This window comes from Vulpes vulpes, chromosome X, assembly GCF_048418805.1.
Source record: "Vulpes vulpes isolate BD-2025 chromosome X, VulVul3, whole genome shotgun sequence".
In the NCBI taxonomy this organism is placed as follows: domain Eukaryota; kingdom Metazoa; phylum Chordata; class Mammalia; order Carnivora; family Canidae; genus Vulpes; species Vulpes vulpes.
The window spans coordinates 39,426,429-39,714,786 of record NC_132796.1 but is presented as its reverse complement, the minus strand read 5'-3'; the positions used below and the strand labels follow the sequence as shown (position 1 = coordinate 39,714,786).

The 288,358-nt window shown below is 40.5% G+C and overlaps 1 long non-coding RNA gene across 3 annotated transcripts; it reads left to right on the top strand.

Moving 5' to 3' along the window:
* The first annotated feature begins 130,857 nt into the window (after positions 1 to 130,857).
* LOC140596302 (uncharacterized) lies at positions 130,858 to 259,043 on the top strand. Of its 3 annotated transcripts, XR_011998336.1 has the most exons (7): positions 130,858 to 131,073; positions 131,836 to 131,934; positions 133,149 to 133,250; positions 157,319 to 157,399; positions 182,423 to 182,560; positions 253,988 to 254,152; positions 254,796 to 259,043. It is a non-coding gene; the product is annotated as an uncharacterized lncRNA (long non-coding RNA). The 3 variants fall into 3 exon arrangements; XR_011998337.1 differs by lacking the exons at positions 253,988 to 254,152; positions 254,796 to 259,043 and adding an exon at positions 207,738 to 209,223; XR_011998338.1 differs by lacking the exons at positions 182,423 to 182,560; positions 253,988 to 254,152; positions 254,796 to 259,043 and adding an exon at positions 167,530 to 167,631.
* The last annotated feature ends 29,315 nt before the right edge of the window (positions 259,044 to 288,358 follow it).

Below are 288,358 nucleotides of genomic sequence, written 5' to 3'. Positions count from 1 at the left end.
AATCTTCCTGAGTAGAAAAGAAAAGGTCTGGGAGTGATTCTGAAAGGAAATAGGCCCAGCTTACTGAACACAGAAAGCGGTTTCCAAGTTTTCTAGCTTCAGTGACTGGGTGGATAACAATTCACTGAGCTTAGGATACAGGAGTTTAGGGGGATGTGTGTTGAGTATAAGGTGCCTAAAGGATGTCATGGTAAAGCTGCCAAAGACGTAGTCTGAGGTTCAGGAGAGAAGTCTGTGATAGAGATGTATAACTGGGAGTCAATAGAACCTTTGAAATCATGAGTGAGTGAGTTCACTCAGGGTCTGCGTAGGATGATCAGAGGAGAAGACCAGAGACAGCTTAGACATCATCAGCATTTAAGTGACTGGCAATGGAAGAGAAGGTTATGAAGAAGTCAGAGTGGTGTCTTAGAAGCCAAGGGAGAAAAAAGTACCAAGAAAAAGTGAGTGGCCAAAAAGATCTAACTCCCTCAAGAGGTCAAGTAGGATAAACCTGGAATGACCCCAAAGAAACTGAGCAATAGAAGGTCAATGATGAATGTTTCCTGGCTAAAAGTTAAAATGGATGACCCCTTAGCCAAATCCTTCCTTTTTCCTTCCATCCTTTCTTTCTTTCTCAGAACATCCATCCTTCAGATTTGATCAATATGAGGTAAAATGACTTCCAACCTAAAGTTTAAGTGTACAAGCAAGAAAAATGATGCTCTTGATAGGGAATCTGGGCAGAGCATGTGACAAAGAGAGAGAAAAGCATAGGAGACAAGGATCTCTCTGACCATTCTCTCTACTGCCTACTAGAGAATGGAAAAGGCTAAACCAGCAAGTAATTCCTTGTTGCTTCTGGAAGTTGTGAAAATTATGGTCCTATGGACCTGGCAAAATTTTTCTTATTAGAAATAGTGTGTAAGGGACGCCTGGATGGCTCAGCGGTGGAGAGTCTGCCTTTGGCTCAGGGCATGATCCCACGGTCCCGGTTTCGAGTCCCACATTGGGCTCCCTCAAAGGAGTTGTCTTCTCCCTCTGCCTGTGTCTCTGCCTCTCTCTCTGTGTCTCTCATGAATAAATAAATAAAATATTTAAAAAAAGAAGTAGTGTGTGGAAAAAAAAGAAATAGTGTGTGGGAAATATTTATTTTTTCTTCCTGATGAGTCAAAATAGTAACAAAATTTAAAAATATGTTAAAATAATGTTTTAAAACCACAGCCCTACTATTAATTTTTAAATGTTTTCTTTTATAGGTATACTTTGTACATGGTTGTTATCATAACATATGATTTTTTTTCCAAATTAGAGTCACAAAGTTTTTAAAAAGTTTAGAATTTTACACCATCCCCTTGAAATTCTTAGGGAGAGACACTGGGTGGCTCAGTGGTTTAGCACCTGCCTTCTGCCCAGGGCATGATCCTGGAGTCCCGGAATCGAGTTCTGAATTGGGCTTCCTGATTGGAGCCTGGTTCTTCCTCTGCCTATGTCTCTGCCTCTCTCTCTCTCTCTCTCTCTCTCTCTCTGTCTCTCATGAATAAATAAATAAAATCTTTAAAAGAAAAAAAGAAATCTTTAGGGAAATTTTGCTTTAAAAGCTGAGGGGATAAAAAGACTGAGAAATATGAGTCCTTAGAGATCTGGAGTTCATCTTATCCAACCCTTCATTTTAGAATGGGCTAAATTGAAGCCCAGAGAAGTAGAATGGATTTATTTAAAGTCAGGAGGTAATATATGGCAGGACCTTCTCTAGAACTCTTGTCTTTGGGGTCTAGTTTCCAGCACTCTTGCTACCATCATATCTCTGTCTCTAGCGGTAGTTTTGCTTAGCATAACTGTGATTGCATGTACACCCCATCTGGGAGATTGCAAAAAATAGTTGCAATAGTCTGCAGCTCCTACCTTCATGAAATAGAGTTCATTTATCCATCCTCTGAATCTTGTGACTTGCTTTGACCATTGAATGCAATGGACGCAATGTGTAATTGTCAGCATAAGCCTTAAGAAATCTCACAGCTTCTGCTTTCACAGTTTTAGAACTCTGAGACTATCACGTGTAGAAACTGGGGCTAGCCTGCTGAATGACAAGAGACAAAGGGCTCAGTCATCATCATTGCCCTGCAAACACCAGACACATGAATGAGGCTGTCTTACATCATCCAACCTTTAGCCATCCTGCCAGCAGAGCCTGCCCAGACCCGAAGAACTGCCCACCCAACCCATAGAATCAAAAGTGAAAGGATTGGTTGCTTTAAGGCACTAAGTGTGGGGACTTTTTTAACACTGAAAAGTTAATGGGTGCATCCATTTTTTTCCTTTTTGAAAGGGAAAGGGTTCCCTTTTGAAAAAATCTTTTATTTATTTTATTATTTATTTTATTATTTATTATATATTTTATTATTTTATTTATTTATTTATTTATTTATTTATTTATTTATTTATGAGAGAGGCAGAGACATAGGCAGAGGGAGAAGCAGGCTCCCCGAGAGGAGCCCGATATGGGACTAGATCCCAAGACTTGGGGATCATGCCCTGAGCCTAAGGCAGATACTCAACCACTGAGCCACCCAGGCATCCTGTCTTTTGGCTTCTTAAATCAAGAAGCTAGGAAGTATATATATTTTTCCTGTCTTAATTTTCATTTTATTATTTCCTTTTAGATATCTAAGCTTTAAAAGTCAATTTATAGAACAAATTTTTGGACATGTGAGTCTATGTACAGCTTTTTGCAGGCCATCTGCTTTGAAAAGAACTGTTGGTAAAGCCCTTTATTTTTACCAACAATCTCCACCTCTCCTGCCCACATCTCAAGGCATTCAACAAAGATCTGTACATATGGATCAAGGTGGTACTAAAGTGGTAGGAGTAGGGGGAGGGGGAGGAAGCCGTTCCACTGTAAGTTAGGACACAGCAGTGACTTGTTTTCTTAGTTTGACTCCAGCCTGGGGCTTTCTAAATAAGCACTGCAGAATCATCTCTCCAAGTGACGCACTGAGGAAAATGAAACAGAATGAATATATTCCTGATCTGGAGCATGGCAGATGAACAGGCTGAAAACTCCTACTCCCATCAAAGGCTCTAGGGATTTATTACTCATAGCTATTCATTTCCATGGAATCTTTAATTCGATACACCCTAACTCTTAATAAACATAAGCTTAGAGAAAATGTCCATATTTGATTGATTAGGTACTGAAATCACATGGACTTTCACCATCTAATGATCCAATCTTGTAACCACGTTTAATATTTAGTTCAATAAGATTGTATCAAACACGGAGTCTGGGGTCTGCAGTACAGCAAAACACTGAGCTGGACAATCTTTGAGTGTTGATATTACATGCCTATACTATCTCTCAGAAAGGAGAGGGTTAAGGGGATTATTGTCTTTTATAGACTTAGTCCCTATGATTATATCCTGGTCAATCAAGATCTTTTTTTTTTTGTCATTTAAATACATTTCAAAGATAAGTCAAAAGTTTTTATTTTTTTTATTTTTTAAAAAAGATTTTACTTATTTATTCATGAGAGACACAGAGAGAGAGAGAGAGGCAGAGACACAGGCAGAGGGAGAAGCAGGCTCCATGCAGGGAGCCCGATGTGGGACTTGATTCCGGGTCTCCAGGATCAGGCCCTGGGCTGAAGGCAGGCACTAAACCACTGAGCCACCCAGGGATCCCAAGTCAAAGGTTTTTATTTTTTATTTTTTTAATTAATTAATTTATTTATTAATGAGAGACCCAGAGAGAGAGACAGAGACATAGGCAGAGGGAGAGAATCAGGTTCCTTGCAGGGAGCCTGATGTGGGACTCCATCTCCAGACCCAGGATCACACCCTGAGCCAAAGGCAGATGCTCAACCGCTGAGCCACCCAGGCATCCCACAAGTCAAAAGTTTTTAGATTATAAAGTTTGTAGTAAGATGTTTCACCTTCTTTATTGTGTTCTAAGCCCACTTACTTTACTTGTTCTCCTTTTTCTCCACCAAGGTCCTCTAACAAGAGATAAGAAACAAAAATAGTCATACTCAATGACACAGATTTTAACTAACAATAACCATCAACTAAAAAGCTCTCTTCCAAACTCAAACTCTAAGAGGGATAAAAAATAAGAAGAAAACTTAATAATCAACAAAGGTTCATTTTTCAGGAATCATTATTTATCCAACAGAAGGTTATTGAGTGCCAATCCTGTGCCAGACAGGATGCAAGATTCTGAAGATCCAGAGATAAACAGGAAAGATCTTGATCTCACCCTTAGGGAATAGCCAGGTTGTCCTGGCCTCAGCCTGAGGCCTATACAGTTGACCCTTGAACATGGGGGTTAGGAGCATTCACTCCTTGTGCAGCTGAAAATCCATGTATAACTTTTGACTTCCCTCAAATCTAATTACTAATAGCCAATGGTCAACAGGAAGCGTTATCAATAACATAAATAGTTGATTAACATATATTTCATATCTTATATGTGTTATATAATGGATTCTTATGATAAAGTAAGCTAGAGAAAAGGAGATGTTATTAAGAACATCATAAGGAAGAGAAAATACATTTACAGTAGGCAGTTCAAACCTATGTAGTTCAAGGGTCAACTGTATTTCTTCTAGTTTCATCTTTCACCTCAGCTATAGGTCTGTATTAAGAGAAAAATTGCCTAGTGATGTGGTTTCTTTACAAATAGTAATAATAATAATATTAGCAGCAACAACAATAAATAGCACACAAACTGTTCACTATTTGCCAAAAAGTAATCTATGCAATTTCATACATTAAGTGATTTAACCTTGAATAATTTTTTGAGGTATGATTTTTTTTAAGATTTTATTTATTTATTCATGAGACACACACACACACACACAGAGAGAGAGAGAAAGAGAGAGAGAGAGAGAGAGGCAGAAGCAAGCTCCATGCAGGGAGCCCTACGTGGGACTCGATCCCGGGTCTCTAGGATCAGGCCCTGGGCTGAAGGCGGCACTAAACCGCTGAGCCACCCGGGCTGCCCTGAGGTACGATTTTTATTCCTTTTATTATACAGATGAGAAAACTGAGGTAGAGGGGAGTTAAGTAATTATGCAGATTTAAACTATTCACTACACTGTTATTACTAAGGCAGAACACTGTAGAGAATTGTTATTTTTTAACAACAAGGGTTAAAAGAAAATGTGATGGTGTTGACCTTGAATTAATTAATGAATTTGGATGTCGAAGTATATCATTCTCTAAGCATTCAGCCTAATTGAGATTTAATAATCTAGCCTGAATATTTTCCACCTAATGAGATGCTCACATCCAAAAGAAAATACACTGCAGCATGTGTTGAATTTTCTTAAAAACTGCTGCTGATTTATAATCAGTCTAATTCTCTTCTCAGGCTTTTAGCCTGTAAGCTAGGACATCTGTTTCTATATTAAGGTGGGATATCAGGTCCCACATATTCCCAGAGGAAACCAGGGGAATTTGTCCAAACACTTACTAGAATTTCCTTGTGGGCACCTTCTTCTACGTATATGAAGATTCTGAGCCTAGGGCTTTTCATTAGCCCAGTTTCAATGATTTACTCCATTGCTGGAGCATGTATCAGATGAACTTTCTGATATGTTATGTTCTGTCTCTTGTATGTATGTCTGTGAGTACGTGAGACAGGTAGATAGACTCTCTGGAGTATGCTTTGCCTAAACTTACCCTGGTCTTCTGGAAATAGCTGCAAGCCTTCAACTGATGCCTGGGGCAAAGAGCATTCTGAAGCAGAGGCAACAACTGCCTATTTGTTATAACGGGCAAACTAGCACACTAACAACCCTTGTTTGACCCCAAAGACACAGAAGCAACATATTCCCTCAAAATTAAAGAAAACTTTTAAAAATAGCAATAATGATGTTGACAATTACAGTAGTAAGTGATATTTATCGACCTCTTATAATTTGCTGGGCTCCATGCTAAATGCTTTATAGCACTTATAATCTCTTTTAATTTAAATCTCATAATAATTCTCACTCCAAAAGAATTTTAAATAGCCATTGTTGCAAAGTTTTCAAACTTTGGTATGTGTAGAAATTATCTGGAAAGCTTATTGAAAATGTAACTTCCCAAGCCCCACTCTGGAACATTTGATTCAATAGGTCTGAGGAGTAGTCCTAACACCCTTTACTTAAAATAACAGAAAACTGGTTAAAATGATTGCTATCAATCAATCCAATTCAGCAAATTGCTATAGACTTTTTGTGCCCTCCCCAAATTCATATGTTGAAATCCTAATTCCCAATGTGATAGTATTTGGATGTGGGACCTCGGGAAGTGATTAGGTCATGAGGTTGGAGCCCTCATGAATGGGATCAGTGCCCTTATAAAAAAGATCCTAGAGCTCCCTCGCCCCTTCTTCCACCTAAGGACACAGTGAAAAGATGGCCAACTATGAACCAGGAAGTGACCTCTCACCAGACATCAAATCTACCTTGATCTTGGACTTTCCAGCCTCCAGAACTGTGAGAAATAAATTTCTGTTGTTTATAAGCAATCCAGTCTATGGTATTCTTTTTTTTTTTTTTATGATAGTCACAGAGAGAGAGAGAGAGGCAGAGACACAGGCGGAGGAAGAAGCAGGCTCCATGCACTGGGAGCCTGATGTGGGATTCGATCCCGGGTCTCCAGGATTGCGCCCTGGGCCAAAGGCAGGCGCCAAACCTCTGCGCCACCCAGGGATCCCAGTCTATGGTATTCTATTATAGCTGCTCAGATGGACTAAGACAAAAATTTACTGTGCTTTTACTCAGAAATGAACAAAATAAGAATCCCTGTTATTCATCATCTCCTTCCCTAAGGAGTAAAAAGTGTATGTTAAATGTGTGATGGATTTAGGGAAAGCAAGTGAAATTAACAGGGAGGGAAAGAAGAGGGTAAGGAGGGTTCAAAGAAGGGGTATGTCCTGGTTGTATATCTATCACTTCATACCAAACCACTCAGAGACTTAATGGCTTAAAAGAACAATGATCGTTTAGTTTGTTTATGCATTTGAAATTTGAGTAGGGGTCAGTGGATGCAATTTGTTCTTGCTCCATGTAGTGCCAACTGAGGTGGCTTGACCTGGGCTAAGCTCAACTGGGCTGAGCATCTGTTTCCAAGAAGGCCCACTCACATGTCTGGCAAGTGGGTACTACTGGCTATTGCTCTCTCTCCACATTGGCCTCTTCCATAGGGTGACTTGGGCTTCCTCACAGCATGGTGGCTGGGTTACAAGAGTGATCATCACAATGGACAAGAAGTGGAAGCTGACAACCTCTTAAAGCTTGGGTTCAGAAACTAGCACAATATTATCTCTGTAATATTCAACTGGTCACACAGACATAAAGCCCAGATTTGAGAGCAAGGGACATAGACTTTGCCCTTCATTTGTGGGAGTGTCAGAGAACATTGGGGTAATGTTTTAAAGTTGCAACAGAGACAGAGAACAGGAAGACTGAGAACATAAAAGAAAATTTGCCCATTTTGCTCAGGCCACATTTTCTAAGAAAATTTAATTGAGGGCAGTTCAATCTGGATATTTCTTACAAATTGCTGCTAATTTTCATTCACTCTGTCCAAATCTCTTCTTAGTCAAAATCATTTAACCTATTAAGCCTCAGTTTTATCATTTATAAATTAGGGATAACAACATTTCTCTTCCAGTGAAGATTGTGAAGACAACCTGACTGTAGTCATTGGGCATGTACCTTTTCAGGCCTGCCTTTCCAATCTTTTCAGCTATCTGGGAAAGTTGGTCACATGAGAATTGGAAACAAGGGTTAAGATAGCAATATCTCTCCATCACAAATAATGCCAATAAAGACTATTTTGCTAATTCTAAGTGGCTTGCTGTAGTTGAATCACTTAGAAACATATTCAATAATTTTATCTTATCACTTCAGGACCAAGGTCATAGTTTTTCATTGAGAATAAGATACTAGGATGTGTGTTTTTTTTTTTTAATTTTTTAAGATACTAGGATGTCTTAAAAAGACTAAGCTGCGATACAGAATTCTCAATCACCAAGAGTTGATACTTTTTAAACACTGGATGGTTTTCTTAGGTCATTAAATAAATAAGCCATTGGTAGGGTGCCTGGGTGGTGCAGTTGGTTAAGTGTCAGACTCTTGATTTTGGCTTAGGTCATGATCTCAGGGTCCTAAGATTGAGCCCCACATTGGACTCCACACTCAGAATGGAGTCTGCTTGAGATTCTCTCTCTACCCCCCGTGCCTCTCCTGCTTGTGCTCTCTTTCAAATAAATAAATAACTTTTAAGAAAAAATAAGCCATTGGTGTATCATGGAGCATATTTAAAAAAAACCTTCAAGCATTAGAATATGAAGAAATATTTTCATATTAGAATATGATCAAAGAATAGATTTGCTGCCATTTCCTTTTTTTAAAAGATTTTATTCATTCATTCATGAGAGACACATAGAGAAAGAAGCAGAGACACAGGCAGAGGGAGAAGCAGGCTCCATGCAGGGAGCCCGATGTGGGACTCACCCCGGGTCTCCAGGATCACAAGGTGGCGCTAAACTGCTGAGCCACCCAGGCTGCCCTGCCGCCATTTCCTAATTTAAAACATTCATTCTTCTCTTTTTTTTTTCTGTGATATGCTATTACTCTTAACATCTGAAAAAAACATTAATTTTTAGTTGGAATTCTCTTCATATTTTCCAGTTTTTATGCTTAATTCAATATTTAAAACTTTTCTGGTAAATGAAGCAAATTCTTGATACCATTTCCTACAACTCAAAATTGTGAGTTAAGACCCTCTAAATTAGTATGAATAAAGAAGAGGAACAAGAAACAGATAAATATGGAACTTGACCTAAAAGTCAAGCTATTCCACATGAAGCCAGACATACAGTGAAGAAATTTTACAAATAATGTCCTTACTTTCTCTGTTGTACCTACCTAGTATCTTTATTTCATTAGTGAGATCCATTTATTTTTTTCATTTTGCAAACAGAAATGAATCTTTTAGTTAAAAAAATTGCTCATCCTTGTATGTGTCATTATTTCATTAGACTCCAAATGTTTGAGAAAAACTATACAGATGGTGATGACATAGGCAGTGGGCTAGATTGCTCCAAGAGAGTGTAAATGAGAAGAGAGCCAAAGACAGATCCCAGGGAACACCCACATGAAAGAGACAAGGGAGAGTCAAAGAAGGAGACTGAAGAAAGAGAGGCAAAAAACGTAGGAGGAATACAAGAGAAAGTGTTTTCAAGGATCAAAGGGAAGCTGGAGTTTGAAGAAGTTTTGCTAATTACAGAAAGGGATCAACAACATCAAATTCTTCCGAAGTCACATAGGAGAAGAATTAAGAAGACTTATCAGAAAGAGATAGAATCAGTGAGCTCAATGAGAGCATTTTCAACAAAGTGGTGTAGCTAGGAATCCTTTTGCTTGGTTTGAGATGTGGGAGGGAATAAGGCAATAGAAACAGTGAGTACAGAATATTCTCCCCAGATTCCTGGCAGAAAACAAAAGGTGAAAGATAGGGTGTTAGCTCAAGGGATATAGAGTATCAAGAAGGTGAATGTGTGTGTGTGATTCTTAATGTGAAAGTAATTGTTTAAATGCTGGAACCAGTTAGTATATAGGGAATGTTTGAAAGTGGCATAAAAAACAGATTCTTAAATACAGAGAACAAACTGGTGGTTGCCAGGGTAGGGGGTGTGAAGGGATGGGTGAAATAGATAAAGAGGATTAAGAGTACACTTATCTTTTTTTCTTAAGATTTTATTTATTTATTTGAGAGAGAGAGAGGGCACGTGCACACACGAGCATAGGAGTGAAGGGGGAGGGGCAGAGAGAGAGAGGGAAAAAAAGAGGGAGAGAATCTCAAGCAGACTCCCCACTGAGCATGGAGCCCCACCTAGGGCTCAATCTCACAACTCTGAGATCATGACCTGAGCAGAGACAGAGTCAGATGCCACCCAGGCACCCCAAAAGTATACTTATCTTGATGAGCACAAAGACATGTATACAATGGTTGAATCATTACACCATTTATCTGAAACTAATATAACTCTATGTTAATTATACTACAATTTTTAAAAAAGATTTATTCATATGAGAGAGAGAGAGAGAGAGCAAACAGGGAGGAGGGGCAGAGGGAAAGGAAGAGAGAGAATCCCAAGCCGACTCCCTACTGAGCATGGAACCCAATATGGTTCTTGATCATGATCTGAGTTTAAATTAAGAATTGGATGCTGGGCAGCCCAGGTGGCTCGGTGGTTTAGTGTCGCCTTAAGCCCGGGTGTGATCCTGGAGACCTGGGATTGAGTCCCACGTCAGGCTTCCTGCATGGAGCCTGCTTCTCCCTCTGCCTGTGTCTCTGCCTCTCTCTCTCTCTCTCTCTCTCTCTCTCTCTCTCTCTGTGTGTGTGTGTGTGTGTGTGTGTGTCTCATGAATAAATAAATAAAATCTAAAAAAAAAAAGAATTGAGTGCTTAACTGACAGAGCCACCCAGGTGCCCCTACACTTCAATTTTAAAAAGCAAGGATTTGAAGATGCTGAAGGGATCCAGTTCTTGATGCAGAGAATAACCCCACATAGAAGGGAAACTTCTTTCAGAGTAATGTGAGGGAAGTAAGAAAGAAAGATTAGAAATAGAGCTTTTAAGAGGTAAAGACAATGAAATAATATTGGCTATGAATCAATAATTCTTGAAACTGGCTCATATGTACATGAGGGTTCATTTTACATTCTGTGTAGTTTTAAATTTTCCATGATAAAATGGCTAAAAAAATATCAACAAAGAAATTATGGGTAGAATATTGCTGTATTTCTTGGAAGATGGCCTAAATTTCTCCGTGACAAGTTGGAAAATGGGTGATGCTAAATATTAAGATTGTAGGGTTGAGAGTTTAATAAGGATGGTAAAGGTTTCAAATAGATGTTCTAAGAATGGGAGAGTGAGTAAACTAGGGATCAAGTTGTTGACGATCCGGTTGAGGCTGGAGGTTTTTCATTTCTAGTGGCAAATATTTGTGTGTCATAAGATGTTCTGTAGTAGCTCTCAGGAGCCTAAGTGTAGGAGCCACTGGGGAGACCATAATTGATTTTTGATGGGCTGCTGCAACTAAAGACTAAGAGAAGTATCAATAAAAAAGCTTTTAATATGATGGTGCAAATTGTTACCCCCTCATGAAAAAGCTACTGTGGTTAAAAAAGAGTAGGAAGGGGCACCTGGGTGGCTCAGTCAGCTAAAAGTCTGACTTTTTTTTTTAAATTTATTTATGATAGTCACACAGAGAGAAAGAGGCAGAGACATAGGCAGAGGGAGAAGCAGGCTCCATGCACTGGGAGCCCGACGTGGGATTTGATCCCGGGTCCCCAGGATCGCGCCCTGGGCCAAAGGCAGGCGCTAAACCGCTGCACCACCCAGGGATCCCTAAAAGTCTGACTCTTGATTCTGGCTCAGGTCATGATCTCAGAGTTGTGAGTCTGAGCCCCACATCTGGCACTATGCTGGGCGTGGAGCCTGCTTAAAATTTTCTCTCTCCCTTTCCCTCTGCCCCTACCTTGCCACCTCCTCTAAAAAAAAAAAAAAAAAAAAAAAAAAAAGAGTAGGAAAATACTTCAGTATAGAAGTGTTGGAGTTCTGAGTTAGATCCTGAGAAGAGAGAAAGACAAATTTGAGAGGTAAGATAATTTTTCCCTAAAAAAATCCTCTTATGTAATGTCATATAATATGAATTATAAATATTTGCAAGGAAATTGAATGATAGTCACATGAAATAATCCAAATGCACTTTCAGAAATACTTTTGGATTTTAAACCAAATGCACTTTTAAGTATTTACAAATTATTTATACTCAATAACTATTATCTATCTAGAGGCAAAGTGACCTCAGATATTGGTCTCCAAATTTAGCAACATTTCTGCTATCTCCACTGATGGCTTTATATCCCATTCCAGGCTTCCACCTGTTACTCTTAATCAGATCTAAATGTACTTTTCGTGGAGATTAATTGTTGTACATTTTCCACACTCTTTACCAGTATCATCATAGCTTAAGAGTCCCTTGAAGCAGGATGACCTATAGTCCATTTGGGACTGGTGACCACTGACAAAAATCTCAATTTGCCATATACCCATCTCCAAAGTGTGTTTATATTTTGCCAACTGGACCCTTGGGTTTAAATATTATAGAGAGGGACGCCTGGGTGGCTCAGCGGTTGAGTGTCTGCCTTCAGCTCAGGACCTAATCCCAGGATCTGGAATCGAGTCCCACATCGGGCTCCCTGAGAGGAGCCTGCTTCTTCCTCTGCCGATGTCTCTACCTCTCTCTGTCTCTCATGAATAAATAAATAAATCTTTAAAAAACTATAAATAAATACTGTAGACAATTGGTTACCAGTAACCAACACTTGGGTTGCAAAATAGTATTTCACTATCCAAAGGTGTAAGATAAGGTTTAATATAACCAGGGAAAAGGAGGCCCATACTAAGAGCAAAATGGAGGTCAGTGGAAAGCATGTTGCACTGTAAGTCGTTTGTATATATATTCATTTACTTGTATATATTATTTCAATATGGGCTTAATTGTATCCTTCAAATGATAGAGGTGTCAGTGGTTTATAGTTTGCACTGTAAATTTTTAGAGTGTGAGAGATATCTATCAAATTCTCTATGAATAAAAGCCAGTAGGTCATAGAATGATACAATGCCATTGCCAATTCAGGTAAACAGAGACTGGAGGAGTCAGAGCAACCCTTCCATTGATCACAACTGTAATAGCTGGACAAAATACAAAAACCATCTCATTTCCATAAAGATGTCAGAAAACTAAACAGAGATCAAAAAATTACAAAGCCAGAATAAAGCAAAGATAGAGATCCCAGAATTTAAGACCACTTGGACCTTGTATTCTCTGGGGCTGTTTTCCCATTTCAGAGAAGGATACTAAGTAATTGAGATATTAAGTAGCATATTTAACAGCTTTGTAGGGCTGGGTAGATAGGGATTGGAATCCTGAAACTGCCAAGGGTGGGATGAGAGATTCACACTTAGGGGTGGGATTCTGAAAGCATGTACTTTATGAACCTGAAGGAAATGCTCATCATTAAGACTCCAGCTCAGCTTTGAACCATTATTGCAGTTTCTGCACTTGGATTGAAATGATCCCTATTGCTAGTACCACAAACACGTAATGGAATTAAATATAAATCCCCTCTGGAAGAAGAGAATATTAATTTAGGCATCAAAAACCTTGTTCCGGCAATTCTACAAAGGCAACATCCAGTGCACAGGTGCGCGTGCACACACGCACACACACGCGCACAGACGCGTGCGCACACAAATCAGGGACCAAAGTAGACAAGATACATCTTTAAAAAGCAAGAGAAACAATAGACAGTAAGTATATCCATGCAGAGACTTCATTACTGGGGTTGTCAGTCAACAACTTAGAATAATTGTGTTTGCTACAAACAAGAGGCATGATTAAGAATAGAAATTCTAAAAAAAAAAAAAGAATAGAAATTCTAGAAGTTAGAAATAAGAAAAAAATCAAGAACTTGGTAGGCAGATTTAACAGCAGATTGGATACAGATGAACAGAGATTTAGTAAACTAGAAAATAGATCAAATGAAATATCCAGAAGATGGGAAAAACAGAAGTGAGAATAAATGACATAGAGGACTCAGTGAGAAGACCTTGTTTACGTTTACTTTGAGCCCCAGGAATAAAAAGAAATAACAGCATGGGAGCAATATTTAAGATATAATGGCTGAGAATTCTCCAAAATTGATTTTTAAAAATCATTTTAGGGATGCCTGGGTGCTCAGTGGTTGAGCATCTGTCTTAGGCTCAGGGCATGATCCTGATCCCAGGCCTGGGATCGAGTCTCACATGGGGCTCCCCCCAGGGAGCCTGCTCCTCCCTCTGCCTGTGTCTCTGCCTCTCCTTCTGTGTCTCTGATGAATAAATAAAATCTTTAAAAAATCATTTTAAAAGGCTCATAAACCCTAAGGAAGAAATAGGCAGTGAAACTGGAAAGGCAGACTATTAAGCACTTGTCTCAGTCTCAGGGGTTGAACGGTAGCAGCTGGGCATAGTGGAACACGGAAGGAACAAGTATCAGCGGGGAATCCCGGAAACCTGCACAAGGCCAAGGGGCCATTTGCTTAAAAAGAAAAAAAAGAAAAAAAAAAAAAAAAAAAACAAGACCAAGAAAGGGTAAAGTATGATTACGTAAAGGAGGTCAAGGGTCAAATCTGAGAAAATTGACCTTTATGGTCAAGTCCAAGCAGAGAAGAGGGAGACCAAAAGCAGAAGAAAAACATCCCACAGGTTGGGACTTAGGCAGAGCTGAAATGGAATAAGAAACTAGAGCCAAACGCAGTTGTGAAATCCCATCCTTTTCATGTAAACAGTCTGACTACCTGAGGCAAGTGGTTGGATTTGTCTTAAAGGCATAGTACTGGGTGGATGGCTGAAGGCTTTGAGGAGCTGAATCGCTTAGTACTAGCTGTGTTTTACAAAGATAATTCTGTAGTCAGCGTGACAGATGGACTGAAGAACTTGTGATGGTTACGAACTCACAATTGGGGATTAGGTAATCCTAAATTAAATATATAGATGAAAGTGATAAAAGTTTAGCATTCCACATGGTAAAGAAAAATCTACTTCTAAAAGCCCTGTCTCCTAGGACATGTCTCCTAAGTTCTCTGGGCCTCAGTTTTGCCATCTGTAAATTGATGATCATTATACCGTTGTTTTGAAGGTAATGAAATAATGCCCGGCAACGTGCTTGAGTTGATGCCTGACATGCAGTGAGCACGCAGTAAGCAGATAGTGAACAGTACTAGGGCTTTTTGAGGGGAGACCAGAGGCAGCAAGATCAACCAGGATTGCACTGAGATTGTCAGAGGGAGCCAGGGGAGATCCAGGTAGGATCCTGTCCAGAGCTCTGAGAATGAAGAGGGGGAAGATGTAGCAGGGCTTGAGGCCAAGGACTGAGTATGTATGAGGGAGCCTGTGTGCGCGAGGAGGATAGAGGCAATGACATAAGACAGAGAACATTAGCAGTCCACTCCCATACTTGTCTAGGACACAGGTTCTGTGTTCAGTTGTGTGAAGCTGACTGAACCCTATGCCCATATAACACTGACAATCACTGGGCTCGATTAAACAGATTCGTGCATGCTCCCAAGGATACAAAAATATCCATTTGGTTTTCAGGACCAAAGGGGCCCACTGTAGCCCAATATCCTGCAAAAATGTCCAAGCCCAGTATCAACTTTGATCAGAGGCAAATACTCGAATGATCTATGTCAGCCATACCAGGATTCTGACAATCTGTACAAACCCAGCATGCTGTTAATTTCTCATACAGCTGAAGAAGTAATTCAGAAATATTACAAGAAAACTTACTTCTTTAGGTAATCTACTCCCCCTTTCCACATGGCTATCTCTTCAACCAAACCCAATACTTATGAGTAACAGCTCAGAACAGACGCTGCCTGTCTTCTCAGCCCAAGCAAGCTGTCTTGCAAGAGAGGTTAAGAATAGATTGCAGCCCCTGATAAGGTCTCTGCTTTCTCCCCTTATTGCTCTCAGTTAAACAAAAGGAAATAGGTTTACCAAAGGAATTTATGAGGCTCAAAATTCTTGGGGTGACTAGGTATGGTGCAAAGGCCAAATGGTTCACCAGGGAAGCTTTCAATCAGCGGGCATCACCAGTGGATGGTTTACCTTGATTATTTTGGGTTACTCCAGCTCCGCTGCTGAGAGAAGTAGACAGAGGGAAGTAAGAGGTGGCTGATTATGTAGTGGTAAGGAAGGAGGGAGGAGGAAAACCTTCTCACTGCTCTAGTACCTTATGGAGTCTCATGACAAAACTCTGTTTCTCCCAAGTTAACCTCTACACTGCCAACTTCACTAACAGTCAGCCGTAGGAAAAACAGTGTAATGAGTGACATGATCTCTGGCCCTCTCCTTTCCATTTCTGCTTGTTCCTCCTACCCATCATTACCCACTTTCCCAATGTTGAACCTCAACTGCCTTCAGGCTGTGCCTTTTCCTTTGCCACCTGCCAAGATGTAACCCTATCCTGTGATTTGGACCTGTCTTTACCTTATTCAACTTTGCCCTGCAGAACTTGAGCTAATGTGTGTGTTTGCTCTAGCAACACGGAAAAGGACACCCTCCACACTGGCATGTTAAGGAGCCTCATCAGAGTCACTTTCAAGCAATGGTATCTGGACTCTGCTAGAAAGAATGGCATCTTGAAAAAGCTGCAACAATTTCAACAGACACAATATTTTGACTCTTTTGCTCACCTCAACTATGGTCTAAATTTAGTGCTAATTCAGGTTACTTTCAGTTCGTTTCCAAGTATGGACAATGAGTCAGGGGCTTGTTTGGGAGAGGAAACATGCCCATCTGGCTCATCTTCATGCCTACCCATATATCTGACCCCCCCCAACACCTGTGTCTGGCACACAGAGTTCTACAATTGTTCCCCAGACTTACTGAGAATGAGCATGACATAATCATTGATTCTCTCATTCTGAATCCAGAGATACCAAGAAATATTTTTTCCATTTTATTTTTTTTTAATTTTTTATTTATTTATGATAGTCACAGAGAGAGAGAGAGAGGCAGAGACACAGGCGGAGGGAGAAGCAGGCTCCATGCACCGGGAGCCTGATGTGGGATTCGATCCCGGGTCTCCAGGATCGCACCCTGGGCCAAAGGCAGGCGCCAAACCGCTGCGCCACCCAGGGATCCCTATTTTTTCCATTTTAATAGCAGCTCTTGAAATATCAGTTTTAATATTTGCTAATGATTGTGTAATCATTCAACAATTAATTCTTGTAATATTTTGTGGAATTAGTTACCCTTATGAAAGTTTTATGGATAAAGAAAATACATTGAAATCCTTGCTTAAGAATAAGGGAGAGGCAAAGTTTAGATTTGAGCTTCAGATGGAAATTACTGATTCAGGCCAGTTTATGCTGAAGGATGTTAATCAGTGACAGTGATGGTCAAGATTCTGAGATGGCTATTTTCTATTTTGGGTGGGGAGGAGAGGCAGAGGGAGAGGGAGAGAGAAAATCTTAAGCAGGCTCCATGCCCAGTGCAGAGCCCGACATGGGGCTTGATTGATCTCACGACCCTGAGATCATGACCTGAAGCGAAGTCAAGAGTTAGATGCTTAACTGACTGAGTCACTCAGGTGCCCCTGAGAAGACTATTTTCTAATTACGTGTCCTTAACTATCTACTTAACACATTTGTCTTTCTCCTAACAAGACATATTTTGATGGAAGGGGAAAAAATGGTTGTCTTTTTAATGACCTATCAAATTCTGTTCTCAAGTGTGTCCCTCATCTCAGTCAAGGGTATCATTATCTCCACAGTGGGTCAAGGCCATTATGGCTTCGCTCTCCATACCATTTACAGTCATCCATCAGCAAGTACAATCACTGAGACCTCTGAGACCTACTTTAGTATTTTCATCTGACTGCTTCTATTCTAGCCCCAACCCTTGCCTGAAAGAGTGAAATGGCCTTTTAAATGTTTACTCTGTAGCCATTTTTCGTCTCTTACAACCTATACTCCTCAGATCAGTATACTTAGATACTCTTTTACAGACACAAATCAGTTTGTGTGACATTTCTGCCTTCCACTGTATTTCAAATAAAATTGAAACTCCTTTCCAAGGCTTACAAGGATTCATGTGATGTAGTTGCTCTTTTATTTTCTTTTACTCTTCCCCTTGCTTTCTACATTCCTACCATTATAGCCCTAGTCATTCTAAGCATCTTACTAGTCCTTAAACGTGGTGAGCTTATTTCTACCTCTGAGTCCTTGTACCTGCTGTTTACTGACCATATTCTTGTACTGCCAGCATTATTTTTTTGAAGATTTTATTTATTTATTCATGACACACGCACACACACACACACACACACACACACACACATACACACACAGAGGCAGAGACACAGGCAGAGAGAGAAGCAGGCTCCATGCAGGGAGCCTGACATGGGACTCGATGCCGGGACTCCAGGATCACGTCCTGGGCCAAAGGCAGGTGCTAAACTGCTGAGCGACTCAGGGATCCCCAAGCATTGTTGTTAATACAAATTTTCATTGAACCAACTAAACTATATAGTGTATGCATAGAAATCAAGTTTTTTTCTTTCTTACTATTGCTTTTTTTGTCAAATTGTTTCTTCCTCAGCCCTGAATGAAATCCTGGACAGATCCCATAGCTTATTTAATGTTTTTCAGATATGAAAAGATCCAGTAAAATTTAAAGCTCTGTTTCTCAACAGATGAGGCACTTCTCAGTGGGGGGCACTGGAAATTCATGGGGTACTTCTGGATGTTTATTGGTGGGGGGTGAGATTTGAATGGCATTTGGCTAGATAAAGGCCAGAGAGACTAGGGTTTCTGCCAGTAAGTGAACACTTGTTCTCAGTACTGCATGGATGGGTTTTGAATATCCTTTGGGATATTCATTTACATGGGAAACATAAGTAAAAGTATTTTTTGCATGAGTTTACTATCCACTACATTTCCCAAAATTGCAAACACTGAAGAAATCAAAGGACTACTGGATTTTGTTCTGTTCTGAAATTTACAAAGAATTGTTCACCATTTCAGAAAATCATTTTACTAACAGACATACCATGTGTGGTATATAAATAACCAATACAACACACTCATATCAGACTTTCACATATTCACATATATGAATACACTTACTTAGACCTCATTTTGAATGGTTAAATATAAAGAAGAAACATTAATTATACTCAATTGAATACTGTTACTTCACTTCAATCCAGATGCATTATAAGTAGTTGTAAGCATTTGATTTATGGTGTCATTATATATGGTATAGTCATACCAAAGCATTTATATATTGAAATGTGTATTCTCTCTATATATATTGAAAAGTGCTTCTCTGGGGGCTCCCGGGTGGCTCAGTAGATTAATCGTCTGCCTTTGGCTCAGGTCATGATCCCAGCGTCCAGGCTCTCTGCTCAGTGGGGAGTCTGCTTCTCCCTCTCCCTCTGCCTGCCACTCCCCCTGCTTATGCTTTCTCTCCCTCTCTCTGTCAAATAAATAGATGAAATCTTAAAAAAAAAATAAAGTGCTTTTCTTTTTTTGTTTCTTCTTTTTATTACAGTTACAGCATTCTACTTCTTTATTTTTTAAATCATGTGTGTAGTTCACTTGTATTATTTATAAATTTCATTTCAGAATATTAAAGAGGAGCATTATAAAATATTTATTGTGAAAAGAGGGCATTGAGTCTAATATAATTGAGGACGAGACCAGATTCTCAAGAAATCTGATATCATTGCACCTCCAGCCCTTGCCACCAGCTCACTCTATAGTAGCCTCTCTTCTTGCTTTGCCCTCAGGGAAGCCCAATTCTATTCCAATCCCTGCAGCCTCCAAAGTCCAGAAGGCACAGCTATCCAGGTGGTTTTCTTAAACCACCCAAATGAGGAAGGGGGTGGGGGGAGAAACATAACAGTACCTCAATGAATCCTTCTCCAAAAAAAATTCTCCATCAACACAATTTCTCACTACTAATCTCGTATGCTCTGTGCATGTGATGACTTAAGGGGAGGAAGCCAGGTTTTTGCCACCTCTTCTGCAAGTCCTTCATAGATTATCTGGCACTTGCTTTAGAATTTGACACAGTTTGAGAACTTCTGCCACAATCTCAAGGCAAGAAGGTCTGTATTTTAACATTCTTTTTTCATACACAGATTTTACTTATTTATTCATGAGAGACACACAGAGAGAGGCAGAGACCTAGGCAGAGGGAGAAGCAGGCTCCCTGCGGGGAGCCTGAAGCGAGATTCCATCCCAGGAAGGAGGATCAAGACCTGAGCCAAAGGCAGATGCTCAACCACTGAGCCACTCAGGTGCCCCTGCATTTTAACATTCAAGAGGATGAGGATTCCTCTAGGAATGAATATGAGTATTGAGTGAGAATGTCATTTTCTAAATGGTTACCTCACTGTTGAATGTTTTTGCTCCAGTATTAATATCAGTGGCATAGCTAGCATATTTGACACCCAGAGTGGATAATTTTTAACATCCCACTTCTCTATATGACAAAATTATGTGTAATCCCCATGGTAACAGCAAAAAAATATCTACAGAATATATGCAAAAGGAACTAAGTCAAAATGTACTTAACTCCTCTAACTGTACATTTAAAAATGGTTAAGATAATACGTTTTATTTTCTGTATATTTTACCACAATAAAAAAATCTCACCAATAATTACAGTAATCATTCCAAATTTAGACAAACAGAAGATTGGGAGAGGGAGAATTATGTTATCACTGATATTGTTTAGAATTGCTGGTAGATGGTACTAATGAAAAGAAGATTGCTTTCAGTTGTTTTTATTGCTTTTATATTCTCTGCAGATAACATCCCCTTAGGCTTGCACCCAGGGCACATCACTTCCCACTTCCCCATCCTTTGTATACATTGTGATGGTTAATTTTATACACATAGAGTGCCCAGATTTTTGGTCACACCTTATTCTGGGTGTGTTTGTGAAGATGTTTCTAAGGGAGATTAACATTTGAATTGGTAGGCTAAGTAAAGCAGATTGCCCTCCTTAATGTCAATGGGTCTCATCCAATCAATTAAAGGCCTGAGTAAAACAAAAAGGATGAATAAAAGATAATTCACTCTTTCTGTCTGATTGCCTCTGCTCTGGGACTCTAGTCTTCTCCTGCTTTCAGACATGGAGAGACTGGAATTTATACCTTCAGCTCTTCTGGGTCTCTAGCTTGCTAAATGCAGATCTTAGGACTTGCCAGTCAACATCTATATCTATATATCTATATCTATATCTATATCTATATCTATATCTATATCCACACACATACTATTTGTTTTAAATATATAAACAATATTTGTTTTACATATTATAAACACTATTATACATTTGTGTGTGTGTACACACTATTGTTGTTATTGTTTATATATATATATGATTTATTGTACATACTAATTTCTCCGGAGAATCCTAATACAACCACTGTTTGATGGAATCATTTTATTTGGACTGAAGAAGGTATCCTGAACGTATATTAAAATGAATTCCCCAGATAAGGGATTCTGAGCTATTATGTTTGAGCATCTAGCCCTTTGTTTTATAAATTCATACAAAATCCTCTGGTCAAGGACTCTTTTAGGCTCTGGAATACCTTTGTTGAACAAGACAGACAAACCTCTAGCTTTTGTGGAGCTGCTATGGGAGAGAGGCAAGCCTCTTAGATCACCAGACTAGAAGTGGAGCAGGAAGCTAAAGGGGAATGAATAAATTTGTGGAAACCTCTGGGGAAGAACCATGTTTATGGTCTCTTCCTACATCCTCTCACATTTGGAAGGGCTAAAGACAATGGGATGTGACTATGTATCACACAATATCTTATCTTTGGTAGAGTTGGAAGATGGATAGAGTTTCACAAAGTTATAGATTGGGAATCTGGGATCCCTGGGTGGTGCAGCGGTTTGGCGCCTGCCTTTGGCCCAGGGCGCAATCCTGGAGACCCGGGATCGAATCCCACATCGGGCTCCCGGTGCATGGAGCCTGCTTCTCCCTCTGCCTATGCCTCTGCCTCTCTCTCTCTCTCTCTCTGTGTGTGACTATCATAAATAATAACAAAAAATAAAAATAAAATAAAAATAAAAAAATATATAGATTGGGAATCTTCCTCTGATTAAGATATGCTGCATATAGATAATAATGCACTGAACTGGAATCAGCTCTGCATATTTCCCTTAATGTCATTTTTGGTATATTTCTGTTTATATTATTATCATTTAAAACCTGCAAATCTTATGCTGAGTAGAGAAGGACAATCATCATATGGTTTCATTCATATGTGGAGTATAAGAAATAGTGAAAGGGACTATAAGGAAAAGGAGGGAAACGAGTGGGGAAAAATTAGAGAGGAAGACAAGCCATGAGAGACTCCTAACTCTGGGTGGCTCTTTCCTCTCTGTCTGTGTCTCTCATGAATAAATAAATAAAATCTAAATAAATAAATTAATTAAATAAAACCTGCAAATCTTTTTGTGGATTGCATTATTAAATAGACCCATGTCAAAGCCAAAATGAACAATGGCTTCCCATCTCACTCAGCGTAAAGGCTTACCAGGCCTTATACCATCTGCACCCCCTTTCCCTAACACATAGTACACACACATACGCACACACCTTTCTGACTTCTCTCACCCTCCTTGCTTCTACTCTTACTACATTGGCTGATTTGCCACTCCTTAAATATCTTGGCATAAACTTGTCCTGGGGCCTTTGCACTGGCTTTTCCCTCTGCTTAGAACACTCTTGTTTCAGATATCTAAATGAATCACTCCTTCAAGTTTTTGTTAAACTATCACTTTTTCTCTTTTTTAAAAAAATATTTTATTTATTTATCCATGACAGGCACAGAGAGATGCAGAGAGAGGCACAGACACAGGCAGAGGGAGAAGCAGGCTCCATGCAGGGATGCCCAACGTGGGACTCGATCCCAGGTCTCCAGGATCACGCCCTGGGCTGAAGGTGGCGCTAAACCGCTGAGCCACCCGGGATGCCCACTATCACCTTTTCAATGAGGTCATCTCTATAACTTCTCTACTCTACCCTACATTTATACTTCCTGCTCTCTTCCCTACTTAATTTGTCTCCTTGGCACGTATCATCAACTAATAAACTATTTCTCTCCCCCCACTATAATGTAAACTGCGCGAGTACAAGAATTTTTGTCTGCTCTCTTTACTGATATATGTTTAGCAGAGATAACAGTACCTGATAAAAAGGAAGTGTTCGTCAAATACCTATTGAATTAATGAATAAATGAAAAGAAAAGAAAGGGAAAGAAAAGAGAAAAAATTAGGAAATTATTGCAGTCTCAAGAAGATATAGCCAAATAATGACTGACATATGAGTTTTCTTCTCACTCTCATTTTTGCTTTCTCTGATGGAGTAGGTAAGGAAAATAAGAATAAATAATGCATTTGTCAGAGAACTTAAAAATTTTCAAAATGTTTCTATATACAATGTCTTATTTGATCAAAATGTTATACTACATTTCTAGAAGAGAAGTCTACTGGTAAAATGGAACAATTTATATTTGCATTTTATTTTTCATTAAAAAATTAAATTTAGGGATCCCTGGGTGGCGCAGTGGTTTAGCGCCTGCCTTTGGCCCAGGGTGCAATCCTGGAGACCCGGGATCAAGTCTCACAACAGGCTCCCGGTGCATGGAGCCTGCTTCTCCCTCTGCCTGTGTCTCTGCCTCTCTCTCTCTCTCTCTCTCTCTCTCTCTGTGACTATCATAAATAAATAAATAAATAAATAAATAAATAAATAAATAAATTTTTAAAAAATTAAATTTATACAGAAAGCACCCCATTTCTGTATCACATAACTGAGACCTTCAAGTTATTTTGTTTAAAAAAAAGTCTAGGGATGCCTGGGTGGTTCAGTGGTTGGGCATCTGCCTTCAGCTCAGGGCATGATCCTGGAGTCCCGGGATCGAGTCCCACATCGGGCTCTCTGCATGGAGCCTGCTTCTCCCTCTGCCTGTGTCTCTGCCTATCTCTCTGTGTCTCTCATGAATAAATAAATAAAATCTTTTTTAAAAATCTGAATTTCTCACTGTTTTCTATTTAGTTCTGCCTCTGTGCCTTTACTCATGCTATTCCTTTCATCATGATTTTCCCTGTCATCTATCTAGATGCTATGAATTCTTTAAGGCCCAGCATCATAAGCATAACAGAGAAGCAACATATTAGTATATATTAATAAGTGTTTTTCACTATTCTTCAGTTACAAATTTTACCTAAGAAACACTGCTTCTTGGTGCTGTGAAGAGAACTTCATTTTTTTTTTTAGATTTTATTTATTTATTCATGAGAGAGAGAGAAAGAGAGGCAGAGACCCAGGCAAAGGGAGAAGCAGGCTCCATGCAGAGAGCCCAATGGGGGACTCGATCGGGGGACTCGGGGGACTCCAGGATCACGCCCTGGGCCAAAGGCAAGCGCTAAACCACTGAGCCACCCTGGGATCCCCCAGAGAACTTCTTTTTTAAAAAAGACATTTATTTGAGAGAGAGAGAGAGTGTGTGTGTGCACTAGCAGGGGGAGGGGCAGAGGAGAGAGAGAGTAGGGAGCCTGAAGGGGCTCCATCTCAGAACCCTGAGATCATGACCTGAGCTGCAACCAAGAGGTGGATGCTCAACTGACTGAGCCACCCAGAAGCCCCCATGAAGAGAACTTCTAAATGTAGTTTTCACTGGGAAGGAAGTGCTTTGTAGCTTTGTTTCCTTGATGTCCCTGGTTTCTCCCTAAACCATTCCTGGCACATGGTGAGTACTCAATTAATATTTGATTCTTGAATAAATGACTAATTCTGAGTCTCTGTATTGTCAGAATTCAGCTTAATTATGTCTTGAACCATTAAGGAATGAGACCACATCAGCCCTTATATAATGAGTTAGAGAGCCATGACTGACTGTTCCATGACAGGGCAGGTTTTCATATTCCCACATCCTCTAAACATACAGCCTCCCAATTGCCTCTTGCACTACCCACAGTATGTGAATAACGCTGTGCAATGGGCTTGCTTTGTGCAGCTTTCTTTTATGCGTAACCATGGCAATGCTGTCTACTTCATACTTGAAGTGTCTGGAGGACTACGGCTGTGAATGTTAACTCACTGAATGATGACTTGATGACTTGCTTTGCATGCAAGGGGACTCTGTACATTTTGTTTTTTTAATCATCATAAAGTAAAGTAAAACACCCATTTACAGAACAAACTAGAATAAAAATTCTAGACCTCGAACTAATATCTGAAGGCACTATCTGCCTCTGAAATCTAAGGATAAAGGACTCAGGAATTGTCCTCAGAGCTTCTATTTTCATCTGAAATCTAGATATTGGCAACAAAATTTGTATCACCATTTTGCACAGAAAGAATCATGTTTTGGAGGGTGCTGAAAGGACAGAGAATGGAAATGTAGTGCATCCTATACATTTGCCTCTACACAGGTTCCAGCTATAACATGTGGCCAAGTCCTCCATGCAAGGAGGCATGTTTTGCTCCAGGGTTTGCATTTATTTTTCATGTGAATATTTGGTATGCTGCCAGAATCCCACCCACATGCCACTAATCTGATCAATTTTAGCAAATTCTTCCTTTACTGTTAATACAAGACATACTCAAAAATCAAATAAGGCAGCTGATTTTTTAACACACACACACTTTCAAATTCTGACAGAAAATTTATAAAGGTTTTGAAGTCAAATCCATATCCCACTTCAGATCTGTTAATGATTATGCCATTATACAAACTTGTGTGAGAAATTCACAGATTGTTTGCATTTAAAATTACCCACATTTTAATTAGTTTCATTATTGATCTATTGCAGGTAAAATTTTCTTTTTTTTAATTTTCATTTTTTTTTGTCATTTCCTTTAGGAAGAATGTATACAATTTGGAAGTAGCTCAAAACTCAGTTCCAAATGATAGAACTAGTATGTTTCAGGTTAACTCTTTAAAGTAACAAAGAAGTCCAAGTTAAGGCAAGTTGACACTTTATTTTAAACTTATAGCATCTTCAAAGAAAGATGAAATAGAATTTGATTCATTGCTGTGTCAGTCTTAATTTTAACTTGGAATAGTTTATGTGTTGCAATCTCAGCATTATATAGAATCTAAACTCTTCTAGGCAGAAATTGCTTTTTTCTTTTTTCTTGCTTCTATATAATTTATCATCTTTAAAACATTGTGTGCATTTATAATTTTTTGTAACTATGATTCTGAAAATGTTGATTCAGACATAAATTTGATTTTTAAATTTTGTTTCTTTTTCAGTGAGAATGTCTAGAGAAATAATAATAGAGTGTATCATATTTGGCTTCAAAAGTAGATTCATTAATAATGTCATTTTAGCCACAGTTGGATTAACAAAACAAACATAAAAAGTTCAGAAAAGTAACCTTGTCACTGTTTCCTTAAAAATGGATGATTTTCCATTACAAGATGAGTTGTCAAAAAAAAAATAAGAGAGGAATCAGTGAAAATGTCAGAGTGAGGAACTCTGAGATTTTGGTCCTTCATAAAAGCAATAAGAATTATCAAAGTCAACTTTTTAGTACTCTGGAGACTAACCAAAGGCTTGTAGCAACATAGGGAGGTGTTTAGTCAGGAAACCCACCTGCATCATAAGAAAAGCAAGATTTGTGGCATTTTAACTAATCCTAGTTGCATCCACTTCTCCCCAGCTCCACAACAGTGTTGAAAAATAACAACCTCCATTCTCAGTCCTGGAGAAAGTAGAGGAGGGCTGAAGATCTTTTAGAACTTTACCCCCAAATACTAATCATTACCAAGTCATTCTCTGGAAGGCACTACTTGAAAGGCTTGTCCTTTTTTGAGCTCACTTAAACTCTCCTAGTGATAAACATTCCTCCCTGGGTGATGGAGGAGAATTTCTCAAATGTTTGAACATCACATCTGCCTGAAGTGACAGATAGCAATTGAGGCAAACAATAAACTAGCCAGGGAACTGAAAATAAAAAGCTGAGGAATGAGATATCCACAGAGACTTTGAAAAGCACCAATATATTTTTGAGTATTTAGAAGGTCAAAAACATACATAGAGCTATTAACATGCTCATGAAAGACAAAGAAAGCTGTAGTCTCTCATCTCTGACTGAACTTGAGAGTCTGCACAAGCAGGAATTGAAGGCTAAAATGGAATTATAAACTACTGGGTAGAATGTTGAAGTCATCCCCCAACTCTCTATGTCACAAACATATGTACACACACACACACACACACACAGCCCCCAGGCAAAGATTAAGAGACTTATTGGTTCTAGACATCTAAGGAAAATGCTATCCAATCATTAGCTGACTACTAAGCCAACCAAGTAGAGACTTTCAGTGAACACACATGATTAAGATACAGACTACAAAATTAGTTCAGAAAAGTCACTAAACAAACAACTACTAAAAAGCAGCAGCAATAAATCCTGGTCAGGAGATTTGCAGAGTTGCCCCCATTATACTATTGGAAATGTATATCTTTCAAAAATATAATTAGAAGATATGCAAACAAACAAGAAAGGATGACCCATACACAAGAAAATAAGCAATTAATAAAAACTATCACTGAGGAAATCCAAATATTGGACTTACTAGGCAGAGTTTAGAGCAGCTATTTTAAATATGTTTAAAGAGCTAAAGGAGGGATGCCTGGGTGGCTCAGTGGCTTAGCGGGTGAGCGTCTGTCTCCCTTTGGCTCAGAGCATGACCCCGGGATCAGGGATTGAGTCCCACATCGGGCTCCTTGCAGGGAGCCTGCTTCTCCCTCTGCCTATGGCTCTGCCTTCTCTCTGTGTCTCTCATGAATAAATAAATAAAATCCTTAAAAAATAAAGAGCTAAAGGAAAACAAGCCTAAAGAACTAAAAGAAAATATAAGGACAAGTCTCAGCAGCTAAAGAATATCAATAAGGAAATAGAAATGATAAAAAGAAACCAAATACAGATTCTGGAATTTAAAATTACATCTAAAATGAAAAATTGGGGGTTACTTGGGTGGCTCAGTTGGTTGATCTGCCTTTGGCTCAGGTTGTGATCCCAGGGCCCTGGGCTTGAGCCTCGCATCAAGCTGCTTGCTCAGTAGAAGTCTACTTCTCCCTTTCCCTCTGCTTCCCCCACCCAGCTTGTGCTCTCTCTCTCAAATAAATAAATAAAATCTTAAAAAAATAAAATGAAATGAAAAATTGATTAGGGGCTCAATGGTAGTTTTGAGTAGGCAGAAGAAAGAATTAGAGAGCCCAAAGATAGGTCAATTGAGATTATCAAGTCTGAGGAACAGAAATAAAAGAGAATAAAGAAAAATTAGCCAAGTGTCAAAGAACTATGGGACATTGTGAAGCATAGTAAACATACATAATGGGAGCTCTTGGAAGGGAGGAAAAAGAGGGAAAAGTAGAAACATATCTGAATAAAAAATGGCCAAAAACTTCAAAAAATTGATTGGAAGTATTAATCTGCACACCCAAAAAGACATTGAATTCCAAGTAAGATAAACCCGAAAAGACCTGTACTGCAAAACATAATAATCACACTATTGAAAAATGGGGGAAAAAAAGAGAATCTTGAAAGGAGCAAAAGGGAAAACCAACTTACCATATAAAAGTAATCCTCAATAAGATTAACAGCTGATTAGTCATCAAAAAGCACGGATGCCAGAAAAACAGTGTAATGACATATTCAAAGTGCTGAAAGAAATTATAAACCAAGATTGCTATTTGTAGAAAAAATATCATTCAAAAAAGTAGGAAAAATTAAGACATTCCCAGATAAACAAAAACGGAGAGATTTTGTCACTAGCAGATTTACAGTATGAGAAATGTTACAGGGAGTGCTTTGGAATGAAGAGAAAAGACAGTAGGCAGTACACGAATACCTTCTTTTATTGCCTTCTGTTTTATTGTACTTTGCAGATATTGCATTTTTTAGAAATTGAAGGTTTGTAACAACCCTGTGTTGAGCAAGTCTATTGGCACCATTTTTTCCAAAAGCATTTGCTCACTTCATGCCTCCAAATCATGTTTTGGTAATTCTCACAATATTTTTAACTTTTTCATCATTATATTTGTTATAGTGATCTGTTATCAGCAGTTATGACTCACTGAAAGCTCAGATGATGGCTAGCATATTTTGGCTATAAAGTATTTTTAAATTAAGATACATTCTTTGTTTTTTTTAGACATAATGCTATTGCACACTTCATAGACTACATTATAGTATAAACATAACTTTATATATACTGGGAAAACAAAAAATTCCTTTGACTCTATTGTGATATTGTAATAGTCTGGAGCCAAACCCACAATATGTCCAAAGTATGCCTGTCCTTAGAAGTCATATGATGAAATAAAGAACACTTGTAAAGGCAACTATATAGGTAAATCTAAAAGATGACATACATGCTCTATTTGTTGTAATTCCTTTTTGTTTCCCCATATGACAAAAGACAAATCATAGCACAATACATATAAATTTAATTTGGTGGACACAAAGTCTAGAAAAATAGAGTTTATGGCAATAACAAAATAAAGCAGGGGGAAAATGTTGCTATGTAGGATAAAAGTTTTATGTACTATTAAAGTTAAGTTGATTTTAATCTAAACTAGATTATAATGAGTTAGGATGTTATTAATAATCCCCAGGATAACAACTAAAACCTTACTCAAAAGAATATTGGAACAAAAATGACAAGTGAATTAAAATGCTACAATATAATATAATATATATATATAATATATGTAACACAAAATAAGCAGTAATGGAGAAACTAAGGAATAACAGAAAAGCATAAGACATAAAAAGCAGAAAAATGACAAATAATACTTTATCAATAATTATGTTAGGTGTAAATGGTGGATTAAATTCTCCAATTAAAAGGCAGAAATTGGCAGAATTGACTTTTAAAAAATATAATCAAAATAGATTCTGCATACAAGAGACGTATTTTAGATTCAAAGACACAGATAGGTTGAAAGTAAAAGGATGGAACTGGATATTCCATGCAATAGTGAGCAAGACAGCTGGAGTGGCTATATTAATATCATGTAAAATACACGTTAAGGCAAAAATAGTTAAAAAGTAAAATATATTCAAAAGAAAAGTCTTTAAAAGTAGACTTTAAGATAAAATTGTTACTAGAGAAAAAGAAGGACATAATGTAATGATAAAAGGGTCAATCTATCGGGAAGATATGATAATAATAACCATAAATATATGTATCTAACAACAGAACTCCCAAAATACATGAAGTAAAAACTGATGGAATTGATGGAAGAAATAAGCAAATCAACAATGAGAGTTGGAAACTCCAATAACCCACTTTGGTGATGGATAGAATGACTACATAGAAGACCAGCAAGAAAATGAAAGACTTAACAACACTAGAAACCAACTGAATCCAACAGATATCAAAGAATATGCTACCCAACAACACCAGAATACATATTCTCAAGTGCACATGGAACATAGGCCACCAAACAAGTATTAATAAGTTTAAAAGGATTAAAATCATACAAAATATATTCTCTGACAATAAGGGAATGAAATTAGAAATCAATAATAGAAAATTGGGGAAATTCACAAATATGTAGAAATGAAAACACTCCATAATAACCAACTAGTCAAAGAAATCACAAAGAAAATTAGAAAATACATTGAAATAGGTAAAAATGAAAACACAAAAACATCCACAAAAAACTCTTGGGCAGCAAATATGTTTGCAGGAAAATTTATAGCTATAAATACCTGCATTGAAAACAATATTTCAAATCAATAACCTAAATTTCTGCCTTATGAAGTTCATTGAAGGGCTAAGGTAGCAGCATAGTAGGAGGATCCTAGGCTCCTCTCATCCAGCAAACAGAACTGGATAACTAAGAAGTTTGCTGAAAGTTTTTTTTAATCATATATGGATGTTGATTTTGTTTTAAATTTTATTTATTTATTAATGAGAGACACAGAGAGAGAAGCAGGCTCCATGCAGGGAGCCCGGTGGGGGACTCAATCCTGGGAAGGTGAGATCACACCCTGGGCCAAAGGCAGCGCTAAACCACTGAGCAACCTGGGCTGCCCCTGGATGTTGATTTTTATCAAATATATTTCTGCATCTGCAAGAAAAATAATTTTTCTTCTTTAGCCAATTGGTGTGATAGATTACATTAATTTTTAAATGTTGAATCAGTTTAGTATACCTAGAATAAATCCCATTTGGTTATGCTTAATATGCTTAAGCAGCATGTCTTAAAATACCCATTTGGACTGGATATGGCTGATCCTTTTCATAGATCATTGGTTCTCAAAATGTAATCCTCAGACCAGCAGAAACAGCATTATGTGGGAATTAGTTAGACGTGCAAATTCTTGGGCCCCACTTAACTCTACTGAATCAGAAACTCTGGGGACAAGGGTTCATAAATCTGTTTTAACAAGCCTTCCAGGGCTTTATTCTGATAGAGAATAAAGATAGCCACTGGCATAGAAGGAGTAAAATGATTGGCCCATATAAATGCTACTCTCTCTTTTCTACTTGACTTATAACTCTCAGTACCTGTTTCCAAAGACCTCTGTAGAATCCAGGGGTTCTCAATCTTGGCTGCCCATTGGAATCATGTAAGAATCCTCTGGGACTCTAATTTAATTGTCCTGGAGTATAGCCCTTCCTCATTAGCACCGTAAGAAGGGTTAGTTTTTCAAATTAGGTGAGGACACTTTGAATCATTGTTCAATTGAACTCTTTTTTAAAAGGTTTGAGTTAGAGACCAGGTATGTTTTACCCAAGCATTCCGGACCATACTTTGATGAAAATTATTCTAGATCAAAGATATTCAGGCTTTTTGACCATGATTCATAGGGATAAATGTATTAAATGCATGGTAACAGAGCAGATACATTCTTGCATTATATATGTGTGTATGTATGTGTCTGTGTGTGTGTACGTAGAAATTTTTGTTTGTATACATATATGTAAATATCTTGAAACATATATATAACCTTGTAATGATATTTATCCTTACCACATGCTATGTACTCTAGCATTTTCTATTATATTTCACCTTTTTCTGCATTACTGAGACAATTTGTATGTTTAGAAATACTCTACATTGTAAAAATCTGGAAGTTTTCCCACTAAGCTGATAACCAGTGTGATATCAACTCTAATTCTGGTATATGAACGTGTATGGAGGAAGAACTGTGGGACTGTTTGTTTATCGCTACATTGGGTTTTTGTTGTTGTACTAACAGTCTACTGTTTAGTTAGTCAGACTAAAGTCTACTAAGACTTTATTTTTTTAGAGCAGGTTTAGATTTACAACAAAACTTTGAGAGAGGTACACAGATTTCCCCTGTATCTCCTGATCCACACGTGCAGAGCCTCCCTCATTATCAGCATCACCTAACCAGGATGGTCTATTTTTTACCAAGGAGGGATCTACACTGGCACATCATAGTCACTCAGAATCCTTACTTTACCTTAGGATTCATTCTTGTTACTGTGCATTTTATGAGTTTGGACAAATATATAATGACATCCATCATTTATAATATTATACAGAATATTTTCACTGCCTTAAAAATCCTTGTGTTCTGGGCAGCTCAGGTGGCTCAGCGGTTGGGCACCTGCCTTCAGCCCAGGGCATGATCTCAGGGTTCTGGGATCGAGTCCCATGTCAGGCTTCCTGCATGGAGCCTGCTTCTCCCTCTGCCTGTGTCTCTGTCTCTCTTTCAATTTTTGTGTCTATCATGAATAAATAAATAAAATATTTTTTAAAAATCCCTTTGTTCTGCTTATTCATCACTCCTTGCCACTGCCAATCCTAGGAACCACTGATTTTTTTAGTGTCTCCAGTTTTGCCTCTTCCAGAATGTCATGTGGTTGAAATCATACATTATAGAGATTTATCAGATTGGCTTCTCTCAGTCAGTAAAATGCATTTAAGTTTGCTCTATATATTCTCATGGCTTAATAGTGAATTTATTTTTAGGGCTAAATAATATTACATCGTCTGGATACATTATACTTTATTTATCCACTTACCTAGTGAAGGACATTTGGCTGCTTCTAAGTTTTGGCAATTATGAATAAAGCTGCTATAAACATCTGTGTGCAGGTTTTTGTGTGGACAAGTTTTCAAATGCTTTGTGTAAATACCAAGGAACTTGATTGCTGGATTGTTAGGCAAGAGTATGTTTAGTTTTGTAATGAACTGCCAAAACGTCTTCCAAAGTGGCTGTATCATTTTGCATTCCCACCAGCAACGAATGAGAGTTCCTGTTACTTCACATTCTCACCAGTATTTGGTGTTGTAGTGTTCCAGATTTTGGCTATTCTAATAGGTGTATAGCGATAGCTCATTGTTGTCTTAATTTGCATTTCTCTGGTGACATACAATGTAGAGCATTTTTCATGTTTATTTGTCACCTATATTTCTTTTTTGGTGATGAGTTTGTAAAGGTCTTTGCCCATTTTAAAATCAGAATGTATGCTTTCTTGCTGTTGAATTTTCAGAGTTCTTTGTGTATTTTAGATAATAGTCCTTTATCAGATGTGTCTTTTGCAAATATTTTCTCCTAGTCTGTGACTTGTATTCTAATTCTCTTGATGTTCTCTTTTGCAGTTTTTCTTTTTAAAAAAAATTACGTAAATTCAATTTGCCAAGATATAGTATAACACCCAGTGTTCATCCCATCAAGTGCCCTCAGTGCCCGTCACCCAGTTACCCCATCCCCCAGCCACCTCTCCTTCTGCAACCTTTTGTTTCCTAGAGTTAGGAGTCTCTCATGGTTTGTCTCTATCTCTAATCTTTTCCCACTCAGTTCCCTTATGGTCCCTTTCACTCTTTCTTATATTCCACATATGAGTGAAACCATATGATAATTGTCTTTCTCTGGTTGACTTATTTCACTCAACATAATACCCTCCAGTTCCACCCACGTCAATGTAAATGGTAGGTATTTGTCCTTTCTTATGGCTAATATTCTATTGTCCATATATACTACATCCTCTTTATCCATTCATCTGTAGAAGGACATCATGGCTCCTTCCATGGTTTGGCTATTGTGGACATTGCTGCTATGAACATTGGGGTGCAGGTGTCCTGTCATTTCACTACATCTGTATCTTTGGGGTAAATACCCAGTTGTGCAATTGCCTGGTTGTAGCATAGCTCTATTTTTAATTCCTTACGGAACCTCCACACAGTTTTTCAGAGTGGCTGCACCAGTTCACATTCCCACCAACAGTGCAAGAGGGTTCCCCTTTCTCCACATCCTCTCCAACATTTGTTGTTTACTGTCTTGTTAATTTTCACCATTCTGGATGGTGTGAGGTGATATCTCATTGTTGTTTTGATTTGTATTTCCCTGAAGGCAAGTGATGTGGAGCATTTTTTCATGTGTTTGTGGCCATGTGCAGGTCTTCTTTGGAGAAATGTCTGTCCATGTCTTCTATCCATTTCTTGACTGGATTGTTTGTTTTTTGGGTGTTGAGTTTGTAAGTTCATTATAGATCTTGGATACTAGCCCTTTACCTGATACGTCATTTGCAAATATCTTCTCCCATTCTGTAGGTTGTCTTTTAGTTTTGTTGACTGTTTCTTTTGCTGTGCAGAAGCTTTTTATCTTGATTAAGCCCCAATAGTTCGTTTTTGCTTTTGTTTCCCTTGCCTTCATAGATGTGTCTTTCAAGAAGTTGTGGCCAAGTTCAAAAAGGGTGTTGCCTGTGTTCTCCTCTAGGATTTTGATGGGTTCTTGTCTCACATTTAGATCTTTCATCATTTTGAGTTTATCTTTGTGTATGGTGTAAGAGAATGGTCAAGTTTCACTCTTCTGCATGTGGTTGTCCAATTTTCCCAAAACCATTTATTGAAGAAATTGTCTTTTTTTTCCATTGGATATTCTTTCCTGCTTTGTCAAAGATGAGTTGCCCATAGAGTTGAGGGTTCATTTCTGGGTTCTCTATTCTGTTCCATTGATCTCTGTGTCTGTATTTGTGCCAGTACCATACTGTCTTGATGATCACAGCTTTGTAATACAACTTGAGTCAGGCATTGTGATGCCCCTAGCTTTGGTTTTCTTTTTCAACATTCCTCTGGCTATTCGAGGTCTTTTCTTGCTCCATACAAATCTTAGGATTACTTGTTCCAACTCTGTGAAGAAAGACAATAGCATTTTAATAGGATTTGCATTGAGTGTGTAAATTGTAGAGCAGAAGATTTGAATTGTAATGAAGTTTAGCTTATCAATATTCTTTCGTGAATGCCTTTGCTCTTTGAAGAGGCATCACCATATGCAATATCATCTATGTTATCTTCTCAGGAGTTTTATGGGTTTTGCATTTTGCATTTAGGTCTGTGATCCATTTTTAGTTAATTTTTGTGAAGGATGTAAGGTCTATGCCTAGATTCATTTTTTTGTTTTGTTTTGTATGTGGGTGCCCAATTTGCCTAGTGGCATTTGCTGATTAGACTATCTTTGCTCTATTATATTGCCTTTGATCCTTTGTCAAAGATCAGTTGATATGTGTATCTAATTCTAGGCTGTGTTCTATTTCATTGATCTATTTATCTAGTCTTTCACCAATATCACACCGTCTTTATTAACTTTTGCTTTATAGTAAGTCACAAAGTAGTGTTGGTATTCAAACTTTGTTCTTTTTAAATATTGTGTTGGCTATTCTGAGTATTTTGCCTCTCCAAATAAGCTTGAATTAGTTTGTCAATCACTGAAATCTTGACTGAGATTGCACTGAAACTACAGGTCAAGTTGTAAGGGCTGATCTTGACAATATTGAGTCTTCCTTTTTTAAAAAAAAAGTTTTATTTATTTATTCATGAGAGACACAGAGAGGCAGAGACACAGGCAGAGGGAGAAGCAGGCTCCCTGCAGGGAGCCCATGTGGGACTCGATCCCAGGACCCTGGGATCATGCCCTGAGCCAAAGGCAGATGCTCAACCGCTGAGCCACCCAGGTGCCCCAATATTGAGTCTTCCTGTTCATGAATGTGTAATACCCTTCCATTTATTTATATTTCTTTTTAAATTTTATTCATCAGACTATTGAAGTTTTGTCTTTTAGATCTTGTACATATTTTGTTAAGGAATATAGGAAACTGATTATCTTTTATATATTAACTTTATATCTTGCAACCTTACTATAATAGCTTGTCAGTTCCAGGAGCTTTTTGTCAATTCTTTCAGAATTTTTACATAGATAGTTATGCCATCTGTGAGCAAAGACATTTTTATATCTTCCTTCCCAATCTATATAATTCTTAATTTTCTCTTCTTATCTTATTACATTAGCAAAGACTTCCAGTATAATATTGAAAAGGAGTGGTGAGAGTCGACATCTTTGCCTTATATCTGATACTATTGAGAAATCTTCAAATTTTTCATCATTAAGTATGATGTTACCTGTGGGTTTTTGTAGATAGTCTTTATCAAGTTAAGACAGTTGTTTCCTTCTGTTCCTAGCTAACTGACACTTTGACTAAGCCACATAGGTGCCCCTATTTATGAAAGATCTTGATCTATAGTTTTCTCTTTTTTTGTAATGTTTTTGTCTGGCTTTGGTATTAGGATAATGCTGGCCTCATGGAATAATTTGGAAAATATTCATGCTGCTTCTATTCTCTAAAGGATATTGTAGAAGATTGATATAATGTCTTCTTAAATGTTTGATAGAATTTACCAGGGAACCCATCTGGGCCTGGTGCTTTCTGTTTTGGATGGTAATTAACTATTGATTCAATTTCTTTAATACATATAAACTTATTCAGACCATCTATTTCTTCTTCTGTGAGTTTTGGCAGATTGTGTCTTTCAGGGATGCATGGGTGGCTCAGTCGGTTAAGCAGCTGCCTTCAGCTTGGGTCATGATCTCAGGGTCTTGGGATCAAGCCCCACATCAGGGGCCCTGCTCAGTGGGGAGCCTGCTTCTCCCTCTGCCCCTCTCCCTGCTTGTGTTCTCTTTATTACCCTCTCTCTCTCAAATAAATAAATAAAATCTTTAAAAAAAAGACTGTGTCTTTCAAAGAATCCATTTCATCCAGGTTACCAAATTTTGGGGCATAGTTTTTCATAGTATTGTTTTATTATCCTTTAAATTTCCATCACATTTGTAGTGATCTTTCCTCTTTCACTTCTGATGTTAGTAGTTTGTGTTCTCTTTTTTTTTTTCTTAGCCCAAACAGAGGCTTATCAGTTTTACTGATCTTTAAAAAAAACCCCTACTTTTGTTTTTGTTAATTTTCTCTACTGATATCCTGTATTTGAATTTATTGACTTAGTTCTAATTCTTATAATTTCTTTTAATCTGCTTACTTTGGATTTAATTTACTCTTCTTTTTCTAGTTTCCCAATGTGAAAGTTTACCTTATTGATTTTAGAACTTTCTTTTTTAAAATTTATATTTAGAGAGAGAGTGTGTGAGCAGGGGGAGGGGGAGAGAGAGAGAGAGAGAGAGAGAGAGAGAGAATCACAAGCAAGGTCCAGGCCCAGCATAGAGCCCAATGAGGGGCTTGATCTCACCATCCTGAGATCATGACCTAAGCTTAAATCAGGACTAAGATGCTTCATTGACTGAGCCACCCAGACACCCCAAATCTTTCTTCCTTTCTAATATATGCATTCAATGCTACAAATTTCCCTTTAAGCATTGCTTTTACTGCATCCCAAAAATTTGATAAGTTGTTGATAAGCACTAAACCGCTGAGCCACCCCGGCTGCCCAAGATTTTATTTTTTAAGTAATCTCTACAGTCAATGTGGGGCTCAAACCTACAACCCCAACATCAAGAGCTGCATGCTCTGCTGACTAAGCCAGCCAGGTGCCCCTCAAAATACTTTTAATTTGTCCTAAGATTTCTTCTTTGACCCATGTGCTTTTTATAGGTATGTTATTTAATCCCTACATATTTTGGGATTTTTCCATTGATCTTTCTGTTATTGATTTCTAGTTTAATTCCCCTGTGGTCTGAATAGAGACATCATACAATTTCTATCCTTTACATTTTTTAAAGGTGATTTTATGGCTAAGCATTTGGTCTCCTTTGGTAGGTGTTCCATGTAAGCTTGAAAAAAATTATGTATTCCACCATTACTGGATGAAAGAGCCTATAGATATCAGCTATACCCAGTTGATTAATGGTGTTGTTGAATTCACCTACATCCTTACTGATTTTCTGCTTGCCAGATCTGTCCATTTCCAATAGAAGAATGTTGCTGTAATCATGATAATGGATTTAACTATTTCTCCTTGCAGTTCTATCAGTTTTTGCCTCATGTAGTTTGATGCTCTATTTTTAGGCACTTAAACATTAAGAACTGTTATGTCAAAAAAAAAAAAAAAAAGAACTGTTATGTCATATTGGAGAATTGACTCCTTACCATTGTGTAATAATGCCCCTCTTTATCCCTGATAACACTTCTTACTTTGAAGTATACTCTGTCTGGGATCCCTGGGTGGCGCAGTGGTTTAGGGTCTGCCTTTGGCCCAGGGCACGATCTTGGAGACCTGGGATCGAATCCCACTTTGGGCTCCCGGTGCATGGAGCCTGCTTCTCCCTCTGCCTATGTCTCTGCCTCTCTCTCTCTCTCTGTGACTATCATTAAAAAAAAAAAAGAAGTATACTCTGTCTGACACTAACATAGCTACTTCTACTTTCTTTTGAATAGCGTTAGCATGGCATATTTTTCTCCACCATTTACTTTTAATTTATCTGTGTCTTTAGATTTAAGATAGATTTCTCATAGACTGCATATAGTTGGGTCATGCTTTTTGATCCATTCTGGCAGTCTCTGTGTTTAACTGGTACATTTAGACCATTGACCTTCAAAGTGATTACTGATATAGTTGGATTATATCTACCATATTTAGTACTGTTTTCTATTTGCTGCCCTTGATTTCTGTTCCTGTTTTTGTCTTCCACTCTTTTTCTGCATTTTTTGTTTTAATTGAGCACTTTATATGATTTCATTTTCTCCTATTTCTTAGCATACTGGTTATGCTTTTTTTTTTTACCCTTTCTAGTTGTCACCCTAGAGTTTGCAATATGCATTTACAAGTAACCCAAATCCACTTTCAAACAACACTATACGCTTCACAGTTAGTGTCAGTACTTTATAATAACAAAATTATCTTAATTCCTTCCTCTCATTGTTTATACAATTGTTGTTATTCATTTCACTTATATATAATAATACCTAAGCATATGTAATTGAATACATAGTTGCTATTATGTTTGTGAACAAACTATTACCTGTTGAATCAGTTAAGAATAAAAAAAATTTGGGGCACCTAGGTGGCTCAGTGGTTGAGCATCTGCCTTTAGTTCAGATTGTGATCCTGGGGTCTTGGGATCAAGTCCCACATTGGGTTCCCCACAGGGAGCCTGCTTCTCCTTCTGCCTATGTCTCTGCCTCTCTCTGTGTGTTTCTCATGAATAAATAAACAAAATCTTTAAAAAAAAATAAGAATAATTCTTATTTTAGTTTCATGTATTCCTTCTTTGAATCTCTTCCTTTCTTTATGGAGATCTGAGTTTCATACTTATAATGTTTTCTCTCTCTCTAAAGTATTTCTTTTAACATATTTCACAAGGCAGATCTGCTGGAAAAATTCTCTTAATTTTTAAAAATTAATATATAATTGATATATGATATTGTGTAAATTTAAGGTGAATTTGACACATTTATATATTGTAATATGATTTTCACCACGATGTTAGCTAACACCCTTATTACATCATATTATTAACATCTCATTTTTGCGGTGAGAACAATTGAGATCTATTCTCACAGAAACTTTGAAGTTTATAATATAGTATTATTGACTATAATCACTATGGTGTGCATTAGATCCCCAGAACTTATTCATCTTCTAGTTGCAATTTTCACCCTCAAACAAGATCTCTCCGATTCCACCACACCCTGACCTCTGGTAACCACCCCATTGTCCTACTATGTTTCTATGAGTTTGGCATTTCTAGATCCCAAGTGTAAGTGATATACAATATTTTTCTTTCTCCTCAATTTTTGTTTGCCGGAGAAAGTCTTCATTTCTCCTTTACTTTTGAAGCAAAATTTTGAAGGGTACAGAATTCTAAGTTGGTGATTTTTTTCTCTCTCAACATTTCAAATATTTCACTCTATTCTCATCTTGCTAGTATTGGTCATGAGAAGATTTCAGATATAATTTTTAATATTTGTTGCGCTATAGGTAAGATTTTTTTCCTGTTTTTCATCACACTTTTTTCTTTATCTTTGATTTTCTGTAGTAAAGATAATATGCCTAGGTGTTTTTTTTTTTTTTTTTTTTTCATTTATCCTGCTTGGTTTTCCCTGAGCTTCTTGGATTTGTAGTTTGATGTCTGACATTAATTTGGTGAAAATTCTCAGTCATTATTGTTTTAAATATTTCCTCTATTCTTTTCTCCTTTTCTTCTTTTGGTATTCCCATTACATGTATGTTGCACTTTTGTGGTTATCCCACAGTCTTTGGACTTTTTTTCCCTTTTTTTTCAGGCTTTGTTTTCTTTGATTTTCAGCTTTTGGGTTTTCTATTGATATCTCTGCTAGCTCAGAGATTCTTTCCTTGGCCATGTCCAGCCCCTTAGTAAGTCCTTTAAAGGCATTCTTCATTTCTATTACAGTGTTTTTTTTTATCTTTTGTATTTCTTTTTGGCTCTATCTCAGGATTTCCATCTCTCTGCTTACATTGTTTATCTGTTCTTTATGTTGTCTACTTTATCCATTAGAACCCTTAACATAGGGCAGCCCTGGTGGCGCAGCGGTTTGGTGCCACCTGCAGCCCGGGGTGTAATCCTGGAGACCCGTGATCGAGTCCCATGTTGGGCTCCCTGCATGGAGCCTGCTTCTCCCTCTGCCTGTGTCTCTACCTTTCTCTCTCTCTCTGTGTCTCTCATGAATAAATAAATAAAATCTTTTTAAAAAAGAACCCTTAACATATTAATCATAGCTGTTTTAAATTATTGATGTAATAATTCTTTTTTTTTAAGATTTTGTTTATTTATTTATGAGGGTCACAGAGAGAGAGGCGGAGACATAGGCAGAGGGAGAAACAGGCTCCATGCAGGGAGCCCGACGTGGGACTCGATCCCAGGCTGGTGAGATCACACCCTGAGCCAAAGGCAGGTGCCCAACCACTGAGCCACCCAGGCATCCCTGATGTGATAATTCTAACATCCCAGCCATATCTGAGTCTGGTTCAGATTCTTGCTCTGTCTCTTCAAAATACACTTTCGGCCTTTTGGTATGCTCTTTCTTGAAAGCTAGACATGATATATTAGGTAAAAGGAACTGGTATAAATAGGCTCTTAGTAATGTGGTGGTGAGGTGTGAATGAAGGGGAAGCATCCTATAGTTCTATGCTTAGGTCTCAGTCTTTTAGTGAGCGTGTACCTTTGGAATCTAAACTTCACAGATGTTTTTCAGTTTTTTCTCTCCCCTGATGTGGGACAGGATGGTGAGAATGGACTGGAGCTTGACATTTCCTTTTCCCAGGTTAGTTAGGTTCTGATGATGCCCCAGCAGGTTAGGCCCTGGTTAACTAATTTCTCCTCAGGGCAGACCTTGTTAAGAAGAGAATGCTCTCAACTGTTTCAGAATGGTTTCCGAAATTTCCCCTCTCCTTGAAAGAAGGCCAAGGTGATTTTTCTTCAATATTTGCTGTGGGAATCTGGTAGAGATTCTGGAGGTAAATCTCACAGTATTATGCTCCCACTCCCATAATTGAGTCCTCCTGTAGTTATAAATTTCAGAGTTGTCTGGACCTAGCCTACAGCAATTTGTCAATTACAATTCAGATTTTTCTACCCTGGCACTAGTGCCTGTGGCAGTTTCTACTTGTGAGTCTCTGCTTGGGTAAGCTGTGACTCCCTTCATTCACTTCTTTGTCTCTCCAATCTTGAGGGCATCAGTTCAACTTGTACACTTTCCTCTTTTAGTATCCAAGAAGAACTGTTCATTTTTTCAGTCTGTTCACCATTTTATGTATTGTTAGGAGAGAGTAATAACTTCCAAGCTCCTTATGACTCCTAACTAGAATCCAGAAGTTCCCTATTTCACTTTTTAATTGATGATTTAATGACTAATGTTGGTTTTGTGATGCAATAAATAAAGTGAATACTTTAGAAACAACTGTACAAGATTTATCCAAAATATTCAAGTCTATCTCCGTGATGTCAAATGATCTTATCCTAACAGGCTTGAGACCAATAAAATTCAAGGAATGGGAGAAGGAGAGATGCTAGTGATCTTTCCTGGGTGGCCAAGGACTACATAAATGTTCATTGAAGGAGAGGTCAGACTTGGGAATATGGATCCTTTAACTCAAAGGGAAATCAATGCAGGGAAATACACTAAGAAGCCATTTTTTTCTATTTGGCAATTTTCCCAAGGGAAAACTCTCTATGTGCTTCCTAAGATCTTTTCAGTGCTAAATTTGAGATGTTCAGTGTAATAGAGAAGTTGTAAGTTTGAGAAGCTGGTAATTCAGGCTTTATGATGACCAAACCCTAGAAATGTGAAATGTGAAATGATCAGTGATTTTACTTTATGGATGCCATTTTATTGGCAGCCAATTTCTTTTCATTTTAAATTTAAAAATATTCAACTGAAATTAAGAAAATACAAAGCATGTATTTATTGGTAAGAAACTGAGAAGAACTATTCCAAAGCTTGTACATCTGGTAGTAACTTAAAAGATTTAAAATATTACTAGGCTTCATTGGTGATTCAGTACTGTAATTACCCATGAGAAGGTAAGTTAGTACTTTATTGCATGAGCTAATTACCAACCCTATGAGACAACACCTGCAGTCCTTATTTAACACTTTTCTGTTCCCATTAACAATGTTGGTGCAAACAGGGCATTCTGGGAGTAAGCTCACAAAGTTATTTTTTATTGTACATGTCACTGTGGTTTTCAGTTTTTTTTTCAGTGTTTTCTTTAAATAGAAACATTGAAATGCTACATTTATTGATTGCTTTTGTAGCATTACAACTGTGTCAGTCAATAATGGTAAGTAAAACCTTAAACTGGATGAGCCTCCTGGATATCCACACCTTTGTGTCATTCTTGCCATTGACCTAGTCTGGTAAGAAATGGAAGAATGTATGTATTCTTATGCATTTATGCATATCATGTATGCTGATATATAGATCTACATCTTGGGGAAGCAACATATGATTTTTAAAAATCTTCTCAAGTTTCCTTCTTCAACTCTCCTTAGTACCAGCTCTCCTGAAGATTTGGTCAGATCGGCCTTAAAATCCCAAAGATCCTGACTCTTGCCAACAGATTAAAGAATGTGTGGCTACCTTTCAAATTCCTCCAAGTGTTCTGACCAAGACTTCAAAAAAAGAATGTACCTGAATTTTTTCCCACTCTTCTTTACCTACTCTTCTTTGTGGAAAAATAGCTGTCAAAATTGATTTGCTAGTAAACCATACAATAAGCAATACAGTATATGACCAAGAATTTGCCATTGTAAATTTCTGGCCTTAGGAATCCAGCAGTGTTTTTTTTAAGATTTATTTATTTTAGAGAGACCATATGCACATGTGTAAGTGTGGGGAGGGGCAGAGGGAGAGAATCTTCAAGCACACTCCCAAGTGTTAAGCCTGATGCCAGGCTGGATCTCACAACCCATGAGATCATGACCAGAGCTAAAAATAAGAGTTGAGCACTTAACTGACTGAGCCACTCAGGAGCTCCTAAGCAGTGTTTTTTAACAAGACACATTACTGACATTCCTCTTAGTTGCCATCATGTTGGGCAGAAGCCTGGATTATGGAACATGGAAAAGGATTGCAAAGACCTACTATATTTTTTTTTCATCAATCAGTAACATATACAATATCATCTTCCCGGGCACCTGAGTAGCTCAGTGGTTGAGTGTCTGCCTTTAGTTCAGGTTGTGATCCTGAGGTCCTGGGATTGAGTCCCACTTCAGGTGCCCCATGGAAAGCCTGCTTCTCCCTCTGCCTATGTCTCTGCCTCTCTCTGTGTGTCCATCATGAATAAATAAATAAAATCTTTAAAAAAAATAGTATCTTCTTCCCTTCTGATCCTAGCCTTTCACATATCACCCAGTGACTCAGGACCTAGTTCCTGCTCTTAGAAAGCTTACACACTCCTGGAAAGGAATGGAAGGATCATGGTAGACATTGCTAGGTATTAATACAAAGAAAATAGAGCCCAGAATATGCTTATGTGCGCCTGAGGCTAATTCTGTTAGGTAGGAGTAGTTACATCTGGAGTAAATCATTGAACAAATAAATGTTTGCCAAGGCCTTACTATGCACCAGGTATGGTCCTAAGTGAAACAGCAGAGAGCAAATCAGACAAAGTCCTTGCCTTCATAGAGCTGACACTCTAGTCAGGGGAGAAAGACAATATGCAAATAAAAAGGATTAAGTATATAGCCAAGTGGTGACGTACTACAATTGTAAAATTGAGTAAAATTGGTAAGGATATAGAGAATATTCTTTTGTTGTCAAAAAGGAGGGACCTCTTTGAGAAAGTAACCTTTGAACAGACATCAAAACACAATGAAGAATGAAACAAGTGGGTATTTGAGGGAAGAGTTTTCCTGGCAGAGGGAACCATAAATGTAAAGTCCCTGAGATCAGAGTGTGTATGAGTTCAAGAAATGGAAAAAAAAATGCCAGTGAATCTGGAATGAAGATTCAGTAGTAGGAGATAAGGTCAGAGAGTTATCAGGGGATTAAATCATGTAGGGCCTGAAGGACCGTAATGAAAACTTGGATTTTTACTCTGAGTAAGATGGGAAACTATTGGAGGGTTTTGAGCAGAATGACATTATCAAATCATCTGGTTTCTGCATGGAGAATCAACTGTAGGGCAGGTTGGGTGGAATCAGCAGGAATTCAAGTGAGAGATGATTATAGCTCAGATCTGGGTAGTGGTGACGGAGCTAAGGAGTTACCTGGATTGAATATTAGGGTAAACCAGTTTTTTAAAAGGTTTTATTTATTCATGAGAGACACACACACACACAGAGGTAGAGACAGGCAGAGGGAGAAGTAGGCTCCATGCAGGGAGCCCGACGTGGAACTTGATCCAGGACCCTGGGATCACACCCTAGGCCGAAGGCAGATGCTCAACCACTGAGCCACCCAGGTGTCCTGGGTAAACCAGTTTTAAGAAAATAAAATTAAGAAGACTCCTTCCTGGTGGGTGGAAGATCGGCTAAATGGGTGATGGGTGTTAAAGAAGGCACTTGTTATGATGAGCACTGGGTATTGTACAGAAGTGATGAATCATTGAATTCTACTCCTGAAACCCAAATTGCACTGTTTGTTAACTAACTAGAATTTGAATAAAAATTGAAAAAAGAAGACTCCTTCCTTAGTGCCTATGCTATGTTCATCCATTTCCCCAAAGACATTTTCAGATTTGCCCGGAGTATCAGGCATAAGAGATTATTTCTTCCTTGTGATGTTACACACTTAAATGCACTGAACTAAGTGAGGAGCAACTGCTGTGATGCCTTTCAAGGCTACCAAAGTAAATGGTATCTTGGATTCAACAGAAACATATGATTTATAACATGATTTGTAGCTTGATTTTGGAAAACCAAAATCTCAGAAAATCACCACTAGTTGATAATGCTGAAGAATCTATTGCTGGCTTAATCTGGAAGCAAATTTTGTTGGGCAGCTGTAGAGAAAAAAAGATGAAAGGAAAGCCAGCCCCCCACTCTATAAAAGGGTCTTGACATTTTGCATCTTTTATTTTCTATATATAAAATGACACTAGAAGGGTGCCTGGGTGATTTGGTCGGTTAAGCACCTGCCCTCAGCTCAGGTCATGATCCCTGGACCGTGGGATGGAGCCCCTCCTTGGGCTCCCTGCTCAGCGCAGGGTCTGCATCTCCTTTCTCCTCCCACCCCTTGTTCATGCACGCTCTCTCTCCCTCTCAAATAAATTTTTAAAAATAATACTATAACTCTGTTGTAATAAAGTAACAAACGCATCTCTTCATTATCAGATCAACATACTAATCTTAAAAGGGACCCTCTCACAGAGCAATCCATATTCAGCAAACGTTTGTAGTGTTCACACTGTGTGAAAGGCACTGGCCAACAGAGTGTAAAAAGCAGTGATATAAGATGAGAGTGTAGAGTGGAGAGTGCTGAGAATTAAGGCAGAGATGAAAAACAAAGTAAAACCATCCCAGACCCTTTGTGGATCTCACTGCTGAGGTTTTCACCCCACGGGTTTTCCAGATTGCAGACACCAGCTGCCTGAGTCCTTCTGCCTGCCTGGCCACTAACGCCTGAAATCTATACTGGCAGCTAGCCCTGGTCTCTGCAGCTGTGTGTGCTCACTGACGGCCAAGGCCCCCACAGATGCTCATGAGCCTGGATCTGGCCCTGACTCCTGCCACTGGCTTGCATCACTGTGTGCATACAGCTTAGACGCTGCAGTTGCTCACCTGTGTGCCACCATCCCCAACTCCTGTCACCAGCCCCAGCCACCAGGCACATACCCATGGTGAGCCTTTGCAGCCACACGAGTGCACACTGACAGCCAAGATCTACATGGCTGTTTGTGGGCTTGGATCCAGCCCTGACAATTGTCATTGAGTTAAACCTGTGTGTGCCTGCAGCTAGCCCCTGTGTGCAACTGCATGCCACCAGCCAAATATTTGTAGGGATCTGCAAAGGACCCCCAATAGTCAAAGCAATCTTAAGGAATAGCAAATTTGGAGGCATAACAGGTCCCGATTTCAAATTATATTTCAAAGTGATGGTAATCAAAACAGTATGGTGTCAGGGCACCTGAGCAGCTCAGTCGGTTACGCATCCAACTCTTGATTTCGGCTTAGGTCAGGATCTCAGGGTTGTGATATGGAGCACTGCATCAGGCCCCACGCTGGGCAAGGAGCCTGCTTAAGATTCTCTCTCCCTCTCTGTCTGCACTTCCCCCACCCTCCCTCTCTAGAAACAAAACAAAACAGTATGTTGCTGGCATTGAGATGGACACATAGACCAATAGAACAGAATCGAGGGTCTCAAAATAAGCCCATGCATATATGATGAACTAACTTTTGACAAATACACCAAGAACACATAATGTGGAAAGCCATGAAGAGAAAAGAAAAAAAGAAAAGAAAAAAGCTGTTAAAAAACTATTGCCATATATATCCATGTATTTATGTATATTTGGGCTTTCAATATACTGTGGCTTTCTAAATACTGCAGGGGTTCACCTAATACTGGATCTTCCAGATAATTTCTGCTTGCTTCAGTTCAGTGAAGTACTTTTTGAATCAATAAACTCAACTCAAAGCATCTTGCCATTAGGTAATGAGACAAGAAAAGAGTTTGTGTGTTTTGTTTCCCTGGTGTCACTTTAAAATATTAAAATACAGAGACAGATTATATAGAGTAAAACACAAAATCCTTTTAGATTAGCTATGAAATCTTATTTACTGCCATAAATTTATCTTGTAGTGAATAATCTCCTGTTATTCACTCCTTCTCCCACAACCCATTATCCCTTCTACATGGGGCTTCTTAATTGAAAACCTTTGAGAAATCCTGTTCTAGGGCCGTGTGGGTGGCTCAGTGGTGGAGCATCTGCCTTCAGCTCAGGGTGTGGTCCCAGGGTTCTGGGATCAAGTCCTGTATTGGGCTCCCTGCGGGGAGCTTGCTTCTTCCTCTCCCTATGTCTCTCTCTCTCTCTCATAAATAAATAAATAAATAAATAAATAAATAAATAAATAAAATCTTAAAAAAAAGAAAAGAAATCCTGTTCTAAGACCCTACAGACTCTTCAGTTCACATTTCATTCAGCAGCTTTTATGTGTCAAAGATCCTGCTTGCTACTGGAGAAACAGACTGCTCTTAGGAGTGTGTGATAAGTAGAATACAGGAGAGACAAAAACTGGTAATTATGGCTTGATATGCTTTAATACATGGATAAGGAATGGGATTACCAAGAAGTAAAATACCTCTTTTAAGAGATTAGATACTCTAGGGAATATCTAACATAGTAATTTACATTTGAGTTGGGGTTTGAAATATGGGTAAGGGTTTGTCAGAGAGAGAGAAAAGAAAGGGAGAATAAATTTCAGGCTTGGAGGAAGAGATACATAACAGCAAGGACATGTGGGATATCAGCATGTAGGAGTTTGTGGGTTTCAAGGTGAAGGATATCTCAGGGAAGATGGTGAGGGATCTTATGCTAAATTGTATGGGCTTTGTCCTATGTTCATTAGGGAATCGACAGAAATTTTTGATGGGAGGAGAAGGGAAGAGATCTTATCTGTGGCAGAGTCTTCTTGGTTGAGGTGGTAAAACAGTAGCTCACTTAATGTATTTAGTTTGCCCCTCACATTCACCCCCTACCCACGTCCCACCCAAAGCATACCCTGAAACAAGAATATGGGAACAGGTAGTTGATCCCAGGAAGCAAGAGGAGAGAATAAGGAAGTTAGAGAAGGGAGAAACCAATAAAGGATTTGCTAACAAGCTGGTTATACCAATGGGCAACTGGGTTTCAAACCAGGGATTTTTCTGAGAGACTGTTCAGAAAAGTACAGTCCAATAGGGCACCTGGCTGACCCAGTCTATACAGCATGTGACTCTTGATCTTGGGGTCGTGAGTTCAAGCCCCAGGTTGGGGGTAAAGTTTACTTACAAAAAGAAAGTACTGTCCAATAGAAATAAAATGCAAGTCATATATGTATTTTAAAATTTTCTAAGAACCACACTTAAAAAAACTAAAAAGGAACAAGTAAAATTAATGATAATAATATAATTTCTTGGGATGCCTGGATTGCTCAGTGGTTAAGCACCTGCCTTCAGCTCAGGGTGTGATCCTGGAGTTCTGAGATGGAGTCCCACATCAGGCTCCCTGTATGGAGCCTCCTTCTCCCCCTGCCTATGTCTCTGCCTCTCTCTCTCTCTCTCTCTCTCTCTCTCTCATGAATAAATAAATAAATAATATTTAAAAAATATAATTTCTTTATCACACTACATCTAAAATATTACCATTTTGACATGTAATCAACATAAAAATATCAATGATGTATTTTGCATTCTTTTATCATATGGAGTCTTTGGTATCTTTTTTTGTAATATAAAGAGGATTTTATTTTTTTATTATTTGGTTTTTGCTTCATATATCTACCATTTTCTTATTTTAATTTAGTCTAGTTAACATACAGTGGTAGTAGTTTTGGGTGTACAATAATGATTCAACACTCCCATACAATACCCAGTGCTCATCACAAGTGCCCTCCTTAATCCCCATCACCTGTGTCACCCATCCGCACCCCACTCCCCTCTGGTAACCATTAGTTTGTTCTCTATAATCAAGGGTCTGTTTCTTGTTTTTTCTCTCTCTTTTTTCCTTTATTTGTCTTGTTTCTTATTTTTTAATATATATTTTATTTTTAAGTGATCTCTACACCCAACATGGGGCTCAAACACACAACCCCAAGATCAAGACTTATTTGCATGCTCTACTGAGCCAGCCGGGCACCACTACTCTGAAGCATTAGCACTGTGGTACTTGGAGATTGCCTCAAGTGCTGGGCAAAGTAGCCAGAGAATGCCCTCAGGAAAAGATATCGGAAACTGTGTGTTAGGGAACTCTCTGGGGATTAAGTAACCTCCTGGATAGGTATAGGGGATATGACTAGGGTACCAATAGCACCTGCTGCACTTGAACTTTTCTAAAATTCCAAACAATCTTTCTCTAAAAAGACACATGAAAATTTCAGTGCTGTCTTATATACATTTGGAATTCTTGTTTAACACTTTGTTTCTCTGTCCTTGTTCCCATGGAATTCCATTATCTCCTCTCTAGTTGGCAAAGGTAGAGAGGTAAATTGAAAGTCTCTTCCCAAGTATCTTATTTTGTAGAGATATGTAATTTTTACACAAGGTTTTCCAAATAAAACACATATACCATGTTTTGTGATCTTCATCTCACAAAGTGAGAGCCAATTAAGTTGTCTCTGGCTCGGATAACCACTCAGTAGAACCCAGAGAAAATTAAAAAGGGAGGTGTAGTGGGTAATCTGGTGCAACATCCAGACCTTCTCTTTATGCCTGAGGCACTAAATTCCCCAGCTGTTAGGAGTGTTGGCTGCTGATGACTCACAGCTGAGTCTCTCCATAGGCACTTCCCCCAGTGGATGGTTGCTGCCTCCCCAAAGATTCACACTCTCCCTAGGGGTAACCTACATGTATGTAAAGATTGGTCAGGAGTGGAGGGGGTGAAGAGGGTTCTTATAAAGGCCTTCATTCATGACAACTCAGAAAGGCCATCCTAGCTCCAGAGCTTCTCATGGGATCAGCTGAGAACTGCTGTTGTGTCTACATTGCTGTTCAATATCTCTCTCTGTCTAATCCTGCTGTCCTTGCTCCCTCACAGGGTTTGTTTCTAGAGCATTCCCCCAATAAACCTACTGCACACAGATCTGAGTCTCAAGATGTTTCCTCAGGAACCCAATCTGTGACAGGAGGGGACTTCACCAACTCCTCCATGCTTTAGTGTGCTAATTTAACAAAAGTTGTACAAAGTTAGCAAACAATCCCTAAGACCATCCTCACTTCTGACACCAACTACAAGTTCAAGGGTCTCCAAGACCACCCTCAGTTTTCATAATTAGCTAATAGGACTTAGAACTCACTGAAAGCTGTTATATTCACAGTTAATTACAGTGGAAAGTTAAAGATGAAAATAAGCCAAAGAAGAGACACAAGGAAGAGGAAGACATGGCCAACAAGCACATGAGAAAATGCTCCGCATCACTGGCCATCAGGGAAATACAAATCAAAACCACAATGAGATACCACCTCACACCAGTGAGAATGGGAAAAATTAACAGGGCAGGAAACAACAAATGTTGGAGAGGATGTGGAGAAAGGGGAACCCTCTTGCACTGTTGGTGGGAATGTGAACTGGTGCAGCCACTCTGGAAAACTGTGTGGAGGTTCCTCAAAGAGTTAAAAATAGACCTGCCCTACTACCCAGCAGTTGCACTGCTGGGGATTTACCCCAAAGATACAGATGCAATGAAACGCCAGGACACCTGCACCCCGATGTTTCTAGCAGCAATGTCCACAATAGCCAAACTGTGGAAGGAGCCTCAGTGTCCATCGACAGATGAATGGATAAATAAGATGTGGTCTATGTATACAATGGAATATTACTCAGCCATTAGAAATGACAAATACCCACCATTTGCTTCGATGTGGGTGGAACTGGAGGGTATTATGCTGAGTGAAATAAGTCAATCAGAGGACAAACATTATATGGTCTCATTCATTTGGGGAATATAAAAATAGTGAAAGGGGTTAAAGGGGAAAGGGGAAAAAATGAGTGGGAAATATCAGAAAGGGAGACAGAACATGAAAGACTTCTAACTCTGGGAAACGAACAAGGGGTGGTAGAAAGGGAGGTGGGTGGGGGGTGGGGGTGACTGGGTGATGGGCACTGAGGGGGGCACTTGATGGGATGAGCACTGGGTGTTATTCTGTATGCTGGCAAATTGAACACCAATAAAAAATAAATTAAAAAAAAAAAGAAGAGACACAAGGAGCAGAGTCCAGGAAAGTTCTACATGTGGAGCTTCTGGCTGTCCTCTCCCAGTGAAGTTGTAGACAATGCTCACTTTCCTGATAACAATGTGTGGCAATATGCACAGAATATTGCCAACCAGGGAAGTCTACCTGAGGCTTTGTGTTCAGAGTTGTTATTGGAGCTCAGTCATATAGATCTGGTTTTCCACCCCTGTAGCTGACTTCAGTCTCCAGCTCCTGTATAGGTCAACTAACACTGCATGACCCAAAGCCCCCACCCTAAATCACATTGTTAGACTATCTGTGTGACCCCAAAGCCCCCCAGATAAACAAAGACACTTATATAGGGCAAGACATTCCAGGGGCTTAGAGATTACTTCCCAGGAGCACAGGACAAAGGCCAGGCTTTCTGGGAAGGGTTAAATTCTTTTCTATACAAGTTGTAAGGCAACATATAAGGGGGAAATAGAGTTTGAAATTCCATAAGGACAGATAGATAGATATTATTGATAGAAATATACCTGGAAATACCTGTCCTAATGTAAAAGAAGTTATTACTGATATTGTATAATATGCAGGCTCCCATTCTCTTAATATTAATTAATGTCTTATAAATATGTCCATTATGATGAAAAAGGGAAATTAATTTGAATTTAACTTTTAAAGAAGCAATGGCTTCCTCTTCCTTCTCTTACACTAAACATTAAATGAGCTTTGCTTGGGGAATGAGTTTTCAGGAAAACAAATAGTGTATTTCTACTTTATTAAGATACATTCATCAACTTTCATTCACTTGTATGGAAACCCTTCCCCCAATTCCATTGTGTATCCTGCCTACACATTTCTCTGGTGTGCTCATTTGGTATCCGAGTTATGTGTCCACTTCAGATCAGATTCAGCGTCAAATGATACAGTTAGACACACAGACATGAAAGATGCAAAGATTCTAAATGTATACCACAGAAGGCTGAAACCATTGGGTTGGCCATACCCTCCTTACCTTCTACCCTACGACCTTTCATACCATGAGTAAGATCTGCACAGTAACAAGCAAAAGCAGCCCTCATATTTATGATGTCTAAAAACAACAATACAAACTCTGAAGTCACCATGGAAACTGCCTCCCACTAGCATTTGCCTTTCAGAGATTTTTAGAAGCATTTATCCACAACAAATCAGCAGAGAAAAAAATTTGAGACAGATGATCCTAATTATGAATGCCTATGCTTACTAGAAGATTTACCAAGAAATAAAAAAGAAGGGGTCTTTAATCTAAACTTCATTAAACATTTATTTTTAAGAAGACTTAACTTACCTATCTCCTAGAAAAATCCTGTAAAGGAACGTTTAAAATATAATTTTCATAAGTGCTTGGTTTTACATATTTCATAAATATTTATATTTTAAAGTAACATATTTTTGTTTTTTGAAACTTATCTTATTGATAAATTTGATAATTTTATTAGACAAAATAGGTTGTCAGAAGTAGAGGCACCTGGGTGGCTCAGTCTGTTAAGCATCTGCCTTCAGCTTAGGTCATGATCCCAGGGTCCTGGGGTGGAGCCTCACATCGGGCTCCCTGCTCAATGGGGAGTCTGTTTGTCCCTCTCTCTCTGGCTCTTTCCCTGCTTGTGCTCTCTCTCTCTCTCTCAAATAAATAAGTACATAAAATCTTAAAAAGAAAGAAAGAAAGCAAGAGCCAGTCCACAACTTTTACTCTTAGAAAATACAAGCATTAATAGATTTCATTTCAATCAGGATCCAAGAAAGCTGGTACATTTTGGGTTGGTCTCCTGAATAGTGCCAGCTTGTGGAAGGGAGGTGATGAGGAAGCTTAAGAAAGAAAGTATTTGTTGAAGTTATGTCAAAGCTGGGGATCAGCCTAGTTTGCAAAGTCACAAAAGTAGGGATAATTCCACCAAAGGTAGACATAAGATTTAGATAAAACTTAACACTTTCAGTAGACTGCAGAGTTTATAGAGATCTCAGTTTATATCAAAACTTGAAGTTAGGGGTGCCTGGGTGGCTCAACTGGTTGAGTGTCTGCCTTCAGCTCTGGTCATGATCCCAGAGTCCGGGGATCGAGCCCCATGTTGGGCTCCTTGCTCAGTAGGGAGTTGGCTCCCTCTCCCCCTGCCTGCTGCTCCCCCTGCTTGTGCTCTCTCTCCCTGTCAAATAAATCAATAAAATTAAAAAAAAAAAAAAAGAAATTGAAGTTAGGTCCCATTTCCTTCCAGAATTTTCAGTTTCCCCAACACAAATCAATCTCTTCATCTTTCATGGTCCTAAAGCACGTTGTGCTTCTCTTAAGCCACTTAATAATATTCTTCCTTATGTTATAGTTATTTTTGTACCTCTGTCCGGCACAAAACCCTTTGAAAATAGAGAATACGTCTTATATATCTTTTTTTATCCCATAACCCCTAGCACAATTCCTTGTACAGTGTGGGAGCTTACACATGTTTATGAAATGAATTAAGAAAGCCCAGCTCTAATTAGTACAAGATTAAGCCTAGGATATTTTTTAGTTGACAGAAAGACTTTTTTTAGATCAAATATTCTCCTAACAAAATAACCAGAAAGTGATCTCCTTAATGGGAGAGCTCACTGATTAACTTTGTAATTTGCTGTTTTTCTCAAGAACATCTAATATGAAAAGCAATACCCTTGCCTGTATAGAGTATTTGCCATAAGATAACACATATACAGTACAGCGAAGATCAAGGAAGAAATTTACACCATTTCCTGCTGGTATTGACTGTTACAATATTCATCAGTGAGATAGTGAAGACAATGACCTTTCAGTTAATTTGAATTCATGAATCTTTTTCAGATCATAGATGGGTTCTGAAACTATAACAGCCCACAAATTGTCCACTGATTTACTTCACCTGGGTGATCACCATGAGGCTACATATTACAGCAGTGAATAAAACAGCCTGAAGAAGAAAACATAGAACAAATGCTAATTTTTCAGTTCAATAAACATTTGCTGATTACATATTTCAGTAGAAATCACCGGGTTAGGTGCTACACTATGGAGGAAATAAAGATGTATCAAATAATCACTACTACCTATTAAGTACCAGGTAGAGGCCATGGACTTTTTATTTACTTCCTATAGCAACCCTGTAACATAGCTATTACTGCCCCTACTTTATCAGTAAGACAATGAAGGCACAGGGAAGTTAACTTTTCCAAGGACACATAGCTAATAAGTGATAGAATCAGGATTTCAATCCTAATCTGACTCTAGAATCCATGTCAGTCCCGTGAACCAAAGTCCTTTTTTCTCAAGAGTGCTGAGTCACTTTTATTCTGATTTACATAATTAGATGCTAAATTATATAATATCAATTGTAAAAGAATATATTCTCTGGTCATTTATGAGTTTAACTTTTGTCCTCAACTAGGTTATAAGCTCCCAAAGGGCAGGGATGATTGGTAACTTTTCTCAAAGTGCCTGCTATGGTGCTGAATACATAAAAGATCCTGCATGTACACTAGTGGTTTGATTGATTTTCCCTCAGCCCTCAAGAGTATGAGCTGGATAATACTTGTTATCTATGGGTGAAATAGGAAAGAAAAATGAGTATATCATAGCTTATATTAAATTGACCATTCAGGCCTATTTGGTATATATTATCTCATTTAATTCTCAAAATCCTAGAAAGTAGGTATAATTATCCCCATTTTGCAAAGTTAGAAAGCTCAAGCTTAGAAAAACTAAGTGTCTAGCCCAAAGTTACAGAGCCAATACTTGATGAAGCAAAAATTTAAACGTTATGTCTAAGCCAGAGTTCATACTCTAAACTCTTTCACTGTCTCTTATCCTCTAAGACCCCATAGATTATAAGATACATCCTTGATTTAATAAAAGTTTTTCAAAGAAATAGGGAATACTACCACAGTAAATGAATAGGTTGAGTGAAAAATGTATCTCAATTTCAGAATGGGAGAATAGGTGTCTTAAGAAGCAAGAAAATGAGGTACATTATATTTGCAATATGTTTTAGAGTTTCCTTTGAACGTTGATGTCAAAAAAGACAAAGAGAACTTCTGTAGTGTAGTATTAATGGCATTTAGCAAAGGAAAGATTGAAAGATTCCAGGCATTCAGTGCATACTCTTTTGAATTATAGACTTCCTGTGCTCCTGCGAATAAGTAGCACCAGCCACATAACCTATCTCAAAGGGTTCATACTGATCTGCAAATTTGTCAAGATGATTTTTAATGAAGTGTTATAGTTCCAACATAGAGGGGTTTTATTTTTGAAGCATGCCTTCCAGAAACATTTTAAAAATAGCTCTTCTCCTCAGTCTTAGAAGCTTTCCCATCCTCTCCACTCCCTTATCATTCAGCCTATGATGGACCCTAATTACCTCTGCCCTGGCCTAAAACCCCTAGCTAGCCCAGATGAACCCTGTTTTTTACTTTGGTAACAGAGTCCAATGGGATCCACAAGACTGTGGGAATTGAGTAGGGATTCCCCACATTCTGGTTTTTACTTTCAGGACACTATCTCCACTCCCTCAAAAGAGGGAAATCCTTGTCTTTTGGTGGTCCTTGGAAATTTTTAAATTTGGCACTCCTAAAGTTCCTCTCAGCTGTGAATTGAAGGTAAAAATAGATCTCTGTGAATGGGGTTACCAGATGCCTTGCACAAAAATATTGGGTCTCTAAGAATGGTGCAAGCAGGAAAGTTAGGCAGGGAATCTTTGTGATTCTCTACCGTATTTAAATGCATTGGATGCCAAGGAATATACTGTAAAGTATCATACAATTTTGTCTCTCTAAAATTAGGAGAATTGGGGCACCGGGGTGGCTCAGTCAAGCGTCTGCCTTCAGCTCAGGTCATGATCCCAGGACCCTAGGATGGAGCCCCACATTGGGCTCCCTCAGCAGGGAGTCTACTTCTCCCTCTCCCTTTGCCCCTCCCCTGCTTGTGCTCTCTATCTCTCCCTCTCTCACTCTATCTCTCTCTGTCAAATAAATAAATAAAATCTTTAAAAAAATAAAATTAGGAGAATCATTTTCTGATAAAACTCACCATAACACAACAATATACAATTGATTTCAAAGCCTCCTCATATTCTACAGCAACTACCTTTAGGATAACTTTTTGATCACAGTTATTTTCTAATTTGCTTACGGGCAACAGTAAATAGTATTTCCTTGGACTGCTTGGGACGAATGCCATACCCTTGCGGGGCACTGTGGACACCTTCTTGCCTTGTGAATTCAGGTTTGTAATTATGGGATTTGCAGCTCTACATTAATTAGCACTCATTATTTAAAGGTCCTTGTGAATTACTCAACCTCAAATTTTATATCCTTCATGTAATCCAAGTAAACTGTCTCTTATTCATACCTAGGTTTGCCAGATTTCCAGTCGTGGATGCAATTGTTTCAAACTTTAGAGTGCTTCCAGTAAAACAAAAATTTTTCTACTAATTGGATATATAAATAATCCCATTATTTTGCAGAAGATTTGGCATGTGAAAAACTCTCTCTATGTAGGGAAAATTTAACTCCGCTGTGAGTTAGCTTCTGGGCTTCATGAGGATGAGGAGAGTCAGATGGAAGCTCTACTCATGGGAATGAATCGCCTGCCTAAGAGCGTCCTGGAGTCCAGTCCAGGAAGAGACGAAATTCAGAGCTTTCTGATGTTTGGTACCAGAAGGCATAAGAGAGACTATGAGAAAAGTTAAGAATGTTACTAAAAAGAAAACAGGGTTGAAAGGGATTATAAAGGAAAGGACGGAAACTGAGTGGGGAAAAATTAGAGAAGATGACAAACCATGAGAGACTCCTAACTCTGGGAAACAAACAGGGTTGCAGAAGAGGAGGAGGGTGGGGGGATGGCGTGACTGGGTGATGGACACTAAGGAGGGCTCTTGATAGGATGAGCACTAGGTGTTATACTATATGTTGGCAAATTGAATTTAAATTAAAAAATTTTAAAAAATAAATAAGGGCAGCCCCAGTGGCTCAGAGGTTTAGCTCTGCCTTCAGCCCAGGGCCTGATCCTGGAGACCCAGGATCTAGGCCCATGTCAGGCTCCCTGCATGGAGCCTGCTTCTTCCTCTGCCTGTGCCTGTGCCTCTCTCTCTCTCTCTCTCTCTCTCTCTCTTTGTGTGTGTGTGTCTCATGAATAAATAAATAAAATATTTAAAAATAAATAAATAAATAAATAAATAAATAAATAGATAAATAAATAAATAAAACAGGGAAACATTTCAGGTTATGGTGTGAAGGCATAAAGACATTGATGAGTGCTTTCAGCAAAGAACATGCATAAAACTGAAGTACCCTAAACAATCATTTTAGAGCTTAAGATTGGCCAAAGATAAAAAACAATTTGAGAAGAATTTATTCTTGGGAAATTGCTTGAGCTTCAGGTAAGAACAGCAGGAATCTGTGGCTTTCGTTCCTGGGTCTACTCACATACTCTGCTTCCTGTTTCATTGGTAAAAACTTATTTTATGTGGATCCCTGGCTCAGAGGTTTAGCACCTGCCTTTGGTCCAGGGCCCGATCCTGGAGTCCCGGGATCGAGTCCCACGTCAGGCTCCCGGCATGGAGCCTGCTTCTCCCTCCTCCTGTGTCTCTGCCTCTCTCTCTCTCTCTTTCTCTCTATGTCTATCAAAAATAAATAAATAAATCTTTAAAAAAAACTTATTTTATCAGCATGGACCGGCCATGAAAATGAATAGCTCCGCTACTAGAGGGTGAAGATTCAATTTGGGGTGAGTGTGGCTTAATTATGGCTCAATCAGCTACAACTAATGAATTTAAAAGGAAACAAATGAAAATTCACAGCATTCTTAGCCTGAGGTTGCAGACCTCACTGGGCTGAATAAAAAACAAACTAAAATTTTAACAGGGAGATTTCAGAAATGACAGAGCCACAAAAAAGGCTGAGATAAGATCGCTACATATCTAGAAATTTAAGAAACTACACACATGAATGGAAGAAACCCAGGAGTCTGGCAAATGGTAAAAGCTAAGGGAGAATTGATAATTAGCTGAAAAATTGAATGTATCCCCCAACTGACACACAAATCAACAGAATGCGGAAATTTTACAGGCTTGAGATGTTTCAGCATAATATTTGTCTCTAAGTTATGTAGAAACAGGCATGACCTCTAGAGAATTAGGTTAAAAAATAAAAGCAAGAATAAAAATCTGAAAAGAGACATATGTGGCCAGTTTAAGTTCAAGCAAGTTACTAAAAAACCCAACAACTACCCTCAGGAAAACAAAACAGAATCCAGTCACTACAATCTACTATCTACAATGTTCAATTTTCAACTAAAAATTATGAGACCTACATAGAAAAAGTAAAATGTGACCCACACTTCAGTAAATAAAAAAGCAGTCAAAGAAACTGACTTTGTGTGAACTCAGGTGTTGGACCTAGCATGACAAAGATATAATAGCTATTATAATATGTTATAAATGTGTTCAAAGTATTCAAATATCGAAGAATTAAAGGAGTATATGATGGCAATGACACAACAAATAGAGGATCTCACAAAATAAATAGAAACCATAAAAAATAACTGACTGGCAAATCTAGAGTTGAAAAGTATGATAACCAACATGAAAAATGTATTTGATGGGCTTAATAATATAGAGATTGAACCAGCAAACTTGAAAATACATTAAAGAAATTACCCAAAGAAGGCACACCTGAGTGGCTCAGTCTGTTAAGTGTCTGACTCTTGATCTCAGGTCGTGAGTTCAAGCCCTACATTGGGGCTCCACACTAGGCATGGAGCCTAATTTTAAAAAATTATCCAAAGCAGAAAACAGAGAGAAAAATGCTTGAGACAAATCAACAAAGCCTCAGAAATATTAAATGAAGTTGTTGTTCATGCCGAAAGGAAATGACATAAGATGGTAACTCAAATTCACAAAAAAGAATGAAGAACACTGGAAATAAATATGAGTAAATATGAAAGACTGTATTTGTGTGTGTGTGTGTGTGTGTGTGTGTATCTTACATATTTCTCTTTTCTTTATTATTTAAAGACATGATTATTTACAGAAATAATTATAATATGTATTATTTGGCATATATCATATACATATTATGTATAATATGTTTAATGATAAAAAACATATATATGATGATAATAGAACAAAAGTGGGAGAAGGGAGATACACTAAAGAAAAGTTGCTCTATTTTACTAGATATAAGTTGGTATTAGCCTGAACTAGATTGTTCAGCTAAGGATGCATACTTTAATCCCTAGAGTAACCACTAAGAAAATAACTAAAAAAAAAATAAGCTAAAAATTAACAGAGATGTTAACATGTATATTAAAAAATATTTTTTACACAAAAATAGTTAGCAAAAGAAGAACAAAAGAATAAAAGAGACATGAGACACAAACAAAAAAGCAAAATGGAAGACATCGATCATATCAATAATTCCATTAAATATGAATGGAATAGACACTTTGATCAAAAGACAGAGATTGTCAGATTAGATATAAAAGCAAGCTCTATCTATATGCTGTTTGTAAGAGACCACTGTGGGTTTAAAGACACAGAAAGATTGAAAGTAAAAGAATAGAAAAATATATACCATGCAAATAGTAACAACAAAAGAGCTGGAGTGGCTAAATTGGTATCAGAGAAAATATACTTTAAGAAGAGAATTATTACTCAAAGTAAAGACAGATATTTCATAATGATAAAAGGGTCAACACATTAGGAAGATATAACAAAGAAATATGTGAATTCAGCTTTAAAAAGAACCCCAAACTACACAAAACAAAACTGACAAAACTGAAAGGAGAAATAGAAAATTCAACAGTTATTGGTGGAAGTCTCAATGCTTCTTCCTCAAAATAACTGGACAAAAAATCAATAAGGAAATAGATTTCAACATTATCAACCAATTTAACTTATATATTAACCAATTTAACCACAATGTATATAGAACATGTCATCTAAAATTAGCAGAATGCACATTCTTTTTAAGCACACATTGAAAATTCTCCATAAACCATGTGCTATGCCAAAACACGAATCTCAATAAATTTAAAACATACTCTGTATATTTTATGATCACAACAGAATTAAATTCTAAATCAACCACAGAAAACAAACCTAGAAGATACCAAATACTTGAAATTAAACAACACATTTCTAAGTGACCCATGTATCAAAGAAATAATCACAAGGAAAATTAGAAAATATATTGAACTGAATAAAAATTAAAACACAGCATAGCAAAATATATGGGATGCAGCTAAGGCAATTCTTAGCAGGAAATTTATAGATTTTTAAACCTTATATCAGAAAAGAAGAAAAAATTTTAAATCTAAGATTTAATCTCAAGATTTTAGAAACAGAACAGAAAGTCAAACCCAAAGTAAGTAGATAGAAAGTACTAATAAGGGGACCCCTGGGTGGCTCAGCAGTTGAGCATCTGCCTTTGGCTCAGGGTGTGACCCTGGAGTCTTGGGATCGAGTCCCACATTGGGCTCCCTGCATGGAGCCTGCTTCTCCCTCTGCTTATGTCTCTGTCTCTGTCTCTTTCTCTGTATCTCTCATGAATAAATAAATAAAATCTTTAAAAAAAACTCCTTCTCTGAAAGACAAAAGAAAAAAAATAAACCTTTAGCTATACAAGCAAAAAATAAAAACAATAGAAAAGACAAAAATTATATCAAAATCAGAATTGAAAGAGAATTCACTACACTTGCAAAAATTAAAAGGATTAAAAGGTAATAGTATGACCAACTTTATGCCAACAAATTAGACAACTTTTTAGAATGGGCAAATTTCTAGAAAGAAAAATGAATATATTGAGATAATAATTTAAAATTTCCCCACAAACAAAATCCCAGACACAGAGGGTTTCACTGGTCAATTTTATCAGATATTTAATGAAAAAAATAATACCAGCCTTACACAAACTCTTTCAGGAAATGAGGGGGAAATACTTTTCAGCTCATTTTATGAGTTCAGTAACATACAACAACAAAAAACAAAACTATAGGCCAATATCCCTCATAAATATGGATATAAAAATCCTTAACAAAATGTTAGGAAACTGAATCCAGCAATATATTAAAAGCATTATATACCATGACTAAGTGGCATTTATGGAATGCAAGTTTGATACGACATCTGAAAATCAATTAATGTAAAATGCCATCTTTTTAAAAAAGTTTTTATTTAAATTCCAGTTAGTTAACATACAGTGTAATATTAGTTTCAGGTGTATAACATAGAGATTCAACACTTCCATACAACACTTAGTGCTCATCACAAGTGTACACTTTCAATACCCATCACCTATGTAGCCCATTCCCTGACCCACCTCCATTCTAGTAACCATCAGTTTGTTCTTTATAGTTAAGAGTGTTTCGTGTTTTGCCTCTCCCTTTTTTTTCCCTTTGCTCATTTGTTTTGTTTCTTAAATTCCACATATGAGTGAAATCATATGGTATTTGTCTTCCTCTGACTTATTTCACTCAGCATAATATTCTCTAGCTCTATCCATGTCTTTGCAAATGCCAAGGTTTCATTCTTTTTAATGGGTGAGTAATATTCCATTGTATATATGTACCACTTCTTTATCCATCCATTAGTTGATGGACATTTGGGCTTCTTCCATAATTTGGCTATTGTAGATAATTCTGCTATAAACATAAGGGTACATGTAGACCTTTGGTGTTTTTTAAATTTAAACTCAATTAGCCAATATATAATACACACTTAGTTTCAGATATAGTGTTCAATAATTTATCACTTGCATATGACACCCAGTGCTCATTACATCACATACCTTCCTTAATGCCCATCACCAAATTACCCCATCCCATCACCCACCTCCCCTCCAGCAACTCTTAGTTTGTTTCCTACAGTTAAGAGTCTCTCTTGGTTTTCTCCCTCTCTGATGACTTCCCATTCAGTTTTCCTTCCCTTATCCTAAGATCCTCTGCACTTTTTTTTATATTCCATATATGAGTGAAACCATATGATAATTGTCTTTCTCTGATTGACTTATTTCACTCAGCATAATACTCTCCAGTTCCAGCCACGTCGATGTAAATGGTATTTGTCCTTTCAGATGGCTGAGTAATATTCTATTATATATAATATGTAATTTCCCTTTCTTCCATCTCGTTGTTAGTGAAGAGAAATGCAAATGATTTCTGTGCATTGATTTTATATCCTTCCATGTTATTGAATTACTGTATTATATCTAGCAATTTTGAGGTGGAGTCTTTAGGGTTCTTCACATAAAGTATCATGTCATCTGCTAAGAGTGAGAGTTTGAGTTCTTTGCCAATTTGAATGCCTTCTATTTCTTTTTGTCTGATTGCTGAGGCTAGGATTTCTAATATTATGTTGAACAACAGTAGTGAGAGTGGGCATCCCTGTCATGTTCCTGACCTTAGGGGAAAAGCTCTCAGTTTTTCCCCAATGAGAATGATATTCACTCTGAGCTTTTCATAAATGGCTTTTATGATATTGAGGTATATTCCCTCTATCCTTACACTGTAGAGAGTTTTTTTTAAAGATTTTATTTATTCATGAGAGACACAGGCAGAGAAGGAAGCAGGCTCCCTGCGGGGAGCCTAATGTGGGACTCAATCCCAGGACCCCACTGAGCCACCCAGGCATCCCCACTGTAGAGTTTTAATCAAGAAAGGATGCTGTATTTTGTGAAATGTTTTCTCTGCATCAATTGAGAAGATATGGTTCTTGTACTTTCTTTTATTAATGTGATGTATCACTCTGATTTGCAAATGTTAAACCACCCTTGCAGCCCAGGAATAAATCCCAATTGGTGATGGTGAATAATCCTTTTAATGTCCTGTGGATCCTACTGGCTAGTATTTTGGTGAGAATTCTGGCATTCATGTTCATCCATGATACTGACATGTGTCCTTTTGAATTAGTATTTTTGTATTCTTTGGGTAAATACATAGTATTGCCATTGCTGGATCATAGGGTAGTTTTATTTTGAATTTTTTGAGAAACTTCCACATTGTTTTCCAGAGTGGTTGCACCAGTTTGCATTTCCACCAACAGTGCAAGAGTGTTCCCCTTTCTACATATCCTTGCCAGCACTTACTGTTTCTTGTGTTGTTGATTTTAGCAATTATGACAGGTATGAGGTGATTTCACTGGAGTTTTGATTTGCATTTCCCTGATGATCAGTGATGTTGAGCATCTTTTCATGTGTCTATTGGCTATCTGTGTCTTCTTTGGAGTTTTTTATTCATGTCTTCTTCCCATTTCTTTACTGAAGTATTTGTTTTTGGGTGTTGAGTTTGATAAGTTCTTTATAGATTTTGAATACTGACCCTTTATCAGATGTGTCATTTGCAAATATCTTCTCCCATTCTATAGGTTGCCTTTTAGTTTTGTTGATTGTTTCTTTCACTGTGAAGAAGATTTTTATTTTGACAAAGTCCCAATACTTCATTTTTGCTTTTGTTTCCCTTGCCTCAGGAGACACATGTAGAAAGAAGTTGCTATGGCTGATGTCAGAGAAGTTACTGCCTGTGTTCTCTTCTAGGATTTTTATGGTTTCAGGTCTCACATTTAGGTCTTTAATCCATTTTGAATTTATTTTTAAGTATGATGTAAAAAGAGGTCTAGTTTCTTTCTTTTGTATGTTGCTGTTTAAAATACCATAATAAAGGAACAAAAAAATGATCATCTGGGGATCCCTGGGTGGCGCAGCGGTTTGGCGCCTGCCTTTGGCCCAGGGCGCGATCCTGGAGACCCAGGATCGAATCCCACATCAGGCTCCCGGTGCATGGAGCCTGCTTCTCCCTCCGCCTGTGTCTCTGCGCCTCTCTCTCTCTCTGTGACTATCATAAATAAAAAAAAAAAAAAAAAAAAAAAAAAATGATCATCTCAATAAATGTAGAAAAAAATATTTGACAGATCTAATGCTCATGATAAAATTGCTCAATAAACAAAGAATAAAAGGAAATGTCCTCATTTTCATAAAGGGCACCTATGTGAAACCTACCACTAAGATCCTACCAAATGGTGAAAGATTTAATGCTTTCTCATAAGGATTAGAGAAAAGTCAACTATGAATATGTCCCTACTTCTATTCTACATAATACAGGAGGTTCTAACCAATGCATGAGGGAAAGATATTAAAAGCATGTAGATAAGAAAAGAGGAAGGAAAACTAATTTTATTCACAGATGAAATAATCATGTATGTAGAAAATCCCAATGAATCTACATAAAATTACTAGAATTAATATACAACATTCTAAAGGTCATAGGATACAGCATGAAATCAATTGCATTTCCATATTCTATCCAAGGATAATTTAAAAATAAAATTAAAAAGAGAGTTTCATTCACAATAACATTAAAATAAATATTTAGGAATAATTTTAACAGAAGAAATATGTCTTAGATCATTTGGGCTGATGTAACAAATTACCAGAGAGTGGGTGTCTTATAAACAACAGAAATTAATTTTTCATACTTCTGGAGGCTGGGAAGTTCAAGATCAAGACACTGGCAGATGGGAATCCCTGGGTGACTCAGTGGTTTAGCATCTGGCTTCAGCTCAGGGCGTGATCCTGGAGTCCGGCGATCAAGTCCCGGAATCGAGTCCCCACATCGGGCTCCCTGCATGGAGCCTGTTTCTCCCTCTGCCTGTGCCTCTGCCTCTCTCTCTCTCTCTCTCTCTCTCTCTCTGTGTGTGTGTGTGTGTGTGTTTGTGTGCCTCTCATGAATAAATAAAATCTTAAAAAAAAAAAAAGACACTGGCAGATTTGGTGTCTGGTCAGAGCATACTTCCTGGTTTATAGTTAGCCATATTTTGGCTGTGTCCCCACATGGCAGAAGTGGCAAGAGATCTCTCTGCCTCTTTTATAAGAGCACTAATCCCATTCACCAGGGCTCCACTCTCAAGACCTAATTAACACCCAAAGGCACCTTGGGGTTAGGACTTCAACATATGAATCTTGAGGCAGACACAAACATTTAATCTAGAGCAAAGTACAAAACTCATATGCTGAAAACTATACAACGTTGCTGATATTAGTTTTAAAAAGCCCTAAACAGGTACATGAAAAGGTGCTTGACATCACTAATCATCAAGGAAATGTAAATCAAAACCACAATTCGATGTCACTTCAAACCTGCCAGAATGGACATTATCAAAAAGACAAGAGACAAGTGTCGGTGAGACTGCAGAGAAAAGGGAACCCTTGTGTATTGTTGGTGAGAATGTAAAATTTTACAGCCATTATAAAAATCAGTATGGAGATTTCTCAAAAATTAAAAATAGAAGTACCACAGATCCAGCAATTCTACTTCTGGGTATAGATCTGAAGAAAATGAAGTCACTATTTCAAAGAGTTGTCTAAACTTCCACATTCATTGCAGCATTACTAATAATAGCCAAGACATGGAAACAACCTAGGCATCCACTGTTGAACAAATAGATACAGAAGATGTAGCATATACACAATGGAATATTATTCAGCTATAAAAAGAAGGAAACTTGCCTTTTGCAACAATATGGAAGGACTTTGAGGGCATTAAGCTAAATAAAATGAAATGGAGAAAGACAAATACTGTATGTTTTCACTAATATGGAGAATCTAAAAAAGCTGAACTCATAGAAATAGAGAGTAGAAAGGTGTTTGCTAGGGTAGGGAGAAAGTAGGTCAAAGGATCCAAACTCTAGGCTATAAGATAAATAAATTCTAGGAACTTATAATGACTATAATTAACAATACTGTATTATATACTTGAAGGTTGTTAAAAGAGTAGATCTTGTTATCACCAGACACATATTACCAAAAAAGTAATGATGTGAACAGATAGACGAATTAACTAACCTTATTGTGGTATCATATTGCAGTATATACATGTATCAAATTCTCACATTGTATGTATACCTTAAAGGTAAATAACTCATATATCAATACTGTCTTAATAAAGGAAAAAAATTAAAGGCCTAAATAAATGTAAAGATGTATCATCTGTATTGACTGGAAGACTATGTTTTTTTAAAAGATTTTATTTATTTATTTATTTGAGAAAGAGAGAGACAGAGAGCACGAGGACAGAGATAGCGAGAGAGAGCAGGAGCAGGGAGGAGAGGGAGAAGCAGATTCCCCACTGAGCAAGGATCCCAACCTGGGACTCAATCTCAAGACCCTGGGATCATGACCTGGGCAAAGGCAAATGCTTAACTGATTGAGCCAGCCAGGCACCCCAAAACTCAGTGTTGTTAAGACAAGTGTCAACAAATTGATCTACTGATTCAATAAAATTAATATCAAAATTCCAGCAGGTTTTTTATTTTGGTAAAAATTGACAAACTCATCATGAAATATATTTGGAGATGCAAATGATCTAGAATAGCCAAAACAATTTTGAAATGGAAGAATCAGGTTGAAAGATTTTAACCATCTGGGATGCCTGGGTGACTCAGCGGTTGAGCGTCTGCCTTTGGGCCGGGGTGTGATGCTGGGGACCTGGGATGGAGTCCCACATAGGGTTCCCTGCAGGGAGCCTGCTTCTCCCTCTGCCTGTGTCTCTGGCTGTCTCTCTTTGTGTCTCTCATGAATAAATAAATAGAATCTTTAAAAAAAAAAAGACTTTAACCATCTACTTTCAAAACTTACTATATAGTATTAGCATAAGGATAGACATATAAATGAATAAAAAAGAATAGAAAGTTCAAAAATAGACTCAAACATCTATAATCAATTGATTTTCAACTAAGATACCAAAGTAAAACAATGGGGAAAAAATCCTTTCAACAGATATTACTAGAGCAATTGGAAACCCGTATGCCAATAAAAAAAAAAGTAAGCCCTTGTCTAACACAATATACAAGAATTAACACAAAATAGATCATAGATTTAAATGTCAAAGCTAAAACTATAAAAGTTCTAGGAGAAAATCTTAGTGACCCTGACTCAGGCAAAGATTTCTTACCTATGACATCAAAATCATGCTCCATGAAATGTTTAAAAATGATAAATTGGATGTCATCAAAATTAAGAAATTTTTCTCTTCAAATAAAAATAAAGCCACAAATTTGAAGAGAAAATTGTTAGATCATATGTCCAACAAATAACTTGTATCTAGAATATATTAATAATTCTTTTTTTACTGAAGTATGGTTGATATACAATGTTATATTAGTTTCAGGTGTACAACAGAGTGATTTGACAGTTCACACATTATTACTCCATGCTCACTAAGATAAACGTAGTTGCCATCTGTCACTATCCATTATTACATTATTGACTACATTCCCTATGCTATACTTTTCATCTCTGTGACATTTATTTCATAACTATAAGTTTGTACTTCTTAATCCTCTTCACCTATTTTGTGCATCCCTCTACTCATCTCCCTTCTGGCAATCACCAGTTTATTCCCTAAGTATAAAAGTCTGCAAAAAAAAAAAAAAAGTCTGTTTGTTGGGATGCCTGGGTGGCTCAGTGGTTCAGTGTCTGCCTTCAGCTCAGGGCGTGATCCCAGGGTCCTGGGATCGAGTCCTTCATCAGGCTTCCCGTCGGGAGCCGGCTTCTCCCTCTGCCTGTGTCTCTGCCTCTCTCTCTGTGTGTCTTTCATAAATATATGAATAAAATCTTTAAAAAATCTATTTTTTTTTGGTTTTTAGATTTCACATATTAGTGAAATTATATGGTATTTGTCTTTTCCTGTCTGACATTTCACTTAGCATAATACCCTTAGCATTCATGTTGTTACAAATGGCAAGATTTGATAGCGTGACTGGGTGACAGGCACTGAGGAGGGCAATTGACGAGATTATGCTATATGTTGGCAAATCTAACTCCAATAAAAAAAATACACAAAAAAATCACAAAAATTAAAAGAAATAAATGGCAAGATTTCATTGTTTTTTTATGGCTGAGTAATATTTCATTATATATATATGTATATACACATATCACACCTTCATTATCCATCTGTCAGTGGACACTAGGTTGCTTCCATATTTTGACTATTATATTTTTTTTTACTATTATAAATAATGTTACAATAAACATAGGATTACATACATCTTTCCAAATTAGTGTTTTCATTTTCTTTATGTAATCACCCAGTAGTGGAATTACTGGGTCACATGTAGTTCTATTTTTAATTTTTAAAGAAGTCTCTAGGGATGCCTGGGTGGCTCAGCAGTTGAGCGTCTGCATTTGGCTCAGGGCCTGATCCTGGGATTGGGAATTGAGTCCCACATCGGGCTCCCTGCATGGAGCCTGCTTCTCCCTATATCTGTCTCTGCCTCTTTCTCTCTCTGTGTCTCTCATGAATAAATTTAAAAAAATATTTTTTTTAAAAAATAAAGGAATCTCTATACTGTTTTCCACAGTGGTTGAGCCAATTTACATTTCTACCAACAGCACACAAGCGTTTTTTTTCCTTCACATTCTCACCAACACTTGTTATGTCTTGTCTTTTTGATACTAGCCATTCTGACTGGTTTGAGGTGATACCTCGTAATGGCTCTGTTTTGCATTATCCTGATGATTAGTGATGTTGAGCATCTTTTCATGTGTCTGTTGGCCATTTGTATGTTTTCTTTGGAAAAAATGTCTGTTCGGGTCCTCTGCCCACTTTTCAGTCAGATTGTTTGGTGCTGAGTTGTAGAAGTTCTTTTTGTATTTTGGATATTAGCCCCTTTTTTGGATATATCATTTGCAAGTATCTTCTCCCATTCAGGGGGTTGCCTTTTTGTTTTGTTGCTAGTTCCTTTTGCGGTGCACAGTTATTTTTTGTTTTGTTTTGTTTTGCTGATTCAGTCCCAATTATTTATTTTTGCTTTTGTCTTCCTTGCCTGAGGAGACATACCCATAAATATGTTACTAAGGGTGATTGCCAAAGATTACTGCCTATGTTTTCTTTTAGAAGTTTTATTGTTTCAAGTCTCACACTTTGGTCTTTAATCAATTTTGAGATTGAGAAATTTTAAATTTCAATAATAAGAGACAAACAACCCAGTAAAAATTGGGGAAAGATTTGAAAAGATACTTTACTAAAGATTATATACAGATATCTAATAAGCACATGAAAACTTGGTCAACATTATTAGTTATTTGGGCAATACACACACAGTAAATTAAAATCACAGTAAGATATCACTTCATACCCATTAGAATGGCTAGGATAAAAAAGACTAAGGGGTGCATGGATGGTGCAGTTGATTAAGTATCTAACTCTTGGTTTTGGCTCAGGTCCTGATCTCAGGGTTGTGAGACTGAGCCCTGCGTTGGGCTCCACACTCAGTGCAGTCAGCTTAAAACTCTCTCTCCCTCTGTTCCTCTCCCACTAAAATAAATAAATCTTTTTAAAAAAGATTGACAACACAAAGTATTGAGAGGGTGTGGAGAAACTCATACCCTCAGACATTATTGATGAGAACAAAATGATACAACCACTTTGGAAAAAACAGTTTGACACCTTCTTAAAAAGTTATACATACAATTTACATACAACTCTGTAATTCCATTATCTACTCACAAGAAATGAAAATGCATGTGCACATGAAGACATGTATGTGTGAATGTTCATAGTGCATTATTCACAATAGCTCAAAACTGGAAGCAACTCAAATATCCATCAACTGGTGAATGGATAAACAAAATGTGGTCTATCCACACAGTGGTATAGTACTCAGCAATAAAAGGGAATAAACCAAAAGAACTGTTGGGACACTTAGGTGGTTTAGCGGTTGAGCATCTGCCTTTGGCTCAGGGTGTGATCCCAGGATCCAGGATTGAGTCCCACATCGGGCTTCTTGCAGGGAGCCTGCTTCTCCCTCTGCCTCTGTCTCTGTGTCTTTCATGAATAAATAAATAAAATCTTAAAAAAAAAGAACTATTGATAAATGCAAGGATGTGGATGAACCTCAAAAACATTTGCTAAATAATAGAAGCCAGACACAAAAGAGTACATATATTATGATTGTATTGATATGCAATTTCTGGAAGAGTTACAACTATAGCAACAGAAGGCAGAGGAGTGTTTCCTATGTGATGATGGACTGAAAATGTGCACTAGAGAACTTTTGGGGATGATGGAATTGTTCTAAGATTGGAATATAATGATGTTTGCAACACTGAATAAATTTAGTGTAAAACATGTTAGGTGGATTGTATGTATGGAGATTATACCTCAATAAAGCTGTTAAAGAAATTTCAGAACAACATGGAAAACAGTAAGACAACAATCTATGTCAAATCTGCACAACGAAAAGAGTATGGAATAGGGGAAACCAAAAGTATGGCTTGAGGACAGTGTGAAATGGGCAAGGAATTAGTCCTTAATTGAGAAGAATGGGCCAAGACACTCTATTATATACAACACAGTATATACTCAAAGCTGAAAACCTCCAGCTTCTTACTTGGAATGACTCCATCTCTTTTAGGTGTTGTTATTTCTTTCCTTCATTATTAATGTGGATTTTTAGGGACCACAAGAAGCATATCTAAAGTCACATAGTTATGAGGAAAGGAAAAGACTTCCAGTTAAGGAGATGGACCAAAAAGCTATGGGAAGCATATTTTTAGCCACAATGAACCCATAGAAACACCAGATAAAATATCAAAAAAATATAAATATGTAGTCAAACTCAGAAATAAGAAAAGGATAACTCAAGGTGTCAGAAACAAAAAAGAGAACTTAAAACTGTAAGAGTCTCCCATGAGGAATTGAAATCATGAACTGTCACCTTGCAAAAATGTAGAGCTCCAATTGGTGCTAATCATAACCTGTAGACACTCCAAATGAAGAATTATTGTAAGAACTGACATAAGAGTAGTGAAATACATAGGGTTCCTGTAGAAGTCTCATTGAAGATGATCTCATTTTCAAAAAAAATTACAAAGCAGATCTGGAGGGGTGCCTGGGTAGCTCATATGATTAAGCACCTGCCTTTGGCTCAGGTCATGAACCCAGGGTCCTGAGATTGAGCCCCGCATCATGCTCCCTGCTCAGCGGAGAGTCTGCTTCTCCCTCTCCCTCTGCCCCTCCCTCCTGCTCCTGTGCTCTCTCTCTGTCTCTCAAATAAATTAATAAATAAAATCTTTTTAAAAACAAAGCAGATCTGGAAACTCATTACTCTGAAATAATCAGTAAATATAGGAAATAGAGAGTTCATCTCTAAGGAACTAGATACAATCAAGTATCTGAAAGAAAAAAAATGTATGTACACTTAAAATAGTTTAAAGACTGGAGGTATGGAGTGCCTGGCTGGCTCAGTCAGAAAAGCATGCGATTCTTGATCTTGGGGTCATGAGTTTGAGTCCCATGTTGGGTGTAGAGATCACTTAAGTAAATAAATAAACTTAAAGAATGGAGGTAATAATAGAATTAATAAAAGACATTATGAAAAACAGAAACCAAAAAGAAATGATAGAAATTAGACATATAGCAATTAAAATAAAATCCTCAAGTAGTGGGCTAATAGGAAACCAAATTTAGGAGAAGAAATCATAGTAAATAGAAAGATACTTCTTCCAGAATGCAGTACAGAGCAATAAAATATATAATCAATCAGATAGGTGCAGATGATTCAATTAAGTTTAAAACTTATGCCTTTTAAGAAGGCAATCTTAATTTTAAGAAGGTAATCTCCAAGACAACTAGATAAATAAGGAAACAGCCTTACTCTGACAAAGGGATATGGAAATCTATCAAAAATTTATACCAACCATTGTACTTCATGGCTAAACTTTGGACTTTATGTAACTTAACAAGCAGATTCTAAATTTCATATAAAAGAGTAAAGCTCTATGAGGTGCCTGGGTGGTTCAGTTGGGGTCCTGGGATTAAGCCTCAGGTTGGGCTCTGTGCTCAGTACAGAGTCTGCTTGTCCCTCTCCCTCACCCTCTGCCCCACATCCTCATTCATGCACCCCATGCATGCTCCCTTTCTTTCTCTATCTCTAAAATAAATAAACAAATAAAATCCTTTAAAAAACAGTAAAGCTCTAATGAAAATTCAAGACATTTCTGAAAAAATACAAGGAGAGAACATATGTTATGGCAGATATAATGAATCTTATAGAGCTATGGTGATTAAAACAAAACAGTGTTAGTGTGAGAATAGATAAATAGATCATTGGAATAGACTAGAGAGCCCTCAAACAGACCAGATATATGAGAATTAGTATTGTCTTACAAATCTTCGGGGAATTTCTAAACTATTCAATGGGAAGTATCAAAACATTTGATTATCCATATGTGTAAAATAGATTTTTTACTCATACCATTGGCAAAAAGTAAATTTCAAATGAATGTACCCAAATATGGAGATCAAAACTTTAAAACTACTAGGAAAAAACATAGGAGAATATCTTCATGCCCTCAGTATAGGTTATAAAAAAATCACAAAGGGAAATATTGATAAATCACACTACATTCGAAAACTTCTGTATAAAATCACATCACAAATACCATTAAAAGTTGAAAAACTTCTTTGGAGAACATATTTGCAATATGTGTAACTATCAAATGATTGGTATCCAGAACACATAAAGATTGTCAATATGTCACTTATAAACAGAAAAATCAGAAAAAAGTGGGTAAATGATGAAACAGGCAGTTCATAGAAGAGTACACACATTTGGCCAAAGGTTCAACCTCTCAAGTAATCAGGAAAATGCAAATAAAAACAAAAATTAGATTCTATTTCACACCATCAGATGAATAAAAATAAAGTCAGTAAATATCAAGTTTTGGTGGATCTCTGGCAAACCAGGAACACTCAAACACTGCTAATGAAAGGATAGATTGGAGTAAGTGCAATTTGGCACTACTAGTGAAGCTGAAAAAATATATATCTGGCAATTTCACTTTAAGGTCATGTATCTCAGAGAAACCTCCACTTGTGTTTAAGGAGACATGTGCTGTGTTTTATAGGATTACTATAATGGCAAAAACTAGTGACAATTTAATGTTTATCAAAGTGGGATATATTCATATGATGAAGTATGTGATTGTTATAAAGGAACAAACTCTATTCCCAAAATATACTGAGATATGTTGAAATAAAGGAGCATATTATACAGTTACATGAATGGTATGATCCCATGATGTAAACACAGGTACGAATATGCATGAAACATATAATGAATATATATACATATGTGTTGAAGGTATAAGAACACAGCCTAGAAAGATACTAAGATACAAAAGTCAGAATAGGGAAAGGAGAAAGGTAAATGATACTGGAGAAACAACACAAATCTTCAGCTCTCTCTGTAATTTTGTTCTTGTATTTACAAAAAATCTGAAGCAAATGACAAGAATGAAATTATGTGTTCTGTGTACTTGATTACTTGTTATATTATTCTCTGTACTTTGCCCATCCTTAAAATTTTGTTCTGGGGATCCCTGAGTGGCTCAGGGGTTTGGTGCCTGCATTCGGCCCAGGGTGTGATCCTGGAGTCCCTGGATTGAGTCCCATGTCGGGCTCCCTGCATGGACCTGCTTCTCCCTTTGCCTGTGTCTCTGCCTCTCTCTCTCTCTCTCTGTGTCTCTCATGAATAAATAAATAAAATATTTAAAAATAAAATAAAATAAAAATTTGTTCCAATAAAAAATAAACATGCTGCATAAGGTGGACAAGGATTTCTAGAACCACTTGTTGGTACTTACCCATCAGAGTTCCTTCTTCTCCCTCACAGAAATTTTTTAAAAAAATATTTTATTTAATTATTCATAAGAGACAGAGACAGAGACAGAGAGAGAGGCAGAGACACAGACAGAGGGAGAAGCAGGCTTCCCGCAAGGAGTTGGATGTGGGACTCGATCCCCGATCCCAGGGTCATGCCCTGAGCCTAAGGCAGATGCCCAACTGCTGAGCCACTCAGGTGTCCCTCCCTCACAGAACTTTGAAATGACCCTATATCTGCTGTGAGGATGAGTAAGGATTGCTATGTGTAAATATTATGCAACAAAATGTTATGTGAATAGATGTGCACAGATACATTTATATAATATGTGATATATATATGGTGTATATATGATAAATATGCCTCTTTTTATTGCCCAAGATCCTGGCAGAATGAGCCCTTACCTAAAACTGTTTAGCACAGGCTAAGACCTGAGGTAGTACCCAAAGGAAAACTTTCTGTATTACTGTGAGAGGTGCCTAAGTCAGGGCAGAGAGCCACAATGGTAGAGGATCATTAGGAGGCTTCATGGAGAGATGGAGAGGAAAGGCTACCTCACCCTGGCCAGAGTGTCTCTAATTCAAGTTTCTGGCTGCACCTGATAGAGCAGAGGCAAACTTGGAGCAAGTCACTGAAAAGGAGCAGCCTCATAAATCTCTTTCCACCTCAGAGCTCCGGGAAGGATCCCCAATAAGCCTGGCTATCTTGGAGAGGTGTTGTCATGCATGGGTGAACTCCTTAGTCTCGAACCCAAGGCAACCCTAGAGAGGTCCTGGGCCTTGTCTCCCTCTCTCTTCCACTAGATAAGAATTTTGCTGAGAATTAAAACTGCACACCTGGGCAGCCCTGGTGGCTCAGCGGTTTAGCGCTGCCTTCAGCCCAGGGCCTGATCCTGGAGACCTGGGATGGAGTCCCACGTCGGGCTCCCGGCATGGAGCCTGTTTCTCCCTCTGCCTGTGTCTCTGCCTCTCTCTCTCTCTCTCTCTGATGAATAAATAAATAATAAAAAAAATCTTTAAAACTGCACACCTATAAAAACATCTTTCCTTTCCTGTGCAAAGCAATGCTGCTGGCCCATGAGCAGTAGGAGCAGACGCTGAGCTGCTCTCCGGTAATGGCAGACTGGGTCGATGCTGGGCCATTGGTACCATTTTAGCCTTTCCATTCATCCTACTTCCAAATGCTCACCACTATGTGTTATCCTCACATCATCGCTCACACCTCTGAGCACTTTCCAGAAGTAAAGTACAACATTTTGTGACAGTGTAATAGAGAGGTATGATGAGATATGGTCCCCACTGGTGAAGGTTTTACAAATTAAGCCAATAGATCTAAGAAACAAAAACTCAAGGAGTCTATGGTAAGTGCCAATTGAAGTTTCAAGCAGTATATATACACCACAGGAGGTTAGGAGTGGTCGATGTCCTAAAGGAGGTTTCATTAACGAGATGGGACTTGGCACGGTTCTAAAAGACAGTAGCAGCATACATTTGAATCATATTCATGTGTGTCTGTGGATTTTTTTTCTCTTCCAGAAAGAATTTCTTAGATCAGGGATGGCAAATAGATTTCATCTTAAGGGACCACTCCAATGGATAGGTGTCCAGCAGGAAGGGCTAAGATTGCTTCTGGGCTGGGAGAAAAGTGTTGATATCCTTCTAAGGTATCTGCCAGAGGCATAGCTTAGGTAGGTGGCAGCATGTGTGTGCCATTTTTGGTAAATTATGACATCTGATTTACAAAGATGGCTTTGCCATTAAGTGAAACGCATGCATTACCGGTGTGTGGTCCTGCCACCCTAAATTTCATTTGATTTTTTTTTAAGATTTATTTATTTATTTATTTATTCAGAGAGCGAGAGAGGCAGAGACACAGGCAGAGGAAGAAGCAGGCTCCATGCAGGAAGCCCGATGTGGGACTCGATCCCAGGTCTCCAGGATCACACCTCAGGCTGCAGGCGGCGCTAAACTGCTGCGCCACGGGGGATGCCCCCACCCTAAATTTCAGTTTCTCCTCATATGCACTAGAAGACCTATAGCTTTACATTTAATTACAGAGCTGGAAAAGAAAGCTCTCTATCCTAAAGGTGGTTAATTCAGGATATTAATTATATTAATAATTAATATAATTATTATATTATAAAATATAATATAATAATGCGATGAGACAAATGTCTTTGTTCAAAGTATCACCCTAGGATTTGCTGTGTGGGTGGAATCCTGTGGGATGCTGACAGTTTGTGGGAATTTCATGTGGAAGAAACTGGGTTAATAAGGTCACCATTTTTCTTTTTTTGGCGTAGGCATTATTCTACAGTGCATGTGTAGAAAAATCTTATTTCCGGAGCTCGCATTCAATATTTTCATAAAAGAAATCATGGTGACAATGTATGTCAAGAAGAGTCATGCGTGATTTGAAATTCGATAGATATTTTCCTTCAGAAGCATAATAATAATAATGACAAAACATTCATGTGCACGCAAAACTTTTCTGAAAGATCATATTCAAGTTGATGTAAATGCACAGTCTGGGGCTGGAAAGGCAGACAGAAATACCTACAGCACATTCCCATCAATCTCAAACTGGGTCATCGGGAAGACGTGATGAAAAGTGCACAGTCTCCACACTCAGAAATACCTTGATGCAAATCCTGACCACCCTCATTTTCTGACTATCTGACCTTGGACTATTTCTTCAAATAGGAAATGGCAATAGCAATAGTGAGTCCAGAGGATTGTTAAAAGGATTAAATGAGGTATGCGTGTAAAGCACCTAGTAAATACCTAGTACTGTTGCAATATACTTGCTCCTTTCTTCTCTTTCACCCCTTGTACGACTAATAGATTATCTGATTCCATCTCTGCAAATTCTTTCTGGTTTTCTATTCCACTTTCAGCTGTGAGCAAAGGAAAATATTTCCTTCATTTCTGAATGACTTAAGTACTTCTGCTCACAACCCCCAAACCTCCTTCTGGAAATGCAACGCTATGGCTCCTGTGACCGCCCCCCACCACCACATCCTTCACTTTCTGTCACCAGAGGCAACCCTTGCAGCTTTTCTACCTTGCAGGATTGCCCCAGGCAAGCCAGGGGGTGATGCTTTTACAAATACTCACAATCTTCTGAAAGACATACTTCATGAGTATTTTAAAAAGTGAGTCTATACCTAGTAATAGAAGAATAATTGACATATTCCTTTAGGTCAGAGACTGGATGTCCTGTTTCTTCTTTTCCTATTTGTATAAGTTATTACTATGAGTAAACATGTAGCCAAGATAATCCAATATTTATCTATTTACTGATTGATGATAGGAGAACAAAGAAATGCCAGAAACATGGGCAAGGGGTGAGGGAAATAAAGGGTCGGGAGGGCAGAAACATGCGAAAATCTGGAAAAAAACTGCTCGGGGCAAGGGAGACTGGTGGATGTACCTCAGTAGGCCATAGACTCTCGGCACAACAAAAATAAATAAAAGAAGGAAAAATAAAGTCTGTGCCCCAGTTATCCAAATTAGTAATGGACGGTTTGTGGGCCATGAAATGTCTCATCGGGTGCCGCTCTATTTTGCTGGGGCGCGCATGGCTTCCCTTATAGGCAGCTAAACACACACTTATGGCTTTTTCAGCCCCTCATGGAAACTCTACGCCAGCCAGAAGTAATTTCCACACTTTATTATGTTCTGTTGGGGAATTCTATATACTTTCCACCCCAGAAAAGATTTCAAGTATCACTGAAACCTCGGCTTTAATGACCCCAATAAAGTTTGGAAGGAACTGTGATTTTTCAGAAAACTCTTCAAACGCTGAGCAGCTGTTGCAGATGCCACTTTATAAATAGCCACCTGCTCATTGAACAGTGACAATGTGCATCAGACTGATGAAAATGATGCTGCTTTTAGCCTCGGACTGGACAGGATACTCCTCTGAGAAAAGTAGACTTTTCTCCCGCTATGTGTCTTGCTACAGAGACACAGCGGAAGACAACCCCACTGGCCCCCTCCACAGATAAAATTACTTAAGTCTTGAATCAGTTGAGCGACCTACATAAGCATTCCTGAAAATAATATTTCAAAGTATTTTAGTGAAACCCTATGTGTAAGCATGCACGTGCACTCACAGAGTCTTATGGGTTTATAGGAAGTTTTGTGAGTGGATAAAAAGAGAAAAGAATGATTTTTTTTATATTGCTGATTCCATATAGAGTTGAGCAAAGGGAGTTTGAGCCAAAAGGCTTTGAACTATGTGGGTTCACTGATGTATGGGTTTTTACATATATATATGTGTGTACAATACTGTAAGTGTATTTTCTTTATGATTTTCTTTCTTTTTAAGATTTTATTTTTTAAGTAATCTCTACCCTCATCTTGGGGCTTGAACTCAACCCCAAGATCAAGAATCACAGACTCTACCAACTGAGCCAGCCAGGTGCCCCCCTTAGGATTTTCTTAATAAGTTTCCTTACTTTATCTTAATTTATTGTGTGAATACAGTATACGATACATATAACATACAAAATATGTGTTAAGCGACTGTTTTTGTTACTGGCAAGGCTTCCTGTCAACAGTAGGCTCTTAGTAGTTTGGGGGAGTCGTTTGGGGGAGTCAAAAGTTATGCATGGATATTTGACTGCACAGGGGGGTTGGCACCCCTAACCCTCATATGAACAACATTGTTCACGAGTCAACTATATATTATTTGTAAGAGGTTAACTTTTTAAAAGCAACAGGAAAAAAAGGCAATGCTTTTTTTTTTTTTTTGGCAATGCTTATTACCGTGAAAAGGATCATCAACTGAAGAAGGGTGTTGGGGCAGATTAATGTGAGCACCAATACAGTGTGTCTCTCAAAGTTGAATTAAGTTCGGAACTCTTCCAATGGTTACAGAGAAAGTTCTCTTGGACTCAGAAGAAAATGTTTTGGATAATCATGTGTCCTTTGTCCTTAGTTGTCCAGACAATGACTTTATAAACTAAACTCTGGTTTTAGGAAACTATCCTTAAATTGGGGATTATCACCAGGGAAGGATTTGCTTTTACAACCAATATCAACAAAATGAAGGTTACTATTACAATAAAGACAGAACAGAAAAGTCTTCTTTGTAGTAATCGTGGTTTTTTTTTTTTTTAATTTTTCAGCATTTTATGGTGTTTTGACATCTTGAGGTTTTGTTAATCCTGGAAAGAAAGTCACTCCCAGGACTAATTCCTTGAGATAGTAAACAACTTGCCTGCAAGCACACCTTTCATGTGCAAATCAACCAATCCCTTGGCCCTACCACCAAACACCTCCGTTATCAAATTTACACACCGAACCAATGTCCCTTCCCTGCCCTAAATCACCCCCAGAGCTACATACCATACAATTGGGGACTGCCCCATAGCCAGAGCCTGCTAAAATGATTCAAACTAGCCAATCCTAATGTTAACCTTGCTTGTCCATTCCTTCCCATGAAAATCACAATAAAGGCTTTCACCCACCCGTCTCCCCTGCACCCTTCTGCCTCCTGATTAACTCTGGCACTTCCTGTGTGGCTCTGCATGGTGTCACATGTCCCCTCACCCTGGGAAACAGGAGTGGTCAATCCTTCTTTTAAAGACAGTTACCTTCGTGCCTGTCACCTTACCACAGTCAATTAAAACAAATCCTAGGTACATTTCAAGACACTCTTAGATTCTCAGACAGGAACCCTAGTTTAAGAGACATTGCTCTAGAAAAGCCGTTCAAAGTGTGCTCCGTGGACCAGCAGTATCACCTGACAGCTTGTTAGCAATGCAAATTCTTGGATTCCATCCAGACTTGATGCATCAGAACCCCAGGAAGCGGGAAGCGGGGGCCCAGCAATAAGCCCTCCAGGGGACTCAGACACCTGCTCCAGTTTGAGAAACCCCACCCTCTAGCCGGCCATAGCAACCTTCTATGCACTCTTGGTTATTATTTTACTTCTGCACCTTTCTGGGGAGCCAACGGCTTCCTTCGTGAAACTGTCTGTGTACCACAGGCGTCATTTCCTGGCCTTTAAAGCTACCCTCCTCGGCTACCAGTTTCACTCTCTGAAAGCAAAATTCGTCATTCCCCCCCACCCACCACCCTGCTCAGAATTGCCCATGTGCAGGCTTGGCCCTGAGATCACGTCCTTACACTTTGTGTCCCAGGCCCTCCCTTGCTGAGCCCAAGTCCCCCGCCCCGGGGCCCATGGGAACCACGGGGCTTGTCAGGGCAAAGGGGTGCAGTGCAGAGGAGAAGCCAAGTTTCAAAACTCAGGGACAGCCCCTAAATTTCCAAGACCTTTATGCCTTTATCTGCTCATTTCTGATCTCACAAAGAAAAGTAATTAGCCTTTTTCTCACACTGGAGCCTCCCTCTAGCTTGGAAGCTGTAAGACATCTTCATGGTCTATCATATTACTTGTAAAAAAATTTAAAAAGTAAAAAATATATATATGTGTGTATATATTTGAATGTAATTTTGGTGAGAACATTTCCACAATCATTTTCAACCTAGTGAAAGTTCTCTTTCTTCCCCAAGTGCTGAAAAATGATCCAGTGCAGCGCGCTGCCGTTTAATAGGGAGCCTTATTCAAATTAATGTAATCCTACTTGTTTCTCACAAATAGAGATGTTTTCTTTCCCTTGTTTGCATAGATGAATGTTTAAACTTTTCATCTGTGTGTAGTGACATCACAAGCTCCGCTTTATTTGCCAAGTAAACAAATCGGCATGTGAAGGCCTCATGCACAAAAGACATAAATATTTCCTAATCATTATCACTGTCTAGCGTTATATATCTGGCTCCTAGTACAAAACCCATCATTTTAAAAGCCTTCAGAAATTTCTCGAAAGGGGCTCAGATTTCAGCAGAAGTGTGAGCATGGGGGGCTGGGAGAGGGGAATGGAACTATGTATGGTAGGATTGCAAGAAAGGAGACCTGGCATTCATCCGGCTCTGCCAGAAGTCCACTGTAGCACCTCGTAAAAGTCACTTAACCTCTTAGGCTCTTGTTCCCCCTCTTCTCATTTTATTTTATTTTTTTAAAGATTTTATTTTTAAGCAATCTCTATACCCAACGTGGGGCTCGAACTTACAACCTGGAGATCAAGAGTCACAAACTCCTCCAATGGAGCCAGCCAGGTGCCCTGCCCTCTTCTCATTTGTTTGTTTGTTTTAGATAATGTCAACTGGCCAATGAACCCCTGTGGCTCAACGCTTCTATGGTCTAGAAAGAGTTGGATCCCTTCTCCTTGTCCCATTACAAGACTTGGTCAGCTGTGAGAACACAGTTTTGGCACTGGAATGAGTGGTATTGCTGGAGGTGAGCAACTGTTCCAGAAGCATAGCGGTCTGGGGTTGCCTCCTGCCCGGGAAGGATCTGACCATTCATCACCTTACAAGCTCCTTCTCAGGCAACCCACTTGTGATTCAGGAAGATTCTTGGCCCTGCAACAGGCTTTCCTGCTGACTTTCCTTCTGCGGGAAGAGCGAGGCTTTAATTTCACAATGTGATGAATTTAAATTCTCTTAAAATAGTGGCTCTCGACCTTTGCTTCACGTTTGCACCACGCGGGAAACATTTAAAAGTAACAATATCTAGGCCCCAGCCCCCAGGGATTCTGATATTGGTCTAGGGTATGGCCAGGGCATTGGGTTTTCAAAAGCCCCCCAGCTGGTTCCAAATGCAGCCAGATTCCAGAACCAGTGCTGAGAGGATGTGGCTGCAGTGATTCAAAAGGCTGGCCTCAGATCCCTCCCCAAGATGGATATTAAAACAAAGGAGAGAGGAAGAAAGAAATCGCCTGGGGAGAAGACCAAAGGGGAAGCGAATGGCTGAAGGAGGAAGGATTAGGCAGGTACTGAGGGCAATCTCCACTGTCCTCATAAAGCAGGTGCCGAACAAACACATCCTGCTAGGGGGGCAACGATTCTGTGCAGGCAGCTGACTCCCCAGCTTGGCTTCTGGCTTCGCCAGAGCCCAGGGGACATGAAAGCTAATCCTGTGCAGAGATGTGTTCTGTTTTCCATCTGGCTCTCTGCTCTCCCTCCCTAAACACTGCCTGGTGTGGGGACTGCTAAGGGGGCACACTTTTTTTCCGTGTGCCACACTGAGCTTGGCACATGTGCACAAGGATGCAGCCCAGCTGCTGAAGACAGGAGCCAGCCTCCCCACACCCCTGCAACCCCCCTGATTTGGTAGCCAGTAGACCGGGCATCACAAACAAATGATTGTGTTTCCCAAGCCTGTGCTTTAATTGCCTTTCCTTGCAAACAGGCTCCCAGGCAGTTTAAGAGGATCGATCCGGTGAAGGCATTTCTTTGGTTGAGGTATTACACTAAAAGCAGTCGCCTGAGAACAAAAGTGATAATATTAGAAGCTGGCAGGCCCATAAACTGCAGGGCATTCGGATGGATACCTTATTTTATAAAGCACCTGAGAGTTTACCAAACACTCCGAGAGGGTTCGTCTATCATTGAGGTTTGGTTCAGAGCATCCCCGTGATGCAGGGAAGGCATTAAGCATCTCCTTCTGCACCTAAGAACACAAAGCTCGGAGTGGCTTGGCAGTGGGTCCAAGGTGTCACAGCCTCGCGCTGGTTCTGGTCCTATTTGTTCTTGGTTTATTCTCTTTGTCCTCTGTTCTGCTTTGTATGGTGCAGGGAGGGGGGTGCGGGGGAACCCCAGCAGGCCAAACTTCTGAGGAGGCTCTCCCAGCTGGGTGCAGCCAGTGGAAGAGGAGGAATGGGTGGGAAACTGGATGGAGGGCAGAAGCTAGGCCTGCCTCAGGTGGCTTCTCCTGGGGGGGGGAAGGGGAGGGCTGCGTCTCTCCTCATGCTGACAGACCCCTTCTGGTGCCAGTGTTGGCTGGTTGACTTCGGTTCCTCGGTGCTGGCGTCACGCCCGCCCCTACCCCGTTCCCTGTCCCCCCTCTGTTTTGTGTGTCCCTGCTGTTGCTAATCTCTGAGTTGCCAAGTGGCTTGTTTGGCTCCTCAGCAATTCCTTTACCTGAGTAACCAGCTCCCTGCATTAGAGTGCTCTGTGTCGAACACTCCAGAGGGTTCTGTTTACCGGCTAGACTCTGTATCAGGCAGGTCCTGGCAGGAAACAGATGGTGCACTCAACAGGGGAAGCGAGAAGAGTAGAGCAAAGAGGCTGTTTACACCGATGTGGGCAGGAGAGAGGGAGCTGACAGGGCAGTGGGGGGCGGGGGGACTGCTAGGGACTCACCTTCTCTGGGCTCGCAAGGGCAAGGGGAGGAGGGTGCTTTACCAGAACCAGGGAAGAGCTACAGCCTTGGAAGACAGGCCTCCTGATGTGAGCTGTGGCTGTCGGTGTAGGAACACAGTAGCTGCCCAGATCACGTCCTGGTAGGAGGGAGGGAGGGAAATAAATACACCTTTCTCTCGTCCCACCCTCCTGTCCCCTGCCGGTGTCTCCCACTAGCCAAACCCGACAAGAAGCCAGGGAGCAAGGGGGATGAGATCCATAGAGGTCAGTTCCCAGGGTCACAGCCAGGGCAAGGTTGAGAGGGAAGGTTGTGGATGCGAATGTGCATGTGTGCACGTGCGTGAGCATGTGCGCATGCATGTTGGGAAAAGAGGAAGCAAATGGGGAGCAATGAGTTGGACTCTGAGCAATATAGCCAGTAAAATGTTGAGTCAGGACTAGCACACTGATTTTCTAACGTCAGCTCCCGAGTTTTTTCTAGGGTTGATTAGACCCGAGACAAATAGGACATAGAAATCTTACCTTTGTTTCTGTTTTTATTGCCTAGAAGATGTTTGATATTGAGGTAATTCCAGCTTTTACCTGTGACTTTGGGATGCTAAAGCCCTCTCTGGGCATGTTGCCTTCAGAAAGAATATTTATCCGAAAGATCTCCTGAGAATAATCTCATTCCAATCGAGGAGATTTTAGGCAATTCTGACTTTTCTCATTTTGGGATGTGTGTGTGTTGCTTTCATTGTCTTTCAATGAGCACATAGTTTTATAATTTAAGAAACTTAGCTAACGGGGGATCCCTGGGTGGCTCAGCGGTTTAGCGCCTGCCTTCAGCCCAGGGCGTGATCCTGGAGTCCCGGGATCCAGTCCCATGTTAGGCTCCCTGCATGGAGCCTGCTTCTCCCTCTGCCTGTGTCTCTGCCTCTCTCTCTCTCTCTCTCTCTGTGTCTCTCATGAGTTAATAAATAAAATCTTTAAAAAAATAAAGAAATTGCGCTATCCTATTTTCAGGCTTTCTAAAAGATGATTTTCAGGACAACTATACCTCCAACCCCCCGCCTCATTTCTCCATTATTAATAGTATTCCAGAGTTGATACAAATAGAGAACTTCCTTGTTTTACCCTGAGCCCCTAAGGGAAGCAGCTCGCCCCCAGTCTCTCTGCCAGTTAAGGGACAGAGCTGGGTCTCCTGTGTCCCCTCCAATACGGCTGTGCTGCTCACAGGGAAGATTGGTTTTTGTCTCTGCAAAAGCAATATTCACTTCCTTCTTCTCTGAAAGCTTTTATTAGACTAATAGCCCTTCAAATAGAAAAAAGCAAAAAGAGGACAATAGAGGGGTAGGACCATGAACGGAGTCTGGCTGGCAGGGAGGCACAGGCAGAGGTTGAACACACAGGAATGGAGGGGGGCATAGCTCGGGGAAGGACTGGCTGGAGAGACATGAGGGCTCAGCAACTAACATACCTACAAATAAACACAGACAACTGTGACCCTCCATTGCTATTCCCTAGGAAAATGCATCGTAATCTATTTTTACTAAAACTAACATCTGTGGAACCATGATGCGTGGGGCTTTGCCATGTTCAGAGGGCTTTACTGGTTCCTGCACACGATGAGCTTGCCCTCCCCCCATTCAGCAGCATAGGCCTTTTATAGACAAATGCTTTGTCTTGGGAGGAATGCACAGCTGAAATGGATTGCTTCAGGTTCTAGACTAGAGTGGATCTGGTAATGTCTGAGGAAATTGCAGAGAACATGCCTGATAATTTCACTTGGGCCCATTTGAGTACTTCGCATCTATGTGTGCGTGTCTGAGAACTCAGTCCACTTCTGAGTAATACATAACTGTGTGGCTGGGTCAGGTTGTCTCTTAAGTGGCAGAAAGCTCAGGCCCAGAGGCCAGAGTAATTAGAACAAAAGAAGTGTGGAGAGATGTAGGACGGACAGCATGAGAGAAAGATAAACAAGCCCCATTGGCTGGTAAAGCTCTGCTCACAACCGATAGCACTGGTCACTCAATATTTAAAACCATGACACACCACCAAATATTCCAGCAGCTATGAGCTGAAGCACAGAAAAATTGCCAAGTGGGCAAACATATTTGATACACAATACTTTCCTTTTCCTCTTGTCTTCCTCCTCCCACTTCCTACTGTCCTATCTCCCTGAAGCCTCCAGAAGCCTCAGAGGCAGTGTTACGCTTGGACTCACAAGCTTCAAATGACTCTCTCCTTGGCCCATCAATAACACCTCCATTCCTAGGGGTGCCTGGCCAGTTCAGACAGTAGAGTGTACAACTCTTGATCTCGAGGTCCTGAGTTCAAGCCTGACATTGGGTACAAAGATTACTTAAAAAAATACAGCAACAACACTCTCGTTCCTCTAGGGCCCCACGTTGACAGAAATGGCCTCCAAAATTCCACCCTGAGATTTTTGTTGTTGTTGTTTCCAAACTTCTTGTAGCTTAGAAAATCAAGGTGATTCTCTAATTTATACTAAGATGTGAATGGCTTATGAAAGTTAGATATGTCAGCTCTCCTAAGGATACTTGTAAAAAGTGGACACCAAAAATTAAGTGGAGAGGTAGCTTTTGGGTGATAGAAAAAGAACTGACCTTGGAATTATAAAGTCTACTCTTAAATTTACCCTCATTGGTGACTTTCATCCTGGGAATTCAACAAAGTTGCATTTAAGATTTAGGACTCAACTAACACTTTGATAGCACTTACTATGTATGTGCTTGGCACTAGACACTTTATCAACACAAACCCATGTAATATTCAAAGAATCCTATCAGGTAGATATTCTTATCAGTCCCATTTAATAGGTGAGGAAACTGAGATGTAAAGAGGTCAATACATTATTTCTTTAAGATTTACTTATTTATTTTTTTAAATTTTTAAAAAGATTTTATTTATACATGAGGGACAAAGAGAGAGAGAGAGAGAGAGAGAGAGAGAGAGGCAGAGACACAGGCAGAGGGAGAAGCAGGCTCCATGTAGGGAGCCCGATGCGGGACTCGGTCCCAGGTCTCCAGGATCATGCTCTAGGCCAAAGGCAGCGCTAAACCACTGAGCCACCCAGGCTGCCCAAGATTTACTTATTTACTTTAGAGAGAGAGCAAGAGAGCATACATAGGCATGCATAGGAGTAAGGGAGGAGCAGAGGGAGGGAAAAATCTCCAAGTGGACTCCCCACTGAGTGAGGAGCCCCATGCAGGGCTTGAGCCCATGACCCATGAGATCTTGTAAAGAGGTCAATAACTTGCTGTACATGTTATAGTTAAGAAGTGGCAAAGTGAAGATTTAAACCCAGGGAATCTGGCCTCAAAGTCCATCTAGTATTGGCTTCCAAGCTTCCAACTTTTCTAGATCAACCTGGTTCTCATAAAAAATCATCACCCTCGGGCAGCCGGAGGCCCCCCAGAATTAATTAATAATCCCCAGAATTATTGCCAGCTTCGATGGAAACAACAGAGCAGGTAGCCCAATGCTCATCTTCATGGAATTTTTCAACCTCACTGAGATGTAGAAAAGCCAAAGAACGCAATGGTCCCTTGGTTCTGAAATGAAAAGCAGTTTCAACCAATGATCCTTGATTATTCAGCAAAGCGCATGAGAAAATTGACCATTTCCTTCCCTTTATTGTCAATCATGCTGCATTCAAAGGACCAGGCAGATTTACTAGGAGATGTTCAACCTTTTTTTATGTTTCCAGGGAAAATGGACAGGAAAGAATTTAAAGAAATATAGCTGACAGGTAAACAACTGTCAGGAAGAGAAAATCTGCCAAATCTAATGTCAGCCTGGAAACAAATATTTAGCATTCCAAAATATTCCTATAGTGGTGGCTTTAAAAGAGCTTTTAGTGGAAATAATGCAGACAGAGATGTCCTACTGCAGCTGAAATTTAGAGGACAGAAAAGCCATATAAATAAAAAGCAAAAATCTGAGCAGTGGTTGATTGAATACAACTTGCATTTGACAAATTTGAATTATTTGTCTTGCTATTTCAGCAAGATAATACAGTGGGTCTCCCCCCCCCCCCCCCCCCCCCCCCCCCCCCGCCGTTACTGAGGTGCTGTCACTAAGGTAGGACAGAAGAGTAGTGAGTAGAAGCTCACTATTGGCTGATGCTTCCAGGATGAGTCTATGGAAAATATTAACCATAGCAGGGCCCAGAAAAAGGCAAATATGACTTTAACAGATTGGAAGCATTAGTGATGGATGAAGGGACAACTGGTACCCCATTATGCCTGGTCCTATTCATTTCTGTTTTCACTGATAGTGACAAATATATACGGCAGGATTTGGTAGAGAGTGCTTCATTTGTTTACATTATTAAATATTCAATATTTAATGGGGAATGTTTTATTTTTACAAGGTCCCCATAGAAATTAAAATTCACTCAGTTCATTAACAATTTGGAATTTTATTTTGTTTTGGCAATAATCTAACGACAACATCACAGGAAAAATCAGCTATTTCATCATTCCCTTTGGACGATGAATGCAAGCTTTTAGAAAGTATACTAAGCACACAAAGAAAGCTCTAGTAATCATGAACTGTGATTCAGTGAAATACTGGGTGGCTGTTTTTTTTTTTTATTGCAGATTGTCAAATAGTGCATTAGCAATACATCAATTGCAATTATACTGAAAAAGACACCTTGACTTAAAGTGAAGTGCTATTTCCTTTCCTTCAGAGATTTATTTGAGTGTGAAAAGAACAAACTGTTACCTACCCTGGATTTCTATTCAGGCCTACGAGTTGCCTATTTAATGTATGCCTACACAATATTTTTTGCTGTGCTTTTCTCCATTACTTATGAATCATTATAATATTTGTCTGATAATTATTGATCTGCAAATAATTTAATCCCATGAAATCATTCATTTTAATTTTTAAAAAGATTTTATTATTTATTTGAGAGATAGACAGAGATAGCGAGAGATAGCATGAGTGGGGAGGAGAGGAAGAAGCAAGGAGCCCAATGCAGGTCCCAATCCCAGGACCCTGGGATCATGACCTGAGCCGAAGACAGACGCTTAACTGACTGAGCCACCCAGGCACCCTTGAAATCATTCATTTTTAAATTATAAAGAGCACTAATGTAATACCAGCAAATTAAAACCCAATGTTTTAGATTCATATGGCATGTATATCTATTTGCCTAGGGGATATCTCCACTTGGATTATAGGACCTTGAACTCAGAGTGTCTAAATCTGAACTCTTTGCTTTTGTAGCAATTTTTTTTTCTAATTTTGGGAGGTGGGGTGGAGGGAGGGACAAAGGGAGAGGGATAGGTTCTCAAAAAGACTCCTCACTGAGTGTGGAGGCTGACTGGGGGCTTGATCTCAAGACCCTGAGATCATGACCTAAGCTGAAACCAAGAATTGGACACTCAGCTGATGACTGAGCCACCCAGGTGCCCCCTGAACTCTTTATATTCACCCAGAACTTGTTTCTCCTCTTTTCTTTATTTCAGTTAATGCCACTGCCCATCACTCAGTTGCCTAAGCCAAAAACTGGGCACAAGCTTAGATTCTTTTCTGTTCCTTCATTGCTTCATCCATTCATCACCAAGGCTAACCAAGTCTACCTCCTTAACATCACTCAGCTGTCCCCTCTTTCATCCATGTCCACTACCACTTTCTCATTTCAAGCCAGCACCATCTCATGCCTAGACTCTTGCAAAAGCCTCTTTCTTAACTGGCCTCTGTGCCTCTGAGACTGTTCCCACATGGCCCTTGAGTACGTCTCAATGTCTCATCATGGTCCAGTAATTCATGACCTCATCCCCGTCTCATCTTCAATCATTTTTCTCCCTTCCTGTCTCTCTGTCTGACATCCTGGGCTGGTCCTCCCCACTTCTCATTCCCCTTTGCCCCAAATTCCTCTTTCCAGGTCCTGCTGAAGTAAGCTCTCCTGGAAGCCACCTCTTTCTCCCCCGACACCATTGGCTGGCTAGCCCCCTTTGTCCACAGATGGCACTTATTACACTGTACTGTAATTAGTGATTTACTCACCTCACTCACCTGACTCAGTGCCTTGAGGGGAAAGAATGGGTCTTTTTCAAGTTTGTATTTCCAGGGTCCAATACCTCTTTTCATTATAAGTGTGCAATAAATATTTGCCTAATCAATGAATGAAATCCAGTACCCCTCATATGTAATTCTCCCCATTTGGGTGAGTGAGAACTTGCTTGAAAGTGAAGGCAAGGTTAATAGGGTAAATGATGCTGGGTGAGTGTCGGAAGACCATTCTCCACAAGCCTTTGGGTTTCTGCACATCTTATAAGCCAAGACCTGACTGCCTTTGTTCCAGACTAATTGTTTTCAAATGTTTGTATAGCAAACAGCCTTAGAGTTAGATAGAGATAGTGCAGAGCAAAGGGCAGGTTTGTTTACTGTCCAGTAATAACATCAAGAGAATCTCCCTCTAGAGCAAAGGTCAATCGTGCTTACTGGCCATTATAAAAGATTCGAGTTCCCTAAGCTCAGGGCCCCTTTGCTATAATGTAACCCACACATGTGTAGTGTCCCTTGGTCCTCTTGATGCTTCCCTGTGAGAACCGAGACTTAGGAAACCAGTGCAACTGCTGGTGTATTCTGGTTACAACTGTTGCTATGAGGAAGGAACTATCCTTTGTCTCTGACCTGGGAATCTTATGTCCTTGGTCAGCATTCATGAAACTGTGCTAAGCTAACTTATTACCTTACAAGTAGAGGAAAATTTCAAACTTCTCCCAGCTCCTAGTGCTAACTTGGGGAGAACACAATCGGCAGACATTTTATGGGTAGGGCTATCACATTTCCCAGCAAAGGTAAGATCAACATTCTGTGTCATGGGAGTGGTGGTGCTCTTCTACTAGGGGTATGCTTTTGTCTAATGATATGAGAAAAACTTGTTGCTCAATTAACTTCACAGACCACCTTCCTCAGAGGCTAAGCAGGTAACATAATTGAGTGATGTGGGCTGAATTGAAGCCATCTATCTACACAGCTCCTGCCAACGGTTGCCCCAACAGAAGGAGGATCACTTTTTAGTGTTCACTGCCACCAAGTGAATGAAGCCTCAGATGGGGATTTTTATCAGAAATGCTCTCATTAATAAATGTTAAGAACCAATTTACCTTTTTAAAAATTTTTTAAAGGTTTTATCGATTTAGAGCATGAATAGGGGGAGTGGCAGCGAGAGAGGGAGAAGCAGGCTCCCTGCTGAGCAGGGAACCCCATGCAGGGCTCAATCCCGTGACTCTGAGACCATGACCCAAGCCAAAGGCAGACACTGAACCAACTGAGCCACTCAGGTGCCCCCAATTTACTTTTTTAATAACATGTTTTACATTAAGCTAAACAAAAGCCTACTGGTATGTGCCACCTCTGCATTAAAACAATGGAGGGGCACCTGGCTGACTCAGTAGAGCATGTGACTCTTGATCTCAGGGTTGTAAGTTTGAGCCCCACGTTGGGTATAAAAATTACTTTAAAAAAAATCTTTTAAAAAGAGAACAAATGGAAAATAGCCAAATTCTTGTGAGCTTCCTTCTTGCCCACATGCCAAAAGGAAACTGAGACTCACATACAGCTGCCAATTAAATCAAGGTGGATCAAGACCCCCATCCCCGATCCCTATCTTCAGGATCAGGGTATCTACCCTCTTCTTTCATCTTCCACATATGGCCTCTTGTTGCCTACATCCTTTTTGCTCATCTTTCTCTAATTACAGGCTGCATTTGTGTTTATGTAAACCCAATTTCACCCAAGTCAATTCATGGCGTTTTAAAAAAAATCATAAGACAGAATCATAAATGATAATAATATCTAACATTTGTTGAGCACTTAACTGTGTATCAAACTCAATAGCAAGCAATTTGCATACATTATCTCATTTAATTCTCATAATCTTTTCAGAGTATTGTCCCTATTTCACAGTGGAGGAAAAAAAAATAGTTGGGAGAATGGTTGCCAGGGGGTGGGAGGAGGAGAGACTGGGGAGCTGTGTAATAGAGACTTTCATTTTTGAAAGAAGAAAAGAGTTCTGGAGATTGGCTGCACAACAATGTGAATGTACTTAGCACTACTGAACCATACACTTAAAAATTGATAAGAAGGTACATTTTATGTTCTATGTCTTTCAGCACAATTTTTAAACAAACAAATAAATATGAAAAATAAAGAAGACTGGAAGAAGGCAAATCAAAGTAGAAGCAGTGGTTATGCTTGAGGAGTACCATTAGAACAGTGGTTATATTTTAGAGTGCACTTTTCTCTATCTACAAACTTCCAACAATCAACAAAAAATATAGTTGAGTGGGATTAAAAGATGAATTCCATATGAAATAGCCATATGAAAGGGCACACTAATGTATCCATCTCTGGAGCCATCTTTCCTGTTCTCCAGCTTCTGCTGTGCCCTCCATACCACTCTGTTCACAACCAGCCACCTGGATGGGTTCACTGGTTTCCTAATAACCATTAGACTACAATATCCCAGAAGAAATAATGTTATGATTATTTCTTCTTTTTAAAAGATTTTATTTATTTATTCATGAGAGACATTTTTTTGTGTGTTGGTGTGTGAAGAGGTAGAGGTTTATTGAAATATAAACATTCGAGAACATGTAAGATAGAAAAAACCACAACATATACAGACACTTGCTGCAAGAGGACGTCTGAGGACGTCATCACGCCTAGGCTACCGTGTGCTAGCACATCTTCCTGGTCGGAGCCCGCGTGGACGGGGCGGGGGGCAGAGCGGCCCGGCCCGCGGCCTGCCCTGGGGCCTTTGGGACTGAACCTTCCGGGAAAGCTGCTGTGGCCCAGGCCCGGCCCCTGGAGCACCTGCGGGCATCCCCGCTCTTGGGCTTTCACGCCGAGACCCTGCTTTTGTCCTTGAGGGCAGAGAGGGTTTGCCGAGAGGGCAAGGCCGGGCAGCTGCCTAGGGAAGGGGGATCCAATGACCAGAAAGCTGCAGTGCTTTCAGAGAGAGAGAGGCAGAGACAGAGGCAGAGGGAGAAGCAGGCTCCCCACAAGGAGCCCGATGTGGGACTCAATCCTGGGACCGCGGGATCATGTCCTGAGCCAAAGGCAGATGCCCAACCACTGAGCCACCCAGGTGCCCCACGTTATGATTATTTCAAGCAATATATAAACCCAATTAACAGCCCACCTTCTGTAGTTTCATCATGGCCAGGAGCTAAGGCTCACTGTTTGGGCTTCTCTGTCCCTTCTTTCCAGAGTCCTACAACTCTGCCCGCACAAGGGATCAAATCGCATTCTTGTTTATTCACAAATATTTATTAAGCAATGACTACACTCAAAACAGAAAACTAGTGTGTTTCCTTAGGCAGGCTCACATCTTTTGTGGGGGTGTTATCCCTGCTTCCTTGGGTTCCCAATCAAGCCAAGGGGGAAGAGTCCAAGCCATGGCTGTGAGATCACAGATTGCCCTATGGGCTACATTAGAAATGTTGGATTGGAGAGAAAAAGAAATTCCAGTAACTTTGTAAACCAGATTTGGCCCACATTGGCCAAAATTTCCTTTGTTTGGCAAGCCTTGGCCAATTCAAGTTAGAGCTAGGGATTTCAGCTTCCAATGTGCATGCACACATAAGGATTGCTATGTAATAAGAATACATAAAATACATATTTTGTTCAGACTTGGTAAAAAAGAGGCTTTATTAAAGAGGATTGTTGCAAGGTGGAGGAAACTATTCCAATAGGAAGAATGCTCCTGACCATAAGATCTGCAAGTGTCTCTCATAAAATATAGTTTAATATCCAGTTTATTAGTATCACATGCCATGTAGAGCTAGTTAAAAATATTTTATTGTTGGGGTGCCTGGCTGGCTCAGTCAGAAGAGCATGCAACTCTTGATCTTGGGGTATGAGTTTGAGCACCACATTGGGTGTAGAAATTACTTAAAAACAACTTTTAGGGTAGCCCGGGTGGCTCAGCGGTTTAGCCCTGCCTTCAGCCCAGGGCCTGATCCTGGAGACCCGGGATCAAGTCCCACATCAGGCTCCCTGCATGGAGCCTGCTTCCCCCTCTGCCTGTCTCTCTCTCTCTCTCTGTCTCTGTCTCTCTCTCTCTCTCTCTCTCTCTCTCTGTGTTTCTCACAAATAAATAAATATTTTAAAAAACAACTTTTAAATCATAAACAAATAAAAATATTATAATGTTAATCCTTGCAACATATCTAAGTATGTTCAATCACACAGTTGGAGAGTTTGAAGTATTTGAAGATAAGGAAATGTGTTCAAGTTTCCCTTTTATTCAATAGTAGGTCAAGGGATGGAATTTAAACTTCTCTACTAACATTTAGAATGCGCCAAATAGAAGAATAGGGGCTCAGGGGGTAGTTGGATTTGGTGGCATTAAGAATTGAGATAATGTAGCAGTACTATAATCCCTTGCTCCAGATACCTGGTATTCTATCATTTTACAACAATTTTATTTTTCCAAAAGAGCCTCAAATCTTAATATTCTGTCTTACTATCAGAATATGAGTACTTGCCTTCACATAATTTTTAGTTGGCCAATATACTGTCATAATACTGATGGGCTTGTCAAAACAGCTGGACGCATTCCACTGCAACAGATTATAGGTAGTCCTTGTTGTGCAAACTAGGCAAAGCAATCTTCACCAATGGGAAAAAATACAAGTGTTCTGTGACCTTTAAAAATTGTCAAAAACATTAAAATTTCTCTTACCGTTGGCTCTAAATGTATAAGAAAATTAAAAATAGTAAAATTAGTATTTAGTACACTGCAATTGAAAACATTAGACACATTGAGACTTAAAGTGTCTTTTTTTTCTTTTCTTTTTTTAAAGATTTTATTTTTGAGTAATCTCTACACCCAAGGCAGGACTCAAACTCACAACCCCAAGATCAAGAGTCACATGCTCTGCCAACTGAGCCAGCCAGGTGCCCCTAAAGTGTTTTTCCGTGTAAAAAAAAAAAAAAAAAACAAAAAACCAGCCAACCAACCAAACAAAAACATTATCAAGAATTGTTTGAGCAGGGCAGCCCTGGTAACTCAGCGGTTTAGCGCTGCCTGCAGCCCAGGGCCTGATCCTGGAGACCCTGGATCGAGTCCCGCGTTGGGCTCTCTGCATGGAGCCTGCTTCTGCCTCTCTCTCTCTGTGTGTATCTATGAATAAATAAATAAATAATCTTAAAAAAAATACTAAACTTAAAAAAAGAAAAGAATTGTTTGAGCAGTGCTATCAGGCTCCATGTTGAGTGTGGAGCCCAATGTGGGGCTCAATCTCACCACCCTAAGATCATGATCTGAACCAAAATCAAGAATCCATGCTCAACCAGCTGAACCACCCAAGTGTTTATACTTTTAATGTAAAACATTTCTCAGAGTTCCTTTATTGTGAAATTTCTGCCAGTGTCACTTCCTCTGGTACATCATGCTTTTTTCATCACAACCACTGTCCTCATTTATAAATTTGATTGGTTCTCCTTCACAAAGTTCTTCTGACTGCATTATCTAGAGTCTCTTGAGGACAGAGGCATGGTCAACATCCTCATATTTCTTTCCACAACTCCATTTACGTTTGATTCAATTTTAACTTCCAGTATTACTCCTTTTTCATTTCTTTGTGACATTTTCATCTTCCTTGGCCAACTTTCTCTTTTGATTACCCATTTTCGTAAAATGTCATATGGAATCATCACTAGAGACCAAGTAGGCAACAAAAGCACACACTCTATTGTCCTTGTTGGAACCAAGAAACAAATCGGCAGTGACCAATCAGAGACAGGCTTTAAAAGACGTGATGTGATTGGCCACTGATTGAGCTAGGCACCTGTTAGTTATATAGGGATTTGTGGGCAAAAGACCTAGCAGCCAAATTTGTACTTTATGCAATCACATTGTTGAGGGACTGGTGTTATTAACTAAACTGTGATATCTGAAATATTTGCATATCGAAACCATGTAAATAAGGACTGCCTATATAACAAAACCTTGGGATCCTGTAGCCTCTCTCTCACAACTCTGAGTAAATGAGTGTTTCCCCCAGGGTTAGTATCAGAGTTTAATTGGCACACACAACTTGGCAATTATGGGATGACCCAAGAAGTCCCTAGAACTCTTACACAAGTGACCCTCCACCCCTTGGAGGAGGGAAGATGGCTTGGGGTTATGACCAAGGCTCTTAGATACCTGGGACTGAATGCTTGTAAGGAAGAGGAAAGTGCCAGGCTCAAAGCCTGCTCTGGGAAAGATGGCAGTGGAAGTCTGAGGGCTCACATTAGGTAAGAATCTGGTGGCACCTGTGACCTGCTGACACATGAGAAGACAAGTGGGGCTCAGCCACAGTCTCAAATTTACATCTTTTCTTGGGGCACCTGGATGGCTCAGGTCATGATCTGAGGGTCCTGGAATAGAGCCCCACATCCAGCTCCCGGCTCTCCCTCTCCTGCCCCTCTCCTCCATTCCTGCTCCCTCACACTCTCTCTCAAATAAGTAAACAGAATCTTTTAAAAATATTTACATATTTTCTTGAAAGTGCCTCAGATCATTACATTCACCAACCAAGGGGGCTTCCTGAGCAGCTGCCCAGTAAGGATGTTGCTGAGAAAAGAACTATGCACTGCCCGGCAACAGAAGGATCTGGAACTATTCCAAGTACAGAGCTGCAAAGAGATGCTGCTGAGAGAAAGGGTGGAAAAATCATACAGGACAGCCTGTTTTGGGTTTCTCTGGCTATTTGCAAACTTCTGTATCTTACAAACATCACACAGAAAGACTTACTCTTTCATTCAATGAATAATTACTGAGTGTCACCTCTGGCTTTCACTATGCAAGTCCTTGACATAAACTGATGAAAGTGACAGACCTCTCAGGAAGGTGGTCATCAAATGGTAAATAATGCAGCTAATCATTTAGTTATAATCAAGATATTGAAACAAGTGCCACAATAGTGGCACGACAATGTGTAAAGGGGAAGGGGTATTTGGAAAAGGCTATCTTGAGGGAGTGACATTTGAGCTGGACTTTGAATGAAATGCCAGTTGGGTTGCCCAAAGCCCTGGCATGGCCCCTATATCTGGAAGATTTATGACATTTACATAGAAAATGATTATTTCCCCTCTTCCTTTTCCAGTCTAAGAGAAAATGTCTCTAAATTATATGGATTTTTATTATTTTTACAAAGCATAAGTTTTTAAGCCACCTAGCTCCGCTCTGGACTTCATTTAGGGTGTCACCCAGGCCTTCATTCTGTGCAAAGACCTGCCCTGATCCACCCACTCTCTGACGCACCACCTGTCCTCCCCATTTTCCCAATTCTGACCTAGCCCTGCCCCATAGATTCGACATACACTGTTGACAACCTGGCAACAAACTGGGCTGTTCTGAGCAGCTCTTATTCTCTATGCAAGTGTCCAGCCCTCCCACCCTGACCTTGCATCCCCTGGCATGGCTGCCTCTTGATTCACCACAGCTTCACTCACAAGACCCAGACAATTTTGCTAAATGCATACAGTAAGAACTCCAAGATACATTACCCTAGTCCCACTAAAAATGTTAGGTCTACAAAGGTAGAGCCAATGTTTCCCTTGAGCAAAGCAGTACTCCCAGCACAGTCATCAGTAATTCATCTAGAAAGACCCCAGCTCCCTACCCCCTTGACAGGGGCTATGGACAAAGACAACCATCTTTCAGAGTTCTCCAGGGGTCTGAGCTCCAGCTGTCCACAGTGATAACCTCCTTGATACTACACTCTTTATTGGATACCTTCCCTTCCTGGTCTCACTTCCAACACTCTTCTGCCAGTGTCTCCTGGGATCATCTCCCAGATAAACTACTAGCACTCAAATCCTTGTCCCAGGATCTACTTCAAGGAGAACACAAATTCAGTTGCCTATAAGGGAGCGCAACCTTCCTGGCAACATGCAATCTTTGACATGTCATATCTCACTTAATCTTTAGCCAACTCTAAAAGGTGCTTATTGCGTCTGCCTTCAGCTCAGGGTGTTATCCTGGGGTCCTGGGATCAAGTCCTGCATCAGGCTCCCCACAGGGAGCCTGCTTCTCCCTCTGCCTATGTCCCTGCCTCTCTCTCTGTATCTCTCATGAATAAATAAATAAAATCTTAAAAAAAAGAGAGATGTTTATTATATTTTCCCATGTCTTAGAAATAAGAAATTGAGGACCTGAGAAGTAAGTAATTGGGCTTAGATCCTAGAGCAAGCTCATGGTGAAGCCAGGATTTCAAAATAGACTAAAACATTTTTTTAGTTTACATTTTAGAAACAGCCATGGGGGGGGGTCCATCAACTAAGCTCCCCAAGTACCACCAGTGAAGGTCGTATGCGTGCATGAATGCTCTCAGAATGATTTGCACCCATTCTGCTTACCTGTAAGGCTGGTCCTACTTTAGGGCAATCTGGACCCAGGCAGAACTCCAAGATATGGATGACATCGTCAATTGCTTGTGTAGAGAACATTATTAGGGAATATTTATTACCTTAACAGGGAAGGGCTAGGTTTCATCCTAATCTTCATAGAAATCCAAATGGAGCCCAAATGAGTCAAGTTTGACTGCATTTGGAAATTTATCAAAGTTGACACATACAAAAGCTTAAAATACAAGCGTAAATCTTCTTCCATATTTAAAGATGACGGGATCCCTGGGTGGCGCAGCGGTTTGGCGCCTGCCTTTGGCCCAGGGCGCGATCCTCTGGAGACCCGGGATCAAATCCCACGTCGGGCTCCCTGTGCATGGAGCCTACTTCTCCCTCTGCCTATGTCTCTGCCTCTCTCTCTCTCTCTGTGTGACTATCATAAAAAAAAAAAAAGCATATTTAAAGATGAGGTCAACGAAAGGTAGTGGCAAGAAAGAGGAAATTTTTCTCTCTGAAAGGCAGAAAATAAAGAACAAGCCGTGGGAGCTAAAAATCCAAAAGACAGCTGAAAAAGTTCTGAATTGTTACTCCCAGGGTTTTAAGTGTTGAGATGAGTTTTCTTCATGCGCAACAAAAGGCAAATCAGTTAATGAGGCTGAGGTGAAGTGTTATGAATCTGCAGAGAAAGCAAGCTGACAGCTTGATTGGCATATTGAAGGAGAGGAGGAGAATGAATGGAAAATTTATCAGACAAAATTTACAGATGCCTTTTTAACCTCAGAAATGAACGAAGATGTAGATGGGGAAAGAGGCTTTCATCCTTAAAAATAAGTGGCTAAAGAATTACAGGCCTTGATTGGAAACACAGAAGATTTGTCCAACTGATATAAAATCTCATCAATGCATCTAAAGGCGAAAATGAGCTGAAATCATAGGGATGGAATACCTAGAATTTCTATGAGGTACAATTGTGAGTCTAATGGACCCCCCTGCCTCTGAGGTATCCAGCAAGGCTCGGCACTTTGAGGACCCACCTACCCGGTCACAACAGAAGCAAAAATAACTGTGCCCAAGGATCATATGGGCAGGAGTAGCAATATTGGAGGATTTTGTCTTCCCTCCATCTCTTGCTTTCCAGTTGAGCCTCTGATCTATCGGCTAGGTTAGCTCCCAACCACATACATTCCTTCTGTGTTTCATGGCTTGTGGCTTTTTCTCTGAAGTGCTTAGTTAGACTGTGTATTTTTTTAAAGATTTTATTTATTTATTTTTGAGAGACACACACACAGAGAGAGAGAGAGGTAGAGCCACAGGCAGAGGGAGAAGCAGGCTCCATGCAGGGAGCCCGACGTGGGACTCTATCCTGGGACTCCAGGATCAGGCCCTGGGTCCAAGGCAGGGGCCAAACCATTGAGCCACCCAGGGATCCCTAGACTGCATATCTGATGAGCTTTTCTGCTCGGCCCCTTGACCATTTCTGTGGCTTCTACCAATCAGAGAGCCTCAGAGTTTAGAATCCATCCTCAATTCTGGATTTGTTCCTGAGGGATGGCCTCCAAACATATAGAATACCAAATAGCCAACAGGATTTTTGGGGGTACATGGGGATCAAGGGCCTTTTGACTTACAAGGCGGAGCAGTGACTTGAAAGTCATGGTAGACATTGGTTTGGGCCTGGCCTGCTTTGTGGTTATGGCTGTGAGTGGTGCCAGACCAGGTCAAAGTCTCTTAGGATTATCCTTTATGGGCTGTGCACTGCGAGACATTTTCCTAACTTCCAGTGGGGTACATGCCTATTCTTTGCTGTATCTTAAGGTGCTGTTGAACCCAGATCACTCTAAAGTAAGTGTTACTAGTCAGGGTTCTCCAGAGAAACAGAATCAGTAGATCTGTATCTATGTCTATATGCTGTATGTTTCTATTTCTATATATATCTATAGATCTATATCTATAGAAAGATATATATATCTTTGTATATCTATACTTGATATATATCTTTCTATAGATAATGATAGAAATATACAAATATCTTGAGAGAGATTTATCATAAGGAATTGGCTCACATGATTACAAAAACTGAGAAGTCCTAAGATCTGCAGTTGGTAAGCTAGAGACCCAGGAAAGCTGGTGGTATAGTTCCGATAACAAGTCCAAAGGCCTGCAAACCAGGAGAGCTAATGGTGTAAGTTCCACTCTGAAAGCAGGAGAAGACTGAGGTCCCAGGTCAGGGCTCAGGCAGGGAGAATTTCCTCTCACTTGGCATTTTTGTTTTATTCAGGTCTTCAACTGATTTGATACAGTCTACTTACATTAAGAAGGGCAATCTGCTGTACTCGGTCTACAGATTCAAATATTAACTTCATCCAGAGACACACCCAGGATAATATTTGATCAAATTTCTGGGCACTCCACGCCCCAGTCAAGCTGCCATTAAGTTAATTGTTATCAATTAGATTATCCCTAGAGTGAGTGGTACCCACTTTCTAGGAGATATTCTTTCTGGGAGGGCTCTCCATCCCCACCCACCAACCAAAATGTCGATCCCACCCTTCTGCAGTTCAGGAATAAATGAGAATAATGAGATATTATTTTGTATGTATGTATGTATGCATGTACATATGTATGTATGCATTAACAGTAATGTTGCAATGGTTGAAAAGACTAATGAAAAACCTTTATTTCTGCACCTTATCTTTTTTTTTAAGATTTTACTTATTTATTCATGAGAGACACACACAGAGAGAGGCAGAGAGATAGGCAGAGAGAGAAGCAGGCTCCCCACAGGGAGCCCGATGTGGGACTCGATCCCGGGACTCCAGGATCATGCCCTGGGCTGAAGGCAGTGCTAAACAGCTGAGCCACCCGCACTGCTCCTGCACTTTGTCTTCTGATCCCTGGAAAGCCTTGTGAATTTAGGACAGAACTCACGACTTTTTAGACTCCTCAGAGGAGCAAAAAAAGATCAGACTCAGAAAAAGATGAGAGTCATCCAATACAATACAGCTAACTCTTGTGTATGAAATATTACAAGTTTTTATTTATTTTTTTAAATTTTATTTATTTACGATAGTTACACAGAGAGAGAGAGAGAGAGAGGCAGAGACACAGGCAGAGAGAGAAGCAGGCTCCATGCACCAGGAGCCCGATGTGGGATTTGATCCTGGGTCTCCAGGATTGCACCCTGGGCCAAAGGCAGGCGCTAAACCACTGTGCCACCCAGGGATCCCCATATTACAAGTTTTTAATAAAAATATTTCCGCCAAATTGAGACCGATTTCCTGATATACCTCCAGTTGGCCCTCTTTCCCCCTAGTGTCTACCTGTCCTCCTTCAACCCTCCACTGTTGCTGGAAAGTGACCACCGTCATTCACCAGGAAGTACGTTCCTGTCAATCCATAAATAACATGTTGGTTGGAATCATCCATTTATGCCAAGACAGTACCCAGATGCCGTATGCTTTATTTTACACCTCTTTTACACAAACACAGGACTAATTGATAGCCACAAGCATGATGAGTTTGGTCATTAAAATTCCTGAATTCCTTTGGGTTCCATTTGGAAACAGATTTCATTACAGTTTTAATAATCATTCCTGGTTGTTACTTTGGTTTCATTTGCTTGTTGGTCTGTTTTGTTTTATCTCATTGCCAACCCATGAGAAGTTCTGTAGAGATAGGGTGTTCATATGTTCCAGTTTGCCTGGGACAGTCTCAGTTTATGATGATTGCCTTGACTTAATTTGTTAATGGCCCCTTTTTTTTCATTCTCAAAAACATCACAGTATAGAAGATAAATCATGGGTTCACCCTACAAATAGGGGCCATATGGAACAGATTAATGTTAATTTAGTCTCATGGGTAGATGATGAATGCTTCCACCATGTTCCTCTGTGCTTTCCTGAGACCAGATTCGAACTCTCCAGCATAGATGTTTCTGAGCGCCAAGGTAAACATCTGAAAAGGAGGTCCTGGGCATCCCCGGTGGCACAGTGGTTTAGCATTGCCTGTGGTCCGGGGTGTGATCCTGGAGACCTGGGATTGAGTCCCACGTCAGGCTTCCTGTATGGAGCCTGCTTCTCCTTCTGCCTGTGTCTCTGCCTCTCCTCTCTCCCTCTCTCTGAATAAATAAATAAATCTTTAAAAAAATGAAAAGGAGGTCCTTTTCGGAGTAGTCTCCACCATGCCACTTCAAGGACTACTGGAAATTTCTATATATTTGAACTTAAATATTCCAATCTCATGGACTTTCAAATTCTGCTCCAAAGGTCTATTCCTGGAACCCAAAGTTTTTAAACATTGTTTTAATATAAACTCAAAACATCTATCCTTCAAACTTAATTTTTTAAAAGATTCTATTTATTTATTTTAGGGGGAGAGAGAGTGAGAGTGAGCACAAGCACAAGCACAAGGGTGAGTGGCAGGCAGAGGGAGAAGGAGAAGCAGACTCCCCACTGAACAGGGAACCTGGATGCAGAACTTGATTCCAGGACCCTGGGATCATGACCTGAGCCAAAGGCAGATGCTTAACAGACTGAACCACCAGGGTGCCTCCAAACTTAATTTTTAAAATAAACAAGCTTAATTTTGAAAACAAAAATTTATATTTCCTTGAAAATCTGAAAATTGAGATTGCCAAGACAGTACCCAGATGCCATATGCTTTATTTTACATACGGCTTTGAATCCCTACAGAGGGATCCATGAAGGCTTTGATCCCTACAGAGAACCTGCATTTACCTACATGTTTTTCACCCTTGACAGCTGGTTTCTTTCCTTAGTAGGTCTGTGTCAGTAGGCTTGTCCAGTGTCTTTTAGAGCCCAAGTTGCTACTCAAGACTGTTGATGTAGCTTAACCTATTTGACTGTACCCAAACATGAGGCAGCACAATCCTCGCCCTCCTGATGCACTTCTGGAATCATCGTTCAGTTCATTGTTATGGCACCTTTGCCTGAGTATAAACCTGTGCTTGAGTCAAGGGTAATGGGGTGAAATAGGAAAGAATAAGGGTTGTGCCACAGCTGGACAGAAGCTGGACCTGCTGGGGGCACCCCACTGACAGAAGGGGGAAACTTCCTGGTGCCCTGACTCTCAGGGAGGGCTGTGGGATGAACCTTCTCATCCATCTTTTCTTTCTTTCCCTCTACCCTTCTCCTTATCTGACTTGAATTTATTTTCTTCTGCTCCCAACCTCTTGTCCTCTTTTCTCTTTCCCTTGCTTCTCCTTCCTTCTATGGTTCCTTTCTCCTCTATTGTTCCTCTGACTTTTTTGCTTGTCACACTTTGTCCTTTTTCCTCCCTCTGCCTTTGGCCCTGTCATTGGCCCTGTCATTGGATCCAGCTTGCAATGGAGCTGCAAATCTCTCATTTTTCTAATCTCTTAGACTCTGACAAAAGCTAGGAATCCTCTCCCTGGGAGAGAGCAGATGTGCAAATTGAGCACACAACTTCCCGGAGTTGATGATGCCTGAAGCCTTCCAGGTTAAGAGCTTCTGGAATAAGTGCACTTGTGGTCCACTTCTTGTCATAACTCAACTGATAAAACGCTTTTAAGGAATCACTGTAAGGAGATGGAAACAACTTCAATAAAGTAAGTTGGCAAGTAGGTAATCAGCATGGATGTCAAAAGATTACATGACATCATGTGGCAGGCAGAGAGCTTTGGAGAGTACACGAGACCCAGAACAATTTCAGATGTCCACACACTCATACGGTTGGTTGTCAGCCGATGCTGAAAATAGGGACTCAGCATCATCTACTTGATCTCATCTGCTTGCCGCATTGTTTGGTGGTAGTTGTAGATGGTATCTTCCCTACAGTATAAAACCCTCTGGCAGTGTATACTTGTAAGAAATGGCACTAAAGTGAATTTAACTGGTCAGTAATGTAATAGCCTCGAGCAATTCTTTTTATAAATGAGTATGCTGAACATTGAAGCATAATTTTAGCCTATGGGGAGTTATTTTTATTTTAAACACACACACATACACACTTCATTTAGTCCCTATTCTTTCCAAAATATACTTTTTATAAAAATTTTTTTATTTATTTATGATAGTCACACACACACACACACACACACAGAGAGAGAGAGAGAGAGAGAGGCAGAGACATAGGCAGAGGGAGAAGCAGGCTCCATGCACCGGGAGCCCGACGTGGGATTCAATCCTGGGTCTCTAGGATCGCAGCCTGGGCCAAAGGCAGGCGCTAAACCGCTGCGCCACCCAGGGATCCCTCCAAAATATACTTTTAAAATTTCTTCCTCAAGGTACTATCCTGTCTATGGGAAGAAAAAAAAAAAAAAAACCTGTTCTGCATATATCTTATCTTTCCCCAAATCTCCTATTTGGATCTTCTTTCTCATTTTCTACCTACTGCCCAGGAGAACCAAATGGCAATTTTATATTCAAAGGAATTTGCATGATACAAATGCACTTTTAAATAAGCATAATAGAAATGTATCGCTCTATTGTAAATTACCAATATAATCTCATTTCCATCTGGGAATTCTTTAAAGCGTGGTTAAATTTTTAGTAATGGTAAGTTAATGACATATTAAAAATGAAATAGGAACCATTTATCTGAAATATCAACAATATTATTATTATATATTTTAAAAGGTCATCATTTATTTGAAACATAATTATAGAATGACTCTAAACCACACGGAGACTAACTTTTAAAAGTATACATTACATTTTCCCACTGATACTTAGCTGTGTTTTAAACAGCAGTGGTTGGATTTTTAAAGAGAGGAAGCACTATATCATTATCGTGTGTTTGTCCTTTGAACAAATTTGGCCCATAGGGCACTGACCTTCTAAAATCAAAACCAACGGTGCCACATCAATGAATCGATAGTGTTAGGTCTGCTTTTTTCTTTTGCCCTAGATTCAGGTTCTAGGGGTTATGTGAACTTAAGATAAAAAGGAATATGATGAAAATAACTTGGCTAGCTGGAAAAAAAAAACCCACTTGGGCAATGGGGAAGAGTCAATTGTACCAGTTAAATGGCACTTTGCTTTCTGGTAAAGATCTCTCCAAATTATCATGATAAATTGAACACGGTGTGTATTGGCGGTTAATTCTTGATTATTTAAGAAAATGAGATGCATAAATGATCCAAAAGAGGATAACATTTTAAGACTTCTGTTTCACTTCACATGTAATCTTCCTGCTGTGTTCTTCTTGAACAATTATTATAATCATTTTATGTTGCTCAAGGGGCACATCTCAGTCTGGTGACAAGGGGCACAGGCTCCTTCAAGTGTTCTGTGATGGGGAAGACCCACACCAAATGAAATATTTACCCAGAGACAGCAGAAGTGATAATAATTAATTGGTATTTATATAACACTATACAATTTATGAATTTTGCACGTATGTTTCCCAACTTTGGGAGGGAGGGAAATCATACATAATTATTACCCCTTGCTTTCAGATGGATGGATGGGTGGATGGATGGTCGGAGACAGAGAGAGAAAGAGGGAGAGAATGAATCAATAACAGGATTTTATTTTTTTAGTTGACCATGTAGACTTAAATTTTAGCTTAACATAAACCCCAGTTGTATCCTTCTTAACTGCCACAGACAAATTCTCTTAATTTTGCTGATATCAGTGTCGCACTTGATTCTCTTGAATCCTGTGTATGAAGCTTCCAGGCTTTACCTCTGCCAGGTGTGGCATTTAAACCAGGAACTTTGTACATGCACACATCTCCCAGTAACTGCCAATCTTACAGAATTCAGACCATTTCCAGTTTAATATCTGTTCTGGATGAGTGTTTTGATCATGGGGACACTTTGGAAGAAGGCTGCTAGCCATTCAAATACAAATTTATCTGTTCCAATTCATCTATTTCTCCACTTGAACATTATTGAGCTGATCGCTGGTGTGCCAGGAACTACCTGGATCATAGACATTAGGAGTGACTTAGAAGTGGTCCTGACCTGTAAGAAGCTAAACATGGATCTCAAACCCTTAAACCAATTGGAAAGCACTCAGAGTAAGTGTGCACGCTGAGAAGTTAGCTCTCCTGGATATAAGGTGTTTTGTTGTTGATGGTGGTTTGTTAGGGATTTTTAATCCTTCTCAACTGGTATAGGGCAAAACAATTTTTATAGTATTGAAAGACCCTAATTCAGTCATTTCGAACCTCAATGCACTAAAATTCACCAAGGGAACTTGTTTAAAGTGAGAGGCCTAACGGGGATGCCTGGCTGGCTCTGTCGGTGGAACACTCGATTCTTGATCTCAGGGTTGTGGGTTTGAGCCCCACGTTGGGTGTAGAGAGATTACTTAAACATAAAATCTTTTTTTAAAAAAATGAGATACCTGGGTCCCACACCCAGATTTTCCAATTTAATTTCTCAAGTGGAGCCAGTGATTTTGAATTTTTGACAACACCCTCAACCCCAAGAATTCAAATATATGAGATCGAGAGACTCAAATAGCCCTCAAAATGTCTTCCAACAAAGTACATATTGCACATCTAGGTGTACCCTTTCTTTGGAAGCTGATTCATAGAACAAATTGAGAGCTAGTCCAAATGCTTAGAATTCTCATAAGATGGGTGATCTTTGTGATTCACTCTCTGTTTACAATGAACATTCTGTTTTCTTGAAGCACCTTGATTACAGAGATGAACATATTGTACTGTGTGTTCTGGCGTGGATCTGTCCATCTCTCCCACTTGAGAGTGAGCTTCACTCTTAACAGTCTTTCCCCTGCCCTGCCTTGCACATAAGAGGTTTGCAACAAATGCTCATTTGATTAAGTTAAATGGACAGGATTTTAAAAATTAGAAATGTGTATGCTTTCCTATTCCAAGACTTGCTCAGAATTGCCTTAAGATAATTCTCCCCTCCGGGGTAGCAGTAAGCAGAAAGCCCTAGAAAGGGTTCTTTCCACCCTCTAAAGAAAATATTGGAAAATATTCATTTAAAGGGCTGTTTCCCAGGGTGCCTGGGTGGCTCAGTAGGTAAACCATCTGCCTTTGGTTCAGGTCATGATCCCGGGGTCCTGGGATGGAGCCCGCATTGGGATCTCTGCTCTACAGGGAACCTGCTTCTCCCTCCCTCTGCCTGCTGCTCCCCATGCTTGTTCTCCCTCTCTCTCTGTCAAATGAATAAATAAAATCATTAAAAAATAAAAGGCTGTTCCCCATGTTTCAGGCCTCCTTTGGGCCCACCCCAACCACAAACTCATATAGAACAGATAATTTACTTACCCAGATTTTTCTAAAGTATTTTCTCATATAACATTTGGATCCAAATAGAAAAATGTCACTGAAATGTTGAACCCTTTATAAAGCTTTTTAGTGAGGTTTCCATGCAGGTCTTGTTTGATGACTTATGAACATTAAACACACACACACACACACACACACACACACACACAAAGGCACACCATACACATACACACACACGCACACACCAGCAACAACATCTGCAAAAATGGCCATGTGCATCATTCCATTGTGCTACTCAAAAATATAAAAGAAAATGAGTTAAATAAAAACACACAACAGTGAATGTGTCTGCTGGGAGTACTTCCTTGTGTTTTACATTATCACAGCTCAACATTAAGTCAGACCCTTAACTTGATTTTAATGTATTTAAGCAATAACCATCAAGGCACACAGTACATTCTGGGAATTAATGAGAAGCAAGAAGGGTTGATGGCCCAAAGTCAAACCAAGGACCGTTAACCCCAGCTGGCTATTAATTCCCCAGGAAATGCCTGGCACTGAAGTTGGTATTACTATTTATAAGCCCTTTATATATGAAGAAAAGAAATACATATATCCCCCCTGCTGTGCCTTCATTTCCAAGAGTGCTGTGGGAAAGCAGGGAGCTGAATCACACTGTTGCTGTGGCATCAGGACTTTCCTGCTAAATTAAAAGTAATTATCAAAATGAAGGCTTTGGTCTCTAGCCAAAGACATGTGTAAGAGCCCCCACACTACCCTCCTCTTCCTTGTCCCCACCACTGGTAAATTCAAGGGAAGTAGTAATGCCAGCACCTTCCCGGGACATTTTTTAATGAGGTCTCACACACAAGCAGTAAAGTGCATGAATCTTAAGCGTACAGCTTGATATAATTTTTAAATATGTACTCACTCGCATTATGACCCAGATCAACGTGTAGAATATTTCCAGAACCCTTAATGCCTTCCCATTCTTTCACCCAGACAGCACCCCAACAAAGGTAATCCCAATTCTGCCCTCAGTCTCATAGAGTCATCGTGCCTTTTCTTAAATGTCATATAAATGGAATCATACAGTGTGTGTATCTTTGTGTCTTTTTTTCCCCCTCACTCAACATTATGTCCGTGAATTCACACAGGTAGTCATGTGTCATTCTTTTTCACTGCTCCTCCAGCATAACTTTCTTTTTTTAAGATTTATTTATTTCGGGCAGCCCTGGTGGCTCAGCGGTTTAGCGCTGCCTTCAGCCCGGGGTGTGGTCCTGGGGTCCTGGGATCAAGTCCCACATCGGGCTCCCTGCATGGAGCCTGCTTCTCCCTCTGCCTGTGTCTGTGCCTTTCTCTCTCTCTGTGTCTCTCATGAATAAATAGATAAAATCTTTAAAAAAAAAAAGATTTGTTTATTTCTTTGAGAGAGGGGGAGCATGAGAGAGGGAGGGGGCAGAGGCAGAGAAAATCTCAAGCAGACTCCCCGCTGAGTGAGGGGCACAAAGTGGGGCTTCATCTCATGGCCCTGACATCATGACCTGAGCTGAAATCAAGAGCTGGATGCTTAACTGACCAAGCCATCCGGGCGCCCCTCCAACAGTACCTTTTAAATGCCCTGAGGTTTTATGAAAACAAAACCATAAAACTTTTGTCTTTTTCTGACCTGTAAGAAGGTGTTATGCCTCAAAGCTTGAATATCTAGATTGTTTGCCTTGAGGAGGTAACACATATTTATGTGTCCTAGCACACTGAAGGCTGGCAGCACTGTGTGTTTAAGACATAAGAAATCGAGGGATCCCTGGGTGGCGCAGGGATCCCTGGGTGGCGCAGCGGTTTGGCGCCTGCCTTTGGCCCAGGGCGCGATCCTGGAGACCAGGGATCGAATCCCACATCGGGCTCCCGGTGCATGGAGCCTGCTTCTCCCTCTGCCTGTGTCTCTGCCTCTCTCTCTCTCTTTGACTATCATAAATAAATAAAAATTTAAAAAAATTTTTTTTAAAAAAAAAAAGAAAAAGAAATCGTACCTGTGGGGGCACCTGGGTGGCCCAGTCAGTTAAGCATCTGCCTTTGGTTCAGGTCTTGATCTCAGGGTCCTGGGATTGAGCCCCATATCACGCTTCCTGCTTAGGAGGGAGTCTGCTTTTCTCTTTCTCTCCCTCTGCCCCTCCTCACTGCTCATTCTCTCTTTCTTTATTTCTTTAAATAAGTAAAATCAAAAAAAGAAAAGAAATCCTCCCTCTGGTAAGGATTTACCTTCTCCCTCTGCCCCATTATGTAATGAGTTATTATTAAGCTCCTACTATGTGCTGGGTGCTTTATCATTTTTTGGCCTCACAACAGTCTTTGAATATAAGTATTATCTTCTTCAGTTTACAGATGGGGAAACTGAGGAATGCTGGCTGATTTGCCCAAGGTTATAATAGTAAGTGGTAGGGTTAGGTCTCATCATCTGGCTGACTTGGAAACTCAAGCCCTGTTATCCATCATACCCACAGCCCAGTGAGGAGGGTAGACCAGAGGAAGTCAGTGACTGGGGCAAGGAAATGAGCAGGATTTGTGCTCTGACTCCAGCATGCAGCCCTATGTTCGTGGAGCACACATGAGCCATTAACCCCTGGATTATTTAAGTGACTTTTTAGTGGAATTTGGCTTTAGTCTGCATTCATCTGTGTGGGGTGTCTTAAGCATCCTCTCAATATTCTTGCAGTTTTGACACCTAATCTTTATTGAGAACCAACTATGCACCAGGCACCATTCTAATGCTTTATATGTATTATCTCATTTAATCCTCATAAACACTTTATGAGGAGTTAGTATTGATACCCTCATTTTACAGATGAGGAAACTGAAGTACAAAGGGATCAAGTAGCTTGCTTGGAGTCACACAGCTGGAAGGGAGGGATTTGAATCTTATTTGAATCTGGGATTCAAATCCTAGGTGGTTGGGATTCATGATCTGTTCTTGTAAATACTATGCCATGCTGCCTAGAGCTAGGCTAGTATGTCCTTCTATAAGCAAATTTGGTCTTGCCCTGTATTTTGACCCAACAATCTAATTCACATACAAATTTCTAAAGGACAGAATGTGTCTTATCTTTCATATTGTTATTATTTTAGAGAGGGACGGGGAGGGGCAGAGGGAGAGGGAAACACAGAATCTTAAGCAGGCTCCATGCCCAGTGTTGAGCCCAGCACAGGGCTCGATCTCATGATCCTGAGATCGTGACCTGAGCCAAAATCAAGAGCCAGGTGCTTAACTTACTGAGCCACCCAGGTGCCCCATCCCATATTATCATTTTAAAATTTACTTTGAATTCTGTGTTTAGAGCATGCTGAGTAATTATCAGCTATAATATATTTATTGAATCCCTCAGTAGGTTTTCACTGGGGGTGTGGAGTACATGATGGATACTCGATAACAGTGATCCCGCTTCCCTACTGAAAAATTAGGAGATATTATCTGAGCAAAGATCTGGTTTTTAAATTTTTGAATATAAAAAGTATATGGTATAATGATTAAGTTACATGTGTTCACTATTCTGGTTATCTATTGCTGTATAACAAATCACCCAAACTTAGTAGCAGAAAGTAACAACTATTCTATTATGCTCTCAAATTCTGCAGGTCAAGAATTTAAGTGGGGGGGGGGCGCCTGGGTGGCTCAGTTGGTTAAATGTCTGTCTTTGGTTCAGGTCATGATCCCAGCATCCTGGATCAAGCCCAACTTCGGGCTCCCTGCTCAGCTCCCTCTCCTTCTGCCCCTCCCTTTGCTTATGCTCACTCTCTCTCTCTCTCAAATAAATAAATAAAATCTTTAAAAAAGAGTTCAGGCACAATGTCTGAAGCCTCAGCTGTGAAGATTCAGATGTCTGTGAGTGGCTTGAATGGCCAAGGACTGGTATCAGATAGAGGCTTATTTACTCCTATGTTTGGCATTTGTTCTGGAATGACTTGAAGGCTGAAACTGATAACGAGCATCTATACATGGTCCCTCCATATGGCTTGGGTTTCCTCACAGCCAGGCACCTCAAAATAGTCTGACATCTCACATGGTGGCTCAGGGCACCAAGAAGGAATGTTCTAGCAAAAGAGGTAGAAGCTTGCATCACCTTTTTGATCTAGCCTCAGAAGTCACAAAGTAGGGCAGCCCGGGTGGCTCAGAGGTTTCGTGCCACCTTCAGCCCAGGGCATGATCCTGGAGACCCAGGATTGAGTCCCACATCGGGCTCCCTGAATGGAGCATGCTTTTCCCTCTGCCTGTGTCTCTGCCTCTCTCTCTCTCTCTCTCTCTCTCTCTCTGTGTCTCTTATGAATAAATAAATAAAATCTTAAAAAAATAAAGTCACAAGCTTGGTTGGCAAGATTCAAAGAGGGAGATAGGGGACATAGATCCCCACCTGTCCATGGAAGTATCAAAGAATTTTCAGCCACGTTTCAATATCACCACAGTTATGCATGCACTAATGACTTTTTATTGAATTGCATAAAATCTTCACTGTCTCAAGGAAGCCCAGACCATATTTCCTTCAATAGAAAAATGATAGAACTTGAAACTATTGATCTGGAACTATGAACTGTAATACTCTAGCACCCACCTAACGTTATTTTGTACTCATGGGACTTCTTGAGTCTCCAGGAAATTCTTTAAATGAAGCACTCCCATTAATGGAGGTGAACTGCCTTTACTTTTTTCCACCATTAGAGTGAGGGGACCTTTCAGCTGACAGATTCGCCTATCCTGTTTCCTCACCCTTTCCTAGGCAGTGCTATAACTTGAGGTTTTCTTCCTACTTTCCTGTCAAAGCTGAAGGGGAACATTTCCTGTTTCCTGTGTGAGAAATTAGTAAGCCCTACCTTATAAAGTTCTTGCTGGCTTAGGAAGCTGGGATCCAGCTAAGGAGATAACTGTGGAGCAGAATAATCGATATCTAAGGTCACAACCTAGGTTGATAACCTTGCGGTGAATGTGGCTCCAGTTATCTAGTAAACAGTTGCACAGAGTATTTGCGTTTGTTATCTAGCAGATTCGTCATTTTGTAACCATCAATCTTTCTGTATGTTCAGTTGTTCTAATCTAGAATCAAGTGGTCCAGAATATCAGAGGGCACTTGGAGTTCATATGTTGGTTCAATGCATGCATCTTATAGATGAGGACACTGAAGCCAGGGAAGTTGCCAGGGAGCCTTCTCCAAGGTCAAATGGCTAGAAAGGAATGGAGTATGAACCACAACCCAGGTCTTCTTACTGCCAGTCCAGACTTTTTCCACCTGCATCCTCACTACCCATTCTTAGACCCATGCAGTGCTCTTTAGACTTCCTTAAAAGAACTCTACCCACAGAGGCTCCTGAGAGCAGAGGAGCCAAGAGACCTCTCTCTTTTTGCTTTTCCTGTTCTCATTTCCTTCACTAGACTGAGGGTAGGAGTTTGGTAGGAAGATTAAATGGATTATAAGACCTGGAAGGGCTTTTGGCCTTGGGTACTATTTTTCCGGGGTTTTAACAGAGCATATGGGAACTTTTTGCACAGAGGCACATTTAGGGCTGGAGATTTCCTTCTGCTTGGGAGATGTCTTTAGTCCTAAAGGACTGAGGGAGGGATCCCTAGGTGGCTCAGTGTTTTAGCACCTGCCTTCAGCCCAGGGCATGATCCTGGAGTTCAGGGATCGAGTCCCACGTCGGGCTCCCTGAATAGAGCCTGCTTTTCCCTCTGCCTGTGTCTCTGCCTCTCTCTCTTTCTCTCTCTCATGAATAAATACATAAAATCTTTAAAAAATAAAAAAAAAAAATAAAGGACTGAGGGTACCAGGACAAGGTTCAGAGAATAGGAAGCATTTACATGAGACACAAAGCTAAAAGGTAGAGATACAGCAACTTCACATACTCCAAACTTTTCCAAGGCAGTCTTGATTTTTATTTTTGGCTAATTGTTTAGCCATGTATTAGATGGAAGGTTTTCTAAGCAAGCTAAGAATAGAAAAGAATCTTTTTTAACGTGATTAAGAAAATCTAGGGGCACCTGGCTGGCTCAGTTGGTAGAGCATGCAACTCTTGGGGTTGTGAGTTTGAGCCCAATGTTGGGTGTAGAAATCACCTAAAAGTAAAATCTAAAAAAAAAAAGAAAACAAAAACAAAAACAAACAAGAAGAAAAGGAAACCTGTGAAAGGGGCAGCCCGGGAGGCTCAGTGGTTTAGCGCGGCCTTCAGCCCAGGGCGTGATCCTGGGGACCCAGAATCGAGTCCCATGTCAGGCTCTCTGCATGGAGCCTGCTTCTCCCTCTGCCTCTGTCTGTGCCTGATTTTCTCTCTGTGTGTTTCTCATGAATAAATAAATAAAAATCTTTTTTTTAAAAAAAGAAAGAAAACCTGTGAAATATCTACAGCTAAGATCATGATTCCTCTAACATCATCAAGAAGGGAAAGATATATGTTCTCATCAGTTTGATTCAACACTGTTTAAAGATTCCTAGCCAGTGAAATAAGGCAAGAAAAAGAAATAAAAGGCATAAAAATTGGAAAGGAAAAATAAGACTCATTATTTACAGATGAGATGATTATTTACATAGGAAACAATAAGGTATCCATAAAACAAACCTAGTAGAATAAGCATAGTAAGATTGTATGGTACAAGGTCAGTATACAATAAAAAATCACCTCTCTATACTTACAGTAGACAGAAAACAAAAATTGAAAACAATATTACTACAAGAGTCTTGGGTACCATTTTATGTGTAGGAATAAATCTAAGTCTATGGATGCCTATAGTACCTCCCAATTTACTGTGCTATGAATTTCGACAATTTCACTAATAGAATAGCTGCTCCAACCCAGCGATTTCCCATCTACTCCGTGCATCCAGTTGCACTTTGCTATCTACTGAATGCCTTCAGTTAACTCCAAAATTTGCATCTTTTTGTGCATAGCGGAATGAAATTTATTCAGTAATAACATTTTATTTTGTTGAACATCTTAAAACTACATTTTGTCAGTTAAAATAATAATTTTTAAATTGTGGCAACTGGGGAAATAGAATTTATCGAATTCTCACACAGCCAAAACATGGGCACTGTCAAATTTTCATGGCTTCTACTCATTTTGATGGCTAAGTTACTCAAGTAAAGCTAAAGAATAGAAAAATGGTATTAAAATTAATTATATATGTCCAGATAAGTATGGAATAAGGGAGACAATATATTAGGGGTTTGAGCTGAAAGTAGGGATGCTGAGGTATCTGGCTGGCTCAGGCGGTAGAACGTGCAACTCATAATCTTGGAGTTGCAAGTTTAAGCCCCACATTGGGCATAGAAATTCTTTTTTTTTTTTTTGGCATAGAAATTCTTAAAAATAAAATCTTTTTTAAAAGGAAGTAGGGATGCTATAGCAAATTAGAAATGAGACACGTTTTTCTGGAAGGTGATAGTAAGATCTGTTCCATGAAGTGTATTTTTCCAAAGTCCAGAAAAAATAAATTTATAAAGATCTGCCTAAAGTGAAAATTAATAGAAAAAAAGAAAATTACATCACTAAATAAAAGTGACAGTCTCCTGAATTTTGTGTAGATAGAACAAAGAGCTAAGTCCAGTGTAGGACCATTTGGGATCATACCTTCAGAAAAATCTAGAAAGACTTAATCAGGCTTTCCTTTAAAGTCTTGAATTCAGAAGTCTTCTCCTCTCCCTGACCCAGGATTTACAGGAACAAAAGGAATTTAGGACGAAATATATATATGTGAAATAGTAAAGGGAGGACTTTTTCACTCTCAGAAGCTACCAATATAAAAAGCACACAATACCTGTAGGTTTGACCTGATTATAGAAATGTATTCTGGGGCACCTGGTTGGTTCAGTTGCTAGATCATGGGACTCTTGATCTCCAGGTTGTGAGTTCAAGCCCCATGTTGGGTGTAGAGATTACTTAAAAATAAAATTAAAAAAAAAGAAGTGTTCTACTGAGATGCCCTTTGATTTTTTTAAAAGATTTTATTTATTTATTCACGAGAGGCAGAGAGAGAGAGAGAGAGAGAGAGAGAGAGAGAGAGAGGCAGAGACACAGGCAGAGGGAGAAGCAGGCTCCATGCAGGGAGCCCGATGTGGGACTTGATCCCTGAACTCCAGGATCACGCCCTGAGCTGAAGGCAGTGCTAAACTGCTAAGCCACCCAGGCTGCCCCTGAGGTGTCCTTTGAAAGACATTCTGAATTTTCAGTGGAAATGGAAATATTAAAAATCTGTCTATCTTAAAAAAATAAAAATCTGTCTAAATCATTGACAGTGGTGTTGTGGTTATGTAAGAGAACATCCTTCTTTTTGGAAATATGCTCTGAAAAATTTAGGAGCGCAGGGACATGATATCAACTTGTTCTAAAATGGCTCAGAAAAAAATACACACACAGACATGCACAGACAATGACAATAAAGCAAACGGCACATTCATGAATCTGAGTGAACGGCATGTGAGACATTCTCAAGTTTGCAACTAGATCAAAGTAAAAAAAAATTCCAAAAAATAAGTCGTATACCTCTCATAGTCACTGATGTAAGCTACCTGTAAAAATCACATTTTAGTGGTGCCCAACCTGAACTGGAACTCTAGAGAGTTTCGAGTGGTTTTCTGAATATAGAGCCACCATCTATCATATCTTCACAAAGAACCCATTAACACTCACTGAAGCTCCCAGCAAAGTGCATCTCTTTTTTTTTTTTTCAAAGTGCATCTCTTTAATGAAGCAAAGTCAAACGAACATTTTATCAGAAATAATTCTGAAGTTGCCTGTTGATGTGGTCAAGTGTCCCCAGGAAAGATGATTGCTTCCCTGAGCTAGAAAGGAATTGGAAGAGTGGATGGAGAAGAGCATTCTTTTTTGGTTTGGTTTTGTTTTTTGTTTTTTAAAAATATTTTATTTATTTATTCATGAGAGACACAGAGAGAGAGAGAGACACAGAGACACAGGCAGAGAGAGAAGCAGGCTCTACGCAGGGAGCCCGGGAGCCCGAGAAGAGCATTCGTGTTTAAATAATTGCTGTTAGAGGATGAAGAGTTAATCTGATAAATACTTAAAAGGTTATAAAGCAGAAGAGGGAGGTCTAAGAGGGGTCATGGTAAAGGCTTAAAGGGGAGATGGGGTGCCTGGGTGACTCAAGCGGTTGAGGGTCTGCCTTCAGCTCAGGGCCTGATCCCAGAGTCCCGGGATTGAGTCCCACATCAGGCTCCCTGGGGGGGAGCCTGCTTCTCCCTCTGCCTGTGTCTCTGCCCCTCTCTCTCTCTCTCTCTCTCTCTCTCTGTGTGTGTGTGTCTCATGAATAAATAAATAAACATTTTAAAAAAGACTGGAAGGGGAGAACATAGGGAAATAGTCGTAATTAGGAAAATCGTCATTGCTGGTGCCAGCCCCGAGTTCCAGACCTGAGAGGAGAAACTGTTTTTCTCCCTTTGGTACAGCAAATAAAGGAAGTGGCATTCAGAATAATTCTTGTTACAGAAAAATGTTAAAACACTGGGTGAAAAAGGGAATATGTCCCAAACCTGGTGAGAAAATGAGCCCGAAGACTGGTACAATGTATTTTAAAGAAAAAAAAAAAAAGCAGAGGAAAATTGCCCATAATTTGTTTGAATTGGAATCTTACATAGCGTGGCTTAATTTCTTTCTTTGATGAAAAGTGTTTATTCTATCTGTTTTTTTCTTTGAGAGATGTGATCATTTATCGGATTTATCGAAACTTACAGTTTCACAGAGTGAAAAAGAACCTAAGAATAGTCATGTTTCTCACTGGGAACTGCATGGCTTTCTGTGGCCTGGCCTCAAATGTCCTACGACAGCATTTCTAAATTGTAGTGGTCACTACCCTTGTAGTGGTCAAGCAGTCCCAAAGGGAACCTAGATTCAAGGGTAGGGGCCTCAACCTCTCGGAGGGAGGTCTGTGGAAGAATTAGTGACCATTTTTTACAATTGCCCCACTGCCTGCCTGACGCTTGTGCCTTAGTGCTTCCTTCCAGCCCATTCAGATTTCTATAAAGGCAAGCTCACTGTCATTTCCCAGGGACGTTCCTCAGATCAGCCACGGTATTCGAGTCTGCTGTAGGGGCTTAAAACTATACAGACTTCTTCTTTTACAATTCTGGGGGTCAGAAGTGCGAAATGGGTCTTACAGAGCTAAACTTGAGGCATCCATTGCCAGAGCTGCTTTCCTTCTGGAGTCTTCCAGGGAAGACTATATTTCCTTGTGTTTTCCAGTTTCTAGTGGTCGCCTGTATTCCTCTATTCGTGATCCCCTTTCTCCATCTTCAAAATCAGCAGCGTTTCCTCTTCAAACCTCTCACCCCACCCCACCCCCCTCTGACCTTGGCTTCTGTCCTACTGTCCACACTGCTCCTAACTCGGAACCCTCCTCCCTCTTTCCTATAAGAACCTTTGTGATTAGTGAGCCCACCTGGATAATCCGGGATAATCTCCCCACCTCAGGATCCTTAATGTATTTGCATCTACAAAGTACCTTTTGCCTTGTAAAGTACTACATTCAAAGGGTCTGGGGATTAGAATATGGACACCTTTAGGGGGTCATTATTTTGCCAGCCATAGCCAGGTTGCAGGAAGCAAGGGGTGGAGGCTTGCCTTTAGAACCGTGTGGTTACTATGTACTGCTTTGTAAAACGTGGATTTTATAATTTGTTGGCCTAAGTAAAACTCTTTTTGGGGAGTGGGGGTGAAAAGTTAAACTCTCAAAGAAACCGGATGCCGTATCTGTTTCTTTTAATTTCTGAAATTGTTATTAAAAGTTGGATGTTCTTATCCATCCCATGACTATCAGATTAATTTGCCTGTACAGAAGCTTGGTACAACTTCAAATTGTCAGGCTTCTGTGAAAGAGTCCCTCTCTGATTTTCTAATTCTTCACTGCCACATTCTATGACAATTCTTTTCAGACTTTACCCCACTGCCAGTCACCGAGTAAATTTTCAAATACTTCGTGCCAAATGAATTGAATCTCTGCATGGCTGATGAAAAAAACATGGGTTATGAATTCTCTCTTTATCAGGTAGTGCCTTCAAATTGTAAATAATAACCCATAGAATGTTTTCCTGAGAGAGGGTTTTCTTTCTGAGCACAATCATTTACTTAGTGAAGTTGTTGATGATGTTTGTTTGTTACGCTGGTAAGTGTTAAAAGAGATTTCTAGACAACTGGAGCAAGCTGAGGTTCACCTTTTGAAGTAAGACGTTCTAGGCTTCTGTATCGCAAATGATATAACTCAGCACATACAAAGGGACTTTTCCCCAATAACGTGTTTATTCAAGGAAAAGAGATGTAAATATCTCAGCTAATTGGTTACAGCAGAGTTCTCATGTTTACTTTCCAGGTCTTGCTAGATTAAATGCCCCTATTTTGATTTTGTCTGTACCTTCATCTTCTTTCCACTAATTGGCCAGGGTGGCCAACTGCTGTCTCAACCCCTACTGACCCACCTTGTAGTACTCACTGTTTTATATTAGGATGATTCTTGGATTGCAGGGAATCTTTCTGTAACTTTAATTTTTTAATAAAGTTTTTTCATTTATTCTACTTCTTTATTTCTTTTTAGATTTTACTTATTTGACAAAGAGAGAGAGAGAACACATGAAGGTGGAGCAGCAGGCAGAGGGAGAGGGAGAAGCAGGCTCCCCGCTGAGTAAGGAGCTCTCTGCAGGGCTGGATCCCAGATCCCAGGACTGGATCCCAGATCCCAGATCCCAGGATCCCATCCGAGCCAAAGGCAGATGATCAACCGACTGAGTCACCCAGGTGCCCCTAAAGTTTTTCATTCTAATTCCAGTATAGTTAACATACGATATTTTACTAGTTTCAGGTGTACAATAAAGCTATTCAACTATTCTATACATTACTCAGTGCTCATCACGACAGGTCCACTCCTGAATCCCCATCAACTACTTCACCCACCTCCCCCATCCCTCTCCTCTCTCTGGTAGCCATCATTTTGTTCTCTATAGTTAAGAGTCTGTTTCTTGGTTTTGTTTTCTATCTGCCAGCACTCAGAGTTAAGAGTTGATGTCACAATGAGTATGTCACCAATGATTCTATTAACTATTTCCGCTTGCTAATGGAGAGATACAGGCAAAAATGGGGATAAAAAAAGGGAGAATGGCTCCCATTACTTTTCCTTTTGGAAAAGGTACACCCATTCCCTGCCTGCACAGAAGGGTTTCACACATCAGCCTCATGTTTAGCAGAAACAATTATCAGGCTGAGTTATTTCTGGTAAATGATCCTCTCAAAGCTAGAAGTCCTTGTTTTTTAAAGATTTTATTAATTATTTGAGAGATAGAGCAAGTGAGAGAGAAAGAGAGAGAGAGAGAGCACAAGTGGGGGGAGAGGCAGAGGGAGAAGCAGACTCCTCGCTGAGTAGGGAGTCTGATGCAGGGCTCGAACCCAGGACCCTGACATCGTGACTTGGGCTGAAGGCAGACGCTCAACCGACTGAGCTACCCAGGCATCCCTAGAAATCCTTATAACATGTGCACACACCCCATATCAAAGTCATCATCTTATGTTGGTCTATGAGTGGCTATAAAAGCTACTTTTCCTTGAACACCAAATTTTCAATGAGTCAGGCAATGGCTATGCCCAGTGGGGTTCCACTGGGCTGATGTTTCTCATTGGAAACGTCAGGAGATGCAGAAAAGGGAGCCTTTAACAGAGAGCCAAGAAACTGTGAGAAAGCTAATGTCTAAGAAACTAGAAAAAAAATCCAAAGGGTGTTCTGGATGTCAGAGCTAGAAGCAGGTCTAAGTACAGAACCTAAGAACCTAAGAAACAGAGAGACAGAAAGAAATGGAAATGGTTGGGAAAGTGGGGCCTTGGTGGCTCATTTGGTTGAGTGGCTGGCTCTTGATTTTGGCTCAGGTCATGATCTCAGGGTTGTGGGATCCAGTCCCTCATCATGCTCCCCCCTCAGGAGGGAGTCTGCTTGAGATTCTCTCTCCCTCTCCCTCTACCTCAGCCCCTCCTCCTGCTCATACTCTCTCTCTCTCTCTCTCAGATAAATAAATACATCTTTAAAAATTTTTTTAAAAGAGATAAATGGGTGGAAAATAGTAAATGGAGAATATTCTGGAGCAAAGACTTAGAATGGGAGCTACTAAGGCTAATAATACCTTACTAGCTTCAAGGGTATTGAAGTAAGAGTCAGTGAAAAGGCTATTTACTATGGTTTGCAAAAATTCTAAACATTTCTGGATGGTGTTGCTATCTGCCATGTAGGCATATTTTCTGTGCTATAACTCACCTTTTTTAAAGATTTTATTTATTTGAGAGAGAGAGAACGAGCAAGTGAGCACAAAAAGGGGGAAGCGGCAGAGGGAGAGGAAGTAGCAGACTCTCCTACTGAGCAGGGAGCTCGATGTGGGGCTTGATTCCAGGACCCCGGGATCATAACCTGAGCAGAAGGCAGATGCTGAACCAAAAATTAGCCACCCAGGTACCCCTACAATTCACCTTTCTGTGTAACTCGTGATTCCAGGAGAAAATGCTTCGATCCTGCCTTTCAGTGGCTTCTGGTCTACCAAGATGACAAGGCTAACACACAATATTATAATACCGTGAAGGAATTGCTATAGTGCTGCTACATATAGTGGGCAAATGGAAGATGTACCCACATTGACTTGGCCTTTTCAGTAAAATTCTTTGTGAGCAACACGAAGAAGGGATCACTGCTGGTTTGATGATTTATAATCTTCTCTTGACTTTGTAAAGACAGAAACCTCCTTTTCTCCTTGGCAGACATCTAAGCAAATACCTTGCTTATTGGTGTTTGTTATATCTTTTTCATATAAGACGTCTTGAATCAGGACACCAGGGTAGCTCAGCAGTTGAGCACCTTCCCTTGGCCCAGGGCGAGACCCTGGAGTTCCCGGATGGAGTCCCACATTGGGCTCCCTGCATGGAGCCTGCTTCTCCCTTTGCCTGTGTCTCTGCCTCTCTCTCTGTGTGTGTGTCTCTCATGAATAAATAAATAAAATCTTAAATAAAAAAAAGGTCTCTTGGGATCCCTGGGTGGCGCAGCGGTTTGGCGCCGGCCTTTGGCCCAGGGCACGATCCTGGAGACCCCGGATCGAATCCCACATCAGGTTCCCGGTGCATGGAGCCTGCTTCTCCCTCTGCCTGTGTCTCTGCCTCTCTCTCTCTCTGTGACTATCATAAATAAATAAAAATAAAAAAAAAATTAAAAAAAAAAGGTCTCTTGAATCAAGTATCTTGGGTCTGGCTCCCCACAGCAGAGACCAAGAGGAAGATTCTGGTAGAAGCTACTTACGAAGGAAGCAGTCAGGGCGCCTGGGCTGCTCAACTGGTGAAGTGTCTGCCTTGGGCTCAAGTCATGATCCTAGGGCCCAGGGATCAAGGCATGCATCCAGCTCCCTGCTCAGCAGAGAGCCTGCTTCTCCCTCTGCCTCTGCCTTCCTGCCCACCCCACCCCCATGCTCTCTTTCTCAGATAAATAAAATCTCTAAAATAAATGAAGGAAGTGCTCCCAGGAGAAACCAGTAAGGGAGTGCAGCAAGCAAGACAGGGGAAGGTGGGAGGGGGAGGAAAAACCAAGAGTGTGAGTTCAGGTGATGTCCCCCAGGGAGCTCAGAAATGTAAAGTACACCTCAGAGTTTGGTCCCCTTGTGAGGGAAGAGGGGGATCTTTCATATTTCTGCACCAATTAGTTGCAGTCTGGGCTGTCCAGGGTAGGAGGATGAGGTGGGGGGGTCCCAGAGGGTCCAGCAAAGTGGATCCAGTAGCCCAAGAGTAGGTCGCTGAAGAGAGCTGCAGGTGTGAGCGTTTGGAGCAAAGCACAGCACAAAAGCCAGAGGATGGATACCTGGAACCCATAAAGGAGGGTCTGGGGGATCTGACCAGAGTACCAGTATTATCTGTTACACAGTCTTTCCAGAGGCATATCTGCAAGTGATCAACACACAGTTAAGCAGAAACAAACAAACTCAACTTTCCTCATATGTGCATGTTTAGGTTCTGGAGACTTTGGGAGAGACAATGAGTGACATCTTGTACTTAAGGTGACCAACAGTATCCCAGGATGCTGGATTTTCAGTGCTACAACCCAGATGGTCCAATGTAACCTAGGATGGTTGGCTACCCTACCTGTATCTGAAATGCCACTCAGTGAAGAACTCTCTGGTAGTGTTACTGGAAGATCTCATCCAAGAAGAGCCTGTTGTGAGTGTAGGAAGGTTTGCAAACCTCCCCTGATGTAGCACTGGGTGGTTTCCTGAGCTGCATTTAGAATAGGAGTCTGGAAATCTGGAAAGAAATTAAGTCTCAATAAGGGGTCTGGGGACAGCAGTAGACAAAGGGGGAGGGCTTCAGCTCTGGACTTTCGGGTACAGCAATGGCAGTGGGGAGTCCCTTCTCAAGAAGCATATCTGAGGAACATTCTAGTTCCTAAAGGGGAGAAGAGGGTGCAATTCTCTGGAGAGGATCACAGTCGTGGGGCTAGCTCAGGATCAGAAACTCTCCATGGGGACGCCTGGGTGGCTCAGTGGTTGAGCGTCTGCCTTCGGCTCAGGTCCTGGGATCGAGTCCCATATCGGGCTCCCCGCATGGGGAGCCTGCTTCTCCCTCTGCCTATGTCTCTGCCGCTCTCTCTGTGTCTCTCATGAATAAATAAATAAATAAAATCTTTAAGAAAAAAAAAAGGAAACTCTCCATGGACCTTTCCTAGGAGGTTTCTCCCAGATAAAATTCCCACAATAGTGCTTTCATGCTCCCTATTCTCCAGGGAGGGGCGGGGAGGGGAGGTGTTTGACTTGCATTTGAATTTTTTGTTCACTGAGTTCTACCGATGTGATAACAAATTTCCATTTAGCAATATTCTTGTTTAGCTTCGTTTCAAATCTGATGTGAATGATGATGTGTAATAACACTCTAAATTATATCAATTTTCTATATGAGAAAATATGCCATTTTTGTTTTTTAAAACAGGGAATCAAAAGGTGATTCACGACTACAGCTTTTAACTTATGCATGAGTTGAAAAATTTTCTAAAGAATGTTGTCATGATGATTTCATCCTGGATAAGCTGAAAATGTTTGAGTGAGGGTTTTGGATTATTGAATTAGAGGTACGTTTGTATGCAGGTGTCAATTGTAATTGTAAGAAGCTTTTGGATTTAATGGTTCCCGGAGCTAGAATGAGGCTGCATCTGAAAAAATATTTTAGGGAGCTTTAAAATGCCCCAGTGCCTAGACCCTATTCAAGGATGCCACGACGTGTGGCACTTCCACGGGGCCCTGCGCTTACAAGGGCCCTGCCTTGGGTTTAATGCTCTGCCGTCTTGAAATTCTAAGTAATTTTTGAACGAGGGGCCCTGCAAATTATGTAGCAGGCTCTGGGTCCGGGCATTAGCATCTTTTTAAAAGCTTCCCAGGCGGTTTCAGTGTAGGAAGCACTGAATAAAGTGCACTAATAAAGAAGCCTTGGATCAGCTTGCCAGTAAACACTGGACTCTCTGCTGATGAAAGAACCCGGAGCCAAAGCCTCTCAAAGAGACTGGCGGTTGCCCCGCCCCCGGGCTTCTGTGCGGGGCCTTTCCCGAGGCTCCTGGCCCCGCCCACCTGCCCCGTCTCGATGCAGACTTGCAAGGGGCCAAGCCTCGTGGGAAGCGGCCACCACATCACCTGCGTCCAGCCCTAGAACCCAGGGTTGGACAAACAAGGATGGGCGCTGCTTTTTTTTTTTTTTTCTTTCCTGGTCCACTGCTTTTGAAACAAACAGGCTGAGAGGGCTGGTTTCCTTTGTGCCCTCTGCAAAGCTGAGGTGCGGAGAGCAACCCTTAGGTTTTCCTTTGAGCCAGAGACCAGGAGAGGTCTTGAAACCGTGCGGGAGGCTTTGTGAGTCTTCCAGGGCTGGGGATCTCTGACCCTTGGCACCAAAAGGAGGGACCTGACCCCTTAGCCGAACAGAGACTAGAGAGAAAAGATGGTAGAAAGCCCTAAATCCTAAGTGCCTTGCCTTATTGCCCTTGCTGTCCGGAGGGGGGCCTCACCTGAATCTTGTGTTCTTTGGGTCAGAGATTCCCTTCCTCACCTCTGTGGTTGGAACCCTTGGACTTCTACACAGAAAGCAAGTAAAGACCAAATTGTGCCAAAGAACAGTCTCAAACAGACAAGTCCTATGATTCAAAGATTGTCAGGGAGATCTATGTAAATACGTTCAGAAATAAAAATTGAACTGATGAAGAGGAAGAAACCAAAGTGCTTGTCATGGATGTTCTTGTTGACTTGTACACTATCTCATTATTATCAGATCTTTGCTACAGCAAAATAATATCAGACAAAAAAATGAACTGGCTTATCCTATTGACTAGGCAGGCACGTTGGGCATTCTTTGGTTCTTTTTTTTTTTTTTTTAAAGATCTTATTTATTTATTCATGAAAGACAGAGAGAGAGAGAGAGGGGCAGAGACACAGGCAGAGGGAGGAGCAGGCTCCATACAGGGAGCCCGACGTGGGACTCGATCCCGGGTCTCCAGGATCATACCCTGGGCTGAAGGCTGCACTAAACCGCTGAAATATATGACATTGTAATACATATTTATCAAGTCCCTACAATGCGCCGGACACTGTTGCAGGTGCCTGGGCCACAGCAGTAAACACAATAGACAAAAACCCCCGCCCTCAGGGAATGTATAATTCTAGTGGGGAGAAGTGGACAGTAAAAATAAATGAGTAAACTATAAAGGATGCTGATGGGAACAGATGCTACAGAGAAATATAAGGCAGGAAATGGAGCCGCTGGAGGTTGCAGGTCCCTGGGGTTGGGGACTCAGGGAATATTTAAATGATCCCTTGGGCCTTGGGCAGTTCTGTCCTCATTTCTGGCCGGGATTGGCTACCCTTACCCTGCTCCCCTCCCAGACACACACCTCAAGGTTTAGTGCCCTGGGACCCGCCTGCTGGGTGGCATCTCCAGACATGGAATCAGCCACCCTAATTATACCATCAAGTACGTTTAGTGGTTGATGGAGTTCACGCACCCTGTAAAGAGTGACCCTTTACTGTGAATATCGTAACAAAAATACTATCACCACTAACGTTTTGGATTGTCAACTTTTCTTCAGGGGCCCAATTTAAAATAAAAAGAATCTAATATAAAATCTGTTTGCCTTCTACTGTAATGCTTTGATTCAATTTGTGGGCTACAGTTGAGCTGCTCCCGCACATTTTTGTAAGGGAATAAATCCAGTGAGATCTCAAGCAGCTCCTGAACTGCCTCATACATTTTCAAAAGTTTTTAGAGTCTAGGTTATCGAGGTCCAACAACAGACACACAGAATTATCCCAGTCTTCCTTTCTTCAAAGAATCGACACTTCCCTTTTTATTTCTCCTGGCACTTCTGACCAAAGAACCACTCTATTCATGTTCAAGTGGTGCAGACTTGTCTCAAAAGTATGTGGCTCTTTTACCGATCGTATACGAAGTGGGAGGATTTCTGATATTGACTGTGGGTTTATATTGAGGTCTGTCCTCAGCACACATTTCAAAATGAGTTCCTCACTGGCAGTGGCAGCTCCAGTATTTCCATTAAGGAAGGACACAGGGGCTGCATCTAATTGGAATTTGGAGCTGGGGGTAGGCATAGGGGGTCCTGCTGGGGCTTGCTGGAGGCTGCATTTGCATTGCAAATACATTATTTTTCTTCAGTTTAGATATTTTAGGGGAAATGGCTGGAGAGGGGGTGAGAGCTGGTGGAAGTCGTTAGGCTGAAAGCCTCCCGGCCGCCCTGCCTCCACACTACCCTTTAAGGCCACGAATGCTTCCCGGACTGGGAGAAGTAAAGAGAATAAAGCTCCTAGCTGACCTGTCATTCCTCTGTTCCAGTCCCATGTCACAATCAGAGTCAAAGTCTAGGACTTCTTCTTCTTCTTCTACTACTACTTCTTCTTCTTCTTCTTTTTTTTTTTAAATAAGATTGTTTATTTATTTGAGAGAGAAAGAGGGAGAAGCAGGCTCCCCGCTGAGCAGGGAGCCTGACATGGGGCTTGATCCCAGGACCCCAGGATCATGACCTGAGCTGAAGGCAGACACTTAACCAACTGAGCCACCCAGGCGCCCCAAGCCTAGGGCTTCTATATCAAACTTTGAGATTAAGTATGTTTTGGGCTCTCCTTTGCTTCCTCTTCTCCGATTCAACCTTCACTGAGCTTCTACTAATCTCTGCTTCTCACTTCAGCTTGGCAAATATTTATGGAGGATACTCTATGAGCTCAGCATTCTACTAGGCAATGGGGGGATATAATGATGAACTGATAAACATACAAGTTGGGAACTGACATGAGTTCAGGCTGGGAAGTCTTCCAGACTCATTTACATTTTAATTTGGGATTACCGAAGACCAAACACTTTAACACAAAGGGAGGAAGCTATTATAACCCAACAACTGGAGGTAGGATTGAATCAGTGGGGCATGTTGGGCGTTGGGGGTGCAATATGTGCTGAGGACCCCATCCTGCACATTTTAAAGCCACGCCACCGAGGTATCCCATAATCTCAAAAGTAGAGAAAAATATCCAACATTCTTTGAACATGTTAAGATTCTGTGACTCTATGAATCTCGGTTATAGCCAACTCCCATCTTGGAGGAACCATGAGATTAGGTAAATTCTCAAGATTCCTTCCAGTTCCTGGATGATTTTTCCCCTGCTGCTGTGCTTCAAGTACAGAGCTGACTCTGACAGTCTATTGATCCTAAACATTCTACAATTAAGCATTTTCTCTGTGCCGGATATGGAAGATTATGGGCTGGCATCACCAGGAGTTGATGATTCCCTGGTATATTGGTTTCCTCGGGCTGCAGTAACAAAGTACCACGCAGTGGGTTGGCTGAAACAACAAAAATTTATCGTTTCACGGTCCTGGGGGCTAGAAGTGCAAAATCAAAGCACTGGCAGGGCCCCTAAGGAAGGATCCTTTCTCATCTCTTCCCATTTTAGGTAATCCCAGGTGTTCCTTGGCTTGCGACAGCCTAACTCGGTCTGATCTCTGCCTTCATCCTCATGGGACCGACTTCCTCTGTGTCTGTCTCTTCTCTTCCAGCAAACACATGGGTCGTATTGGATGAAGGGCTCACTCTACTTCCGTATGAATTCATCTCAGCATCCATCTTAAATCTTAAATACATCTGTAAAGACCCTATTTTCAAATAAGGTCATATTCACAGGTACCATGGGTTAGGGCGTTGACATATCTTTTTGGGGGACACAATTTCACCCACAACATCTAGTGGCCAACAATGTTTGCGCCGTGGAATAAGGTTTTGATTGGCAGCCATGAAGCAGATCAAAACAAAATAGTCCATGTGGGAGGAAACCATGATCTGACTAACCTGATGTACTCAACAGTTGTGCTGATGAGTCATACATGTACTCACCCCATCTATCACACTGGCTTAACCCTCCCTTCCTTTCTTCTTCCCTATCTTCCTTCCTTCCTTCCTTCCTTCCTTCCTTCCTTCCTTCCTTCCTTCCTTCCTTCCTTCCTATCATGAAATGATATGGTTAAATATTTGGTTCTGGGAAATTTATGGGAAAATCTGGATCAGGAAAAGGTACTCTTGGGATCCCTGGGTGGCTCTGCGGTTTAATGCCTGTCTTTGGCCCAGGGCCTGATCCTGGAGTCTCAGGATCAAGTCCCACATCAGGCTCCTTGCATGGAGCCTGCTTCTCCCTCAGCCTGTGTCTCTGCCTCTCTAATGAAGAAATAAATAAAATCTTTAAAAAAGAAAGAAAGAAAAAGGTACTTTTGGGGGCACCTGGCTGGCTCAGTCAGAAAAACATGGGACTCTTGATCTCGGGGTCATGCATTCGAGCTCCATGTTGGGCAGAGAGATTACATAAAATAAATCAATAAAATTTTTTTAAAAAGGTACTCTCCTGTAAGGTAAATATTGAAGTACTCTTTATTTTATTACATACCCAAAAACCATAAAAGAGCTTACAAAGAGTTTCATAACTGAAGGATCTATTTTAAGTATTCAGGTGTATATTTAGCTTTGAGTTATACATTTACACACCCCCCCCACACACACACACATTTTAAGTAACTTAGCTTACAGCATCAACATTTCAATCTGAGCATTACATGGGTACTATTGTCTCTATCATTGTCTTGTGTGATAACCTGGTGACAGAGTTCCCTAGCACCAGGAGACCAATTAAAGTCTGGCATTCTTCAAATTTGAATCAGTGATGTTGCTCACTAATCTCAATCAACCAAAGTGAAGAAACTCAGATCATGCTTTTCTTAGAGTCAGAAGCGGAAACTCTGGCAAAAGAGCTGTCCCTATCATCTCCTCTTCCCCCATAAAGGATCTCCAATCCTCGATTATCACAGAAAAGAAAGGAGAGAGGACTACACTTAGGTTAGGGCTCTCTGTGAATTATAACACAGCCCAAAGAGCAAATGAACAAAATTCTGTTGAAAATAATTATCAGGAGAAAATTGCTCAAGGGGGGAAAGCTGGTGTGTCATTGAACTCTGTGCTGGGGTGAGGATCAGAATGGGACATGCCGATAGGATTAAGCTATTACAACAAACTCGTGTTTTGTTTCAACCTCACTGTTCCGAATTTGGACTGGTCATCGGAACTCCCCCTCCATGGGTCTACATGGGATGTTCAGATCTATCCTTATCAATGTCATAGATAGACATTTCAAAAAACAACTTTTAAAAACAAATGGAGAGGGACACAGATTCCCTTGGAGACAGCAGGAGTGTCTGGTTGCACTTTCTTATTGAAAGATCAGTGAAAAATTCTCAATAGCACGGGACCTTAAAAGGGAAACGTGAAATCTAATGGTATTTGGTCAGTGAGGCAAGGGATTTGTAGTGGTGAAAGAAAATACAGATGAAGTTATTTGGATTGTGCTTTTTATATATCTCTTAGCATAATTCAGGCTTAGAAAGGATCTCGAATGTGATTTCGTTGGCTTGGTTTTGACCTGAACAAAACGGATTTGCCAGTTTTGTTTCTTCTTTTTATTCAAATGAGACACACCCTCTTGGTTTTGAGAAATCTGATTGTTATCTCTTAGAATCGTGCTTGACAGAGTACTCTGTCCAATTTTGGATGGTTAATCATGCTGGATTTTTACCGAAGACCTCGAGGGAGACAACTTGAAGGACAAAGATGGTTGTCAAGTGAGCTATGGATTAGGATCTGAGTCTTTGGTGGAAGTTCCATGAAAACAGTTTAGGCAAAGGTAGGCTTTGTAAGGCAGACATAAAGAAATAAAATACGCTTCTGGGCAGAGCAAACAAGCTGGAACTCATTAAAGAAGTAGCCGATGAGCAATTCATAACCAATATCTTATATATAATTTAAGACCCAAAGGTCACATAATATCAACCCTATTGTGACACAGATGCACCAAAAGAGTCTAGATGGTAATTGTTCTTGAGCTAGCCTTAGCTGTTTTTATTTCACACAAAGTGTTTCTCTGGAGGCACCAAAAAAAAAAAAAAAAAAAAAAAAAGTAAGAGTAAAATCGGATTTATTGGAGGCATTTACTTGGATTAATTAGGTAATAAAAGCATTTTCAAATTGCTAATTTACTAAGCAATGTCACTGGAATGCTGAATTACTTTACTTTTATTATGATGATCAAAAGAGATAAATGCAGGCCCAGCCACAAAACCAAAGCGGAGAGAAGAGAGGCAGCAGTCATTCTTTGCATAATTACTGGTATTTGTTATCCTTGCCTTGAAAAGGGGATCATCAGTTTTTCTAAAGACTGTTTTCTTTGCTTCAGAGCCTCTTCTTCAGAATGCTGTTTATCATCCACGTTGTCCTCATTTACCCAGCAACAAATGCACTACGAATATGCTTTTCATTAGTCAATTTAATTTTGGTTCAAAATGTTAATTAAAAAGTGTACATTTCATTCTTATAGGGACGAAACTTAAAAAAACTCTTGGTTCTCAAGTGGCAGGTTAAATTACTAAAAGCTGAGTTGAAAAACAGGGTTAATCAGTGTGAAATTTAGTATCATGAGCCTGGAGTTGATTTTGATAATCGATTACAATTCATTTTCCTATCCCTTCAGGAAAACAAAGGCTCAAAAATCCTGGCATCCATAGCTTTATTTATATTTAGGGGGGAAATTTTGAAGAAAACAAATTTAAGAGGAAACAGAAAGGAAGTTTGCCTCAAAGAGAAAAACACTAAAGAAAAAGCTGCTAAACCAGATAGATGTTCCATCCCTAGAAAATGAATGAGAATTTTATTATTTCTTCGTTAAAAAAAAGTCTGTCCTTTGCCAAATCTAAGAATGTTGCCAGCTCGGGAGAATAAAGATCCATTTTTCTACACAACCACATTTAATAATTTCCATGAAATTGATATTTTAGAATAATGGCAAAAAGCCAAATTAAAAATTATGTATTTCTAATCCCTAAATTCTGAGCCCATTTTCTTAAGAAATACCTAAAATACGCTTTAAAACAAATCCAATTAATATAATTACAGAGGGCTTAAATAACACATACAAACTGGATCTGTTTCTGTAAAACACAGCTGTTCTGTTATTTATATTTTGCTATTATTTAAAATAAGAAATGTGGCCACATATATTAAGTAACTTTTTAAAGAGAGTGAATCTGTTGTCTACTGCATCATTAGGTTTTTTAAAAGCCCCTACAACCAATGAGCTTGGAAATCTTACATTCATGCCTCTGAATGTTGCTGCGGTTTTAACAAGGAAAGCAGCACATCCAGGTATTTAATGTAACAGAAACAAGGCACAGGCAGCAACTTGTATCCCCTGGCAGTTGACATGCTAATTTCTTTGCCTTCTCTCTCTCTCTCCGGCTCACTCCACCCCGCTTCACCAACCCCCGTTTCCCCCAAGAAACGAGGCACCCTCTGGGCCGTGGAAGGTGCCTCGCGGGGTGCGGCGACGCCGGAAGACCGAGGGCAGAGCGTGCGGTGCCCACACCCTTGACCGCGGGGTGAGTGCGGGCGGCCGCGGCCGGCGCGGGAGAGGGGAGCGGGTTAGGGGCGCGGGGTCTGGGCGGAACCCCGCCAACCCCCCGCCCCCCGCCCGGATCCGGGGAGCGGCGACTTGAGGCCCGGGGCCCGCAGCCCCCGGCTGCGCCCGGGCGGGGGTGGGCGGGCGGGGGGCGGAGCGCGCGCTGCGCGGGGCGGCGGGAAAGGGGCGGGGAGGACAGCTCTGGCTCGGGCGGGCCGCGGGCCGGTGGCAGAACCTGCGGGCTAGGTGGGAGGCTCACCCTCGCCGAGGAGAGGAAGCGAGGACCGCACGCTGGGGAGCGAGGAGACGTGTGGAGTCCGGGGCTCGGGCCGCCTCCACCTCCTCCTGCAGCGGACGCGGCGCGGCGGGCGGCGCACCGGCCGCCTCGGCTACCCTGCGCGCAGGTGGGCACCCCCGAGCGCGGCCCTCTGCCCCCTCCGGAGCCGCCGCGGGCCGGATGCCCTGGCGTCGGGGCCACCGAGCTCGGGGGCGAGGGCCGGGTAGGTCCGGGGGCAGCGGGAAGGTGCGCGGCCCCTTGGTGTGCACGCTTGTGCGCGCGCGCTGTGCTAGGTGGGGAAGAGGTGCGGAGGAGCTGCCTCCCTGGGGATTCTCCCCCTCCGGTCTCAGCCCCCACCCCCGCCGCTTTCTCGGGAGCGGAGCCCCGGGGCGGCTTGGAAGGACGGCGACCGCCCCCCCCCCCCCCATCTCGGTGGTGCGTGCGGGTCTCTCCTCCTTCGCCGTCTACACCTAGCAACCATCCGGAGGCCGCTGCTCTGGGCCCTCGGGACTGGAGGAAGCCGGGGAGACGCGAGAGTGGTGTGGTGGCAGGACCCGCCGGGGCGCGTGCGGGGAAGGCAGGAGTTGCTGGAGTATTGTCCGCCCGCCCGGAGCCTGAGCCCGCGCGCTCGCCGGCGCTTTCAGGGCCGGAGTGGGGTGTGTGATTGTGTGCGGGGGTGGGGCGGGGTGGGGTTTGCCGAACTTCTCTCTGAAGGCAGACGGTGCACATGCACTTGGCGCCTTGTGCGCGTTTGGACGAAGGGTTAATGGAGGCACGTGGGAGCAGGCTGGGTCGCTGGCCGGCCCCCAAAGAGCCTCTTGGGATGGCCCAGCGCGTGTTCGGGGTTGGGAAGGGAGGGAGTGAGAGCGTGTGCGAATGTCCGCCCTAGGGAGAAGGAGGAGAGTGGCTCGAGGAGACTGGATTTTCTTGGATTTGCGGCAACTCTTAAGACCCCACCAGGCTTCCCGGGCGTTAAAGTGAATCGCGGGTAAGTGGGGATGGATCCCTCCGGTGGGGCCACAAAAAAGCCCGCGGGCTTTGCGGGTTCGGCGGGCCTTGCCGGCTGGGTGGCTGCTGGCGCTCTCTCGCCTAGCGGGTGGGGTGGGGGTGGGGCTGGGGGTGGAGGTGGGGTGGGGGTGGGGCTTGTGTCTTCGGCTTAAGGTGCTGGAGCTGGGGCACTTGCTCTCTGTGGACGGTGGGACACGGGAGGTAAAGAGCTGCGCGGCGCGGTGCTCTTCTGTTAACTCTAAAATCTGTGTCTGTCTCTGTCTCTGTCTCACACGCGCGGGCACACTCACAGCACCCCATGGTTCCGTCTGTTTTTCTCAATTCACTCTAGAATCTTTGTCTCTGTTCCCTCGCTCTCCCTTACAGACACAGAACACACCCTGCTTTGCTCTGTTACTCTCAGTAACTCTAAAATCTGTGTGTGTCTCTATCTCTGACTCTTCTCGCACGCGCGCGCGCACACGTCCCTCACCTCATGGCTGCTTTGACTTGAGAGTTCGTGGATTTTCATTTATTGCTTGGTCTGCTTCTTCTGCTCTTAGATTTGGATACATCTGACTTTTTTTTTTTTTTCTTTTAAAGTAAAAAAGACCTACCTGTGGTAAAATCGATGGGGTTTTGGGAAAGCCCTTTCTTTCAGCGCTCTACATTCACATTCACAACGGGAATATGGCATTCTGAGGAAAACAGCCCCACCTAACTGCTGTTTAGGATGGATAAAGCACTGGTTCATTTGAGAATTGATATTACTGTTTTTAATAGATATTTTACAGCCATGTGAGCAAGTGTGCTTTGCCTGGATCTCTCCCTCATGGTTTTTTCTTCTTTGGGGTAATTTACAGAATTCTCAATTCCCTAGCTAACAAAGTGGTTAAAGTGTCTTCTGATTTGAAGTGGCAGATCTTGAAATGGTTGTGGGTTGGCATGTGGATGGGTTCTGTGACTCCGTCTCTTTCTTTAATGGACTCATCAGAGTGGTGTTGATGTGAGATTTAATCTGTTTCGATTTCTAAGTAATTTATCAAACCTTCCCGGGAGGGACTCCTTAAGAATTTCCACACAGAGGAGAAAGAACACTTTTAAAAAAATCTCTCGGAGCAAAGACTTTTGCCCCAATTGTCCCTGTTAGTTGCTTAGAAAAGATGCGTGGTTGATGAATAATGCATAAGGTTTATTTCTCTTTTATGTCTACAGGTGGCAGTGTGGAAGCCAAAACGGGAGCTTCCAGAAGTGGTTTCTGAAAAATAGGAGTGAATATACACGAGTAAGCTAGTACTGGAATCAGAAAAACCACAGGTATGTAGAAAAATTAATACACCTAGCCGGTTTTATAATTATCGCATTCCAATATCTTGACATTTATATAGACTTTTATGAAGTGAAACCTATTTTGAGGCATTTCCAGAGGAGAAAACCAGTTTATTCTATTACAGTGTATTTAAATAAAATCCTGTGTGTGGTTCTGTTACTTTTTACCTCCCTACCCCAAAAGAAGCTTTGTTTTCTGTTGTGACTATGTGGCTTTGCATTTAACAAGTCGTTGCTTTTAAAAACACTTGCTTAAACTGTGTAAAACTGCTAATTTTTTTTGAATGATTTCATTTGGGACACTTTTAACCAGTCACCCTGTTGAGCCTACACGATAGTATCTGCTTTTCACAAAAACTACATCTCGCTGTTGACTGGGCATACCGCTTACCAGAACACCAAGGCATCAGGCTGCCTCTTTGAAACCAGGCTTTTTTTTTTTTTTTTTTTTTTTTTGACCATCTCGTCCTTTTTCCTTTTCCCAAGCTGAACACAGACGAGGTACCTTCATAATTCACCCAGTTCACTAAATTAACGGCAGGTTTCAAAGGGGATCAAAGACTATCAAATTAAGAGTTTTTCATTGTGATGCAATTGAAAAGAATTTGCCTTCGAGGGTCATTAAAACATAAAGATTTGCATATTAAGGGCCTTTTCAACGACTGGGTAGCACAGTATTATGAATGGTGGAAGAAGGGAGGGGTTTAGCTTTGTGGATTTTTCTCTTAGAATGGTGGGCCATGGCTCATGGTGCTCTCCCTGGGAAGTTAAAGTTCTTGCTACCTTGGCTGTGTAAGGGGCAGGCATCAAAATGGCTGTTAAGGAGAATGAAGCTTTCTCTTTCCTCGGGGTGTACGCATTAATCACAATTCGGGAATGTGGTGATATCTTGTGATTTTTGACATTCTGCCTTTATAGCTGAAGAGGGATTTAATTAGCCCCTGCCGATGAGGGTGTAAAACAAAGTCAGATGCTGTTCTCAAAGCTTTAAAAGGCCAAATTGGACACGTACCAGTAGAAAGCAAATTGGGACCTCTGACTCAGAAAGTATAGGCTAGACTGAGGACTGAGGGGGTTCTTAATGTAAAGACCCCACGGATATGGAGTGGCTTCAGGAAAGCTTGTCGACATTTAGGAACAGGTAAGTTTGCAGTGTGTGGGACTTATTAGATTCATTATCTGACTCCGGCAACTAATCAACCCTCTATGCTTCTAATAGGAATAGGGTCTCATCTTCTGGGTCTGAAAGGAATAGCCCAACAAGTTGAGTTTTTTTTTCAAGTTGAGATTTTTATTCCCTTTTTGAATCTTACTACCCTCATTGTAGAGATATTAGGTGCTTTAGAGATATTTTATTTTATGAGGTATGACATACATACAATAAAGTGTAAAACACATTATTCCAAAGTGTCCTGCTCAGTGAATTTTGACATGTGTGAACACCGCCCAGGTCAAGATATGGATCTCTTCCGCCACCCCCGATTTTCTCCTCTTTCCCCTTCTGGTCCGTTTTTATCTCACTCACTACAAACCTGAAGGTAACCATATTCAGGTTTCTTTTTTCACATTATGGTTTTTAAAAACTCCAGCTACTAGTTTTGGGATTCTTGTGTATGTCTTCAGGCAGTCTTCATGCAGTTAAGGGATTCTTGTGTGTCTTTCACATTAACATAATTATGGGAGACTCATCAGTGTTACTGTGTGTAGTAGTAATTCATTCTAGTTCATTGTTGATTTATAGTTGGATGGACATACTACATTTGTTTATCCATTCTGTTGGATTTTAGGGTTGTTTTTAGTATGTGGCTAATACGAATAAAGCAACTACGAAAATTCATTTTTATTTTTAAAAATTTTATTTAGAGAGAGCATGGAGTGTTGGGGGGGGCAGTGTGGGGAGAGGGGCAGGAGGTGGGGGAGAGGGGCAGGAGGTGGGGGAGAGGGAGGAGGAGGAAGCAGACTTGGAGGCTGAAGAAGCTGCACAGGGCTCCATCTCATGACCCTGAGATCAGAACCTGAGCTGAAACCAAGAGTCCGGGACTTATTGGACTGAGCCACCCAGGTGACCCTGAACATTCTTGCTATGAACAGTCTTCCTTAACGTTTTTTTGGTGCACATGCCCACTCATTTCTCATGAGCACACACCTAGGAATGGAGTTGCATGGTCATAGAGGAGGCTTATATTCACCTTTAGTAAATAATTGCCAAATAGTCTTCCAAAGTGATTGTACCAACGTAGACTCTACCAGTGGTGTAAGGAGTTCCAGTTATTCCAGTTGTTCTGTATTTTCACTAACACTTGGTTGGGGGGGGCAGTCTTTTTTAAGTTCAGCTATTCTTGGTGGGAGGGCATACTGTTATCTCCCTGGGGGTTTTAAAATGGAAACAAATTCAGTGGTGGCAAAACACAGGTAACAAAATACACCACCGTAACCCCTTGATGCGCGTACAGTTAGTGGCTGTAAGCACATTCACATTGTTGGGTAACAACCATCACTACCATGTGTCTGCAGAACTGTTTTCATCTTGTAGATCTGAAACTGTGCCCATCAAACAGTAAATCCCTGGTTTCCCTTCCCCATGGCCCCTGGCAAGCACCATTGTATTTTATGTCTCAATGAATTTGACTACTTCAAGTATCTCGGGTAGAATCACAGAATATTTGCTCTTTTGTAACTGGCTTGTCTTACTGAGCCAAATGTGAAGATTCACTCATGTTGTATTACGTGTCAGGATTTTTTTTTTTTTTTTTAAGGCTGAGTGCTATCACACCATTGGCATCTACCACATTTTGTTTATCCACTTATCTGTCGGGTGGACACTGAGATTGCTGCCACCTTTTGCCTGTTGTGAATAGTGCTGTTCAGAACATGGGTGTACAAGTATTTCACAACCCTGCTTTCAGTTTCCTGGGGGGGGCACGTACCCAGAAGTGGAACTGCTGGATCGGCTATGGTAATTCTATTTAAATTTTTTGAGAAACTCACCATCCTGTTTTTCATAGCTCCTGCACGGTGTGACATTCTCAGAAGAGTGGAAGGGGGCCGCAGTCTCTCCACATCCATGCCAACACTTAATTCTGTTTTTTCCTTTATTTAAGATTTTTAGTGAAAGGAAGAGAGAATGAGAGAGCATGCTAGTGAGTGGGGGAGGGAGAGGGTAAAGGGAGAGTAGGAGAGAACCCCAAGTAGGCTCCATACCCAGCACGGAACCCCAAATCCAGGCTCTATCCCACGACCCCGGAGATCAAGGCCTGAGCTGAGGGCTCCTGGGTGGCTCAGTGGTTGAGCGTCTGCCTATGGCTCAGGTCATGATCCTGGGATCCTGGGATGGAGACCCACATCAGGCTCCTCGAGGGGAGCCTGCTTATCCCTCTGCCTGTGTCTCTGCCTCTCTGTGTCTGTATTGAATAAATAAATAAAATCTTTAAAAGAAAGACCTGAGCTGAAATCGAGTCAGATGCTCAAAGGACTGAGCCACCCAAGCGCCGCCCCTATTCTGTTTTTTCTTTTTTCCCTCTTTTCCTTTCTCCTTTTTCTTTTGATAATAGTCATCCTAACGGGTGTGAAGTGGTCCTTACGGTTTTAATTTCTATTTCCTAGTGGCTAGTGTTAAATACCATTTCATGAACTTACTGGCATTTCGATACCATTTTGTGAAATTTTTGTTAAAATCTTTTGCCAGGTTTTGAAGTGGATCTTTTTCTTTGAGTTCTTTTGTATTCTGTATAGGAGTCCTTTGTCAGATAATATGTATTACACGTATTTTCTCCCAGTGTGTGGCTTGCCTTTTCACTATCTTCATGCAGTCTTTGATGACTTTTAATGAAGTCCAATGATGGACTTTTTTTTCTTTTATGGCTATTGCTTTTTGTGTTCTATTTATAAAACTTTTGCCTATCTTGGGGTTATTTTTTAAAACCTCCCTTTTAGTTATTAGAAATAGATAAAGGCAATATGTTTGGAAAATGCAGTATATTAATTATAAGCATATTTAAAATAAGTACCCCAAGAATGAAAGTTGGAAATGTTCTTTGTTGTAGCAGGTGCCAGAGAAGGGGTTTGAAAAAGGGTTTTTTTTCAAGAAGATTCATGGACACTTACTTAAGTGGCCCCTATTGTGGTCTCCCCCTAACACTGATTATGTCCTCAGAGCCCCTCCAGAGTGGGAAGAACCCTAGGGAAGAGCCTGGTGATGACTTGGCTGGAGGAAAGAATGTGGCATAATGTATGAGTATCCACTTTTCCTTAATTCATAATCCAGACGTGCTGAATGACCCTTCCCTTTTTCCCTTCCCAGGGAGAGTTGCCATTGGTGGATGCTCCTTCTTTTCTTGGCCTCTGAAATTATCAATGCCCCTCTGGCATTCATTAGCTTTTTCTCTTCACCTGTATTTTTTTCCTCTCAGTGCTCTGTGTTCATGTTCATTCTTAGGTCTTCAGTTGTCCCTCTCCCCCTGCCCTGTCTTCAAAAGACTCCCCTGGTCTATCATCTGTTCTCCCCACCTGCCCTTCAGCAGAAGGTCTAGCTCTTTATCTTTACCTGCCCCCTGGACGTCTCCCACTGGATCTCTGATGACATGTGTCTTAATAAAACACACGTATCGTTCCTCTTCAGTCTGCTCTTCTGCTTTCCTGCCTTAATATATTTACCACGAATACAGGATCCCAAAGTAGACATCTTGGCACTGTCTCCCTCCTCCCACACAGTCCCTATCCCTCTTAGAGGCTATATTTAGTTTGGTTCAGGTCGCCTTTGGGATTGTAGTAATAGCCTCCCAACCGATCTCCCTGATTCTTCCCCTTGCCTCTAATCCCCCACTTGTCATCAGCTTGCTTTTGCCTAAAACACAGACTTACTCATGTCATTTCCTATTTAAAAAGTGATTTGTAGCTCTCTACACCCTACAAGAGGCATTCACATTCCTTAGCATGATTTACAGTAGGATACCCTTAATTATTTGCCTTCGACCTGCTTTTCCTGTTCCATCGTCTGCCGTTTCCTCCCCACACTCCATCTGTCCTAAACTATTTGCCATTCCTAGAACATTCCTTGAGTTCTTTCCTGCATCTGTGCTTTTGCACATGCTGTTTCTTGTCTGCTTCTGACGTCCATTCCTATCTACCGATGACTTCGTATTTTTTCCCTTAAAAATCAGCTCCAATGTGACCTCTTCTTTGAGTGAGCCTTCCTATCCTCTAAGTAGATTTTGTAATTCACACTTTATTAGTGTCCTTGGAGCGGATGACTAAATGTAAGCACTATTGCATATTAATCTATGTGCCCCCAGTAATTACTGAGAGCACTCGTTTACATAGGAAGACATTTGCTACATGTTCACTGAATGACTCCATTCCTTACTGTAGCAGTTAGCCTTTGCTGCTTAACAAACACAATATTGTTTTAGTCAGTGGTTTTTAAATTTTTATTATTTATTTATTTATTTATTTGAGAGAGCCATGTGCATGAGTGAGCATGAGCAGGGGGAGAGAGAGAGGGAGAAGCCGACTCCTTGCTGAGCAGGGAGCCTGTTGCTGGGCTAGATCCCAGGACTCTGGGATTATGACCTGAGCCAAAGGCAGACCCCACCCAAGTGCCCCTGATCAGTGGTTTAAAAGAACCAGCATTTAGCTTAGCTCTTGATTCTGTGAGTTGACAATTTGGATAGGACTCAGCTGGGCAGTTCTTTGGATCTGGGCAGGTTTTCCAAGAGGTGGGTTGAGGGCTGGCTCTTCTAGCAAGGGCTCAGCTCCTCTCCACCTTTTGCTTTTTGTTTATTTGTTTGTTTTGTTTTAAAGATTTTATTTATTTATTCTTGAGAGACACAGAGTGAGGCAGAGACCCAGGCAGAGGGAGAAGCGGGCTCTCTGCAGGGCGGCCAATGTGGGACCCCATCCTGGGACCCCAGGATCAAGCCCTGAGCTGAAGGCAGATGCTCAACTGCTGAGCATGAAACATGAAGTTCAGTGTTTCTGATTTACTACCAATTAAAGGATTCTTTTTAAGGACTAGTGTACATTAAGAGGAAGTATGGTTACAATACAGGTGCAGGAGCTTAATTGAAATATACATGAAATGTATATTGATAAATATTCTTAGAAAACTATACATGAAATGACCTCAACTTCAGAGGTAGTAGAATAATCTTGGATCAGTTTGAGTTTTTCCAGAACTTTGTCATAGTACATAGTATGTTTTAGTAGAGCTGTTAGAAGTAAAGAACACAGATCTAGATTTTTCCTCCTTCAAGCCCATTTCTACTGATCCTAGAGATACAGCTGAACTATGAAGTGGCGAGAAAGTGTAAAACAGGAGGCACTTGAAGGGCTATAAGACCCCTTATGACCTCTTAACGACCTTTCACATGTTTTTCTCCTGCCACGTGCCATTCCTAGATTGGCCGCTGACACAGTTAAAGGCATGAAACATCCACAACCCAAGTAATCCTCTGTCAAAATAACAGATGTGTTACTATCTATGGGTGAAAATAGAACTTTCACTTATGTTAAAAGATATCTTAAATTTTTTTCATGGCGTGTTTTCCTTTTATTTTGTAGAGAACAAAAGATGTAGTTCATATCTCACTGTACTCTATTTATAAATCAGTTTCTTAAAAAAATCCGTTTCTTACTAAATCTTTGTATTGTCCTTGCTGTTTAGGTAAAATGACATAAAATCAAGGAACTGTAGTTCAATATTTTTAGAAGACCATACCTACTTTTGAGTTAGAAAAATCAGTAGTTTTAACTATTAACAATTGAGCAAATCAAGGTATTTTAACAGATTGAAGTAGGATATTAATTGAGATAGCATGTGCAGGTATTCATGTTTTTTGTTTTCCCAAGAGCTAGTTTGAAATAGACAGTAGTGTAAAATATTTTATATACTAATATTCCTTACATGTTGCATAATGTGAATGCTCCTTCCTAAGTTATATCTATTAATGTATATTATATAAATACATAGTCTATATGTACTATATGGTGGGGAGAGAGAGGGAGAGAGACAGGGAGAGAATACACATCCTCCTGTATAAGGTTAAAATACTAGCAAAAGCTGTACAAAAATCTTGAGTAAGCATAGAGCTGATTTACTGAAACAGCTATACAGAACAGTGACTTGAGTTGTATCAGGGATTATTAGTTAAGTATTTATATTGAAGAAGGTTATGATAGGGAAATGACTAACATATTCAAGGTGATAACTTTAGAAGGAACCTCAGATGCCACACTGAATGGTGTTTTGGGCACAACTCGGCTTTTAAGTGAGAATTTAAAAACATATATTTGGGATGCCTAGGTGGCTCGGTTGAGCATCTGCCTTTGGCCCGGGTCATGATCTTAGGGTCCTGGAATTGAGCCCCATGTTGGGCTTCTTGCTGGGTGGGGAGTCTGCTTCTCCCTCTCCCTGGACCCCTCCCCCCTCATTCTCACTCTCAAATAATTAAATAAAATCATTAAAGAAAATAAAACCCATAAAGCATAGACATTTAAGAGGGACTAGATGGTTCATCAGTCATCCTCTTATCCTCTCTGAACACTCACTAATCCCCACTTCAGAAAATATATGAACTGTGTGAAGTAAAAGGCTATGGGCGCTGAGGGGACACCTTGTGCTTTGGTAATAAAGAATCTGTACGGAGGGTCAGCTCTTGTCTTCTCGTTTTCTCTCACCCCTATGTATGGCGACGTGGGATATTTTCTGTTATTAACCACCATGTGTGGTGATATTGTGCATGTTCTTAATCGCGTTATGGAGACTCACAGAAATAACCTGACTGCTGGGTTTTTCTTTTTAAAGATTTTATTTATTTATTCATGAGAGACACACACAGAGAGAGAGGCAGAGACACAGGCAGAGGGAGAAGCAGGCTCCATGAAGGGAGCCCGACATGGGACTCGATCCCCGGACTTCAGGATCACGCCCTGGGCCAAAGGCAGGCACCAAACCACTGAGCCACCCAGGCGTCCCTGACTGCTGGGGTTTAAGTGATAGTCTTTGGCCACACCCTTCTCTACCTCTCTGACATGTTCTTCTGCTCTGCCTGTGAACATTGGGTTCACAGAATGACCAAAGTCCTTGTGTGTGTGTGTGTGTGTGTGTGTGTGTGTGTGTAGGAGCTCTTCCCAGTGGTGATGTCGGGTCTCCATGTCTACATGCTCAGTAAATGAGCACCTACTGTGTTGTATTTTGCATCAGTAGCAGTGATTTTTCCATCACTATTGGTCCAAATATATATATATATATTCATTAAATAAAAGCATTACACCAAGAATTTTCACTTTGGATTAGATTTGACCTTGGATTGGCCTGGTGCTAGAATCACAAGGCTGGATTAGAAGTTAGAAGGGTGCTGTTAAGATTTCCAGTCAGCTTCTAAATAGCTGTGGGTGCTGTGCACATCATTCTTATTGCTCCAGGCTTCAGTTTGGTTATCCCCTAACATAGGGGTTGGACTGTTTACCTCTAGAGTCCCATCTTATTCTGCTACTCCATCAGTGTTTTTTCCCCCTGATTTTAGTAAACTCTACCATAAAACTATTACTAGGATTAAAATTTTTTTTTTACAGATTTTATTTATTTGAGAGAACACTAGCAGTGGGGGAGGGGCAGAGGGAGAGAGAATCTTCAAGCAGACTCCCCGTGGAGCAGGGCCTGGATCCCAGGGCCCTGAGATCATGACCTGAGCTGAAGTCAGATGCTTACCCAACTGAGCCACCCAGGCACCCCTGGGATTAAAAATTTTTGATAGCATAAAATGAAGTCACATTATAAGGTTCATGAAATGCAATCTGTGGCCAGGTAGAAACCAAGAGGCAACCATCCATAATAGTATATTCACATTTATGTTACTGTAGACTTTTCCTGTACTTGGTCAAGAGCAGAGTGACTATAACCCTACTAAAGAATTTAAACTTTACTGTTGAGTTCTGGTGCCCCTCCCAGTGTCCTTTTTATCATTACCTCCAATAATAGGAAGACCAAGTTGTATCAGACTAAGTTTGGGGGTTGCTACATGATTTCCTTAGTGCTTGCCATGTTTTTGTACTAAACATTTGACATTCACAAGTCCAGGTCTGGTTTTCCTTACGTTCATCATGCTTTGGTCTGTTGACCTTCTGGAATTTAAAGGTTGATGTCTTTCCTCAGTATTGGAAAATTCTCAGGGCACCTATGTGCCTCAGTCAGTTAAGTGTTGGACTCTTGATTCAGTCAGGTCATGATCTCAGGGTCATAAGATTGAGCCCCAAGTCAGGCTCCGAGCTCAGTGGGCAGTCTGCTGAGATTCTCCCTTTCCTTCTGTCTCTTCCCCCACTTGCATGCTCTCTCTCTCTCTCTCTACAAAGAAAGAAATCTTAAAAAAAAATTCCCAGCCATTGTCTCTTCAAATATTGCTACTGCCCTGTTCTGTTACTTTCTTCTGACTCTACCACTTTCATGGTCAGACCTTTTCCATGTTCTTTATGATCTGTTTTTTTCTATCCCTTTTCTATTTTTAATTTTTAATTTTTAATTTTTATTTATTTATTTTATTTATTTATTTATTTTTAAGGTTTTATTTATTTACTCATAGACACAGAGAGAGAGGGGCAGAGACACAGACAGAGGGAGAAGCAGGCTCCATGCAGGGAGCCCGATGTTGGACTCGATCCCGGATCTCCAGGATCACACCCCAGGCTGCAGGCAGCACCAAACCGCTGCACCACTAGGGCTGCCCTAATTTTTATTTAAGTAATCTCTACACCCAACATGGCACTCGAACTCACAACCCCAAGGTTAAGAGTTACAAGCTCTGGACTGAGCCAACCAGGTGCCCCTCCCCTCTTCTATTTGGGCTTTAATAGGGATGTTTTCCATTAACTTTTATATTCCAAGTTTATTACATCCAGCCTGCTATTAAACCCAACCCTGCTAATTGACTCGTCTGAGTTATTTCAGACATTATATTTTTCTTAATTTAAAGTATTTTATTTTTCTATGATGTCCATTTGATTATTTTTATAGACGAGATTGAGTGTGTTCAAGGTGGTAGGGCTGTAGACCTAGATTCTAGTTCCTTTTTGAAATTCTCCATCTTTCCATCCAATTCCCTTTTTTTGGTCTCATTTTCTTTGACTAATTTCTTTGACTAATCAATTATTTCAAAGGTTTTGTCTGCTGAATCCCGTTATCTGGAGCATCTATGAGTCTGCATCTCTTGTCTTTGTTCTCTCTTGAATATTGGTTACATTTTCTTTTTTTTAAAGATTTTATTTATTTATTCATGAGAGACACAGAGACAGGCAGAGACAATAGGCAGAGGGAGATGCAGGCTCCCTGCGGGGAGCCTGATGTGGAACTCAGTCCCAGGACCCCAGGATCATGACCTGAGCCAAAGGCAGATGTTCAACCACTGAGCCACCAGGTCCCCTTGGTTACATTTTCTTACAATTTTTTTTTCTCACCTCATAATAGTCTTATAATGTTTTAATCCTGTAACAAGCAATTTTGTGTGAAAGAATCTTACTAGTTCTGCGGCACATCTTCCTCCAGAGATGATTTCCTCCTTTTCCTCTGTTAGGTAAATATAGTGAGGAGTCGCACCATTGGGAGTTGAGCTAAGTCAAGGCCAGGTTGCAGTTTTAGGAAGACTCAGTCCAGCTGTGGTTGCTGTGCTTCTCAGGTGTGGTTCTTCCAGGCTTTTCATTGAAACTGTAGAAGACTTTTTTGTCTCCTTGGCCTTGGAAAACTGTGGGAGATTAAATTTTGCCCTTTGGGGGTCTTGAGCTTAGCTTCTTGTCCCCTTGATTTTAAGTTCTTGCAACTGTTTTGAAGAGAAACCTGGTTATGTATTTGAGGGAGCACTCACTCCTCCTTTGGTACAAATGTCCTCAAAACACTGTGAAACTAGAGACTTTACTCTGCCTTTGAATAGCTTTTGGCCTAATATCTCAGTCTTCCTCTTAACAGCTCCAGAACTGAACAAATGTGGGTATTTTGCATTTGTCACATTAGCCTACGTTAGCACGTTCACCAAGAAGTTTTGATCACTTTTCCTCGGTAGAAATCTTTTCTCTTGGCAAGTCTTCGCAGCTCCCAAGTGCCCTGAGGGAAGAAAATCAGAGATTTCTGCTCACCTCAGAAGGGCTCCCCTTTGACATTCTTGTCCTTGAATCCTTTCTAGTCTCAAGAAAGCCTCATACTATTTTTTTCTCTATGAAGCATATAAGGTGGGATCTGCAATTTCATAATATACATCATTTTCATGTCCTCATCTATTCTCCTTGTTGAAGTCTTCAGTTGAAGCATTCCACATTTCCTAGCTTTGTGATAAAAGTAATTTTGGCAGTGAAGCACCTGCTGACTCATTACAATATTACTGCCAGAGGAGGAAAATAGGACTACTTGGACAATATGGTCCTCTTCAAAATATTTTCATTTTTTTAGTTTTTCAATTTTAATTTGTCTAAAAAAAGCACTTTTTAGGTAGACAAAGGTAATGGAGGCACTCTCACTTGACTTCAGGTTCTCTCAGATGGGTTCCTTACTGGACACATTTTCTTCGCTTTTGTACTAAAATGAGGCATGACTCATTACAAACCCTCTCATTTGTGAGGAGAATTTGCTCCAGAGAATCCTAGGCCCATTTCTAGGCAGCATCCATATGGTTTGCACATGTAAAAAGGAGAGAATGAGCCCCTCACATTATTTAAATTGGAACCATTTCAGTGTGAAGGAGCAGTTTTGTCGTTAACTTTTCTTAGAGGCTATGTAAGACCTGGCCAGGGCCAAGAGCTCTAGGCTTGGTGGGAGCTCTGAGTTCTAGTGTTGCCTCGGCCTCCCACATGCTGTTCCTCCCAGAGGAGACCTCCATTTTTCTCATCCTGAGACTGTTAGGACATTGGAACTGTTGGGTTCTAATAATCCTTTACCATTTCTGCCCTTTGGATTCCAATCATTTATCACATGGAAATTAAGGTTGTACTTGCATTTCAGTAAACTGTTTGCCAGGATCAAGTGAAAGCACAAACTTATGCAAATTTCTTTTGACCTCTATGTTTTCTATGTTTGTGACACCAAGTGGGAAATCTTAGATACTGTGTGTCAGTGTCTAAGAAACAATTTTTCTTTTTTTTTTAAAGGATTTTTTTTTATTTAAGAGGGAGAGAGAGCATGACTGGAGGGCAGAGGAAGTAGGAGAAGCAGGCTCCCCGCTGAGCAGGGATCAGCATGTGCTGAGCAGGGATCAGTGAAATGGGGGGGGGGGGGCGGGGGGCTCAATCCCAGGACCCTGGGATCATGACCTGAGAGCCAAAGGCAGCCGCTTCACCAACTGAGCCACCCAGGTACCCCACAATTTAAAAAAAAATCCTGTGTTTTGAGTCCTGAGTCCCCATGTCAGTCCTAGGTTTGTCACTTAATCTGCTCTGGGACCCTGGGCACTTCACCAACTTGTCAGGCTCACTTGCCTCTACTGCAAAATGGATAGAAGAATACTAGGACCATACCGGTCTCACATAGCTGTTGTGAGGAAGATCACAAATGATTGGTCTGTGAAGGCACTTTATAAAGAGTAAAGAGCTGTAAAAACATCAGTTATCATTAGGACTGTAATGACACATCTCTTGTCAGCGGGAACCATCTGTTTGTTGTGGCTCTCACTATTCAAAGTGAGATGTGAAATCAGCCCAAGGGTATTTAAATGATATACACCTTGACTTTTGTTATCATTTCAGTCCTTTTTTTTTCCTTTGGCGGTGGGGGTGGGGGTTGGTGGGGTGGGTGGGTAGGTAGGTAAACTGACACGGTGCAAAGGATAAACTCTCTGCTTATAAAACCATTGAAATGTAGAGCTGGAAGGGACAGTGGGATTATTTTAGCAAATCCCCCTCTTTGAGAGATGTCGGTTAAGAAGTTTAAGAAGTTTAACGGACTTAGCAAAAGTAACAGAGCTGCTTCGAGATAAAACCACAACTGAGACTTCACTGTTCTCCCTTGAAACCTTGACATGTGCAACTGACTTCTAGAATTTTGGTCAGGGATCCAGATGAAGCAATTCCCTTTTCTTTTGGACATTGCAGTTCTCCGTTTCTCTTCTCCCTAACTTCTGACATCCTTTACTTCTCTCCTGCCTTACAGCCAGCCCTCTCTTTCTCCCTTTCTTGTGGTGGCGCCTCTCTCCACTCCGGAGAAGAGAGTCCTTCACCTCTCACCAAAGCTCCTCCTTCCCCCTACGCCCCCCACTGCCCTCCCCACATGTTCTCTGGATTCTGAGTCTGTTTGCCTCTCTGGGATTTATTCCAGAACTTATACTGTCATCCCATATTATCTTTATTTCCCTTACTGTTGCTTCTCCTTAGCCCATGAAGGTGTCCAAGCTTATTGTAGGATTTTTTTTAACTTAATCTCGCATACTACTTCTTTTCAATATTTGGCTGCTAGAAAGAGAAATTCATAAGCAGAGAAATCCCTCCTTTGTCAAGTTCCATTCATTCTTTTCCTTTTTCCTTCAATTTTAAAAAATCATGGCCAAATACACATAATGTAAGATTTACCATCTTAACCATTTTTATGTATATCACTCAGTAGTGTTCAGTACCCATCATCACTGTCTACCCCAACCCATTTCTTTGTCTTGCAAAACTGAAACTCTGGGGTGCCTGGGTGGCTGAGATGGTTAAGCATCTGCCTTCCCTCAGGCATGAACTCTCAGTCCTGGGATCCAGCCCCGTGTTGGGCTCCCTGCTCAGCGCAGAGCCTGCTTCTCCCTCGGCCTGACTCTGCCTGCTTGTGCTCGCTCTCTCATTCTCTGTCAAATAAATAAATAAAATCTTAAAAAAAAACCCTGAAACTCTGTCCCCATTAAATACTAACTTCTCATAGGTCCCTCCTCCCAACCTCTGGCAACCCCCGTAATTCTTTGTCTTTATGATTTTTCCACACATTCCTTATATAGTCCTGCACAAATGCAGTGGCTGGCGCTTGGTGGCCGCCCAGAAAAGTCCTCTCCCTCCTTCTCCTTCCTCTGTCTTCCTCTGCTCCGCCTCTTCCCTCATTTGTTGCAGTTTTCTGGCTTCTCTGGGGAACAATTTACTGCCCAGTTTTGAGGTCCTTTTTCTTCCTTCTTTGGCCTTTTGGCCCCTGTGATCCTTAGGATCTAGGCTGGCTTCCTCCTCTCCTTTGGAGTTCATAAATGGCACTGTCCTGCCTTCCCATTCAGCAGCCCAGGGACATGGGCCCACTCCGCTGCTCCCCAGCCCAGGGGGCTGTTTCCTTATATCCTTGACAGAATGTGCCTGAGCCTCAGTGCCTTCAGCCCTTGCTTCTCTTTCCTCTCTACACATTTCACCCAAATGCCTTTCTCAGGAAAGCCTTCACTGACAACCTGTTGCAGCTCCACAGAACTTTGGAAGTTCTGATTTCAGTGTTACTGGGGTTTCACTTGGTCATCCCCTTCCCCTGCGTTGGTGAGGGCTTCATGAACTGAGACTGCCCTTAAGTCTTCTCTATTAGATGTGGCCCTGGCAGTTGGCCCTGAAGCAGGGCTGAATAGATGGAGAGCATTCATTCATTTAAATATGGTTCTAACAGAAATGTGCTTTTCTGGGGCACCTGGGTGGCTCAGTGTTTAAGCCTTTGGCTCAGGTCATGATCCCCGGGTCCTGGGATTGAGTCCTGCATCGGGCTCCCTGTGGGGAGCCTACTTGTCCCTCTGCCTATGCTCTCTGTCTCTCATGAATAAATCAGTTTAAAAAAATCTTGGAAAAAAAAAAGCAAATGTGCTTTCCTGATATAAGAGACTGAATGTTGATCAACCACTGGGAACATCAGAGTACACAAATAGAAAAGAGCAATTCACCTTGGTGCTTTGTTGTGGGAATCTGTGATTTCAGCCAGCTTCTGAAGTACTGAGTTGTTATGCATGTGGTATCACCGTGCGCTAGGTAGAATAATGGCCCGCAGATGAATTCTGTGTCCTAATTCCTGGAACCTGTGGAACATGTTAAATAAAGGAAAGGAAAGAAGAGTTAAAGTTGCACATGGAATTAGGTTGCTACTCAGGTGTCTTTAAAATAGATTATCCTAAAAAAATAAAATAAATAAAATAAATAAAATAAACAAAATAAATAAAATAAAATAAAATAAAATAAAATAAAATAAAATAAAATAAAATAGATTATCCTGGGGGTGCTTAGCTGGCTCAGTTAGGTATAGAGCATGTGACTTGTGATCTCAGGGCCATGAGTTGGAGCTCCACATTGGGTGTGGAGCCTACTTTAAAAAAAAAAAATGGTACTGGATTACCTGGGTAGGCTCAGGGTAATCAAGGGTCCCTAAAAGTGGTGTGTGCTGTAGAATCTGCTTAGAGCTAGGTTCATGGACTGCTGAGGATTTTAAATTGCCTTGAATATTATCTTCGGTTAATGCTTCACTGATAAATCCCTTTCTACAACAGATATAATTACATCTGTTTTCTGTGTTATTAGCTGTAGTGAAAAAAGGTGCTTTCATTGAATGCTTGTATAAGTCAGGTGCCTTATATATTACCATATTTAATGTGCTAAATAACCAAAGAAGTCAGTATTAAGACCACTTATGGATGAGGAAACAGGCAGAGTGGTTAATTTATACAAGGTCACACTGCTAGTAACTTGCAACTGTGAGTTTTTATTGCACATAAAAAAGAGAAGATTCCGAGTTGTGACATTCTCAGTTTGGCAAGGCGTGCCCATGGCCTGTATTGTCTGATGGTATGTCTTATAAAGTCTTGCCTTGAAATTTGAAAGTTGAAGATGAATTTGTATTTTATTGAAGCAGCGTGCCACGGTAACAGACATGTAGTAAATAGAGAAGAGGACAAAAGTTATCCAGGAGTCCAACAAAATCTTGATTATATTTTGGTAGATTTCCTTCTTGTCCTTTTGTCCCTGTTCGTGTGTATGTTGCAGCTCTCCACAGCTGCAGTCCTAGTTTGGGGTTTCTTATTTGACATTCTGTATTCTTCCATAGCCTGTGTCTTTGTAATTACCATTTTTAATAGACAAAAGGTGGTTTCCAATTTTCTTATTATTACAAGTGATGCTGAAAGAACAGTTTCTATCTGGGACATGCTGTTCTCTTGGTGAAGAGCAGGAGCACAATCCAAACCACGCAACACAGTTAAAACCTCGGTTTGGAGGTGGTTAGTGCCATATCTGCTCACATTTCCATTAGTCAATGTGTGTCATAGGGGCCAAACCCAAAGTCAAGGAAGTGGGGACATGTACTTCTCTCCCATGACAGTCAAAAGGATGAGTAACCCTATTATGCAGAGGGAGAAATAGTTGGGAATAATGATCCCATCTACCACCTGGTGGGGAATAGGATGCATAGAGCTGGAACATAAAAATAGAAATAAATAAAAGCACATAGAGACAGATGGGGGTGGAATGTGAATTCAGATTCTGACCTGGAGCAGAGGCTCTGTCTCAGGTGCCTCCTCTGACATGGAAGAATGAAAAGAAATGATGTCTCCAAAGCACATTGTGCTTGCTTGACATGTAAAAGGCCGCCAGCAAATATTAGCTCCCTTTGATGGTATAATTTTGCCATGGTACTGGATGTGCTATTTTCGTGTCTGTTTGGAACTTGACGTTCTTGGGTTTTAACTCAGGTACACACAATGCTGTGGATTTTCTAGTCATACAGGGAAAAATGGGCCTAGTTTTTGGATTATATCTCCCCAAGTCCCTTTAAAAAGTGCACAGTCACTGAGGAGCTAATGTAAAATTACTGACCCGATTTCCTAAGCAACTGAAATTGACATTTCCAAGGTGAGAGCTTGTTAGAATTGGGGCATCTTGGGCCCTACCTCTGACCTATTGAATTGGATTCTGTAGTTCAACACAATCCCTAAGGGATTGGTATATACATTAAACTCTGAAGAGCACTGATCTAGATCATCCTTAGAAATGCTGTTTTAGCAATTAGAAACGACAAATACCCACCATTTGCTTCAACGTGGATGGAACTGGAGGGTATTATGCTGAGTGAAATAAGTCAATCGGAGAAGGACAAACAGTGTATGTTCTCATTCATTTGGGGAATATGAATAATAGTGAAAGGGAATATAAAGGAAGGGAGAAGAAATGTTGGGAAATATCAGGAAGGGAGACAGAACATAAAGACTCCTAACTCGGGGAAACGAACTAGGGGTGGTGGAAGGGGAGGAGGGCGGGTGTTGGAGGGGAATGGGTGACGGGCACTGAGGTGGACACTTGACAGGATGAGCACTGGGTGTTTTTCTGTATGTTGGTAAATTGAACACCAATAAAAATTAATTTAAAAAAAAAAAGAAATGCTGTTTTAGGGACGCCTGGGTGGCTCAGTGGTTGACTATCTGCCTTCGGCTCAGCGTGATCCCAGAGTTCCGGGATCCTGTTCCACATCAGGCTCCCAGCGAGCAGCCTGCTTCTCCCTCTCCCTACGTCTCTGCCTTCTCTGTGTCTCTCATGAATGAATAAATAAAATCTTAAAAAAAGAAATACTGTGTTATTTATATTTATTTTTTTTAGAGAGGGAAGAGGGTAGAGGCAGAGGGAGAGGGAGAATCTTAAGTTTCATGCCCTAGAAATGCTGTTTTAAAAGAAAAGTGTTCTCTTTTTAAAAATGATTTTACGTATTTGAGAGAGAGAGAGAACAAAGCACAAGTAGAGGGAGCAAGAAAGAGTGAAGCAGGCTCCCTACTGAGAAGGGAGCCCAATGTGGGGCTCCATCCCTGGACCCTGGGATCATGACCTGAGCCCAAGGCAGTCGCTCAACCACCGAGTCACCCAGGTATTCCAGGATAGCTTTTTGTCCAAGTGTGAAATTCTTGTGTCTGAAGAATTTTGATCCCCCCCTCTTTTTAAATAGAAAATGGGAAATCAGTCTAACATTTAATATATTTTTCTTTTTCTTCCAAATTATATGTTAGTATTAGGGGTCTGACCACAGGTTAAATTCACTTTGCAACTTTTTAGACCTCTTTTTTTTTCTTTAAGTCTTTCAACCAGTCCTTTGCAACATACTGAAGATAATTCTGTCATCAGATGCTGACTTGACTGCACAGAGTCCCCGGTTCATCAGTGAGCTGCATATTCTGTATTTTGTGGCTATATGCTATTTCCTTCGTGCAGCCCAAAGAATCTTTTTCTCTTGGAACCCACTAACCTTACGCTCTTCCTTCCCTGGGGTGCCGCCTTGTGGTGGGCTGTGGGTCCTTCACCGACAAACTCCTGCACTGGTTAGTCATGGAGGAAAGTGAGTCAGCCATTGTGTGACTCATCGCAAACCCAGCTCAGAGTAACAGGCCCCCATCATACACCCAAGAGACCACGAATCATTAGGCTGAGACAACCTGCTGGTGGATACTATTTGGAAAAACTCCCCTATTGTGATTTTTTTTCAACCCTTTTCCCTCCTACTATAAATGGACTTAGAATAAACATTAAGAAGAGAATGAAGGGCAGCCCTGGTGGCTCAGCGGTTTAGCGCTGCCTACAGCCCAGGGCGTGACCCTGGAGACCCGGAATCGAGTCCCATGTCGGGCTCCCTGCATGGAGCCTGCTTCTCCCTCTGCCTCTCTTCCTCATTCTCTCTCTCTCTCTCTCTCTCTCTCTCTCTGTCTCTCATGAATAAATAAATTAAAAAAAAAAAAGAGAATGAAGACATTACTCATTAGGGTCTTTGGGGGCTTCGATCTTGATTTTATTTTTTGTTAAAGATTTTATTTATTTATTCATAGAGACAGGGAGAGAGAGAGATCCTGGGTCTCCAGGATCATGCCCTGGGCTGCAGGCAGCACTAAACTTGCTGCACCACCGGCACTGTCCTCGATCTTGATTTTAGCTAATTCAGTATTATCCACACTTTACTTTGTGGATATGTATGTATGGTTGTATGTATTGTAAAATTCTATGTATTTTAAAGTTCTATGTGTACAAATACACACATTTATATCTACTTACATCTCCACGTATTTTGAGTGTGTGCACACATATGTCTATAACTAATTATTCTTTCTGCAAAGCCTTGTTACCGAAAGTTAAGAGAAGAGGCTGTGATTGTGCTCTTTATGACCCTTTCTGTAACTGGACTCCCCTCCTGTGATAATCAGGTAGGTGTTAATCTATTACTCCTTTATGAGTTCACAAACGGGAACTTATATGCAAAGAATCATATCCACTGTCTTTCCACATAAGTTATTTCTAGGGAAAATATGTTGACAAAGCGTAGGTAGCAGTCTACTAATACTCTATCGATTCAAACATCTACCATAGTAACTGCTAAGTTCTTATCTAAAGAGTAGGACCATTCTCAATCTGCATAAAGATACCGTTTATTTGCAACTTTTGTGGGGAGGAAAATACATGTATACTAAATAATCACTCGTTAGCTATACATGCCAGGAGTAAATGTCTTCAACTCCAAAATACGTTAATAATGAGCAGACTCCTGTGCCAGCTTATTCTGCTATAGTTTTTGACTCATCCACCTGCGTGAAGATAAAGAGAAATGTGTTACTTATAGTAAGAATTGACAAATCTGGGATGGATTTTGCACAAAAAGCACTTTAAATACATTTGAAACTATGGTATTCAGCTAAGTGTTCCCATAGTTTAAAGATATATTCATTTCTGAATGTTGCCAAGGATCTGAGTGCTATGAGCAGCTTGCAGCAGAGATTTGTGTGGTTGCTATGTGCAAAAGCCCTAGAATAAGCAAATGGGAAAGAATATCAGGGTGGGTAAATATTACTATAGTAACGACTTATTTCTATAGGAGAAATTTAGAAAATAAACCAAGAATCTCTGGAACATGGGTAGAAATACACGTTGTACAAAGTGGACAGTACAGAAAAACAAAAGTCATGTTTTTGATAGCCACTGTTAACACTTTTCATTTTGATATGGGATAACTAAAAATGTTACGCTTGGAGTGACTTTCTAATGCACTGTTTAGCATGGATAAAATCACGAGAGAAAGTGCAAAGCCCTGGGCAAAAGCAGTAGTGTTCCATTTTTCTTAACATGACAATACCAAAATGTGCTTTTTGTATGAGTAGTGTTCCAGAGAAGTTAATTGTATGTCTCCTTTAATTATATTATATCAAATAACTCTTGAGTGTGAAAATGATTGATTTGAGAGAGAGAACACAGATAGGAGGGGCAGAGGGAGAGAGATTCCCAAGCTGACTCAATGCTGAGTGCGGAGCCTAATGCAGGGCTCCATCACAACTTGAGCCAAAACCAAGAGTCAGATGCTTAACTGGCTGTACCACCCAGGTCCCCTGATTGTGAAATTGTTTAAATACAGCCTGGATCTTTTGGGTTGCTCTTTATCTGACTCATTTTTAGTGGGATAGAAAAAGGGCCACATAATTATTAAGGCAATTTTTTTGACTATGAAGTACAGACAGGTTTCTTTGCTGTCTTTTCTTCTGCTTTGGTGGTCTCAACCCTTGCTGTTCATTAGAATCACCAGGAGAAGGTTTACAAAATGGTTAACACCCATGTTCTACTTCAAATTTCTGGTTCAATTCTGATTGAAGGTGGAACGTGTGCATGTGTGTTTAAACTACTTACGTGGCTGTAATGTTTAGCCGGGGTTGAGAATTACTCTTCTAGACCTTTAACAAATCCTTAACAATTAACCACATTGTAGTGATCATCTATGTAAAAAATGTAAGCCCAGGTAGATGGCACCTGGTTATGTCTAGAGTATCTGGTAGTCTCCGGGCTCGCTCTCTGCAGCTCTGAATTTCTGGGATTTTAATTCCTTGTGCTGGGGTTTTAATTTTGTACTGATGGCTTATTATTAGTCTAATTAATGGCTGTATTATTAGTCAACTTCTATGAGACACTTAACAAAGAAACACCTGTGTGAAAAAGCAGGCACAATCTGGTGGGGTGGGATATCTGAGTTAAGAGGTGGCTTACTCCACAGAATGATGGTCGGTCCCCCCCCCCCCCCGCCAACCCGCCCCAGTTCTGCAGTGAGGAATTTCTGTTCAACAGTCCTTTGAGATTGGTTTTATTTCATTGGGACAACTCTGGACACCGAGGCTTAAAGAGAATGTTTAATTAGGAAATGGCAGAGCCTGGATTTGTGAGCAGATCTGTTTGTCTCTTAGACGCATTCTTTTTTCCTGTTACTACTTTGTTTTTCACAGGTTGAATGGATCTTCCATGGCCATGGTTCTTTTATGGCTTGCGTATGAATGAGATGGGCTGAGCGCTCATGATCAGCTCACGCTGCTGTGGTGAATACCTGTGGATATGAATACTTTTGGACTAATGTGGATAAATTACTCATTAGTGCTGTGTGACATCTATGTCCTTAAAGCTTTCATACTGTGAAGACTCTTTTTTATGTACAGGTTATACTGTGGTCATATAACAAACACATGTAAAAAGGATTCTTATAATTCTTTTCAGAAAGGAACTGTTGGAGCAGCCTACTAAAACCATATTTATTGAATGTATTAAATGTAATTTATTGAGATTTCTGTAAAACTTGTCATTTAGTAATGATTTCAAGTGAGGTAGTTCCTGATGATCAATTTTTATTAACCGAATGACTGGTAATGCCTTTGGTCAGAACCTTACGTGTCAGTTCAAGACTGTAAACTTACTAATAATGGGGAGGCACTCACCTTCTAGTTATAGCAGAGGTAATTACAAAAGCGGTTTTCATTACTGATCTTCTGTTACGTGACAAGACACTGCAGATATATTCTCTCTAATCTTTCTGAGTTAAGTGGAATCCTTATTTTGCAGTACAGAAAACTAGACTTTGCTAAACAAAAAACAAAAAAACACCAAACCTTCCCAAGACTGCAGTGCTAGAATGTGGTAGAACTAAGATTGAGACTTTTTTGACTCTAAAACCATGCTTTTGGCTGCCCTGGTAGGGAGACTGGCTTCCTTCCTGTTAGTCCTCCGTTTTTTGTTTTTTTTTTTTGTATTGTTTTTTTTTTTTTTTTAAATAAAGACATTTCATTTTAAGTGTTTCTTCAAAGTGATTGTTCCAAATTAGTTTATCCTTATGTCTCAAAGAGCCATTTACCATATGGATCTCCACTTCCCCTCTGTTTGGTAGATGGTTCTTTGGGGATTTTTTAAAAACCTTTCATGTATACAGGCCTGTGTATGAAATACAGTATACTTGCAGAAATGTGGTAGAAACTGTGCAGCTGAAAGAGATACTATAAACAAGCACCCATCTAACCACCACTGAGGCCAAGAAATTGAACCTGGAAGCCTTCTTTTCCCTCTAGTCATTTGCCCTTTCTCCCAGAGATATCCTAGCTTTATGAAAATCCCTCCTTTGTTTTGCTTTTTAATTTTACTATCTAAATATTTATCTGTAAATTATGTAGTTTTGCTGATTTCTAAGCTTTATGTGAATAGATTAATATAGCATGTATTTTGCATCTGCCTTTATTTGCTCAACAGATTCAGTGATACCATTTTCTGCATAGTGATCGTGTACATAATTTGTTAGATTTATTTCCATGTACTTAATAGATTTTTATGTGATGAAAATGGCATATTTATCAGAACTTTATTTCTAACAATTGCTAGTATATAAAAAACTAAAAAATTTTTTTGAGCTTTGATGTTATAGTCCATAATCTTGGTAATTAAAGCCCTTTAAAAGTGTAGTAATATAGTGAGGCCTTTGATTTTTTTTTTTTTCTATGAACATAGTATTCTCATCTGTCAATAATACTACGTTTTTCTTCCTTTTTAACCCTTATATCTTTTTCTTGCTTTACTGTCATGGCCAAGACTTCTAGTACACTGTTGAGTAGAAGAAATGATGGTAGACGCCTTGTCTCATTCCCCTTTTTAAAAGGGAATGCTTTTGAGATTTTACCTGTAAGTATTATGTTTCTTACAGGTTTTGGCATGTTATCTTCTTTTAGAGGATGAATTTTCCTTCTGTTGCTCGAGTTACTTTTTTAATCAATAGATGTCACTTTTTCTGTATCAAGATGAGAATCTGATTTTTTTCTTTTACTCTATTAATATGGCCAATTATATTGACTGACTTTGAAGAGAAATGAAGGGTGGAGTCCAGATTTAAATTCAATTTGAATAGGTATATGGTCCTTTTGAAATAATGCGGATTTGATGTGCCTGATATTTTCTTTAAGATTTTTAAATCTGTGATCAGGAATGAGACTGGCCTATAATTTTCAGCTCTTGCATAGCTCTAGTTGTGTTTTTGTACTTGGCTCAATCTAAACTCCAAGCTCTGGACGTGCCCTTTGCTGCTGTTCTCTGGATAGGTTTGTATAATTTAGCCTTAAATCTTGTGTTAAGTGTTACTGCTTTCGTAAATTTTTGGTAGAACTTGATGGTGAAGCCATCTAGGTATGCAGTTTATTATTATTTTTTTTTACTGTAGGAAAGTTTTTAATTACTGATTCAGTTTCTTAATGGACTGTTTAGGTTTTATATTTCTTGTGATTCCGTAAGTTGTATTTTTTGAGAATTTTTCCCAAGTTGTCCAAAGTTTTAAACTTTTTGGGATAAAGTTGGTTTAAATATGCTTTCTAATCTTCACTATCTGCAGTTATGTCTTTTTTCTCTGTTTTAATCATCGGTTTTCATTCAGAGGTTTAGCATGTTTATTAATATTCTCAAATGGCCAATTCATACTTTTGCCTATTGTTACTATTTTATGCTTGGTTTTCCATTGAATTTCTGCTCTCATTAGGATTTCCTTCTTTGTGCTTTCTTTGGTTTAGATTTGGTCTTTTTTTTTAAAGATTTTATTTATTTATTCATGAGAGACACAGAGAGAGAGGCACAGACACAGGCAGAGGGGAGAAGCAGGCTCCATGCAGGGAGCCCGACATGAGACTCGATCCCAGGTCTCCAGGATCACACCCTGGGCTGCAGGCGTCGCCAAACCGCTGAGCCACCCGGGCTGCCCTAGTTTTGGTCTTAATGCTTTGAGATGCATACTTAGCTTTGTAACTTTTAGCTGTTCTTAGAAAATAACATATATATTATATTTATTTCCTTTCTTTCCTTTTCTTAAGTAAGCTGTACACCCAGCATGGGCTTGAACTCATGACCTCGAGATCAAGAGTGTTACATGCTCTACCAACTGAGCCATCCAGGTACCCCTCTAACATACATATTTCTTATTTTAAGTAGTTTAGGCTTTAATCTATACATTTGAAGATGTAAGTTTGTTATACAGTTTGAAATATTGTTGATTTTTTACTTTTTTTCTTTGACCTTTGAGTTACTTAGATATTATTTAATTTTCAAATAAATTGGAGTTGTTTTAATTGTTCTGCTTGACAAAACATCATTTCTATTTCCTTTAATGTAGTACTGCTAGTGATGGTTTTTTTTTTTTTCAGTTTTTGTTACTCTAAAAGTATTTTTCTCCCCTTCATTCTTGAGCGGTGTGTTCATTGCTTATAGGATTCCCAGTTGGCAAATAGTTCCTTTTAGCTCTTTGAAGATATCATTCTATTGCCTTCCAACTTCAGTAATTTTTAAAAAAGATTTTATTTATTTATTCATGTGAAACAAAGAGATTGAGGCAGAGATATAGGCAGAGGGAGAAGCAGTCTCCCTGCGGGGAGCCCTAAGTGGGACTTGATCCCAGGACCCCAGGATCATGACCTGAGCCAAAGGCAGATGCTCAACCACGGAGCTACTCAGGTGCCCCCAGTAATTTTTTTTGTGGACAGTCATCAGTCTAATTATTGTCCCCTCCTTTTTAAAGATTTTAGTTTAAAAAAAAAATTATTTGAGAGAGAGCGCGCGCGTGAGCAGGGGTGAGGGACAGAGAAGGGGAGGACAAGTAGACCCCCTCGCCCCCAGCAGGAAGCCCTGAGGTCATGACCTGAATTGAAGGCTCCCAGGCATCCCTAAGGATTTTACTTATAAGTAAGTTCTACACCCAATGTGGGGTATGAACTCACAATCCCAAGATCAAAGGTTGCCGGCTGCATTGACTGAGCCAGCCAGGCACCCCTTATTATTGTTGCTTTGGATATAATTTGCCTCTTTCCTCTGGTTACTTTTATTTTTTATTTTTATTTTTTTCTAGTTTGTCACTTTTAAAATTTTATCTGCATCTTTAATTTTCTGCGTTTTTACTATGTTGTGTCGAAAGCTTTTCATATACCCTTTTTGGGTTTATTAGAGCTTCTGGAATCTGAGAGTGGAATCTTGAGTGAATTTTGGAAAGTTCTTGACTGTTATCTTTCTAGGTTGTTCCTAGTCCATTTTCTCATTCTTCTATCTCCAGTAAAATATTTGTTTCAGTTACCTGTTCTTGTACACAAGTCCCTAATAATTAGTGGCTTGGAACAGCAACCATTTCACTATTCAAAATTCTGTCGGTAGATTAGGGCTCAGTTGGATAATTCTTCTGCTTTTGCTTGGGATCTGTCATGAGACTGCAGACAGAAGGCATATGCAGCTCAAACATTGAAAATGCCCTCACTGACATATCTGGTGTCCTGGATAGGGACAACTGGAAGGTCGATCTCGATAGAGGTGACAGGAAATCTTAGGACTAGGCCTCTAGTCATGGTCTCTCCATGTAGTCTCTCCAGCAGGACAGAAAGGCTTCTTACATGGCGACTCTAGGCTCCTAAAAGAGCTTCTGGAAAAATCGAAGTGGTCAGGCTTCCTTGAGAAATAAGCCCAGAACTCGTATGGTATCACTTTGACTCCGGTATCGCTTTGACTCTGTTCCTTTAGTTAAAGTTAACCAGAACTTGAAAACTGACTAAGCTTTAATTTGGGAGGGGATGGCACAAGTTCATGAATACTGGGAAGCGTGGCTTGTTGTGTCCTATCTTTAGAAACTACCATACCTCTTACTCTGGCACTTTTGTCCATCCTTATGCCTCTCTGTAATTTGTTCTGAATGCTTCTATCCACCCAATTTACCTTTCAGCTCACTAATTTTCTTAATCTGTTGAGCTCCTAATTTAAAAAAGATTGATTTTCACATGTAGAACTGATATTTTCTTTTTCTCACACCCATGTCATTAAAAAGAGAATAATTTCTAGTTCCCTACTGATACATTGTTTTTCAATATTTTATTTTTTAAGTATCTCTATACCTAACATGGGGCTTGAACTCACAACCCTGAACAAGAGTTGCATGCTCTTTGGTCTGAGTCAGCTAGGCGTCCCAACCCTAATGAAAATTTTAAGTTTGGCTCTTAGCCCCTTATGTCAGGAGTAGTTATTTTACAGTCCAATTCTGACAGTTCTAATATTTGGAGTCTTTTTTTTTCTGTTGTGTCTTGTTTCTGTTTTTTCTTGCTCGCGATTTCTTTTCTTCTTGCATAAACGGTTACATTTGATTGTATCTGGATATTGTGTTTGAAAATCTAATATGCCTTATGCCCCTAAAGAATGTTTTTGTTTTCTGCTGTCAGATGCCTGAAGGTACTAGCTTTCTGGAAGCCTCTTATTAATCTAAGTCATCTGAGCCACCCAGATGACTTGAAGCTTGGCTGTAAGTCCCTATGAGGGCTAGTTACTTTCTGTTCAGTCTGCTTTTTTTTAAATCCCCAGATGAGATAGTCTATTCTTACTGGGCCCCAACTTCTGTTTTTTCTCCCCGAGAGGCCATCAGAAATAATCTTCATCCTCTCATTTTCTGAGAGTATCCGCAAATACAGTCGTGTTTTCACTTTTGTTTCATCTTTTTTACTTCCCAGCAACATGACAAGGTTAGTTTCACGGCAAGAAGCCCATTTCTTTCATATCCAAATGGACAACTTATTAAGAATTTGAAAGGCGATGGTGACAAAAAAGTAAAAGGTTGGTTACCATGCCTAAGCAAAGATCACCTGGAGTGCTAGCACACATAACCCAGATCATTTTCATAAGGTGCCAAGTCTGTATTTCCACACAAGTTACAATCCTGTAGCCTAGACAGACCTCTATATAGGGGTTTATGCATTTCATCATGCCAACTGCAACTGTATCTGAGCAAAACTTCCCCATGTATGTCCTCCTACCCACCTTTAGACTTGGTACTCAGTGGTTACCCACAATTTGAATAGCTCTTTTGTACCTTTTTAAGATATTTTCTTCCCCTTTGCTCAGCTGTTATTTTCAGTGGGTGTATTGTCCCCAACTACCTGCTCTGTTGTTACTGAAAGTAAATGTTGCTAATAATTTTTAGTATTCATTTGCTTTTTAGTCTTCATTCTGTAGGTTTTATGTGCATTCTTTATACATAGACGTAATACACATTAATGGTGATCATGTAGGACTAATAACTTGTCATATCACTAGTTTAATACTTGTTATGGTCAGAGTTGGCTTCCTGTGTTTTGCCTCCTTTTTAAACTGCTTTATAGTCCCAGACCATTAGAAGAACATCCAAGGCACTGTCTGAGCCATTGTTTTTCCGTACGTGTGGCTTGTGCTCCTCCTGTGTAAGAATTATCTGAGGGGGGCATTATTAAAAATGATCTGGTCCAATTATTGCATCTTTCTTTTCTTTTTTTTTAAGATTTTATTTATTTATTCATGAGAGACACAGAGAGAGAGGCAGAGACACAGGCAGAGGGAGAAGCAGGCTCCATGCAGAGAGCCTGATGTGGGACTCGATCCGGGACTCCGGGATCACGTCCTGAGCCGAAGGCAGATGCTCAACTGCTGAGCCACCCAGGCGTCCCTATTGCATCTTTCATACAGGGAAACACAATAAGAACAGTTAAGTACATTGAGTTTAACGTTGTGACTTAATTTTTTCAGATAGAGTTACATTTGGCACAATGAAATGCCTATGTAGGTGTCTGTGCTACAGCATTGTAACTTGTATGGACATGAGGACTTGGCACCTTAAGAAAATGATCTGGGTTATGTGATAGCACTCCAGGTGACCTTTGCTCAGGCATGGTAACCAAGCTTTTACTTTTTGTTGCTAGTGCCTTTCAAATCCTTAATAAGTTGTCCATTTGGATTTGAAAGAAATGGGCTTCTTGCTGTGAAACTAACCTTGTCATGTTGCTGGGAAGTAAAAAAGGTGAAGCCAAAGTGAAATTGTACATGTCAGGAGGGAGGTGATCATTTGGCAAGCCTTACTCCTAGCAATGCTGCAAATGTTCTCTCTCAAGCCTTCTCACCAATTGACCAGCTCCAGAGACCAAAGCACCTGTTCAGTTAAAATCCCTTTCTGGTATGCAGTCTGTGGATGGAATGTCTTTGAGAATGAAGTTGACTCCATATTAGAGTTACCTGAGATCTCCACAAAGTCGGTGGATCAAGTTTAAGAGTCTGTTAAGGTTTTTTTTTTTTTTTAAACGTTTTTTTTTTTTTTTTTAAACGTTTTTTTTTTTTTTTTTTAAAAGATTTATTTATTTATTTATGATAGACATAGAGAGAGAGGCAGAGACACAGGCAGAGGGAGAAGCAGGCTCCATGCAGGGAGCCCGACGTGGGACTCGATCCCAGGACTCCAGCATCATGCCCTGGGCCAAAGGCAGGCACTAAACCGCTGAGCCACCCAGGGATCCCCTAGAGTCTGTTAAGGTTTTATGGATTGCTCCTTTGTTACTCTAGGTGTTTTCCATTTTTTACTAGAAACATCCTTAATCTTGTTATTGTTTTATTTTTTGGTTGCTGTTTTGATTTACCCTCCTCTTTATCTTTACCATTATGATGCCCAGGCAGAAGTATTCTTTTAGTGGAGGTGGAGAGGTGGCTAGAAGAGCATCAGGTGGGATCCCTGGGTGGCTTAGCAGTTAAAGCGTCTGCCTTCAGCCCAGGGCGTGATCCTGGGGACCCGGGATCGAGTCCCACGTCGGGCTCCCTGCATGGAGCCTGCTTCTCCCTCTGCCTGTGTCTCTGCGCGCCCCCCCCCCCCCATCTCTCTCATGAGTAAATAAATAAAATCTTAAAAAAATAAAGAGCATCAGGTGACCAGAATTCTTCCTCTTTCTGACCATTGGGGACTTAGTTTATTTCTGGGAGCCTGGCAGTCTCCACATCCAAAAGACAGATTAGATGATACTCCTATTCAAGCTCTCCATTTCTTTATTTAAAGATTTTATTTATTTATTTGAGAGAGAGAGCACAAACAGCAGGAGGGGCAGGCTGAAGGAGAGGTAGAAGCAGACCCCCCTGCTAGGCAGGGAGCCCGATATGGGGCTCTATTCCAGGACCCTGGGATCATGACCTGAGCCGAAGGCAGATGCTTAACAAACTGAGCCACCCAGGTGCCCCTCTAGCTACCCATTTCTTAACAAAATTCTTAAAATTAGACATCTGCTATAGACTGCTTGTGTCACACACACCCCCCATTCATGTTAAAGTCCTTTTTTTAAAAAAATTAAAGTAATCTCCATACCCAGTTTTGGGCTCAGACTCAACAACCTTGAGATCAAGGTTGCTCTACTGGCATGCTCTACTGACCGAGCCAGCCAGGTGCCCCCATGTGTTAAAATCCTTACCCCAAAGTGATGATGCTATTAGGAGGTAGAACCTTTGGGAGGTGTTGAGGTTATGAAGGCTTTGCCCTCATGAATGGGATCAGTGCTCTTATAAAAGAGACTCCAGAGAGATCCCTTGCCTGTGTTCTGCCCTATGAGGCTACAGCAAAAAGATGGCTGTCAGGAAGTGGGCCTGCACCAGACACTGAATCTGCCAGCACCACGATCTTGGACTTCTTAGCTTCCAGATCTGTGAGAAATAAATGTTTGTGTTTATAAGCCATCCAGTTTATGGTGTTTGTGTTACAGCAGCCTGAACGGACTAAGACAGTATCCATGTGGCATTATTGCATACTCACTTGGATAGCTGAGTATCTCTTAGTTTAAAAGCATCTAGGCAGAAGCTAGACAGTTGGGAGTCATCAGTGTATAGATGGCATACAGAATTGTGAGCTCACGTGAGACCACCAAGGCAGGGAGCTGTAGAAGACAATAGGAGCCAGCTGAACACTGAGCCCTGGGACACCCTATTGTTGATGGTTAAAGGCACACAGAAGGAACCAAGAAAGACTGAATAGCTGTGGCCAGGAAAGTAGGAGAAGAACCAAGAAAACTGAGTGTCTTGGGAGTCAAATATGAAAAGTATCCCAAGAGGAGTGTTGTGTTCAATGCAGCTGCTAGTTTAGGTAAGATAAGGATGGAAAATTTACCATTGGCTGTAGCGATGTGAGGTCATGGTAGATCTTGATATGCGAGCACCCTTTTGGTGAAGGGATAGCACAGAGGGGACACATTATTTAATAGAGTGGTTGGGAGGAGGGGAATTAGCGAGTTTGGGAACAGAAGTGGTGCTGTCACTGGAAGGGGGCAGGCATGAGGTCAAGGTTTTCATTTTTGTTTTTGAGATAGGAGAAACCAAGTAATTGTAATGTATCATACAATTGGTACGTACATCTGGTAAGAATGATCCAGTAGAGGGAGAAACATTTATGAAATGAGAGAAACTGGGGACAGTTACAGAACTGTTGTCTTTGATGAGGCAAGAAGGATCTAATACACAAGGGGGCTGATCTTACTTAGGAGTGTAGCAAATTCATAGGAGGTCATTAGCACCAATGTCAAATGTGGTTCACTCTCTACCTTCTTGACTGACACATGGCAGGATTTTGTTTGCTGGCTCTGTAAGTCATGGTGGGGTCATGTAACTGCTTATGACTGGTGTTGTTTTAAGCGACACACGTCATTTCTGTGCGTAGGCATTTAATTGTCAGTGTGAACATCCTGAAAAGTTATTTCCCCCAGTGCATGGTCCCCAGCACTGTTCCAAAGGCTGGTTGCTCATCAACGTACATCCATGAGTAGGGACAACACAGAGTGGAGCCCCTAGCTGACCATTATGGACATCTAGCATCCTGTTGCTTTAAGTTGTTGTTCTTAGAGCATGAGCTTAGCCTACCTGAGTGATGTAGGCACAGATGTAGATAAAGAGGACTTAGGTAATGGTGGGGGCTTGTGGAAAGTTGGTTATGACAGTCTGTGGTGTTGCAGGGAAGTAGGCTAGTGAGCCGTCAAGCTGAGAGTGAGGATGAGAGGCATTGGAGATTTGAGGAAAGAGCAAAGGGGATGAAATAGTCATTAGGGAGAATCTTAGAGTAATTGGACCAGCAAAATGTATCATGATTATCAGTCAGGCAGCACTCAGGGCCCACTTGAGGTTGGTGGCCATTATTAAAATGAATAGTTGGTGTGGGTGTATTTTTCTTTCATTGCTGTTGACTGAGTGGGCACAGGCAGGGTGTAGGCAAATAACTGGATTTAAGGAGGAATTGGATTTTGCCAGGCAAATGTGACAGAGTGGAAAGGGGGTTGGGAGATAGATATAAGAGAGTGATTATGTAGCATATTCTTTCAGGACTTTTAATCAGCCTCAGACCTATTCTTAGGGGAGTTGGCACTGAGGACAGAGAGCCATCCTAAAAGTCAAACTCCTCTCATGCTGACCTTACAATTTACAAAGCACTTTCGCACATGGCAGCATAATGAGAAAGGGTAGATGGTACCATTGGATTGGCCATAAAACTGTGTAACTCTTGGCTTCTGTTGGGTTGAGGAGAAGGTCCCTTGGATCCCCATGTGCACATCCTCTGTGCTGTGTGAAGTGTCTGCCATAGTGTGCCCTCTTCCTGTTCTGTTATCCTCTTCTTTGCTTCTCTTTTCCTCTATGTATTTCTTTTTGAAATGTCTGTACTTCCCCTGCGTGGTTTAAGACCGACCATGATACTCCTTTTCCTCCTTTTGCATTTGCTGCTTTTCCCTTTGTTTCATTGTGGGATTTGGCTCTCTGCTGGGCAGGTAGGGAGGGAAGAGATTAGGCATGGTGGGTTACCACAATTCAGAATTAGGTTTAGGGGTTTGATCTATAAGCCCCAAGGCATCCCTCTAGAGAACCTGTGAATTATCCAAATTATATGTGAGAATACTAAAGCCTGGGGTTACTTGTATTATTTATGCAATAAGGGACAACTGTTACTACCTTTACACACACACCCCTTTTGACTCATGACTCCCCCCCCCCACACACACACACATAGGGAATGTTGGCTGTTAATGGCAGGAATTGTCCCTAATTCTACCACTTGGTTTTAATGTACACAGTGTGCCTCTTTCAGACCACGTAGATCTAAATAATATCCCAAAGGACACTCAATCAAAGCTCTGTTCTCTCTTTGCAGCTTCTAGGTAGAGATGCTGGTTCTAATTCTGGAACTGTTTAGAGGGATGCCCTGTGTTGGTATTGGGTCACTAGAAAGCCAGAGGGGCCAGCTAGTTCTAACAGTTGTTAAATGTGTCTCTTGTGTTTCTTTCTTTAGATAAGGACAAGACAGGACTGGTTTGAGGAGGTCCTGCTGTCTGCTTTTTTGTGCTAAGTTTGAACCCTGGGCTGAGGATTCCAGATGCCCATTCTCTCATGGCCATGCATGCAGCCCACCCTGCCCAATTTGAGAGGGGGATGATGCTCACATGGGGCCTTTGTGCTATATCAGAGAGAAGTAGTTCATACGTGGTGCATCAGGGTTGATGTTGGGAGCCTGGTGCTGTCCACAAGGAAGGAAGGGGCAGGCTTTAGCCATTGGGAGAAGTCATCTCTGGCTTCTAGGAACCTCCAGTACTCTAGTTAGGGTTTATTTTTGGTGTCTCAGAGATCTTTAGTGCTTCCTATTAAAACATGGACATCTTTGTGAGGAAGAGATCTTAAAAACTCCCTTGAACGAATACCATGTAGCTAATAATAAAGCTAATATAAAGCATTTATATTAGCATTTCCTGTGGCTAGATTTGGGAATGATGGACAATGAGGGATGAAAAGGGCAGAATCAGGCCTTGCCAACATCATAGTTTAAGCACCTGTCTGCTCAACAGCATGTGAATTTGAGGAATTTATAGGGTTTGCCGATTTCAGCTTGGGGCCACAGATTATTGCTTAAACTGATGACTCTTTGCACTGGCATCTTTGCTTTATTCATTACTCAGACCATCACCAGCATGTACATGCCTACTTTGGCCTCTCCTAGGCTGGTATGTTCATGGAGAGCTTTTCCCAGGATAAAGTTTCACAGATTGATTCTCTCTGCTTTTTGATCTGTACCTCCAGGCCAGTGCTCTGGGTTGGTAGCAGTGACACCATGTGTGAGTTCATTCAGATGGGGCTGAAGTAAGAAAATCTGGCATGCCCAAATGGGTTTCTGAAACGAGCTTTCCCTTTTTAAAAAAAAATCCACTGCAGTTTTGTGGAAGAGCCTGCAAATCACCTGGAAACTATGCAAATATATTTCTTATCTCATTTGCAATTTCATGTGCCTGAATAATACCTGCGGTGAAATTCAAAGGAAACTGTCCTTCAAAATCCTAGATCCCAAAAACCAAGGAGTCTTGAGTTACTGGGAAATGTGGTTATATAGTACCTGTTTCTTTTTTTTTCTTTTTTTACGATTTTTTTTATTCATTCATGAGAGACACACAGAGGTGGGGGGCAGAGACACAGGGAGAGGGAGAAGCAGACTCCCTGCAGGGAGCCCGATGAGGGTCTCTGATCCCAGGTCTCCAGGATCTCGCCCTGGGCTGAAGGCAGCACTAAACCGCTGAGCCACCTGGGCTGCCCAAGTACCTGTTTCTTAATGTCAAAGGCCTAAGAGATGGAAACATTCATTACATTTTTTCTCAAGATTTTATTTATTTATTCACAAGAGACAGGAGAGAGAGGCAGAGACATAGACCGAGGGAGAAACCGGCTCCTCACAGGGAGCCCGATGCGGGACTTGATTCCCTGACTGGGATCATGACCTGAGTCAAAGGCAGACCCTCAACTGCTGGGCCAACCAGCTTCCCCTCATTACATTTCTTTACAGGAGAATAGCCTTGGAAGTTTGAGCCCGTCCCTCAAGTCATCATTCTTAACAGTAGAAAGGTGAAATAAAAAATGCCTAGTTTTCTTTGAGGTTAGCCCTTTCTGAAAGGAAAGTTAACCCTGCCTTTTTTGCTCTGTTAATTTAAGAGTTATTTCTGTCCTTCTCTCAAATGTTGTTTCCTTAGAGTAACTTTTACATTTTGGAGGAATGCATGCTGGATCAGTGTTTGGAGTCATGAGAAAGTAAAGAGAATTTTGGTAGAGAGGGAGCCAGTGCAGGAGCCATTCATGAAGTCACAGTTGTTCCAAACACTTGTACACTCCCTCTCTGCATGAATTATTCATTTCGCTGCCTTTGTGATAATAGCCACAGTGTTCAGTCTCTAAGACTGTCTTGTGATATATTCTTCTTTTGCTAAAGGGCTACATATCAGCAGCCTCATTTGATTTAAAAGGCAATCCAGCATACCACGCATACCATTCGAGAAGAATGTGGGGATCCTTCCTGCTATGGAAATGTCACGCATGCTTAAAGTGACAAAGTTTGTCACAAGCAATGGTTTCAAGTACTTTGTAATTCTTCTTGGATCTTCAAAGCAGTTAATTGGAAGGGTTTTCATTTTCGAAAAGAAAACTCACTGAATTATTTGTTTTGCTTTTTAATGTCAAAATTGTTGAATTGGAAATGCAGAATATCCAAAACAGAGGGAAGGGAGTGAGTGTGTTTGTTAAATTATGATAAAATAAAATAAAACCCACATAACACAAAATTTACCATTTCAGCCATTTTTAATGTTCTCTGGTACAGTAGTGTGAACTATATTCATATGGTTGTGCCACAGATCTATAGAACTCTTTAATCTTGTAAAACTTTGATCTTGTAAAACTGTATTCATTAAGTAACATCTCCCCTTCACACTTCCCACCCCCAGCCCCTGGCCACCACCATTCTCCTTTCTGTTTCCAGGAGTTCAATTGCTTTGGATACCTTGTATAACTGGAGTCCTGCAGTATTTGCCTTTTTGTGACTGGCATATTTCATTTAGCATGATGCCCTCAAGGTTCACCCATTTTGTAGCATATGACAGGATTTTTTCTCCTTTTAATTTATATTCTAAAAAAATTTTTAAATTTATTTATCCGTGAGAGACGGAGAGAGAGTCAGAGACACAGGCAGAGGGAGAAGCAGGCTGTTTCACAGGGAGCCTGATGCCAGACTCGATCCCGGAATCACACCCCATACCCTGAGCCAAAGGCAGATGCTCAACCACTGAGCCACCCAGATACCCCAGGATTTCCTTTTTTTAAAAGACTGAATAATATTCCATTGCCTGTGCATAACCGCGTTTGATTTATCCGTTAGTTCATCTGCGAAGGTAGAGCATCCTTTTGTAAGGTGTTCTCATGAAAGCTTTCCTTAGGAGTTAAAGCAACTGAACCACAGAGAACATAGAAAAATCCAATGTGAGTCAGTCATGCTAAGCCATAGAACTTTTGTGATACCTAACATTAGACATTGATACTGGCAAAACTTAGAATTTCGTAAACAGAAATTCTAGTATACATGGTTTAGGTTCATACTCCCCCCCCCCCACTCCTCCCTCCTGTCACCCCACACACCCCTCTTAGAATGAAAGTTTGTCAGAGGAGCCTTAGGCATGATATGTCTAGGAGGCAGGACTAGAGCCAGTGTCCCGCCTATACAGACTGACACATGCGCTCAAGTGCTGGCCCAAGGACCCGGTGATAAACCGTGGCATTTAGTCCTCAATTTCTGCTTCTCTGACCCTCTAGAGGGAAGAGAGAAAGGGAGAGGGGCGGGGTGGGAAGGCAGCTGTTGTAGCAGTGAAAGGATGGATGACCTATGAGCTCATTAGGGTTAGTAATGGGTTCTCTCACTGGACTCTGGATCTTTCTCACACATGAGCTTCTCTGTGGATTCCAGCCCCGACTCCGAGCTGAAGCAGCTCTGGCTAAAGCAAAACCGCACCAGCAATCTGCTCTGTGGTCTGAGTTTAGCCTAAATGTTGCCAGAGCCCCAGAAGACAAAAGGTTTGACTTGAAAGAACACATGGTTTGTGAGACTGAATCATGTAGTGTTACTTTCACTTTTTCTTGACTTTGGTTTTTCCTCTGAGCAAAAGGAGGAGGCGAGGCAGATGGGGAGGCCTCATTGAGGTAGTGACTGGGCTCCCTGTTCTCACAGATGCCCTTGTGGCAGCAATTTCCTGTCTTCAGCAGGTACAACCTGTGAGGAGGAGCCTTTCCCGCCCACTCCCTGTCCCTTTATTATTCTTGGATAAGGGTGAGGAACAACGGAGGGTGGGAGCACCTCTCTTCCTTTTCCCTGCAGGTTGCCAGACCCACACACAGAGAGCAAGCACTCTCCATTCTGTCACTGAAAATGCACCCCCTCGCCTACCCTCAGGGGACTGTGGGAGTACCTTGCCTGTCTCTGCGAATTCTTTGCTTTCCTCCAAGGAAAGCCCAGCAGGGTGCTGTTGGGTGGATGAGGACAGGAGAAAAGCTTTCAGAAGTGCCTGACAGCTTTGAGAGAGAGACCTTAGGTGCCTGGGGGAAAATGCTTGCTGCCTGCCTCCCTGGAGACCCCCACCCCAAGGGCACTTCAGCAATGGAGGACAGGTGCAGGGGAGGGGGAGGTGTGGGGAGAGGTGTGGGGGATATGGGGAAGACTATGGGCCAGGTGCTTGGCAGCTGGCTCTGGCATGCCTTCTGAGACCAAATGCTGGGGACAAGGTATACACTCAGGAACTGCCAAGTGGTAGGGCAATAAGCTGACTGACTTTTCAGGCATGAGTGGGGGTGGGTGGTGTTGCTGACACTTTCTGTGTTGTAGATGACAATTTGGAGATGTGAAAAATTTTAAGAGATTTTTAGCAAGTGCGTGTGTATGGCTGGTTAAAAGAAGTCTGCACCATTGATTTCGTCTCCTGACATTCTTTTTTTTTTTGGAATCTCTTGACATTTTTAAAGAAGATTTTATTTTCTCATTTGAGAGAGAGCGCGGAGGGAAGGGCAAAAGGAGAGGGAGAGGCGGACTCCCCACTGAACAGGGAGCAGGATGCAGGGTTCCATCCCAGGAACCCTGGATCAAGACCGCAGCAGAAGGCAGATGCTTAACCGACCATGCCACCCAGGCATCCCTAGTCTCCTAATGTTTTTCTAGGAAAATCTCCCAAGTTTACCACAAAGTTGGAAGAATTTTATAATGAACACACATATGCCTATCTTCCAGATTAGTAGCATTTTAAGATACTTGTTTTATCAGATAATCTAACCATCTAGTTGTTCATCTAACCATCCATTAGCCCATCTTATTTTCTGATGTGTTAAGAAAAATATTTACCCCTGAATGCTTCTGCATTATAGGTTCAGTATTTTTTATTTTTAAAAAGATTTTATTAATTAATTAATTAATTATTTGAGAGTGAGAGAGCACATAAGCAGGGTGAAGCATGCTCCTCCACTGAGCAAGGAGCCTGCTGTGGCACTCAATCCCAGGACCCTGGGATAATGACCTGAGCTGAAGGCAGCTGCTTAACCAACTGAGCCACCGAGGTGCCCCCAGTATTTTTTAAACTGTTTTTCAGTTAAAATTTACATACAGTGAAATGCACAAATTTTTAGTGTAGAATACAATATTTTCTATCCTTTTGTCATATTTCACAAAACTAAGCTTCTGGTTCTAGTCACAGAATTTATACATATTATTTAAGAAGTGCAGTTTTTTAAAAGATTTATTCATTCTAGAGACAGCACATGTGCATACACACACACACATACACACACACATAGAAAGACGAGTGGGAGGGAGAGAGAGGGAGAATCTCAAGCAGACTCCGCACTGAACCTGCACTGAGCCTGGCGCCCAACACAGCACTTGATCCCACAACCCTGAGATCACGACCTGAACCGAAACCAAGAGTTGGTCGCTAATGTGCTCCCCAGGTGCCCCAAGAAGTACAGTTTTGAAAGTAGTTGAGAACGAGAGCATATGAGGAGCATATTGTAAAGATTATATTCAGTGTAACATGAAGTTTATTCCTTTACCACCCCTGACCCTTACCTTAATTCTCCCCCCACCCCCACCCCTGCCATTGGACAGAGAAGAAAGTTAAGTAGTTGATTGGTGAAGATTTTTTTTTTAAGGATCCTAAGGTGAAGGGCTAGCTAAAAAGTGACTTCTGACTTTTGCCATTTGCCTGTTGGCAACCACTTTCTTCCACTATTCCTTTCCTTTTTTAAAAAAGATTTTATTTATTCATGAGAGACAGAGGGGGTGCAGAGACCTAGGCAGAGGGAGAAGCAGGCTCCCGGCAGGGATCCGGGACCCTGGGATCACGCCCTGAGCCAAAGGCAGACTCAACCACGGAGCCACCCAGGTGCCCCCACCTTTCCTTTTCTTAAATTTAAGGAGAAACTGTTTAGTCCTCCCAGTTCATAACAACCCAAAACTCTCCCTTGATTCTTTGTAGCTGTTCTATAAAAGTCCCATTAGAATACTCCATGGCAATTCGTGATGGTTTGTGTCCATGTGGAATTAAGGGTCCCTAGGGAATGGCAGATTACTTCAGTATTATGAGGGCCAATTTGTCATGCTCATTAGGAAAATGGGGAATGCAGATGTTGATTTTTATTTATTTTTGGTTCCCTGGGAGAATCCTTACTTTGCATTATTTAATTGTCTCTACACCACTGCTCTGCCACACGGCTTGAATGATGGAAGAAAAACCCCAAACCTGGGTAGGACAAGAATTTGCTCTGGGTCTGTGTGATGTCCTGTTTTAAAATGGTGGGGAGGCGATTGGAAAAGGTTTGGTTCTACAAATATTCAGTGTGTGCATCCAAATGCCAGGTGCTGAGGGTGAAACAGAGAAACTTAAAGACACACAAGTCTAGAAGGAGTGTACTGTTTACTTGGGATGGAGAGAAGATGTAGGTATGTGATAGGTCATGAAGGATCCGGATAATCTGTGTAGTCAGGAGTTCAGAGAACAAGCAGTGGCTGGCAGCTGGTGGTGAAGAAGGTTTCTGGAGGGCGGTGGTTTGAGGTGGTGGTTCTCTGTGGACAGAGAGAAGAAGGGGAGAGGGCTTGCTGGGTCCCTGTAGATTGCTCACAGCAGAGATGCTTTTTTCCTTCAATCCAGCAGATTTGAGGAGGTCTTGACAGATAATGTCGAAAGGGAAATTGTCACGATTATGTCGGCTTAATTGGCAGATCATTTAAAAAGGCCATTACAGTCTATAGTTTCTGGGATTAGTTTCCATTTTTCACCTGTGGTTAACAAATCATACTACACTAGAGCTTTGCTTTTTTTTTTTTTTTTTTTTTTTTTGGTCAAGAGAAAGAATGGTATCCATTTCCTGATTAGTTATTTAAATAAATAAAGAATTTGTGTGAGTGGTTTCTAAATAAGCTTATGAGAGAGAAATGATGCTCAAACAACCTGTGTGGCATACATTTTCAATCTGAAGGTGTAAAGGCAAGTGTCCCCCATCTTCATGAGAAGACTGAAGAGTTAAAAAAAAAAAAGACTGAAGAGTTGTGCTCCTTTTATTAATGGGGACGTGGTCACTGTTTCAACCACAAGCCAACAAAAAAGGCCCAGTAGCATTTCTTATGTATAGTTACTCATCTCCTTAAATGTTGCCCCCCCCCCAAAAAAAAAACCCGAAGGGATAGGAAAACCAGAAAAGTGAGGGGGGAAGCTGTTGATTTAAAAAATACAATGAGTAACTCGTTGTGGTGACTAATACCAGTGGACTCCTAATGAGTTAACAGTAGTGAATTTAGAAGGGATATAAGTAGCAGGAGAGCTATTTAAAGATCACTTTAATACAAAAGACCGTGGAATTGGTCACATGAATCAGGATTCCCTTTGGGAAACTTGGAAGTAGATCATTTCTTTCACCCCTACAGAGGTCTGTCTCTCCTTTATCTCAAGGAGTCATCTTGACAAAGTTAGAGACAAGTTCTTGCAAGTATGGCTCCTTTCCCACTTGCTTCTTGGGGAGATTTCTTGGCTAATGAGTGTGCTTGTGGTTTTGCATTGAAGAAACACTGGGTGTCCACTGAGAAGCAAGAACAAGCAATTTATTTTTTAAAAAAAGTTGGTGATGGTGCCTGTGAACTAGACACGAGAGGTTTGCTGATTTATTCTCTCAGTTTTTGTTTCTTTTTCTTTTTTAAAGATTTTATTTATTTATTTATGAGACACACACACACACACATACAGAGAGAGAGAGAGAGAGAGAGAGAGAGAGAGAGGCAGAGGGAGAAACAGGCTCCATGCAGGAAGCCCCATGTGGGACTCGATCCCAGGACCCCGGGGTTCACACCCTGAGCCAAAGGCAGACGTTCAACTACTGAGCCACCCAGGCCTCCCTCAGTTTTTGTTTCTAATCATGGTGTACAAATAAAAGAATAGACCAACCGTCCTTTTTGTAACCGTTTCATTCAATTTTTTTAAGCAGAAAGTTTTAAAATTGAGAATTACAGCATTTAAATAGACCAACTGTACAGCTGACCAAAAAAATGCAAAGATGGGAAAGTCCATGGTAGGATTTCCAGTTATCTGAGTGTTAAACAGAAAATGTTTTTTCCCCCATCCTTGTTTGAAAATATTTTTTTAAAGATTTTATTTATTCATGAGACAGAGAGAGGCAAAGACAGGCAGAAGGGAGCCTGATGCAGGACGTGATCCCAGGACCCCGGGATCGATCACAACCTGAGCTGAAGGCAGATGCTTAACCACTGAGCCACCTTGGTGCCCTGAAAATATTTTTATTTTTTTTTAATTTTTTTAAAATTTTTTATTTTTTTTATTTATTTATGATAGTCACAGAGAGAGAGAGAGAGAGAGAGGCAGAGACACAAGCAGAGGGAGAAGCAGGCTCCATGCACCGGGAGCCCGACGTGGGATTCGATCCCGGGTCTCCAGGATCGCGCCCTGGGCCAAAGGCAGGCGCCAAACCGCTGCGCCACCCAGGGATCCCCTGAAAATATTTTTAAATGTTCATTTCCCTTGAAACTCCTTTTTCCTAACTTCACTCAACCCCGACACAGATAAGGGCTCTTATTTCCTGTCATGTAGGTATGTGATAGGTCCTATTTTTATTATTTTTTATTTTTTAAGTATTTGAAAAGGTGTTATTTATTTGAGAGAGGGAGCTTGAGCTGAGAGACAGAGGGAGAGGGAAAAGCAGACTCCCTGCTGAGTATGGAGCTTTATGCAGGGCTCCATTCCAGGACTCTAGGGTCAGTACTTAAGCTGATTGAGTGAGCCCCCAGGCACCCCTGTCTTATTTTTATTGATACTGATTATTGACTGGTCTCTTGTCATCCTCATTAGACTTAAACTCCCTGAGGCCAAGGCCACCATGTGGGTTATTATTACTATACTAGCACCCATGGAACCCAGTGTCTAGCAGGTCCTCAGCACTTAATTAGTTGATCAAAGAACTAATATCATAAATCATACATTAAAAATGGATTTATCTAGGTAGTGTCTTGGGGATTATGATGCTGTATCGGATTTTTTCGTTTTCTTTTTTTTTTTCTTTTAAAGACTTTATTTATTCATGAGAGGCACAGAGAGAGAGGTAGAGACACAGGCAGAGGGAGAAACAGGCTCCATGCAGGGAGCCTGATGTGGGACTCGATCCCCGGACTCCAGGATCATGCCCTGGGTGGAAGGCAGGTGCTAAACCACTGAGCCACCCAGGGACCCCCTGTATCGGATTTTTTTCTTGAAAAAGATCTCAAACTCACTAAACCTAGGACATAATTACATATTAAATTTTTAGTTAAAATCTTTATTTTTAATTTTTTTAAAAGATTTTATTTATTCATGAGAGACCCAGAGAGAGAGAGAGAGAGAGAGAGGGGCAGAGACACAGGCAGAGGGAGAAGCAGATTCTATGTAGGGAGCCCGATGTGGGACTTGATCCCAGGTCTCCAGGATCAGGCCCTGGGCTGAAGGCGGCGCTAAACCACTGAGCCACCTGGGCTGCCCGTTTTTTTTCTTTTTTTAAAAAAAGGTTTATTTATTTTTAGTAATCTCTGTACTCAATGTGGGGCTCCAACTCATGATCCAGAGATCAAGAGTCACATACTCTACTGACTGAGCCAGCCAGGTGCCCCTCCCATTGTTTTTCCTGTTAGATTTTATTTTCTCTCAGTATTTGGGATTTCCAGGCACTTGGGTCACTCTTAAATTTTAGATGTGTATATATAGATAATATGCAATTTATAATATATATTTTAGTTATTTTAAGTTATAATATATAACATAAACATATTTAAATATAAATTATACTGAATAAGTTTCTTTTTTAATATGATAAATATATAAGAAAATTACCTCAGAATGTGTGAATTTGAAGAGCATGAATAGGGAAGACAAAACCTCAGGTTTTCTTGGTGAATATATTATCTGAAGGTCTTTGAAGAATTTATTGAACGAAATATTTAAATTCAGGTATAGGCAAGTTCATGAATAATTTTAATGGTTGAAAAATAATGAATTGAAATTCTTTTTTTTAATTGAAATTCTTATTAAAGCATATGAGATTCTCTCCGTTTAATTTCTTCAACATGAAAAAGCATACCCTTACATGTAAAGCTATAGATAGTTTAAGTGATTTTGTCTTAAATTTAGCAGGCTTATTTTTCAGTTAGGGGTGCTGAGAGGCAGACTCACGAAATACCGTTCCCTCCAAACTGGTGGTTAATTTAGATGAAGTTTTAGAGTACCAGCAAAAACATTTTATAGAGCTTGGTGTTGTATTAAAGGAAAATTTCATGTAAAAATTTTGCTTTCACAATTAGAACAAATTGTTTTTAAAAGGAAATAGTTTGTAAGATCCAGTTTGGTTATCGCATTCTATCATTTATAAATTTTGTTGGTTATATGAGAATGAGAAGCGAATACAGAGAGGGATTTTTATGGACATTTGATTGAAGAGTTGCCTCCGGCTTTTGCATGCCACCTTCATCTAAGTTGAGAGCATCTCCGTTTTTATGTCTTCTGGCCCGGGCCAGGTATTAAAAGTATTGTCTCTTTTATGTAGGATCACTATTTCCAGTTCGTTCTGAAGTTACTATAAATGTTTATCCTGTAACGTTCAGAGATCGAATGCTTTCCCATCTTATCCGAGTTCAGGACTTTGCAAATAGGTTAGTAAATGGCATGACTCTATTTTCATTTTGACATCTAAGTATCCCCAAAGGGATTTAATCCTTTAAAAATTTTTTTTCACATTAGCAATGTTTGAAATCTCTTTCATAAAATCAAACCTCAAAATGGAATGGAATTTAATTTAACATCCTGGGTTTATCAGAGCCTCTCAGCAGAGAGCAGTGGCAAGGAACACGGATAATAGAAATGTTTTACAAGGAAGATATTGAATAGACCAGGAAATGCTATAGATACATTAGATTGAAGTGCAGAAGCCAAACCATACGGGAACTGGTAGACTCTTAGCTATTTGCAGGAAGATGGGAAGTGTGTGTGTGTGTGTGTGTGTGTGTGTGTGTTTTAAGAGAAAGAGGGGCAAAGGGGCAGAGGGAGAGAGCAAATCCCAAGCAGGTCCACACCCAGTGTATAAGCCCTATGCGGGGCTTGATCTCACAACCCTGAGATCATGACTTGAGCCAAAATCAAGAGTTGGATGGACCTTTAACTGGCTAAGCCACCTAGGCACCCCAAGGATGGGAAGTTTCTAATGTTGGTCACCACTAAAGTGCATGGGTTGATTCAGACTGTAGGGGGTGTGGCACAAAGTAAGGGCTCAATAAATGTGATGAATGACCAAATTCATTAAACCTTATATTAAAATTCTGGAATGCTAATGAAGCTTGAATCCTGAAAGAAGACAGCTTAAGAAAATAAAGCAAACATTGTTTTATGTAGCGATAGTCAAGTCACAGAATCCATTCTACAAAGAGATGGTGCCCATTGACGCTATAACATAAGCTCAAGAAAAATTGGTGTAAGGTGATTGATGGAGGGTAAGAGGTGTCTCTGGTAACTATAGAAAATAGGGTGCCACCTAGTGGAACCATTTCACTAATGGCGTATTTTGCATTAAACACTTTTTGAAAATTCATTGTAAAACCTGTAGCAATTGATTTTCTTTCTCAAAGAGTGCTTTTTAAAAACTTTTTTCTTGTAGTTAATTTTGTATTTGCTGAAGAGTTGTAAAAATAATACAGTTCCTATATACTCCTCACTGAGCTTCCTCAATCTTGCATTAACAATGATACACTTATCAAGACATGGAAATGAAAGTTGATGTGAAACTACCAACCCAATTCCAGATTTTGTTTGGATCTCGCTATTTTCCCACTGATGTACTTTTTGTGTTCCAGGACCCTACGGTGTTTTTTTTTAAAGATTTTATTTATTCATGAGAGATACACAGAGAGAGAGAGGGAGAGCGAAGAGAGAGAGGCAGAGACACAGGCAGAGGGAGAAGCAGGCTCCATGCAGGGCTCCTGACTTGGGACTCAATCCCAGGTCTCCAGGATCAGGCCCTGGCCTGATGGCGACACTAAACCACTAGCCACCCGGGCTGCCCCCCTACAGTGTTTTTAGTCCTCTAAAAGAGATGGGAGATCCCTCATCTCCAATCTGAGACAGGCCCTCAGTTCAAAGAGTGTCTATTATAAATAATCTCTAGGAATTTTTGATGATCAAGAGGATTTAGAATATAAAAGGTAGTCATAAAATAAGAATTTTGATCTGGATTCTCATGGTGAGCATTGTAGAGTTGTCAAATCACTATGTTGTACACCAGAAACCAGTGTAACATTGTGTGTCAGCTATACTTAAATTAAAATATTTGATCTAGCAATATTTATCCTGCTTATACATTTTATTCCACCCAATCTTTTTGTTTTTAAGATTGTATTTTTAAGGAATCTCTACACCTAATGTGGGGCTTGAACTCACGACCCTGAGATCAAGAGTCGCATGCTCTATCAACTGAGCCAGCCAGGTGCCCCCCCTTTAAAGACCCCCTCAAGTCTTTTTTTTTTTTTAAGATTTTATTTATTTACTCATGAGAGACACAGAGAGAGGCAGAGACACAGGCAGAGGGAGAAGCAGGCTCCACACAGGGAGCTCGATGCGGGACTCGAGGGACTTGATCCTGGGACTCCAGGATCACGCCCTGGGCCAGAGGCAGGCGCAAACCGCTGAGCCACCCAAGGATCCCCCCCCCAGTCTTTTAAAATCACTTTTTATATTCGGAGAGTGCTGTAGAAAGTTTTACAAGTAAAACTACTGAAAAGTAGTGAGAGGCAGGAATGAATCTTTGACAGTTTTCTCATTTTACTTGAAAGAAAATTGAGCCATAGGGGAGTTTTATATTTTGCCTTCACTTGAACAGCAGTTTCATGCACACTGGCAGGTAGAAAAAAGGACGACAAATTACACAGCAATTGAAAAGTAAACCTCATTTCACCAACATTTTTTATTATGACAGTAACTGAGATTTAAAATGAAAGACGAGACTTCTCAAATTTTATACTGTCGAATAAATCAAATGTATTATTCCTCAAAAGTTGGTCTCTTCAGTGCTTTGAAATGCTCTCAACACATATGCTTATCATGTTTTATCTAGTTTTTTTTTTAAACCAATTACTGGCACTATCCATTTCAAGACTTTCAAAGTAACTTTTTGCTGTTTTGTATGTAGAAATAAAGTTTTGTATTACAAGTTACTTCAAAGATGCAAGTGATTTTTTTTTTTTGGTCCTTAAAATCAGTTATTTTGCTCTCAAATTAACATAATGGTTTGAGGAATCATGATTAAGTTGGAAGATGCTGTGTAGGAAAGAAGAAATGACAAGTTGGGGGATGCAGTGTGAAGCTTATTTTATTTGGTTTATGGCTTCATTACTCAGACTATTGCCTTTTGCACTGCATGAGTATCCCCTGAATCTGTTGACTTCAGTGAATTCTGGGGTACCTGAAAGTAGTGGGAAGGCCTGGAATTTCCACACAGGATATAACATTATCCTTTAGTGTTGCCCCTTACCCACCTTTCTCAGATCAACTCCTGTTTGGTGATGCCATATGAAATGAAACTGCCTTCTAAACCAAGATGAATGACTCAAGAAGGCCTCCTTGGCCAACAGAAGACTGGCTTATTCAGAAAACTCATCATCAGGTTGATGTTGGCATGAGGGAAGGATGGATGTGCTATGTTTTCCAAGATACCAACAGTTTTTTGAGCTGTGGTCTGCCCTTAAAGTAGCCACGCTTGCAGAGGCTGTGGGACTTTGGAAAGCCAGAGTGTCTGCTTTCCCAGAATGCTTCACTTGACTGGGAAATACAAAGGTGTCGCTTTTCTATTAATTGTGTAAAAACCATATTTTTTGCTCAGTACATTTTAATTCCTGTCTTTTCGTATGTGCATAGGTCAAGTTATTTGAGACTTAAACACAGAAAGGAATTGCCTGCTGTTAAGGCAACCTAGAGAAGTAGAGAAATCAGTGATTCAGATTTCTTAACCCTACTATTAGGAACCTTTCTCTCCTTTCCTTTGACCCCAGGCAACACAATGGGGATGGAGGTGGGAGGCACTTCTTACCGGGTGCCCTCCTGTCTGACAGAAATAAATTAGTATATAGTATTTATTCATATGTGTAGCTGTTAGCTATTACTCCGGTTTGGGTAAAGTAGTTGAAACTTAACCAGAGCCTCAAGGAAGTAATAACTGAAGGCCAAGGACTTAACCATTTTAGGTTTGTGAACATTTGAGCAAAGTGAGAATTTTGCTGCCACTCACTCGCTACTCACACTAGGGCCAGCCCTGCCAGTTTCTAATCACATAAGAAACACGCAAAGTAAATCTTATAAAAACTACGAATTATAAATATGATTTCCTCTGGAACACAGGAAGCAAGCATTTGTGAGGCCTGGGAATGAAAGGCTTTTCCAAATGAAGCCCTTTATACCCATGTACTAGATAGATTGTATACGTCTTGTGAACTGAACTTGAGAGCTGCATATACACATTCTGAAGGATGTGGGAGAGATCAAGAACTTCCCTATTTGGATGTATGATTCTAGAAATTTGTATATCTATATGTTTATTCTAGGTGGAACCTTAAATAATTTTTACATTCAAATAATTTGGGGGGCACCTGGGTGGCTCAGTGGTTGAGCATTGTACTTTGGCTCAGGGCATGATCTCGGGGGCCTGGGATGGAGTCCTGCATCAGGTTCCCCGCAGGTAGCCTGTTTTCTCTCTCTGTGTGTTTCATGAGTAAACAAACCTTTAAAAAAATATTCTGTGCTAATGTTTAGCAAGGTAGTGATTATTTTTCATGTGCCTCCATGTTTTATTTTGACAATTAACCATTAAGTATTTTTCTTAAAACTGACACATTTTTTATTATTTTAAGTAAGTTCTATGCCCAACGTGGGGCTTGAACTCATGATCTCAAGATCAAGGGTCACATGTACTACCAACTGAGCCAACCAGGCACTCTGTCATAAGACATTTTTAAGTAACATTTTTGTTCCATTTCTGTATTTTTTCTCTTATACTAAGTGGGAAAAATTATATTGCTTCTTCTTGCAGTTGTTAATGAGCAAACATTTCTTTGTTCTTTTTTTTTTTTTTAAAGTAGGCTCCACACCCAGCGTGGAGCCCAATGTGGGGCTTGAACTAATGACCCTGAGATCAGGGTCTGGGGTGAAATCAAGAGTCAGACACTTAACCAACTGAGCCACCCACGTGCCCCTCTTTGTGCTTTTTAAGGAGAACTTCTTTAAAATGGTGGAAGTCAGACATTTTATGCATAGCGTGAAGGTCCAAGGAAGGTAGTTGGGGGTGACAAAAGAGGGGTTCATGCTCCCCTTAGAAATATCGAGAGATCGAGTGTCCCTTTGTACAGTAGTTAATGCAAACCCACTTATTCTGAATGAATTTTCTTCTACTGACTCTCAACGTAGGTTCCTTTATGTTAACTTTTGACTACAGTAGTAGTTACTGCTTTTTAAGATTTTATTTATTTATTTATGAGAGACACAGAGAGAGGCAGAGACATAGAGAGAGGGAGAAGCAGGCTCCCTGTGGGGAGCCTGATGCGAGACTTGATCCCAGGACCAAGGCCTTAGCCAAAGGCAGACGCTCAACCACTGAGCCACCCAGGTGCCCCAGTTATTTGGTTTTTAAAAACAGATTTTTATCACTGCAAATCGAGAACACTTCAAGTGGGTTTAAGAACAAGGCTGTTAAAATGAATGACCAGGATGTTAAATTGTCCCCTGGGTTGTTCAATGTTATGTGCTTGAGTCCTTATGTTGAGTGAGTAGTTTCCGTTTCTGTACTTGGTACAGTTCTTAGTACTTCATAAATGTTGGGTATTCTATAGCTATATTGGGTTCCCAGAGCATGCAATATTCTCAAATTGAAGGCCTATGGAAGAGTCTTGTACAGTGTTTAATGAGTGCTAAGGTTTTCCTCTGTTGGAATTATGAAAAAAATACATTTTTCTTCATGTACTCTAAATCCTGCATGCTTTTAAAATAGGCTGGGTTTGCCTCTGCTGTTTTCATGACCTTCCCTTCATTATTACTTGACAGTCTTAGAGAATGAGGCCTTTGCCGGTAGGTTAACTTGATTGTAATTTGTATGTGTCACAAAAGTACACGCTTGTTCTTTCATCATCAATACTAAATCAGAGTACTCTTTTAAACCTTGGATTTTCTTTTGTCCACTCCTTGCACTCTTAGCTGTGGGCTAAGCAAGGGTGTTGAGATTAGCATGGGGCCCTGGGTTTTGGGTGAGCTGTTGACTTGATACTGTGCTCATCTTACGCATTTATAACAACTAATAACAAAACATTTATAACATTAATAACAAAAAGAGTTATTAATGATAACTCTTTTACTTTGTAAAAGAGTTCCCAGCCTGTAAGAGGATGTTGTACTTTAAGATCGGTCTTGGTTAATGTGAGAGAGGTTTGTAGCATCTGGGGAATGGAGTTCTAGAAATTTGATTATAAGGAAAGGGAGCGAGGGATGTGGTCTGTCCTGTTTTGGGTTAAGCAAGGTGTCTAGGAAGTTTTCTTTGAAGCCTGCATTTACTCACTGGTGTCAGTTTTTTAAATCCTGGTCCATCTTCCCCTTCTCAGGAACCACATAGTAAAAGATAGGTATTTTTGGTAATTAAATACCTGGCATAGGGAGAAGTAACAATGATTGCTGTTTTCAGAAGGGAAGCATAGTGTTCTAGATCCATTCCTCCCTTCTTTTTTTTTTTTTTTTAAACAGAGAGAAACTGAGTCCTGAAAGGTTGTGACATCCTTGAAGTTATACAAAGAAGTAGCATACAGCTCATCTAGAAGTAATATGAGAGCAGCCTCTAGTTGATTGGCACCCTCTTCAAGAGAAATACTTTTGCTCAGCTTGGTGAGTATTGCCATTCTGATTACATCACTTACGATTTTTTTAAAGATAGGTTAAACTTACATTGAAGAAATACATATGTTGCTTTTAAAATGGAGACTTTTGGGTAATATTTAGATCTATCCATATGTTATGGTTTAGGCCAGATTAACCAGCCAGTTTCAGATCGGTTTTTTTTGGGAAAGCTTAGATGTATATTCATTCGAAGTCTCTGTCAAATCACAGCTTGTAGAAGCTATTTCCAAACGGCCTTTCATTTACTGGTTAAATTAAGGATACTTCTTGGGGTGCCTGGCTGGCTCAGTGAGAGGAGCATGTGACTCTTGATCTCAGGGTTGTGAGTTCAAGCCTCATGCTGGGTGTAGAGATTACTTAAAAAAGATGCTTCTCTGAGGAAAAGATCATGTGCTCCGAATCGAGGCCGGCCATCCTTCCTTGGTGTTTCCTATGCTATACCTCCCTTCCACCTGCCTTTGAAGCATCATGTTCCTGTGTCCTGACTGCTTCCTTTTTGGTGTCCCTCTGTCCTCATGTACTTTGGCTCCCGGAGGGCCCAGGGGCTCAGGTCCAGGTAGAGGACCTCACCAAGGCTGCTTGATTCCCCCTTTCCCACCCACCACTGGAGAGTCACAATGAGTGGGTCACCTGCCTGGAAAGCTCCCCTGGGGTTCTGATCTACCACCAGGGGGGAGAAATACTTGCTGTAATGAGTGAAGGACCCCTTTCTATGGAATGAAGCTCAGAAAGTGACATGGATAATAAAAATTTCTGGTTGGAATCCTTATTTGAGGTCAAAGGAGGATATGAGAGCTTTTTTTCTCCTATTTTCTCATGGGTCTTCGTTTGTTGAGCACCTGTGTGTGCCAGGCTCTAAAAACAGTATGGCCACACTTAAATCCTTACTGCAACAGTGTAAGGAAGAGATTATTGGCCATATGTTAGATATGAGGTCATAGATATTTAAGAGAGGCATTCAAGTCATATGATCACAGTTAGTAAACCATAGAGGGGATTGGTTAGTTTTGCTTGTCTGTTTTCACCGAACCATCCTATGACAAAAATACAAAATAGATGTTTGGTTTGATACTCCCTTTCTTTCTTTCTTTTTTTTTTAAAGAAGTTTTTTTATATCTTTTTAAAAGGATTTTTATGTATTTATTCATGAGAGACAGAGAGAGAGAGAGAGAGAGAGAGAGAGACACAGGCAGAGGGAGAAGCAGGCTCCATGCAGGGAGCCCGACGTGGGACTCGATCCTGGGTCCCCAGGATCACATCCCGGGCTGAAGCTGGGCCATCCCGGGTAAACCGCTGGGCCACGGGGGCTGCCCTGATACTCCCTTTCTTACTTGGATATCAGTATGCATAACAAGATTGTGATCTTTCAAGGTATATACTTTTGGTTTTGCAGAATTTTTGTCTGATAATTAAATTGTGTATTTGTTCAAAAAAGCATTTTTTTTGAAGTTGCACTATATGTCAGATTCTATACTAGGTGCTCCGGATACCACAGGGAATGTATGTAAAAGTAAGTATTAATGGGCAGCCCGAGTGGCTCAGCGGTTTAGTGCCGCCTTCAGCCCAGGGCCTGATCCTGGAGACCCGGGATCGAGTCCCACTTTGGGCTCCTTGCATGGAGCCTGTTTCTCCTTCTGCCTGTGGCTTTGCCCCTCTCTCTCTCTCTCTCTCTCTCTCTGTGTCTCTCATGAATAAGTAAATAAAATCTTTAAAAAAAAGTATTACTCTTACCAAGTCCTGAGAAAAAACTAGAAACTTTATCTGTGCGACTCACAGAATTGCTGAACCAATTGGGTATTTCTTGAGGTTACTTAGCTAGCTCCTGAAGGTCTGGGGGAAATGTAAACTAAATCATTCTGTGACTAGTAATTTTTAAGGAGGGAGATTCCATTAAGCCTTTAAGATAGCTGCTGCTTGAGACTGGTCTAGCCTGGTGTGATAATGATACATTTTTTCTGCCCCTTCACAGTTGGCTGGTATATATGTGCATTTTAAACCAAATATATTTTAAAACCTTCCATTCTATACCTTTGACCAAAATAACCACCTTCAGAGGTTTGGAATTGACAAGCAGAGAGCCCAGGCAGGTGCTCAGACTCCTGTTTAGTAGTGGTGTGGTTGGAACCCTACCCACTGTGGTGACAGTCTCTGACATTACTCCTATTTTTCTGTCCCAAACTGTTTTGGTCAGTTTGCCCTATGTTGCAATGTGGTTTAGAAACTTCTAGGAATATCTCTTCTCGTAATTATCACAGGTGCCTCATAGGTGACGTGACTTGGTTTTTTTTCTTCCAGAACACTCTATGCTTCATATAGAAATACATGCCTTTTTTTTTTTTTTTTGTTCTTCTGTTGATTGCTGTGGTGAAAAGAGCCTGACCTCCTATTATGATAGAATTATCAGATCATGGGGTATAGACTTGAGTCTGTTTCATCAAGCTCTCCCAAATGGGGATTTACCATCTTCCTGTAAAGCTACTTTCACCTCAGGTCTCCGGTTCTATGATTGCATTTATGTCTTAAAAGTATAGGGAGGAAATTAGAAACTTAAAAGTGCTTCCATCATGAGAGTGCCCATTGTAGGGGAAATCTCAACCAAAAGAATAACTAGATCAAATATTTATAGAACTTTCCCATTAAATTTGTTAATATTTATCAAGTTCTGAGATAAGCTAGAAGCTCTGTGTATATTTTTGTATGTCCTTTCTTCACTGTCAAGGTGTGGAAACAGAATTCCTAGATTCATTCCCTGCTCTGAGGAACTACCTGGTTTACCAAGCAAGGAGCTCTTGCTCCCTGGAGTATGTCATGCTGGTTGCTGGAGCCAGTTTCAGGGCCTTTGTGGCCACAGGGCTATTTCCCCTGCAGGTATCTGGCTAATGCTTGGCTTGAGTCACCACTCAAGTGGCTCCTTTGTCTTGGTCCTACAAAATTGCCCAGGGCTAGAATCATTACTTCTTTCAGTGTCCATCTTTTTTGTCTTAGCTCCTTGTTGGACTACTAACTTGGTACTAACTTGGCGCTCTCCTCCATGTATCCGTCCGAGATTGTGCTTTAGATACAGGACTAAAGCACTTTCTGGGTTGTAGACTTTGCCAACAGGAAATTTTATTTAATCACCAAACGATCACATGGAATCATTCCTCAATTTACCAAGGTGAAATTTTTCTTCTGGGACCATGTGATTAATTCTAGTGCTGGTGGTAGTGGGTTGTGTCTTCAGAAGCCTTTTGAAGGCAATGTACTTCCACTGCCTACATTTCTCTCAACCTTCACACTCGTTTCTATTCATCTGTGTAATCATTTAATGTCTGTATTCCCTACTGAAGGTGATGTTCTATGATGACAGGAACTGTCATCATGTTGCCTCACATACATAGTAGCTGTCCAGTCAACACTTATTTTTACATAGAGTTGTAAATAGCACTGACCTGGGACCCCGCCACTTGGGCTGCAGTCCCATTTTGACCTCTGCAAGTATACGACCTTGAGCCAGTCACTTCCCGTGTCTAGAACAGTCTCCTCATCTTGTGAAAGAAGGCAGGCCATGGGCAGGGAGATTCATGAGGTGGCGTTCAGCTTTACGAGTCTCAGTTTGTGTCTGACTAAATGGAGGAAGAATTACAGCCAGTCTTTTGAATGCCACGACTTTGTTTCCATACCCTGGCTGATTCCATTGAAGTACTCTGCCTTGGGCTGGGAATGGCTGGCCCATTGCCTTCTTGAGAAGCCTGTGCCAGAACCCGAGTCACCTCCTTTGGGACATCTGAGGGCAGTGTGTTTTCCAAACTTTTTCTGTAGCAGTTGAATTCTCTTCACGATAATAAAAGAATTAAAAAGGCTGTTCATTATAGGTGCGGTAGAAGCCATGTTGGCACTTGACCTGTGCCTGGGTACATGCTGCTGTGTGTAAGATAGAAGTATCTCAGAAGGTGGTTTGGAGGGTAGTTGGCTCTGATGGTGAGGGTGTGGAGACTCTGTGGCCTTCCTTGGCCAGCTTTACACTTAGACCTGACCCCACCCCCCATACTAACCTGCCAGCCCCAGTGCCACCTCCACCCCCGTGATTCCCAGCTCACGTCATAGAACAACATTCTGGCCTGACCAGGTAACAGACATTTGGGTGGCTGCAGTAACTATACTTGCCAGGCCAGTCTCAGAAACAAGGAGTCTGCACTTTACCCCCTGAGCCTCCCTGTAACTTCCACTTTCCCCCTCTCCCCCACCACTATCCAATTACTAACAAGATTGGAAAACTCTCTGTGACAGTCCAAAAGATCTTGGATCAAATTGTCTCTTTTCTAATCTAGGAGGAGTCAGATAGGAATCCAACAAGAACTTCTTAGACCAATCCTGAAAAAATTACAACCTATCCAAAGTCACCTGAGTTGATATCTATAACCTCGGTAGTCTTATAATCATTAATAAAACTGAATTCATGGTTAAAAACCCTCTGAATAAGAAATTTGCAGTCCCAGATAGTTTTGCAAATGAATTCTAACAAGCATTTAAGGAAGAAAGTAACACCAGTTTTAGACCATCTATTTTACAAAAGAGGGTAAATTTGCCAGTTTATTTCACAAGGTCAAAATCACTGATACTAAGGATGGTAAAAAGCAAAACAGCAGTGAGAAACCCACAGACCAGTATCCTCATAAACATAAACAAATTCTTCAAAGGATATAAGCAGTATTAATTGTCAAATTTATGTGTGTAGAGTTGTTTGTTATATTCCCTTATTCTTTTAAATATCGGTGGGATCTGTAGTGATATCCCCTCTTTTATTGGGTAAGAAATAAGGTTTTCCTTTGTCAGTCTTGCTAGAGGCTTAACAATTTTGATAGTGTCAGAGAACCGGCTTTGGTTTCTGTTAATTTTTTTTTCTATTGTTTTTTAGCTTTCAATTTCATTTATTTCTGCCCTTATCCTTAATATTCCCCTACCTCTTTGCTTTAGATGTATTTTACTCCTTATTTTCTAGTTTGTACAGATGGAAACTTAGATTATTGATTAGCGACACTTCTTTTTTTCTAGTATAAATATTGAATATAGGGCAGCCCCCGTAGCGCAGTGGTTTAGCACCGCCTGCAGCCCAGGGCGTGATCCTGGAAACCCTGGATCGAGTCCCTCGTCAGGCTCTCTGTATGATGCCTGCTTCTCCCTCTGCCTGTGTCTCTGCCTCTCTCTCTCTCTCTCTTTCTCTGTCTCTATGAATAAATAAATACAATCTAAAAAGAAATAATAATAAAAAAATAAATATTGAATATAAATTTCCCTAGAAGCACCATTTTAACTGCATCCCACACATTTGATGTTGTATTTTTATCTTGTTCAATACAAAAAAAGTTTTTTTCACTTGAGACTGGTTTTTTTTAGCCATATGCTGTTTAGAAGTATATTGTATTTAGAAATTTCCCCTTTCTCTGTATTTTGTTTCTGTCTTCATTCTCTTTTGTTTTGATTTCTAGTTTAACTTCATTATGATCAGAAGACATACTTTGTATGTCTTCCAGTTCTTTTGAATTTAAGTTTTATACTTCAGGGTACAGTCTTGGTGAGTGTTTTACAAGTACTTTGAAAGAATACGTATTCTGTTTATGTTACTGTTTTGTAAACACTCCCTTCAATTGGTTGGTGGTATTTTCTGTTTATTATTTCTATATATTATTGAGAGTGGAATGCCAAAGCTTTCAACTGTGACATCAGATTTCTTTCTTTCTCTTTTGAATTCCTTCAGTTTTTGCTTCCTTTATTTTGAGGGTTTGTATCTGGGTACAAATGTACTTAGGATTGTCCTGTCTTGTCAAACTGACCCTTTTATCATTCTGTAACATCTTTCTTTGTCCCTGGTAATGCAGTTGTCTTTGTTTTGAAGTCAAATTGTTTATATATATATATATATATATATATATATATATATATACACACACACACACACACACATATATATATGATTCTTATTTTTTTATGTAATCTCTACACCCAGCCTGAGGCTCAAACCTATAACCCCAAGATCAAGAGTTGCTTGTCCCACCCACTGAACCAGCCAGGTATCCCAAGACTCCAGTATTCTTTTGAAAGGTTGTTTGCTTGTTATACCTTTCCCCTCCTTTTACTTTTAACTTATCTACTAATAATATATTTCAAGTGAGTTTTTCATAAAATGTAGTTGGTTCCGATTTTTTTAATTCATTCTCACAGCCCATGTCCTTTAATCTACTGTTTAGACCATTTTAATTGACTGTAATTGTTGACACGCTTGGATTCATCCTGCCATTTGACTATTGATTTTCATTCCTGTTTTCTGTGTTCTGCCTTTTGAGTTATTTGAATATTTCCTAGTGTTTTATTTTAATTCATCTCTTGTATGTCTCCTTATATCTTTTTTTGTGTTTGTGTGCCTGCTCTGAGGATTACAATGTATACCTACTTTACTGGTTTAAGGGGACTGTGGAGACTTTACCACTCTTCTCTTGTTACATTTATCTTACGGTTACAATGGCATACACTGAAAACCCCATAGACAATGTTACAATTTATGCTTACAACAAAGAGCTCAAGAGGAGAAGTAGAGTGGTTTTTCTTTTTAAACCCAGATGTTTACCATTTCTGCTGCTCTTTCTTAATTCCTGATGTTCCGTGTTTCCTTGTGGTATCATTTCCCTTTTGTCTAAAGAGCTTTCTTTAGCTCTTATCTTAGAGGAAGTCAGTTGCATGTAAGTGATCTTAGTTTTCCTTCATTGGAGAATATCTGTATTTTGCCCTCATTCCTGGAAGATCTATTTGCTGGATATAGAATTCTATGTTGGCAGTTCTTTGTTGAAGTGCATAAGATAGATTGGGCCACATCTTTCTCTCTTCCATGGTTTCCAGTAAGGAATCCATAGCCATTTGAGTTTTTTGTGCTTAGAGGTAATATGTTTTCTCTCACTCCTTTCAAGATAGTTTTGTGTCTGGTTTTCAGCACATTTTTCTTTGGGTTTATCCTAGGTGAGGTTCGTTCTGCTTTTTGAATTTGTAGATTTATGTCCCTTGGGATATTTTAGCAAGTCTCCAGCCACTAGTTTGTTAAAATTTTATTTCTGCAATGCACTTTCTCCTCTGTTTTTGGGACTTCTGTGATACAAATGGCAGACCTTCTGTAACTGTCCTCTGAACCCCTGAGGCTTTGTTGTTTTGTTTTAAATCTTTTTTTTCTCTTTGTTGTTCAGATTGGCTAATTTCTATGGCTCTCTCTTCAAGTTCTTGGACTCTTATCTCCATGCTGTGTTGAATCCATACAGGAAGTTTTCGTTTCAGTTATTTTATTTTATTTTATTTTAAAAATATTTTATTTATTTATTTGAGAGAGAGCGTGTGTGAGTGAGCACATAAGCCAAGGAAGAGGGAGAGGGAGAAACAGACTCCCCTCTCCGCAGGGAGCGTGATATGGGGCTTGATCCCAGGACCCCGAGATCATGACTTAAGCTGAAGGTAACCGCTTCACCAACTGAGCCACCCAGGCACCCCACAGTGATGTTATTTTTCAGTTCTAGACTTTCCAGCAGTTCTTTATAGCTTCTATATCTCTGCTTAGACTTCTACTCTTCTGTCGGTTTCAAGATCACTATGATTGGTTGCTGGAGCAGTTCTATAATAGCTGCTTTAAAGTCTTTGTCAGATAGTTCAAACATCTGTGTCATCTCAGCCTTGGCCTCTGTTGATTGTCTTTTCCCATGCTGAGTAATTTTGGATATTATCCAGGACATTTTGAATGTTATGTTATGCGGCTCTGGATCTTGTTTAAATCCCATGGAGAATGTTGATATTTTTGTTTTAGCAGGCAGTCGACTTGGTTATGTTCAGAGAGCAAGTTCTAACCCAGTCTTCTGTGAGCTGCGGTCCCAATGTCCGTTCAGTTTGCCTGGCCTCGGCAGTGCTCTTTGGAAGTGTCAGGTGTGCATGCCCCGCAGTGACCCATCGGGGACATAGGCCATCCTAGTTCTCTTGGTCTCAGGTACGCCATTTAGGATGTGATCCACGCATGACACACTTGTGGACGAGCCCGTGAATTGATAAACAACTTATGCAATGCCTCTCCCAAGCTTCTCCCTCTCCATAATTTCTTCAGCACTTTCCAATTCCATGGGGCTTCCCTGTTTGGGTCATTTAGCTGGAAAGCTTTGGATTTCATTGCTCTGCTCTGCCACATATGTGGCACAATGGGGCTCGTGCCCCTGGCACCAAGTGACGGGAAGGTTGAGAATAAAAATGGCATGGTTTTCGCCCATCTTCTTGGAACCCTGGCTCTGTTGAACCCAGAGGAAGGTCCTGGTCCCTCAGAGTTTGGTCTCACAGGTTTCTGTTGCTGCAGGGCTGCCATTGCCACTTGGGGATTGTGGCCTGAGAGAGCAGAGCAGAGTAGAAGAAAAACCATGGGGGCTTCTCCCCACTCTCTGAGCATCGGGGCTGCTTTCCTGCTACCTGAGCCAGAGCTCCAGGGCATCTCCAGGCTTGTTCTCCATCAGCAGTCCATGCCCGCTGACAGTGTGTGAGGTTCAGGCTTTGGGGCACGTTGAAGGAGAAAGTCAGGGCAAACTTACTGGCACTTCAGGGGTAGTTTGAATTCTCATCTTTCCTCAACTGCCTGTTGCTGTTTACTTTTCGGGGTCCTCCAATAGCTGCTCTGTTCAGGCTCTCCAGGTTTTACAGTCTGTTTTGCTGAGCGAAAAAGGGTGGAGTGTGCTCCCTCAGTTTTTATGTATGCCTGGAACCTCTGTGTCCATTTTTGTAGGTGTAGGGTTAGTAGGAGTCTGAGCAGTAGATGCATTGCCTGCCTGCTTAGTGTCCCTCCACTCTATCTACCCAGCTCTGCGTCTTTGCTTGAAAAACCATCCTTAGGACCCCACATGAGTCTTTTAGGAGGAAGGCAGGATTACTACTGCTGGTCATCTGGACAATCAAAAAAATGCTTCTTTCTGGATTCTGCAACTGAAAGTAAATGGGGAGTATTTTTCTCCTTAACCTATATATTTAAGTGGAAGCTCTTTTTCTTTTTTTTTTCAAGATTTATTTATTTGACAGAGAGAGAGCATAAGCAGGGGAGTGGCAGGCAGAGAGAGAGGGAGAGGGAGAAGCAAACACCCTGCTCAGCAGGGAGCCTGAGTTGGAGCTCAATCCCAGGACCCCGGGATCACGACCTGAGCCTAAGTCAGACACATAACTGACTGAGCCACCCAGGTGCCCCTGGAAGTTTTCTTTTCTTTTCTTTTCTTTTCTTTTCTTTTCTTTTCTTTTCTTTTCTTTTCTTTTCTTTTCTTTCTTTTCTTTTCTTTTCTTTTCTTTTCTTTCTTTTCTTTTCTTTTCTTCTCTTTTCTTCTCTTTTCTTCTCTCTCTTTTCTTTTCTTTCTTTCTTTCTTTTTTTTTAAAATTATTTATTTATTTATGATATCACACAGAGAGAGAGAGAGGCAGAGACACAGGCAGAGGGAGAAGCAGGCTCCATGCACTGGGAGCCCGATGTGGAATTCGATCCAGGGTCTCCAGGATCGCGCCCTGGGCCAAAGGCAGGCGCTAAACCGCTGTGCCACCCAGGGATCCCCTTTCTTTCTTTCTTTCTTTCTTTCTTTCTTTCTTTCTTTCTTTCTTTCTTTAATTCTAGTTTATTTATTTATTTTAGTTTGTAATTTTATTTAAATTCAACTTGCCAACATATAGTATCACACCCAGTGCTCATTTCATCATGTGTCCTCCCCAATGCCTGTCACCCAGTTTCCCTCCCTCCAACCCCCCTCCCCTTCTGCAACATTTTGTTTCCCAGAGTTAGGAGTCTCTCATGGTTTGCCTAGAAGCTCTTTTTCAAAGGCAAGGGTTAATACATCCAACTGAAAAGGTTTCTGAAATCCTTGGGGTCCCACTAGAAAAGGACCATGAAGATAAGGCTTTCATAAATCTGAGTCCCAACAGGCACCTCCTCTACTAAGTGAAGATGGAGACAGCTTTGTTGTATCCCATGTATCCAGGGTCCCATGTTAGATTCCCAAGGTCGCATGTGCTTCTAATTCCTGGAGAAGTGATTGTTGTGATAATAGTGAAGGGAGTTTAGTGAGAACGAGAGAGCAAAGCTTCCACAAAAAATCCAAATAACCTCCCTTTTAACTAAATGGTTAAAGGTGTCACCAGGGTGGTGAATGATATTCAAAGACCTGTTGTTTGGGAGGGGTGGGGAGCAGGAAGCTCTGCTGGTGTGAGAGGAGAATGGAATGTTTTAGGGAGCCGGGGGTTGGTCATTTCCAGGAGCAGGGCGGGCAGCACGGTGGGAAGGTCTGGCTCCAGCTTGAGCCCACTCACAGGATGTCAGGGGGAAGTGTGACTAAGGTCACGGCCACGCCACGTGGTGGGCCAGCTGGAGCCAGAGCAGGGGCCTCTGTGGCCACACATCCTGAGTTTCCATGGTCTAATGCAGTGGGCTTGAAAGAAAGGGTGGATGCAGGATGCTGGCTGGGCGTGTGGAGTGCGTGGGCTGTTATGTCTTAAGTGACAGTGGGTGGAGATTACAGCATTTCATCTGCTTTTCCTTTGACACCTTTTAAAGATCCAACCCACGGTTTCCAAGGGTTTATGCCTGTATCTGCCAGAGGGATCTTAAACCCTGGAGGATCCTCAAGGAGCATAAGGAAAATTTTCATTTGAGTACCATTTGCAACAAATAGGGGAATTTCAAATTGGATTGAGAGTTTGAAATGCTCTTCCTATTAAGCAGTTTATTGAGGGGGTTATATTGACATCCTTCTGAGGGAATTTTAAAATGCTTCCATATCTGAAATGTCTACATATTTTCTTGGGAGAAGGCTGTACAGGATGTTTAGCAGGTTGGGTTTCATAATTTCAGCAGCTTTATGCTGTTGTCATCCAGTTTGACAGATAGAATGTGCACCTAGAGGAAATGGAATGTATTTTTAATCACTGGGATGTATTGTACCCAAGGAATACAGGAGAGTGTATGTTAGGTTTCAGCCGTGATTAATATTTTGCTGATGAGATTTCAACTCTGTAGCATGCTTACACTCTGCCTCTACTTGAACAATGCCTAGCATTTCTTGATTTTAAGAATGGTAAATAAGTCTCAGAAAATCGTTTCGAATTTTTATCCTCCATTGGTGAAGATTTGAGAAGGTCTCACATGCACATTTTTAATTTCTTAATTCAGAACAAAAAATATTACTAAAAAGTATGAATTATTAATCTCCCCCCCCCAAAATGATAAAATATGCTTTATGGAATGGGAAAGGGCTTTTCTTTAGATTACTAGGTAGTTTGAATTCATACCATTTGAGTTCAAGTATTACCATAGAAACATGGGTGGGAGGCTGTAAGTACTGTAGGCTGTTATTGTTAGACATCTCTGTTGAAAGTGCTGTGTTTTTAAGACCATGCCTCCTGGCAAGAACTCATTGAAGTGTAAAAAGCATTTCGTTTAAAGTGCTAAATATTTATTTAGTTCCAGTGTTCTTCCTAAAAATTAAAGACTTGCATTCCTCCTACAGAGAGGAAAGATAGAAGAAATCACAGTCTTTATAGTTAAATTATTTTGAATGTAATTGCCATATTCAAAATGTGTGCATTTACCTTCAAAATAAGATTCCTGAAAGAGACCGGTATCTGCTTGAGAAGCTATGAATTCTTTAACAGAAAGGAAAAGTGGGAACCCACCCACATTTTTTGAGTGCATGTTCTCTACCCTCCTGGAAGCAAGTCACCAATTATGCTTATAGTTTCTTGAAGTAAATGTATAGATTTGAAAGGAAATTTGTGCACAGGTTGACCAGTTTGGCTTTTTTTGGATGGGGGAATGATAAGAAGAGGCTGCACAGATGGGTGTGTTTGGGGACTTAAAGCCATGATTCTCAACTGAGGATGACTTTGCCCCCAGCAGACATGTGGTAGTATTTGGAGCTGTGATTGGGGGAGTAGAGATGCTATTGGCATCTAAAGGTATTGGAATCTAATGGGTGGTGGAGGCCAGGAATGCTGCCAAACATCCTACTATGCACAGGACGTGCCTCCCTCTTCTCCTCCCCCCAACAACAAATGATCTGGCCCCAAATGTCAACAGTTCTGATGTTGAATAACCATGACTTAAAATTAACAGAGAGAATAGAAATGAAAACCAATGTCCTCCCTTCCTCATGGCGAGGTATAGAACACATTTTAGCTGGATTCGTCCATCTTAGCAGATAAGATGATTTCTAGACATCTCAAGGAATAGAAACTATACTAACTAACTAACTAACTATATATATATATATATATATATAACACACACTAACAAAAGGATTTACTTGTGAAACTATACTAACTATATGTGTGTGTGTGTATATATATATATACACACACACACGCACACTAACAAAAGGATTTACTTGTGATTTCTGGGGTCCATTACTTTTCAGGATACACTTAATTTTCTCAAGGCCAAATTTCTCATAGTATAATTATGGCTTCTACTTCCACTTGATCTCTCCAGCAAACAGGTAGTAATTAGCGGGTGGCCATTCAGTGTGAAATATTCTTTTGTCCCGGGTATTTAGAGGCTGCTATTATATCCCCCTGAGACTTCGATACCATCAACCATTCAGGAGTGCTAGAGGGTGTTAGCATTGCTTATTAGATCAGGACTCCGCATAAGAAATAGTAGGCTCCAAAGTCAGAATATAATGCACTATAAGAATCTGGTTTTGTTAGCATCGAGTGACATTAAGATGTGGTTCTTGTTAAGAAGACACTTAAGTTCCATTAAAAAAAATTTTAACGTTTATTTACTTATTTTCCATTCTCTCTATATACCTGATTTGGGGCTAAAACTCCTGACCCTGATCAAGAGATTAAGAGTCGGGTGCTCTTCTGACTGAGCCAGCCAGGTGCCCCAAAGTTCTATTTTTAAATGTTATAGCTTCTGCTTGGAGACTCGGGGATTGAGTTGCATGACCTCAGCAGTTTAGAGGTCCCGTGCTCCCATCTGCCATCCAAACAGGTTCCCTTCTTCAGCATTCCAAGTGGTCAGATATCTGTAAAAGGTATTGTACCCATCATATCTGGTGCAATCCATCATTCTTCAACATTTTGGAACACTCACCGCTGGTTTAAATGTCAGAACACTGAAATCAATGAACAGACGGAATGGAACTGAGGTAGGAGAAGAAAGCTGGAAGGCTAAGAAGGGAAGGTTTGTGAAGGGTGGGAGGTGTCACATAAACCTCCCAGTGGTGCATTCTGCACATTGGAAATATTTTTGACCACCTTGAGGGAGAGGAGGGATAGAATTTAGCTGGAACTGAAAGAGCAGATGGAGGGAGCAGGAAAGAGAACAATCTAGTCTGCTGCTTTTATAAAATAAAACCTTTTATCATAGTCCTGGGAGAAGAGCAAATGTCTACTCCTTAGTTTTATTTAGGAAGCATGCTTCATTACCTGAAAAAGAAAGGATCTCTATCCTCTTAAAATTATATTGTAAAAAAGATTTCCACCATTCTCCACCAAAACATAGAGGTGTATATGGGTATAAAATAACAAACGAATATAGCAGTCTTCTCAATTATAGACATTTACTGTCCATTTTATTTTATTTTTATTTTTTTTTAAATTTTTTTTTAATTTTTATTTATTTATGATAGTCACAGAGAGAGAGAGAGGCAGAGACACAGGCAGAGGGAGAAGCGGGCTCCATGCACCGGGAGCCCGATGTGGGATTCGATCCCGGGTCTCCAGGATCGCGCCCTGGTCCAAAGGCAGGCGCCAAACCGCTGCGCCACCCAGGGATCCCCTATTTTAAAAAATAGAGATTTTTTCCCCCCATATAACCTTTTTACAAAGTCTCCGAACATGGACCTACAGGCTTTTGTTGTGGCTTGGTGAATATTAACCTTATGCCTGCTAATAATGTAAATTGCAAGAAAAATACATAACCATCTCATCGTTTATTTTTTATTCTTTAATTATTTTTATTTATTTATTTTTAAAGATTTTATTTATTCATTCATGACAGAGAGAGAGAGAGAGGCAGAGACACAGGCAGAGGGAGAAGCAGGCTCCATGCAGGGAGCCCAATGTGAGACTCGATCCTGGGACTCCAGGATTGCGCCCTGAGCCGAAGGCAGGCGCTAAACTGCTGAGCCACCTAGGGATCCCCCCCATCTCATCATTTAAAACAACATTGAGGGGCACCTGGGTGGCTCAGTTGGTTGAGCATCCGACTCTTGATTTCGGCTCAGGTCGTGATCTCTGGGTCCTGGGATTGAGCCCCCATGTTAAGCCCTGGTTCGGGTTCCTTGCTCTGCAGGGAGTTTGTCTGAGATTCTTTCTCTCTGTCAAATAAATAAATCTAGAAAAACCCCGCAGTGTTTAAGAAATATACCCCTTGGCCTGAAAAGACATATATTATATTGCTTTTATCTGTTTTCCTGCTGATTTTTTTTTTTTTTAACTTCTGAGGGAGATGGAATCTACTTAAAAGGATGGTAAGTGATTTTTACTCAGAATCTATTCTTTTCATTTTGTTTCTCCTCAGTTTTAATCTCTCAAAGAACCTTTTTCAGTTTTTTAGAGACTTAGCCTTAGTTAAAACCTTATATCTGCTTCTAACAGGGTGGCTCTCTGAGTGAGGCCCTTCCCTTCTAATTCCAGTTTTGTTAACTATTAGAATGAGGACAGGAAGTTAATGGCGGAAAACAAGATAGGCAAAGGTAATCCTTGAAGCCAGTAAGGCAGGTAAAGTTTATTATACTGTTCTCTCAACTTTTGTACGTGCCTTTAAGAATTTCCATAAAGAACTATTTTTTCAAAAGGGCAGCAGAAATAGATAAAAGTGTTTCTTGTTCCAGGACTACCTTTGGTGTTGTTAAAAGGTCAGGGGGAAGATCTGAATATACCTTGAGGCCTAGTGCAAAGGCAGGCATGAGGCATGGTATGGCATTAGTTCAGGACCTGTCTTTGGTGAGTGGAAGATGAAGGGAGTAGGTGTGATTGTTTGAGGAGGGTGCACACATAGAAGTTCTTTAGTTGTGACTAGTAAGTCCTGACTCACCTAGACCTGGCTTGCTTTCTTTCACTGAAGAGGGAGAGATATTTTCAAAAGTGACCTTTTTAAAAAAGTTTATTTATTTAGTTAATCTCTATACCCAACACCGAACTTGAACTCCCAGCCCCGAGATCAAGAGTCACGTGCTCTATCAGCTGAGCCAATCAGGTGCCCCTAACTGAAACAGACTTTTTCAAAAATATCTTAATTTTATTTTAAATTCCATTCTAGTTAATATACACTGTTACATTAGTTTCAGGTATACGATATAGTGCTTCAAGAATTCTTCACATTACCTGGTGCTCATCACAACAAATGCACTTCTTAATCATCATCCCCTATTTCACCCATTCCCCCCCGCCCCCACCCTCCCCTCTGGTAACCATCAGTGTATTCTCTGTAGTTAAGAGTCTGTTTCTTGGTTTGTCTTTGTTTTCTTTGCTCATTCTTTTTTCTTTCTTAAATTCCACATATGAGTGAAATCATATAGTATTTGTCTTTTGCTGTTATTTTGCTTAACATAATACTCACTAGCCCCGTGCATGTTGTTGCAAATGGCAAGATTTCATTCTTTTTTTTTTTTTTAAGATTTTATTTATTCATGAGAGCCACACACAGAGAGAGACAGAGACATAGGCAGAGGGAGAAGCAGGCTCCTTGTGGGAAGCCCGATGCAGGCCTCGATCCCAGGATTCTGGGATCATGACCTGAGCCGAAGGCAGATGCTCAACCACCAAGCCACCCAGGCACCCCGGCAAGATTTCATTTTTTTAAATGGCTGAGTAACATTCCAGTGTGTGTGTATACATACCACACATCATCTTTATCCATTCATTTATCTATTGGTGGATACTTGGGTCGCTTCCATAATTTGACTACTGTAAATAATGCTGCTACAAACATCGGGGTGCATGTATTCCTTTGAACTAGTGTTTTTGTATTCTATGGGTAAATACCCAGTAGTGCAATTACTGGGTTGTAGGGTAGTTTGATTGATTGATTGATTTATAAAAAAGATTTTATTTATTCATAAGAGAGACACAAAGAGAAAGGCAGAGACACAGGCAGATGGAGAAACAGGTTTCATGTAGGGAGCCCGATGTGGGACTCGATCCAGGGACTCCATTATCACGCCCTGAGCCAAAGGCAGATGCTTAACCGTTGAGCCACCCGGGTGTCCCTGGTAGTTTTATTTTTAACTTTTTGAGGAACCTCCATACTGTTTTCCACAGTGGCTGCACCAGTTTGCATTCCCATCAGTAGAACTGGCTTTCATAATCCCACCAGTATAGGCACTTTTCCAATGAAGCCTATCCTCTCCTCATCCTCTTCAGCCCCAGTTTTTTTTTCCTTTTCCTTGAAAATTGGCCCAAACTTTCTGTTGCTCTGAGCAGTGGTATATGTTCCTATGGTGGGTAGGGTACCATTACCCAAGTCTCACATGCTCTCAGCAAGTTGACCAGGAATTTCTTTACTCCTGGCAATTCTAGGATCTGCTCATTTCTGGGATGTTCGGTCTTTTCCCTGAAGCTCTGATTCAGCATCTCACTTGAGTGGTTATGTTTCTGGAACCATCTCCCCATTATTTTGTAAGAGTTGTTTCATTCTTATGTTCAGGATACACCTTAGGTAGAACTTTTCCCCTGTGCATCTTGGAACTCCCTGCTTCCTCAAACCTCACACTTAACTTTCTGTAAAGTGTATCCAGAGCTACGGAGAACAGAGACTTGGGATCCATCTTAAAAACCCCAGAAATACATTTTGATGTAAGAGCTCTGGAGATGTTCCTAGCAACGCCATGAGTATGCACATTTCCCCCCTAGTACTCCCTCTCCCTCTCCCTCTACCAAAGACTAGGTTTCCAGTAGTTAGAAACTCTGAGCCCAGGTCCTTGGCTACCTTTTGAGGCTGGAGATAGAGGTAGCGCCACCTGCCACCCTGATATGGAATTGCAATGCATTCCCCATTTACTTAGTGATAAGTATTTTGTTTTTCTTGGTAAAATTTCAAATCTTTTGAAGAGGGTAAGAAGGAAAAAGAGGAAGGAAAGGATTAGATTGAGATTATGTATTACTGCCTAGTAAATGAATTTGAAGAATTGAGATGTGGAGAGCAAATACAGTAACCTTGGCACTGTTAATAGTGACTTTGTGAGTAACTTCTACATAGATTTCCCTTTATTTAGAACCTGCTACCCCATCAACTTCCCCCAAACTGCAGTGTTTCTCTAAAGGAGGGGAGACAAAGAAGTTGGCTTACAATCTGCTGCCAATTCAGATACTTGGTTCTCACAGACTCATTTAACAGATGTATATTGGACACATTGTGTACATAAGACCCTGGGCAAGATACTGGGGCTGGTGTAGTAGGCAAGACAGATGGAGGCCCCTTTTCTTTTTTTTCTTTTTTAAAGATTTTATTTATTTATTCATGGGAGAGAGAGAGAGAGAGAGAGAGAGAGAGAGAGAGAGAGGCAGACACAGGCAGAGGGAGAAGCAGGCTCCATGCAGGGAGCCTGACATGGGACTCGATCCCAGGTCTCCAGGATCACACCCTGGGCTGAAGGCGGCGTTAAACCTCTGAGCCACCGGGGCTGCCCAGACCCCTTTTCTAATGTAGATGTGTCCACTGGCCCATTGCTATGTTCTCTTTGGCCCACACAGTGCTATAAGTGCTGCGGTGTTTTTCCCTCTTGAAACATGGGGAGATTTGACCTCCTGGAACTATATTAGCATGTGTCGTAAAAGTTGGGGAAATGAGGGGGTGGTGTTGAGAAATACCCACCCTGGTGAGCATAGGCACACATTTTACAGCCTACCCTGGCCTCCCTCCTCACTGTATTTGATACGTTAACTCTCGGGGGACATCTTGGGTTGGGATCCCCATCTTTCTGTGCCTCCCTTCATAGTGATCACCATGTGACACTGGGAGCCCCAGCTGAGAGCTGGGCCAAGAAGGCAGGTTGGGTCAGGAAGTGTGGCTCCCAGCTGTTCTCTCCGGCCGTGGGCAGTGCTCTTGAGCTCTGCCCTTCATGCAGCCCTTCCCAGGCCACTACTGCACCACTCTCACTAGCTGCACAGCTGCTGCAGGCTGTTCAAGATTAGAATTTACGTCAGAAAGGAGAAATTGAGGTACAAGCCTTTTCTAGTCCTCCACACCTGTCTTTTTGGCTCTTCCTGCGTAGAGGCCCCCTTTTTACCTGCCTACTGGTGCTGCTCACGTTCAAAAGCACACCCCGCCTCTCCTTGAGGGTTCTGAAGGGTGGGCACTGTTGGGCTTCCAGGCTGGGGGCAGGCAGCAGAGAGCAGAGCTGCCTACAGGGGCTCCTCCAGCTTCTCCCACATCACTTGCGTGGATCTGTTTTATGTATTGGGCTTTCTGGGCAATTTCCTTTGGAGAAAGCACTCCAAAGCTTAAGGTATTGCCAGTTTCATCACTTTAGAGCCCACAGATGGCCTTAGATTCATCATGGTCTTTCCTTTTTTTTTTTTTTTTTTTTAAGATTTATTTATTTATTCATTCAGAGAGAGCGAGAGAGAGGCAGAGACACAGGCAGAGGGAGAAGCAGGCTCCATGCAGGGACCCCGATGTGGGACTGGATCCCGGGTCTCCAGGATCACACCCCGGGCTGCAGGCGGCGCTAAACTGCTGCGCCACCAGGGCTACCCTCATCATGGTCTTTCCTGATTGTCGTTCTCTGGTCTCTGTTACTTGCATCTTGAATCTGGAGGGCGTGGTCTCTGTCCTGTGTGTTTCTACCTGCCCAGAGCTCAGCCTGGGACTGCGCGAAGGAGGGTAAAAGAATAAATACTTGTTGCACAATCAAATCATATCTCATTTGCTGATTGTTAGAGCACAGAGGGCATTGGTGATACAAATTTAAATTTTAATACCCCGAGACCCTCTTCTGAGGGCACATGCATTCCATGCTCCTCTTAAAATCTGTGTGGTTTTAAATACGGAAGCCATCCACACCATCGTCTCTTCATATTTCCCTTCTCTGATTGATTCGGTCTCCTTAAGTCTGGGGCTAAAAGGGAGGGACAAGTGGTGACAGGCCTGGTTGGAACAACCCTGGGAGCCTCAAGCCACCTGATGGGAGGGAAGCAGGGAGGGCTGGGCACTTTGACAGCATTCAGGATGGAGACCACAGCCCTCTCAGAAATACCCTGGGGATTCCCAGACTCTCCCATGGAGAATCCCTCTACTTAAAACATGGTCTCTTTAACTGGGCAATTGAGGACCATCTGTGTAGAACCCCACATCCCAGGGCAAGGTGGAGGGGATGACTTGAATGGACAATAGGGAGCTCTGGTTCACTTGCTAACCCTACCACATCCTATTTACTTAACCATCAGCAGTCACTGACCTTTTTTTTTAGGACTGTTTCTGGTTTCAGGGATTAAATATGGGAGTGTCCTCCCCGCACGATTTCCCCGTAGGTTATAGATCTCCTCTCTGACTCAGCAGACAGTGCTTTGTGCCAGTGCTGCCCCTAAAATTTCAGAGGAGGTTGTGAGGATAAAAGGCCCTAAAGCAAGCATACCTACAATTGATCTCAAGTCTCCTCCTTGCCCTAAAATGTGAATTTTGTCTTGTAATCTGCACTTGACACCTATATGTTTTGTTTTAAGACTATTTAAAATGCTTTTTGAAAAGCCCATTATTTATTGTCCTCAAATTTTGGAGTACAATTGATTGTTGCAAGGATATGTGACTTGCTGATTCCCTGGTTTTACGAATTCCTGAGAAGGTCCCACTGCTACTTATGTGTCTTTGTTCTTTTCTTTTCTTTTCTTTTCTTTTCTTTTCTTTTCTTTTCTTTTCTTTTCTTTTCTTTTTTTCTCCTTTCCTTTCCTTTCCTTTCCTTTCCTTTCCTTTCCTTTCCTCTCCTCTCCTCTCCTCTCCTCTCCTCTCCTCTCCTCTCCTCTCCTCTCCTCTCCTCTCCTCTTCTCTCCTTTCCTTTCTTCTTTCTTTTCATGATCAGTTTTAATTTCCAAGATGGTGAATGTGACTTTACAATAATTACTACAGATACCAATTCTCTTTATACTCCTGATAATCCTATGAAATAGGTACTATTGGTTACCTCCATTTTAAAGATGAGAAAACAGGCAGAGTTGTTCAGGAAGTTGCTCAAAGTTACATGGTTTGTAAATGGTGAGGTTGGCATTTGACCCTGGTGGTCTGGCTTCTAAACCTGTACTTTTTTTTTTTTTAAAGATTGTATTTATTTATTTATTCATGAGAGAGAGGCAGATACATAGGTAGAGGGAGAAGTAGGCTCCCTCTGGGGACTCCAAGGTGGGACTGGATCCCAGGACCCTGCGATTATGATCCGAGCCGAAGGCAGTTGCCTAACTGACTGAGCCACTCAGGTACCCTACACACAGCGTTTTTGTGATAAATTTTGATGTCCTCTCCAGGTTATTTATCTAGAACTCATGAAGCTCAGTAGTTGGGCTTCTTGTCTTCAGTTAGCAAGAACTTGGTCATCCTTAGTTCTGTGGCCACAGATAGACTCAACGTGATGGCCACACAAGGAGTGACCAGTGTCAGACTAGAGAGATATTCAGTCTGAAGCTTGTATCATCATTCCAGGTGATGGGTCTCCATAAACTATGTAGTTGGGGTGTTTTCAAACAATGTGACTAAGATACAAAAGCTACTGATGCTGAAGTTGTTGTAGTGGCTTTGCAGTATTACTTGGTACTGACACTCTTTACTTTTCATTCATTGTGTTTCTTAGGTCTGTAAACAAAAAGCCAGTGCCATTCCTTACCCACAGCTCTGTTTAATGTTTGTGGTTTAACGTTTGCCAGATACTTCAGTATATAGCCATGCATCACTCTGGGTGACAACAACAACAATCTTGATGTTTCTTTCTTTCTCTTTAAAAATGTTTCTTTAGATTTATTTATTTATTTATTTATTTATTTATTTATTTATTTAAGATTTTATTTATTTATTCGTGAGAGACCCAGAGAGAGGGGCAGACATAGGCAGAGGGAGAAACAGGCTCCCTGCAGGGAGCCTGATGTGGGACTTGATCCCAGGATCCTGCTATCATGACCTGAGCCAAAGGCAGATGCTCAACCACTTAGCCACCCAGGTGCCCCTAGTTACTTTTATTTTATTTCTAAAATTTTTTAGTTACTTTTGATCAAAAATTTTTTTTAAAGATTTATTTATTTATTTATTTATTTATTTATTTATTTATTTATGAGAGAGAGAGAGAGAGAGAGGCAGGCAGAGACACAGGTGGAGGAAGAAGCAGGCTCCATGCCGGGAGCCCGACGCGGGACTTGATCCCGGGACTCCAGGATCGTGCCCTGGGCCAAAGGCCGGTGCCAAACTGCTGAGCCACCCAGGGATCCCCTGATTAAAAATTTTTTTAAGATATATTTATTTTGAGAGAGAGAGCAGGAGTAAGCAGGGAGTAGGGGGAAGGGACAGAGGGAGAGGGAAAGTGAAAATACCTAGCAGACTCCTTGCTGAGTACAGATCCCCACGTGGGGCTCAATCTCATGACCTGAGCTGAAATCAGGAGTCGGAGGCTCAACCGATGCTCAACCAACTTAGCCACCCAGGCCCCCCCCAACATTTTTTTTAAAGTAATCTCTGTACCCAACATGGAGCTCAAACCCACAACTCCAAGAGCAAGAGTTGCGAACTCCACTGACTGAGCCAGCTAGTAGGTGCCCCATGTGTCTTTAGCTACTTTACAAAATTTCTGGATTCAGACTGTAGGCTTACTGCATCTGATATGGCAACAGCAACAACAAAAAGTGAGAGAACAAATGAATCCATCTCTTAAAAGGTCTTAATGAGGTGTATAATATGGAGATTAGCCCTTCTACGCATTCCTACCTCTGAACCTACGGGCATGACTCCTTGGGTGCTCATGGGGTCGTTTTCCCATGTGGCCTCAACAAAGGCCAGCCTCTCCATGGCAAGCTGGGTTCTGTCACCAGTTTCCTAATTGAAGCTTCTATAGTTATCCATGTATTCCTCAGCATCATCCATTTCTCCCACCCACATTCCCTTCCAGCTCCTATGTGATTTCTTAAGTGTTATCTTTATGTATTGCCTCAAATGCATTTCCCTCCATGTGCCGTTGCTAGCACTCCAGTTAGGTTTTATGTCTGGTCCCTTACCTCCCCCCACCTCCAAAATGACTCTGGTCAAGAGCACCCAGGAACTCCATGTTCCAAATCCAATGCTGACTTCTCAGTCCTTAACCTTTCTCAGCCTGCAGGCGGGATTTGACCCAGCTACTCATACCCCTTTCCTTGAAATCATTTTTTTTTTCACTTGGCTTCCTTGATGTCACACTTGGTGCTCTGCTGATGCAAGGGTGTTCTTTGCCAGTCTCCTTTCCTGATTCCTCCTGGTATTGATTGCCCCAACCTCTTCATATTTGAGTGCCTCGGTCCTCCTACCACTTCTCTATCTATCCTTGCGCCCAAAGGCAAATTAATCCTGCAGCTTTATGTACTTTTTAAAAAATATTTTATTTATTTATTCATGAGAAACACAGAGAGAGAGAGAGAGAGGCAGAGGCATAGGCAGAGGGAGAAGCAGGTTCCCTGGTCTCCAGGATCACACCCTGGGCCGAAGGTGGCGCTAAACTGCTGAGCCACCTGGGCTGCCTGATCCTGCGGCTTTAAATGCCACCTAAATGCTGATAATTTCATCTTGCAGTGCTCTGCTCAATTTCACCTTCATCTCTTCTTGGATATCTCACCAGCATCTCCAACCTAGCATGTCTAAAACCCAGTTCTTCATACCTCCCCACCTCTGCCATGCTCAGCCTGTCCCAAACTTGGGGAAATAGAGGCTCCATTCTTCTGGTTACCCAGGCCACAAACTCTGGAGTCCCCCACGAGTCTTCTCTTTAGCTTACCCAACATCAGCAAATCCTATCTTCTCTGCCTTTACAAGATGTCCCATATCTGGCCAGTCACCCTTACCTCCACTGATACCACCTGGGCTAGATCGCTGTCCCCTCATTTGGATTCATCAGCAGGTGCTTTGTCATTCCTTTGCCTCAGGAGTTAAACTTTTAGATGGTTCTACGCTTCTGATCAGGAGCCTCTCACAGTTTGTTATTTCTCTCAGAGTGCATACCATCATCCTTGAAAGATAATGGCCTAGAGAGCCCTGAGTGATCTGCTCCCTCCATCCCTGCTCAATCTAATCACTGTTACGTCTTTTTTTCCCCCTTGCCCATTCTGTTATAGTGACACTGGCCTCTTTACTTTCCCTGTAACTGACCGGATATACCCCTACCTCAGCACCCCTGGGCAAGTTTTTCCTCTGCCTCACTCCCTCTTTTGTTGCCCAGATCTCTATGGAACCTTCCTGCCTTCCTTCAGAACTTTGTTTAAATGCCTACTTGATCAGAGGGGCCTTCCTTCACTGATCGCTCCCCTACTCCTACCTACATTCCGGGATTGTTTGCTTGCTCTGTATCTTGCCAAAGACCTCATCATTGCCTAGCTTATTTTGCATTTATTTGATTGTGTGTCTTTCCCTTCTGGACTGGAAACTCCCTGAGGTGTCAGGTGCTTTGTCTCTTGTTAATTGCTGTATTCCCTAAACTTAGCCTGGTACCTGGAATTTAGAAGTACTCCATGAAAAATATTTGAAGGAATGAGGAATTACCTGGAGTAGGTAGTCAGAAATAGGGTATGGGCAATGAGTATTTGCCCAGGCTGGAAGAGGATCTATAGTATCTATGGCATTTAATATATTCTAAGACCCCTCCCTCTACCTACTCCCCATATTTGACTATTTTTAAAATTTGGATGCATATTAGAATGGATGGCCTCTCTCAGTAGCCATCTGCTGGGCAGTGGTCATGCTGTTGCTGTTGCCTATGCACACACAAAGCTGGCTGTAGCTGTTTACATGGGCAGCAGTTCAGTTGATCTGTATTGTTGGTCCTATATATGGCCTAGGGTATCTGCCATTTGATACACTCTCAGTAAGATTACACTTACCAAAATAAAATTTTATTGGCATCGAAACAAAATCCTATTGTGTACACAAAAAGGAAGGCATTAGCACAGTAGGGAGTAAATTTGATATTAGTGAGGCAAATGTTCATGGTTGGAGAAATGACTGAAATCCCACATTTTCTTTTCTTTTCTTTTTTTAAAGATTTTATTTATTTATTCATGATAGACACAGAGAGATAGAGAGAGGCAGAGAGAGAAGCAGGCTCCATGCCAGGAGCCCGATGTGGGACTCGATCCCGGGACTCCAGGACCACACCCTGGGCCAAAGGCAGGCGCTAAACCGCTGAGCCACCCAGGGATTCCCCCACGTTTTCTTTTAAAGCAACAACTAGGAAAATTCAAGTATTTGAAACTGTTTTGTTTGCTGCTGAGATACATGCTAAAGGGCTGCCAGCCACATGCCAAGCAACACAACTGAAGGCAGGAGAAATCGCCCATCTCCGACACTGCAAATGAGAGGCTAGTTTGACCATCACTGAGGACTGCCTTTGAGGCATCATGTCACAGTTAATTGGCAAAGTTTGTTTCTTTCCTAATGGTACATAAAAGAAGGGAGTGTCTTACAATCTATGACATTTCAGATTGGGTGAGGTAGAGTGGGTCTCTTTTCTGCATCTTAGAATTCTAAAACTAAATTTGTAGATCTGAATTTTGTCCCTTCTAGTTAGTTAGTTTATTTTCATTTCTAAGATCCCAGTGTATCTTCAGTCAGGGTGTACTTAATGCATACTCTACCATATGCATTCACAAAAAGGGAGAGGCTTGGTCGGGTATTTGAGTTAGAGTTTGTTGGGTTTCTTACAGAATGTTTCTCTGGCATCAAGCTGCTCCTAGCACCATTGGGAGTAATTATCCAAAAATGAGTTTGGACTTTGGTTTGCTACAATTAGTTGAAGATAAGTTTTTCAGACAGCTGCAGGTTTTGTTTTTGAACTCTTTCTTTCAAAATAATTACAGGCTCCTCAGAAGTCACACAAATAGTATGGAGAGGGCTCACGGAGCCATCACCCGACTTCCTCCCATGGTGATATCTTACATAACGATAGCACAGCTGCAGTTTTTAATGGGTCATCTTGTTTTCTTCCAGTGATCCATTGGAGTGGGAATTGAGAGGAAAAGTTGTTCTGTCCTACTGTACAACCAGCCAGTTCACTGTACATGGTTCCTGGTCACAGGAGGTGAGATCAGAGGCAGACACATCCCAGGGGGATTCATACGTGGATTGTCACGCCACAGAGGAAATAATCAGATTAAATTAATTTGCGACTTATTCCTCCAGCAGAGGAACTCTGCATCGATCTGTTTCTGCTTTGGCACAGGCTTTCTTTCAATGCAATTGTTTTAGAGTGATGGAAAATGCTCTACAAAAGTGTTGAAATAGAGCAACTTGGAATTCTAGAATTGCAGGAGTCAGAAGGGGCTGAAAGCCAGCCACCCAGTGGGCAGGGTGACCCCCTGCCCCCTTTAACATCCCTGCTGGGTTCCTATTCCCACTCTTAAGACCCTCCTTTGCTTAGGATGCCAGTCCCATCTCTGTGTGATAGGACTTTTCTTAGCCACACGTCCGACAACAGGCAGGTGTCTTTGCTTTCCAGCCTTCCCTCTGCTTCAATCAGTCTAGGTCCTTTAATCCTGGGGTGCTTTTTAGCCCCCCTCACTACCCTGCTGGCTGCTTACCCACAGTCTGAGTTTTTTAATAGCTTGGACATATCCTGGAGAGATGATAATGATGGATCTAGGTATATTGACTAGAGAGATAGGGTATAGGAATAATAACCCAAAACCCTAAAGAGGGCTGAGTGCAAGTTTGGTAATAAAAAGCTCAACCTTTACAATAATGGGTTTTTTTTAAAGATTTTATTTATTTGAGAACGAGAGAGAGAGATAGCAAGAGAGAGCACAGGTGATGAGGAGAGGGAGTATACTCCCTGCTGAGCAGGGCTCAATCCCAGGACACCAAAATTAGGAGGTGAGATGAAGGCACATGCTTAACTGAACGAGCCACCACAGGCACCCCGAAAATTGTATTTTTTAAAATGAATTCATGCCCTCTTTTTCTTGTTTCTCTTTCCCACTTCTATTGTTTATTCCCTTTGATAAGCCAGCCTTCTGTGGCATGGTCCGTATTTGATAGCCCCGTCATTCTTGTCTCCCAACCAAGTCCCCTCCCCAGTACCTCTTCCATACCCCTACCCCAACACCACACCATATCTTCCTCCACTACTGGCCTGGCCTGGATGCCTGGCCTCCAAGTGGTCTTTGTTACTATTTGTGATTCCTCTCCCCTATCACTAGCTATAAATCTGATCACCTTAGTGTAGTTAGGGACTGATTCTTAGGTATTCAGTGCATCTGCAGTAAGCATCAGTTATGCCTTTGAAAATTCTGGTTCTGGTATGCCTGGGTGGCTCAGTAGTTGAACATCTGCCTTTGGCTCATGTCCTGATCCTGGGGTCCTGGGATCGAGTCCCACATCAGGCTCCCCGCAGGGAGCCTGCTTTTCCCTCTGCCTGTGTCTCTGCCTATCTGTGTGTCTCTCATGAATAAATAAATAAAACCTTAAAAAAAGAAAATATTCTGGGTTTTCCCATTTGTAAAAACCTCAGAATGGTCACCACTCCACTCCCTACCACCACCTCTGAACATTTGCTATGTTGGAGGGCAGCAGAAACCCACTTGGAGTACTCCCAAGGACTCTCTTCAGGGGACTCAGATGCTGAGAATTTAATTAGAACAATTTTTTAGTGTCTTCCTCTGCAAATACTGTTTAGAACACTTAAAAAGAGAACTAAAATACAAATAGAAAATTTCTGGTCATGTCTTTATGGCAAGGGCATAAAGATAAGTCAGGATGGGACAAAATCAGGTTTCGGAATATTATTCCTACTGCATGAGAAACTTAGTCAAAGTAGGGAAAGTTACTGGCTTGAAATGTAGAAAGTCAAATACAGCCATATCATTAAGTTTGCTGTGTTTGGGCAGCAGGGAACTAGAGGACTGGGGGTTGATATATCCAAGTTACTTAGTCTGAAAATACATCTGGCTCTTTTTTTTTTTTTTTTAGATTTTTATTTATTTATTAGAGAGCACATGCAGGAACAGGGGGAAGTGGGCGAGAAAGGGGGAGAAGCAGACTCTCCTTTGAGCAGGGAGCCTGACCTGGAGCTCTGGAGCTCTGGAGCTCAATCCCAGGACCCTGAGATCATGACCTAAGCTGAAGGCAGATGCTTAACTCACTGAGCCACCCAGGTGCTCCTCAACATCTGGCTCATTTTATGTGAAACTACTATTGATATATATATTTCTAGATTATGTAAATAAATCTTGGCTAATATCTCCAAAATGTTCATGTTAGGTGGCAGATTTATAAATGTATAAACCTGGGCATACAAATTGTCATCCCTAAAGAGCTGTCATTACAGATTACAGTTTCCAAATTGAGGAACATAGAGGCATAGAAAAGTTAAAAGACTTCGCTTATTCAGAGTGCTCTTGAAATATTTTATTTGGAGACAACCCCCCCCCCCCAAGGTTGTGCTGGCACAGAATACACTGTCCCATAAATAGAAATGAACTTTGAAAAATGTGACAGTGTGATAAAGACACTATTCTCCTCAAGCTCCTGTGTGTGGAATATTCTGTAAGGGTACTAAAACCATAGGGTACACTTGCCTATCTATAGATAAATAGATATATTGTGCCTTTCTCTTCAGATAGCCAATCCCCCCCCCCCCCCCCCGCCATGGTAATACTTAGATTCCATGAATTACTAAATAGATTGGATTTTCAAATATGGCAAAAAAGGAAGTGCCTTTCTATAGAAATCTGTAGAGCTGTACCCTGACTACAAATAATTGAGCTGTGTTCTTACTCTCTCTGTACATTCCAGAAAATTGATTTTATATGTTCAATCCATCGTTTTCTCATTATGACTCCACTAGTAAATTCTTAAAACGATGAGGATCCACTTAACTCAGCATAAGGAAGTTCAAGCAGTCTGTAAGCAACTTTATTCTCACCGAAAACTATTATAAAAGAATGTCCACTTTTTCCCTTGGGTTTGTTGTTGCACGCAGCATTCCCCTCAGAAAGCTCCTGAGAGGTTAAACTCATTTCTGAGCAATTGTTTTCATAAACTCATTATTTTGCTTCTAGCACTCAAGGCTAGATAGTGTGTAACCTGGTCTCTACCCAGTATTAGCCGCGTTGTTTTCACACTTCTCTCCAAGGGCCAAAGATTATCTCACAGAAGCTCCGAAATAATTCCTGTTTCTGAAATTCATGTGTAAAAGGAAATTTTTAAAGGGAAGAGGGTGAGAATCAAGTTCAAACTCTTAAGAATTTTTGTAAAGCATTATATTGATTAACAAAAGCTCTCTGGCATCTTCTGGCAGACGTGTGAGAGAAGGCAGTGGTTGTAATTAATTTTTAGTGAGCACCACATATTTGATAATTGCTCTGATTCACGCTATTATATTCCTCTTCCTTCATCCACAGCAAAACAAGCTTAATTTGATTCATACCCTTAGGAAGAGAAAAAAAGCCTAAGATTACTCACATGGCTGTGATTCAGCTCTTGGCTCCTGCCACCTCCTCCTCCTCCTCATCCTCCCTTTCTCCCACCCTGCCACCCCCATACTCACTCCCACCCAGTGGCGTTGCCATCAAAAAACTGAGTCAGTTCGTTCTTTAAAATGGGTGGGGAAAGAAGACAACTAATAAAAAACTTTTCTGAGCAAAGTATACACTGCTTAGATCTGAAATCACTGCAGGAAGACAGGCAAAGTGGCTGCTTACATAACATGAAAAGCGTGGAACAGAGGCAAGCTCTCATCAAGAAATGTTCAGATTGTCTTATATAAGTCTAGATACAGTTTGTGTGCATGCCTGGAGAGGTGTACACATACATAGCTACGTAGGTAGGGGTTTTTTTTTTTTTTGAAAATTCTGTAATCCTGGGACTCTCACACATACTGTGTACTCAGGTAGTCTTCTGACTTTGTTATAATCACCAAGTGAATCTAGCAGCTGTCCAAAGATTTTTGATCATTGAAACATATAGGTGATAAAGTTGCTTTGCAACATTCTACCTCCAAAAGCGGCGTGATTTGGGAGGCTAGGATGGTTGGGTCTCCCCCACCCTGCTGCCCCGCCACCCCAGAATTGTAAGATTGGTAACCAGGGATGGCAGTGCACCCTTAGTGGTGGCAAACATCATTGAGGCAGTCCTTTCTGTTCACTCCTGGTGTTTTCTCATATAGTCCCATTCTCCAGATGAAACAAAAGCCTTGGAGTGAAATGAGGTGACTTTCCCATGTCCCAACAGGTGAGAATCCCAGAGCCAGCCCTGGAACCCAGGCTGTTGGCATCCTGACCTGTAGTTCTGGTTTGTGGGAACCCGACACAGTTGGATCATTTGGTATTTCAGCGATTGCCTGGGGACAGGAGTGGTAGCCGAGAGGAAGTTCTATGCTGGAGCTCCAAAACTGTCTTTAGCTGAACTGTGTTGAATCGGGTCTCTGTGCGTCTTGGAACTGACATGCAAGGGGGGGGATCAAACCTTCCCCCCAAACACTCATTTGTAATCCTAACCACCTTCTCTTAGTTTTGCTGCCCTCCCCCCATTATGTTACCATCTGTCTCACAAGCATTGCCTGGATAAAGACAAGTCAGAGCAGTTGCTTGTCCTCGAACAAAATAGAGAATTACTTCTTGTATCCCCCAGAGCCGTGTCAAGCACCATATTTGTGGAGTTCCATATTTATAAAGTTTGCCTGAGCCTCAGAAATGTCTGTTTGCTGTCCCTTTTATCATTCTTCAAATATGCTAGATGCTGGCTGGAAACGATTAGCTTTTGTTACTGAAGGGTTTGTGGGATGCTTGAATTTCTTCGTATAGTTTTCATATGGAAACCCATGTAGTTTTCTCCTTTAAGGAATGAAATTTCTTTTTTTTTTAAAGATTTTATTTATTTATTCACGAGAAAGAGAGAAAGAAAGAGGCAGGATACATAGGCAGAGGGAGGAGAAGCAGGCTCCGTGTAGGGAGCCTGATGTGGGACTTGATCCCGGGAACTCCGGGATCATGCCCTGAGCTGAAGGCAAATGCTCAACCACTGAGCCACCCAGGAGTCCCAAGAAATGAAATTTCTTAATGAAAGACCACATAGGAAAGAATGCATGCTAAGGTTTCTTTCGGCACCCCCTTTACGCCCTCCATTCCATGGTTCTCCCTTAGGGTAGCTATTGTAAGGTTTTAAGTCTCGACCCTGGAGAGACAATAAACAGTGAATCTCAGGTACTTTTTTCTGAGCCTAGAGCCACTTCCTGGCACCTCTGTTTGTGGGCCCCTGCCCCTGATACCCCATGTCTTTGACCCATTCACCTTCTTTTCTGGCTGATGAATTTCCACGCCTTGGCCCATCTGGGCTGGCTAGAATGGAAGTTCTTTTTGAATGCCTTCCCTGGGTGGCCCTGACCCGATCCTATAATACTGGATTTTGGAAATTCTGAGAAGTTAGGATAGAAAGACCCAAACAGGTGTCAAATGTAGATTCAGAGGAGTATTTTAAATCATTGAGACTTTGGTAGCAAAATATGGCTTGGCTAGGTGTTTGCCATCATTGGTAAAATAGTTCCAAGGGATTCTTCTTTAAAATAGTTACAGAAACTGTATTTTTCTCATGCAGAAATGTTGTTTGGGGGAGTGACTAAGGTTATGTATGACTCTAATGATGGCACAAAGGGCAGCCTAAGGGTGGAGATTACATGATAATGATAACAGCAAAGCCAACCTTTAGGGGCACCTGAGTGGCTCAGTTGGTTAGGTGTCCCAACTTTTGATCTCTTTTCAGGATCAGGAGTCTGGGCCTTGTGTTGGGCTCCATGCCCTCAGAAAAAAAGAAGAAGAAAACAAGAAAAGCCAACTTTTATATAGTGTTAACTATCTGTCGGGCAGACCCTGTCCTGAGCACTTACATATATTATATTTTTAACCCAGGTGCCACACCTAGGAATGGCAGAGCCAGGATTCGAATCCCAGCAGGTCTGGCTCCAAGCTTTTAAAATGTTATAGATTCTTTTAAATGCCAGAATTTTAGGTGTTTGGTTTTATTAATGTTCTGTGTTCATAATCTTTTTATTTCCATCGAAAGCCGTGTAATTACAGATTTTATGTTCTCTGTGTATCTTATGAAGGTAACTTTCTATCAGCCAATAAAATTTTACTCAAAAAAGTCAATGGGCTAGATTAATACCTCCCTTTTGAAGTATGAATACATTTTAATAAGTCAATGAGAACTATGTACACACGGTTAAAATACCAAGGCTTCAAAAGTGTCATTGGGAGATGCACTTCTTAATTGTATTGTGTGAGTTTAATTTCTGAAAGTTGATTCTGTATGTAAATTTAATGTAGGGTTTTCATTCCAGTAAAACCCTACAGGGAATCCTTTTGTAAAGTGAATAGACAACTCTGATTTAACTCTTTTTCTCTTTATCTGGCCCCATCTACCAATTTGAAAATTAGATATTTGAACAGTTCTGGAATACATTCCAGAAGTAGAATGTATTTTCTCTATCGTAACAAAATTAGTTCCCATTTAGGCGTAATCAACAATAAATGCCAAGCCTTAGCCTGAGCAGTTGCTGACTTTGCTCAAGGTTAAAGGAAGTATGCTGAAAAGAGATAACTATAGTGAAACTGCTCAGACCGAGCCTTCCAGATTTTTTGTGTGGGGCATTGCACTTCTTATTACTGCGTTCTTCCTGTCTGCGTAATACCTGGGAACACTTTATTCCATGTAATGCCACTCCCATCTTGGTAGTAAAGTTTTTCCTGAAGGGGAAGATTTTTAGGCATGCCCATTTGTTTAATTGGAATTTTTACAGATAACAGTAGTTGATGATTTTCAGGGTTTTATGGTGCAGCTTTTAGCATGTCGGGATTACAGGACTGTACAGATTGTGTGTGAATGTGTGGTAATGTGCTTCTATTATACTCACGCGTGTTCGTGAGTAGTTCAGGTTAGAATGTAACTCAGAATAAATGCAAAAGTGAAAGCCTCAACGTGGCTCTTATTCTCCTAACCACTTCCTGAAGAACCTGCCACGTGGGCCCCAGACTTGGACTTGAACTTGGGTCCTCAGGACAGAAAAGAGTCTGAGGCCCCCATGGTAAAAGCCTCTAGTAGCCCTAAACATATAAAACCTATTTACTGCTATCATGTGAACTCAAAGGTTGGGTTGTGTCAGTCGTAAACATTTTCGACGGATAATTATGAAGTTTTAAATATTTGGGAAGAGAGCCAGAGCTTTGCCATACCTTAAAAATCATCTTGCAACTTTCTCATCTATGTGATCTCGTTCTTTGAAACCATTTAGAACGTGCATTCTGATCCTGTAATGTACAAGTTATAAAGGAAAAATGTGAGCTTGTCAGATTAACTACAATCACCAGTCTAATAAAACTGAGTCACATCCAAAATGGGCTGCACTTATGCTACCCTCCCATTCTAGGGAAAATATGGCTGGGGGAGGCAGTGTGAGTCATCACCTGGTTTGTTTGACATACGCTTCCTTCCATAAATTGGGAATGGCAAGCAGCAGAGTGTTCTGGACTTGTCTCGGGGAAAGAGCTGTAACAGCCTTGCATGATCAAAATAGGGCCTTTTAGGTTTGAAGGATGAAGTTAAGTCCATGTTTTGGCTTCAGATGTCGGGGAGGGGGAGAAACCAACAGATGGAAACAAAGAACATTTGTAAGTACCATTTGGGGGGGGGGTCAAAGAAATGGTAGGGGGTTTTCACAGTTGAATTTTTTCTAGGACATCAATATGTAAGAATTAAATTGGAGGGGTTAAAACAAAAACTGATGGGTAGCTAGTTCATTGGTGTGTGTGGGGGCTTGTTTACTTAGTAAGAATGTTCTTGTAAGCAGTCTAAACTCATTCCATGAGAGACGGTAGGGGTGTTGGGAGGGGGGCATCTATATATGATTTGGTAGTTACCATACAAATTTGTCAAAACAGTGTTTGATTTTGTCTGAGTTATCTGACCATTTTGAAAGAAGTGCATTTTGGTTAAGAAACTTTTTCATGGTGAACTTGGAATCTCCTTCAGGGGTATTTCAAGGGGATGGGAAGAGAGGGGACTTCTGTCTCTTAAACATTTTCCTACAGGAGTTCTGCAGGAGTTCACTGGAGCCTTTTAAAATAAAGACGTTTCAAATGCAGAAATTGTCGGGGAGACTGTAGAGGAAGGAGTAGTATATTTATAGCTGAAGTGGGTTTGTAAACTCAGCCTCTGCTTTGGGATTAATTTTTAATATGTGCCAGGCACTCCTCTGATTTCCATCCTGGCTTGGTTGTCGCTCTTTCTCTGTCTTGTGTGAAGCTCGGGTGTTCTCTGTTTTAAAGCTGGAGTTGTCACAGCCTGGGCGTTTTCTGTTTCGGCTTATGGCTTTTTTTTTTTTTCTCTTTTCCTGAATGAGTGTCCTTTGTGTAACCCCAGTAATTCAGAAATCCTGCAGTCATAGGGACTGCCCTGTCATGTGACTTAGGTACTAGGTGCTGCCTGTGATTGGTCAGCAGCTAATTGGCGGGTCCCTATAAGAGGTCCTGCTTCGAGTGTCCAGCCACTCTCCTTCCTGGCCTGCTGCTCAGCAGGGACAGAGGTGGGGGTGGGGGTGGCGGGTGTCCAGTGATTCAGCCACATGTGATAGATGACCAAGTGACTGCTTCCTTGGGGTCCGCACATCAGTGGAAGACACCCACAGTGGCTGTGGCTGACTTGATCAAACTCTGGCTCCCTGAACTGGTAACTGTCACTTTAATATAGCTTACTGATTAAACTCAGAAAAATGCAGCTAAAATTTTTTTGCCAGGAACTTGTGTGGACTTTACTCCCTGTGTCCCCCCACCCCGCACCCTCCCCTCCTTGTTCTTATTCATTTTGTAACAGGAATGAAATGCAGTTAACTCTTTAGAAAACTTTCACAGGAAAAGCGCCTCGTGTGATCTGGAACAAAGACATTTTATAATCAGATTTATCAAGCTGTGAAGAGGGAGTTTTAGCGAACGGAAGCAGCAGCATTCTGTCACCAGGAAGTACTGCTTTATCCAGAATTGGTAAGTGAAAAGTGGCATCGCTCCCTAATAGATATCATATGGTGTCTGTGGGAATTGTGAAATTGTTCACAGACCCCTAACAACTGTGTTGAACCAGAGAACATATAAACAGAGTGAGGAATTCTAGAAAAAAGTAGCCCAAGAATATAGCATAAAGTCTGAGAAGAAGCCTGGTTATTAACAAAGATGAGTTGGGCTCTACCAGTTTAGACTAATACATGTAATAGAACTTGTTGACTTTCCCCCTCCTTTTTCTTTTTAGTGGGGAGGGACAAATAAAATGGGTTGTTTGGTAGACCTGGGGCATTGACATTCCATGGGTATGGATTTCCATTTAGTCTGAATAGGGTGTGTAATATTTGAAGGGATGCTTTCAGAATTACTCAGCTCACACTATCTCTCCCTCTACCCCAAGACATCCAGCATTTAGTTAGAACTCTACAAAATGAAAGTTTAAATAATGGATTGGAAACATTTCCTACCGATCATGAAGGGCAGATTAAGCTGGTAATAGACTTTTTTACATTTGTGTCATGAATTTTAAGATTGTTCTATTTGGTTACAATTGGTACAGCAAAAGGGTAGATATTTCTAAATGGACCGTCATGTTCCAAGAGACTGTGATGATCAGTTCTTACCTGTGTACATGTGTCTGTCTGTCTCTTCTCTGAAACAAATTCAGTTTTGTAATCTTGATTCTGGGCTGCCCTAATGTTTCAAATTGCCAAAAAAGTACAATAAATCTTTGAATACCTGTGTTATGTACAATAGCTTCTTACTTGTAAACTGTAGAAAACCACAGCTTTGTTTTAGGCATTTTATATTATCTTGATTTCTAGATTTGGTTTTTTAGGAAATGATCATGCCGGGAAAGTGGAATAGCATAAAAAAAAATAGAATTAGAAGGGTGGGTTGTTATCTGATCTTACCGGTTTTCTTATTGGTCAATAGAAGCAATCATGTGATGGGTACTTATAGAATCAGATGGAAAAAAAATGTTACTTAACTGCTAGCGATTATATAGGTAGTTTTGATGACATTCCTTTAATGAATGGGACTCTATAGAATTGGAATGGTTATTGACAGTGGTAAGTTTGGGGTTCTATAGGACATAAGGTTATCTATTTTTTAACTACCTTAAGCTGAGTTGAAAGTTGACTCTGTGTGTCTGATTTTTGCTTCCCCATTCTGTTAACTTTCAAAATCTTAAACTCTTTAACTTAAAGGGGAGAAATGTATAGTGAAAAACAGGGTAGCAGTGCTGCAGTTTCTTTCTGTTGGCACTCGAGTGGGATGAAGTTGGCGGGGAGGGAGATGAATCTAGTAGGATCTATTTTTTTTTTCTTAAACACTTGGAAAACTCTTGATCAGTTTTTATCAGACCAGTAGTTCTCAAGACTTTTGCATAAGGATTTATTTTCAAGGAAATAAATAAAAAGCAAGGTGAACATGGCCGTTGAAAACAGGCAGATCTCCAATAAATCAGATCGGTGAGCCATATGTGTGAATATTACAGGTTATTTGAGTTAATTAAGTGTGGCTGAGGATGGGAAAAATGCTACTTGTTTCCCTGAGGCCCCTGAATTTATGGGGTTTAGGATCTTGAAGACAGAAAAATGGTGTCAAAGCTTTAAAATACTTACAGGTAACATCTCTGACTGCTAGCTTGTGTTCAGTGATTCACGATAACTTGTAACTCTGTATTTCATGTAAATACTTGGGCAAAACATGATGATTTAATAATTTGGCTAAATACTGCCATGCTTAATGGAAAAACAGCCTCTGTAATTTTTAGGCTTTATTCATCCATTTAGAAACCATTGTTTTTAAAGACAAAAATATAACAGGAACAATAAACGCCAGAAAGTATATCCTGGAAGAATTCCTTTAGATCTTCATGTTTTTAATTCTGTTTGCTCTTTTATTAGCAGTTTCTTAATTTTTAAGAAATACGTGTAAAATAAACACCATAACGTTGCCCTGAAATTACCCAGTGGGGTTGCTGAGAGTATTAACATTTTTGTATACTCTGAAAAAATATTAATGGTGTGCACATGTCTTTGTGGGCATACAGAACTAAAACCTGTGAGGGGATCCAGGTCAAGTGACAAACCTCAGAAGAACATCTCATAAATTGTATTTGGTATTTGCATATTCAGGTATATAAACACATTGCCTTTGGGCTTGTTTCTTAATTAAGTATTTGTGGTATAGAGTTCTGTCCAGTTACATTTTCTGGAGGTATAGGTATGTGGCTGTGTGTATATGTGTTTGACTGGAAGAGGGGAGCTTTAATTGCTAGCCAAACAAGTGGCTGTTTGTTAGAACCAAGATAAGCCTCCTAGTGTTGTTCCTATGACAACTGAGGGGTGGGGTGTTGAAATGTAGCTTTAACTTCTCGGGTTTGGAAATGTCATTCAGACCTCCCACTACAGTCTCATTGAGTAGGAGGATAATGAGAAGGGGGAAAAAAAACCATGAAGCAACATAAGTATCTCCGTTGATTTTGTGTCTTCCTGACTTGCCTTTGTGTCCGGATCGCCATGGGAGTGGTAAACACAGGTTTTGAACAAAGCAATCCTGCAGTATGCAATAAATGGAAAGGGGTCAGAGAAGTTGGAGAAGATAAAATAACAACATATGGGGGTAATAAAGAGGCGGGAGAAGTCGGCTTCCATGGGTTTGTGCAAATCCTTTAGCCAGTGCTGACCAGCAGTGAGAACATCTTGAACCAGTTACTGTGCAGCTCTTCAAGAGCTACAGATCTTTCTGTAAAATGCAACGGGAAGGAACATTCCTTTGGCAGCAGGATACTTTACCACTTTGGCATAATGTGGGCACATCTCCAGGCAGACTGCAGAGAATACGTTTGCCTTTCAGGTACCCGTTTTTAACTTAATTTGTCATTTCGTAGCTTGTTGGTTTCCTGTGGGAAAGAGAAGGTTGTACTGGGAAAGTAGTGGTGAAACTTAGTCTGTTCTCCTCGATTCAAAAATTACTTTAAGGAACCCTTCAAGATCACTTGAGACCTGGTGTAGGAATGAACTGGTTGGCTGAGTAGTTGATGATGCACTGGATTTTGGGGGAAGGGGTTCTTTAGATTATATTTGGCATAGATTAATTATGCAGTCATGGATTTTCCATGCCCAAAGGGCTTCCTATTTTCCACTTCTAAGTGGTTTTGACTATTTATTTGGTCATTAACCACGCCGGAAGTCAGAAAGGAAGAGAAGACTTCAATGGGTTTTGCCCCTTGCTTAATATGTGTGTGTGTGTGTGTGCGTGCGCGCACGCGCACGTGTGTGTGTCTGTCCACCATCTCTTCTGAAACCCAGAAAGCTCTGAAAACCAAAAGATTGTTTTGTAAAAGGCTTGGTGGTAAATCCTGACCTGAACTGATGGCAGGCTATTTATAGTCTATTTATTCCACTTAGTACAAACATTTGTATGTTTTACTATAGAAATAGTAAAGTATTTGATTACCAGAGGGCTGTACCAGCCCCTCCTCCCCTCGCCAGAGTTTTTTGTAGGTAGAATAGTCACCCTTTCATCTTTATCAAATCATCATAATAATCATCAAAGTGTCCGATAAGGGTTTGTGGGACCCCTAGTGACTGATATACATTGAGTTCATATTCTGTGCCAGGCCCCACTGTACATGAATCCCTGACATCTAGAGCAGCGCCTGGCACATAGAGGTATAAAATACTTCACGTATATTCACTTCTTTAATCCTCTCAAAAACTGAGTATCAACAATGTGATAGTTATCCCCGTTTTCCATGGGGAAAGTGATGCGCAGAATGGTGAAGCAACTTGCCCAAAGTGACACAGCTAGGAAGTGTAGTAGAGCCAAGGTTTGAAAACAAGCAGTCTCACTGCAGTGTGCTCATAATGAGCACACTTCAGGTATGAGAGAGGCCTGGAGATGTGGCTCTGGGACTCTTGACTGAGTCAGAGGGGCATGTCAGCTACTTACCTGATTTCCTTGTCCCCCTGTGCCTGGTGTCATCAGAAGCTGATGACCTCACCACCATGGTCATGGTCAGGGGCCTGCTGGGGAATGCTTATAGCAAGTTCTCCTGGGTGGGAGTGTGGGAGTTCCAGGGGTCTGAGAGACTATTAATCTCTTTTCAGCCTTCCCAACATTGATCTCCATCAGCAGTCAGCCTGACTTCTTTATCTTGAAAAATTAAGACACACGAAACAACTCTTTCCTTAGCTCCAAGGAAAAGATCTTGAGTGGGGGATGGGGAGAGAAAGTCTTTTCTTAAGACATTTTCTGGGCCCCTAACCCAGCAGGAGGTCTGGGCTCTGCTGAGGGCATGGATCACCTCGGAGGGAGGGAGTTCCCTGGCTCCGGAGCCACACTGGGACAAAGCAGGGGCCCCTTGGGGGAATTCAGATAGCCTGTGGAACTTGACCTCCAGGACTCTGAATGCACAAAAGGATACCCTTAACAGTACTTTTCAAAAAAGTATATAAGGCATCTCTCTTAATACCTATATATTTATAGGGCTAAAAAAAATTTCATTCCTTCCAAGCTGATAGCAGCCTCCCCATTCTACTTCCCAAATTCACTATCCCTCTATCCCTCTGCTCCACTTAGTTTTTCTTCTTAGCACTTATCTCCACCTGATGTATTACTTATGTCAGTCAATTACTTAGGAGAAATGTTATTTTCGAACTAACTTAAACTCTTTGATCTCCATCTTCAAACTTATTCCCTTCCATCAATCTCAGACTGCTATCAATGAATTTTTTCTGCCCATTGGATTTTTCTTACTTATTAGCTATCATTTTTGTATTCACAACCATGATAATTTCTTGCTTTTTTTAAAAGATTTTATTTATTCATTAGAGAGACAGAGAGAGAGGCAGAGACACAGGTAGAGGGAAAGCAGGCTCCGTGCCGGAAGCCTGATGTAGGACTTGATACTGGGATTCTGGGATCCCGGGATCACTCCCTGAGCTGAAGGCAGACGCTCAACCAGATACCCCAGCGTCCTGAGAATTTCTTAAACAAACATTTTTGATTGTGCAATCCATATTTGGAGAACTGATGTCTTCATTCAGGAGAGGAAACTAGCCAAATTTGAATATAATCATTGAGAATTTTTTTGAATCAAAGATATTTTAAATTACTAAGTTCATATATTTCCTTAGAATAGGGAGCTGGGGAACTATACCAAATATTTATTCCAGTGAAAACATGGAAACCCATGTTTCCATGGGTTAACAAGAAACCACCTACCTGCTACTGTTTTTTTTCCTTGGGGGGGGGGATTAAGGAAAAAATAGATAACAAAACCATTCTATAATATTACATTAAAGAATGTAAGTGATCTAATCTTGGACATTTCCTGGCTCGAGTTCCTAAGCTCTCAACTGTAACCTATTGCCTTTCAATCCTATACTGATTCTGGTTTATACATTCCAAAGTATTTGGGATAATCTAAAACATAAAATGAAAAATACATGTATCTTATTAACTGTAAATAATACAGTTATGCAAATAGATCATTAGAGTTCTTTTCTTTCTTTAATTCTTAAAGGATTAGATGCATATAAAATTGAGTACAATATGGTTTTGTAAGCCAATTTAATATTTGGGACATTTTGTTCTTAGTTCTATTTTAATAGCAAAATGGTTTCTTGTTGCTTTATGTGGTCAGCCTAATGTATTATCTTGCTGAAAGAAGCATAGCTGCTTACTTGAAGGTAGAGGGTGGAGTCAATGATTATGAAAAGCAAGGTAAGGTTTTATTTTAAAGGATCTTCCTTTCCTGCCTTGTAAGATTTTTAAAAAGATTTTATTTATTTATTCATTCATTCATTCATTCATTCATTCATGAGAGACACAGAGAAAGAAAGAGGCAGAGGGAGAAGCAGGCTCCATGGAGGGAGCCCGACATGGGACTTGATCCCGGGTCTCCAGGATCACACCCTGGGCTGAAGGCAGATGCCCAACCGCTGAGCCACCCAGGGATCCCGCTTTGTAAGATTTTAATTCTCCTTAAGCGTCTGTTCTACTAAAAGCCCATTGCTGGTGGTGGCACTGGAGGAATGCTTTTAGTTTTCCCACCTCTCCTAAAGGCAGGTGGATGAAAACTTCTTACTTAATGAAAGCCCATCAGTTTCTCCCAGGATTTGTGTGACATCTATGGAAAGTGAGACTAAGATTCTTTTAAATGAGAGAAACTCAGTTGAGTTTGTAGGCACCCAGTGAAACTTCCTGGGGTGCTTTCAAAGTTCTGATTACCTGGGGAGAAAAATCTTCTAATTTCCAGGCATTTACTCCAGTGAGTACCAAGTATGTGACCATGGTTACCTCAAGAAGGTCCCTGTTCACAGCACCCATTGAAGTGTTTTGCTCCCCAAGAGGCCCAGGCTTTGGAAACAAGTAGACCTGTGCTTCCAGCTCATTCTGCCCCTTGCTAGTTGGGTAAGCTACTCCATTTGTTTCCCTAAGCCCTAGAGAGTGAAGTGTCAGTATTAACTGGCTCATAGGGCTGTTTTGTGAAATGAGAGAACATGTGTAAAGCGCATGCTGTGGTTGCTGGAATAGTGGTGCTTAACACACTTGAGTTCCCCTCCCTCATCCTTTTGGGAACAACTTCAGTTTTAGTCTCAAAGCCTGTGGATCCATTCTGAGGTCTAGGTCTTTCTGTTTCATATTGGATTAAGGAAAACAGCCATTGATGGTGGTGGCTGCCATTTACTGCCCACTTTTTTACACCCATGTGCTAGGTAGGCACTGTTGCAAGTGCTTTGCCCACACCGTTCAATCCTCTGGGCAACCCAGTAGTGCAATGATTATGCCTATTTCATAGATGAGGACACTAAGGCATGGGACTAGGGGACCTTGTTGAGGGACATTCACCCCATAAGCTGTGGAACCGGAATCTAAATCCACATAGGCTCTCACCAGTATAGTTGGTAAGTACTTCTGGCAGAAAAGCAGAATAGAAGTTGACTGATCCTGAAAGTCTCAGAAATGGTCTTCTCATTTGTCTTCGGCAAAGTGTCCTGTCTTCCAGGCCTGGCCCTCTCAATATTGAAATACACAGTTGACTTTTTCTGCTTCTTATTTCACGAATCAACAGGAGCAATTTTAGTCATTTGTGTTTTATGAGTTTAAATTAGGCCACTCAAGTCCAGGAGGGGAATTCCTTGTTTTCATTTGATCTCATGCACTAACAAATTTACTCATATAACTTCCCCTATTTTTTTCTCAAATATTTTCACTTGAAAGTGGGGGTGGAAGGGAGAAGTATTTGAGCATTTGGGTCCCAAGGATGCACTTTCATTAACCTTTTTGGCGATTCCTTGTCTGGCATAGAACTAATCCATAGAAAAGTAAAATGAGTAAGCATCTGTAATGACTAATGCTTTTGCTCCTCTATCTCCATCTAGTTCTGGGGACTATTTAGAAGGGCAAAACTGCAAGGTAAAGAATTACAGGAAGCCATCTATGCACATAAAAGCCTATATATTTAGATAAGGAGTTGATTTTGGGGGAATGGGAAAGGGGTTTCACCTTGAGAATTTCCTCCTCTTTCAAATGTGGGCTGAGAATTTGACTTGGAAGGTGAGAGCGGGCTACCCTAGCCCAGGGATTCAGGGTGCTTAGAAATCTCTTTAAAGCCTCTCCTGGCCTTGGACTAAGCCTGTCCTTAGGAGGACATACTAATCGAGCCTGCCTTTCTTCCTTTCTTCCTTCCTTCCTTCCTTCCTTCCTTCCTTCCTTCCTTCCTTCCTTCCTCCCTCCCTCCCTCCCTCCCTCCCTCCATCCTTGCTTCCTTTTTCCATATTGTCACATAACTCATTCATCGCCTACCTGCAGACAGATGAAAGAAAGTACAGAGTGGGGGTCTTTTAAGGGGAAGGTTACCCACTCTGTTCCTTTACCCTCAGTGACTTCGTCTTTTATTTGATCCTTTGCCATTTTTTGCAACAAGGCAAACAGGCTGACATTCATAGGAGTCTTAAAGCATCTTCCTCTGGCAGCTGGACTTCTTTTTTTAAGGCAGAGAAAGAAAAGGCTTGTGACAGGAAAATAATGCAGATAAATGGCTTCTTTTTCTTTTCCTTTTCCTTTTCTTTTTCTTTTTCTTTTTTCTTTTCTTTTCTTTTTTTTCTTTCTTGATGGTGGTAGAAGAAGGGTGCCTAGTAGGGAATGTGGCAGGAAATACATTCTAAGAACTCCTGAACTTTCAACTCATTTCCCTGTTTGGAGAACATTAGAGATGGCAAAGGCATCCACAACAATATCCTGGAAAAGAATTTTTAAGTAGAATTTAAGCTAATTTGGAGCAAAAAATAAATCCTGCTCTACGCTCAGTTAAATTTATTGTGAGTTTCTGAGAATATCTTTAAGTAGAGATGTGAAAAATGAGGGAGACCTTTTCTTTTTTGTGTTTGTGGGGGGAAAATGAGGATAGATAGGGAAGGGGGATTTATACTACTAACGCTGATTTTTAACCTCGGGGAGTCCTTTGCCATAGGTTTCAGAAAACACCTAACCATCTACATTCTTTATGATGGCACAGGCTTTGTATGTTTTCTGGTACAGGGTTGACCACAGCAGCAAAGGCAATGAAAGCACTTTCTATCTTTCCACATGAACTGTGAAGTCTGCATCAACAGGAGATCTATACAGTACAATGAAGGGAAATATCGATGGCTCATTATCTCAGGCTCTTCTTTCTAAGCAAGATCAAATAAGGACTGTTTGGGACAAGTTTGGTTGGTAACACAGTAAATTCTATCATTTTATCCATCCTGTTTGATATCCATACTTTATAAACCCCTTCTTTGAAAACCCTTCCCTTATCTTCCTTCCACCAATAGCAGGAAGAGAGTAGAACTATTCTTTCTCTTCCCACCCCCTAGCCCCGCATGATTTTTCCTAATGTCCCAGGGAAATGATCACTTTCCTACAACTTCTGTCCACCTGGCTCTTGAAGTCTGGGGTATTTGGTTAGATGTCAACAAAAATAGGCCCAGGTGCCAACTAGACTTCGTAAGCTTGTAGCAGAACAATTGGCAAAATGGCGTCATGTGGGAAAGTTCATTTTACAAAAATGTGGTGTACACCTACCCCATGCCAGATGGTGTTTTCGGTATGGGAATAGAACACTGAGCAACGTCCTTGCCTGTGTGGCAGGGGGAGACTTGACAGTGATAGAGCCAGTAAGTATATGCCAGGTGTCAGGAAGTACTTATGGAGGAAAATGAAACCAGGCCAGACAGAATGAGTATCCAGGAGTCTAGGGAAGAACAGCTTTATCCAGGGATTTCGGGAAAAAGGCCTCTCTGATGCTGTGATACTTGCTCAGACACTTACCTGTGGGCATGTGGAAGGTGTATGGAGGAAGAGGGTTCTAGGCAAAGAAAACAAAACCACTGCACTAGAGATGGGAACAAGCTTTGTATGTCCCAAGGTTAGAGAAGAGGCTGGCATGGAACAGCAAGAAAGGCTGAAGGTTAGCAGATGAGGTCTGGGAGGTAGTGAATGTCAGATCTCATAGGGTCCTGTTGGCCACAGAAGCTGCTAGAGGGTAGGAGATGAGAAATTAGAGAGAAGGAAAATGATGTTCCAAGAGTACGGGTGATTTATATATAGATCCTGGAGAGCCCAGCCTATGGTGCCTCATAACTGGAGTGTGTACAAGTTACCTAGGGCTCTCTCTTTTGGTAAAATAGTTACTATACATATGAAAACCTTGGTGTAGAGCAAGAGAAAATTGAGCTGTCAACTCCTTATTGGTTAAGGAGCCCAAAGTGGGTAATTCTTCCTGTCACATTTATTCCTCGGGGAGGTGTAGGGTCCTCAAGTGACTAGCAGTGAGGCAGTGGGATGTTTCTATTCCATTTATGCTTGCCAAAAATTCACGCCCCCATGGGGAGTGGTCTTTGCCGATTTTACACTCAGTGAAAAAAAAAAAAGTTCAGAATTGGGAACTGCCATGGTTTCCAAGTAATTCAGTGTTAAAAATTCCATGTTTTCTTTTTCTCGTAGTCCTTAGGTTTATGTTCGGTTAAAGGATAGATTTCCTCATAATTCTGTATGAAAACTTGTTCGATACAAGTTCAAAAGCTGTGTTACACAGTGCCTTGTTACAGTTGGAGGCAGAAAGGGAGCATGGGAATGTCAAAGCATTTGCCCAGTCAGGATGTGTGGACTTGGATCTACTTTTTTTTCTTTTAAATAATAAAGTTAAAGGCGTTTTCACAATCTCTCAAAGATACAGTTGATTGCTGTAAGTGGATTGCAGCCCCTTGTCATCATCTGATCCAATGTCACCTGATAGTAAAAGTCCTCCCTTCTGTGTAAGGTCTGTACAGTTTCTGTCATCTGGGGCTTTTCATGTTAACTGACATGGCATCATTGAGAACACACACAAAATGTATGTACACGTCACAGCATCGACATTGGACCACGCAACCAGGTCTGGCAACCTACATGGGTTAGCAGGTGCTTGATGGCTATTTTTAGGGATTGTCCAGGTTTATCTTCCTTCACACCACCCGAGACTTTATATCTGACCCTTAGCACCTTGCCCGACTTTCTGCTAGTTAGTTATGCATTTGGGTTAGCACCCGTATCCTTTGAGCCAGGGACCCACCTGCAGAAAAGAGTTATTGGTTTTGTCATTTATAGTTTAGTTCAACTGGACCGGATTTCCTCACTGCCTCTGGCTGAAACTGACTGAGAGAATGAGAGTTTCACTTGTGGGTTGGAGAAATTAGTAATTGGGGGAACATAGAGTGTTCGGTGGAGGAGGGCCTGTTGTGCTCCTTTCTACCCTCCCCTAAAGTAGGCACTCTGTATTGGAAGAAGGGAGTGAAGAATTGGCATTTCATATGGAAGCCAGACCCCCTCGGATGAGGTGGATTGGGAGCCGAGGGAGAAAGGTATAGATGTGGGTAAGGAAGGATATAGGAGAGCCCCAGGAGACCTGTAGATTTCTGGTCCTAAGCCCAGATGGCCTTGGGCCCTTGCCTTCTTTCTGGCATCCCTTGATCTGGGATCCACTCCTGCTTAGTTCTTGATAAATGAGGGGTGTGTTCCTGATTTAGCAAGGAATTTAGGAATGGGAGTCCAAGACCCCATCTCCCCCAAATTTCTCCTATGTACATCTCTCAAGCGAATCTGCTTTCTAGGGGAAAGAGAAAGAGCTCAGTATTAAATTAAGGTCCCTTTGCCACCAGTCCCTGACTTCTAGCTTTGAGGGAAATGCATTTATCACCCATGAAGTGGTGCCTTCTCTTTGGTCCTTTTTCTTCTCTATGGCTGGTCACGTCTAATGATCTCCTGGGGCTTGAGCCATTTTGCCCCTTGTACCCTGGGATTTCCCCCTCTGCTTCCCCCATATAAATAGACAATTTGTTGCCTTGTGTTCTAAGACCTTGATATTCTGCCTCTGACTGGAGTCTATTCTGGAACGATTGTGTGGTGGCTGGGCACTGCAAAATGAGTCAGTTCCTGCAGTTTGGTTACAAGTTCTCAAAAAGTATTTCAGAATGTGGATGTGGTCAGCATAGTCATTTTCCAGGCATCTAAAAGGAAACCCACATCAACTGTAACAATTGAGCTGAGAACCCATGGCCCTGCACAGCACAACCGGGCCTGCTTTTTTCCTCAAAGGAAAGCCTATAGCTGCTGCCCTCAATCTACCCTATCCTGTAGATCTTAAAGAAGACTTCCATCTTCATGCTTACAAATCATATTTTAGCTGTGCCTGATGGCACAGTGAGCTAGAGATTTGGCCTTTGTCACTTTTTGAACGTGGGCATGAGTTTGACATAAGAGATAATTTTTATAAAATGGAATCTTGAGGGATTTGAATACAATTAGCATAGAGTGTGAAATGTGACTTTGGGACAGAAATGTTGGTGATTTGAGCTATCACTCAAATCATGTGCTGAAGAAGAACTAAGATGGTTTAGGTACCATTAGAATATGTGAAAATACAATTATTTCGTTTACTAATTTGAGTTCTGAACCTATGTAGAGTTAGCAGCAAGACCAATAGAATTCAGTCCTTTTCAGGCTTCAAAAAGAGTTTCAAGTTGGTCATAACATTTGGAGAATATTTTAGTTCAGCACTGGTGGATTCTGTTATTCTCGTGGGTACCATGAATTATGTAAAATTTTGATTGAATTCTTCATTACCTGTCTTGCATCATCCATGTAAACTTTTGGATTTTTCAATAATGAGGAAATAATCCAGAAAAAATGGGCAAACGGTTTGAACAGACAGTTCACCAAAGAAGACAAATGACAGATAAGCACATGAAATGATGTTCACCATCAGTAGTCATTAAGCAAATGCAAATGGAGACACCAGTAATATTCCACTACATACTGGTTTATTTATTTATTTATTTTTTACATACTGGTTTAAATGGCTACAATGAAAAAGGCTGATCATACCAAGTGTTGGTGAGTTTGTGGATGATCTAGACCTCTCTTAAGCCATTTAGGTAGAAATGTAAAATGGCATGGACATTTTGGAAGATGCCTGGCCATGTCTTACAACCTCAAACATACACCCACCATATAATCCAGGTATTACACTCCTAGGGAAAAGAAAGTCGATGTCTACATGCTGTGTTTACAGCCATTTTATAAGTAATAGTCAAAAACTGGAAGCAGCCCTAATGTTCATCTACAGGTGATTAGATCAACAGATTGTAATGTATCTGTCTAATGGATATTACTTAAGGATGAAAAGAAGTGAGCTATTAATAGAGTCAGTAACATGGAGGACCCCGCCCCCCCCCCCCCCCCACTTGAAGAGAAAGAAGCCAGGCAGAAAAGAAGTACATGCTGCTTGATTCAATTTATAGAAAATTCTAGGACATGCAAAGAAATTTATAATGATAGAAAGCTAGATCCCTGGTTGCTTGGGGTGGGAGACCTAGAGAGGCAAGTGGGAGGGATTACAAATGGGCATAGGGTACCTTTAGGGCTGGTGGATAATCCTCACTATCTTGGTTGTGGGGATGGTTTCACAGGTGTACTCATGTGTCAGAACAGTCAAATTGTGCACTTTAAACGTGCAGTTATTGTGTGTTACTCCTTGTAAGAAAAACTGGGGGAATAAAAGAGCAATCACTATTATGGTAAGTGGAGCATTAATAATGCCCTTATTTGGAAAAGGTAAAGACTTAGCATCTCTTCTGGGGGGAAAACATGCTGAAATTTTAATGGGTTGGGGATAGAAATACAACTTTCTAGTACAGATGAGGAGACTGAAGTTAAACTGAACATATAATAAATGTGATAACTTTAGTTTCTCCTATTTCTGAGGAATTGAAACAAGTGGTTCAAGATGTATTTTGTCCAGCACTGTGGGGCCCACTGCCTCCCCTGTTTATAAGCATTTGCCCTCAGACACAGTTACTGTAGCACTCACCAGATGATGAGGGAGGTCTAAGGCCTCTGAGGCAGGGTTGGATTGCAGAGATAAGACATGAGAACACCACCTTCAGATTCAACCATTGTTAGAGAAAGAAATCTATTTGCAGAGCACATGAAAATAGATCAAGTACTTTTAAAAACCTCATTTTGTGTTGCATCTCAATAATCCCATTATAGGTAGGATCAGTATTATCCGCATTTGCTTGGGGAACACACAGAGACCCAGAGAAGCCAAACTGTTTGTTTGCTGGATCACAGAGCCCCCAGCTTTTTGGCTAGACCTCACCATTCCTCCTACTGCACCTTGCTGCTTCCCCAAATTCATGTCATTGAATATTTGGCCAGGATTCTTTACTCATCAACTTGACAGGTGGTCACAAGAGTCCCCTCTGTATATGAGCTGTTCATGGCACAACACTGAATGAGCAGCTTTGTAACACCAACAGGTAGGTGGGCAAGATTAATTTCCATGCATTGCATCATGGCTTCCATCAAGATTGCCAAGTTCCATAATAAATGAAATTATTTTAAACTCTTACTTAAAAGATACTGAACAGTCCTTAGATGGGTCCCAGTGACTGAAATTGGTGGCTTTGAAAGGACACAAATCAGCTGAGAGCAGGTGCCATCAGGGTTTACTTAGCCAAGACTGGCCCATCCGTGCTTGGCACCCTTTTGGTCCTTGGCTATGTTGACTAACATTTATTCCTTTTTGCTCTTTGCCACATTCAGTGGTCCTCACTCTTCAGTCTCCCTCTTCTTTTTTGATGGGTCTGTTGCCAATCAAACTTCTCCCCCGCTTATATGATAAATAATGTGGGGGCCAGTATAGCCTTTTGTCCTTTCTAGGATGGCATTCCACAAAACATGAATGTGTTCAGGAGACAGGGAAAAACTTCTGTGGTTGGCTAAGTCCAGGAGAAGCTGGGTTAAACAACATTAAATAGGTTTCTTTCCTGCAGGGCTTCTCAGAACTTTTTATGTTTTGAGAACATCAAGAGGAGCATATGGTACATGTACAGCATTTCCCAAATTTAATAGATTCAAAAAATTGGTGTGAGTGTGTGTGTGAGTGTGAATATCTCTTGGTTTAATACTCTAAAGTTGAATACACTTTGGAAAATGCTGTTTTGTAACTTGTTATTTGATATGTTGGTAAAATGACAACTTTCCAACGAGTTTTCTGTCTGTCCCTCCTGGCACATCGAATACAAAACATGATTTGTTTTCTTGACTGGGTTTCAAGAGTTCGAATTTTTTAACTTTTTATTCATGGTTTTAAAGCTCATTCAGGTTTATTTTAACCTTAGACGATCAGGAGATGTAATCATATGAGGGCACAGAGATTGTAAGGGTTTGTCTAAGGATGAAAGTCAATGGAAGGAATTTCTCTTGTTTTGTTTTTCACCAAACTTTCTAGATCTTGCCCTTTGGAATACCTCCATTTATTCCATCCCTCAATCCATGGTCTATCCAGGCTTCTGTAGGGGCAGATAAGAAAGAAGAATGATGTACACACCAGCTCTGGTGGGCATGGGGCTTGTGTTAACTGGAAATGATGCCAGCAGCAGGATGAGTTTGACTTCTCAGCATGAAAAGAATTATTGTATGGAATTTTTTTTTAACAATTTCTTCCCCAGACCACAGAAAGTCGAATAATCAGCGTAGGACTTAAAGGAGATAATGTCAGAATGAATAGTAATTGTCAGCAAGAAATTTGAACAGTTTCAATGCTGCTGCCTGCCAGCTGGGAATAGGAAGCAGGAGAAGGAAGGAATGTGGGATTAGGGACACTGAGTTGCAGTGTGGACCAGGTGATTCAGGACTTAGGTGAGTTGGTATCATTCCTGGCTTGTCACCTCTCCATAGGATGTGTGGGCAACCTGCAGGCTGGCTATGCCAGGAAAGCTCAGTCTTGTGGTTTGGATTGCTCATCAGGCTCTGAGGTTCACTGCTCTTCTAATATTGCCCGCTTCCATCTAGTGTGTTCTCATTAGAAGTTTAGGGTTCCCCTGCATTTTTGAGCTGCTTATGTGCCCCGCCATTTTCTGCAAATGCTATTCCTTGCTCTTACTTTTTGACTGAAAATCACCACTACAGTCCATTGCTATTCCTGGTCCTCAGATTACTGCACCCCCACCCACCAATGGCCAGCACCTCCCCCCAATTTCTCTAACCCTCTTTAGCCAGCCCTTTCAAGGTTATATTATTCTTAAGTGCCAAGTATCTCTCCTGACCCCTTTCTCTACTCCTAGAAAGAGGAACCAGATTTCTCCTGTGTTACTTATGATGAGTATAAACAGCAGTTGTGTTTCTGTTATGTATGTTCTGTTATGTTATATTCTTTCAACCTAGTGAGAAAGTTGGCCATTATATCTCCCCCCCCCCCCCCAATTGCACAGGAAGAAAGACTTCCTTCCTTCATCTCTTGCCTTTGCTCAGGCCTGTGAATAATCTTCCCTTTCTCTTGGACTCCGGATGCTCATCTTTTGTAACTTTTTTTTTTTTTAACTCCCAAGAGTTATTCTATCCTTCCCCTCCCAACTTCTGGTTTTCTCCAGCTGAAGCCTTCCGCTTCTGCATGGTTAATGGGCCCACCCATGAAGCAATTCCTTCGTTGAGGAGTACCTAGGGGTTGTGGCTGGGTGTCGGGCTTCTGTTACACAACCCTTTTCTCCTTGGCTTTATTGACCTACATCTCTCCTCCTTGTTGTCATTTTCAGTCGTCTTAACCTCTTCAGTATCCATCTTCCTTTTTACGGTCTAGACTACTTTTATGATGATCTCAAATCCATCTCCAGTTGTAAGTGGAGAGCTTGATCTTATGATATTTTTGTCTTCTTTATGCTTTGAATTTTGCTCATTTTAATTAGATTGATAGTATTTCTCTAAACACTGACCTGTGCTCTACAGAACCATACACACACACACACACATTGGCAAAAACTTAGCACCATGAGCATAGACCTAGTCCAGCATCAGCTAATGAGAGAAGAAGGGGAGGGAAATGCTGTCGTCATGACTTTTCATGGCTCTTGGTCAGTACTGAGTTAGTATCACTGAAAGAAACACTTTTGTTTTCTGTATGATCAGTTGAACTGGTCACATGTCCCCTGGGTGGCGATCACTCTGGGGGCAAACACTTGATACTGCTGTCTTTCTTCCGTTCTCTAGAAGTTACAAAAGAATCCAATTCTGCCCTTTCCCTTTATTTAACACATATCAGAACAGTCTTTATAAATGTCAGTTGATTTTCCTGCTTTCTCTTTGTTACACAAGTGGAATCCAGGTTTTTATCCAGGTCCTCTTGTTGATGGTCTTGTGGGTATTGTAGCCACTAGGTCATCAGGTAGTATCACCAGGCATGATATATACATGTAGCCCTCCATCATTTCAAACCGCTGTTTCTTTAGCCCCTCCAAATCTTCACATGTATCCGTTAGCTGTCTTCCTTTTTCCTTTGTGGTATGAGCTCTTTACCCAAACCAATAGTTTAAAAAATCAACGTACTACCATAGACCTCACAATAACTGAAGCCCAAAACGACTCCTGGTAGACACCTAATGATTTTTGGAAGAGGCTTCATTGGATCACAATAGAGTTCATTTTCCACTTCATTGGATCACAATAGAGCTCACAAGCAAAAAGAAATTGTAACATATGGATGTTTCTTTTGTTCTTTTCTTGTGTTCTCTTCCCTCCCCCACCATCATCTGCTCAAGTGGTCTCAATTTTTTTTTTTCATTTCACCAGAGTAGATGTTGCTTACCACCATATGGAATGAGGGCATTTAGAAGAGCCTTCCTGATCGCCCAGGACTCTACTGTACTGCAAGGGATTGTATAGGAACATGCACTCTGAGCTGGTGTTATCACTAGCCTACACTTTCTGTTAAGAAAATATGCTTCTTCACAAATAGCTTGATCCTATAAGCACTCACAAATCTTATAGAAAGGTACCATTATGGGACACAAGTATTGTTTAAAGCATAAAGAAATATTAAGAATTTTCCTGAAATGGAGATACTCTCTCACTATTTTTTTGGCTTATTTTATTTTATTTTTAAAAGATTTTATTTTTAAGTAATCTCTACACCCAATGTGGGGCTTGAACCTACAACCCCCAGATCAAGAGTCCCATGCTCTGCTGACTGAGCCAGCTAGACACCCCTTGGTTTATTTTTTGAAGTGTGTTAGTACAGGTGCCAGGCACTTCACTCTGATTTCCTTGACAAATGTTTACTAAAAGATCACTGTGATCCAGTGTGCTCTCCTAGTACCTGGGAAATCTCAAAAGAATAGGACTCTCCATTCTTACCCTCAAAGAGCTCACATTCTCAGAGGGAGACCCATTTCTACACAGATAATTGAAAAGCAATTTGGCTTGTGTTTCTGGCTGAGACACAGACTGAGGGATCTGGAAGCTGGCCCTGGGTAGCATGTAGCTAACTTTCCAGAAGACTCTGAGAAGGCCCTTTAGAATCCTAGAAGAGTCTTTTTGTGCTGGGCCCAGAAGAGGGAAGAAGAGCAGCAGGCCAAGCAGTGTGCAGAGGCCAAGTATTCGGTCCTCTTCAATCCATCTGGGCTGAGGGAAACTTGATGGGAAGAGTGAAGAGAGATCAGTTGAAGAATGCTGCATCATGGTGATATTTCAGTGGCAAAAGGAGTTTTGAACACTGAAAGCAGAGGAGTGGTGGAAATTTGCTTATAAATGAAACCTGCAATATTAGGTGTGTGGGATACTGGTGCCTTTAGAAAGTAGCCCAAAGCTTAGAAACATGACCAACTTTAGAAAGAGCCCAGTAGTAATGGATTAACTGTGATTAAATAAAAGTCTGAATCAAGGAATCTTGGGAGAACTGCCTGCTTGGTTATTTCTGGGTTCAGAAAACAATCACTTTGCTTTGATATTCTTATTTATTTTTTACTTAATCATCAATAGGATGCAAATTACTTTTTTTTTCTCCAATGATTAGAGTTCCTCACTACAGTTGCACTGCTGACCTTGTATGAAGCAAATTGAGGGGTTTCTTTCAGAGGTAGGGGGAGAATGACAACGAGATGTATTTGCACTTGGATTTGAGCTCAATTAATTTCTGGAACTGGTCCATAAGAAAGAAGGCTGTTACTTAGGTGAAAATTATCCTTTTGCTCTGAGGGTTTTTAATGAGTAGAGTGATTCATGTTTTCATCCAGCGATTGTGTAAAAAAACTTAGGTTTTCGTTGAGAAGGATTAAAGGCATGTGTCTAATTGCTAAATATTATTCTTAAGAAACTAGTCTGAGTCTGTCTTTATGGGTTCTAAGTGGTTTCGCCTTTAGAAGCTTGTTTTAGGATCTTGTGCCAACCCCATCCCTTCCCAGGCCTGTTCAGACTAGAATTATCTGGCAGGGCAGGTCTTTTTTTTTTTTTTTTTTAATGTTTTGAGCAGGAGCGTCTCAGAAAAGGTTCACCTCATTCTTCAGGTTGGCTTGCAGAGCAATTTACTAAATAGAGTGATGTGAGAATCAAGTGACCACCAGCTGGTGTAAATGTTTTTGGTCAGCCTGGTCACGGGATCTCAGGTATGCAAGAGTTGGATGGGCCATCATCACGTGTTGGTTGTGGTGAGACCCTGGCTCAGATGCTCTTAACATAACACAAAAGGAATTCTAGGTTCACAAGAACGCACTTGAATGAGTCACCTGTATTTAAAAGGTTGGTTTTTCCTCTGACATAATTTTACCTCATGGCACACTGTGTGTATATATGTGCATTTCTTTCCTGGACTGTAGTTGAGTTAATGAGACTTTTTGTTCTTAACCATGCTGGAGGCAGTTTGTTGTCTCGGGTTTTTTGGGGGTAAACAACTTTATTGAGGTATAATTGGTATACAAAGAACTGTACATATTTAATATGTACAGTTTGAGGAGTTTGGACATAATGCAAACACCCATTATACTCTCACCACAATCAAGGTGTAACAGACACGTCCAACACCTCCTAAAGTTTCCTTGTGTCCCTGTGTGTGTGTGTGTGTGTGTGTGTGTGTGTGGTCAGAACACTTAACATGAGATCTGCCCCATAGGAGACAGTAAACTGTTATAATAGCATTCTGGGATGTGTTCTGTAAAATCCATAAATATATTTTAGAAGTTGACTGTACTCCTATTTAGTAACAGAAAGCTGCTGGTACATGCTCTAAAATATATGGGATCTCATGGATGGGGGTGTAGGGGACATCTAGAGCCCAACTTGACAGTTGTGACTTGGGAAAGTTAACATTCTGGAAGTGCTATGAGATTGTTCATCCTTCTTCATTGACTTCTACATACGGTGCTTGGGGTCATAATTTCTTCCCCCTCAACTACAATTTCTAAAGTCAGCGATACTTTTGGGGGGACCAAATAGAATCATCCCAATAATCCCTTAGAAAGACAGCGTAAAATCCACTCTTCTAGAGTTGAATGACCCACGAAACTGCATTTCTTTCATTTTTGGTAGAACTTTGATGAGAATGCCATTTTATATCTGTCAGCTTTAAACATCAGCAGGTCTCTTTACTTCTTGATTTGGTTTATAGGTCACCCCTGTTCTAATTCTGGAGGGTAAGCTCTTCAAATTCTAGGATAACATTTCAAGAAATGGTCTTTTATCCCAGTTCCAAGCAGGCTTCTCAACAGCAGGTGGCAGGCTTCACTATTAATCAGTCTTCTCCCCTTAAAACTCTCTTCCCCATTTTCTGTACCTCAAATAAATGGTCTTTAGTCAGAATGGACAGAATTTTGAAAAATTATTATCTTTGTTTTGTTGGTTTGCACTGTGAATGAGACTTGAGCAGCAGGTACTTCGGTTACAGTTTCGTCACCTAGCCCCGGGGCTTAGCTAACTTCTTAATTATTAGATAATGGAATTAGGTAATGTGACATATTTAGTTGGACCCGATTCCTTTTCTCTGACTTCAACTTACTAACTTTGAAAATGTGTTATTGATTAATAGTCTATGCTATAGTATATTCGTTAGATACTCTATTGTATATTTTATTTTTTTTTTTATTTTTTTTTTCTATTGTATATTTTAATAAACTTTAAAAATGTATTTATTGGGTAGTGGTTGACACTAATCTAGGGTGTAACCTTTAATAAAATCTTCTTTACAGTTTTCCCTTTTTGGATTACCTAGGTAAGTTTGAAAGCAGGGAGAAAAGACCATTTTAACTTTATGGTTCTTTAAATTTAAGGACATTTGGAGGATAGGTAGGGCAAGCTTTAGCAATTAAAAGTGCCATTCTTCTAATTTAAATATAGACCAAAACTTATTAAAGATAATCCTTTGGATTTTGGCATTAAAACTAACCAAACTAAACCCTTGTTTCACTGTAATTGCCAGTCTTATTCATAAAAGTAGAGTTATAAACATTTAGTTTTAGTGGTTTATGAAATGTAAATTGACATGTTCCATAAATGCTTTATTTTACATTGAGGGTAAGATTCAGCCAAACGTGCACAAGCAGTCTTTTTTTCCCCCTTTGGTATGTATGCCCATGCTTTCAGGCAATGCCAAAATGTACTTAATAGACGGAATTGGGTTTCAATTTATTTAAAAAGAGAAAAAAACCCCAAGCAATCAAACAAAAACCAACTTCACCTTGTAAATTTCACCCTCCTCCCTTAAGATCTAACCACCTGGTGAAATACTATTATTATAACTTGGCAAGTAGGTTCTCTCTTAAAATTAGACATCTGTGATTAAATAGTTAAATCATTCCCTTGAAATTTATATATTCAGAGCTCCCTAAAAACTGGTCATCTTTTCTTATAGCTAACACCTTTTTTTTTAAAGGCACTTTTCTTGGCAACAGATATTCGACATGCCCAGTCAAGTTGTCCTGATTTAAAGTTCTAATTGTAGCCTTTTTCCAATTGATCCATAACTTTTCTAAGTCTTCTCGAGTGATACCCAAAGCATTTAAAACTCCTAAGAAGTTAGGGTTCTAGAATGTGCACTCAGAGCAAAGCTGCATGGTCATTTACATCCTAGAATAATCTTAAAAGTCAGAAGTAATAATTGGCGACCGTCGCCATGTGCTAATGCTTTCTCGAAGACACCAGGCTTTTTTTTTTTCCTGTTTCGGGGCCTTTGTGTTCTGACTCTTGCTTTCTATGTGGTGTTCTTCCTCACCCCAGGTATGTGACAAGTTCTCCCTCCTCCTCCTTCAGGGATCTGCTCAAATGTCACACCCACAGCGAGGCGTTCCCTGACTACCTATGAAAATAGCATTCCTCTTCACTGTGGCTTTTTTTGTTGAAATGATCATATATATCAACTGAGTTTCTTTTTTGCCTTTGCTTACACACACCTTCAATCTCAGACTCTCTGTTCCATGAGTGCAGGGACTCACTCAGGGCCTCACTCAAAGTCTCATCCCCAGTGCTTGGCATAAAGTATGGAAAAGGCACTAAGTAAGCATTTTGGGGGTGAATGAATGAAGGAAGGAATTAGTCAATCAATCAATCAATCAATTAAGAGGATACCTATCCTCTAACTTTTTAAAATGCCTACGCTGGATGATGGGAAGAAGGCTGGGAACTGATCTACTGGTGAGCTGCTGCTTTGAATACTTTGAACAAAGAGTATTTTATATTTTATATTCGGAGTATTTGTACTTGAATGCTATGAATTTTTGAAAAAAATACCTTTTTTTGCAGTTTCCTTTGGTGTTTCAGGCAATTCATAGAAATAACTGTATCATCCTCGATTTATAGCAGGGAAATAAGTTTTTTTAAACTGCAATTTGTTTTACATACATGCATCATTGCTAGATTGGCAAGTTAAAGTGGCAGAAAACAAACCAAAAAATGCTTCAAGGCCATGATAGCATGGTGAGTTAGGTGTTCTTGTCGTTTGTTTGCTCAATTTGTTTTTCATATGTAATATTTTACTGCAAAAAAATGCCAAATAATCAGTTGTGGATTTTCTCACAATTATGTACATTCCAGGAAGGCAGAGATTTTCATCTTTTTTGTTTGGTGCTGGATCTCTAGCACCTGAGAGAGTATCTGACAATTTACTCCATATTGCTCAATCAATATAGACTGAGGAAATAAATCTAGAGGTTGTTTAAAACTTTGTACCGTGGGGTTATGGTCAGAAAGTCAATTTAAAAATATTGTCAATTAAAAAAAATTGAAATCTATTGATGACATTTCCATGTACGTCTCCAGGATTGATGTTTTTCCTCTTTCCTTCCACAGAGCCCTTCCCCAGAAGGCTTCGGATCATCTAGCTGCTGGAATGTGTATAGGTACCCTCAATGGCTCAGTAGCCAGTGTAGATCCTGTCTTTTGTAATCAGTAGCTACATCTGGCTACTGGGTCTCTGATGGCATCTTCTAGCTTCTGTTACAGTTTCCTGAGCGAGGTTACTGGGACGTCCTTAATAATTAAAGCTTTACCTTGATTTACATACACATACACACATGGTTGGAGTCTGAGAACCACCAAGGCTTATGAATGATGAGGTATGTTTCAGCACCACAAGAGGGAGGATTTGGCATCATAGGAAGGAGGAATCCATAGACCACAGGAAGGAGGAATCATAGATTGTTTTTCTTTCTTTTTTCCCCCACTTTTCCCTGTATGGAAGGTATCATCTAGTCACAAAACTATCTATCTATGTACCTACTTACCTACCTATATATCTCCATCTATCCATCTTTATCTCTGGACTTTTAAAATGGCATTCTCAAAATAATGTGATTAAATAATGACCATTTGATGGTATGGCAGTTTAAGGAACTTTCACTTGTAGATTCGTAGTGGGCCAGTCCCAGAAATATACTCTGACTTGTCTTTCCAATGCACTAGATACGATAAGGACCAGAAACTTTGAATGCAGCAGGCGTTTGTGTTGAAGTCCTGTATGTGGAGGACATGCAAGCCTAACATCCAGGTCTGGGGCATGAACCTGGCATACAATGTAGATTTCTGTGTTTGTTGGGCAACAGCTACATTGTCTGCTGGGTTTCAGGCTACCTGGAAACACATTCTTCATGGTCGTTTCCTCAGAGCTTCACCTGTATGGGTTTAGAATAACTTTTTCAGGAGGCATAAACCAGTGGGCTTTAACATTGGATAGAGGGCAGAGAGAAAGGACCTCCCAACAGTCGCTCACCTTAGCAAAGAATGATTTTGTTATGATTTCACCCAGGATGCTCTCACACACCAGGCCTAGGAAACTGAATTAGCCAGAGAAAAGGTATAATGCCACCCTTCCTGCCTGCTCTCTGTCTCAACTCTCAAAGATTAATCACTTGACATGTTGTTATTGATTAGTATTTGGTTTCTATTGTAATTACTGTCACAAGGCAGAGTACCTCGATGGACCCCATCACACTGCCCTGCTACCTCACCATCCCTCATTTTGGCTTCTCACCATAGGCAGGAGCCCGATTTAGGTTAACTCTCCTTCTACCACAGCCCCGTACCTTCTGTGAGTGACTCTGTCTCCCTGGAATCTGTTCCTCACTCTGCCCCAACATTGCACTCCATCATTTGCTCCTTGAACTGAACTCTGGAATTTAAGTTAACTTGATTTTTTTTTTAACCACTACTCAGCATCTCTTATGAAACCAGAAAAAGAGAAGCTTTCTTTTTTTTTTCTCAAAGATTAATTTATTCATCCCAGAGAAGGATGGGAGGGAGAGGAAGAGAGTAAATCTCAAGCAGACTCCCCACAGAATGTGGAGCCCATGCTGGGGCTCGATGTCATGAAGTGAGATCATGACCTGAGCTGAAATCCAAGAGTCCGAATGCTCAACTGACTGAGCCACCCAGGCGCCCCAGCAGAGCAGCTTTCTTATGGAATGACACAGAACTTGTAAAAAGATAAGTCAAAGTCACCAGTTTGCAAGAGAAGGAGAATTGAATGGAAACAGCTAAGGAAGGAAGGAAGGAAGGGAGGGAGGGAGGGAGGGGAAAGGAAGGAAGAAAAAAGAAAAGAAAGAGGAAGAAAGAAAAGAAAGAAGAAAGTAAAAGAAAGAAAAGAAAGAAAGGAAAGAAAAGAAAGAAAGAAAGAAAATAGAAAATAGAAAGAACCAGTTTCTGGAAAACTGTTTTACAGTATGTCTTGTTTGTCTGCTCCTGGTAAATAAATGTAATCCTCTAAACAACAACAACAAAAAAGACCTAGCAATTTAAATGACTAAATTTTTGATAAGAAAGGAATATAACTTTTTAAGGAGAAGTTATAAACCCTTGCTTATATGAATTGAGGATTTTTAGCAAGAGATCATGTAGTTTTAATTAATATGAATTAACATACTTAAAGTAGAATGTGAATTATGGGGCAAGGCTTGTATGTGATAGTTGATTATAGTGATAATAATGCATTTTTGTCACCCCATTCTGAATTCAGTAAAAATAAAGCTAAGGACTTGGAGCTTTGAAAAGACTGTGTGTCTTTTTTGTGTGCGCGTGTGTCTTTGGCTTTTTATCCACCATCTATTCTGCACCAAAACCACTGGCCCTTGTGTCCTGGGAGAGAAAATCCTTTGTACTTGAGGTATTTGACATCTTAGAAGAGTGATAAAGGTCTCTGGGTAGCAAGCATTGTTATATTTAATACATCATAATAATCAAAATGACAGCTTTCTTTCTCCCAACTCCACTCCCATAGTTGTGATGCTCTTTGGGTCTCTTTGTCATTAAATAAGAGCATCAACAATGGGATGGGGCCTGTTGTAAAGAACTCTTTACATGGTTAGGTTTTCATTTCCCTCTCACAGACCAATGGGCCATCACAGACCAATGGGCCAGTATTGAATTGCTCCCCAAAGCAAGGTTAAGGGTACAAATGACCCGGGGGGTGGGGGGGGGAGGGAGGCTTGTTTTCTTACTTTTTCTCCACCTTCTTGACCCCAAAAAAGGGATGGTGGACATTGCTGTGTTGGCTCTTCCTAAAAATCACAGCAAACTGGCCATAGTCTTTTTATTTTTAAACTTTCCATTTTGAAACAATTTCAGACTTTAAAAAAGTTACAAAAAATGACACAAAGACAGTTCTTTACATGCAGTTGAAATGGTGCAGCCCTTTTGAAAAGGTTTGGCAGTGCCTCAAAAAGTGAAATAGAGTTGCCTTATGATGGTGGTTCTGCTCCTATGTATACACCCTGAAGAATTGAAAACATATCGAAGGAAGTACATGTTCATAGTGGCAGTGGCACTATTCCTATTTTTTTAAAGGTTTATTTGAGAGAGAGAGAGCATGCACAAGTGAGGGGAGGCAGAGAGGGAGAGAATCTTTCAAGCAGACTCCCTGCTGGGTGTGGAGCCCTGCACCACACTCCCATGTCAGAACCTGTGGGATCAGGACCTGAGCAGAAACCTAGGAGTTGCTTAACCAACTGGGCCACCCAGGCACCCCTACTGTTCATATTTATAATAACCAAAAGCTGAGGTTCCTCAAGAAGTTAAAAATAGGGCTACCCTATGAGCCAGCAATTGCACTACTGGGTATTTACCCCAAAGATACAGATTAGTGAAATGATGGGACACCTGCACCCCATTGTTTAGTAGCAATGTCCACAATAGCCAAACTGTGGAAAGAGCCACAATGTCTTTTGACAGGTAAATGGATAAAGAAATGTGGTGTATATATACAATGGAATATTACCCAGCCATCAGAAAGGATCAATACCTACCATTTGCTTCAACATGGATAGAACTGGGGGATACGCCGAGTGGGATAAGTCAGTCAGAGAAAGACAATTCTATGATTTCACTTATATGGGGAATATAAGAAACCGTGAAAGGGATCGGATTGTAAGGGAAAAGAGGGAAAATGAGTGGGAAAAATTAGGGTGAGAAGACTCCTTACTCTGGGAAATGAACAAAGGGTTGTGGAAGGGGAGGTGGATGGGGAAATGGGGTGACTGGGTGACAGGCACTGAGGATGGCACTTGATGGGATGAGCACTGGGTGGTTGGTATACGTTGGCAAATTGAATTTAAATAAAATATTTTTAAAAATAGCCAAAAGGTGGAACCCAAGTGTCCATCAAATGATGAATGGGTTAAAGGGGGGAAAGATCCATACAATGGGATATTACTCAGCCCTAAAAAGGAATAAAGTATCCATACAGGCTCTAACACTGGATGAACCTTGAAAACAAGAAGCCAGACACAACAGGCCAATGCTGTATGATTCCAGTTGTTGAAAATGTCCAGAATAGGCAAATCTAGAGAGACTGGCAGATGAATGGTTGCCCGGCCAGGCTTGTGGAGGGAGTGGGGAGGGATCCCTGGGTGGCTCAGCAGTTTAGTGCCTGCCTTCAGCCTGGGGCGTGATCCTGGAGTCCCGGGATCGAGTCCCACATCAGGCTCCCTGCATGGACCCTGCTTCTCCCTCTGCCTGTGTCTCTGCCTCTCTCTTTCTCATGAATAAATAAATATAAAAAAAAAAGGGAGTGGGGAACCATTACTAATGGGTATAGGGTTTTTCTTTGGCGTGGTATAAATGTTCTGGAAATAGTGTTCTAGTGATTGTTGCACACCTTTGAATATACTAAAGACCACTGAATTGCACACCTAGGTTGAATTTTATGGTGTGTGTGTTGTATCCTAAAACTATAAAAGTCTCACATACTGTTTCTTTAGATTTTATTTTTTTGAGAGAAAGAGAGAGCATGAGCCAGGTGAGGGACAGAGGGAGAGGGACAAGCAGACTCCCTGCTGAGTGTGGAGCCCATCACAGTGCTCTATCCCAGGATCCTGAGATCATGACCTGAGCCAAAGTCAGACACTTAACCGACTGAGCCACTCAGGCACCCCTCACATAATCTATTTTTTCCCCAAGTGTTAATACCTTATGTACCTATAGCTACAAAAATCAGTAAATTAACATCAATATGATACTATAGACACCTGATACACACTTCACCACTCTTCTCACTATTGCCCTATTTCAGGTCCAATATCGATTTAAGATCCCATTTTAGTTGCCATATTTCTAGTCTCCTTTACCATGGAAGAGTTCTCAGCCTGCCTCTGTCTTTCATGACTTTGACACAAGACCAGTACACGCCAGCTACTTTGTGGAATGCCCTTCAGTTTTTTAAAATTTTCTTTTTAAAAAAGATTTTTACTTTATTTTACTAAGATTTTTTATTCATTTGAGAGAGAAAAAGAGAGTACAAGCAGGAGGAGAGGCAGAAAGAGAGCGACTCCTAACTGAACTGGGAGCCCAACATGGGGCTCCATCCCAGGACCTAGAGATCATAATCTCAGCTGAAGGCAGACATTTAGCCATCTGAGCCACTCAGGGTCCCCAAGTCTTTATTTGTTTGTTTGTTTGTTTGTTTATTTATTTATTTATTTATTTATTTATTTATTTATTTGAGAGAGTGAGCATGGGGTAGGGGAAAGCAGAAGGAGAGGGACAAGCTGACTCTGCCCTGAGCACAGAGCCTGATGTGGGGTTTGATCCCAGGACCCTGAGATCATGACCTGAGCTGAAATCAAGAGTATGACACTTAACTGACTGAGCCACCCAGGCACACCGAATGCCCTTCAATTTATACTTCACTGATGGTTCACTATGCTTAAACTCGGGGTACATATTTGGCAAGAATACCTACCACACACGTGACAATTTGCTTTTCCTAGTGATCATTAGGAGACACAATATGTTGATTAGTCCCGCTACCAGTGTTGTTAACTTTGACCATTTAGTTAATTTGGTGTCTGATCCTGGCTACTTATTTTATTTTACATATATATATATATATATGCATATGCATATATATAGATATTTTTAAGATTTTATTATTTTAAGAGCGAGAGCAAGTGCATGAGCAGGGGGAGGAGCAGAGGGAGAGAAGCAGATTCCCTGCTGAGCACAGAGCCATTGGCTGGATCTCACGACCTGAGATCATGACCTGAGCCGGAATCAAGAGTCCCAAGCTTAACTGACTGAGTCACACAGGCGCCCCTAATTTGTTGCTTCTAATTCTGCATAGTACTCTATGGAGTGCAATGGCCACATTTCAGCTCTGCCATTTTCAAAGATGGACCCCAAGTGGGAATTAGTACCTTGCCACCACAAATAATATTGTAGTAAACATTCAACAACCTGTCTCCTGGATTTGTGTAGGACATTCCTTGGAATATATAGTGTAGGGTGGAGTTGTTGGGTCATAGGAGGTAAACACATGAGCGCACGCTCACACACACACACACACACACACACACACACACACACAGACACACACACACCATACCCCTCAAAATGACCTGATAAGTCTAGGCTTCCAACATAATTGAATGGGACTTCTCTTTTCTTTTTTTTAGATTTTATTTATTTATTTAGGAGAGACACAGAGAGAGAGAGAGAGAGAGAGAGAGAGAGAGAGAGAGAGAGGCAGAGACACAGGCCGAGGGAGAAGCAGGCTCCCTGTGGGGAGCCTGATGCAGAACTTGATCCCAGGACCCCAGGATTGCCCCTGAGCCCAACGGTGGATGCTCAACCACTGAGCCATCCAGGCGCCCCTGAATGGGACTTCGTATGCACATTTTTTCCAATAATTAATATAATGAATTTGGTTTTGCCGGTCTAAAATGTAAAGTGATACTGTTTTTAACTTATTTCTCTGGTTTCTAATGGTTATGAACATTTTTTCATATGCATTTGAGCTTTAGGAGTTTTCTGTAAGGTTCATATCTTTTCCTACTTTTTAAATTTATTTGAGAGAGAGAGAGAGCACGAGTAGGGGGGAGAGGCAGCTGAAGAGGGAGAAGCAGACTTCTCTCTGAGCATGGAGTCTGATGTGGAGTTCAATCCCAGGACCCTGGGACCATGACCTGAGTCAAGGGCAGATGATTAACTGAGTGAGCCACCCAAGCACCCCTCTTTTTATATTTTTTTAACTTAAAATTCTGAAATACAGCATGCACATGGGAAAAAAACACAAAATAAATGAACAACTCACTGAATAGATTTATGTAATCATCAGTCAGGCCAAGAAATGGAATATTGCTGGGACTTCAGAAACCCTATCCTATGTGTCTGTCCCAGTCACTATCTCTCCTCCTCCCAAAGGTTAACTCCTCTCCTGAGTTCTAAAATTTTAGCTTAGCCTTGCTTGTTTATGAAGTTTTTATAAATGGAGCTATAGAGCACATAATCTTTCGTTTTTTTACTTACTTGGTTCAAAAACTTGAGCATGTTGTATGTAGAGATGGTTTGTTTGTTTTCATTGCTACATCTTAGTCCACATTTGTAAACAATTGGGTGTATCCAGTTGTGTTCTTTTTGCAAATATTCCTGCTATGAATGTTCTTTCATTTACAGCCTGATGGCGCAGACACACTCATTCTGTTGGAGTACACCTAGGAGTAGAAATGTTAGATCATATGGTATGGGTAAGTCAGCTTTAGTGGGTAATGCCAGTGTTACCTGGTGATTCTTAGACTTTGTACCTCCATCAACCATGAGTGGGAATGAATTCCTGTTACTCTACATCCTCACCAACACAGTATTATAAGGTATTCTTAATTGTAACCACTCTGCTATGTATGTAATGGTATCTTAAGTTGTATTTAATTTGATGACTAATGAAGTTCAGCACCTTTTTATATGTTTACTGGCCGCTTAGATATCCACTTTGGTGATGTACCTGTTCAAATCTCTTGCTCATTTTTATATTGGGTTGAGTTACTTGTTGACTTGCAAGGAATTCTTTTTTAAAGATTAATTTGTTTGTTTGTTTATAAGAGACATAGAGAGAGGCAGAGACACAGGCAGAGGGAGAAACAGGCTCCCTACAGGGAGCCCAATGTAGGACTCAATCCCAGAACTCTGGGATCACGCCCTGAGCAAAAGGTAGACACTCAACTGCTGAGCCACCCAGGCGTCCCAGAAATTCTTTATATATCCTGGATGTAAGCCTTTTGTTATTTTACTACAGATATCATTAACTCTAATGTCCCGTTTGTTTTCTCAGTGGTTTCAATGGTCAGAAATAGTTAACCCAATCTACCAGTCTATTCTTGTATAATGGTGCTATTTTTTTGTGTATCCTGTTAAAATCTTTCCCTAACCCAAAAGTTTTGTTTTGCCCTTCACGTTTAAATCTCCAATTCTACTGGAATTGAATTTTGTAAATTGGGTGCATTAGGCATCACATTTCAGTTTTTAATATAGAGCTATACAATTTACCCAACATTGTTGAAGAGATTTTCCCCACTGCTCTGCAGCACCACTTTTGTTGTGAATCAAATACTTATATGTATGTATCTAGATACCTATTCCATTTTATTGGTCTATTTGAGTATTTCTGTGCCAGTGCCACATTATCTTTATTACTATAGCTATATAAGTTTTCATATCCACTGGAGTTGTTGTTCTTTGATATTGCTTGGGGTATTTTAGGCACTTTGCATTTGTATTATAAATTTTCAGAACCCACTGTCAGTTTTGAACAAAAACTTAGGATTTTAATTAGAATTGTGGTTAATCGGTTTGGAGAGAATTGACATTTATACTTTATTGGGTCTTCTGGTACGTGAAGATTGGTATCTCTCCATTGGTTTAGGTCTTCCTTATTATAGTTTCATAGTTGTCTGTGTAGAACTCTGAACATACCATACATCAGATTCATTCCTAGGTATCTGATCTTTTGTGATGCTATTATAAATCATATCTTTTAAAATTTCACTTTGTAATGGATTGTTGCTGGTATACAAAAATCAGTGATTTTTTTCTTTGTATGCAGGAACCTTGCTAAACTTGTTAATTCTAAGATTAGCTTGATTCTTTGGACTTTTCTATGTATTTGTACATATATTATATATTTGTGAATAAGTTTTATTTCTAATCTATCTTATCTATCTATCATCTATCTATATTTAACTAATGGTATGGGCTAGGTCTTGCAGTATGGTGTTGAATAGAAGAATAGTTAGAAGGGGATCCTTGTCTTACTCTCATTCTCAAAGAGAAATCTTTCAACATTTCACCAATAAGTATAATGTTTAGTTTCCCTGTAGAGTGGATACCTTTTTTAAAAAGGACTTTATTTATTCATGAGAGACACAGAGGCGCAGAGACATAGGCAGAGGGAGAAGCAGGCTCTTCAAGGGGAGCCTGATGTGGCACTCGATCCTGGGACCCAGGGACCATGCCCTGAGCTGAAGGCTGATGCTGAATCACTGAGCCACCCAGGTGTCCCGAGTGGATACCTTTTAAGGCAGTTTACCTCTCATTCAGGGTTATTGAGTTTTTATCATGAATAGGTAGTGAATTTTTATCAAGTGATTTTTCTACATCTATTGAGATGATCATCTGATTTTTTTCTCCTTTGTTTAATGTGAATTACAATGATGTTTTAAAAAAACACCATTAATGAGGTGTAATTTACATATATTAAAATGAAACCACTTTAAGTATACAGTTTGAAGAGTTTTGATAAATGTATATACCCATCAACAAACATTACAGTCTAGATATAAAGCATTCTATTACCCCTCAAACCTCCCTTTTAAATCAGTCCTCACCCTTGCCACACACACAAGGCACACACTCATTTGCTTTCTATCACTGGAGTTTCCTTTCCTGAAGTTTTATGTAAATGAAATTATGTGATATGTAGCCTCATGAGTTCATAAGCTTCATTCACGTTGCATGTTTTTGAAATTGATCCATGTTGCATGTACCAGCAATTTTTTCCTACTGACTGCTGAGTATAAGGATATAATACAATTTGCTTATCTGTTTATTTGCGGATAGATAATTGAGTTCTTCTCAGTTTTCTTTTTTTAAAGATTTTATTTATTTATTCATGAGAGACACACACACAGAGGCAGAGACACAGACAGAGGGAGAAGCAGGCCCCTCACAGGGAGCCTGATGCGAGACTTGATCCTAGACCAGGATCACACCCTGAGCCAAAGGCAGACACTCAACTGCTGAGCCACCCAGGTGTCCCGAGTTCTTATCAGTTTTCAATTATTATGAATAAAGGTCATGTCATCAACACACAGTTTTATTTATTTGTATTATTTTAGTTTCTATTATATTTTATGTATATATATCTATATATCTATATATAATTTCTTGCTTATTACCCTGAATAAGACTTCAAATATAATGTTGAATAGAACTTGTGAGAACAGAACTACTTTTTCTTTTTTCTTCATGTAATAAGATGTTCATATGGCTTGGGTTTTTTAGTCAGTAAGGCAAATTACTTTGTTCTTTTTAAAAGATTTAATTATTTGAGAGAGAGCACATGTGGTGGGGGAGGGGCAGAGAGTGAGGGAGAAAGAGGAAGCTGACTTCCACTGAGTGCAGAGCCCAACAGGGGCTTAATGCGGGGCTGGATCCAAGGACCTTCAGATCAGGACCTGAACCAAAACCCAGTCAGATGCTTAACTAACTGAGTCACCCAGGCGCCCCTGATTTGCTAATATTTTGTTGACAACATATGTAGATAGCTATGTTCATGAAGGAAAACTGTGGTTTTCTTTTCTTGTAATTTTTTTTTTTCTGATTTGGCATCAGGGTTCTGCTGGCCACATAAAATTAATTGGGAAGTATTCCTTCCTCCATTATCTGAAAGAGTTTTTGTTTCAGATTGGTAGTATTTCTTCTTTTACGTGTTTGATACAATTCACTAGTGAATTGTACTCTGAGTCTGGAGTTTTCCTTATGGGGAGGTTTTTTTTTTTTTTTTGGTAAGATTTTGTTTATTTATTTGAGAGAGAGACGGCACGCACATGAGCAGGGGTAGGGGCAGAGGGAGAGGGAGAAGCAGACTCCCCACTGAGTAGGGAGCCTGATGTGGGACTGGATCCCAGGACCCCCAGGATCATGACCTGAACTGAAAGTCACTTAACCGACTGAGCCAGCCAGGCACTGCTGGAAGATTTTTATTTTTATTTTTATTTTATTATTATTTTTTCTTTTTTTTTTTGCTGGAAGATTTTTAATTAGGAAATCAATTTCTTTAATGGAATTTGTGTTTTCCCTTTTTTCTTGATCCATGATTTCAACACTTTTTTCAGTATCAGTTGAATAAGAATACAGAAAATCAATGAGGATATAGAAAACCTGAATAACACAATCAAGCAGCTTAATCTAATTGACATTTATAAAACGTTCCACTCAACAATGTAATACACATTCTTTCCAAGTTCATATGGAACATTCACCAAGATAGATCATATTCTGGGCTATAAAACATGTTTCTATATATTTTAAATTGACACCCACTTAAGTAATCTAGGGGTGAAAAAAGAAATTAGGAAATCTTTAGCTGAGTGAAAGTGAAAATATAGCATGTCAAAATTTGTGGAATAGCTTTAAATATTTATATTTATATTAGATAAGATGAATAATCCAAAGTCAATTATTGAAAATTCTGCCTAAGAAGCTAGAAAATGAGCATAATAAACCCATAGTAAGTAGAAGGAAAGGAATAAAAAAAGAATAGAAATCAATGCAATTGAAGATGTACAAACAATAGAAAAAATTAACCCCAAACCTGGTTTTTGAAAAGACCAGCAAAATTGAAAAACCTCTAGCTAGGTTGATCAAGCAAAAAAGAGAGGCCACAAATTATATGAGAAATATAAGGGGAAAGTACTGTAGATCCTATAGATATTAAGATCTTACTATTGAGTAGGATGCATCCCTAAACTTCTCTTTTTTGAGGCTGGCTTAGTTCCTTATGATTTTTATTTTCTATGTAAATGTTAGAGTAAATATGTTGTATTTCTTTAAAAAAATCCACCTTGGATTTTGATTGGAATTGTATTGAATTTATAAATTAATTTAGATTGAACTGAGATCTTCAGAGTAATGTCTTACTATCAGATAAAATGGAATTTCTCCCCTTTTACACAGACCATCTTTTACAGTCATTAGTAAAATTTTTAGATTTTTGCCAAACAAGTCATATATATTCTTGGATTAAATAATTCCTAAATAAATTCTTTTTTATTTTATCAATGTTATTATTTACTTCTGATGTAGAGGAACACATTGTATTTTGTAGGCTGTTTTTGTATCTGGCAAGTTTGCTCAACTTATTTATTAAATGTAATAGCTTGTATTCTGTTGGCCCTTCTAGGGAGATGAACTTATCTGAAAATAATGACAATCTCATATATTTCCTTCTAATACTTAACCTCTCATCTCTTTTTCTTTTCTTATGCTTCTGGCTAACATTTCCAGTACCATATTAATTAATGGCAATTTCAGTGGGCATCTTTATCTTATTTCAGATCCTAAGAGGAATGCTTTTAAATTTCTTTTATTTATTTATTTTTTTTTAAATTATTTATTTATGATAGTCACAGAGAGAGAGAGAGAGGCAGAGACATAGGCAGAGGGAGAAGCAGGCTCCATGCACCGGGAGCCCGATGTGGGATTCGATCCCGGGTCTCCAGGATCGCGCCCTGGGCCAAAGGCAGGCGCCGAACTGCTGCGCCACCCAGGGATCCCCTTAAATTTCTATAATAAATATAATGTTGGTGGTAAGTTTTATTAAGTAAGAAAAATCACTTCTGGGTTGCTGAGTTTTTTTATCACAAATATTGAACTATATCAAATTATTTCTCTACATGAATCAAGATAGTATGACTTCTCTCCTCTAGTCTGTTGTAAGCCATCCTTTAATTCCTAGTGTAAACATGATCTATTTTTGTTGTGTTGTTCCATTTTTATATTAATTTGGATAAGATTTCCTGTTGGAATTTTGCATGTATATTCAAAACTGGGAGGGAGCTAAATTTTTCTTGTTTATATATTATGCTTCAATATGAAGCTTACATAATTTTTTAAAAATCCAGGGAACTGAGTGAAGAAAACAGGAGAAAGTGACCTCTTAACTCTTTGAGATTCCACAAAATATATGATTTCTCACCAACCCTGGAAACAGATGACCTTCTAGTGAGGCAGCCTCATAGTCCAGCTCGTTTCTTATTCATTTGACTTCCTTAACCAGGTTTCAGTTTAAGGGTCCAGTGTTGAACTACTACTGTTTCAATGTGCTTAAAGTTACTCAGGGGAGTTCTATGAGTGAATAATAATAATAGATCCATGTAGCTGTTCAAAGGAATAAATGTAGATCTAAATGCACTAATAAGGCAGAGCACCCAAGAACTATTACTATGCGAGAGGGACATGGTGTAGGATGATGTATGTAATATGATCTCATTCACTATTTGTATATATGCATGAAAACTAGCTACAAAAATGTTAAAATGGTTATCTCTAGGAAGTGGGCTGAGGAGGGAGGATGCCTTGCTTTTCATATTATACTCTTCTGTCATGTTTGATTTTTTTAATCCTGTGGTTATATTACATTTATATACATCAAATGAAAAATAAACTCCCCAGATAAAATTTACAAATTCCATCCACATGTATAGGTCAGATATCCCAACTGATCTCTCTCTTAATATTTGAGAGGTTTTTGTATGATAGGAAAGAGAGGAATGATGCTGCATTAGAGAAGTATCTAGAGTTGAGTGCTGCATTCATTAGGGCAGATTTACATGAGTGAAATCTACGATAATGTCAAGAAGCACTGAAAATCAGTCAGAATCCCACAGTGACAATATCTATCCTAGGGTTGCAAGTTGCAGCTCTAACACTGAGCACCCTCTCCGTGGTGATGTGGGTGGTCAGCAGTAGCTGGGCTGCTTTGTTCAGACCCATTGCCCCTATAAAGAAATTCTGATTTGAAAGTGCCTGAATGATGCTGGATTACTTATCAAATTTACATAAAGAGGACAGCATATACAAATACTTCATTACCCCTTTGCTTGGCATTTATTTTGTTATGCTACTTTCATTTAGTTTGAATTTGGTTTCATTGAAGTAATGTAAAAAATTTAGCAGATTGTAATCCGCAGTAAAAACAACCTTTTTCCTACATTCAACATAGGAAAAGCACAAAAGAAGAAAATAAAAATCCAACCACTAAGTGACGTAGAAAATATCTTAGGGTTTGAAGCCAATGGCCAAGAAAGAACTCTTGAGATATCTTTGGTGCAAAAAAAGGTGGTTTTAATAAAGGACAGGGACAGGACCCCTGGGCAAAAAGAGCTGCACCAGAGCCCTGAGGAGTGGCCCATTATATATTTTCAAGTTGAGAGGGGGTTAGGGAGAGCATAAGTCTCTAAGGAATTTTGGAAGCAAGGTTCCAGGACCTTGAGGAGGCTAGCTATTGTTGGGAAAGGATTATTATTACTGTCTAATAAAACCTGAGTCGTGAGACCTTTCAGATGTCTATCAGTGGGTCATATGCTTGGGGGATGATTGCCAACTTGTATCTTGGGGGAGGGTAGAGGTAAAGGAAGTTTCCAAAGGAATTTTTTTGAGGTCTTATTTATTTATTCATGAGAGACACAGAGAGAAGCAGAGACAGAAGAAACAGGTTCCATGCAAGGATCCCAATGCAGGACTCGATACTGGGACTCCAGTATCAAGCCCTGAGCCAAAGACAGGTGCTCAACCACTGAGCCACCCAGGTGCCCCATCCAAAGGAGTTTTTATATGTTAAAGTACACTTACCAGATTCTGGGGGTTGGGCTAAGATTGACTTGCCCTCAGCAAAGTATTAACGTTGAGGCAGTTGAGTCCCTAGGAAAAGGTCACTCTGCCTGTTTTGAGGACTTGTCAGTGGGTTGTAGAGAGTAAGGAAATTTAATAATTTCTCTTCTGCCTTTGTTTACCACATCATTTCCCCCCTCCCTTTAGTTTTCTTTTTTTTTAAAGATTTTATTTATTTATTCATAGAGACAGAGAGAGAGAGAGAGACAGAGACAGAGGCAGAGACACAGGCAGAGGGAGAAGAGAGCCTGACGTGGGACTCGATTCGGGGTCTCCAGGATCACGCCCTGGGCTGCAGGCAGCGCTAAACCGCTGCACCACGGGGGCTGCCCTCTTCAGTTTTCTTTAGCTGTGAGTATATATTTCCATTTTTTTACATATTGATTTTTGTCCAGATTTGCCTACAATTTATCATATGTAAAAACTTGACAGGATGAGCACTGGGTGTTATGCTATATGTTGGCAAATTGAACTCCAATAAAAAAAAAATGTAAAAACCCCATAACATTCAATATTCTTCTAAAACATGATTTTCAGCTATTTAATATGATTAGCCTATACTTTATTTAACCAATCTCCTATTATTAGACATTATATAATAAAAATTTTTAGTACTATGAATTACTCTATACAAATGGACTTATACATACCAAAGATTTATCTTTTTTTAAGGATTCTTAGAAGTATAATTGAGTTCAAAGGATATAAATATTTTTATCTTTTAATAATTTTTTTTCTGGGAATTTTGTACCAATTAACAGTCTTAAAAGGCCTATAAGTTCCAATTTCCTTGCCACATTGTCACGGTAACATATTTTTTATATCTTTTATTAATTTGGATGGTAGAAATTGTATTTGAATCTAATTTGGATTTGTTTGATTACTATTGAGGCTGAATGTACTTGCAGTTATTCTGATGGACATGATCTATGACCTTGTCTTTGGTTGTATTCCTTTTTTTTTAATATTTTATTTATTTATTTATTCATGATAGTCACACACAGAGAGAGAGAGGCAGAGACATAGAGGGAGAAGCAGGCTCCATGCAGGGAGCCCGACGTGGGATTTGATCCCTGGTCTCCAGGATCGCGCCCTGGGCCAAAGGCAGGCGCCAAACCGCTGCACCACCCAGGGATCCCCTTTGGTTGTATTCCTAAGCACATGGTAATATGATAGATTCCCTCTGGATAACTCAAAAGTGTTTGTTGATGAACTGACTGTACTATTGAAATTTCCTTAAAAAATTTTTTTGGACCTCTAGATTTAAAATGTATGCTGTTGCTGTAAATTTTCCTATCTCAGAACTCTAGAGAGTTGAAAACTTCAGCTCTTTTAGTAAGGGTTTTAAAGGCCATGTACACAGTTTTATAAAAGCTTCACATGTGATAATGACAATGGTAATACAAGTTTACTTGATTCTATCTTCCAGAACATTCCCAAGGGCACACATTTTAACAGTGTAACCTCTTTGTTATACACAATTTGTAGAAATTGAGATTGAATTAGCTATCAAGGACACAAGATTTTTTTTGGCAGATGCAATGTATTTTTGTCTCCTGGGAATCATCCATTTTACTTGATGGCATTTAGCTTACCTGACTTCCACAAACAAATCTGGTAAATAATAGTTTACATACAATTAATTTCAGATTTTAACACAGATGAACATAGTTTTCCCAGAACATATATATAATTGAAATTAGAGGTCCCACATAAAATATGCTTGATTCTCAAAATAATTCCTTGAGTTTGTGACTAGTTATTGCCAAATTGCCAGACTTGTGCTGTTAAAAAGAGATTAACTGATCACCATCATCTGTTAATAGAGACTGTAAATTGTAATTAATTAATGATGGTTAGGAAATAATTAATTTGGTTAATTGAATAGTATATTCACCCCCATAGGAGCATGAATTTTCAAACTTTTAAAATTCAGCAAATCGTGCTTATCACTAAATTTAAATTATTTTCATTTTTATTTAGAAAACATCAGGATTATGAAGTTCCTTAGTAATGTATATGATCATTAACCTTAATTGTAGAGTGTTCTAGGAGGATTAGATTCAATGTTTTAGTAATGCTCTTCTGTCCTTGAAATCAGCTTGTTGGCATTTCTTGAGAGAGAGTCAAAGATATTTTCATAGTTATTTTTTCATAGTTTATATTCTAGAAAGCCAGTTTACTATATATCATTTTTGTTAACATCACACAAATTTTGAAATTAAGAATAAGTTGTTTTTATTTATTTTTAAAAAAATTTTATTTTTTAAAATTTATTCATGACACACACAGAGGAGAGGCAGAGACACAAGCAGAGGGAGAAGCAGGCTCCCTGCTAAACAGGGAGTCTGATGCAGGACTCTATCCCAGGACCCTGGGATCATGCCCTGACGTGAAGGCAGATGCTTAACCACTGAGCATCCCATTCTTGTGTATTCTTAAGCTTTACAAATGATTTCTTGTGTATTCTTAAGCTTTACAAATGATTTCTTTAAAAAAAGTTTTAGTTGTTTCTTTTTTCTTATTTGTGGTTTAATTTTCTGAAAGTTGTGTGGTAATATACATAATTTAAGAGACAAATAAGTCTATAAGATTTGTGGAGGGCAGCTGTCCCTGGCCTCTTCCCTTCTACTTGCTCCTCCTCCAGCATTTCCCAGTCCTCAGAGACAGCCCCCTTCAACTTCTTTCCTTCTTTCTTTTGTTATATGCCTCCCCCTTTGATTTTTCTCTTTTAAAAAGTAAATGCTATGCCCAACATGGGGCTCAAACTCACAACCCCAAGATCAAGAGTCTCATGCTACACCAACTGAGCCAGCCATTTTGTCTCCCTTTTTCTCTTTCTTTTTTAAAGGTTATTTATTTATTTATTCATAAGAGACACAAAGAGGGGGGCAGAGATAGAGGCAGAGGGAGAAGCAGGCTCCCTGATGAACAGGGAGCCTGATGCAAGACTCCATCCCAGGACTCCAGGATCATGACCTGAGCCAAAAGCGGTTGCTCAACCACTGAACCATCCAAGCACCCTTGTCTCCCTTTTCCTAAATAAAATCCTTACACTACTACTCCTGATTTTTCAGTGCTAAAAGTTGTCCCTCTACCATCTCGTACAAGTACACTTTCCATCACCTATTCTTCTAGTGTAGCTGTATAGAACAAGTGAAACAATATTCTGTGTTTAATTATTATGGCTGTGTAATGAATGCTAGTCACAGCTAAGTCATGAAGTATATACTATGACTGCTTTTTTTTTTATACTGCATAACTTTTTGTTTTCCCTGGAATAAATAATTTTTTTCCTTTTTGTTTAGTTTTCTATGTACCTGAAAATACTTCATCCCCATACTCTTTATTTTTCCTCTTGGTAAGCTTGAATACATTAGATACTCTATCAGTTTCTTCTTTTTTCAGAGAAGTCTCTTCCAAGACTTCTGATCTGCTTAAATATGGACATCTTGCTCCCTAGGCCTGCTGAACAGTCATCCTAGACTGCCTTCACTACCATATTAGGTACTCTTTTGTGCCTTCTTCTTCACTTGGTACTCCTCTTGCCTTTTCTTCTATTTTCCTTTTTTGTGGTTTACTGTCTTTTTTGGGGAGCACCTCCCCCAGTAGTTTCCCCTGGAAAGAGGGCATAGGAGGTGAAATTTTTGAGAATATAGGTGTTTTATTTTGCTCTCATACTTAATTCATAGTTTCACTGAATGTAGGATTCTCGGTTGGAAATGATTTTTTCCTTCAAGTTTTGATGGCATTTTTCCATTGTTTTCTAGCTTCCAGCATTGCTGTGGAAAAATAAAATGCCATAATGATTCATGATCCTTTATATAAAAGCTGGGTTTTTTTCATCCCTCTCTCTCTCTGGAAAGACTTTTTTTCCTTGTCCCAAGTGATTTAAAACCATGCCTTAATGTGGATCTATTTTTCTCCATTATGATGAGCTCTTTCAAACTGAAAATTCAAATCTTTCAATTTTGGGAAGTGTTCTGGAATTATTTTACTGGTGATGTCTTCCCTTCTGTTTTTCCCTGCCTTGTGCTGTGGAACACAGGAATGGGAGAGAGGGACAAGTATTACTCTTCTTCGTAAGTCTTACAGACCTATTTGCCTCTTAAACTGTACACATTCCCCCACTACTTTTAGAAAACTATAAATAAGCTATAAATAAGAAAAAGAGCTAAAACCTAATAAGAAATTGAATTTAAATTAAGATAATGGAAGAAAAAAGTAAACAATTTATTAAACTTAAGAATTCATAAGACTATCTCAGCAAATGACTTAAAATATTTCCAATTCCCTTCTATAAAATGAACTCACTTATTCAAATCTGGATCTTCTGAACTGTTCCTTTACTTATCCTTTTTATTCTATTTTTAATTGTATATTTTTACTCTGTTTTTTGAGAGTTTTTCTCAACTTTATCTTCCTAATCTTTTATTGAATTTTTATTTCCAATAGTTCTTCCACTCTTTGTGTATTCTGAATGTTCTTTTTTCATATCAACTTGTTCTTGTTTCGTGGATGTAGTGTTCTGTCTCTCTGAGGATATAAATAATTTTAAAAACAGTTTTTTTTTTCTCTCTGAAAAGTTTGTTTCTTCCTATTTTCTGTTTGGTTGGTTTTTTCAGTTTGTTTCATTTTTTTTTTAATATCTGGTGACCCTTGAACATCTGAGTGATTATAAAGCTTTGGACACATGAGTAGATTTTTCAATTGTGGGAAGCACTATAAGGTGGCCCACCTTACCTATTTCATTAGGAAATGCCCAGTGTTAATATGTTTTTCCTCTGAACCAGTCAGATTCCCAAGACAGGACCTGTCTTTGGCCAGCATTGGAAAAGCTGACTGGGAAAAGAAAGCTGGCCGAGTCAACATTTAGTACATAAAACTTCCCTTATTTCCTTATGTTTATTTTATTTTTTTAAAAAAAGATTTTATTTTTTTATTTTTTTGACAGAGAGAGAGAGAGAGAGAGAGTGTGTACAAGCAGGGGGAGCAGCAGAGGGGGAGGGAGAAGCAGATTCCCTACAGAGTAGGGACCCCGGTGTGGGGCTTGATCCCAGGACCCCAGGATCATGACTTGAACTGAAGACAGATGCTGAACCAACTGAGCCACCCAGGGCTCCCTCCTTAAGTTTATTTTAGTATTTCTACCATCTGCTGTACCTGGTGTCTCCTAGTCAGGAGACTTGCTGTCCTTCTTATTCACTACAATGAATAAAACTTCAGTCTTCTGCTAAAATGAGGTAGAGTCTGTCTCTTGGCTGTCTGGAATAAAGGAGACACTTTAGGACCTAACTTCTTATACATATTTTCAATGAAACCTCCTGTTTTTAGCCTTACCTTAACTGCCATTTCTACAGCTGCTGCCACCAGTCCCTGAGCTCTTAGTGGATTCTGAGGTGCAAAATGGGTTGTTTCTTGGCTTTTCCACTGCTGGTTTAGAATTCAGCTGACTCGAGCCTCTTAACTCAGTTACCACTTAACCATCTATTTTCCAGCTTCCAAAATTTTATTGCTGTTGTCTTCTCTCTCTTGTCTTTGTTCTTGTGGCTCTATGGCAGATGTAATGTGTGTGTTCCATTGATCATTATTATCCAGAGTAGTGCCCTCCTTTTAACTTGAATTCATGATAATATTCTTGTGCTTTTCTCATACATTCATTTCTACCCATTGCTCCCACCATCCCTCTCTTCCTTCAATTTAGCCATATGTTCAAATGTTAAATCTCATTTATGATACACACATAAGGATCTGAATGACAGTTGCAGATTTGAGTGCAACTGTTGTAAGAAACCATATGGTGTGAGTGTGCATGAATGTGTACAGACACACACTACACACACTATGATTAGATTAAATGCCTAGTTTATTTAGGGAAGAATATAGAATCATCTTGGAAGCAAGGTGGCCAAACAGAGCAAGGGCAGGTTCAGCAAATCTTGTGAAGTTATCTTTCCAGCCTCCAGCCCAGCATCCCTTGGAAGCTGCAAGTGATACTGAACATGCAAAGTTGGCGTGTTTTGTTTGTTCTCTTTTTTGATCTGGGAAATATTTTTTAACTACACCACAGTATCACTGAAGAAGAATTTACACAAATAATGTATGTCCTCAGAGGGAAATATTTGGAGATAGCCTAGAACATTAGAGGCAAGCTGGAGAATAGACAGGCAAGTGATTCTTGGCTAAACTTAGCATCAGTAAGACTCCATGCTCATTTAAGGAAAACATAGAGTAAGTGTGCACAGTTCCCTGGACATTCTCGGCATCCATCTTCTCAGTGCCCTGGAAAGCCAGTTTCCCTGGGGTCTGTCCATAGTCTTCAATAGAATATCCCTTTTGCTGGAATGGTTCTGATCCTATGTTTGGTCAAAAGATCATATGGTGTTAAATTCTAAAACAATCTCCCAAATGTTTGACTTTAGTGTTGATGGAATATGGCAATGTTGATGTCCAGTCTTTAAAGTTTTTTTAAAAGATTTTATTTATTTATTCATGAGAATACACAGAGAGGAGAGAGAGAAGCAGAGACACAGGCAGAGGGAGAAACAGGCTGCATGCAGGGAGCCTGATGCAGGACTCGATCCCGGGTCTCCAGGATCACACCCTGGGCTGCCCGATGTCCAAAGTCTTATGATAGAAGACACTTATTACTCTTGCAACCACTAATATTATTTTTGACATCATACTTTTTTAGTTCTAAGTAATTACTGACATATGCAAGTGATACAGAAGGCTTGCAAATTTAAAAATAAATTTTTATTTCACCTCACTTTGCATGTGGTCTCTCACCCAGTAATACTTTTTGTTTTTTTTTTGTAATGGAAAACAGTAGGACTCTGTTTAGTATGGATTGGTTTAGTTATAGAAGCTTCAAAGAGTGGTATAAGGTGCTCAAGACCTTCATATGGCCTTATGGTGGGTGCTACAAGGAATATAGTGTTTGGTGGTGCAGGTCTATTCGCAGAGAGTACTTCTCTAGATAATAGCAAACATAAGTGAGTTCAAAAAGACCAATAATTGGAAACAGAGTGAGAGTGTGTCACCAAGGTATAAATAGCTAAATAATTCACTGTCATTCATAAAAGAAAAGAACATAATATATGACCAAAAGGAGTAAGTTGAATATTCTCCATTTTGAAAAAATTGCCACTCCAATTGTTGTTTAAACAAAGACTTATTTTTGGTACAAAGATGATAAGACTAGAAACTTTAACCCCAGCAGAGCTTGGTGAGGTGTAGCCATTGAGAAAGCAGCCACCGAGGAGGATTTCACCCATAGGCCAAGGAAGGCTGAGCTCACATGCCCCAAATTTTGTTCCTTGCCCTGATATTTCCTTTAGCAAGTTTAAGTGTCCTGCGTGTCTGGTGGTTTAGTCAAAGTTAATAATCAGCAGTGTTATGAGTTCTTGAGGTATTTAATCCTTCTGGCAAATTGGGTTTTTCTCATTTGAATTCAGCTCAGATGCAAGCAGTGTTCTAAGATCGAGCTTTCATACTGAGGAATAAGCAAAGTTTATTCCCATTTTGTCCTTTCCTACAGGATGGCTGCTTTTAAGTTAATACAATTCGCTAGCAACTAGTATTATATGTTTTAGAACTCTGAATCAGAAATGTAAGAAAATACCCTTAAGTCCACAGTTTTCAGGTTTTTTAAAGAGAACGCAGACTCAAATTGCAAGATTTGACATTTTTGAAAAAAACTGCACAAACTACATTTTCTGCTACTTTGCAGTGTAAGAGGATTTTTAGGGGCAACTTCTTATGTCTGTTTTGTGGCTTAAATGGACTCTGGTAAAAGTTACCATTCCGGTTTACATTTGATCTCTTTTGTAGAACTGTCCTTCTCTCCCTTTTCAGGGACTGGATCTACACACAGCCCATGGTTCATCAGTATTCACATTTTAATGAGTTCCAAGACTAAACATAGAATTGAAGAAAATTTTTAACCTGTAATGTATATATATATCTCAGTTGATGGTATGCATTTCCAAAGTTGTACATCACATTAAGGAAAACATTTGAATGAAAGGGCAAATATGGAGTATTTTTAAATCCAAATCCTGATGCCATTTGCTGGAAGATTAAAAAAATTCCCTCTACAGAAATTTGACTATCAGCTTGCCCTCTGTTTTGCACTGTGTATGCTTAAGATATGTTTAAAGTCTTTGGGCTACTTTCTTTTTTTGTATATTTTTTATTGGAGTTCAATTTGCCACCATATAGTATAACACCCAGTGCTCATCCCATCAAGTGCCCCCCTCAGTGCCCGTCACCCAGTCACCGCATCCCCCCACTGACCTCCCCTTCCTCTACCCCTTGTTCGTTTCCCAGAGTTAGGAGTCTCTCATGTTTTGTTACCCTCACTGATATTTCCCACTCATTTTCTCTCCTTTTCCCTTTAACCCCTTTCACTATTTTTTATATTCCCCATATGAGTGAGACCATATAACGTTTCTCCTCCTCTTATCGACTTACTTCACTCAGCATAATACCCTCCAGTTCCATCCACCTCGAAGCAAATGGTGGGTATTCGTCGTTTCTAATGGCTGAGTAACATTCCATTGTATACATAGACCACAGCTCCTTAATCCATTCATCTGTCGATGGACAACAAGGCTCCTTCCACAGTTTGGCTATTGTGGACATTGCTGCTATAAACATTAGGGTGTAGGTGTCTTGGTTTTTCACTGCATCCATATCTTTGGGGTAAATCCCCAGCAGTGCAATTGCTGGGTCATAGGGTAGCTCTATTTTTTTTTTTCTTTTTAATCTTATTTATTTGTGATAGTCACAGAGAGAGAGAGAGAGGCAGAGACACAGGCAGAGGGAGAAGCAGGCTCCATGCACCGGGAGCCCGATGTGGGATTCAATCCCGGGTCTCCAGGATCGCGCCCTGGGCCAAAGGCAGGCGCCAAACCGCTGCGCCACCCAGGGATCCCGGTAGCTCTATTTTTAACTCTTTGAGGAACCTCCACACAGTTTTCCAGAGTGGCTGCACCAGTTCACATTCCCACCAACAGGGCAAGAGGGTTCCCCTTTCTCCACATCCTCTCCAACATTTGTTGTTTCCCGTCTTGTTAATGTTCCCCATTCTCACTGGTGTGAGGTGGTATCTCACTGTGGTTTTGATTTGTATTTCCCTGATGGCGAGTGATGCGGAGCATTTTCTCATGTGCTTGTTGGCCATGTCTATGTCTTCGTCTGTGAGATTTCTGTTCATGTCATTTGCCCATTTCATGATTGGATTGTTTGTTTCTTGGGTGTTGAGTTTAATAAGTTCTTTATAGATCTTGGATACTGGCCTTTTATCTGATATGTCATTTGCAAATATCTTCTCCCATTCTGTAGGTTGTCTTTTAGTTTTGTTGACTGTTTCTTTTGCTGTGCAGAAGCTTTTTATCTTGATTAAGCCCCAATAGTTCATTTTTGCTTTTGTTTCCCTTGCCTTCATAGATGTATCTTGTAAGAAGTTGCTGTGGCCAAGTTCAAAAAAGGTGTTGCTGTGTTCTCCTTTAGGATTTTGATGGATTCTTGTCTCACATTTAGATCTTTCATCATTTTGAGTTTATCTTTGTGTATGGTGTAACAGAATGGTCTAGTTTCATTCTTTTGCACGTGGCTGTCCAATTTTCCCAGCACTATTTATTGAAGAGATTTGTCCTTTTTCCAGTGGATAGTCTTTCCTGCTTTGTTGAATATTAGTTGACCATAGAGTTGAGGGGCCATTTCTAGGTTCTCTATTCTGTTCCATTGATCTATGTGTCTGTTTTTGTGACAGTAGACCAATATCCCTGATGAACACAGATGCAAAAATTCTCAACAAGATCCTAGCTAATAGAATCCAACAGTACATTAAGAAGATTATTCACCATGACCAAGTGGGATTTATCCCCGGGATGCAAGGTTGGTTCAACACGTGTAAAACAATCAATGTGATAGATCACATCAACAAGAGAAAAAACAAGAACTATATGATCCTCTCAATAGATGCAGAGAAAGCATTTGACAAAATTCAGCATCCATTCCTGATCAAAACTCTTTGGAGTGTAGGGATAGAGGAAATATTCCTCAGCATCTTAAAAGCCATCTATGAAAAGCCCACAGCAAATATCATTCTCAATGGGGAAACATCTTAGGGGAAAGCCTTTCCCCTAAGATCAGGAACACAACAGGGATGTCCACTCTCATGACTGCTATTCAACATAGTACTAGAAGTCCTAGACTCAGCAATCAGACAACAAAAAGAAATAAAAGGCATTCAAATGGGCAAAGAAGAAGTCAAACTCTCCCTCTTTGCAGATGACATGATACTGTACATAGAAAACCCAAAAGACTCCACCCCAGGATTGCTAGAACTCATACAGCAATTTGGCAGTGTGGCAGGGTACAAAATCAATGCCCAGACATCAGTGGCATTTCTATACACTAACAATGAAACTGAAGAAAGAGAAATTAAGGAGTTAATCCCATTTATAATTGCACCACAAAGCATCAGATACCTAAGAATAAACCTAACCAAAGAGGTAAAGGATCTATACCCTAAAAACTATAGAACACTTCTGAAAGAAATTGAGGAAGACACAAAGAGGTGGAAAAATATTCCATGCTCCTGGATTGGAAGAATTAATATTGTGAAAATGTCAATGTTACCCAGGGCAATTTACACATTCAATGCAATCCCTATCAAAATACCATGGACTTTCTTCAGAGAGTGGGAACAAATAATCTTAAGATTTGTGTGGAATTAGAAAAGACCCCAAATAGCCAGGGGAATATTGAAAAAGAAAACCAGAGCCGGGGGCATCACAATGCCGATTTCAAGTTGTACTACAAAGCTGTGATCATCAAGACAGTGTGGTACGGGCACAAAAACAGACACATAGATCCATGGAACAGAATAGAGAATCCAGAAATGGGTCCTCAACTCTAAGATCAACTAATATTCGAGACAGCAAATACTTGGCAGTGGAGGGTAGCAAAGGACGTGACACCTTAAGACAATCGAAGGCTGAGCAAATTTGGGGGAAGGGGGTGCAGGAAGACCTGGATTTAGCCAGACAAGCTTTGCTTGTTTAGCTGGATTATGTTGAATAAACTTTGTTCATGTGATGTTGAGTTTTACCCATTCTAGTAATCAAAACAAGCCCAAGATCAGTCCATATTCAAGAGGAAGGGAAAGAAGTATCATCTCTTGAAGGGAAAAATGGCAAAGTCACGATGTAAAGAGGATGGTCACAGGTAGGCATGATTTTTTAATAACACCCTACCAGCAGGATCCCAGCAACCCAGCCCACTCTCTGTTCTGGAAGCCGTTTTGTGACTCTGGCTCTCTGGCTGGCAGCCCTAGGGTGCACTTTAACAAATTTGCCTGGTGCCTGCAAGACATGGGGAGAACCCAAAATTCTCCAGTTTATATCTGCCACCCCAGTCTAGGTCTCTGCTTAAACTTTGTTTTGTGTTCCAGCCATTTTTCTACCAGTCATTTCATCTTCAGTAGGCTACTGACTTCTTGAAAGCAAGGTCTAGGACTTCCCCTTCTGTCTATCTCCAACAGTGCCAAGCACAACTTTGCACATACCAGGCTTCAATAAGTGTTGATTCAAAGCGACCATCCCAATTTTGATCAACCTTTTTTGAATGATCTGCCTTGATAGGGAATTATTTCTGATTATCATTCTAATCAGCTTTCAAGCAAAGAAAGCAAGTTAAACAATACTGAGGTCTCCTAGAGAATTTCTAAAAAATGTTGTTTCTAGCCACACTGTTTCTCCCAAGCAAATACTTGGGAGAAATACTTCATGTGGTATTTATGCCTGTGAGCAGCCTTCCAGGAGCATCCCAAGGAAAGCTAAATACTTAGTGCATATTGGATGGTACAACAGGAAAAAAGAGAATCCAAATGTTCCACAACTGGTTTCTCAAAGAACACAAAGGAATGGAACCTCAATATCATAAAGGCTATGAGCCCTGTGTGGGAAAACATACAAAAACAATGAAAGAAAAAATAACTTGCATAGCATTGCCCAACTACACACATACCCCTGTCCCCCCACCCAGCCTGAAGTGACTGTAGATTATGGTGAAGCCATTAGGAAAATGGTATAATTCCAATTATGCCCTTCTTGATTCCAGGGCTGCTTCATGACACTGTCAGCCTAAAGACGTGTGTGAATATACTCACTGCTAATTCTGCTGCGGTCTTGTCCTTTCAATGTGTTCGTAAATACTCTCTCCACTCTGGCAAGCACCTGCTATTCCAAGACACAGCAGTTTCAAATGGGTTGAAGTACTTCACCTAGCAAATTAAGTTGCATATTCATGGATGCCTTGGTGGCTCAGTGGTTGAGCATTTGCCTTTGGCTCAGGTTGTGATCCTGGAGTCCTGGGATCGAGTCCCACGTGGGGCTCCCCCACGGGGAGCCTACTTCTCCCTCTGCCTATGTGTCTGTGTCTCTCATGAATAAATACATAAAATCTTTCTAAAAATGAATATTCAGAAAGGGAGACAGAACATGAGAGACTCCTAACTCTGAGAAACGAACTAGGGGTGGTGGAAGGGGAGGTGGGCAGGGGTTGGGGGTGACTGGGTGACGGGCACTGAGGGGGGCACTTGATGGGATGAGCACTGGGTGTTATTCTATATGTTGGCAAATTGAACACCAATAAAAAATTAATTTATAAAAAAAATGGTGATGAGTTAAGGAGGGCACTTGTAGTGATGACCCCTGGGTGCCATATGTAAGTGATAAATTACTAAATTTTACACCTGAAACTAAAATTAAATTGTATGTTAACTAATTTGAATTTAAATAAAAACGTAAGAAAAAAATGAATATTCATTTGGTTTGAAATTCTCCTTTTTTTCAACCCTACTTGTGAGTTGGGGAATTAGGCTTCTCAATGTGCTTGTCAATAAAGTGGGGCTATCCATTTATATGAAGCCCCTATGAAATGGGCTAATCCATTCAGAGATTACCCAGCTTGAGTCAGATTTGGGGCCTTGCCCACTCCTGTGAGCTGAGAGATACTCATGGAGGGGTCACTCCCTCTATCCCAAGGTTCCCTCTGGGACAGAAGCAGCTCACTTTCTATCCTCCTCCCAGCTTATTTTTGTCTCACTGCCTTTGTTTTACCTTGCATGTAATTTTCTTTTTTTCTTTTTAGCAGTTGGTTGTTTAGAGTTTTTTTTTAATGTAGTGATTTAATTAAGTTAAAACCCTTTAAAATCAAGGACTGCATGGCCATTTATGTGAACTTTTTATCATATATCATTGATTCAAAGAAGAACAGAAAAGAATTATCTTTAGAAACTCCATACATCTATCATATAATTGCTGTATTTTTAATAGCTTTATTGAGGTATAATTCACATTAAATATGCTGCACATATTTAAAGTATACAATCTGATACATGTGAAACCATCTTCACAATCAAGATAATGCACATATCCATCACCTCCAAAAGTTTCCTCATGACCTTTTATAATCTGTCCCTTCCATTTCTTAGAGGCCTGCCTCCCCACATCCATCTCCAGACTGTTAGGAACAGGCACTATTCACTATTCCTGGCTATGTGTGAACACTGGACACTGTTTTTTTTCTAACTCTTTTGGGCAATTTTTTCCTCAGCTGAGTTTCATGTAGTTTCCTCAAATGCATGTGCTGAATACTCACGGGGACACTCTGGAGCCCTGATAAATTTTTTCTCTATACAGCTTTCTTTTCTATACACTGTAAACTCCAGTTTCCTTGATGTCCCCAGATTCTCAACTCCTTTACTTCAATGCAAAGAGTCTTCTTTCCCCCTCCCTGAACTCCTCCTTCTTGCACTGTGACCTGGACACCTTCTCCAGGCAGTAAGCAGGGGCAGTCATAGGACTCACCTTCTTGTTTCTTGTCCTTTAGGGATTATTATCTTTATTTGTCTGCTATCCAATGCCTCTATAGCCATTGTTTTAAAAATTGTGTCCAATTCCTTAGTTGTTTAAGATACGAGGATAAATCTTCTACCTGTTATTCCATCTTGACTAGAAGAAGAAGTTGCTCAGAGTACCTTTGTTTGCTGCGAAATTTTTCCAGGTCAATAAAATTTCTACTAATAAACTGTAGAAAAATGTTTTTCATGGATTTAGTAAGCAGGGTTGGAAAGTAAATTTAATCTCCCAACTTCTTAAATTGTATTTGAGGACATGGGACTATTAAGAAGATTGATATTCCTTATAACTGTGTTTGGAGGAAAAAGGATGAGTTGAAGAAAAGATTAGAAGTGTATGAATGAGGAGGCATGATTTCTAATTTCCTTTCCCTTTTCTCCATTTTCTTACTGTACCTTCTCTCCAATGTCTGCCCACACACCGACACTCAAACTTTCTTAAGTCAACTCATCCATATATCCACTAATCCATTTATCAGATGCTACTGAGTACCAAGGATAAAATGGATTACAAGACAGGGAACCTCTTGAAAGGCACTCACATATAGTGGGTGAGAGTTCAATTATTGTTAAGTGAATAAAATGCTGGGGCAATGTGGAGAGTGGGGTCATTAACTTTGGGTGGGGCTGGGGAACAGATCAAGGAAGGCCTCTCCTGGGAGGATACATTTGAAATGGGTACTGAAGAATGAGTAGCATTTGGCTAGGCCAAGATGGGAGGGAGGTAGCATTTGAGAGAGAGGGAATCAGCCAAGCCAAGGTAAGGGTGGAAAATGGGTTAGTCCTATTTTTAGAGTGGTAAAAAGCTGATCGTGGCTAAAGTCTAGGGGATGGCGGGGTGTGTGTGTGACTTGGCAGGAAATTAGGCTGCAGAGGTGGTTGGGGCCAGGCTAAGAAGAACTGTGAGTACTAAGCCAAAGAGCCTGAATTTTAATCTTCCAACAGCCTGAAGTTTCAGAGCAAGGAAGTGACACAATGAGATGTGGGTCCTGGACTCTAGGAGAGGAAGGTAGCAAAAGGGCTCTGCAGGAAGCTGTCCAAGAGAGGATATGAGTCTCTGAACACAGACAGGGAGGATGTAGACTAATCCGAGAGACATTCCTGCAAGAGAATCTGCAGTGTACAGTGACCAATTGCACACTAAGAATGAATAAGAGGGAGACATGAGGATAAATGCCTTTCCAATTTAAGAGAATTTACAGTTATTGTGTCATTAACTAAGATGGAGACAGAAGGCAGAATAGGTTTGAATTATCTTTTAATCTCATTGAGTGTGGGGTTTCTATGAATCATTCAAGTAGAAAATTATAGCAGCCAATTTTGGACCTTAAGAGAGGCTCAAGACTCAATGGCATAATGTTATAGCTAGAATGATCAAAATTGGTTTGCTCATAGTACATAAAGTGACAAGAAAATAATATGACATTCTTGTCTGAAAAACTTTAATGAAGAGTTTTGTACTTCAAATATCTATCAATCAAAAATATTCATGCAGGCCAATTTCTAAGTATTTCAGTGCAGGAATATTCGGTATAGTCACATGATACAAAGTTAACATACAGAAAACAATTGCATTCCTATACACTAAAAACAGGCTATCAGAAAGAGAGATTAAGAAAACAATCCCATTTACAATTACATTGAAAAGAATAAAATACCTAGGAATAAATTTAATCAAATGGGTGAAAGATTTGTACTCTGAAAATGGTAAGACATTGATGAAAGAAATTGAAGACAACACAAATAAATGGAAACATATACTGTGCAAATAATGGGTTGGAAGAATTAATATTGTTAAAATGTTCATACTAAAGCAATCTACAGATTCATTGCAATCCCCATCAAAATACCAACAGAATTCTTCACAGAACTCGAACAAAGCATCCTAAAATCTGTGTGGATCCACAAAGACCCTAAATAGCCAAACCAATCCTGAGAAAGAAGAACAGAGCTGGCTTAAAACTGTACTACAAAGTTATAGTAATCAAAGCAGTATGGAACTGGCATAAAAACAGATGCACAGGTCAATGGAATAGAATAGAGAGCCTAGAAATAAACCTACATATTTATGGCCAATTAATATAAAAGGAGGCAATGGGGAAAAGAACCTCTTCAATAAATGGTCAAGAAAACTGGAAAGCTACACGCAAAAGAATGAAACTGGACCTCTATCTTAAACCATATACAAAACTTAATTCAAAATGGGCTAAAGACTTGAATCTAAGACATGAAACCATAATACTCCTAGAAAAAAAAAAAACATGGGCAATAAGCCCTTTGACATAAGCAATGTTTTTTTGGACCAGTCTCCTCAGGCAAGGACAACAGAAGCTAAAATAAATAAATAAATAAATGGGATTAACGCCAAGCTCAAAATCTTTTGCACGGTGAAGGAAACCATCAACAAAACAAAAAGGCAACCTACTGAATGGGAGAAGATACTTGTAAATCACACATCTGATAAGGGGTTAATATCCAAAATTTATAAAGGGCTTACACAAGCTTAATATAAAAAAATAAACAATCTGATTAAAAAATGGGCAGAGGACTTGAATATACATTTTTCCAAAGAAGACACAGATGGCCAACAGGTACATGAAAAGATGCTCAACATCACTAATCATTGGGGAAATGCAAATCAAACCGCAGTGAAATACCACTTACGAATCTGTCAGATTGGCTAATATAAAAAAAGACAAAAAACCCCCACAAACCCCTCACCCCAGGTGTTGGTGAGGGTGTGGAGAAAAGGGAATCCTTGTACGCTGTTGGTAAGAATATAAATTTGTGCAACCACAATGGAAAACAGCATACAGGTTCCTCAAAAAATTAAAAGTAGAACTAACATATGATCTAGCAGTTCCACCTCTGGGTATTTAACTCAAGAAAATAAAAACGCCAATTCAAAAGATATATTCCCCACTATGTTCATTGCATCATTATTTACAATAGCCAAGACATGGAAACGACCTAAGTGTCCATCAATAGATGAATGGATAAAGAAAATGTGATATATATGTGTGTGTGTGTATATATATATATATATATATATATATATATATATATATATATAAAATGAAATCTTGCCATTTGCTACAACATGGATGGACCTAGAGAATATTATGCTAAGTGGAATAAATCAGAGAGAGACAAACACCATATGATTTCACTTACATGTGGAATCTAAAAAATACAATCAATGAACAAACAAAACAGAAACAGACTCATAGATACAGGAAACAAACTGTTAGTTACCAGAGGAGGAAGGGGTTAGGGGGGAATGGGCAAAATAGGTGAAAGGCATTGAGGTACAAACTTCCACTTACAAAGTAAATAAGACATGGGGATACACAGCATAAGGAATATATCAACAATATTGTAATAACTTTGTATGATGACAGATGGTAACTAGACTTATCATGGAAGTAATTTTGTAATGCATAAAAATATGAAATCACCATGATGTATAGCTAGAACTAATAGGACGTTGTATATCAATTATACCTCAATAAAATATTTTTTCTTTCCTTTTTTTTTTTTAAAGTAAGCTCTACACCCAATATGGGGCTTGAACTCATGATGGTGAGATCAAGAGTCCCATGCTCTGAAATACAAATAAAAACCACAATGAGATACCACGTCACAGCAGTGAGAGTGGCGAAAATTAACAAGACAGGAAACAGCAAATGTTGGAGAAGATGTGGAGAAAGGGGAACCCTCTTGCACTGTTGGTGGGAATACAAACTGGTGCAGCCACTCTGGAAAACAGTGTGGAGATTCCTCAAAAAATTAAAAATAGAGCTACCCTATGACCCAGCAATTTAACTACTGGGTATTTACCCCAAAGATACAGATGTAGGGAAACTCTGGGACACTTGCACCCCAATGTTCATAGCAGCAGTGTCCACAATAGCCAAACTGTAGAAGGAGCCATGATGTCCTTCGACTGATGAATGGATAGAAAAGATGTGGTCTCTATATATAATGGAGTATTAGCCATCAGAAAGGACAAAGTCTCACCATTTGCTTCGATGTGGATGGAACTGGAGGGTATCATGCTGAGTGAAGTAAGTCAATCGGAGAAGGACAATCATCATATGGTTTCACTCATATGGGGAACATAAGAAATAGTAAAAGGGATTATAAAGGAAAGGAGGGGAACTGAGTGGGAAAAATTTATGAGAGAGGGAGACAAACCATGAGAGACTCCTAACTCTGGGAAAGGAATAAAGGGTTGCAGAAGAGGAGGTGGGTAGGGGGTTGGGGTAACTGGGTGATGGGCAACGAGGAGGGCACTTGATGGGATGAGCACTGGGTGTTATATGTTGGCAAATCAAACTTCAATAAAAACAAATGAAAAAAAAAAGAGTCCCATGCTCTATTGACTGAGCCAACCAGGTGAGCCTCAATAAAATAATTTTTTTAAAAATAAAATCCTTCAACTGAGATAAAAAGTCTGCCATAATATTGTCTCAGTGAGCAAAAGGACTTAAAGTATTCTCATTAGCCCTCTTGAATTTTAGAATTTTATGTGGCATAATGAGGCTCATCAGTGAAAATGAAAATATCAGACACAAGGGATATATCATCATAGGCTTTCTAAGTAGTGATGTCTGGAATAGAAAAGTAAGAGGGGAGGCTACAGGAGGTTCTCAGGAGTCAGTACTGAACTCTTTTTCAAAGAGTTGCTATTTTAAGGTCAGCTCTGATTTAAATATTTCTGGTACTGAATAAACAGGGGAACTTGGGTAAGCCTGAGTCAGCTTCACACCCTCAACTGACTTCATCAACCAAGACACATTCTAACTCGGCCATTTTATGAGGCTGTGAAAGTGAGATCTATTTGAGGAAGAAGTGATTTGGTTTGACCTTCAAGCAGTGGAAAAGAAAACACTTGTCGCTTCAGGAGCACTTCCTCAGAGGAAGCTCTGCCTCAGACAGTCGAAAGCCACTGGCATTTCCCAGGCTCCTGAAATGTCAGAAATATTGGCTCTAGTATATGTATTCATGAGGACTACATGTTTGAGCATTATTGGTGGGCAACTTTGTTAGTGCCAGTTAGTCTGAAGCTTTTACCAAATTCTTTGTTTCCTTAGCTACCATGGTCCAAGATGAGCAGTCAGTGTCATGTATTGTGAGAAGGCTTCTGGAAACTCCCTTCTCCAAAGCTACAAGATATGGGTGGAGGGAATGAAGAACCACGTTCTTCATTCTCATTCAGGTTCTCCAGTTCTTAGGAATCAGAATTCCTAAATTTCAATCCAGTCCCCTAGACATGGTGTGGTCTTATTACTCTATTTCAGAGGCAGATATCCCATAGCATGATCACTCAGTTTTCAAGCTGAGACAATATTTGGTGTTTTTTGTGTCTTTCAGGGAAGTAGACAACATCAAGAAACTTCTTGTTCTAGTGCTACCTGGTAGGAAGATTCTTAAATACACCATGAATTACAAAATGGTCAAGATTTGCAAAAACACATTGTAAAATGAGTTTTCTTCTTTATATTACTGGAAGTAATGTCAGCAGATATAAAATATGCAATAGTAAAGTCCCTTCAGGAAACTCTAGGCGTCCCTTCAGGAAACTCTAGGCTTGCAAACAATCCTGAAAAGAGATAGTGTTGTCACCCATTCCAGAATAATTGGGAGAGATTTGATACAATAGAAGTTGATCTTCAAAGAGCTTAAAAATCTTTGGTAAGTGAAACTTGTTCTGGAATCCATGGCTTTCTGGATTCAGGGAAAAGAGTGCTTAAAAACATGATGGATGGGCAGCTGTAAGCTACACCTATAGATGTCCAGTGCACACCTTCCACAGTGAACTCTTTGGTTGAAGTGCACAAAATGTCCAATGGAGTAAAAGCCCTGAGTCATTTATCCGAAGAATAAAAAATCCTTTACCCAAAATAAACTCTGGGTAATGACAAGTCACCTTAAGGATATGATGTGAAAGGTTAGGGACAAGGAGTTTAGACTCAAGAGATAATCACCCTTGTCCCAAACTGCTACTGATCCTGAATCTTCTACCACCAGTTACTTCTCGTCTCCCCTTCTGTTGGGGTTTATGGAGGAAAAACAGGTGCTACCACCAGGATGTGAATTAATTAACTAAACTTGTTTCCTACTTAGTATCAGGGCCACTGGTCTCCTCTATGGTTTTGCTTACTTATTATTTTGTTATTTTGGGGATCCATGAGGAGTGATTACCCTAGAAGCGAGAATTATTTTTATTTTTTAAAATTTTATTTATTCATGAGAGACACAAAGGGAGAGACACAGACAGAAAGAGAATCAGGCTCCCTGTAGAATCAATCCCAGGTCCCTGGGACCTCGATCTCAGGACCTGAGCCAAAGGCAGACACTCAACCACTGAGCCACCCAGGTGCCCTGAGAATACCTTTTAATACACTACCTTTTGTGGTCATTTTCTTAGGTATTTACTATGCGCCAGGTTTTGTGCTAAGCATTTAATCATCCCGAGAAGTGGTTGTGCCTACTTTACAGATAAAGAACCTAAGAGTCCCTGAGGTTAAGGAACTTAACCAAGGTCACTGACACTCAAACCTAGGTCTGTGTAACTCCACTGTCCTCTTCTGCCTACACTTCATTATATCTTTAGTTATAATAATGTTTTTCTCCATACTTAAGGATAAAACTATGACTCCTCCTCAAGTAACTTTTAAGTGGTTTTCCACTAGTATTTAGGGATTCACACTCATTCATTATCACTGTTGAAGTCAGTTTCTGTTGGGGCCAACTTTTGCCCTTGTTCACCTGGACATGCCTTTTGCTCCAGCCAAACTATAATATTTCATGTTCTCACATACTGCCCCCCCACTTTCCAGTGTGCATTCTTTCCTAAGAGCGGAAAGATGGGGATGGTGGGTAGAAAGAGCTGCATGGTGTCCATCTTCTGCCCAGTGTTGGGACACATAGAAGCTAAAGGCGTTGTTTTAAGGACGCTGTGTCAGACATGAGGCATGTGATATAACTTCATGTCTATGTATGACCCTGGAGGGCAAAGGCCATTCTCTCCATTTCTCCATAGAATTAATAAATCTTCAATCCCAGGAGTCAGAAGGGCCATGATGGCATCATCATGGTCTCCACCGTAGTGGCTTTGGGTGCGCTGGAAATGAAAACCTGAGCAGATGCACCATACTCACAGAGCGGGTAGTGGCTCTGCAGAGGGAGAATGCCTGGGGTGCTTTCTCTTTCAAAACAATAGATAAAGAACAGAATGGAAGAAGAGAGGACAGTACATTAGCACATGTAAAACATCCCTTAAGGTCCTAGAAGTGGCTACAATGACTTGGAAGGGAGACAGTTCTGGGGCTGAGGCCCAACATTTTTCAGAGTTATAAAAAAAATATAGGTGATCACCATTCTGTGATCTCAACCTGATTTGTACCATCCAGCTGGTGGGATTTGGACAAGGTTGAAGTATAGTTCATTCATTTGGGAAATATGTATCAAATACCTAATATGTGCCAGACATTGTACAAAGCTCTGAGGATCCAAAACAAATAAGACCCAGTCCCTGCCCTCTGAAGACTTACATCGTGATAGCAAGTCTACTCCTTCTCTCCACGAGAGGTTTTGTACTGGATATGTCTTAGATTTTTGACCTAGGGTTGCCACCCTGGCCATACCGATTGTGTTCTGAGAACACAATTGTGTTCAGAGAATATGATGTGAATGTCAGCTCCCTGAGTTGTGTATTGCACAGTCTCACATGGCAGCCGTGTTTGCCCCACATATTCTTCATCTAAAATACCTTCCCTTGCAACTTTGCCTTCCAACTCCTTCCAGATGCATCTCTGATCTGAATTCTCTCCATTCTTACATCCTCTCTTGACCACAACCCCCAAGGCGCAACCCCCAAGGCGTTCCTCAGTCCTTGGGCCTCCTTTGCATATTCTTTCGGCAGTGGGACCTGAAAATTAAAGAGGACCTCCCTGGTCCCTTTCTTGTTCAATATTTTCTTATACTATTATTTTAGCCCTGTGTTCTTATTTAGTTTTTGGCGAGCCTGCATCTTACCTCTTTGCTTGTTTTTCAGCTGTAAGGGTAGGAAATGTGTCATGTCCATCTTTGTGTCTCCCTACAGGACTTGCACATAATTGAAATTCAATAGGAGAAAAGAAGAAAGTGCTATTTAAAATGAGAGACCTTTTAAAGAGTGAAAGATGCCAGCTGAAATGAAGTGTCTGTGACAAAAATCTTCAGTCAATACGTTTTTCAAATTCTTTCAGTTGTTGACTCTCAAATATTTATGCTAATGACAACCAGGAAAAGCACAGATTTTGGAAACATACCAAACCCAAGACTAATTCTAGCCAACTAATTCTTTTCACCAAACTTTCTGCAAGAACATCTAACCAGAAGAGGCTCAGGTACCACTGACCCCTTGCAATTCTCCCTTGAGGAGTCAAGCTTGGTTTTTCTCAGGTTCAGACCACTAGTGGGAGGTCCAAGGTTTGGTGACCCAAGGGTACAGGAGATGGAAAGGAAAAAAAAAAAAACAAAGGATCTGAAAATTAAAGAAAGCATACTTAATTGTTGATGTAGAGTTTGGATTTGGAAATTTATATAAGATCAGCTAAGTTTATTTCCAATTGATTAATTTGATTCTTATAAAGAACAGCTGTTTTATCAACAGAAGAAAGGAAGGGACAGAGGGGGAAGGAAAGGAGAAGGAGAAGGGGAGAGAGAGAGAGAAAGAGAGAGAAGAGGGAGAGCAAGAGTGAGAGAGGGGGAGAGAGCACGAAGCAGTAAGGAGAAAGGAAGAATCTCCAAACAGCACTGTTTGCCTTCTGGTATTTTATTGAAGCACAATATGCTTTAATTGACAGAAGAGTCTGGAATGCTCTGAAACTCTGACTAAGGGGCTGGCCTCCCTGGGTAATTTAAACTTCCTTTCTCATTCATAACCTCAACCACAAGGTTAAACTGGCACCCTGCTCTTTTTTCATTTCATGAGTAAAAAATGCACCAAAAACCATTGCCCTGGCCAAAATGAGTGATATTTCCTCCAGATCTACTTTCTGACAAATAGTACATCCTAAACCAGGTAGCTGACTAAGTCCTTAGTCACAGAAACAGAAGTTTTTCATCTGAAGTCGGCCTCTCACTCTCTGAGTCGGCCAGGCTGCTCCATCTGCTCTGGGACACTGGAACCCCATGAGTAAATTAGAAACCTAACTTCAGGGGAGTGGGATACTCAGAGAAAAACCCCAGCATCCTGTACACTCTGAATGTAGCATCACACCAGGACATTTAAGAAAGAAAATGCAAATAGTTTGACATAAACTAAGAACAAGCAGCCTCTGTGGTCTGATATGAGGGAGTCTGGGAAGACCCTAATGTCACCTTCTCCCACAGGGCTGTGGCCTTCTGAGGTAAGACTCTAATCCTTCCTCAAAGGTCAAGTGATTAAGGCCCCTACGATGTTGTTAGTCACATCTTCGTGTGAATGTATGGCCTAAAAGAAGGCTTGGAGAGACAGGGAGGGAGAGAACAGGAAGACCAGTGGATACATGGAATATCCTACAGCAGAATCTTGGAGAGCTGGGTGCCTTTGGGAAAGTTGTTTTGCTTCTCCAAGTACCAAATATATGCACATGGCTGTTGATCCTACTCCATGATTTTACCTCCCTCTGCCCTTCCCATCTCCCTTTCTTCCATTCTCTTTTCTTCTTCTTTTTAAAAAAGATCTATTTATTTATTTGAGAGAGAGAGGGAGAGAGAGAGAGAGAGAAAGAGAGAGAGAGAGATGGAGAGACGGAGAGACAGAGAGTAGGGGACAGGGAGGAGCAGAGGGAGGAGAGAGAGAATCCCAAGCAGGCTCCATGCCTGGCTCAGAGCTGACATGGGGTTTTGTCTCATGACCCTGAGATCCTGACCTGAGCCAAAATCAAGAGTCAAATGCTTAACTGACTGAACCACCCAGGCACCCCTCCTTTCCTTCTTTTCTACAAACATTTGTTGAGCCCCTACTATGGCTTTGTTCTAGGCATTGGGACTATAACTGTGAACAAAATAGGCGAAGTCTCCATTCTGTGTAAGTTACATTCTAGTGGGGGAAAACTAGCAAGTAAATAAATGCATACATATACAGACAGTCCTCACTTTGCATTGTTCTAAGGTACATGAATTTTAGTCACCACCGTTTGGTTAACAACAGTCCCCTAACAACGCAGTTCAGATTTCAGTCACCACCATATATTAATTATGAGTAATTTCATAAAGTAAAAATTTCACTCTAGCTCTCTTGTCCACCAATTGGTATGATCCACAAATGACAAGTGCATGTTATGGTCAGTGACCAATCACATCTTTTGTTTTCAGAGTCAAAGGTGACTGTTGTTCAGGTCCCACAAGGACAGTAAAGCAAGTAGTTGTGCTGGCTTCTCATTTAACAGTGGTAGAAAGATACTACAGGCAAAGTAATTTAACTTTTTTTTTTAATTTAACTTTTAAAGCACTACTGCTGAGGTCCCTGGGTGGCTCAGTCAGTTAAGCATTCGACTTTTGATTTTGGCTCAGGTCATGATCTGGAAGTCCTGGGAGTGAGCCCCATGATAGGCTCTATGCTCAGTAGGGAGTCTGCTTGAAGATTCCTTCACTCTCTGCCCCTCCCCCTGCTCACTCTCTCACTCACTCTAAAACAAATAAAAGATTTTTTTAAAGCACTAATACAGTTGGATAATGCTCTAGGTCACCCTGGTTCTCTTGAATGAAAATGTGAGAATTCGCTTTTTTAAAAAAATATTTTATTTATTATTATTTATTCATGAGAGACAGACAGAGAGAGAGAAAGAGAGAGAGAGAGAGAGAGGCAGAGACACAGGCAGAGGGAGAAGCAGGCTCCAGCAGGAAGCCCGATGTAGAACTCGATCCTGGGTCTCCAGGATCAGGTCCTGGGCCAAAGGCTGAACCACCGAGCCACCCGGGGTGCCCAGAATTTGCTTTTTATCACCAAACAAAACTGCATTAATCCATTCAGTGGATTGTGGAGTTATTTCAACTTTTAAACCATATTAGATGGTCTTTTAGACAGGTTATTGATACTACAGCTGGGGGGAGAGAGCCAGACAGCCATTTGCAAAGGCCAATTTATGAGCATAAATGAATCAAGTGATTGTAACTTGTGATGAAAAACAGGAGACCAGTGTGGGTTAGTGGATATGTGGAAGATCCTGAAGCAGAATCTTGGAGGGCTGGGTGTCTTTGGGAAAGTTGTTTTGCTTCACCAAGCACCAAATATATACACATGGCAGTTGATCCAGCTCAATGATTTTACCTCCCTCTGCCCTACCCATCTCCCTTTCTTCCATTCTCTCTTTTCTTCTTCTTCTTCTTTTTTAAAAAAATATTTATTTATTTATTTATTTGAGAGAGAGAGAGAGAGATAGAAGGAGGAGAGAGACAGAGAGAGACAGAGAGTAGGGGACAGGGAGGAGCAGAGGGGAGAGGGAGAGAGAGCGAATCCCAAGCAGGCTCCATGCCCGGCTCAGAGCCAGAGGAAGGCACACCAGCAAAAAAAGTTCACATTAAAGGAACTTTTAGTGATTTTTCATGATATTGAAAATGCAAAGGGCAAAATGTCAGAAGCTGGTCCAAACTTAGAAAGGAGTATGACTGTTCACCAAGGAATATTAATAAGGTTGCCTCTATGTCCTAAGTTTTACCATGGGAAGAAGGCAAGCACAGCTCAAACTACTTTTTATAAGTTTTTAAGTTGTGGTAAAACCTAAATACCGTGAGATTTATCATTTTAATCATTTTAAGTGGACAGTTACATGGCATTAAGTATATTCACATTGTTGTGTACCATCACCACTCTCTATTGCAGGAACTTTTTCATCATCCCAAACTGAAACTATGTACCCATTAAACACTAACTTCCCATTTCTTCCTCCCCATCCTGCCCCTGGTAGCCTCTATTCTTCCTTTTGTCTCTATGAATTTGACTATTCTAGGTAATTCATGTAAATGGGATTATATAGTATTTGTCCTCTTGCATCTGACTTATTTCACATAGCATAATGTCTTTAAGATTCATGTGTGGTAAGTATGCATCAGAACTTCTGTTTTAAGGCTGAATAATATTCCATTGTGTGTATACACTGCATTTTGTTTATCCCATTTGGGTTGTTTCCGCCTTTTGGCTAGTAAGAATAATGGTGTTATGAATATTGGTGTGCAAATACCTGTTCAAGTCTCTGCTTTTAATTCTCTTTGGTATATGCATAGAAGTGGAGGTGGAATTGTTGGATTATAGGATAATTCTATGTTTAATTTTTGGAGGAACTACTATACTGTCCTCCACAGCGACTGTACCATTTTACATCTCACCAGCAATGCATGAGAGTTCCAATTTCTCCACATCCTCTCCAACACTTGTTATTTTCAATTTGTTTTCTTTTTTTCCTTTGACAACAGCCATCCCAATGGATTGAGGTGGTATCTCATTATAGTTTGATTTGTATTTCCATAATAGTTAGTGATGTTAGGCATCTTTTCATGTGACTTTTGACAATCTGTATATCTTCTTGTGAGAAATATCCATTTGACTGATTAGGTTTTCTACAAAGCAATATATCATTTTGAAAACAGATATTATTTATTTATTCATGAGAGACACAGAGAGAAGCAGAGACATAGGCAGAGGGAGGAAAAGCAGGCTCCATGCAGGAGCCCGATGCCGGACTCTATCCTGGAACTCCAGGATCATGACCTGAGCCAAAGGCAGATGTTCAACAGCTTGAGCTACCCAGGTGTCCCAACCATATATCATTTTAAAATGTATTTTAAAAGAGTCACAGAGAGTGAGATCAGGGGGAGGGGTAGAGCTAGAGGGAGAGAATCTCAAGCAGACTCTGCACTGAACGCAGAGCCCAATGTGGGGCTTGATATCACAACCCAGAGATCACAACCTGAGTTGAAACCAAGAGTCAGATGCTCGACTGACTGAGCTAGCCAGGCACTCCAAGAATAAAACATGTTAATTCTCAATATTCTTAATGTCTTAAATTACAGTGTAATGAATAAATGTTTATCTTACAAGTTTTAAAAAAAATTTTCCTGTATGTTTATAACCAACAATAGGAGAGTTTTCAATGTTCTTTTTTTTTTTTTTAAGAAGATTTTATTTATTTGTTCCTGAGGGACACACAGAGAGAGGCAGAGACATAGGCAGAGAGAGAAGCAGACTCCCTGCAGGGAGCCCGACGTGGGACTTGATCCCGGGACTCCAGGATCATGCCCTGAGCCGAAGGCAGACGCTCAACCACTGAGCCACCCAGGTGTCTCAAGTTTTCCATGTTCGGACAAAAAAATTTTAATGGTCACTTACGGAGCAATCATAATTTTCACCATTTATTACCAAGAATGCTTTGCATGATTTCAGCTTACGCAGCTACTTTTGTGGTCCCCCACTATTATGCAAAGTGGGGATTTCCTTTAGAGTGTTAGATTAGTGATAAGAAATATGAAAATGAAGCAGGATGAGGGGCTAGAGAGAGATGCACTGTGATGGGAGAATGAGCTGTTTATGCTGGTCATCAGGAAATGCCTCTCTGGGAAAGTGAAATATGAGTAGAGTCCTAAATAGAGGGAGGAAACCCACCATATCCCCTGCCTATGTGAGGAGCTTTCCAGGCTTGGGGAATGACAGGGCTGAAGGCCCTCAGACGGGAGCCTGTTTGGACTGATTGAGAAATAGTGTCAGTGTGGCTAGAGCACAGTGATGGAGAGGGAGAGTGGTAGCAGATAAAGATAAAAAGGTAGACAGGGGCCAGATCATGTAGGGCCTTGCTGGCCATGGTATGGACTTTGGATTTTACTCTAAAGACCTGAGAAGCCATGGGAGGGGCTGAGCACAGGTCATGTTAGTGCACAGGGCATCTGATTGGTTAGGGCTGAGTTCCTCTCAGGGGAGAAAAAGTGATTGAGGATGTTAGAGATTCACTTCACCTGCTTCATAATTTGTCTAATGGCCAGTCTTGGCTTGAAAATGAAGAGCAATAAAAGACTTCTGGAGACTAGGACCTTCTCATAGTTTTATTGAGCATCCCCTATGTACCGAGGAGGTCTCTCAACTCCTCCAGTCTCACTAAGAGCCTCCTTCAATTTTTCCAAGAGGTTTTCAGGACAAGACACATCTCACCCAGGACGTGGAAGGCAGAGGGATCCTAGTAAGCAGAACCATCAGTGGACATGAGTGTTCCCCAATTTCCAGAGAAGCAGTAGTCAGACTTCTCCATACACCAAGCTGGTTTCACAACCCCACAAGCCCATGGGTCAGGCAGGTAGTACAAATCAGTGAAGCTAGCCCAGGGAGACTGGTAAGATGGTGAGCGCATGCCCTGCTTGAGGCCACCTGAACTGGGAAGCCAGAAGCAGTTCCCACTAACTACCATGAGGAAATGTGGTCCTTCGGGACCAGATCTACAAGAGGAGCTTGTAGAGGAGTACAAGAGGAGTTATAATCCAGATTATAACTGTTTTTTTGAGTAGTGGCAAGTAATTTTAAACGTATAACACACCATGTAGGCTATATATAAGCATGCCTCTGGCCCTTATGCTGTTATTTCAGATCTTGAAGGGCCTTGTCATTTACCTTCCACCATTCCCTAAGGATATTCATGCGAAGAATCAAACTTTTCTCTTTCTCCCACCCACATGTCTTCCAGAAGGGAATTACACTTACACGAAAATCTCAGTGTCTTGGAAACTTTTAGTGACCTTTCAATTTCATGTTTAATCTATCTCGAGCAATTAAAAAAAAAACTTAAAAAAACAGTTTCCTGGATTTCACAGAATACTCTGGATTGGGCAGACATTGTTATTTAGCATGTGGGTATCCATTGTTTTCTCAATACACCACAAACTCTTGAAATTAGGGTATCTCAAAAAATACATAAAAATTTGAAAAGATAGAGTAGTTTTATTAAGCAACTTGATACAAAAAGTATCACTATGAAATATCATTTTTGTCATTGGTTTACAAGGCAGGAATTCCTTAAAAAAAACTCATGTTTGCTGCATTCTGATTGTAGAGAACCCAGAAGAGCAAAGCGAATAGAGAGTGCACTTTGATTAAAGGTTAATGTAGATTTTCTTTGGGTCAAACTTTCCAGATCTACTGAAATACTTGTAATACTTAGAAATTGTACACAGACAGGCTTTCTTGCACTCCTAGAAAAGCTCCATATTTATAGCAGTGTTTTAGTTTCACTTTCCTGCTTCTCATTTGTTTCAAAGAAAAGAGAAGTTCAATGGGATTTTGTAATTCGAGGTTATGTTATGAGAGAAGGGAAAATTATGTCAATCTTCCAGGGTCGTCCTTCTAAAGGATTTTTTTTTTAACTTAGGAAGGCAATTTAGTCCATTATCTTACATGAAAACAAAGTTTCCTATCTTAAAAATTCCCCATGTTTGTTGCTCTACTGAACTCAAAAAAACCTGAAGAAGCACTTATGAAATCTTAAACCACAGTGTCTGTTATGCAGTGTTTGGTTAGAAGGAAATTTGCCACGTGGATTTCTCCCAGAATCTTCATTTGATACAGATAATAACTCTCAAATTATTTAATTATCTCTTCTAAGAATATGAACATCTCATCTACTTGGTTGGCTTCTGTGGTAACAGTAGCTTCGGAGCTTCAATAAATGTTGGCATAGCTCAAGCTAATGGGAAATGGAACACATGCCCAGCTTCAGAAGTTGGGCAACCCAACCTCTCTTACAGAAATAGACCAAAAGACCTATTGCTCACTTCTTCGGAGTAGTACCAAGAAAAGACCTATGTTTATTTTAGGGACATGTGAGAATTTACAGGGACTCAGACAGGATCCAATTTAATTTAGCCAAGGGATGATCCCCACCATAGCCCATTTCTGAGATGTCTGCTCTAATGACAGGTGGAATGAAGTGATCTTTAAGATTGCTTTCAAAGCTCGGAGGCTACAACGTTACCCTTGGAGCTCTCACAGCTCTCGTGGTATTTAGTCAATGAAAGAGTGCTGTGAGATCTGTCAGTACACATGGCACATAGCTCGGGAACCCAAAGAATATTTTGTGCTTTCACAGAATTCCATTCATCGGGTAAAGAGAAAAGTGGCCATCTTGTGCCACACCCCTCCCAAAAGAGATATGGTGCTAGTACATTTCTTTAAAAGAAAACTCAAATACCTTTGCATACAGTTGGCTTTGGTTTTTGATTTTGTTATGTTTTAAAAAAGATTTTGCTTATTTATTCATGAGAGACCACAGAGAGAGAGGCAGAGACATAGGCAGAGGGAGAAGCAGGCTCCCTTCAGGGAGCCTGATGCAGGACTTGATCCCAGAACCCTGGGATCACGCCCTGAGCCCAAGGCAGAAACTCAACGACTGAGCCACCCAGGTGTCCCGATTTTGTTATGTTTTTTCCTTTGCAGAACAGTGTCCTATGAAATAAGGGACAAATACCAACCTGATATTGTAGAAGAAATCAAAATAAGAGGAGTGAGTAGGAGAAAAAGATTCTCTTACAATGTCTGAATGAATTGATGCAGAACACTGCTCACAAATTTAAGGAACTAGGTCATGAGGCACAAACTGAAAATTCTCCTTAGAATTTTTGTTATGAGACCTAATGATGAAGAGTTAGCACTAGGATGTGTTGTCAAAGGTCAGGCAAACTATATGAATTTCCTATTGCCACAAATTACCACAAACTTAGTGGCCCCAAACAATACTAATTTATTGGGGCCTCTGGATGGTGCAGTCTGTTGAGTGACCTTCTCTTGGTTTCAGCTCAGGTCATGATCTCGGGGTCTTGAGATCAAGCCCCACCTAGGGCTCCGTGCTCAGTGCGGAGTCTGCTTAAGATTCTCTCTGCCCCCTCCTCGCTGTGCTCTCTCTGTCTCTCTCTTTCAAGTGAAATAAACAAATAAATAAATAAATAAATAAATAAATAAATAAATAAATAAATCTTTAAAAAATACTAATTTATTATCTTACAGTTCTGGAGGTCAAAAGTCCAAAATCAGTCTAACTGGACTAAAGTGGAGGTGTCAGTAGGGATGGTTCTTTTTGGAGGCTCTGAAGGCAAAATTCATTCCCTTGCCATTTCTGGTGATTCTAGAGGGTGCCTGAATTCCTAGGCTCATGGCCCCTTCCTCCATCTTCAGAGCCAGCAATGGTGGGTTGAGTCCTATTCATATCAAATCACTTGGGCACTAACTCTCCTGGCTCTGTCTTATAAGGATGCTTGTGACTACATTGGACCCACCTGGAAAATCCAGAATAATCTCCCCATATCGAAATATTTAATTTAATAGCATCTGCAAAGCCTCTTTTGCCATGTAAGATACCATACTCATGGGTTCCCAGGATCAGGATATGGACATCTTGGGGGCCATTACACTGCCTACCAAACCAGCCACACTACAAATTTCAATGGGCTCTAGGGGATGACAGTTTAGCAAGTAAATATGATTTCTTTTAAGGTATCAAGTTTAGGGGTGCCTGCCTGGCTCAGTTGGTGGAGCATGCAACTCTTGATCTCTGGGTTGTGAGTTCGAGCCCCACATTGGGTATAGAAGTTGCTTAAAAAATAAAATCTTAAAAAAATAAAGTATTAAGTTTATGGCACCTTCTGGGGACTCCTGAGCTACCTCTGCCTACTTTTATGTTTCCCCATGTAGGGCCAATCTTGTTTTACATACAAGGAAACAGAAGCCCAAAGAGTGAAATGATTATCTTCAACAACCCTCCGGTGTGAGCAAGGCAGGGATAAGTTTGGAACATGGGCTCTTGATGCTCTGCTAGCATATTTCTCACCTTTCTCCAGTGCCTCTCTCAGGAAATATGTCCTAAAAAAGATGTTGGAGTGAGTTTGGCACCATACTGTGTGGCATTGGGCAGGGTGGGAGTTGAGGGTATATAAAGGAAGGGAAATGACATTCTTTTCCATAGGAAGTGGACAAAGCAGCCACACAGCAACTGTATTCCCAGGCTCTGTTCTCCACTCTTACTTAGACAGTTATTACTTATTTATTTTAAAAATATTTAATTTATATATTAGAGAGAGAGAGAGAGAGAGCATAAGCGGTGGGTGAGGGGCAGAGGGAGAGGGAGAAGCAGACTCCCTGCTAAGCAGGGAGCCCAATTCGGGGCTCGACCTGGGGCTCGAACCCTGGAGCCTGAGATCATGAACCGGGCCGAAAGCAGCCCCTTAACCAAAAGCCACCCAGGAACCCCTCTTACTTAGACTTTTAAAGAGTGTCCCTTTCATAGTGCCTTCTCGACTTTAAGTTGGATGGTGATACTTGGCTGCTTCACTTTATCTGTGTATAACAAAGTATTGGAGGCCACCTATTTCCTTGGTATAGCAATAGAGTAAAACTGGAACCAGTTTGGGGGGTCAGACCCTGGGAAGCTCATGGCCCAGCTCTAGCACAAAGCATTGGCTATGTGACCACTGGAAATAGCACCAACCTCATGAACTAGATGTGATAAGAAGCTAATCCACAGAAAATTGTTAGTATGGTGCAAGGGTGCAATAAATACTTACTGAATAATAATAATATATTATTATTATATAATAGTTGTATCTAGTTATAACTATATTAACTATATCCTAGCCATTATTATAGTTAATATATATAGTTATAACTATTTATAATAACTGTTCTTATTTCAGGACGGCAGTTGGTCCTGCATGAGCTGGCCCCTGCCACCTCCCCAGCCTCATCTACCATTGTCTCCCCTTGTCCACTGTGTTCTGATCACACCAGCTTTTCTTCTGACCTTTTAGCTGACTGTGAGAGTCTTTGCATTTGTTGTTCTTTTAACTTGGAACTCTTTCCCTAAATAATTACAAAGCTACATGTATCTCATCATTCAGGACTTAGCTCAAATACTGCATCCTAGAAAATTCTTCTCAGACGACCCCAATGACAGTAGCCACTTCCACCCCCCCCCCCCCCAGTCACACCCTGTACTACCATTTTCTCTTATTCCTTTCCTTCTTGGTCATCATTAAGCTCTGAAATTACCTTCCTTTTCCCTTCCCGCCTTTCTCGTTCTCCAGAGATTTTAAGCTCCTTTCATTCTGCAGTGTAATCATGTTCATTGATATATCTCCAGCACCTAGAATAGTGCTTGGGACATGACAGGGATTCAGTGTTAGTCAGCTAGCCTACCAACTGAGAACAGACTACAATCAGAATACAGATATTAGTTTAATGAATTAATTTGAAATTTTTGTTTTCTATAAGCATTGATCTCTTAGGATCCATGCCCCTGCCCCCTTGTTAATTACACCTGTCTCTCTCTAATGTTTCTTTGTTCCTTCTCAGCTCTTCCGCTTCTTTATCTCATTCCTTCAGGGCCATAAGTAAGCTTCTCCCTTCTTCCAAGTACTTTAAAAAATTATAATAGACCACTCTCAAAGTCCAAGAAACTTGTAAAACAAAAACTGAAACATTACAAGTGAAACTTCAGAGGCCATTGGTGGTTGATAAGGAACTATTTTTGAACGAAAGCACAATTGCACAGTTGCTCATAGGCTCATGTAGGTCAGGGGCTTGCCCAAGTCTCTCTTATTCCCAGTGTTTGGCACAGTGATTTAAGCATACAAAAAGCACTCACTAATGTATGTGTGACATGAATGGGATTTTCTCCTATCCCTATTCATAAAGTCATTTGGAAGAAATGCAAATCAATAATGATCAGGAAAGAATATAATAATTTTGTCTTAGAAACATGAGAGACACCTAACTCTGGGAAATGAACAAGGGGTAGTGGAAGGGGAGGTGGGTGGGGGGTTGGGGTGACTGGGTGATGGGCATTGAGGGGGGCACTTGGCGGGATGAGCACTGGGTGTTATGCTATATGTTGGCAAATTGAACTCCAATAAAAAAAAAATAAAAAAGAATCTTGTCTTAGGTCCTGGCAGACCTCTTCATCCCTCTCAGAATCTGGCCAGCGACCAGCTGATCTGCAAGTGGAGAGGGGGTCCAGAATGGGTGGGGTGGGTGAGTGCCCTATTCTTAAGCTCTATCTCCTAGGCTTTGGGGCTTGGCAGAGCTATTGGGGTCTCCAGGTCACAGTGAAGAACTGTCAATAAGGACAGGCAGTACATCTTGGTGTCTCCTCTGAAAAGATGAAGAGGAATCCCATGGCTGGAGTAAAAAAAACTTGGGACCATAGAATTTCAAAATTGGAAGGGTCTTCAGAAGTCATCTAATCCATTCTCCCATTTTCAATTAAAGTCCTAGCTTACAAAAACCCAGTAGTGGAGCTAGGAATATAACTCAGGACTGACACCCATTGTCTTATTGTGAGGAATGAAAAAAGAGGTGGAATGTGTAGGGCAATTTTCTCTTTCTCCATCATGCATGAAAAATCTCAGATAACTAATATAAGGCTATGTAAATAGATCTACATGCCATTCTTTATTTCATACACTATATATATGTACATATATATATATATGCCTCTAAAGCATTCATAAAAATTTCAGCTTAACACAGCTAGAAAATAGAAAAATATGTTTACGTTTCAGATCTCAAAATTCTTACCCTCAAAATAAATCCTTATTGACCGTATGGTAAATGTTGTTTTTTAAAG